Here is a 288,358-nt window from a genome sequence, read left to right as displayed (position 1 = left end):
ATTTCGGTAACAGTCGCCCCCTGAAGAAAGCAAACAGAAAGGAGAATGGGAGCTGGACAGAAACCCACAAAAAAGAGACCAACTCCATCCCCCCATCTAACCACCTAGAGTCATAGAAACATGGGGATATACATTGGGGGAGAGGCCTTTCGGCCCATCGAATTTTCTCCAAGAACATCTACCACTAAAAGGTATGTGAATACCATTTTCCCACACAGATTCTATAACAGGGAATATTAAGAGATCTTAAAGACATACCCAAATTTAACGGTGAAAAGTGGTAAAGCTTTAGACCCCGTTTCCCTCCCCAGCGGTGCCTGATCCACCGGGAGGATTAGATTCTACGCTCCAAAACACCCTAGCACCACAAAGGAAGGACTTATCCATCCATCCCACAGTATCCCCACGGACACTCTGTATTGGGACAACCACTTTAGCACTCCTCCTGCCCCCAGCAACCACACCAGTGGCTCATTCATCCCCCCAAAAAAAGGAGCAATCAATAAGAAAAACCAGGAAGCTGCTTCTCTCCCTTACCCACCACCCCCCCTCCCCACAACAAACACAAAGCCATAAGACACCCATACTGGGGATTTATCCACCCCCAGATACTGCCAACATCTCCCAAAAGGAACAAAGAGCCCACCACTGGCACAAAATGTCACAAGGGTTAAAAAAAAGCATCTCTCCCCCACAAACACCAGGAATGGAACACAGGGAAAGGGCAGAAAGGGGTTCCCACACAGAAGACAAGGGAACACAACAGAGATTTTAGACTCCCTAAATCACCTTGAACAATGAAAGGAACCCTGGCCACAGGGGGGACTCACCATGATTAGCAAAAGAAAACTCCCCGAAGAAGGGCAACCACTCACTCCCCCAAATCATTTAAAAATATCAGGGACCCTGAATAAAGGGAAACTCATCATAACTAGCAAATGAGATCCTGCCTGAAAATGTAAACCTCTAACCATCCTCTTTTTTTCTCTTCCCCCAACATGGACTTAACTGAACCCTAACCCTAACACCATTAGCACTGCTGCCTCACAGCACCAGGGACCCGGGTTCAATTCCTGGCTTGGGTCACTGTCTGTGTGGAGTCTGCACGATCTACCCTTGATTGCGTGGGTTTGCTCCAGTGCTCCAGTTTCTTCCCACACTCCAAAAATGTGCTGGGTAGATGGAGTGGCCATGCTAAATTCTCCCTCGGTGTACTGTTCCACAGTAAGCAGGGATATTCACTGCTTGCTGAAGTCGAGGTCGGAGGTGTTCAAGTCAGGTGACCCTGACCTATACAAGAAAACCAGACATGATCTAAGGAGATCTATCAAAGATGCCAAACGACAATACCGGACCAACCTAGAGTTCGAGGCTAGCCACATGGATACCTGCCAACTATGGCAAGGTCTGCAAGACATATCAGACTACAAGATGAAGGCATGTAAAATTGCTGACACCAATGCACCCTGATGAGCTCAATGTATTCTATGCCAGTTTTGAGCATGAACTCAGCGAAAGCATGCCCCTCACCCTGGAAGCCTCAGATGAACCTCCAAGGTCACTATTGCAGATGTCAGAAGAGGCTTCTCGAAGGTCAACCCATGGAAAGCGACGGGCCCAGATGGGGTAATTGGACGACCACTCAGATCCTGCGTGGACCAGCTGGCGGGGGTATTCGCAGACATCTTCAATCTCTCTTTACAACAATCAGGTCCCTTCCTGCCTCAAGAAGACGACCATCATCCCTGTACCAAAGAAAAGACAAGGAGCGTGCCTTAATGACTATCATCCAGTGGCTCTGACATCCATCATTATGAAGTGCTTCGAAAGATTAGTCATGGCACGAATCAATTCCGGCCTCCCAGATTGCCTGCACCAACTGCCGCAACAAGTCCACAGCAGATGCCATTTCCCTGGCCCTGCACTCAACCCTGGAACACCTCGATAACAAAGTATACCTGTTGTAGGTAAAGATACCTCTCAGTCTATTCGTGGGTCAAAATACATTGGTTTATTTTCACAATTGTGGGAGACTGTCCGATGCCTAACACGGCCGCAGACCTCTCAGCAAATACAGGTTAAGAACATACATTTATACCCCTCCTTGCACATCCCCAGTTTCCCAGGCCTCAAAGATTCCCAGGCTGTTGCTTGTGAACCTTGCTGCCTTGGCGTTTTCTTCACGGTTATCCCAAGGCCGTGAGTGTTGTTGTTCTCTGTGAGCACAGGTGGGGTATCTTACTAACGTACAAGGTTACAGTCTTCGCACAAACAAGTTAATTGGCATACAACAATTTATATATGTTCGTAGGTACTTGTATAATGTATATCGGTACAGGCTATGATGAATATATATGAAGATATCATATATGTCACAGAAGGTCTACATGTAGGTTTCCACTGTTACACAGCAGAACATAATTAAAGAATACAAAATGGCGGGTTAGCCACATTCTTGAACAGAAAAACATACAACAGCTATGCTCTTATCTGTTCTTGGATACATGAGCATGAAAACACCCTCATGTAAACTTGAGTTCCACAGTATTTCTCACACAATCCCTAAATGTCACAGAATTCACTTTGACACTTTGAGTATTAGAGTTCATTAACCCATTCCCGACTTCACTACCTATGTTAGAATCCTATTTATTGGCTATAGCTCAGCCTTCAACACCATTATTCTGATGAAACTCATCTCCAAACTCCATGGCCTGGGGCTCGGTTCCTCCCTCTTGATCATCCTCAACACTGGTGCCCCACAAGGCTGTGTCCTCATGCCCTTACTATACTCCTTATACACCGAGCAGTGTGTGGCCAAATTCCCCTCCAATCCAATTTTCAAGTTTGCTGATGACACCACCGTAGTGTGTTGGATCTCGAACAATGACAAGATGGAGTACAGAAATGAGATAGAGAATCTGGTGAACAGGTGCGACGACGATAATCTCTCCCTCAATGTCAACAAAATGAAGGAGATTGTCATCGACTTCAGGAAGTGTAGTGGAGGGCATGCCCCTGTCTACATCAATGAGGACGAAGTAAAAATGGTTGAGAGCCTCAAGCCTTTAGGTGTCCAAATCACCAATAGCCTGTCCTGGTCCCCCCATGCCAACACTATAGTTAAGAAAGCCCACCAATGCCTCTACATTCTCAGAAGACTAAGGAAATTTGACATGACATGTCTGCTATGACTCTCACCAACTTTTCCAGATGCATCATAAAAAGCATTCTTTCTGGTTGCATCACAGTCTCTAGGATAGCCTGGAACCTGTCACCCATGAGGACAGACCCCTGAGCCAGACTTTCCACTGCGGTCGCCACCCTTGCAGTATTGGCCTGGGTTTCATGCTGTGTCGGCACCACCTCCTGCAACAGCACACTCTAACTCCCCTAAACAGCCTAGCAGTTGCAGCATGGTTGCTGACAGCCCTTCCACAACTCCCCGGGTTTCCTGATGCATCTCCACCAGCCTTGGGAGGAACAAACCCAGACGCCCAGCAGCTGGCTTGGGGACAGCTGAATCCTAGCCTCCAGCAGACCTATCTGCCCGAGCCCTTGGATGTGCCCGCCTCCACCCGATGTGCATCAGCGGCTGTGATGCGCTCACCAGATCGTGACCCAGAAGCCTCAACACTAAACGTACCCACCGTGGTGATTGTCTCTGTGTTGGTGGGTTGTATGGTACATACCGGTGATGCTTTAGTGGTGCTGCCCTCGGAGGATTCCTCAGTGCCTTCCTCCAAGGTGTCATCCAGGGGGTCATGGGCAGTTTGCTCCAGAGTAGTGGAGGCGGTGGCAACACCCGAAGGGCCGGGTTCCTCTGGATCCAGAGCTGGAAAAAAGAACACACATTAGGGGGAGGGAGGCAAAACATTCCATGCAGCACTTACTTAGAGGAAGACCAAGGTTGAGGGTGTGCTTCTGCTCACTTGCATGCTGGACGCCGACCTGGCTGTCGGTGACCATTCGGTATGGCCCATCACCCTCTGCCATCTCCATGGCACGCTCCTCCATGCTACTCAGCTGCTGTAGGTAAGGCACACCACCACCAGTCTGTGTCGTCTCCCGTGCGTTGTGGATGTTCTTTTCCTGTGGGAACATAAGGTGGATAGCAAGCATTAACATATTGCAGCGCATGGTGCGCAATGCCTGCCTGTGTCTCGGGTGTTGTGCTGACAGTTTCGTGGAAAGCGGTCACCACTGAAGGGTGTTCGTTGAGGGGTGAGGGGAAGGGGTTAGATTCTGTTCCTGGGGGGAGGGTCACTTATTGCATGCCCTTCAGGTGTCTAAGCAGGGTTGGAGATCCGTGCCAAGCATGTGCGGGTTTCCAAGAGAGATGCTCACTCACCCTTGCTGCTCGCAGAAGGTTGTTCATTTTTTGCGGCACTGCCCGCCAGAGCGTGGTGTCAGGCTCCTGGCATTCATCACTTCAGCCACCTCCTCCCACAGTGCCGTGGCAGATACACCCCTTGGGTTAGAGCCCTGGCCAGGAAACAGACGATCACACCTCTCCTCCACGGCATCTGGTCTGCCTCCGAAAATCTGGGAGCCGGTTTACGAGCAGCCATCTTTGTGGCGTGACTGGCTGTGTGTCCATTCCTGCAGCTTGTATACAGCTCTAGCTTATTAGGGGAACTCTTTTCTTTCCCAACCAAATAAACAAAATCAAATTAACTTAGGGACAACTCAAAAAGGGCAGCTCCCTAAAAGGAGGGGAACCGCCTGAAACAAAAGGCAAAGCGGAAAGGAAACTTAAAACATCAAATTAAAATGCGATTAAAGGGGTCGGTAATACACCCCAGTCCCTATGGTGCCCAACGGGCATGGAAGGCATCACCAGTGCCCTCGGAAACCGCATGCTCCCTTTCCAGGGACACCCGGCTGTGAATATAGCCGCGATAGAGGGGCAGACAGTCAGGTTGGACGACCCCCCCGATCGCCCGCTGCCTGGACCTGCAGATGGCACGCTTGCAGGCCGAGGAGCAGGTTCATGAGGAGGCCCTCCTCCTTCCCTGCCCCCCTCTGCACCGGGTGCCCGTAGATCAGCAGCGTGGCACTGAAGTGCAAACAAAGCATCAGAAAAGGTTTTTGAGAAAACTGAAAAGGTTGTGCAGCCTATAACACATAAAGTAGACCTGGTCTACAGACTCCACAAGGTTGCAAAAAAGGCACGCTTGGGAGCCCGTGAACCAGTGCAACCTATAATTGGACTGCGTGCAACACCCTCCACCGTAGGTCCCCGAGATAGTGGGGGGAGATCATTCCATAGAGGGACCTCCACTGGGGACCTCCGCTGCCAGCCAAGGTGTATCCTGGCGAGGACGCAGTTGTAGGTGTACAGCAGCAGCTTCTACAGGAAACGCCTCCGTGTCGTAGCAAAGGGCACAGAGGGCATTTCCACAAGGCGGCTCGAGCTGTGGGATGCCTGACTTGGGAGGGGGGCAGTCTAGGTTTGGATCCAATGTGAAATTCCGTCTGAGCAGGGGCACGCTTGGGCGGGCCTCCTCGAGGCCATATGTGCCCTCGGGTCCGAGCACAACCGTCTTGGATGGCTTTGGCCGTGTGCCGGACAGCCATCCCCACGCGCTCAGCCAGCTCGTGGGGGTTCATCCAGCCCACTCCTCCACCACCCAGCACGTCCCCGATCCTGGTCACCCCGGCGTTCATGGCCCTCCTCTCTGCCAGCCACCTGAAGTTATATGGTTGGAGGAACGGATTCCTGAGCAGCGGCTCTCGCACGATAGCCGCTACTCCTAACGGGGGGGAGCTGCAGCGTGAGGTGACCATGTTCTAGACTTTGAGAAGGTCCTGGTAAAAGATGGGCAGCACCTGCAAGGAGGTCCGAAGACTCCCCAGATTTATGTACAGGAGCTGCACGTCATAATTCAGGCCGTGCACCTGGCGGAAGAAATACATCACCAGGGCACACCATCGTGGAGGAGGCTCGACGTAAAGGTATCTCTGCAGGCTCTGGAGGTTGAAGGTCACCACCTGGGTGCAAAGGCACACCAGCACCTGACTGCCCTCCCTAAGTGGGAGATACAGAACCTCAGCAGGGACCCAGTGCAGTCTGTTTTCCCAGAAGAACCGGGCGAAGGTTCTCTGGATGTTTGTGACAAAGTCAGGGGGAGGGATCACAGTGACCAGGCAGTACCACAGCATGGAGGCAATTAGCTGGTTTATGATGAGAACTCACCCTGTAAGACAGCACTTGGAGCAATCCTGTCCTGTGACTCAGACGAGCGGAGACTTTGGTCTCCAGCTCCTGCCAGTTCGCCGGCCAGGATTCCTCAGCTGGGCAAAGATGGACTCCCAGGTAGAGGAAGTTGATCCTGCTCCAGTTGAAAGGCCTGAGCTCCTCCTGTTATGTTCGTTTTTCACAAGGCTCTTCCGTCCTTGATACAAAGGCAAACACCAACCGTTGTCCGAATCAAAGTTCTTTATTTGTCCTATATATGTAGGCTGGCTAACCTCTGCTACTCAACTTCCACTCAGTGCTGGAAGTCAGTTAGCAAAAAGCGCCCGGAGTAACAAGGCTGACCCCTTTTATACAGTTTTACTATTGCATCAGGTAGATGTGATTTCAAACGAGACTTAGGCACACATCACCTGATTCAATCAAAAATGAGTAGTTACAGGAATTGCTGCATAAGAAAGAGCATTCTATTCAAATACGCATTTACAAGTCACAACCCCCACCCATCAGAACATAAGCATAATGTCTTTAAGATACGCTATCCGTTAGCGCAAAAGAGAACATTGTCACGTACAAAGAACAAAGAACAGTACAGCACAGGAAACAGGCCCTTCGGCCCTCCAAGCCTGTGCCGCTCCTTGGTCCAACTAGACCAATCGTTTGTATCCCTCCATTCCCAAGCTGCTCATGTGACTATCCAGGTAAGTCTTAAACGATGTCAGCGTGCCTGCCTCCACCACCCTACTTGGCAGCTCATTCCAGGCCCCCACCACCCGCTGTGTAAAAAACATCCCTCTAATATCTGAGTTATACTTCGCCCCTCTCACTTTGAGCCCGTGACCCCTCGTGATCATCACTTCTGACCTGGGAAAAAGCTTCCCACCGTTCACCTATCTATCCCCTTCATAATCTTGTACACCTCTATTAGATCTCCCCTCATTCTCTGTCTTTCCAGGGAGAACAAGCCCAGTTTACCCAATCTCTCCTCATAGCTAAGACCCTCCATACCAGGCAACATCCTGGTAAACCTTCTCTGCACTCTCTCTAACGCCTCCACGTCCTTCTGGTAGTGCGGCGACCAGAACTGGACGCAGTACTCCAAATGTGGCCTAACCAGAGTTCTATACAGCTGTATCATCAGAATCCAGCTTTTATAATCTATACCCCATCCTATAAAGGCAAGCATACCATATGCCTTCTTCACCACCTTCTCCACCTGTGTTGCCACCTTCAAGGATTTGTGGACTTGCATACCTAGGTCCCTCTGTGTTTCTATACTCTTGATGACTCTGCCATTTATTGTATAACTCCTCCCTACATTATTTCTTCCAAAATGCATCACTTCGCATTTATCCTGATTAAATTCCATCTGCCACCTCTGCGCCCAATTTTCCAGCCTATCGATATCCTGCTGTATTGCCCGACAATGTTCATTGCTATCCGCAAGTCCAGCCATCTTCGTGTCATCCGCAAACTTGCTGATAACACCAGATACACCTTCTTCCAAATCATTTATATATATCACAAATAGCAGAGGTCCCAGTACAGAGCCCTGTGGAACACCACTGGTCACAGACCTCCAGCTGGAAAAAGACCCTTCGACCGCTACCCTCTGTCTCCTATGGCCAAACCAGTTCTCCACCCATCTAGCGACTTCTCCTTGTATTCCATGAGCCTTAACGTTCTTAACCAACCTGCCATGTGGGACTTTGTCAAATGCCTTACTGAAATCCATATAGACGACATCCACGGCCCTTCCTTCGTCAACCGTTTTTGTCACTTCCTCAAAAAACTCCACCAAATTTGTAAGGCACGACCTCCCTCTTACAAAACTATGCTGTCTGTTACTAATGAGATTGTTCCGTTCTAAATGCACATACATCCTGTCTCTAAGAATCCTCTTCAACAATTTCCCTACCACGGATGTCAAGCTCACCGGCCTATAATTTCCCAGGTTATCCCTGCTACCCTTCTTAAACAATGGGACCACATTCGCTATCCTCCAATCCTCAGGGACCTCACCTGTGTCCAAAGAAGCGACAAAGATTTCCGTCAGAGGCCCAGCAATTTCATCTTTCGTCTCCCTGAGCAGTCTAGGATAGATGCCTTCAGGCCCTGGGGCTTTGTCAGTTTTAATGTTCCCTAAGAAACCTAACACTTCCTCCCTTGTAATAGGAGATTTTCTCTAACGGATCAGCACCTCCCTCCGAGACACTCCCGGTTAACACTTCCCTCTCCTTCATGAATACCGATGCAAAGTATTCATTTAGGATCTCCACTATTCCCTTGGGTTCTAAGCATAATTCCCCTCCTTTGTCCCTGAGAGGTCTGATTTTCTCCCTGACAACTCTTTAGTTCCTAACGTATGAATAGAATGCCTTATGATTCTCCTTAATCCTGCCTGCCAAGAACATCTCGTGACTTCTTTTTGCCCTTCTAACTCCCCGTTTGAGTTCTTTCCTACTCTCTCTGTATTCCTCCAGAGCTCCATCTGTTTTCAGTTGCCTGGACTTAATGTACGCCTCCCTTTTCATTTTAATCAGATCCTCAATTTCCCTGGTTATCCACGGCTCTCTAATCCTACCTTTCCTATCTTTCCTTTTTACAGGCACATGCCTATCCTGCAGCCTTATCAATTGTTCCTTAAAAGACTCCCACATGCCAGATGCGGATTTACCCTCGAACATCCTCTCCCAATCAACATCCACCAATTCCTGCCTAATCCAGCTATAGTTAGCTTTCCCCCAATTTAGCAGCCTGCTCGTAGGACAGCACTCATCCTTGTCCATTACTATTCTAAAGTTAACAGAGTTGTGGTCACTATTTGCCACATGTTCCCCTACCGAAACTTTGACGACCTGACTGAGCTCATTTCCCAGAACTAGGTCCAGTATAGCCCCTTCTCTAGTCGGGCTATCTACATACTGTTCCAAAGAACTTTCCAGTCTGCATTTCACAAATTCCTCCGCGTCCGGAACCCCAGCTCTAAGCGCTTTCCAGTCTATACCAGGGAAATTAAAGTCCCCCACTACAACAACCCTATTTTTTCTGCACCTATCCAGAATCTCCTGACATATCCTTTCCTCCACTTCCCGTGGGCTGTTGGGTGGTCTGTAGTACACCCCAAGCATAGTGACTGCACCCTTCCTGTTTCTGAGTTCCACCCACAATGACTCAGTACATGACCCCTCTAAGTTGTCTACCCTCTGCACTGCGGTAATATGCTCCCTAACTAATATCGCTACTTGCCCACCTTTTTTAGTCCCTCCTCTGTCTCGCCTAAAACACTTATACCCCGGAATATTCAGCTGCCAGTCCTGTCCTTCTTTTAACCAAGTCTCCGTCACCGCAACCACATCCAAATTTCGCGTAAGCATTAAGGCCCTAAGTTCATCTGTCTTACCCGTTACGCTCCTTGCATTGAAGCAGATGCACTCCAGACCGCCAGGCCCACTCAGCTCATCCTCCTCCAGAGTGCTCCTCTTCTTAGCTAGCCTTGCCCTAGTACTTAGCTAAACTCGCACCCCGGCCGTGCCCAGCAAGCTGGAGCCTGTGGTTATCTTGTTTTGTCAGTTTGCCCCCATGAGCTGTTTCTCTGCCGTTCTTGCAAGCCCAATAGTTTACCTTGCCCTCTACAGTGGACATTAATTCTTTAATATCTCATTCCCTCCTTTTATCATTCCATGATAATTAATTCGTAAATTGTTTTACAGGGGACCATTGGAAGAACGGGACAAATAATTACATCGGCATTTGAGAAGAAATAAAATGACCAACATGACCAAGATAATGATTCCCAGGGGTACTATCATTCCTCTCCAGTCTCCAAATATGTTACCAAACGGCCACCAACCAGGGGGGTTGTAATGATTGAATTTATGCCCTTCTGTTCTGATCTTATCTGCTGTCTCTCTAATGTGATTAGCTCGGCTTGTTATATTTTCGGAGGAATCAGGGATATAGGTGCAGCACTCTGTTCCCACTAGAGTGCATGTACCTCCTGATTCAGCCAGTAAATAGTCCAAAGCCATTCGGTTTTGAAGGGCTACCGTTCGGATGGCAATCACCTCTGCTGATACCTCAGATATCGCTGTGCCCATACTTTCCAGACCGTCTGCTGTGTCATTGGCTATTTTCTCGAGAGCTGAGGCCACGTTGATCAGTTCTCGGGCAGCTTTGACTGTACCATAGAGAGGAAAGGCTATCATCGAAAACCGCTGGGTTTCTGTGATAGCCTGTTTTGATCTCAAAAGGTGTACCTTGGGGTGGAAGTGGAGGGAGTCATGATGTCGGATATAGGGGACCACATACGCTAGATAGCAAGATCCTGCCCAGTCCCAAGGGAGCCATGGATAGGCGTTGTGTCCACAGACAAAGTAGGTACCATTATACGCAGTCATGTCACTCAGTAGTTCGGCATCCATCCTTGGTACAACTTCACAGGTACAGTGCGCCTTTGGACCAAACGAGCGGACGGAGTCAGATGCTGAACCACAGACCGACTTCATTGGACCCCAGATAGGAGATCTAGTACTAATAAAGAACTGGGATCAACCCAAACATGGGTCACGATGGAAAGGACTGTTCCAAGTTCTCCTCCGGAATCCAACTGCAGTCAAGGTGAAAGGGCAACCTCTCTGGATACATCTGAGTGACTAAACGGTGGACACCAGTACCTACCGATAAACCATGAAGTTTATTCTCATTATCCTCAGCCTTTCGGCTATCCCTCTGGTATGAGGACGACCAGTCCAAAGGAAAAGAAGTCTACCCAACCTGTGAGTTGGGCAGTACCGTTAGAACACTCAATTTTCACTTTGGTGGCCCTTAGTGACATTGAAAGTCTGGGTACAGCTACTATGGCCTACCGGCTTAGTCCCATTTCTAATGATACATACGGATCCATTCTGCTGATTCATGACAACAAAATGGGGTGGGGAGTCCGACCTATTATATTTGGGTTTGAAGCTATGAATAAAGGACGTCAAGTTACACCCAGCACTTTTCAGAGTAGAAACGTCACCCGCAATATCTACTTGGTAGTTACCTCCGATAGTCTGGGACCCGCTTCGTCTCCATTTTGATGCAATATCCATCCTATAGTTTCCTGTGTGGATAAGGGGACGGGGAACAAGGGGATCCCTCCTTTGGTATGGGTAGGAATATGTGAACATACCCAACACTCACTCAGGTTTGACTGCAATGCATACAGATAAGACATGTACAGAAAAGTATTAGAGTGCAAATGTCCATTGGTTAGTCCATTTCCCAGACTTCTTCCTCTTTGGATTGGTCGTCCTCGTACCAGAGGGATAGCCGAAAGGCTGAGGATGATGAGAATAAACGTCATGGTTTATCGGTAGATACTGATGTCCACCGTTTACAGTCACTCAGATGTATCCAGCGAGGTTGCCTTTTAACCTTGACTGCAGTTGGATTCCGGAGGAGAACTTGGAACAGTCCTTTCCATCGTGGCCCAAGTTTGGGCCGATCCCAGTTCTTTATTAGTACTAGATCTCCTATCTGGGGTCCAATGAAGTCGGTCTGTGGGTCAGCATCTGACTCCGTCCAAAGGCGCACTGTACCTGTGAATGCAGAAACTTAAAAGACGATGTTAGCTGGTGGGAGTACTTCTGCATTTCATCACCCATAACATGCAAATCTATCTGCGTGGGCGGGCTTGTATTTGCATCCATAGACTATTTCAACAGCCGATAGTCCGGTGGTAGAGTGGGGTGTTATTCTCATGTGGTAGAGGGCTAAGGGCTAATAGAGTACCTTTAGCTAATTTAGACTGGTTTCAGATGTTAGTTTGGTTAGCTTGGCTTTAAGGGCCCCATTAGCTCTTTCCACTATTCCTGCTCCCTGGGGGTGGTAGGCACAGTGGAACTGTTGCTGAATGTCTAGTATGTTGCACAATTCTTTATTAATTTTTCCGACAAAGTGTCGGGACATTGTCCGAGCTAATCTGTTGGGGTATGCCAAATCTGGGTATAATTTCTGTCAATAATAATTTTACTACTGTAGAGGCTTTGTTATTGGTGGTGGGGAACACCTTGATTCAACGGCTAAACGCATCAACAATCACAAGGCAATATTTGTAGCAATGTACATGCGGTAATTCTATAAAATCTAACTGGATGCAATCAAATGGGTCACCTGGCAAGGGAGTGCTACCTTGTGGACACCTGATACCTTGGCCGACATTATTCTGTCGACATATCAAACATGACATAATACGGGATTGGGCTGCTTCATTTAATCGCAGGTGCCACCAGGTGCGGAGCAATATTCCACACATCCCCTCCTTGCCAAGGTGTGTATCTGAGTGCAAGCAATCAAGCAATAAAGGTAATAATGCATCAGGTACACAAACGTGGCCGGCTGGAGTAACCCAGAGGCCTGTGGATGCAGAATGCGAACATCCATGCATCTTCCAAAGGTCTTGTTCGGAAGCGTCCCCCTGTAAGCGCTGAATAGTGGCTATATCTGGCATGCCCGGCGTGTTCAAAGGAGGCGAGTGGTTTATCGCCTGCTTATTCATGGACGGCACGACCGTAGCGCCAGAGGCAGCAGCAGCCTTGGCGGCATGATCAGCCAGCGCATTACCCTTAGTGACCAATGACGAGTCCGATGTGTGGGCTGCACACTTAATAACAGCCAATTTTGCAGGAAGAAGGATAGCCTGTAGTAGATTCTGAACAAAAAGGGAGTTTTGGATTGGGGAACCTGAGGAGGTAAGAAAACCTCGCTGGGCCCATAACTGACCAAAATCATGGGTAACGTCAAAGGCGTAGCGAGAATCAGTATGGATGTTAGCAGAACGGCGAGCCGCCAGGATGCAAGCCCGAGTCAGGGCAAACAGTTCTGCTTTTTGGGCTGAAATCTGGGGGTCAAAGGATGCCGATTCTAAAACCGTTGTAGTGTTTACTGGGGAAATAGATGAGCTTCCGTCAACATAAAAGGTGTGGTCCGGCGAGGACAAAGGGACATCACTCAGGTCGGGGCGAGGGGACGTCAGAAGATGGTTCCTGAGGAGGCAATCATGCGGTGGATTGGGGAGCTCTTCCGGTGGGGCAGTCAGAAAGATAGCTGGATTGATGGTGGAGCAAAAGTAAAACGTCAGGAGTGGGTTGTTGAGGAAGGCTACCTCATATCGACTTAATCATGCCTGCAGGAGATGTTGAGTTTGATGGGAGGTGAGGGGAGCAACAACTGCATGTGAGGTAAAGATGGTGAGTGGCTGGTGAAAAGTAATAATAGCAGCCGCGGTTACCAGTGAATAGATGGCAGGGAGGACCTGTGAGCATGGTGGGAGACCCATAGCAACTGGGTCGAGGCGGGTGGAGTGATAAGCAACGGGTCGTCGGCGGTCACCATGGGTCTGTGTGAGGACTCCTGTGGCACAGTCTCCAATAACACTCACATATAATTAGGACTAATTTAAATGTGGATTACAGGGTCAAAGGTAGGGTTCTGAAGACTGTGGAGGAACAGAGAAATCTAGGGGTCCATATCCACAGATCTCTAAAGGTTGCCACTCAAGTGGATAGAGCTGTGAAGAAGGCCTATAGTGTGTTAGCTTTTATTAACAGGGGGTTGGAGTTTAAGAGCCGTGGGGTTATGCTGCAACTGTACAGGACCTTGGTGAGACCACATTTGGAATATTGTGTGCAGTTCTGGTCACCTCACTATAAGAAGGATGTGGAAGCGCTGGAAAGAGTGCAGAGGAGATTTACCAGGATGCTGCCTGGTTTGGAGGGTAGGTCTTATGAGGAAAGGTTGAGGGAGCTAGGGCTGTTCCCTCTGGAGCGGAGGAGGCTGAGGGGAGACTTAATAGAGGTTTATAAAATGATGAAGGGGATAGATAGAGTGAACGTTCAAAGACTATTTCCTCGGGTGGATGGAGCTATTACAAGGGGGCATAACTATCAGGTTCATGGTGGGAGATATAGGAAGGATATCAGAGGTAGGTTCTTTACGCAGAGAGTGGTTGGGGTGTGGAATGGACTGCCTGCAGTGATAGTGGAGTCAGACACTTTAGGAACATTTAAGCGGTTATTGGATAGGCACATGGAGCACACCAGGATGATAGGGAGTGGGATAGCTTGATCTTGGTTTCAGATAAAGCTCGGCACAACATCGTGGGCCGAAGGGCCTGTTCTGTGCTGTACTGTTCTATGTTCTATATAACTGAAAAGGCCGATCGTAGAGCGGGTGCCCTAGGGCAGGAGCAGATGCCAGGGATTCCTTAAGTCCCTGAAGGCTTGTAACGCAGGAGGGGGGAGCGAGAAAGTTTTCACTGCCTTAGAGGAGGCAAAAGGGGTTAGCAGCTTGGTAAAGAAAGTAACATTAGGGAGCCATTGCCGACAATAATTCACCAGTCCCAAAAAGGCTCTCATCTGTTTGGGGGATGTGGGAAGTGGTGTCGTCAGAATAGGGTGAATTCGCTTGGGTGTTAGGGAACGCTCCGAAGCACTAAGGAGTATGCCAAGGAATTGGATCTTGCTGAGTGCGTTTCACCTTGGTAGCTAGGACCACATAACCTCAGGAATGGAGAGCATTAAGAAGCCGATTAGTATCCGCAAGACTGGCGGATTCAGAGGGACTGGCCAGGAGAAGATCATCGACATATTGGGTGACTGTGGACCCATCCGTTAACTCGAGACTCTGTAATTGCCGGTGCAATATTTACGAGAAGAAGGTCGGGGAATGGACAAACCCTTGGGGTGGTCTGGTCCAGGTGTATTGTTGCCCTTGAAACATAAACGCAAACAAATATTGGGATTCTTGTGCTAAGGGGATAGCAAAGAAAGCATGTTGAAGGTCCACTAGAGTAAAAACACAGGAGTCTGGGGGGATGTGACTGAGGATGGTGGCAGGATTGGGGACGACAGGATGTAAGGGTTTCACAATCTTGTTAATTTGACGGAGGTCCTGTACTAAACGCCATTCATTTCGACCAGGCTTTGGAACTGGGAGAATGGGGGTATTACACGGGGATTGCTTTCTTTGTTCGGCCTGTCTTTCTAATCCTTTTTTCCTATCTCTATCTTCCTTGCCTAACCTCTCTTGTTCTGCTCTATCTCTTTTCTGCTTCTCGTATTTTTCACATTCCCATTTCAAAATTTCCCAAGATTTGGGTTTACCCTCATTATCACATTCACTTATCCCCCTTCGACGTGCATTGTCCTCCCAACTGGCCAGTTTTGACTTCTCAGTTAGTTCATTAGCTTTCTTTCTCCAAAGGGACATTAATACTTGCCATTTACTTCCCGCATTTCATTTCCAAATAGCCTCTTCAGCTTTAATACGCCTCTCCAGATCCCAGGTTCCCCCTAACGGCCAATTTTCGTTTTCCAATTTTTTATTCAGGCAACCCGACAGTCGCCTTAATTTTTGCTCCTCAGCCGAGTGCTGAAGACAAAGGGTGTGTAAGGGGCTTCCGTCCCTTGACTTATCAAGGGTCTGACCCATATTTTAGTTCATTACATATAAGATTACTTCACAGGACTCGAACCTCAATTGTGTTACCGACCTAGGGACTCGAACCCTTAAGTTAATGGGGGACTCGAACCTCCGTTATCTTACCGAATAAACCTGGGGACTCGAACCCTCAGGCCAACCGGGGGATTCGAACCACCCGGTTTCTTACCGAATAAACCTGGGGACTCGAACCCTCAGGCCAACCGGGGGACTCGAACCACCCGGTTTCTTACCGAATAAACCTGGGGACTCGAACCCTCAGGCCAACCAGGGGACTCGAACCGCCCGGTTTCTTACCAAATAAACCTGGGGACTTGAACCACCAGGCCAACTGGGGGACCCGAACTGCCCGGTGTCTTACCAAATAAACCTGGGGACTCGAACCACCAGGCCAACTGGGGGACCCGAACTGCCTGGTGTCTTACCAAATAAACCTGGGGACTCGAACCACCAGGCCAACCGGGGGACTCGAACCACCCGGTGAAGGACTAGTCAGTGTTGAAGGACGTAAGTCGTCTCTGGGTTCCATCAATACAGGGCCTCAGGGAATGAGGGGTCGACTGAATATTAGTTCAGTGAGAGAGACCAAGGTTAATCTTACCTTGTGGGCCCGTCCCATCTCACGTTGCCGACACCCAGACGATCTCTTATTCAGTCCACCTTGGAGGACATCTGTATATGTTGGAACCCTGCTCGCAGCGCCAATTGTTATGTTCATTTTTCACGAGACTCTTCGGTCCTTGATACAAAGGCAAACACCAACCGTTGTCCGAATCAAAGTTCTTTATTTGTCCTACATATGTAGGCTGGCTAACCTCTGCTACTCAACTTCCACTCAGTGCTGGAAGTCAGTTAGCAAAAAGCGCCCGGAGTAACAAGGCTGACCCCTTTTATACAGTTTTACTATTGCATCAGGTAGATGTGATTTCAAACGAGACTTAAGCACACGTCACCCGATTCAATCAAAAACGAGTAGTTACAGGAATTGCTGCATAAGAAAGAGCATTCTATTCAAATACGCATTTACAAGTCACAACCCCCACCCATCTGAACATAAGCATAATGTCTTTAAGATACGCTATCTGTTAGCGCAAAAGAGAACATTGTCATGTACTTAGCTAAACTCACACCCCAGCCGTGCCCAGCAAGCTGGAGCCTGGGGTTATCTTGTTTTGTCAGTTTGTTCCCATGAGCTGTTTCTCTGCCGTTCTTGCAAGCCCAATAGTTTACCTTGCCCTCTAGAGTGGACATTAACTCTTTAATATCCCACTCCGGGAGGGAGTTCATCTGCCACGGACCAACCAGGAGTCCTGAGCACTTGGCCCAGTTGATCCTGGTAGAGGACATGGCAGAGTACACAGCCTGGCACTCGCGCATCCTCTGCAGATCAGCCGGGTCCATGAACATGAGGAGCATGTCATTGGCGTAAGCCGACAGGACCACTCTGATGCCCGGCCCACGCAGAGTCAAACCCGACAACCTCCTCCACAAGGTGTGCAGGAATGACTCCATGCAAATCGAATACAGTTGGCCAGATAAGGGGCAGCCCTGCTGCACTCCTCTCCCAAAGTGAAGGGGCACCATCAGGTTCCCGTTAACTTTAATGCGGCAGAGTACAGTAATAGGATCTGGGTGACAAAATATGTCCCGAACCTGAATGTCCGCAGAGTACTGAGCAGCTACTCGTGATCCACCCTGTTGAATGCCTTCTCCTAATCAAGGGACAGGAAGGCGCTCGACAGACCAGTCCTCTGTGAATGGTGGATTAGGTCTCGGACCAGATGGAGATTATCGTGGATCGAACGGTCCGGGATCGTGTAGGACTGGTCAGGGTGGATCTTGTGGTCCAGCACGAAGCCAAGGTGTGTTGACATTACCCTGGCAAAGGTTTTATAATCTGTTCTGAGGAGGGAGACCGGGCGCCAGTTCTTTCGTAGGCGAGATTCCCCTTCTTGGGCAGCAGGGCAATGATGGCCCTGCGCCAAGAGAGGGGCATCTCCCTGGTTGCAAGACTCTCCCCCAGGACATCCCAGGACACGCTGAAGAACTCCACGGTCAGCCCGTCCAGCCCCGGGGCTTTCCCCCTGGAGAGGTTGTCGAGGGCGCCGGTCAGCTCCCCCAGGCTTATAGGACAATCAAGTCTACCGGCGCCCTCCAGACTCACCTGCGGCAGGTTCTCTCACTCTACGGGCATCCTCGCTGGACGGATCCGGAGAGAAGAGCGCAGTGTAGTAGTGTTGGGCAATGGTCCTGATGCCCTCCGGATCCGAGACGGGGGATCGCCCCCCTTTTTCCAGCGAGTAGAAGGGGGAGCCGCAATCCAGGTCCACGCGGAACTGGAGCCGCGACCTCACGTACGAGTTGCAGGTCCCACAGCGCACCCTTTTTCTCCTTGTACTCCAGACACAGGCCTGGGTCCGCATCAGGCTTTCCGAGGCATGACTCCAGGTTGAAAACCTCCCGCTCCAACTCCTTGACCCTGGATTTCCACCTCTTCGTCGACCCCCTCGTGTACTCCTGACAGAAAGTACGGATGTGAGTCTTGCCCACATCCCACCATTGCCTCAAGGAGGGGAAGCCTCCCCGCTTCCTTCTCTAGCTGGCCCAGAAATGACGGAATGAGTCCAGGAACCACTCGTCCTCCAGCAACAGGTTGTTAAAGTGCCAGTATGCCCCCCACCGTAACCCCCCCCCCACTCCGGACGCGAGACGAAACAAATTCCGTCCACACCAGGTGGTGGTCCAAGTACGGCACCTGCTGCACGGAGGTCGACGGGACGCCGGACACTTATGCCCTCAAAATGTAGAGGTGGTTGAATCTGGACGCTCCGGCACCAGGCTTCACGTAAGTGAAGATTCTGGGACCAGGATGGAGATGTCTCCAGGTGTCCACCAAGTCGTGGGTCCCGAGCAGGTCCCGCAACTTCACCATCACCGGGGTGCGCAGCCAGGGGCTGGTGCGGTCCCGATCCTCGAGCGTGCAGTTGAAAGCCCCGCTCCCCCCCCCGAGGATGATTCATTCGCCCCCTTTGATGGTGCCAAGTTGAGTGGACACTTTCTCATAGAAGGTTTAGCGGTCCGTGCATAGACGTTCAGGAAGTGAATGACCACGCCCCCCCCCTTGCAGACCGTCAAGTGCAGCAATCGGCCTTGCACAAGCTCCTTGACCCCCAAGATATCTGGCTGAAAATGCGGGACCAACACGATAGCCATCTCACAAGAAGCGAGTGTGAGATGGCTCATGTAGACCCCTCCTCACCACTCCTGGAGCCATCGGACTTCGTCTCCCGGGGTCGTGTGGGTCTCTTGCAGGAAGTAGACCGCATACTTCCTGTCCCGGAGGACCGAAAAATTCTGGAACCTGCGGAGTGGCTCACTGTTGCCATTGACATTGAGGCTGGCTACGGTCACCTTCATATTAGCAGCTTAGTGCTCCCGTCACCATTCACCACTTATCTAATTGTTTGAGGGAGTGGTGGTGCAAGACACGCCGGTCCACTCCTTCATGAGCCCGGAGAGGAACCCTAGCTCCCCCTCGATCCCACCTCCAGATTCGACAGAGGAGGGGTTCTCCCTGGGCTCCTCCCTTGCTTCTGGGCCTGAGGTTGGCGGGGGTTCCGTCTCCTGCTCTGCCCCAGACGCCGGGACACCCCACAAGTCCAGAGAGAAATCTGATTGGAGAGCGGGGGTGCCCAGCGTCAGAGGTCGGGCCAGAGGGGTGTGGAGTGGGGCCTTCCTCACCACCACCACCCAAACACGTGCTGCCGCAGTCCTCCAGCTCCCGAAAAATGAACTCCTCCAGGGTGCTAAATTGCATTGGGTGGAACGGAACCACGGGGGGGGGACTGCGGCAGTACGTGTTTGGTTTTCTTCTTTTTCTTGCCCCCGCTCTAGGGGCAAGGCACAAAAACAGGAGGGGGCATGGGCGCTACCACCTCTACGCTAGGGGAGGGGGATGTGTGGAGTCCCACTGATCTTGGGGTCCCCCTCCCCTGAGGCGTAGTGCCTTTGCTTGAGGGGCATCCTGCTGGCAGGGGAGGCCCCTCGCACTCTGCCCCTCTACTTCCCACCTCGCTCCTTGGGCTTTCTCTTCCCTTCCCCAGGAGGTGTTGTTAGTTGCTGGCTCGGGGTCACGTGCCCCCCCACGCCTGGACCCAAGTACCGGCGCACTCACGATGTCAGGCCCAGCACAGGACACTGAGGCGTCAATGGGCCCAGTTTATGGAATAGGAGGGGGGCCGGAAGTGGGTTTTCTCCCCGAGCCGGCTGCCGGGGTGACTGGAGTAGTGGGGGTCGGGGTTCCGTTCTCCCCCTTCTTCTTCTTCGCGGTCTTCTGGTCATGTGGATGCTCGACTCACCCCCCCTGCCTGCAGCCAAGGTGGCAGCAGCTGCTGGCGTGGCCTCCCCTTGCGGGGAGGCAGTTGGTACTCCATTGGGGGGAGAGGGGGCTGCGATGCCAGCTGCGGCCGCCTTGGGGTGGGAGTCGGCGGCCTTGGAGGCAGGGCAGTTCTTCCTGACATGCCCCAGCTCCTTGCATGCATGGTACCGCATGCTGTCCGCAGACCAGAAGATCCGGTATATTGTCCCGTCGAAGTGGACGTTGAAACCCTCCTTGAGGCACTTCCCCTGGACAAAAGCCTGGCCGGAAGGAGTAAACGTGCCTGAGGGCAAGGGTCCTGAAAGCCGAGCGGGATCGGCGCCACCCCGGCCCTGACCTCCCCCAGTAGATGGAGGTGGGGGAGGAGGAGCTCCACAGGGATGAAGGGCGGGACGTTCGAAAAGACGACCCTCTGGGCGGTGGCCTCCAAAGGGTCCACCGCCAGGGCCCACCATGAACCCCTTTTCCAGGGCGAGGTGGACTGCCCGCTCGGCCTTCATGAAGAATGTCTCTATAATCTCCAATCATTATTTTGTAAATTGAGTTTGTGTCTTTATATGCCCTGTTTGTGAACAGAATTCCCACTCACCTGACGAAGGGGCAGCAAGCACTCCGAAAGCTGGTGGATTTTGCTACCAAATAAACCTGTTGGACTTTAACCTAGTGTTGTGAGACTTCTTACTGTCTATAATCTCCTCCAGCCTCTAAGATACCTGAACCTCTAATTCTGTCTTGTTGCATATTCTCAATTTTCATCGTTATTTCATCATTGGCAGCCATATCTTTAGCCACCTTTTTTCTAATTCATTTACAGGAGGTGGGCATGACTGGGTAGATGAGCATTTATTATTGCCCTAATTGCCTTTGAGAAAGTGGCAATGAGCTGCCTTCTTGAACTGCCACAGTCCCTGTGATGTAGGTACACGGACAGTACTGTTAGGGAGGGAATGACAAGATTTCGTCCCAATGGACAGTGAAGGACTGGTGATATAGTTCCAAGTCAAGATGGTGAGTGATTTGGAGGGGACCCTCCAGATGGAATTTCCTTCACTAAACTTCTCTGTCTCTGTACCTCCTTCAAAATCCTTAAAATCTATGGGTGGAATCTTCCTAAATCAGAAAACGGGAGTGTTCCATATTGCTCTTTTGGGCAAGCGCAAGCACTACTTCCCACACTCATAGAAATCATAGAAATCCTACAACACAGAAAGAGGCCATTCGGCCCATCGAGTCTGCACCGACCACAATCCCACCCAGGCCCTACCTCCATATCCCTACATATTTCCCCACTAATCCCTCTAACCAACGCATCTCAGGATACTAAGGGCAATTTTTTTTTTAGCATGGCCAATCAACCTAACCCGCACATCTTTGGACTGTGGGAGGAAACCGGAGCACCCAGAGGGAAACCCACGCACACACGAGGAGAATGTGCAAACTCCACACAGACAGCGACCCAAGCCGGGAATCGAACCCAGGTCCCATGGAGCTGTGAAGCAGCAGTGCTAACCACTGTGCTACCGTGCCGCCCTGTCAGTTTTCTGACAGCTGAGGGACTTGTGCCAGCAAGCGGGTGGGGGGGACGGGGGGTAGTGGAGCTGGGGGGGGTGTTGGGGGGGTGGTGGTGCAGAGCCTAAGTACACACTAAAGGCACCCCAATCTCCTACTTAATTGGGAGATTTCTTCTCATCCCCCTGCCTCCATGGACATCAGACCCCCCTCCCCCAATCATCTGCAGCATTGCGACCCCCCCACACCAACATGCGTTGCCAATATTGGGGCATCAGGACTCTCCCGATGAATCCCTTGGCAGATCCGCCACCCCACCCCCCCAAATCACAGTCCCCTCTGCAGTCCACCCATGCTTGGCAACCCCCTGCATGGCTTCCCCCTTACATAGCACCCTCCCCCACTCAGGCAGCACCCCCTTGGCACTACACCTGGCACAGTTATAGTGCCCAACTGGGCACTGCCAGGGTGCAAGGTGGGCACTATCAGGATGGCACTGTCTGATGATGCCCCCGACCACCTGGAGGCTTCAATGGCCTCCAATCCCCCGGCATGGCTATAGCACCTGATCTCCTGTACTACAGAGCAGTAGTGATTCTTGCCAGTGTGACATTTCGCTAACGAGGGGAGAAGCATCCGGGAGGCCAGAAGCAGCTGTGCCAAATGCACGAATGGCATTCAAGTTAAGGCATTACAACGCTAATAGGCTTCGCGCCCAGAAACAGGTTTCAATTCACATACTGGCTGAGGCCCACCTTCTCAACCTTGCCCCTCGCATGCGCAGGTAAAATCACTACCAGTCAGCTCTTCCCCCTCAAAGGGGAGAGCAGCCTATGGTCATCTGGGATTATGGTGACTTTACCTTACTGGTATGCTCATCCACAATTCTCCATCACTCATCGTATTGTACCCCCATCCTATAATTTCTTTGGATTTATATGTTATAAATCTTTTCAATGTGCATCTCATGCTCTTTCCCCATTCCCCTCACCACAAATCTTCACTTTTTTCTTTATTCTTTCAGGATTTAGGTGTGCAGCCTGGGAACCGATGTCAATGATATCCTTGATGTGGAGATGCCGGCGTTGGACTGGGGTAAACATAATAAGAAGTCTCACAACACCAGGTTAAAGTCCAACAGGTTTATTTGGTAGCAAAATCCACCAGCTTTCGGAGCTTGCTGCTCCTTTGTCAGGTGAGTGGGAGTTCTGTTCACAAACAGGGCGTATAAAGACACAAATTCAATTTACAAAATAATGGTTGGAATGCGAGTCTTTACAGGTAATCAAGTCTTAAGGGTACAGACAATGTGAGTGGAGAGAGCGTTAAGCACAGGTTAAAGAGATGTGTATTGTCTCCAGACAGGACAGTTAGTGAGACTTTGCAAGCCCAGGCAAGTCGTTATGGGTGCTGCAGATAGTGTGACATGAACCCAAGATCCCGGTTGAGGCCGTCTTCATGTGTGCGGAACTTGGCTATCAGTCTCTGCTCAGCGACTCTGCGCTGTCGTGTGTCGTGAAGGCCGCCTTGGAGAATGCTTACCCGAAGATCAGAGGCCGAATGCCCGTGACTGCTGAAGTGTTCCCCAACAGGAAGAGAACACCCTTGCCTGGTGATTGTCGAGCGGTGTTCATTCATCCATTGTCGTAGCGTCAGCATGGTCTCCCCAATGTACCATGCCTCGGGACATCCTTTCCTGCAGCGTATCAGGTAGACAATGTTGGCCGAGTTGCAAGAGTATGTACCGTGTACCTGGTGGATGGTGTTCTCACATGAGATGATGGGATCTGTGTCGATGATCTAGCACGTCTTGCAGAGGTTGCTGTGGCAGGGTTGTGTGGTGTCGTGGTCACTGTTCTCCTGAAGGCTGGGTAGTTTGCTGCGGACATGAAGACGAACATCTTGCCAAGGCCAACCCCACACCCCCACTTCTTGCCTTCAAACAACCGCACAACCTCAAACAGACCATTGTCCGCAGCAAACTCGGCCAACATTGTCGACCTGATACGCTATTAAGGAAATGTGGCAAATACTGCTTGCTCCAGCCTGAATGGAGCCCAAAGCATAGAAATTCATGGTCATGGTCAGCTTCACAGCCACTATAGCAATGGCTCTGTTGCCCTGTTCTGAAGTTGCAGTTCTGCAGCAACATGTGACAAATTTAGTGAGCAAATGGTTCAGAATGAACAACAGCTCCAGACCTAGCTAGGATCGTAATGTTATGAGATCCATGATTCTGGGGCAAACCTGTTGCTGTGTGGGCTTCACAGTAGAGTGAGGATTACAATTGACCACTTTTCCCATATAGTTACCTCATGATTATTATTGTGTCCCTTTCGATAGCCAGTTGTACTGACCTTGAGCTCCACCCACCTGAAAAGACCCTGCTCCACTTATAGATCTCAGTCTTACTTCGAGGACATTGCCTTCACACTACAGAGATGGTGCACATCTCCTTCAAAGCTTGCTCCACTATGTTTTACCTTCCCCCTGTTACCCATCAACTTCCTCCCTATCATCATTGACCTACCCAATGTGATCTAAATGCTCTCTTTTGTCACCCTTGCATGTCCTCCCATCGCCCTGGGAAGTGTCACCAACCACCTTGACATACCTTGCCTCCCTTGGGAGCCCACACCCATTACTGTGCCAACACCCAGCCTGACCTGGCCCACTCCCATTATCTATACTACCTTTCATGTCTCCTCTATGACAAACCTGATGACACCTGCCAGACACATACTCTGATCATCCCACCCTACTGCACCCCACTCTGACTGCTACTGTTCCCTCTTACCAGCAGTGTCCTGAATTTGCCCCCACCATAGGACTCAACCATCAACTCCAAAGACCCTGCCCTCTAAAATACTCAGTTCCCCTTCCCCAGGCATCTCTTTTATGCAACCCTTCCATTTCATACAGTCCTTTCAATTTAGTCCAAAAGTCCAAACTAGCGTGGGTCTCTTGTAAGCCAGAGAGGTCTTATGAAATGGTTTGCTTCTCCAAAGTGGAGAAGGCCTGGTACTTATGTGTGGTGGCTCCATTGGGCCCCACTGCCATGGATATTCTTAATGGAGCATTCTAAAAGTATCTTCACTGAAGTGGCTGCTGCCCTGCTCTGAAAGCATGGGCGGAGCTGATGCCTCACTATAAATTGGGGATGGTTTGCATCTTTCCTAATTAAGCTTGGGCCGCCTCCAGTTCTTTGCCCTGCTTCATGCATTTGTGCGTTAGGATGACCAATGCCTTTAATTCACTTTTATTCTTAGACTCCCTCCTTCACATTCGGCCCATCAAATCTGTACCAACCACAATCCCACCCAGGCCCTATTCCCACAACCCCACACATTTACCCTGCTAATCCCCCTGACACTAGGGTCAATTTAGCATGGCCAATCCACATCTTTGGACTGTGGGAGGAAACCGAAGCACCCAGAGGAAACCCATACAGACACGGGGAGAATGTGCCAACTCAACACAGATAGTGACCAAGGCCAGAATTGAACCTGGGTTCCTGGCGCTGTGAGGCAACACTGCTAACCACTGTGCTGCCTCATTCTTCTGTTTCTCCCACCACTCTCTTTGAACTGGGCTGGGATCCACGGGGTCCCAGCCACTATGTATCACCTTTGTATGAATTTTTCATATTATTCCCCACAAGTTTAGTTACGGAACCTTGATGGCTCCTAATTTCACCCCAGGCAGCGAACAGTTCCTTTAGGAATCTCTCCAGACATTTTACAGTGGTTTGATTACAATGCTAATTTCCCACAGACACTCCCAGAGTAATCGCTGTATTCTTTAGACTAACCCTCCGTCTGCTGTACTCGCCTGCCTAAGTCTACAGGTTGCCCAAGGTAACTGTTATATAAGTAGGTTGAGGTGCATACTGCCCCTTTAAGATTGTGGGTCAGGTGACCCTGGGGGCTGGCTCCATCCAGGGTGAAACTTAGGGAGTCAGCTTAGGACTGACTATGAATCCGTAGAGACCTAAAATTAACTGCTCCTTTGTTAAGTTCTACATAACTAACATGTGGTCTTTTTACACATTACAAATGAGACCCAAACATAATAGTAACCCCTTTACCGCCCTGGTGAATAGCTCATCCATGGTTACAGTGCTTCAAAGCTGTGATGACTTCAGCCAGGCTAGTGAGGTTGGCTTGCTAGAGTATGAATTACCTGATGAATCTCCCCTTCTGAAAAGAGATACTTGATGAATCTCCCCTTAGTTAATTTGAGTTTGTTTATTTGTTTGGTATTGAAAAAAGATACCTGATGAGTCTTAATTGATGGTTAAATCAGGGAGCCTCATGCTCCCTATTTAAAGCAGGTATGTCAGACTCCCAGCCTGCATTCAGCAGGGAGCAACTGGAGAGCTGGTGTATGGTGTAAATAAAGTAACTTGGTGACGGGACTTTTGCCTCCCAGCACACTCCCCTCCTCAGGAGCACTCAATAGCTCAGGCACTTACTGCCCCTAACTGGGAAAATCTGTGTGTCTTTTGATGAATCCTTTTAATTGGGCACGCCAGAAGACTTCTCATCCATGGTTACAGTGCTTCGTGGTCATATCCCCCCTCCTCCACAGCACCCACTGGTTCAGGCAATCTCTGCTCCCAACTGGTTGAACCCCCCCCCCCCCCCCCTCAATGCCCTTGGATTGAAGGTGGCGCCGACAGACCTCTTGTGCAGTACTTGCTACCTTTACCAGCTCTAACGGTTCCCCGACCAGTGCTCTCCTTCCCCAGCACACACTTAAAATCTCCTGTACCCCATGTGTCCCAGTCGAGATTTTTGCTTTCACACAGGATCTTCAAATTGCTGGCTCGTGTCCTTCCTATGCCACTGTCCAATATGGAAGGTAACAAATACCAGTCGGGTCCAGGCATCACTCAAGGTTTTCACTGGAAATCGAATGACCCTACTCACAGCGCCAATTGTTCTGAGGAGAGTCTATAATTTAGAGACGGCTACTACTTACCAGACTGAGGGTGGCCGAGAGAAAGAAACCACTGGGCGGCATGGACAAATTGGGCCGAAGGGCTTGTTTCCATGCTGTAAGCCACTATGACTGATAAGACCCTGACTGGATGCAGAACTACAGCAGCATTAATATCATTGCAATGAGAGATGGGAAAGAGCCACTTCTGCAGAGAACGGCCGTAAACGAGTTCTGATAGTGTGACTTTTACACCCTGTCCCATTAAGCATATCTTCCTGGAGGTTGTGCACAGTGCTTGGAGATCGTTTACTGTGACATATTCAATCAACTAGAATGGTCTAGTTTGGACCAGGGAGCGGCACGGGCTTGGAGGGCCGAAGGGCCTGTTCCTGTGCTGTATTGTTCTTTGTTCTTTGTTCTAAGTTACAAAGCAGAATTCCGGTTTTGATAGGCCTAAGGCACATGTTAATAGCTCCCAGTTAGCTGTTAACGTTCATAGATGAGATCCGTTAAATAATAATGTACAGTCAGGGTCCATGGCTTCCTGAAATCCACAACAACAGTATGCACAACTGAACAGGTTATGCATGGTGTCAGGAGCTGGTTGAGATGGCGCTGGAGCTTTGCTGCATCAACCCACTCGTTTTCAATGAAAACATCGCCAATTACTTTTGAAAAAGAATGCTGCATCTACTGTGTGCTGCTCTCCAATAAATCAAAAATGCTACAAGCTTACACACTGTAAAACTAAGTGAGCCCTGAGGCAGTTGAAAAATTTGAATCCTTTGTCTTCCAAGGAGAAGAGGAGAAAGAAGGGGCGGCACGGTAGCACAGTGGTTAGCACTGCTGCTTCACAGCTCCAAGGTCCCGGGTTCGATTCCCGGCTCGGGTCACTGTCTGTGTGGAGTTTGCACATTCTCCTCGTGTCTGCATGGGTTTCCTCCGGGTGCTCCGGTTTCCTCCCACAGTCCAAAGATGTGCGGGTTAGGTTGATTGGCCAGGTTAAAAAAATTGCCCCTTAGAGTCCTGGGATGCGTAGGTTAGAGGGATTAGCGGGTAAAATATGTGGGGGTAGGGCCTGGGTGGGATTGTGGTTGGTGCAGACTCGATGGGCCGAATGGCCTCCTTCTGCACTGTAGGGTTTCTATGATTCTATGATTCTATGATCTGGAGTATTGTTAAATAAATTAGAACAGATATGCACACCAGTGAAAAATATAGGACAGACGTGTTTAACACTACCAATCAAAAGCTCAAGAAGTCCATACAGTCTTATACTGCGACTTTAAAAATCCTCGCAAAAAGTGTGTGTTCAGCATCCTCACCGATAAGCACTGGGAGAGATTGCATTGTCTGTTGAATCCATTGCCATGTTGTGTATAAACAGTTGCTTTGAGAGAAAAATCTAACACTAGAATCTGCCATCTACATTTTAAATGAGCATGATGTGGAGATGCCGGTGTTGGACTGGGGTAAACACAGTAAGAAGTCTCACAACACTAGGTTAAAGTCCAACAGTTTTATTTGGTAGCACAAGCCACAAGCTTTCAGAGCGCTACTCCTTCATCAGGTGAGTGGGAGTTCTGTTCACAACCGGGGCATATAAAGACACAAACGCAATTTACAAAATAATGGTTGGAATGCGAGTCTTTACAAGTTATCAAGTCTTAAAGGTACAGACAATGTGAGTGGAGAGAGGGTTAAGCACAGGTTAAAGAGATGTGTATTGTCTCCAGCCAGGACAGTTAGTGAGATTTTGCAAGCCCAGGCAAGTCATGGGGGTTACAGATAGTGTGACATGAACCCAAGATCCCGGTTGAGGCCGTCCTCATGTGTGTGGAACTTGGCTATCAGTTTCTGCTCAGCGATTCTGCATTGTCGTGTGTCGTGAAGGCTGCCTTGGAGAACGCTTACCCGAAGATCAGGGGCTGAATGCCCGTGACTGCTGAAGTGTTCCCCATCAGGAAGAGAACATTCCTGCCTGGTGATTGTAGAGCGGTGTTCATTCATCCGTTGTCGTAGGGTCTGCATGGTCTCCCCAATGTACCATGCCTATGAGCAGTCTGAAAGAAGCACCAAAGTTTTAAGGCAGGAAACAGATTTGCAGGATAAAATGCGCGCTACTTCAACTGCAGTAGCCATTAAACACAGAACAGAAGTGTGTGCTTCAGAACTAATAAATTGGGGCAGCACAGTGGTTAGCACTGCTGCCTCACAGTGCCAGGGACACGAGTTCGATTCCCAGCTTGGGTCACTGTCTGTGTGGAGTTTGCACATTCTCCCCGTGTGTGCGTGGGTTTCCTCCGGGTACTCTGGTTTCCTTCCACAGTCCAAAGATGTGCGGGTTAGGTGAATTGGCCATGCTAAATTGCCCCTTAGTGTCAGGGGGATGAACTAGGGTAAATGCATGGGGTTATGGGGATAGGACCTGGGTGGGATTGTGGTTGGTGCAGGCTCGATGGGCTGAATGGCCTCCTTCTGCACTGTAGGATTCTAAATGTTGTAATAACTGTGGCAAGTGGAACCACTTTGCTCATGCTGTAGGTCCAAGTCACAGCAACCTGTTTCTGCCACTAGGTATAATGCAGCCAGTGGCTATAATGCAAACTCCAGGGTTTAGAACAGGGTGAATGAGCTGGGGCTCAATCAGAGCACTGAGCCTCTCAAAACAACCAATTATTGTGCACAGCAATGTAAAACTCAAAATCAACACTGAAGTGAAGTGCAATGTCTTGTCCAAGCAACTGTTGCTGGATATTCGACCTGTATGCTGCACCAGATCCCACCACCAAGGTGAATCTCATGGCAACATGGCGGACAAACCATCTGTTTGGAAGATGTGGCCACTCTCCATTGCATGCTGGGTAACTTTCAGTTCCATGTGGTCATACAGGAAGTAAAACCACTGTTGGGTCTCCAGGATAACATCTCACTGGAGCTAATCCATCTTTGTCCCGATGTCCACATTTTGCAGCACCAGGCTCCAGTGATGCTGGAAATCAAAGACCCATTTAATTGCGACATCATTGGGAAACTACCCATCATATATCATGAGCGGCACAGTGGTAAGCACTGCTACCTCACAGCTCCAGCATTGGTTTTCTCCGGGTGTTCTGGTTTCCCTCCAGGAGCCAAAGATGTGGAAGTTCAATGGATTGTGATGCGCGATAAATCACACGGGAGGCAGGATGTACCTGGGAAATAAAGGCTTTTATTGCCAACAATAACGGAGCTACTATATACAGTATACGATCCCAGGCTAAAGGGTCACCAGGCAGAGCAGTGACCTTTATACCTCTCCCAGGAGGCGGAGCCAACTGGGGTGTACCATAGGACTATATTAACAGGTAGAACAGCCCAACCCTAACCCCAACAGTATCATATCTACAGACTCATAGTACTGGCCAGACCCTGGCTCAGCACTCCTGGTGGTAACCAACAATGGTTCACCACATTCACCCCTCCTTTGAAAACAAAGGCCGGCGGGGTACAAAACACAGAACAAATGTTCATCTGTCTATAAGTTCAAACGGTCTGGGGGACCGCACCGTCGTTGTGACCTCCTCAACACCGGAGATGACACTGGTTCAGGCAATCGTGGTGACGTTCTCTCCAAGGCGATGTCCAGTGACTCCTCCAGTTCCTCACGGGCCGGTAGACCACGAGGTGGTGACAATCCACTGGACTCGGGCACGCCTTGAAGTGGCGACAATCTCCTGGACTCAGGCAAGCTGTACACGGGAGTAAGAGGGTTAAGTGGTGGTCCCGATACTGCCCAGGAGGGGAGATAAAGATCGGGGGGTCCCTAACTGGGGGTGTGGGAGCGACAGGGGTTTCCAAGCCCCCTGCTGGCGCCAGATCTCGAATCGAGACCGTGTCCTCTCGCCCGTCAGGATATGCCACATAGGCATACTGAGGGTTGGCGTGGAGGAGATGGACCTGTTCAACCAAAGGGTCGGACTTGCGGGTCCTAACATGCCGCCGCAGGAGGACAGGTCCTGAGTACGTCAACCAAGACGGTAATGAGGTCCCAGAGGAAGACTTCCTAGGGAATGAAAACATTCTCTCATGAGGAGTAGCGTTGGTTGCCGTACACAGGAGTGAGCGTATGGAGTGGAGCGCATCAGGGAGTACCTCTTGCCAACGGGAGACTGGAAGACCTTTAGACCTCAACGCCAGTAAGACAGCCTTCCAGACTGTAGCATTCTCTCGTTCAACCTGTCCGTTACCCCTTGGGTTGTAGCTCATGGTTCTACTAGAGGCAATCCCATATGAGAGCAGGCATTGCCTCAAGTCGTCGCTCATGAACGACGAGCCCCTATCGCTGTGGATATAACAGGGGTAACCGAACAGGGTGAAAAGATCACGTAATGCCTTGATAACCGTGGCAGCGGTCATATCAGAACAGGGAATGACAAAAGGGAATCGTGAGTACTCATCAATCAGATTGAGGAAGTACATGTTCCGATCTGTCGAGGGAAGGGGGCCCTTAAAGTCCACACTCAGTCTTTCGAAAGGACGAGTGGCCTTAATGAGGTGTGCCCTGTCAGGTCGGTAGAAGTGCGGTTTGCATTCCGCACATACCCGGCAGCTTCTGGTTATGGACCTGACATCCTCCACCGAGTAGGGTAGATTCCGGGCCTTTATGAAGTGGAAGAGCCGAGTGACCCCCGGATGGCAGAGGTCATTGTGGAGAGCCTGTAATCGATTCTCCTGCACACTAGCGCATGTTCCACGCGACAGGGCGTCTGAGGGCCCGTTGAGCTTCCCTGGACGGTACATGATATCATAATTGTAGGTGGAGAGTTCGATTCTCCACCTCAAAATTTTATCATTCTTGATCTTACCCCGTAACGTGTTGTTGAACATGAACGCCACGGACCGCTGGTCCGTGAGCAGAGTGAACAGTTTTCCCGCCAAGTAATGGCACCAATGCCGAACGGCCTCCACAATGGCCTGGGCCTCCTTTTCCACCGCCGAATGTCGAATTTCAGGGCCTTGGAGGGTGCGAGAGAAAAAGGCGACGGGCCTGCCCGCCTGGTTAAGTGTGGCGGCCAGGGCGAAATCAGATGCATCACTCTCCACCTGGAAGGGGATGGACTCATCGATAGCGTGCATCGTGGCTTTCGCGATGTCGGCTTTTATTCTTGCAAAGGCTAAGCGAGCCTCTGTTGTTAGGGGAAAGGAGGTAGACTTGATGAGCGAACGGGCTTTGTCCGCGTAATTGGGGACCCACTGTGCATAGTATGAGAAGAAGCCTAAACATCTTCTCAGTGCTTTGATGCTCGTGGGCAGGAGTTCGAGGAGGGGACGCATACGGTCTGGATCAGGGCCAAGGACCCTGTTTTCCACCACGTATCCGAGGATAGCTAGGCGGCGCGTGCGAAATACACACTTCTCCCTGTTGTAGGTCAGATTCAGGCGAGATGCAGTGCGTAAGAATCTAAGAAGGTTGGCATCGTGGTCCTGCTGGTCATGACCGCAGATGGTGACGTTATCCAGGTACGGGAAGGTAGCCCGCAACCCGTTCTGGTCCACCATTGGTCCATAGCAAGCTGGAAGACCGAGACCCCATTTGTGACACCAAAGGGAACCCTTAAAAAATGGTACAGGCGACCATCCGCCTCAAAGGCCGTGTATTGTCGGTCCTCTGGGCAAATGGGGAGCTGGTGATAAGCAGATTTTAAGTCGATGGTGGAGAACACCCGGTACTGCGCAATCTGGTTGACCATGTCAGATATGCACGGGAGGGGATACGCATCCAGCTGCGTGTATCTGTTAATGGTCTGACTATAGTCTATGACCATCCGGGGTTTGTTCCCATTCTTAACCACCACGACTTGCGCTCTCCAAGGACTAGCGCTAGGTTGGATGATCCCTTCCTTGAGGAGCCGCTGAACTTCAGATCGAATGAAGATCCGATCCTGAGCGCTGTAACGCCTGCTCTTTGTTGCGATGGGCTTGCAGCCTGGCACGAGATTCTGGAATAGGGAGGGTGTGGTAATCCTGAGCGTTGAGAGACTACATGTGGAGCGTGTTGGGCAATTTAGAGGCTGCGGATCTCCCACTGAAAGCGGAGGGAATGGCCCATCGTACTGCAGGGTTAAACTCTTCAGGTGGACCATAAAATCTAGTCCTAGGAGTATCGGTGCGCAAAGGTGCGGTAACACAAGGAGCCTGAAGTTCTCGTAAACCGTGCCCTGCACCGTCAGATTGACCACGCAGCTCCCTAGCACGGTGACAGACCGGGACATTGATGCCATCAAAATTGTCTGCTTGACAGTCCAAATTTGGAGACCACACCGCTTCACGGTGTCAGGGTGAATGAAGCTCTCCGTGCTCCCACTGTCAAACAAACAATAAATCTGGCGTCCGTTTACCTGTATGTCCATCATGGACTTGTCGAGTCTGTGAGGCTTGGCCTGGTCCAGGATGATTGACGCCACCGTTGGTTCATGGGTGCAACTGCAGGCAGCTGAGATGGTTGATGACGGCCCCTGCTGGTCATTCGCGGTCGGTGCCGACCAAAATGGCTGCCCCCATAGGTTGCACGTGGACGATGGCGCCAAAACCTGCGGCCCCTGCAGGTCGCATGTGTCTTGTGACTCCGTCGTTAGGAATGGCGATGCTCTGGAATCGCACGTGGTGGATGACCTCGAAGACGCAGAAGACAAGGAGGCCGGCTCCGGGGAGTCACACGCCGCACTGCTGTTTTTGGAGGGAGGTTTGGTCCGGCATACTTTGGAATAATGTCCCTTCTTGCCGCAGGCGGAGCACAACACTGCTTTAGCTGGACATCGCTGCCGAGGGTGTTTCACCCCCCCACAGAAGTAACACCGCGGGCCACCTGGAGCTGCTGCCGTCGTCAGGTCCGAGGCTGGAAATGCAATCGCGCAGTTTTTCGGTCCCGCTGAATAAAGTGGAGTCTGCGGCTGCCCCTGCCACAATGTCCCCACACGGTCGTCGGGGTACATCTCCAGACTTTTGGAGGCCGTTTCTAGAGCGTCAGCTAACTCTCTGGTTTTAGTGAGATCGAGGTTACCTTGCTCCAGCAGCTGAAGCGGATGTACGACGAGCCGATTCCCGCCACGAACGCATCTCGAACTAAGTCGCTCATGTACTGGGCTGCCGACACTGACTTGCAGTTGCAGGCTCTGGCTAGCTGCTGAAGCTCGCACGCGTACTGTTCCGTCGTTTCGCCGGGCTGCCGCCGTCGAGTGGCTAGAAGGTGTCAAGCATGGATCTCATTCGGCGGTTTGTTGTATCGCTTTTTGAGAAGCTCGAGGGCCCCTTTGTAGTCGGTGGCCCCCCGGATCGCTAAGTATACAGCGTCGCTTACCCTCGCGTGGAGGACCCGGAGTCTGTCGGCGTCGTCGGTGACCGCTGTGGAGGCGTCGAGGTAATCTTGGAAACACTTCAACCAGTGGTCGAAAGTGTTCGATGCTCCCGCTGCACGTGGGTCCAACGTAAGCCGTTCGGGTTTCAGCATTTGCTCCATGTTTTCTTTTGGGTTTTTTTCAAAAAGAATTTACTTGTTGGCAATAAAATTGATGCGCGATAAATCACACGGGAGGCAGGATGTACCCGGGAAATAAAGGCTTTTATTGCCAACAATAACGGAGCTACTATATACAATAAACAATCCCAGACTAAAGGGTCACCAGGCAGAGCAGTGACCTTTATACCTCTCCCAGGAGGCGGAGCCAACTGGGGTGTACCATAGGACTATATTAACAGGTAGAACAGCACAACCCTAACCCCAACAGTAACATATCTACAGACTCATAGTACTGGCCAGACCATGGCTCAGCACTCCTGGTGGTAACCAACAATGGTTCACCACAGATTGGCCATGCCAAATTGCCCCTTATTGTCCAAAAATGTGTAGGTTAGGTGGATTAGCCATGGTAAATGTGTGGGGTTACAGTGTTAGGGCTGAGGTGAGAGCCTGGGTAAGATACTCTTTCAGAAGTTGGTGCAGACTCAGTGGACTGAAAGGCTTCTTCTGCACTATAGGGATCCTTTGATTCTATGATATGGAATTGGATAACTCTTTCTGTCTGTGCTCCAAAAAAAGTGCCATTTGAAATGAACCAGGAAGTGGTTGACAAACTGGATCAGATGACAAGACTGGTCTCATAGCCCTCATAGGTGATGCCACAAAATGGATTTCAGCAACAGTAGCTGCAGTAAAGAAAGATGGCACGGTTAGGATATGCATTGACCCAGTTCACCTAAACAAGGTGAGACCTCATCATCCCATCTTAGCATTGGGCATGTTGGCTAAAACCTGTTCAACCATGAAGATGGTTGAACAGGTTTAAGCCAATATGCCCAATGCTAAGATTTTCAGTATCTTGGACATGAAGACCGTATTTTGGCATTTTGCCTGTCCTATGGGATCTCTGCTGGCAGTAAGGTTTTTCAATGGTGCATGGAACAATTCTTTGCGGGACAACCCTGTGAAATCATCGTCGATGACATCCTGGTCTTGAGTCGAACTATGCAAGAACATGATGTATGTTTGTGTTTAATCCTTGACAGAATCAGAACCAGTAAGAGTTTTAACAACACCAGGTTAAAGACCAACAGGTTTATTTGGTAGCAAATGCCATTAGCTTTCGGAGCGCTGCTCCTTCATCAGATGGAGTGGATATCTGCCTAGAAACATGATGTCTGTGTCGATATGCATGATCTTCTTGGAGATCCTCTCCACTTGGAACCGGCAGTTTGCGGTGTCGATGGTAGTCATGATGTGGAGATGCTGGCTTTGGACTGGGGTAAACACAGTAAGAGGTTTAACAACACCAGGTTAAAGTCCAACAGGTTCATTTGGTAGCAAATGCCATTAGCTTTCGGAGTGCTGCTCCTTCGTCAGATGGAGTGGATATCTGAGTGGAATCAGAACCATACAGCTAAAGCTCAGCCCTGCCAAATGCAGATTGAGGGTCAACCAAGTTCCTTACAGGGTCATCTGCTCACAGCCAATGATGTGAAGCCAGATCCAGACAAGACAACGGCTATACGACAGAAGTCCATTCTCGAGGACAAACATGCCTTACAGCACTTCCTTGGTATGACAAATTATTTATCCAAGTTTTCTGCTACAGTGAGATCACTGGACCCCTGTGTCAGCTTCTCCATCAAGTTGCTGAAGGTGTTGGCAGGAGCACCACACCACTGCATTCAACAAACCCAAGAAGGCACTCTTAGGCACAGAGGCGCTGAGAACTTTAGCATTCAAGCACGGATTCTATTCTGACCTCCCCGCCCCCCCCCCCTCCCACCTCCCCACCCTCCCCCCCTCAAAGTCCTATAATCTCCTGCAACATTGTAACAATATTGGCCTGTGTACTTTGTGTTAGCGAGTTTACTTGGCAGGCAGGAGGGTGATGACGACCCACTAAGCACCATTATGATGATGCCCTGGTGCAAACTAGGCTGACTCCTACTTGAGCTCCACGTGCACGCTGGCACCTGGGCCCACATCTGTGTAGTGGATAAGGGATCAGTAAACCCCCATAGAGGGCCCCGGGACAGGAGGGAATCTCTTGTGGGTTCTGGGGATGCCATGCCAGATGCTGTAAGTCACTGCCAATGCATGCCATCCACTGCAGCCTGTGATTTATTTGAGCGCCTTCATTTTCTCCATGACACAGCATTGAGGGGCCGCTCCTACTGATATCAAAATGAAGGGTACTTCTGGCGACCATCAGGGCAATGAGGTTCCTGTTAGAGGCAAATCTGAGACAAATTAGTCACAGGTAAGTGGTGAAAAAACATATATTGGTGACAATAAAAGTGTTTTATTGATGAGGGCTAACATAAAAACATGTGAACAGGAAACATTAGCATGCATAAATGTCTATCTACCTAGTGCTGCCCTTCACCCGTGCCATCAATTTCCTAACCTTAGATGACGTACCACTACGTCTCGATGTCTCCCCAGGATTCACCCTCCTGGCCGTCATTACCCTCCAGGAGATGGAGGGGGCCAGCGGCCTCCCTCGCCCCGTTGCCTGTGATGCACCTGGCGGGTGTCCTCTGGAGGCCCTGGACCTTGAGGGCCCTGGCCGGCTTCCAGGTTTCTGGGACGTATCCATGACACCCTCTTCATTCCACTGCCTCTGAGATGCCCCGATGTCAGGAAGGGAGTCAGAAGATGTAGCCACAGCCACAGTCTCCTGGCTGGAAGGCCCCAGCAAGGGCTTGAGCCCTTCTTCCTCCCTCAGGGTTCCTCCGAGCCCCTGGGTCACTCCATGGGATGGTGCTGCTTCTGCAGTGAGCTCCAGAAGCTCCGGCGTCATCTGGCCCTGCCAGTCCTGAAGGACACCTGCATTCTAGCCATGGTTGTCGAGACCTCTGCAATGGCCACCTGAGTTGGGGGCCACCTGTCAATGGCAGTAGCAAGTGCCCTCTGAGACTGGGCCATACTCTGCAGCCCCTCAGCCATGACCCTCTATGACTGGGCCACGTTCTCAAGGGCTGCTGCCGTAGCCCACTATGTCTCAGCGCTGTCCCACTGGGTCTCATGAAAGCTCTCGAGCCTCTCAGGCATGGACCGCAGAACCTCGAGAAGGCTTTGGGCTCCCTCAGCTGTGGCCCACTGTGACTCAGCTGCAGCCCTCTGGGACTCTGCTGTGGCCTGCTGTGACTTGGCCATCGCTTTGAGCCTGCCACTCATGGTGAGGATTCCCTGCCCCAGGCTTTCCACTGTAGATGCCACCCTTACAGTGTTGGCCTGGGAACCATGCAAGACAGTCAATAGTTGGTCCACCTGAAAGCTTTTGGACTGCTCCCAACAGCCTCGCAGTTGGTCCAGTGTGGCCATCAGCCCCTCCTGCATTCTCTGGCTCTGTTGCTGCATCTCCAGCAGCTGAGAGAGAAGTGATCTTAGAGGCCCAACATGTAGACTGGGGCCAGCTGAGTCCTCACCGCCGGCAGGCCTGAGGCCTTGGACGTTCCCTCCTCTACCCAACGTATACTATGAGATGTGCCGTGCTCACCAGAGAGTGATTCAGATGCCTCACTACTAACTTGACCCATCGATGTGAGTGTCTCAGTGATGGCGATTTGCGAGGTGGAAGCTGACGCCAAACAGATGCCCTTGGAGGTCCCTTCATCCGCTTTGTCCGAGGAGTCTTCCGAGCTGTCAGGGGCTGGGTGGGGGGGAGCAGCAGTAGGGGCCATGATGCCAGATGGCCCAGGCTCCCTTCCTGCAACACAGTGCAAGGGAGGGAGAGGAATCTGAGATGCAGGCAACTTACTTGACATTTCTCCATTGAACATTGAACAAAGAACAAAGAAGAGTACAGCACAGGAACAGGCCCTTCGGCCCTCCAAGCCTGCATCAATCATGCTGCCCGTCTGAACTAAAACCCCCTACCCTTCCAGGGACCATATCCCTCTATTCCCATCCCATTCATGTATTTGTCAAGACACCCCTTAAAAGTCACTATCGTATCTGCTTCCACTACCTCCCCTGGCAGCGTGTTCCAGGCACCCATCACCCTCTGTGTAAAAAAACTTGCCTCATACATCTCCTTTAAGCCTTGCCCCTCGCACCTTAGATCTATGCCCCCTAGTAATCGACTCAAATTGAGTGGAGGATTGACAGGTGCTCACTTCTCAAAGAACAAAGAACAATACAGCACAGGAACAGGCCCTTCGGCCCTCCAAGCCTGCGCCGCTCATGTGTCCACTAGAGCATTCTTTTGTATCCCTCTATTCCCAGTCTGTTCATGTGGCTATCTAGCTAAGTCTTAAACGAACCGAGCGTGTCTGCCTCAATCACCTTGCTTGGCAGTGCATTCCAGGCCCCCACCACCCTCTGTGTAAAATACATCCCCCTGACATCTCCCAAATACATCCCCCTTGCCTCCCAAAGAATCCTAGGATTCTTTGGGAGGCAAGGGATGAGATTGCAGAGCCTTTGGCTTTGATCTTTGGGTCCTCACTATCCACGGGGATAGTGCCAGAGGACTGGAGAATGGCGAATGTTGTTCCTCTGTTTAAGAAAGGGAATAGAAATGACCCTGGTAATTATAGACCGGTTAGTCTTACTTCGGTGGTTGGTAAATTGATGGAAAAGGTCCTTAGGGATGGGATTTACGACCATTTAGAAAAATGCGGATTAATCCGGGATAGTCAGCACGGATTCGTGAAGGGCAAGTCGTGCCTCACAAATTTGATAGAATTTTTTGAGGAGGTAATTAAGTGTGTTGATGAAGGTAGGGCAGTTGATGTCATATACATGGATTTTAGTAAGGCGTTTGATAAGGTCCCCCATGGTCGGCTTATGATGAAAGTGAGGAGGTGTGGGATAGAGGGAAAGTTGGCCGATTGGATAGGTAAGTGGCTGTCTGATCGAAGACAGAAGGTGGTGGTGGATGGAAAATTTTCGGATTGGAGGCAGGTTGCTAGCAGAGTGCCACAGGGATCAGTGCTTGGTCCTCTGCTCTTTGTGATTTTTATTAATGACTTAGAGGAGGGAGCTGAAGGGTGGATCAGTAAATTTGCTGATGACACCAAGATTGGTGGAGTAGTGGATGAGGTGGAGGGCTGCTGTAGGCTGCAAAGAGACATAGATAGGATGCAAAGCTGGGCTGAAAAATGGCAAATGGAGTTTAACCCTGATAAATGTGTGGTGATTCATTTTGGTAGGACTAATTTAAATGTGGATTACAGGGTCAAAGGTAGGGTTCTGAAGACTGTGGAGGAACAGGGAGATCTTGGGGTCCATATCCACAGATCTCTAAAGGTTGCCACTCAGGTGGATAGAGCTGTGAAGAAGGCCTATAGTGTGTTAGCTTTTATTAACAGGGGGTTGGAGTTTAAGAGCCGTGGGGTTATACAGGGCCTTGGTGAGACCACATTTGGAATATTGTGTGCAGTTCTGGTCACCTCACTATAAGAAGGATGTGGAAGCACTGGAAAGAGTGCAGAGGAGATTTACCAGGATGCTGCCTGGTTTGGAGGGTAGGTCTTATGAGGAAAGGTTGAGGGAGCTAGGGCTGTTCTCTCTGGAGCGGAGGAGGCTGAGGGGAGACTTAATAAAGGTTTATAAAATGATGAAGGGGATAGATAGAGTGAACGTTCAAAGACTATTTCCTCGGGTGGATAGAGCTATTACAAGGGGGCATAACTATAGGGTTCGTGGTGGGAGATATAGGAAGGATATCAGAGGTAGGTTCTTTACGCAGAGAGTGGTTGGGGTGTGGAATGGACTGCCTGCGGTGATAGTTGAGTCAGACACTTTAGGAACATTTAAGCGGTTATTGGATAGGCACATGGAGCACACCAGGATGATAGGGAGTGGGAAAGCTTGATCTTGGTTTCAGATAAAGCTCGGCACATCATCGTGGGCCGAAGGGCCTGTTCTGTGCTGTACTGTTCTATGTTCTATGTTCTATCTGTGTTGAACCTTGCCCCCCTCACCTTGAACCCGTGACCCCTTGTGTTCGTCACCTCCGACCTGGGAAATAGCTTCTCACTGTTCACCCTATCTATGCCCTTCAGAATTTTATACATCTCTATTAGGTCGCCCCTCATCCTCCGTCTTTCCAGGGAGAACAACCCCAGTTTACCCAATCTCTCCTCATCGCTAAGACCCTCCATACCAGGCAACATCCTGGTAAACCTTCTCTGTACTCTCTCCAAAGCCTCCACGCCCTTCTGGTAGTGTGGCGACCAGAACTGGACGCAGTATTCCAAATGTGGCCTAACCATTGTTCTATACAGCTGCAACATCATATGCCAACTTTTATATTCTATGCCCCGTCCAATAAAGGCAAGCATGCCATATGCCTTCACCACCCTCTCACCTGTGCTGCCACCTTTAAGGATCTGTGGACTTGTACACCCAGGTCCCTCTGTGTGTCTATACTCCTGATGGTTCTGCCATTTATTGTATAGCTCCCCCTTACATTAGATCTACCGAAATGCATCACTTCGCATCTATCTGGATTAAATTCCATCTGCCATTTCTCCGCCCAATGTTCCAGCCTATCTATATCCTGCTGTATTCTCTGACAATGTTCATCACTATCCGCAACTCCAGCAATCTTCGTGTCGTCCGCAAACTTACTGATCACACTAGTTACATCTTCCTCCAAATCATTTATATATATCACAAACAGCAGAGGTCCCAGTACAGAGCCCTGCAGAACACCACTAGTCACAGACCTCCAACCGGAAAAAGACCCCTCCACTGCTACCCTCTGTCTTCTATGGCTAAGCCAGTTCTCTACCTATCTAGCTAGCTCACCTTTTATCCCGTGAGATTTAACCTTTTGCACCAGCCTGCCATGAGGGACCTTGTCAAACGCTTTACTAAAATCCATTTAGATGACATCCATGGCCCTTCCCTCATCAATCGTTTTTGTCACCTTCTCAAAAAACTCAACTAAATTTGTGAGGCATGACCTCCCTCGTACAAAACCATGCTGTCTATCGCTAATGAGATTATTCAATTCTAAATACGCATATATCCTATCTCTAAGAATCTTCTCCAACAACTTCCCTATCACGGACGTCAAGCTCACCGGCCTATAATTACCCGGGCTATCTTTGCTACCCTTCTTAAATAACGGGACCACATTTGCTATCCTCCAATCCTCTGGGACCTCACCTGTGTCCAGCGAAGAGACAGAGATTTCTGTTAAAGACCCAGCAATTGCATCTCTCGCCTCCCTGAGGAGTCTAGGATAGATGCCATCTGGCCCTGGGGATTTGTCTGTCTTAATGTTTCCTAAAAAAACTTAACACTTCCTCCCTTGTAATTGAGATTTTTTCTAACGGGTAAACACATCTCTCTGAGACAATACCAGTCGACATGTCCCTCTCCTTTGTGAATACTGATGCAAAGTATTCGTTTAGGATCTCACCTACTTCCTTTGGTTCCAAGCATAATTCCCCTCCTTTGTCCCTGAGAGGTCCGATTCTTTCCCTAACAACCCTCTTGTTCCTAACGTATGTATAAAATGCCTTATAAAATGTCTCCTTAATCCTGTCTGCCAAGGACATTTCGTGACCCCTTTTTGCCCTTCTAAGTCCCTGTTTGAGTTCTTTTCTACTTTCTCTGTATTCCTCCAGTACTCCATCTATTTTTAGCTGCCTGGACCTCATGTATGCTTCTTTTTTCTTTTTGATTAGACCCACAATTTCACTGGTTATCCACGGCTCTCGAATCCTACCTTTCCTATCCTTCCTCTTTACAGGCACAGGCCTGTCCTGCAGTCCTATCAACTGTTCCTTAAAAGGCTCCCACATGCCAGATGTGAATTTACCCTCAAACAGCCTCTCCCAATCAACAGCCACCAAATCCTGCCTAATCCGGCTGTAGTTAGCCTTCCCCCAATTCAGTACCTTACCCATAGGACAACACTCATCTTTTCCCATTACTATCCTAAAGTTTACAGAATTGTGGTCACTATTTGCCACATGTTCCCCTACTGCAACTTTGATGACCTGACCGGGCTCATTCCCCAGTACTGGGTCCAGTATAGCCCCCTCTCTAGTTGGACTGTCAACATATTGTTCCAAAGAACCTTCTTGTACGCATTTTATAAATTCTTCTCGACTCAAGCCCGACCATGCTGTCGCTGATGGCCCGGATGTCCTCCTCTCCCGAAAGCTCCAGCACCCGCTCCTCAAAAGGGGTGAGGACTTGGAGGTCAGGCTCACCACCCCATTTCTTAGCCCTCTCCCATCAGTTACATAAGAACATAAGAACATAAGAAATAGGAGCAGGAGTAGGCCATCTAGCCCCTCGAGCCTGCCCCGCCATTCAATAAGATCATGGCTGATCTGACGTGGATCAGTACCACTTACCCGCCTGATCCCCATAACCCTTAATTCCCTTACCGCTCAGGAATCCATCCATCCGCGCTTTAAACATATTCAGCGAGGTAGCCTCCACCACCTCAGTGGGCAGAGAATTCCAGAGATTCACCACCCTCTGGGAGAAGAAGTTCCTCCTCAACTCTGTCTTAAACCGACCCCCCTTTATTTTGAGGCTGTGTCCTCTAGTTTTAACTTCCTTACTAAGTGGAAAGAATCTCTCCGCCTCCACCCTATCCAGCCCCCGCATTATCTTATAAGTCTCCATAAGATCCCCCCTCATCCTTCTAAACTCCAACGAGTACAAACCCAATCTCCTCAGCCTCTCCTCATAATCCAAACCCCTCATCTCCGGTATCAACCTGGTGAACCTTCTCTGCATTCTTCTCCTGTGGGGACAGAAGGAGCCATTAAAATATGATGATATGACTCCTGCAGAGTATCAGGGGGCAAGCGCTGAGATACACTTGGGGGTGGGAGGAAGGAGGTGCTTGGGAGTCAGGGGCTGGAAGCTTGCTGGGTGCTGGGCGTGGGGGGATCTGGGGATGATTTGGGGAAGATGGTAGATGGCGTTAAACACCCTTGCTGCCCAGATGAGGTCATTGACCTTCTTGCGACATGGCACTCACAGACATGGCCACTGTCTCCCAGGCTGCTTTTCCATCACTTCCCCTTGGACGACGTCTTCATCATAGAAATCATAGAAACCCGACAGTGCAGAAACAGGCCATTCGGCCCATCGAGTCTGCACCGACCACAATCCCACCCAGGCCCGACCCCCACATATTTTACCCGCTAATCCCTCTAACCTACGCATCCCAGGACTCTAAGGGGCAATTTTTAACCTGGCCAATCAACCTAACCCGCACATCTTTGGACTGTGGGAGGAAACCGGAGCACCCGGAGGAAACCCACGCAGACACGAGGAGAATGTGCAAACTTTTCCATCACTTCCCCTTGGACGACGTCTTCATCATAGAAATCATAGAAACCCGACAGTGCAGAAACAGGCCATTCGCCCCATCAAGTCTGCAGCGACCACAATCCCACCCAGGCCCTACTCCCAAATCCCTACACATATTACCCACTAATCCCTCTAACCTACACATCTCAGGACGCTAAGGGGCAATTTTAGCATGGCCAATCAACCTAACCCGCACATCTTTGGACTGTGGGAGGAAACCGGAGCACCCGGAGGAAACCCACGCAGACACGAGGAGAATGTGCAAACTCCACACAGACAGTGACCCAAGCCGGGAATCGAACCCAGGTCCCTGGAGCTGTGAAGCAGCAGTGCTAACCACTGTGCTACCGTGCCGCCTGACGTCTTGCTGGGGGGAAGAAGGTGTCCCGCCTTGCCTCCACTACGTCCAGGTCAGATTCCAAAAATCTGGGGGCTGCCTTCCTTGATGACATTTCTTCCTGCACTGCTTGTCTGTTTGTCCATCCTTGGGTTTTTGTGGAGCTGCCCTTTGTTAGGATAGATCAATTGCAGGCAGTTTGAGAGAGCATCCCAGCAAGTTAAATGCAGTTTGCTTGTGACCATTGAGGGGAAGGCAAGTGAGCACTTGCAGGTGTGCTGATGGGGAGGGGGGAGGTGGGGATCTGTGCCTGTGATGATTGGGGGCAGGGGAGAGAGAGAGGGAGGTGTCAGACAGCTATTGGAGCCGGGGTAGATGGGGGCCATGTGCAGGTGGGTCTGGGTGGGTGGGTGGGGGTGGGGGGCGGTGGGAAGATGAGGGGGTCAGTAATGTTGGGGGGGGTCGAATGTCCGTGGGGGCCAAGGGGAGATGGGGGCTATGTGCAAATGGGTCTGGGGTGGGGGGGAGGGGGTTGCCACTCTGCCTGCGATCAGCAGGGGTGGGAGGGGGCCGCTGCCACTCTGCCTGTGATTGGCAGGGGAGGGGGGTTGCCATGATCAGTTTGGGCGGTGGGGCCGCAATCGGTCTGGGCGGCGGCGGGGTGGGGAGATAAGGGGGTCAGTAATGCTGGGCAGGGGTGGGGGGAAGGTGGGGTCCAATGTCTGTGGGGGCCAGTGGGAGGCATTATCTAGCCCAGGAGTGTTCTGGCAGGGGAGCTGCTTTATTTTAATTTTTTGCTGCACATGCATAGTTCGAGGCTCCGATCGGAGCTGCAGGGTTTTAGGTGCGTTAAGCCCCACCCACAGGCTTCTGCAGCGAGCAATGGACCTGCTCCAAATTTTGCAGCCAGAGTGCGTATGTGGTGCCTGAAAACATGCCCAAACAATGGATCTGGAGCTCTCCCAGTTCCATGCCCGCCCGACGCTTGGACAAAAAGTCATAAAATAACGTCTATTGACTTTGTCTGATAATACCACTGCATTCCAAATGCTGAGCTATGAAATCCTTGATAATGGACTCCAGCAACTTTCCCAGTACTGGTGTTAGGCTCATTGTCATTAGTTCCTGTTTTCTCTCTACCTCCCTTTTTGAAGAGCTGGCTTACATTAGCTACCCTCTAATCTGTAGGAACCAGTCCTGAGTCCAAAGAATTTGGAAAATGACCACCAATGGATCTACTATTTCCAGAGCCACTCTAATATGAAGATTATCAGGCCCTTGAGATTTATCCACCTTCAATCCCATTAATTTCCCTAAAACTATCTCTCTACTAATACTGATGTCCTTCAGCTCCTCACTAAGACCTATACTTCTCAGAACTTATGGTACATTATTCATGTTTTAGAGTCATAGAGGTTTACAGCATGGAAACAGGCCTTTGGGCCCAACTTGTCCATGCCGCCCAGTATTTACCATTAAGCTAGCTCCAATTCCCTCTATACCAATCATACCCATGTAACTGTCTAAATGCTTCTTAAAAGACAAAATTGTACCCGCCTCTACTATTACCTCCGGCAGCTGGTTCCAGACACTCACCACTCTCTGTGTGAAAGAATTGCCCCTCTGGACCCTTTTTTTTCTCCCCTCTCACCGTAAACCTATGCCCTCTAGTTTTAGACTCCCCTACCTTTGGGAAAAGATGTTGACTATCTAGCTGATCTGTGCCCCTCATTATTTTATAGATCTCGATAAGATCACTCTTAAGCCTCCTACGCTCCAGAGAAAAAAAATCCCAGTCTATCCAGTCTCTCCTCATAACTCAAACCATCAATTCCCAGTAGCATCCTAGTAAATGTTTTTTGCACTCTTTCTAGTTTAATAATATCTTTTCTATAATAGGGTGACCAGACCTGTACACAGTACCTGGTTTGATCGATCAAAAAGCATCACCTATCTAAATTAAACTCCATCTGCCATTTGTCAACCCAATTGATCAAGATCCTATTGCAATCCTAGATAATCTTCTTCACTGTCCACTATGCCACCAATCTTGGTTTCATCTACAAACTTACTAACCAGGCCTCCTAAATTATTAAATGACAAATAACAGCAGACCCAGCACCAATCCCTGAGGCACACCGCTGGTCACAGGCCTCCAGTTTGAAAAATAAGCCTCTATAACCACCCTCTGTCTTCTGTCATCAAGCCGATTTTGTATCCAATTGGCTATCTCACCCTGGATGTCTTCTTTTGTGAAGACAGAAGGAAAGTACGAATTCAGTTCTTTGTTCCCTGTTAAGAATTCTCCCGTTTCTGACGGTAAGGGGCCTACATTCGTTTTTGTCAATCTTTTTCCTTTTACATACCTATAGAAACTTTTACAGTCAGTTTTTATGTTCCCCGCCTTCTTACTTCATACTCTATTTTCCCCTTCTTAATTGATCCCTTGGCTCACTTTTGCTGAATTTTAAACTGTTCCTAATCCTTAGGCCTATCGCTTTTTCTTGGCAATTCTTTGAAACTAATACGGTCTCTAATTTCCCTTGTAATCCATGGTTATACCATAGTTCCCTTACCACTCTTGTGCCAAACAGGAATAAACAACTTCTGGAGCTCATCTAATTATTCCTTAAATGTCTGCCATTGTCTGTCCACTGTCTTTCAGTAATATTTTCCAGTCCATCAATGCCAATTCATGTCTCATACCATCATAATTACTTTTACTAAGATTCAGAATCAATCTACAAAGAATTCTATCATATTATGGTCACTCATCTCCATGGGTTCTCTCACAACTAGATAGTGAGGGAGCTTGATGTTAGTGAAAAAACTGGTAAAAGAATCTGCTCTGAAGTTGCTCAGACCAAATGTACCACGAGCAGGGATCAGACACTGATCTGATCTTGAAAAGCATGTATCAGAAAATCTTGAAAATCATCAGACTGGTTACATCATCACCAGAAATGCAATGTGTACATACACATTTAAGTGGGCCAAATTGAACCCCAAGTCCAGCAATGATTTCAAACTAACAGCTCGTTCATGTAGCCACTTTTCAGAACAAAATGGCAGCAGACGAAATTGCACAGAGACCACCAATAGACCTTGATGCCAAAATTACCAGTTTCCCAGCAGTTCATCATCAGAGAGCAGTAAAAGCATACATACTCGTGATGTCACATTGACAACATGCATGAAACATCCATAAATTTATTTTATATTCAGCAACCAAACTGTGCAATGGAAAGGTTCAAAATCAGTTCTTGTGAAGACCATAGGACATGGTAAGGCAAGGCTCACTCTGCTACTAGCTAGTGTGGCTGACAAATTAAATTAAAGATGATGGAAACTAAAAGTGCCAAATCTGATCCAGAGTGGGATCTTTAGGTTCATGCCGTAGTCAAAGTGACTCAGAATGAATGTGATGAACTGTTCATGTTGGATGCTAAAGACAATGAATCTGATGGTTTTTTAAATATTGTGATTGTGGTTAAACATATCTTTTCAGAATTAATTCAGACAATAAGACCTTGATTCAATTTGAATTGCTGGTGTATTTTTTCAAACTTCAAAATACCACCCACCTACTCCAACAGATCACATTTTGTACTTGCATATACAGCGATCATCATTTTTGGAATGACTTTTGAGGCTTCATCATGATCTATGGTACACATAAAAGCCTGGCTAACAAAATTGAGGCTCATGTAATAAGAGGGTCATTGTCCAATTGTATAAAAGTTGGCTTGAGGACAGTTGTGTTAAATGGTTATTTTTATGACTGGAGGAAATATATATAAGCTGATTTTTCTCTAAACCCTACTTATCACTATTCACTATGTTCTGCACCCTTTCCTTTCCTGCTCCCCTATAAACTCTATGAACAGTATGTTTTGTCTGTATAGCACACGAAAAACAATACTTTTCACTGTATCCAAATAGATGTGACAATAATAAATCAAATCAAGTCATGTTGTCTGAGGGTTGGTGTTATTCATCCATCTAATACTGTGATACAGGAAAAATATATTGATCATCAAAACTGATTTTATATTTTGAACTCCACTGACTTATATTGGTACTCACAATATAGTGACAGTATAATAAAAATATTTTCAGCTTACACTAAATATGTATAAAAATACCAATAACAATTTATACTGTAGGAGAAGAAAGTGCTGATTGGTTGGCAAGTAGACTTTGTGGCAAATAGACTCTGATTAGGTGTTGCCATGGAGAGTCTACTTCCAATCAGAGTCTACTTGCCAACCAATCAGCACTTTCTTCTCATATCGTAAAAGGGTAGCTGGAGGAAATTAAGTTGAATACTAATCAGTTAATTAGTAATCATGATTATAAAATTACTGGATTGTCATTAAAGCCTCGCTGGTTCATGACTTGGTCTGGCCACACTTACTTCCAGACTCCCAGCAATGTGGATTACTCGTTGTCACACTCAGAAATAGCCTAGCAGGTTATTCACTTGTATCATACCACTCAGGAAAAGTAAAGGTAAAGCTGTTGAACCACACAAAATTACAAATACACACCCTGCCCAGTTAGCATTGCAGAGTTCAGCAAATTCTCAACCTTTGTACCAACATTGGGAGAGCTGTCACACAGACTGATCTATCAACATCTATCAGGGAGGCAATAGCCTAGTGGTATAATCACTAGACTATTATTCAGCTAATGTTTGGGTTCGAATCCCGCCAAGGCAGATGGTGGAATTTGAATTCAATAAAATATATCTGGAATTAAGAATCTACTGCTGACCGTGGAACCATTGTCGATTGTCAGAAAAACCCATCTGGTTCATTAATGTCCTAAGGAAGGAAAATCTTCCATCCTTACTTGGCTTGGCTTACATGTGACTCCAGAACCTCAGCAATATCGTTCACTCTTAACTGCCCACCAAGGGCAACTAGGGATGGGTAATAAATGCTGGCCATCCAGCGATACCCATATCTCACAAATTAATAAAAGAAACACAATAAATAGTCATGCTTAATGAAGTTGCAACCAATCTCCCAGATTCTGCAATCAATCTCCCAGTTTCCTCTTTCCCATCCTTTCTCTACCCTGTTTCTATGACGAGGTGGTCACACAGTGGTTTCCTGTCAGGAAAGAGTGACTAACTGATTTCGCAACCAATGGATCAGTTCAAAGCTATGCAGTCTTGCCACAATCCTGTTGTGAATGCTGGTGGACAATTAAACAACTAACGAGAGGCTCCACAAACATCCCCATTTTTAATAATGTCAGAGCCAAGTATGTCAGTGCAAGCTCCTGCAACCACCTTCAGCCAGAAATGCTGAGTGGGTAATCTATCATGGCCTCCTCTGAGGTATCCACCATCACAGATGCCATTCTTCAGCTGATTCACTGCATTCCAAGTGATGTCAAGAAATAGTTGAAAGCATTGGGCACAGAAAAGACTTTGGGCCCTGAAATATCCCTGTTGGTTTGTGCTCCAGAACTAGCTGCACCCCTAGTCAAGCTCTTCCAGAACATCTACAAAGTTGGCATCTATCTGATAAAGTACAGAACTACCCAGGTATGTCCTGTTCACAAAAAGCAGGGCAAATACAATCTGGCCAATTACCATCCCATCAGTCTACTCTAAATCCCCAACAAAGCGATGAAGATGTTACTGGTAAGACTATCAAGCACTATACTCAACAATACTCTACACACTGATATTCAGTTTTTCCACAGGGGCCATTCAGCTCCAGACCTCATTTCATCCTTTATCCAAACATGGACAAAGAGCTAAATTCAAGAGGTCAAGTGACTGTCCTTGACATCAAGGCAACATTTGTGGCATCAAAGGGGGCAATTTTACCATCGGAATGGGTGCAACATGGTAGTTTTCACGACCGGCGCCATTTTACGAGTGCCCATTTTACAGGCGCCACAGCACTGTTGCGGTCAGCCTTGTGCCAAAAATGGGCGGGAGGTAGGTTAATAATGGAAATGTATTATAATACTGTTTTACATCTGCTGAGCAAGCCAGGCACTCAATCGTCCAGACCCGTTCCCCCCTCCACGCACCCCCCCCCCACCCCCCCACCCCCCCGCCTTATGACCTCGCCAGGAAAGGTCCGCGCCGGGGAGGAATAGACATGCTCCCCATGAACCGGGGAGCAGTCGACTTTGCCTCGCCGGTGCAACCGGAGGCCATTGAGGCCCCCCCCCCAGAAAGGCCGAGGGCAAGGGGTGGGCAGTGCCAGACTGGCAGTGCCACCCTGGCACCTGGGCAATGCCAGTCTGGCACCTGGGCAATGCCCACCGGGGGCCAGTGAGGATGGACCAATGCGGGTGGGGCCAGTGGTGAGGCGCTAATGGGGGTGGGGCTAATAGGAGGGGCTAATGTGGGGAAGGCGCCTGCTGTCACTCTGCAGGGATCAATGGGGGATAGGCAGGGAGAAGGGATCCGCTGTTACTCTGCAGGGAGGGAGAGGGGTGGAGGCCCGCTGCCACTCTGCAGCGATTGGTGGGGGGAGGACAGCGGGTCCACGATCGGTGGGGGCAGGGCGGCGGGTCTGCGATGGGTGGGGGCAGGGGTGGTCCACGATCAGTCTGGGTGGCAGGGGGGGTTCAGTGGGGGTTATATCTCAGGCTGCAGGCCCCCGTGATTGCGGGGGGAGGGGGGGGGGGGGACTGCTTCTGGCAGCCTGCATTAGCAGGGGCCTGACAGCTCTCTCTTTTCTGTCAGACCCCTACTACTGCTAATGTGCATGTGCAGCATCAGAGGCCTGTACATCCGCACTACCTCCCTCTGCATGGTTTCAGGTGCGTTAAGCCCCGCCCACAGGCTTTTGCAGCGAGCAACAGGCTTGCTGACATTTTTGCAGGCAGAGTGCATATGGGAGGGGGGCCTGAAAACAGATCTGAAGCACTCCCAGTTTCAGATCTGCCCAGCACTTAAAAGTGGCCAAAGAGTCTGAGTAAAATTAAAGTCAATGGGAATCAGGGCAGAATCTCTACACTGATTCGATCCTTACCTTGCACAAAGAAAGCAGTAGTTGTTTGACATCACTGCAGGAGTTTCTCAGTGTCCATCTGAGGTCCAACCATTTTCAGCTGTTTCAATAACTTTTTCTTCAATATAAGTTCAAAGGTGCCCTAAACACCATTCAGAGTTGGACTAATAAGTGGCTTAAGTAATATTCATCTCACATAAGCACTGGGCAGTAACCATGTCCAGCAAAAGAGAATCTAACTATCTCTCTTTGACATTGCTGAATCCCTAAACTTCAATATCCTGGGGAATCACCTTTAAAAAGAAGCTGAACTGACCAGCCATTTAAATACTGTAGCTATAACAGCAGGTCAAAGAATGGGAATTCTGCAACAGTAACTAATCACCTGACTCTCCAAAGCCTACCCACCAGCTAGAAGGCACAAGTCAGGAATGTGATAGAATACTTTTTACTTACCTGGGTGAATGCCACTCCATTATCCAGGACAAAGCAGCCAGTTTGATTCCTTCCAACACTTTAAAACATTTACTCTTGTCAATCCAACTGGAGTGCTAGCAGTGTGTACCATCTAAGATGCACTGCATCAACTCACCAAGGCTCCTTTAACAGCACCATCCAAAGTCATGACCTCTACCACCTAGAAGAACAAGAGCAGTGTGTGTAAGTGAAAAACACCTTTCTAAGACACACTCCATCCAGACTTTGAAATTCGTAGCTGCTCCTTCACTGTCATCAGGTCCAAATCTAGAAACTCACTATCACCACAGTGAGTAGTTCAAAGAAGCAGCCCACCACTACTTGCTCAAGGAAAATTATGCCTTCCCAATGAAGCTCACATCCCATGAGTAAATAAAAAAGTTACTGATAATTATATCACGCAGCAACAGAAAATGCTGGAAAATCTCAGCAGGTCTGACAGCATTTGTGGATAAAGAATAGAGCTAATGTTCTAAGTTTGGGTGATCTTTCATCAGAGCTCATTTCAGTCCAGGTTAGCCCTATCCTCTCTCCACAGACACTCACCGGACTTTTACCGGCATGCCCGCCCCGGAACGGCATTCTCTGTCGGCCTTGGGCAGGAACTTACAAGCCTCGGGTGGGCATACCAGTAATATTACAGTCACTGTCTGATTTGCTAAGATTTTCGAACAATTTTTATTGTTGTTTGGATTCCAGCATCCACAGTAATTTGTTTTTATCTTGCTGATGAGCTGTACTTTGGTTGACATTCAACAACTTAATATAGAAGGATATTGACAAAGTTCAAAATTTATTTTGTTACTTGAATTCAACATATGAAATGCCAGGTGCTCATTTTGCAAATCTGCACAATATCCAATGACGTATCATGCTTCATAGTCTTACATATACATGTGATGCTCCATGGATCAAACCACCTTAAAAAAAGTATAAATGATATCATATTGCCTACTTTTTGGAGGAAAATGGACAAGAAAAAATAAAAATGACTTCCAGAGTTTCTGTAGTTTTTCAATTCCAAATAATCAACATTTAAATTATGGTATTTGGTAACCATTATTATTACATCTGCTTTTTAGGCCTTTATGTGAACAATTAATTTAGGAAGCTAATTTTTAAAAATGCACATAAAGTACATGATGAGGCATGCAAGTATTGTGCAATTTTGTGCATTAATGCTTAGTCATCCTTGAATGTAACTGAACTCTTTGAAAGAGGCTTTGAGACCTCTGTAAATGTTCTCAAGCCCAATGCCTGACCTTTATGCTATTAACGCATCTTTTGACTGGAAACAAATGCAAAGTTATAAATCCACAGTTTTGAGAAATACTCTTCTCTTTCATTTTGACTCCATAACGTATCCTTCCTCTCTTGTCAAGTGTCAGACCCATCAGAACACTAGAATCATAGAATAGAATCATAGAATGCCTACAATACAGAAGGAGGCCATTCAGCCCATCAAGCCTGCACTGGTAACAATTCCACCTATCTCCATGTGAGATATTAAAGGGTTAATATCGCAGGAAAACTCCGAGGGTCTTGCAAAATTTGCAGGCTTAGCTGGCTTTGCAACATAGTATGAAGTAAGCATGATTATTCTTGGCTTGAAAAATGCGGTTGAGTGTGGTTAACTGCATTCTTAGAGCCCAAAGAAGTAGGGGAGATCCTAAATGAATACATTGCGTCGGTATTCACAAAGGAGAGAGATGTGTTGACTGGGAGTGTCTCAGAGGGGAGTGTTGAACCATTAGAGAAAATCTCCATTACAAGGGAGGAAGTGTTAGGTTTTTTAGAGAATATAAAGACTGACAAATCCCCAGGGCCTGATGGAATCTATCCAAGGCTGCTCAGGGAGACGAGGGATGAAATCGCTGGGCCTCTGACACAAATCTTTGTCTCGTCACTGGACACAGGTGAGGTCCCAGAGGATTGGAGGATAGCTAATGTGGTCCCGCTATTTAAGAAGGGTAGGAAGGATAACCCGGGTAATTATAGGCCGGTGAGCTTGACGTCCGTGGTAGGAAAGTTGTTGGAGAGGATTCTTAGAGATAGGATGTATGCGCATTTAGAAAGGAATAAACTCATTAACGATAGTCAGCATGGTTTTGTGAGAGGGAGGTCATGCCTCACTAACCTGGTGGAGTTTTTTGAAGAAGTGACTAGAATGATTGACGAGGGAAGGGCCGTGGATGTTGTCGATATGGACTTTAGTAAAGCGTTTGACAAAGTCCCTCATGGTAGGTTGGTGCAAAAGATTGGATCTCATGGGATAAAGGGGGAGGTGGCTAGATGGGTGGAGAACTGGCTTGGTCACAGAAGACAGAGGGTAGTAGTGGAAGGGTCTATTTCCAGCTGGAGGCCTGTGACTAGTGGTGTTCACGGTGAGAAGTCTCACAACACCAGGTTAAAGTCCAACAGGTTTATTTGGTAGCAAATACCATAAGCTTTCGGAGCACTGTTCCTTCGTCAGATGGAGTGGAAATGTGCTCTCAAACAGTGCAAACAGACAAAATCAAGTTGCAGAATACTGATTAGAATGCGAATCCTGCAGCCAGCCAGGTCTTAAAGGTACAGACAATGTGGGTGGAGGGAACATTAAACACAGGTTAAAGAAATGTGTATTGTCTCCAGACAGAACAGCTAGTGAGATTCTACAAGTCCAGGAGGCTAGCTGTGGGGGTTACTGATAATGTGACATAAATCCAACATCCTGGTTTAGGCCGTCCTCATGTGTGCGGAACTTGGCTATCAGTTTCTGCTCAGCGACTCTGCGCTGTCGTGTGTCGTGAAGGCCGCCTTGGAGAACGCTTACCTGAAGATCCAAGGCTGAATGCCCGTGACTGCTGAAGTGCTCCCCCACAGGAAGAGAACAGTTTTGCCTGGTGATTGTCGAGCGGTGTTCATTCATCCGTTGTCGTAGTGTCTGCATGGTATGGCGCTCGACTCATCGATCAACAGTTCCGACGCGCCACAGCGAAAAACCGCACCGACCTCCTCAGAAGACAAACACGGGACACAGTGGACAGAGTACCCTTCGTCGTCCAGTACTTCCCCGGAGCGGAGAAGCTACAGCATCTCCTCCGGAGCCTTCAACATGTCATTGATGAAGACGAACATCTCGCCAAGGCCATCCCACACCCCCACTTCTTGCCTTCAAACAACCACGCAACCTCAAACAGACCATTGTCCGCAGCAAACTACCCAGCCTTCAGGAGAACAGTGACCACGATACCACACAACCCTGCCACAGCAACCTCTGCAAGACGTGCCGGATCATCGACACGGATGCCATCATCTCACGTGAGAACACCATCTACCAGGTACACAGTACCTACTCTTGCAACTCGGCCAGCATTGTCTACCTGATACGCTGCAGGAAAGGATGTCCCGAGGCATGGTACATTGGGGAAACCATGCAGACACTACGACAACGGATGAACACCGTTCGACAACCACCAGGCAAGACTGTTCTCTTCCTGTGGGGGAGCACTTCAGCAGTCACGGGCATTCAGCCTTGGATCTTCAGGTAAGCGTTCTCCAAGGGGGCCTTCACGACACACGACAGCGCAGAGTCGCAGAGCAGAAACTGATAGCCAAGTTCCGCACACATGAGGACGGCCTAAACCGGGATGTTGGATTTATGTCACATTATCAGTAACCCCCACAGCTTGCCTCCTGGGCTTGTAGAATCTCACTAGCTGTTCTGTCTGGAGACAATACACATTTCTTTAACCTGTGTTTAATGTTCCCTCCACCCACATTGTCTGTACCTTTAAGACCTGGCTGGTTGTAGGATTCGCATTCAAATCAGTATTCTGCAACTTGATTTTGTCTGTTTGCACTGTTTGAGAGCACATTTCCACTCCATCTGACGAAGGAACAGTGCTCCGAAAGCTTATGGTATTTGCAACCAAATAAACCTGTTGGATTTTAACCTGGTGTTGTGAGACTTCTTACCGTGTTCACCCCAGTCCAACGCCGGCATCTCACATCATGACGAATGGTGTTCCGCAGGGCTCTGTACTGGGACCTCTGCTGTTTGTGATTTATATAAACGATCTGGAAGAAGGTGTAACTGGGGTGATCAGTAAGTCTGCAGACGACACGAAATTGGTTGGACTTGCAGATAGTGAGGAACATTGTCAGAGGCTACAGATGGATATAGATAGGCTGGAAATTTGGGCAAAGAAATGGCAGATGGAGTTCAATCCAGATAAATGCGAAGTGATGCATTTTGGTAGAGCTAATGTAGGGGGGAGCTATACGATAAATGGCAGAACCATAAAGGGTGTAGATACGCAGAGGGACCTGGGTGTGCAAGTCCACAGATGCTTGAAGGTGACGTCACAGGTGGAGGACAAAGGAGGTTTACCAGGATGTTACCTGGTATGGTGGGGCTTAGTTATGAGGAGAGATTGGGTAAACTGGGGTTGTTCTCACTGGAAAGACGGAGGATGAGGGGAGACCTAATAGAGGTGTATAAAATTATGAAAGGCATCGATAGGGTGAACGGTGGGAAGCTTTTTCCCAGGTCGGTGGTGACGTTCACGAGGGGTCATAGGTTCAAGGTGAAGGGGGGGAGGTTTAACACAGATATCAGAAGGACATATTTTACACAGAGGGTGGTGGGGGCCTGGAATGCGCTGCCAGGCAAGGTGGTGGAGGCGGGCACACTGGGAATGTTTAAGACTTATCTAGATAGCCACATGAACAGAATGGGAATGGAGGGATACAAAAGAATGGTCTAGTTTGGACCAGGGAGCGGCGCGGGCTTGGAGGTCCGAAGGGCCTGTTCCTGTGCTGTATTGTTCTTTGTTCTTTGTATTCTCTTCTCCTATGAGTTGATGTCGGAATGACAAGCTTGGGGCCTCTGTGATAGGATGAGACTGGCCTGGCTGGAGCAAAGCTTTCTTGTGGTTAGCCACATTGCCAATGGTCTATGGAGATGGCCAACTCAGCAGCTCAGAGTGCAAAAAAGCATAAACAGATAACAAGAGCTTGCAGGGTGCAGCTAATAGCACCTTCTTCCACGATAAGCTAATTTGACATTCAGCTTGCCACACTTTAGGCCTCGCTTACCTCCTTCTACATAGCTTCTGTTGTACTTGTGCTATAATCACCGAATATGAAATAATACGTGCAGAAACTAACTGCAAGACTAATGCGTACGTGACTGCAGGACCAACTGCGATCAGCACTCATCTTGTGGTTAACAAGTGTATAAAAAACTCCAGGACAGACAAAAAAACAGACTTTGAGGTCTGCTTAGCTTAAGAAAAAGAGGAACCAAAACAATGAGTCATGGGCTTAGTTAACGGTTGTTTTTGAAGGAATGTGATTGGAAGTTAATTGTAGCTAAGTGTTGCTAGGGGACCTAATTAGCTAGTTGGCGGCAGTGTTAATCACGCCCCGAAATATGCATTAATGAAGAATGTCGTAAACACACGAATGGTATAAAAAGGGGGAGTGTCCCTGCGTCGGGGCTCTTTTGCTAACTGACTCCCAGCACTGAGTGGAAGTTACGTAGCAAAGGTTTGACAGCTTGCATATGTAAGACAAATAAAGAACTTTTGAATCGGACAACAGTTGGGTTTGCCTTTGTATCAAGAATGTAAGAGTCTCCCAAAAATGAATTTAACACATGTATTTACCCTGCTAGTCCCCCTGGCACTAAGAGGCAATTTAGCATGGCCAATCCAACTAACCTTTTTTTCATTAGCTCGTAGGACATGGACATCACTGGCTGGCCAGCATTTATTGTCCATCCCTAGTTGCCCTTGGAGGGCAGTTGAGAATCAATCACATTGCAGTGGCCCTGGAGTCACATATAGGCCAGACTGGGTAAAGATGGCAGATTTCCTTCCCTAAAGGACATTAGTCAACCAGATGGGTTTTTCCGACAAACAACATGGTCATCATTAGACTTTAAATGCCAAATATTTTTTAACTGAATTCAAATTCCACCATCTGCCATGGCGGGATTCGAACCTGGGTCCCAGATCAATAGTTGAGTTTCTGGATTAAAAGTCTAGCAATAATACTACTAGGCCATCCCCAAGCTGCACATCTTTGGACTGTGGGAGGAAACCAGAGCACCTGGAGGAAACCCATTCAGACACAGGGCGAATGTGCAAACTCCACAAAGACAGTCACCCAAGCCTGGAATCGAACCTGTGGTCCCTGGCACCGCGTATCCACCAATCTCTGGAATTATTTTATTATACAATGTTCTTACATGTCGCCCAAGCTCCAAAGAGCACCTCAAAACCTACCCTTTGGATCAAACATTATAACTTTTCTCCCAATTTCTGCTTGCTCCTTGTTCTTTCAGCTTTTTGAGGCTCCATGGGAAGCTAAGCTTTTCATAACAGCACATTATTGACTTGAAGGGGGTGATGCATTTAAGCATTCCAGCTTAAGATTTTATTTAAAAACTCTCAAATTGTGATTCTTCAACTATTTGGGATGATGAATGAGAACATTAAGATACCTTAATCTGAAATGTTTGCAATTATACATTTAAAACAAGGACAAGGACAGGGACAGGAATGGTTGTTGGACGTTCCGGGGTATAGATGTTTCAGTAAGTGTAGGGAAGCTGGTAAAAGAGGTGGAGGAGTAGCATTGTTAATCAAGGATAGTTTAACGGCTGCAGAAAGGCACTTCGAGGGGGATCTGCCTACTGAGGTAATATGGGCTGAGGTTAGAAATAGGAAAGGAGCGGTCACGTTGTTAGGAGTTTACTATAGGCCCCAAATAGTAATAGAGATGTGGAGGAAGCAATTGCAGGAGGGTTTCCTGACACAATATGTGGATAGGCCGACAAGAGGTGAGGCCACATTGGATTTGGTACTGGGAAAAGAACCGGGCCAAGTGTTAGATTTGGTTATGGGAGAGCACTTTGGAGATAGTGACCACAATTCGGTGTCTTTTGTTATTGCAATGGAGAGGGATAGGGCCGTACGGCAGGGCAAGGTTTACAATTGGGGGAGAGGTAATTATGATGCGATTAGGCAAGAATTAGGGGGCATAAGTTGGGAACAGAAACTGTCAGGGAAAGGCACTAATGAAAAGTGGAACTTTTTCAAGGAACAAATACTGGGTGTCCTTGATAGGTATGTCCCTGTCAGGCAGGGAGGAAATGGCCGAGTGAGGGAACCATGGTTCACGAAAGAGGTGGAATGTCTTGTGAAAAGGAAGAGGGAAGCTTATGTAGGGATGAGGAAACAAGGTTCAGATGGGTCGATTGAGGGTTACAAGTTAGCAAGGAACGAGCTGAAAAAGGGGCTTAGGAGAGCGAGGAGGGGACATGAGAAGTCCTTGGCGGGTCGGATCAAGGAAAACCCCAAGGCTTTTTACTCTTATGTGAGGAATAAAAGAATGACCAGGATGAGGTTAGGGCCGGTCAAGGACAGTAGTGGGAACTTGTGTATGGAGTCAGTAGAGATAGGCGAGGTGATGAATGAATACTTTTCTTCAGTGTTCACCAAGGAGAAGGGCCATGTTTTTGAGGAAGAGAAGGTGTTACAGGCTAATAGGCTGGAGGAAATAAATGTTCGGAGGGAGGATGTCCTGGCAGTTTTGAATAAACTGAAGGTCGATAAGTCCCCTGGGTCTGATGAAATATATCCTAGGATTCTTTGGGAGGCAAGGGATGAGATTGCAGAGCCTTTGGCTTTGATCTTTGGGTCCTCACTGTCCACAGGGGTGGTGCCAGAGGACTGGAGAATGGCGAATGTTGTTCCTTTGTTTAAGAAAGGGAATAGAAATGACCCTGGTAATTATAGACCGGTTAGTCTTACTTCGGTGGTTGGTAAATTGATGGAAAAGGTCCTTAGGGAAGAGATTTACGACCATTTAGAAAGATGCGGATTAATCCGGGATAGTCAGCACGGATTCGTGAAGGGCAAGTCGTGCCTCACAAATTTGATTGAATTTTTTGAGGAGGTAACTAAGTGTGTTGATGAAGGTAGGGCCAGTTGATGTCATATACATGGATTTTAGTAAGGCGTTTGATAAGGTCCCCCATGGTCCGCTTATGATGAAAGTGAGGAGGTGTGGGATAGAGGGATAGGTGTTGGCCGATTGGATAGGTAACTGGCTGTCTGTTCGAAGACAGAAAGTGGTGGTGGATGGAAAATTTTCGGATTGGAGGCAGGTTGCTAGCGGAGTGCCACAGGGATCAGTGCTTGGTCCTCTGCTCTTTGTGATTTTTATTAATGACTTAGAGGAGGGGGCTGAAGGGTGGATCAGTAAATTTGCTGATGACACCAAGATTGGTGGAGTAGTGGATGAGGTGGAGGGCTGTTGAAGGCTGCAAAGAGACATAGATAGGATGCAAAGCTGGGCTGAAAAATGGCAAATGGAGTTTAACCCTGATAAATGTGAGGTGATTCATTTTGGTAGGACTAATTTAAATGTGGATTACAGGGTCAAAGGTAGGGTTCTGAAGACTGGAGGAACAGAGAGATCTTGGGGTCCATATCCACAGATCTCTAAAGGTTGCCACTCAAGTGGATAGAGCTGTGAAGAAGGCCTATAGTGTGTTAGCTTTTATTAACAGGGGGTTGGAGTTTAAGAGCCGTGGGGTTATGCTGCAACTGTACAGGACCTTGGTGAGACCACATTTGGAATATTGTGTGCAGTTCTGGTCACCTCACTATAAGAAGGATGTGGAAGTGCTGGAAAGAGTGCAGAGGAGATTTACCAGGATGCTGCCTGGTTTGGAGGGTAGGTCTTATGAGGAAAGGTTGAGGGAGCTAGGGCTGTTCTCTCTGGAGCGGAGGAGGCTGAGGGGAGACTTAATAGAGGTTTATAAAATGATGAAGGGGATAGATAGAGTGAACGTTCAAAGACTATTTCCTCGGGTGAATGGAGCTATTACAAGGGGGCATAACTATAGGGTTTGTGGTGGGAGATATAGGAAGGATATCAGAGGTAGGTTCTTTACGCAGAGAGTGGTTGGGGTGTGGAATGGACTGCCTGCAGTGATAGTGGAGACAGACACTTTAGGAACATTTAAGCGGTTATTGCATAGGCACATGGAGCACACCAGGATGATAGGGAGTGGGATAGCTTGATCTTGGTTTCAGATAAAGCTCGGCACAACATCGTGGGCCGAAGGGCCTGTTCTGTGCTGTACTGTTCTATGTTCTATGTTCTAAAAGTGAATCAATTTCTAAGTAGAATCACTGAGAACAATTAAAACCTTCTCTGCAGATTTGTAATTATTCTTTATTTATTCCATAATTTAGGCCTCCAGGATGTCCCAGATATTCTCAGATTGTTTGGAACCAAAGCCATACACATAGAGATGTATTATTTTTTAAATACCGCTGTGCCATTTCATAGGATGCAGGAAAGCGGCAGAATCAAAAAGAGTTGGGGGGGCGGGGGTGGAAGGAGACAAAGGACAAACTCTGATGAAAGACATATGCATGTATCTCACTATGCTGCGAGACTCTGTTAATTACTAGTATCTGGTTGGCAGATAGTTGGCAGATGCTATATTTGGATAATTATTTCGCAAAAATTTCCGTTTTATGAATAGAATGCATCGTCATTTCTGAAACCTGCGAAGTTGATGCAGGAATTTTTTTAAATTTAAAGTGGTTTATGTTCTGTTGTCCTTGCGCCGAGATATACACACGCAACTTGGCAGAGTATACCAGCGCTCTCATACCTGGTATCTTTAAAACATGAAGAAAACATGGGTGGCACGGTAGCACGGTGGTTAGCACTGCTGCTTCACAGTTCCAAGGGACCTGGGTTCGATTCCTGGCTTGGGTCACTGTCTGTGTGGAGTTTGCACATTCTCCTTGTGTCTGCGTGGGTTTCCTCCGGGTGCTCCGGTTTCCTCCCAAAGATGTGCAGGTTAGGTTGATTGGCCATGCTAAAATTGCCCCTTAGTGTCCTGAGATGTATAGATTAGTGGGTAAATATGTAGGGATATGGGGTAGGGCCTGGGTGGGATTGTGGTCCGTGCAGGTTCGATGGGCCAAATGGCCTCTTTCTGCACTGTAGGGTTTCTATGATTCTATTTCTATGATCCTTCGTTTAATTTGTTGGTCAAGTGTATCTCTTCGAGAATTTGAAGTTCATCATGACTCCTAAAGTTGTCAACAGTTTCATTGAAATTTCCTGCACCCTTCTTGAAGAACTCACTGTCTGATTACCTTCAATTTAATAATTTACTATTTGAAATAACAACTAGATTGCAGTGCATCAGGCGGACTTATATATCTTGTAAGTTATGCCCCAGAATTGTTTTCCCAGGAATACTCTTCCCAGGAATACACATGGGTCTGGGATAAAATTCCTGCTGTAAAACGTGCTTATAGGGTGTAACAAACCACCTTAGCGTGCGTTTTCATTTTAATGTGTTTCATATATATCAAATCATGAAATAATCGGATTGAAAAATGCATGAAGCTTAGTTTTGTTTTCGTAAATTTGGAGCGCATTTACAAATGAATACAATACGCTTTAAAGGTTGATACATTTGCCTTAACTGTTGCAAGCACATCGTGATGCACTGCATCATAGCAATTGCAATGCGCGCAGGTGTATTGCTGATTTCATTTGAAGCCCCATTAGATAATGTAGTTGTTCACTGTATATCTGGAGTTTTTACTGTGGAACATTTTAAGGTACATACACATAACTTGAATATTAATTGTTTATAATTGATTGCATTACAGTCATATCATTAATACAATTACTTTTTTCATGCTGTGTATTTCGATATTTACTCTGTAAATTCTATTACATCTCTAATATGTTATTAATTTCAAATGCATTAGTGTAGAGAACACTTTAGCCGCTATAAATGTTACTTTAATGACAATAACGCAGTACATTTTTAGATTTTACTTTAAATATGTTCCTAAACATTGCACATTGTATAAAATATGGTACACTTTATATAAACTATTTATCATATATATTTATGAGTAGGGTTGTTTTGTAAGGACTCGGCTGTACATACTCTTTCATGACATTTAATTGCCCTTTTTGTTGTACTTGATCTTTCGTGATTTTAATTTGCTGTACGCAAATTGTGAACGATCTCTGCTGCCTGTACCCTCCATGGAGCGATTTTTACTTCAGAGGAATGTTCTCCCACTCCCTGCGATGCTGATTGGCTCCTGCTTTTTAGACTATCCCAATTAGGCAGCATGCCTGTGTCTGAGTGACGGCGCTGCCTGACAATCAGAACTGACCTGGCGGCCCCGAGACTCAGTGACGGATCGTCTGTTTCAGCGAGAGACGTTGAGAAGAAAAGGAACGATTGCTAATATCAATATGGTGAGTGAATGTACACTCGTCAACAGTAAAAGCATGTATATTTATGTTGATTTTTTATTGGTTCGTGTTATCAGTTTTATTACAATAGATTAAAAACAAGCTGTATTCAAACGCTGGATTAGAAGAGTTTTTTTGTCTTTATTTGAAATTTTTCTAGAATCAAATTTATTTATTTTAGGTCTTTCTCCCCCTGTGATAATAAGGTCGGTCCGTTGGAAGAGGATGTCAAGTATATTGAATTAAGTGACAGCGATGCAAAAAAAATGGAGCTGATAAAAAACCAAGAACAATTTGGATTTGGATCTGTGTTTGAAACATAATGTTGGTTTATCGGCTGACCCTGGAGAAGGCCGTTCATGCTCCATGGCTTCCCTAGTAACAGTATAGTTGGTGCTATACTACACCGTTTTATCAATGCTGTTGAATTTTTTGTGTAATTTTTTATGTAAACGTCACAAATATTACAATTCTTTATTTTATTGACAGTATGGTTTCGTAAATCACGCTCTGGAATTATTAATCCAACGCAATTATGGACCTCTGGTGTGGGAAGATATCAAGTAAGTGATGGCATACGAACAAAAATGAACCCAGATTATTCTAGACTGAGTTGAAGTGCAGCCTATGTTTTACATAGTCGCACCGTGTTTAGACACGAGGTGGTGCAGTTAAATATGTTTCAGAGATGTTTGAGTTCCGATCTCAGTAAAAGATCAGTATACATTGCTGTACAATTTGCCGTTCCATATACGCGGGTCTCGGTAATACCATAACCCCTCAGTTTGAGCTCTGATGAACAGTCATCCAGACTCGAAACGTTAGCTCTATTCTCTCTCCACAGATGTTGTCAGACTTGCTGAGATTTTCCCAGCATTTTCTGTTCTAATTTAAGATTCCAGCATCCGCAACAATTTATTTTTATCAATTTGAGCTAGACTAAGATACGTAGAGGGCAATTATGGATGCCATTTGTTTAACTGATGGATGCATTTGTAGTATAAGGGTATCTGGAACAGCAAGGGTTAATGTGGACTGGAAATAGTACCACCCATAATGTGATGTGACTTGAGACTAGGGTCCATTATGGATTGGGAAGAGACTTGGTTAGAAGCAAACATGAAGTTAGCTCATACCTTGGGCTATATTGGATAGGCATGATGTGGATAGGCACATTGGATAGGCACATAGAGCACACCAGGATGATAGGGAGTGGGATAGCTTGATCTTGGTTTCAGATAAAGCTCGGCACAGGCCGAAGGGCCTGTTCTGTGCTCTACTGTTTTATGTTCTATGTTCTATACCCTGTAGATATGTATATATTTATGTTAACACTTAATATTCAACCATACACGGCTCAGAATCACTTTGTGAAATCTACTGAACATACAACAGCACTTGTAATTTATAGCGAAGACTGCTGAGGCACTGAAAAATGCATGAGGTACATGTTTATTTATATTCAGTTATATTTAATAATTTGGATATAGTTTATATCCAAGTCACCTCACTATAAGAAGGATGTGGAAGCGCTGGAAAGAGTGCAGAGGAGATTTACCAGGATGCTGCCTGGTTTGGAGGGTAGGTCTTATGAGGAAAGGTTGAGGGAGCTAGGGCTGTTCTCTCTGGAGCGGAGGAGGCTGAGGGGAGACTTAATAGAGGTTTATAAAATGATGAAGGGGATAGATAGAGTGAACGTTCAAAGACTATTTCCTCGGGTGGATGGAGCTATTACAAGGGGGCATAACTATAGGGTTCATGGAGGGAGATATAGGAAGGATATCAGAGGTAGGTTCTTTACGCAGAGAGTGGTTGGGGTGTGGAATGGACTGCCTGCAGTGATAGTGGAGTCAGACACTTTAGGAACATTTAAGCGGTTATTGGATAGGCACATGGAGCGCACCAGGATGATCGGGAGTGGGATAGCTTGATCTTGGTTTCAGATAAAGCTCGGCACAACATCGTGGGCTGAAGGGCCTGTTCTGTGCTGTACTGTTCTATGTTCTATAATTTTCTTGTTAAATAAATTAACATGAAGCTGGCATATATTTAAGTCAGTATGTTTTTCTCCTTGCCAAGGTTGCGATCAGTTGGCTAAGGACAGTATTCTTTCCTTCCTCATATGTATGTGAATGTGTGCATATTTATGGCCCAAATACACTCTTGCTGTATTGAGCCCATTCTGAATAATCCCCTATGTGAAGAGAGAAGATAAAACCAGCCTATCAAAAATCACAGAAGGTAAAAATGCAATGTGAAACTCTGTCATAATGCCATTATTTGTAAGAGTAGATATATTGTAGGAGGGAATAAACGAGGAGTCTTTGAGTCCATGTCAAGCTTCAGTAAGAGTTTTAATAACACCAGGTTAAAGTCCAACAGGTTTATTTGGTAGCAAATACCATTAGCTTTCGGAGCGTAAAACCGCAAATACCATTAGCTTTCGGAGCGTAAAACCGCAAATACCATTAGCTTTCGGAGAGTAAAACTCTTACTGTGTTCACCCCAGTCCAACGCCGGCATCTCCACATCAAGCTTCAGTAAAACAGTTTTATTTCCACATGCATGAGGGAGAATCAGCCCGGACCAGTGAAGTCCAGTCTGTATCTAGGCTGATTCTGAAGATACAAAGGCTGTACACATTACTTTTGCAGCTTTATAGAACCTTAGTTAGGCCGCACTTGGAATATAGTGTTCAATTCTGGTCGCCACACTACCAGAAGGATGTGGAGGCTTTGGAGAGAGTACAGAAAAGATTTACCAGGATGTTGCCTGGTATGGAGAGCATTAGCTATGAGGAGAGATTGGAGAAACTTGGTTTGTTCTCACTGGAGCGACGGAGGTTGAGGGGAGACCTGATAGTAGTCTACAAGATTATGAGAGGTATGGACAGAGTGGATAGTCAGAAGCTTTTTCCCAGGGTGGAAGAGTCAATTACTAGGGGGCATAGGTTTAAGGTGTGAGGGGCAACGTTTAAAGGAGATGTACGAGGCAGATCTTTTACACAGAGTAGTGGGTGCCTGGAACTCGTTGCCGGGGGAGGTAGTGGAAGCGGATACGGTAGTGAGTTTTAAGTGGCGTCTTGACAAATACATGAATAGGATGGAATAGAGGGATATGGTCCCCGGAAGGGTAGGGGGTTTTAGTTCAGACGGGCAGCATGGTTGGTGCAGGCTTGGACGGCCGAAGGCCCTGTTCCTGTGCTGTAATTTTCTTTGTTCTTTGTACTTCTGCTGTTCTCTGGGGTCCAGAGTACTGTAATACCCTATCATTGATACGAATAGCTTGAATTGATTATAGTTGATCACATTAAGAACAAAGAACAATACAGCACAGGAACAGGCCCTTCGGCCCTCCAAGCCCACGCCACTCCCTGGTCCAAACTAGACCATTTTTTTGTATCCCTCCATTCCCACTCCGTTCATGTGGCTATCTAGATAAGTCTTAAACGTTCCCAGTTTGTCCGCCTCCACCACCTTGCCCGGCAGCGCATTTCAGGCCCCCACCACCCTCTGCGTAAAATACGTCCTTCTGATATCCGTGTTAAACCTCCCCCCCCTTACCTTGAACCTATGGGGCGGCACGGTAGCACAGTGGTTAGCACTGCTGCTTCACAGCTCCAGGGTCCCGGGTTCAATTCCCGGCTCGGGTCACTGTCTGTGTGGAGTTTGCACATTCTCCTCGTGTTTGCGTGGGTTTCCTCCGGGTGCTCCGGTTTCCTCCCACAGTCCAAAGATGTGCAGGTTAGGTTGATTGGCCAGGTTAAAATTGCCCCTGAGATGCGTAGGTTAGAGGGATTAGCGGGTAAAATATGTGGGGGTAGGGCCTGGGTGGGATTGTGGTCGGTGCAGACTCGATGGGCCGAATGGCCTCCTTCTGCACTGTAGGGTTTCTATGATTTCTATGATTTCTATGACCCCTCGTGAACGTCACCACCGACCTGGGAAAAAGCTTCCCACCGTTCACCCTATCGATGCCGTTCATAATTTTATACACCTCTATTAGGTCACCCCTCATCCTCCGTCTTTCCAGTGAGAACAACCCCAGTTTACCCAATCTCTCCTCATAACTAAGCCCTTCCATACCAGGCAACATCCTGGTAAACCTCCTCTGCACTCTCTCTAAAGCCTCCACGTCCTTCTGGTAGTGTGGCGACCAGAACTGGGCGCAGTATTCCAAATGTCTGGGTCTATTGTCCTGGGTATTTCACGTTAATCTGTTGTGTCCGGCTATCCTCGTCTGTCTGCTTTGTGATACAAAAGTGATATGTGTGATAAATAGGTTTCAATGGTGTGATAACTGTCCCATCTCCCCAGTTTCTAGGAACAATGGCTACCCTAGACTCAGTGGAGCTTTGCTAATCAGTATCGACCCTGCATTGTTCGCCAAGGCCTTGAAATGATCTCACCTGTAAAGTAACTGTGTTGGCAGTCTGCCCGCAGTTACGGTGGGCCCTGTGTTTTAACCCTTTCTTAGTCATTCCTTTTCCTGCTGTTTCATGCACACCCTGGATTTGCCCCAATACTGGATTCTGCTCTACTACAATGGCTCTTGGTCACACCCAAGATAGCCACTATTGAGCATCATTTGGTGCTCATGTATTTATTATAGCAATTAGAATTCTACCTTGTGGATATTACTGCTGGTTCTCATGGCTGTTCTCCTGCCTTCTGGTTATTGTTGAGGACACGGTACCGGATCATTCAAGTGGCCCGCCCTCCAGATCACGGAAAGCATCCTAAACCACCCTGCTGTAAGTATCAGCCGCTATCGTTTCCCTCTCCCGTGTGCGAAGGGATGTTACTGGAGTGGGCGTGGGGTCAGAATCTTTCCCCTTTCGTTGCTGACAACACATAACTGTTGCCCATATCAGCATTATGCCTATGTCAACTGTCCTCCCCATCCTAATCACCTCCCACCGCCTGTAAATCGGTTCCCTGCTGACCCTGGAACAAATATGTCCCACCAATGGTGTGTCCCGGAGAGTCCCACCCGAGTAGCGGTTTGGATTGCTAGGTTCACCTGGATCCTCCCCTTACTTGTCTGTTCCGCAGCGTGCTTCACACACTCCTGAGCAAGTTCTGTTGCTCTATTCGTGGCCTGTCGGATTATTTTGCCTGCTGTTTCATCAATGTACAGGGAATCATCCCACCAGGCCCTGAATAGGTAACCTGACATTCTATCTGGGAGGTAAAATTCTCCCACTGTTAAAGAGTCCGTCACTTGTAGGCAGAAGCTGTGGCTGCTACCACAAAGTAGGCCCTCCGAGATGATCTCTGTCTCTGGTGTGATAAAACACCATTGAGATGGGCCCACCTGTATGGCTTTAAAAGCTTCCTATGGTGGTAGAACATCGATTAGTACCTTGCTGTTATTTGACAAGATTTCAAGGGTCCTACAGGCACACACTATGTAACGTGCTGACTCCGAGCAACACTCCGCAGTGCTCATGTCTGCCAGGTCTCCTTGATGTGCCATATGCCCCTGGGATCCAGTTCGATAAACCCAGCCCTCCTGCACCGTATCCAGTGATTCGAATCTGTAACTGTCTCTGAAGGTTCCTTTGGATGGATTCTCCCGTGGGACTGCCATAATGAATTTTATACCTCCCTCTACTGGCCCGCCGCCTGGTCTTGTGTCCACCAGTTCATGGCTGTCCCTGTGTATGTGAAGGAGGTTTACTTTATATAGAATCATAGAATCCTACAGTGCAGAAAGAGGCCGTTCGGCCCATCGAGTCTGCACCAACTACAATCCCACCCAGGCCCTACCCTCATATCCCTACATATTTACCCACTAATCCCTTTAACCTATGCATTCCGGGACACTAAGGGGCAATTTAGCATGGCCAATCAACCTAACCCGCACGTCTTTCAGACTATGGGAGGAAACCGGAGCACCCGGAGGAAACCCACGCAGACACAGGGAGAATGTGCAAACTCCACACAGACAGTGACCCGAGCCGGGATTCGAACCCAGGTCCCTGGAGCTGTGAAGCAGCAGTGCTAACCACTGCTACCGTGCCACCCATAGGGAGGTGAATAAATGCCGCGGGATAGTCCCGAATCTCAAGTCCTCAATATCAGCCCGGATACTATCAATTGAATCTCTAGTAACGGTATCACAGGCTCTTCCCTTTGCTTGTGCTCTGGTGGTGTTAATTTTATCCACAGATCCTTCATTCAAGGCCAGCAGAAGTCCTTCCCCTTGTAGGTTTCTGGCAGTCAGTGCATACTCAGTCCCGTATGCCACATATTGTCACCCTTTTCCGACCTCTGCGGCTACCCAGGAAGCATAACTATTTATTTCAGCCAGCTGCACTGAATTCATGATTAAGTCTACACTACCAAATAAGTCTCCAATGTCTCCTAAAGTGCTCATTTTCTTTCGCCTACATACCCTCGACTCAGGCATTATCCTATAATAATAATATTGGGCGGCACGGTAGCACAGTGGTTAGAACATAGAACATAGAACATTACAGCGCAGAACAGGCCCTTCGGCCCACGATGTTGCACCGACCAGTTAAAAAAAAAAAAACTGTGACCCTCCAACCTAAACCAATTTCTTTTCGTCCATGAACCTATCTACGGATCTCTTAAACGCCCCCAAACTAGGCGCATTTACTACTGATGCTGGCAGGGCATTCCAATCCCTCACCACCCTCTGGGTAAAGAACCTACCCCTGACATCGGTTCTATAACTACCCCCCCTCAATTTAAAGCCATGCCCCCTCGTGCTGGATTTCTCCATCAGAGGAAAAAGGCTATCACTATCCACCCTATCTAAACCTCTAATCATCTTATATGTTTCAATAAGATCCCCTCTTAGCCGCCGCCTTTCCAGCGAAAACAATCCCAAATCCCTCAGCCTCTCCTCATAGGATCTCCCCTCCATACCAGGCAACATCCTGGTAAACCTCCTCTGCACCCTCTCCAAAGCCTCCACATCCTTCCTGTAATGTGGGGACCAGAACTGCACACAGTACTCCAAGTGCGGCCGCACCAGAGTTGTGTACAGTTGCAACATAACGCTACGACTCCTAAATTCAATCCCCCTACCAATAAACGCCAAGACACCATATGCCTTCTTAACAACCTTATCTACTTGATTCCCAACTTTCAGGGATCTATGCACACATACACCTAGATCCCTCTGCTCCTCCACACTATTCAAAGTCCTCCCGTTAGCCCTATACTCAACACATCTGTTATTCCTACCAAAGTGAATTACCTCACACTTCTCCGCATTAAACTCCATCCGCCACCTCTCGGCCCAACTTTGCAACCTGTCTAAGTCTTCCTGCAAACTACGACACCCTTCCTCACTGTCTACCACACCACCGACTTTGGTGTCATCAGCAAATTTGCTAATCCACCCAACTATACCCTCATCCAGATCATTAATAAATATTACAAACAGCAGTGGCCCCAAAACAGATCCCTGAGGTACACCACTTGTAACCGCACTCCATGATGAATATTTACTATCAACCACCACCCTCTGTTTCCTATCCGCTAGCCAATTCCTGATCCAATTTCCTAGATCACCCCCAATCCCATACATCTGCATTTTCTGCAGAAGCCTACCATGGTGAACCTTATCAAACGCCTTACTAAAATCCATATATACCACGTCCACTGCCTTGCCCCCATCCACCTCCTTGGTCACTTTCTCAAAAAACTCAATAAGGTTAGTAAGGCACGACCTACCTGCCACAAAACCATGCTGACTATCACCTATCAATTCATTACTCTCCAAATAACTATAAATCCTATCCCTTATAATTTTTTCCAACATCTTGCCGACAACAGAAGTGAGACTCACCGGTCTATAATTCCCGGGGAAGTCTCTGTTCCCCTTCTTAAACAATGGGACAACATTCGCTAACCTCCAATCTTCTGGTACTATACCAGAGGCCAACGACGACCTGAAGATCAGAGCCAGAGGCTCTGCAATCACTTCTCTTGCCTCCCAGAGAATCCTTGGATAAATCCCATCCGGACCAGGGGATTTATCTATTTTCAGACCCTCCAGAATATCCTGCACATCCTCCTTATCAACTGTAATACTGTCTATTCTACTCCCTTGCAACCCAGTGTCCTCCTCAGCTATATTCATGTCCCCTTGCGTGAACACCGAAGAGAAATATTGGTTCAATGCTTCACCAATCTCCTCCGGTTCCACACATAACTTCCCTCTGCCATCTATAACTGGCCCTAAACTTGCCCTAACCAACCTTCTGTTCTTGACATACCTATAGAACGCCTTAGGATTCTCTTTAACCCTATCCGCCAAAGTCTTCTCATGTCCCCTTTTAGCCCTTCTAAGCTCGCTCTTCAACTCCCTCTTAGCCAATCTAAAGCTTTCTAGTGCACTACCCGAGTGCTCACGTCTCATCCGAACATAAGCCTCCTTTTTCTTTTTAACCAACAAAGAAACTTTTTTGGTGCACCACGGTTCCCTAGCCCTACCAATTCCTCCTTGCCTGACAGGGACATACCTATCACAGACTCGCAGTAGCTGCTCCTTGAAAAAACTCCACATGTCGGACGTTCCCAGTCCCTGTAATCTCCTAGTCCAACCTATGTTTCCTAATTCTCTCCTAATAGCCTCATAATTACCCTTCCCCCAGCTAAAACCATTGGCCCGAGGTTCATGCCTATCCCTTTCCATCACTAAGGTGAACGTAACCGAATTGTGGTCACTATCACCAAAATGCACACCAACTTCCAAGTCTAGCACCTGGTCTGGCTCATTTCCCAGCACCAGATCCAATATAGCCTCACCTCTAGTTGGCCTGTCTACATACTGAGTCAAAAAACCTTCCTGCACGCTTTGAACAAAAACTGACCCCTCTAACGAGCTAGAGCTATAACAATTCCAGTCAATATTAGTCAAGTTAAAATCCCCCATAACAATTGCCCTATTACTTTCACTCCTAAGCAGGATTGACTCCGCAATCCTTTCCTCAACCTCTCTAGAACTTTTAGGAGGTCTATAAAAGACTCCCAACAGGGTGACCTCTCCTCTCCTATTTCTAATCTCCGCCCATACTACCTCAACAGATAAGTCCTCATCAAACCTCCTCTCTGACACTGTGATACAATCTCTGACCAATAATGCTACCCCTCCCCCTCTTCTACCTCCTTCCCTACTTCGACTAAAACATTTGAACCCCGGGACCTGCAGCATCCATTCCTGCCCCTGCTCTATCCATGTCTCTGAAATAGCCACAACATCGAAGTCCCAGGTACTGATCCACGCTGCAAGTTCACCCACTTTATTGCGAATACTCCTGGCATTGAAGTATACACATTTCAAACCCTGCTCCACCCCACCTCTGCAATGCCGTGCATTGCAGTCCCCATCCATGCATCCCTCACTTTCAGCCCCACTACTCAGGATTCTACATCCTTCCTGTAACTAGGTGACCAAAACTGTACACAATACTCCAAATTCGGCCTCACCAATGCCTTATATAACCTTACCATAACACTCCAACTTTTATACTCGATACTCCGATTTATAAAGGCCAATGTACCAAAGGCACTCTTTACGACCCTATCCACCTGTGACGTCACTTTTAGGGAATTCTGTACCTGTATTACCAGATCCCTCTGTTCAACTTCACTCTTCAGAGTCCTACCATTTACCCTGTACGTTCTTCTTTGGTTTGTCCCTCCAAAGTGCAATATCTCACACTTGTCCGCGTTAAACTCCATTTGCCATTTTTCAGCCCATTTTTCTAGTTGGTCCAAATCCCTCTGCAAGCTTTGAAAACCTTCCTCACTGTCCACTACACCTCCAATCTTTGTATCATCAGCAAACTTGCTGATCCAATTTACCACATTATCATCCAGATCATTGATATAGATGACAAACAACAATGGACCCAACACCGATCCCTGCGGCACACCACTAGTCACAGGCCTCCACTCAGAGAAGCAATCCTCCACAACCACTCTCTGGCTTCTTCCATTGAGCCAGTGTCTTATCCAATTTACTACCTCCCCATGTATACCTAGCGACTGAACCTTCCTAACTAACCTCCCATGAGGGACCTTGTCAAAGGCCTTGCTGAAATCCAGGTAGACAACATCCACCGCCTTCCCTTCATCCACTTTCCTGGTAACCTCCTCGAAAAACTCTAATAGATTGGTCAAACATGACCTACCACGCACAAAGCCATGTTGACTCTCCCTAATAAGTCCCTGTCTATCCAAATATTTGTAGATCCTATCCCTTATCACACCTTCCAATAACTTGCCCATCACCGACGTCAAACTTACTGGCCGATAATTTCCCGGATTTCTTTTGGAACCTTTTTTAAACAGCGGAACAACATGAGCCACCCTCCAATCATCCGGCACCTCCCCCGTGAATACTGACATTTTAAATATGTCTGCCAGGGCCCCTGCAAGTTCAACACTAGCTTCCCTCAAGGTCCGTGGGAATACCCTGTCCGGTCCTGGGGATTTATCCACTCTGATTTGCCTCAAGACAGCGAGCACCTCCTCCCCTTTAATCTGTAAAGGTTCCATGGCCTCCCTACCAGTTTGCCCTATTTCCGTAGACTCCATGCCCGTTTCCTCAGTAAATACGGATGCAAAAAAACCATTTAGTATCTCCCCCATCTCTTTTGGTTCCATACACAGCGCCAGGGACCCAAGTTCGATTCCTGGCTTGGGTCACTGTGTGGAGTCTGCACGTTCCCCCTGTGTCTGCATGGGTGTCCTCCCACAGTCCGAAAGATGTGCTGGTTAGGTGCATTGGCTATGCTAAATTTTCCCTCAGTATACCCAAACAGGTACCGGAGTGTGGCGACTCGGGGATTTTCAGTAACTTCATTGCAGTGTTAATGTAAGCCTACCTGTGACTAATAAATAAATTTTTTTTAAACTTAAAAAATTATGAGGGGAAGAGATAGAGTGGCCAGCATAAAATTGTTTCCCTTGGTGGAGAACTCTAGAACCAAGATAGTTTCAAGATAAGTGGCAGTAGGTGAAGCCAGGACGTGAGGAAGATCTTTTTTTATGCAAAGGGTGGTGGGTGTCTGGAATTCGCTACCCATGTTGATGTTAGAGGCAGAGACCCTAAACTATTTTAAAAAGTACCTGGATCTGCAGCTTAATGAGTGGCATGTTGGCACAGTGGTTAGCACTGCTGCCTCATAGCACCAGAGACCTGGGTTCAATTCCGGCCTTAGGTAATTGTCTCTGTGTGGAGGTTGTACATTCTTCCCGTGTCTGCTTGGGTTTCCTCCGGATGCTCTGGTATCCTCCCATATTCCAAAAATGTGTGGGTTGATGGGCTATGCTTAATTGCCCCTTAGAGTCCCAACATGTGGGGTTTCGGGGGATTAGCGGGGTAAATCTGTGGAGTTATGGAGTTGGGGCCTGGGAGGGATGCTCTTTTGGAGAGTTGGTGCAGAGTCAATGCACTGAATGGCCTCTTTCTGCACTGTATGGATTCTATGATTCTATATTTTAAGTGCTGTAAGCTACAGGGCTATGGGCTGGGTGCAGGATGGTGGGATTGGAAAGGGTACCTGGGTGTCTTTCAACTGGCATGGACAAGATAGGCCAAATGTCCTCCTCCTTTGCTGTAACTTTTCTATGGTTCTAAGTTCATTATGAAATGGCCTTTATTTTATGACTGAAAGGTTTTGATAGAAGTATTATTGATCATTAAACACCACAGCCTTTCATGCCTCCCTGCAGCATTACTTAATATCTGTTTTTAAGGCTCAACATTATTACTTTAATATTTCCCCCTCTCCCTATGCATGCCATTGAGCAATGGAAGTTCATTCCAGTTGGTGACTTTGAAGTGTCTGCTAGACAGGAAAGAATGTGTGATGTCAGGGGTGTGTGCTCATCCTGATGAAGCTGTCCAATTACCTCTGAGGATGCTAATTTGCTCCTGAACAGCTGCCTGGCACTGCTTGACCGGATCCCCTCTCTAAAGTCACAGAATGCCCAACAATATGGAACTTGTTACGCAACTGTGCAATCAGTGACTCGGTTCGTAGAGGGCAATGCTGTGAAAGCACTGCTCTCGCACACCTCCTGGTGCTCATCAGTATCTATGAAGTGATTAGGCTATCTTTTCAGCTGTGTTAAAACTGACTGAGCGACATCCATCCCAGATGCCAAGGCAGTGCAGCATGTAAACCTGGCTGGCTTCTGGCTGATGCAGATAATGAGTGTTTGCTAATAATCACACAATGGTCCTGCTGAACCACTCAGAACAATGCTAACATATTGCAGCTTTGTGTCCATGCTTTCATGTGACAGATCTCTGCATCCTGATGTCCAATGGCACCTTGAGGCTCTGTATCAAGATGCAGCCTCTGCTTTAATCATGTGTGAGAGTTGTCATTTGGAGAGATGGTGATGTCTGGATTTTTCATAGAATCAAAGAATGAGCATAGAATCCCTACACTGCAGAAGGAAGCCATTCAGCCCCTTGAGTCTGCACCGACAAGCAATCCTACCCAGGCCCTATCCCCATAACCCCACATATTTACCCCACTAATCCCTTTAACCTACGTATCCCAGGACACTAAGTGGCCATGCTAAATTGCCCATCAGCCTAACCCACACCTCTTTGGATAGTGGGAGGAAACCGGAGCACCCAAAGGAAACCCACGCAGAAATGGGAAGAATGTGCAAACTCCATACAGACAGTGACCCAAGCCGGGAATTGAACTCGGGTCCCTGGCGTTGAGGCAGCAGTGCTAACTACTGTGCCACCCGCCCAAGGCACAGAGATAAATGGTTAATGCTTGATGGCCTGAAGATGGAGAAAGAATTCAGACAAGCCACATGAGGATGCCATTGCATGGGCACAATGTGGAAGACATGCCCATGACAATGTCATGGCCATAAAATACTAGGATGAATATGCCCTTTAGAGAATGAAAGCTGCCAGGTTACATGTGACTCCAAGTTCACAACAATGTTGTTGTCTTCTAAATGCCCTCTGAAATAGCTAGCAAGCCACACAGTTGTATTCAACCACTATGAAGAAAACACAAAGAAATGAATCCAGACTGACTACTTGCCATCGACCTAGGCACTGGAAACAGCAAACACAATTCTGTCGACCCTGAAAAGTCCTCCTTACTAATATCTGGGTCTTGTACCAAAATTGGGAGAGCTGTCTCACAGACTAGTAAAGCAACAGTCTAACGTAGTCCTATTCGGAATTAGACCTTGCAGACAATGTTCCAGACACTATCGCCATTCTTGGGTATGCCCTGTCTCACTGTCAGGATAGGCCTAGCAGAGGTGGTGGAACAGTGATTCTAGAAACAAACAAACTAGAAGCAGGAGCAGGCCATTTGGCCCTTCAAGCCTGTTCCACCATTCATTTTGATCATGGCTGATCATCAAATTCAATATCCTGATTTCCACACACCCTCGCCCCCCCACCTCATATCCCTTGATCCCTTTAGCCCCAAGAACTATATCTAATTTCTTCTTGAAATCAGACGTTTTAGCCTCAACTATTTTCTGTGGTAATGAATATACAGTTGGGAGTAGTAGCTCTGGGAGTCCTGAACATTGACTTTGGATGCCATGGTGTCTCATGGCACCATGTTTGAAGTTTTATTTATTATTGTCACAAGTAGGTTTACATTAACACTGCAATGAAGTTACCGTGAAAATCTCCTCAAGATCAAACATGGGTAAGGAAACCGCCTGCTGATTATCATGTATTGACCCCCCTCACCTGATGAATCAGTACTCCTCCATGTTGAACACCACTTGGAGGAAGTACTGAGGGTGACAAGGGCACAGAATGTACTCTGAGTGGGGAACATCAATGTCCATCAAGAGTAGCTAGGTAATAGCACCAAAAACTAAGCTGACCGGGTCCTAAAGGACACCACTGCTAGACTGGGGCTGTGGCAGGTGATTATGGGACCAACAAGAGAGAAAAATATTGACCTCATCCTCACCAACCTGCCTGTCGCAGATACATGTGTCCGTGACTGCATTGATCGGAGCAACCGCATCGATCGGAGCAACCACTGCACAGTCCTTGTGGAGACAAAGTCCTGTCTTCATATTGAGGATACCCTCCATCGTGTTGTGTGGTACTACACTGTGCTAAATGGGATAGACTTGGATCAGATCTAGCAACTGAAGACTGGACATCCATGAGGTACTTAACCACAATCTGTAACCTCAAAGCCCGGCATATCTCCTACTCTACCATTACCACTAAGCCAGGGATTCAACTCTGGTTCAATGAAGAGTGCAGGAGGGCATGCCAGAAGCAACACCAGGCATACTTTAAAAAGAGGTGTCAATCTGGTGAAACTACAAAACAGGACCACTTGTGTGCCAAATAGTATTAGCAGCAAGTGATAGACAAAGCTAAATGATCCCACAATCAACAGATTAGATCTAAACTCTGCAGTCCTGCCACACTGAGCTGTGAATGCTGGTGGACAATTAAGCAACTCACTGGACGAGGAGGTTCCACAAATATTTGCTAAGGAGCCGCACAAAAGATTAATTAATGCACAAGGTTAGTACACATGGGATTAGGGGTAATTTATTAACCTGGATAGAGACCTGGCTAAAGGGAAAGCAGAGTTGGAATAAATAGATATTTTTCTGGTTGGCAAGATGTTACTGGTGCCACAGGGTTCAGCCCTTAGGCTCCAACTATTTAAATCTATATTAATAACTTGGATGCAGGGATAGTAGGTATCATAGCCAAATTTGCAGATGACACTAAAACAAGTGGAATAGTTGTGATAAGTGAATGGGGCAAAATTTAGCAGATGGAGTTTAATGTGGAAAAGTGTGAGGTTATCCATTTTGGTCGGAAAAATACAGAGGCAAATAATTATCTAAATGGAGAGAAACTTCAGAGTATTTTGGTGCAGAGGGATCTGGGTGTTCTTGTGCATGGATCACAAAAAACTAGTATGCAGGTACAACAGGTTATAATAAAGGAAAATTGAATTTTAAAAAATTGCTAAAAGAATAGAATTAGTGAGACCGCACTTAGAATATTGTGTATAGTTTTGGTCCCCTTGAGGAGCGATGTAGTTGCATTAGAGGCAGTTCAGAGGAGGTTCACTAAACTGGTTCCAGAGATGGGGAGGCTTGTCTTACAAAGAGAGATTGGGCAGTTTAGGCCTTTACTCCTTGGAGTTTTGATGAATAAGAGGAGATCTAATTGAGATATATAAGATAATAAAGGGGATTGACAAACTAGATGTGGAGAAGATGTTTCCTTTTGTAGGGCAATCTAGAATGAGAGGTCACAGTTTTAGGATAAGGGTGGCAGATTTAAAACCGAGATGAGGAGAAATTACTTCTCTTGTGTGGTCATGAGTCTGTGAAATTAACTACCACAAAGCATGATGGATGCTGGGACATGAAGTAAATTTAAGCAAGCGGTGAACAGATTTTTAATTAGTTAGGGTTTGAAGGTTTGCAGTTTGCAATGGCGAACGGACAGGAAAGTGGAGTTGAGGCCGGTAGCACAGTGGTTAGCTGCTTCACAGCTCCAGGGACCTGGGTTCGATTCCCGGCTTAGGTCACTGTCTGTGTGGAGTTTGCACATTCTCCTCGTGCCTGCGTGGGTTTCCTCCGGGTGCTCCGGTTTCCTCCCACATTCCAAAGATGTGCGGGTTAGGTGTGACCAGAACTGCACAAAATACTCCAGCTGTGGGCTTATCAAAGTTCTATACAACTCCAAAATGCTTTTGTGATCTATGCCTCGATTGATAAAGGCAAGAGCGCCATGTGCCTTTTTCATATACAAACTGACCAATCTTGATGCCATCCACAAATTTACTAATCCTACCCCCACATATTCATCTATCATTTATATAAATGATAAATAATAGGGGATCTAGCACAGATCACTGGACACTGACTTCCAGTCACTAAAGCAGCCTTCTGTTATCACCCTCTGTCTCCTACAACTAAGCCAATTTTGAATCCACCTTATCAAATTACCCTGTATCCCATGTGGGACCTTGCCAAAGGTTTTATTGAAATCAATCAACTGCACTACCATAACTTACACGTTGGTGAGGCCGTGCCTGGAGTATTGTGTTCAGTTTTGGTTGCCTTGCTATAGGAAAGATGTTATTAAACTGGAGAGAGTGCAGAAGAGATTTACAAAGGTGTTGCCAGGACTCGAGGCACTGAGTTATAGGGAGAGATTGGACAGGCTAGGACTTTTTCCTTTGGAGCGTAGGAGGCTCAGGGGTGATCATCTAAGGGTGTATAAGATTATGAAAGGCATGGATAGGGTAAATGCACTCAGTCTTTTTCCCAGGGTTGGGGAATTGAGAACTAGAGGGCATAGGTTTAAGTTAAGAGGGGAGAGGATTAATAGGAACCTGAGGGGCAACTTTTTTACACAGAGGGTGGTATGTATGTCAGGGGCAGGGACATTGACAACATTTAAAAGGCATTTGGACAGATATATGGATAGGAAAGGTTTAGAAGGATATGGGCCAAATACAGGCAAATGGGGTTAGATTAGATGGGATTTTTGGTCAGCATGGACCAGTTTGGGCTGAAGGGCCTGCCTCCGTGCCATATGATTCTACACACCTGGTCACCTCCTCAAAAATTTCAATCAAATTTATTAGGCATGATCAAACCTTGCCTCTTCAAGTGGAGGTGCATTCTCTGCAATTTACTCCAATAGTTTCCCTTCCACTGACATGAGACTCACTGGTCTTATCTCTACAATGTTTCTTAAATAGCAGAACCACATTAGCTGTTTTCCTGTCCTTTGGCAGCTCCACCATGGCCATAGAGGAATTAGACATTTAGGTCAGAACCCCTGCAATCTCCTCCCTGCCTCCCACAGCAGCAAGGGACACAATTCATCTAGACCTGGAGATTTGTCCAGTTTTAAGCCTGCCAACACCTCCTTGTCACTTCAATTTGTTCAGGAACCTCGTAGTCTCTGTTCCTACCTTTCATATCTTAATGCTCATTCTCTTGGGTAAAGATGGATGTGAAGTATTTGTTAACTCTCTAATAATGTCCTTTGGCTCCACCCGCAGAATGTCTCATTGGTCCCTATTGAGCCCTAATCTTTCCCTGGTTATCCTCTCCCCATTGATATACTTATGGAATATCTTAGGATTTTCCCTATTTTTTTTACCAGAGTTTTCTCGTATCCTCTTTTTGCACTCCTAATTGCTTTCTTAAGCTCCACCCTGCACTTTTTGTACTTCACTGATGCCTCTGCTGATTTGCTGTGCATGTACTTGCTAAAAACCTCTCTTCTCTTTCTCATCGTATCCTGAATATTTCTGGTCATCCATGGTTCTCTGGGCTTGTTACTCCTTCCTATTAGAGGGAATATATTGGGATTGTACCCATCCCATTTCCTTTTTGAATGCCCTCCGACTGCTCTTCTGTAGATTTCCCTACGAGCAGCTCTTCCTTGGCCAGGTCCTGCCTTATTTTACTAAAATGTGATCTCTCCCAATCCAAAACTATTTTTTTGCAACTTGTCTATTTCTTTGTCCTTAACAGACTTAAATGGTACCATGTTGGGGCTGCTATCTGGGCCTTGGTCCAAATATGGATAAAACAGCTGAAATTGAGTGGAGGTGAGAGTGAATACTCTTGGCATGAAGGCAGCATTTAGCTGAGTTTGGCATCAAGGAGCTTTTGCAAAATTCATGTCAATTGGAATCAGGAAAAAAGCGCTTGACTGGTTAGACTCATACCTGGCACAAAGGAAAATAGTTGTGATTGTTGGAGGTCAATCATCTCAGTCCCAGGACATCACTACAGGGCTTCTTCAGGATAGTATTCTAGCCTCCGTCATCTTCAACTATTTCATCAATGAACTTCCTTCGACCGTGAATTCAGTGGGGATGTTCGCTGTTGATTGCACAATGTTCAGTACGATTTGTGACTCATTGGATACTGAAGCAGTCCATGCAAATATATGGCAAGATCTGGACAGCATTCAGGCTTGGCTGATAAGTGATAAGTAATATTTGTGATGCAAAACTGCCAGGCAATAATTTCCAAGAGGAGAGAACTTCACATCTCCCTTTGACATTCAATGGAATTACCATCACTAAATCCCTCACTATCAACATCCATGGAGTTACCAATGACCTGAAACTGAACTGGACCATAGAAACATAGAAAATAGAAGCAGGAATAGGCCACCTGGCCCTTCGAGCTTGCTCCACCCTTTGTTTTGATCACGGCTGATCATCAAATTCAATATCCTGATCCCACATTCCCCCAAATCCCTTGATCCCTTTAGCCCCAAGAGCTATATCTAATGTTTTGGCATCAACTACTTTCTGTGATAGTGAATTCTGCAGATTCACCACTCTCTGGATGAGGAAATCTTTCCTCACCTCAGTCCTAAAATGTTTACGCCTTATCCTCAAACTATGACCCCTAGTTCTGGACTCTACCACCATTGGGAAAATTCTTTCTGAATCTACCCTCTAATCCCTTGAAAATTTTTAAAGTTCCTATGAGATCCCATCTCACTCTTCTCAACTACAATGAATATAATCCTAACCAACTTAGTCTCTTCTCATATGACAGACTTGCCATCCAGGAATCAGCCAGGTAAACCTTTGCTAGGGTATCCTTCCTCAGATAAGGATACCAACATTGCACACAATACTCCAGGTGTGGCCTCACCAACGTCTTATACATTTGCAGTAAAACATCCCTATCCCTATACTCAACCTCTTGCGATTTGTCTTCTTTACTGCCTGCTGTACCTGCGCGCGCACTTTCAGTGACTGCTGCCTGAGGACACCAAGGTCTCGCTGAGTGTCCACCTCTCATAATTTACACTCATTCTAATAATAATCTGCTTTCCTGTTATTGCTACCCAAGTGGTTAACCTCACATTTATTCACATTATACTGTATCTGTCATGCATATACCCACACATTCAGCCTGTCCAAATCCTGCTGAAGCATTTCTGTATCCTCCTCACATCTCATCCTCCCACCCAACTTTGTATCATCTGCAAACTTGGAGATAATACATTTAGTTCCCGCTTCCAAATCATTAATATATAATGTGAACAGTTCGGGTACGATCACAAATCCCTGTGGTACCCCACTAATCACTGCCTGACATTCGGAAAAAAGACCCATTTATGTCAACTCTTTGCTTCCTATCTGCTAACCAGCTTTCTATCCATCTGAAGATACTGCCCGCAATCCCACGCACTTTAACTATCATGTAGTCTGCCCTGTGAGACTTGTCGAAGGTCTTCTGAAAGTTTAAATAAACCACATCCACCAATTCTCCTTGGTCAACTCCACTAGTTGCATATTCAAAGAATTTCAGTAGATTCGTGAAGCATGATTTTCCCTTTGTAAATGCACATTGACTTGTCTGATTATACCACTGCTTTCCAAATGCTGAGCTATGAAATCCTTGATAATAGACTCTAGCAACTTCTCCAGTATTGACATTAGGCTCACTGGCCTATAGTTCCCTGTTTTCTCTCTAGCTTCCTTTTTGAATAGTGGCCTCGCATTGGCTACCCTCCAATCTGTAGGAACCAGTCCAAAGAATTTTGAAAAATGACCACCAATGGATGTATTATTTCTAGGGCCACTTCCTTAAGTACTCTGCAATGAAGATTATCAGGTCCTGGAGATTTATTCACCACCTTCAATCCCATCGATTTCCCCAACGATTTCTCTACTAATACTGATGTCCTTCAGCTTCTTACTAAAACTTGCTTCTCTCGGAACTTTTGGTATATTATTCTTGTCTTTCTTTGTGAAGACAGAAGCAAAGTGCAAATTTAGTTCCTCAGCCATTAAGGGGTATATGTTTGTTGTTGTCAATCTTTTTCTCTTCACATATAAAAACTTCTACAGTCTGTTTTTTATGTTCTCTGCTAGCTTACTTTCATACTCTTATTTTCTCCGTCTTAATGAATCCTTTGTTCCTCCTTTTGCTGAATTTTAAACTGCTGCCAGTTCTCCGGTCTATTGTTGTTTTTCTTGCCAATTTGTATGTTTCTTCTTTGAATATAATATTTTTTCTAATTTCCCTTGGTTTGGCTACAGTTCCCTTACCACTCTTGCGCCAAACAGGAAGAAACAACTTCTGGAGTTCAGCTACTCATTCCTTAAATGCCTGCCATTGCCTGTCCACTGTCCTTCCTTTCAGTAATGTTTTCCAGTCCATCATTGCCAATTCATGTCTCATACCATTATAGTTAACTTTATTGAGATGCAGGACCCTGGTCTTAGAGTAGAATCATAGAATAGAATCACTACGGTGCAGAAGGAGGCTGTTCAGCACATTGAGCCTGTACCGACAACAATCCCTCCCAGGCCCTATCCCCATAACCCCACATACTTTACCCGACTAATACTGATAACAGTAAGGGAGAATTTAGCATGGCCAATCAATCTAACCTGCACACCTTTGGAGTGTGGGAGGAAACCGGAGCACCTGGAGGAAAGTCACGCAGACACAGGAAGAACGTGCAAACTCCATACAGACAGTGACCCGAGACCAGAATTGAACCCGGGTCCCTGGCGGTTCGTAAGGCAGCAGTGCTAACCACTGTACCACTATCCACCTGGACAAAAAATTCTATCATATTATGGTCAGTCATCCCCAAGGGTTCTCGAACAACTAGATTGTCAACAAATCCTTTCTCATTGCACAATACCCAGTCTAGGATGGTCTGTTCTCTTGTTGGTTCCTCAATGTATTGGTCCAGAAAAGTATCCCGTATACATTCTAGAAATTCTTCCTCTATTGTTCCATGACTAATTTGACTCTCCCAATCGATGTGCAGATTAAAGTCACCCATAATCACAGATGTTTCTTTAACACAAGCATCTCTGATTTCCTGTATAATGCTATTTCCAACATTACCACTACAGTTTGGTGGTCTGTATGGAATACACTCCACTTTCCAGGATGAGTGCAGCTCCAACAACACTCAAGAAGCTCAACTGCTTGATCAGCATCCTCTTCACCAACTTAACTCCATCATCCACAGTGGCAGCACAGTGTGTATTATGCATACGATGCACTGCAACCACTCACCAAGGCTCCTTCGACTGCAGCTTCTAAATCGTGACCTCCATAACAGGACAAGGACAGCAAACACAAAATCTTAGAACTCCCTTCATGGCAGCACTCTGGGTGTTCCTGCACCAGATCGATTACAGTGATTCGAGAAGGTTGTTCCCTATCACCTTCCCAAAGGATGGGTGACATGTGAAGGCATTGCTAGTGAAAATCATATCCCATGAAAGGATAAAAGTAATAGCATCTGGACCTGCACAGTGGCACAGTGGTTAGCACTGCTGCCTCACAGTGCCAGGGACCCGGGTTTGATTCTAGGCTTGGGTCACTGTGCGGAGTTTTCATGTTCTCCCTGGGTCTGCGTGGGTTTCCTGCGGGTACTCCGACTTCCTCCCACAATCTGAAAGATGTACTGGTTAGGTGCATGACCCAAACAGGTGCCAGAATGTGGTGATTAGGGGAATTTCACAGTAACTTCATTGCAGTGTTAGTGTAAGCCTTACTTGTGACTAATAAATAATATCATTTTTTAAAAAGCAATATTATACTTTTAGTCCTGCTAACATTTTTGGAACACTTATTTCTATGGTTGCTCTTTCACATCATCTTCATGTTCCGCTGTAGTCTAACTTTGTTTAAAAAGTGAGGCAAATATTTATTAAGCCAGTTCCTCACACTACCACCTTTCACTCAACTTCCGTCATTCCAGTGAGAACAAACCAAGTTTCTCCAACCTCACCTCATAGCTAATGTCCTCCATACCAGGCAACATCCTGGTAAATCTTTTCTGTACCCTCTCCAAAGCCTCCACATCCTTCTGGTAGTGTGGCGACCAGAATTGAACACTATATTCCAAGTATCCCATGATGTAGATGTTGTTAGAACTTATTGTTTTATATACCTTGCTGCTTAACACACAAATTGTTTTATATACCTTGCTTCTTAACACACAAATTGTGTTAATATGTGAAAGGATTCCATGGAAAGTAAAGTCAACGTGTAGTCGAACCAAAAAGAAAACTGACAGAAGGTTACGGGTTCCAGGTTGAAGCTGGAGCAGGAAGAAAATAGATTGATTACAAATGACAACCTTAATACAAGGAGAAATTTCTTCACTCAGAGGGTCATGAATGATTGAAATTCTCTCCCCAGAGGGCTGTGAATGCTCGTTCACTGAGTATGTTCAGGACTGAGACCAATAGCTTTTTGATGTAGAAGTTCTGTCATGATCTTACTGAATGGCAGGGGCAGACTTGGGGGGGGCTGGATGATCTAATCCTGCTCCCATTTCTTGAGCTCTCATCTTGTATCAATAAAAAGCCACATTAATATAAATGCACAAATTACTGTTATATTTTATATAATGTTATATTTTGTATAATGTGAATGTGGGTAAATGGTGTATACATATGAGAGACAGTAGTTTCTCGACAAATATACACCTGGGAGAGCACAAGAAAAGTATATTATCAGCTTCAGGTAAGTATATCATCTGCTATTTCATTCGTAAACAGTTGATTTCAGCACCAGTCAGGTCGTCATCAGATTCCGTCTTTTCAACTTTCAGCAAACCTTCCTAGGATGGATGCCAAAAAATATATTTGGACCAAAGCATTCATAGAACAAAGAACATTACAGCAAAGGAACAGACTCTTCGGCCCTCCAAGCCTGCACCAACCATGCTGCCCATCTGAACTAAAATACTGTACCCATCAGGGACCATATCCCTCTATTCTCATCCTATTCATTTAATTTTCCTATATCTGCTTCCAGCAGTGAGTTCCAGGCACCCACCACCCTCTGTGTAAAAGAAAACTTGCCTCGTACATCTCCTTTAAACCTTGCCCCTTGCACCTTAAACCTATGCCCCCGAATAATTGACTCTTTCACCCTGGGGAAAAAGTTTCTGACTATCCACTCTCTCCACGCCCCTCGTAATCTTATAGATTTCTATTGGATCGCCCCTCAACTTCTGTTATTCCAGTGAGAACAGCCCAAGTTTCTCCAACCTCATCTCGTAGCTAATGCCCTCCATACCAGGCAACATCCTGGTAAATCTTTTCTGTACCCTCTCCAAATCCTCCACATCCTTCTGGTAGTGTGGCAACCAGGACACTACATTCCAAGTGTAACCTAACTAAGTTTCTATAAAGCTGCAACATGACTTGCCAGTCTTTCAACTCAATGCCCTGGCCGATGAAGGCAAGCATGCAATATGCCTTTATGACTACATTCTCCACCTGTATTGCCACTTTCAGTGACCTATGCACCTAGATCCCTCTGCCTATCAATACTCTTAAGGATTCTGCCATTTACTGTATATTTCCTATCTGTATTAGACCTTCCAAAATGCATTACCTCACATTTGTCCGGATTAAACTCCATCTGCCATCTCTCTGCCCAAGTCTTCAACCAATCTCTATCCTGGTGTATCCTCAGATGATCCTCATCGCTATCCTCAATTCCACCAACCTTTGTGTTGTCCGCAAATTTACTAATCAAACCAGTTACATTTTCCTCCAAGTCGTATATATATCAGCAAAGGTCCCAACACTGATCTCTGAGGAACGCCACTAGTCTCACAGCCCTCCATTCAGAAATGCACCCTTCCACTGCTACCCTCTGTCTTCTATGACTGCCATGATGTGGAGATGCCGGCATTGGACTGGGGTGAACACAGTAAGAGTTTTAACAACACCAGGTTAAAGTCCAACAGGTTTATTTGGTAGCAAACACCATTAGCTTTCGGAGCGCTGCTCCTTCGTCAGATGGAGTGGAAATGGCACATTTCCACTCCATCTGACGAAGGAGCAGCGCTCCGAAAGCTAATGGTGTTTGCTACCAAATAAACCTGTTGGACTTTAACCTGGTGTTGTTAAAACTATTCTATGACTGCACCAGTTCTGTATCCATCTGGCCAGCTCACCTCTGATCCTGTGCGACTTCACCTTTTGTATCAGTTTGCCTTGAGGGACCTTGTCAAAGGCCTTGCTGAAGTCCATGTAGATAACATCCAGTGCCCTATCCTCAATCATGTTCATCACTTCCTCAAAATTCAATCAAGTCAGTGAGACACGACCTCCCCTTCACAAAACCATGTTGCCTCTTGCTAATATATCCACTTATTTCCAAGTTGGAGTAAATTCTGTCTCAAAGAATCCTCTCCAATAATTTCCCTACCACTGACATAAGGCTCACCGGCCTGTAATTACCTGGATTATTCTTGCTACCCTTCTTAAACAAAGAAATAACACTGGCTATTCTCCAATCTTCTGGGACTTCCCCTGTAGCCAGTGAGGATGCAAAGATTTCTCTCAAGGCCCCAGCAATTTCCTCCCTTGCCCCTCTCAGTATTCTGAGGTATATCCCATCAGGCCTTGGGGACTTGTCTACCTTAATGTTTTTCAAGACCCCCAATACCTCCTTTTTGATCTCATCATGACCCAAACTATCTACACACCTTTCTCCAGACTTCTCTTTGGTGAATACTGACACAAATACTGACTGGTTTCAAAAATGGGCATTTTTGAGCAGCTACAAGGTCAACCAATTATCACAGGGAAATAAGTCATAGAACCACTACAGTGCAGAAGGAGGCCATTTGGCCCATCGAGCCTGCACTGTCAACAATCCCACCCAGGCCCCACCCCGCAACTCCAACATCTACCCTGCTAATCCCCCTAACACTAAGGGGCAATTTAGACATGGCCAATCCACCTAACCTGGGCGGAAACTGGAGCACCTGGGGGAAATCCACGCAGACATGGAGAATGGGCCAACTCCACACAGTCACCCGAGGTCAGAATTGAGCCAGTGTCTCTAGTGCTGTGAGGTAACAGTGCTAACCACTGTGCTCCACCTCCCTCCCTCTCTTCCCCCCCCGCCCCTCCCCCCCCAAGTATTTGGGGTTGGGGAGGATGTTGGAATAAGGAATGCACCTACTGTATAGATTAGATGGTAACTGTAGTTTCAAAACCAATGTCCTCAGAGCTAACTTAATGGCGGTGTTTTTTGAGTTAACTGATTTACTGATCTATTCTAGTGGGATCAGAACCACATCTTAAATCTTTAGAAGTGATGGCAGTTTTAAATTTGTCCCTGTTTCTTTCCAGGATGCTCCTAACATTTCAAAGAAAATGACATAACAAAAAATACATACTGGGAAATAGCAAACAGTAGCTGGAATTTTACCAGCATGTCCGCCCGAGGCTCGTAAGATCCTGCCTGAGGCGAATGGAGAATGTCGTTCTGCGAGCCTTGTCTGCCCCGATTCTGGGGTGGACGTGCTGGTAAAACTCCGGCCAGTATGTATGTCTTTCCCTTTGCAACATTTAGAATTCAGTGACATTTTAGCATTATTTTGTTACAATGGTTGCATTTTCATCATACTCATGCATAAGTCATAAAATATTTGTGTCCTTAAATTTCCATGGAATTTCTCTGACAGGAGATTGGTGGAAGCCCTCAAGAAATACCATAAGTGACCATTTTTAGCTGCTGATGCTGTTTTTCTCAGGAGAAATCATTCACTGATGTTTATTCAGAAAACCAGGAGAACCCCAGCTGAAATATTGTGTATCATATTTTGTCGATTTTTTTTTTCCTTGTTGTAGAAAAGAAGCACAGCTGGATGTGGAAGGACAATTTCTAGTACGGATTATATATGATGATTCCAAAACATATGATTTAATCAGTGCAGCCAGCAAAGTTCTCAGTAAGTATGCTTATCACATTTATAATATGTAAACATAGGAAATAGATCTTATTCAAAGTAAACTTTGGACTTCCTTGTCATTACGGGCATGATGTATTTGTCTTAAGTTCAGCTACTTAAAGCTTCTAGCATTCTTCTCATTTACCTCATAGCTGTGAAGTTATAAGCATTTATTCCTTCTGTCCACGCTTGACTATATACCTGAACTAGATAGGGTTGAATTTACTCCTTACAGACTTCAATATTGCATCTAACATTTTGCCATGAGGGTGGCACGGTGGCACAGTGTTTAGCATTGATGACTCACAGTGCCAGGGACCTGGGTTCAATTCCAGCCTTGGGTGACTGGTTGTGTGGAGTTTGTATGGTCTCCCCATGTCTGTGTGGGTTTCCTCCGGGTGCTCTGGTTTCCTCCCATAGCCCAAAGATGTAAAGGTTAGATGGATTAGCCGTGGTAAATACGTGGGGTTACAGGGATAAGGCAGTGGGTGGGCTGGGTAGGATGCTCTGTTGGAGGGTTGGTGCAGATTCGATAGGCCGAATAGCCTCCTGCTGCACTGTAGGGATTCTATGATTTAAGTTTATTGATGAAGACAAGGATTCGATGATCTGCCATGATCAAAATGGATGGTGGAGCAGGCTTGAAGGGCCGAATGGCCTACTCCCTGTTTCTAGTTTCTATGTTTTGGACATTCACTTGTATAGCTTGTAGGGGATTCTTTTTTCATTTGCGTTGGGAAATTGCTGTGAGGCTGACTCAGATTGTCACATCTGCAGGAAATTTCTTTCTTTTGACATACTAGAGGACTTAAATTAGAGTGTGAATTAGAGACACTCCACAGGTTAGTGAAGGGGAGGAATTTCTGGATGTCTTTTTCAGAGTACAGTCACACCTTAGGGAAAAGTACAGATGTCGGAAAGGGACAACATGATTCTCACACTGCAGCATTGGGAGAACTGAGGGGAGAAAAGAAGAAAGACGGATAATGAGGTTGTCAAGAGGAGAATCACAAAATTATACAGTGCAAACAGCCCTTCAGCCCATCGAGTCTGCACTGATATGTGAGAAACACCTGATCTCCCACCTAATCCCATTTACCAACACTTGATGTTATGATGTGCCAAGTGCTCATCCAGGTAATTTTTAAAGGATGTGAGGCAACCCACCTCTACCACCTTCCCAGGCAGCACACTCCAGACCGTCATCACCCTCTGGGTAAAAGGTTTTTCCTCACACCACCCCCCCCTGCCACCCCCCCATACCTCCTGCCCCTCACCTTGAACCCATATCCCCTCATGCTAGACCCTTCAACAAAAGGGAACAGCTGCTCCCTATCCATGCTGTCCATGCCCCTCATAATCTTGTACATCTCGATGAGATCACCCCTCAGTCTTCTGTCTCCAATGAAAACAAACCAAACCTATCCAAACTCTCTTCAGAACTTAAATGTTCCATCCCAGCAGGATCCTGGTGAATCTCCTCTGTACCCTCTCCACTGCAATTACATCCTTCCGATAATGTGGTGACCAGAACTGCACGCAGTACTCTTTGTGCCCCCAAAGTTCTGTACAACTCCAGCATGACTTCCCTGCTTTTGTAATCTATGCCTAGATTGCTGAAGGCAAGAGTCCCATATGTCTTTTTTCAGCATTCTACTAACATGGCGTTCCGTCTTCAGAAATTTATGGACAAACAAGTTAAGGTTGTTGTTCCACAGAACTTCCTAGTGTCATGCTATTCATTGAATACTTCCTTGTCAAATTACTCCTGCCAAAGTGTATCACCTCCCACTTTTCAGGGTTAAATTTCATCTGACACTGATATGCCCATTTGGTCATTCAGTCTATATCTTCTTGTAGCTCAAGACAGTCTCACTGTTTACCAACCGACCAATCTTTGTTATCCACAAACTTGCTAATCCTACCCCCACATTGTCATCAATGTCACTTATATAAACGATGAATAATAGGGGATCCAGCACAGATCCCTGTGGTATGACACTGGTTTCCGGTTATTAAAGCAACCTCCTGTTATTACCATCTGTTGTCCAAACCTGTGTATTTCAACCTCTAGAGAATAACGACACAAAGTCAACTTTAATTAAACACAATTTTCTTTATTCTGTAGCTACTTAAACAACAGAAATACTTGCAATGCATAAACCAAATACTTCCTATCTGTTACTTTACTTAAGGTTGCTTTCCGCTTGCAATTAAAACCTGGTCAGGATTTTGTTGTCACATGGAATCAGTTATTTGTGCACTTCTTCTTCCAGATGTTGTCTCTCCTTGTGAGCTTGGTTCCTGGGTACTTCACACTGCCTTTCTGAACAAGTTCTTTGTGTTAGCAGAGTTAAAACTCTTTCCAAACCCCACTGTCCAGATGGATCTCGGTTTGCTTGATCTGGAGCTGGCCATGTTGGTGGCAGCAGGGGCGGAGGAGGAGCCGGTGGCGGGCGTGGAGAGACCACCGCAAGAGCATCCACCACCAGACCCTCAGGAAGAAGGGCAGGGGGCTGCCATTGAGGGCCAGGAGGTGGGTAAGCAGGCTCCCGAGAGGGTGCACAGAAGGCGGAGGGTGCCGAGGCCAAGGAGGTACAGGCCCCGCAATTCCTTCGAGGCCTTCTCGGAGGAGATGTGCCATCACCGGCTGCGCTTGTCCAAGACCACACGGCACCTTGGGGGAGTGGCGGCCACCCGCTCCCTGTGGACGTGAAGGTGACGGCAGCCCTCAATTTCTATGCCTCCGGGTCATTCCAGGCTCCCGGTAGCGACCTAGCTGGTATCTCCCAGGCCTCCGTGCACAGATGTGTGCGGCAGGTCACAGATGCCCTGTGTGCCCGGGCAGGGCAGTTCATTAATATCGATGTGGGCCGTGCACAGCAGGAGGCCCAGGCTCTCGGCTTCCCATCCATCGCCGGGATCCCAAATGTGCAGAGTGCAGTGGATGGCACGCACATCGCCTTGTGGGCCCCCTATGCAGGGTTGCAGTGATTTGTGAACCGGAAGGGGTTCCACTCCCTGAACGTTCAAATTGTCTGCGACCATCGGCTCAAGATCATTCAGGCCACCCAGGGAGTGTCCATGACAGCTTTGTGATCCAGCAGTCAGACATCCCTGGGCTCTGAAGACCAGCCCAGGCTCCCGGGATGGCTACTGGGTGACAAGGGTTACCTGCTAAGGTCATGGCTGATGACGCCTGTGTGGAGGCCCCAGACCGAGGCAGGACCCACTACAATGAGGCCCATGCAGCCACCTGGTCCGTCGTTGAGCGGTGCATCGGCCTGCTGAAGATGCAGTTCCGCTGCTTCACGCATCATTATCGTTCGCTGCACTCTGCACAACATCGCTCAGCAGCGGGGAGACAAGCTGGAGGAGGAGCAGCAGCAGTGAGGGGGCGAGGTGGGCACCCCAACACATGAAGAGCCGGAGGAAAGACAGCGGGCGGCAATGGCAGGTATCCGGCAAGGAAGGGCAGCTAGGGACGCCTTGATTGCAGCCCGGTTCACCTAGCTGGTGCTGTGCAGTGAGGGGCAACCAACTCACATCCACAAGAACCCAGGAGCAAACGCAGCTGCTATTCCCCCTCCAAATCAACCTGAGCCCTCACCCTTCCCCTGCTCCTGTCATCCCACCACCCTCTCCCCCAGAAACATCCGACCCTATTAATATGCCTGGGCTGGCAATGGTTGCGAGTCTTGGTTGAAGGCTGGAGGATGATGATGAACATAGAACATAGAACATTACAGCGCAGAACAGGCCCTTCGGCCCACGATGTTGCACCGACCAGTTAAAAAAAAAACTGTGACCCTCCAACCTAAACCAATTTCTTTTCGTCCATGAACCTATCTACGGATCTCTTAAACGCCCCCAAACTAGGCGCATTTACTACTGATGCTGGCAGGGCATTCCAATCCCTCACCACCCTCTGGGTAAAGAACCTACCCCTGACATCGGTTCTATAACTACCCCCCCTCAATTTAAAGCCATGCCCCCTCGTGCTGGATTTCTCCATCAGAGGAAAAAGGCTATCACTATCCACCCTATCTAAACCTCTAATCATCTTATATGTTTCAATAAGATCCCCTCTTAGCCGCCGCCTTTCCAGCGAAAACAATCCCAAATCCCTCAGCCTCTCCTCATAGGATCTCCCCTCCATACCAGGCAACATCCTGGTAAACCTCCTCTGCACCCTCTCCAAAGCCTCCACATCCTTCCTGTAATGTGGGGACCAGAACTGCACACAGTACTCCAAGTGCGGCCGCACCAGAGTTGTGTACAGTTGCAACATAACGCTACGACTCCTAAATTCAATCCCCCTACCAATAAACGCCAAGACACCACTCACTGTTGTGCACACTGGGATCCTGCCCCTGGTGCAACTCAAGTCTGACTCCTACCTGTACTCCGAATGCACGCTGCCACCCTGACCCACGTAGCTGTAAGGGTTGAGGACACATGTTATTTGGGGGGGGGGGGGAGGGGGTGGTGGAGGAGGGGGGGGAGGGAGGGGGGAGGGGGGGAAGGGGGGGGAAGGGGTGGGGGGGCACTTGTACCAAGGGTCAGGTGGATGTTGGGGAAGGTAGAGCAAGCACTCTGAAACAAGAGCTGAGTCTGCAAGGCTCAACAGAGCACCTCTATGTTTGGGAGTCGGAAACACTGAGCTGTGGGAAGGTGGTTGGGAAGAGAATCAGAGACGCATTAGTCACAGCATGATGTGCAATTAACAGTTTATTGTGCTCTTAACATAAATGATTACCAAACCCTGGCTAATGCTGACCTTCACCCGTGCCCTGTAGTGAACTACAAGTTTCTAGCTTTGTGTTGTCTACTGCTTCTTCCAAGTGCTACTCCAGGATGCACATCGGAGGTAGAGGTGTCCAGCTGTGATGCAAGCCCTGCTGCATGTGATGTCCTTGACGGACATCCCCTGGGTGGCCAGGACCTGGAGGGCCTCGGCTGACTTGCGGATGGCACTGTTTTGGTGCCACCCTGTTCATCTCACTGACCCTGAGATGCCCCGGTGTGAGGAAGGGGGGAAATAGGAAGGTCTCTGGATGTCCGGGATCTCCTTGGGTGGAAGACCTCGGCATGGCCTCAAGCCCTTCCTCCTCCCTTTGGGTGCCCAGAGGCCCCAGGGGCACTCCATGGGATGCCAGGGTAGCTGGACTGAGCTCCAGAAGCTCCAGCATCACCTGGCTCTGCCAATCCTGGAGGCCGAGATGCATCTGCCCTATGATGTGTGATCCTTCAGCCCGCCTCTTGGTGACATGGCGAAGCTCCGGAGCCCCTCCGCTACTGCATCCTGTGAGCAAGCCAGGCTCTGGAGCCCCTCACCAGTTGCCCTCTGAGCCTGGGCTAAGTTGTCGAGGCTCACAGCCACAGCCTGCTGTGTCTCCAGAATGCCAGCGAGAGTCCCAGCCATGGCCAGCAGTGTCTCCCACATACTCCCAACATCCATGGCCATCCTTGATGCCAGAAACACACTCGCCTGTGGCCCGTAGTGTCTCCAGGAGGGCCTGGAACCTGTCACCCATGAGGACAGACCCCTGAGCCAGACTTCTCACTGCGGTCGCCACCCTTACAGTGTTGGCCTGGGTCTCACGCTGTGTCGGCACCACCTCCTGCAACAGCACACTCTGACTCCCCTAAACAGCCTTGCAGTCACAGCATGGTTGCTGACAGCCCTTCCACAACTCCCCGGGTTTCCTGATGCATCTCCACCAGCCTTGGGAGGAACAAACCCAGAGGGCCGACAGCTGGCTTGGGGACAGCTGAATCCTGGCCTCCGGCAGACCTCCGTGTGCCCGAGCCCTCTGATATGCCCGCCTCCACCGATGTGCATCAGTGGCTATGATGTGCTCACCAGATTGTGACCCAGAAGCCTCAACACTAAAAGTACCCACGTGGTGATCGTCTGTGTGTTGGTGGGTTGTATGGTACATGCCGGTGCCGCTTCAGTGGTGCTGCCCTCGGAGGATTCATCAGTGCCTCCCTCCGAGGTGTCATCCAGGGGGTTGTGGGCAGTTTTCTCCAGAGCAGCAGGGGCGGCGGCAACACCCGAAGGGCTGGGTTCCTCTGGGTCCAGAGCTGGAAAAAATAACACGCATCAGGGGGAGGGAGGCAGAACATTCTATGAAGCATCACACTTACTTCGATGAAGAACAAGGTTGAGGGTGCGTTTCTGCTCACTTGCATGATGTACGTCAACCTGGCTGTCGGTGACTTTTCGGGATGGCCCATCACCCTCTGCCACCTACATGGCACGCTCCTCCATGCTACTCAGTTACCGCAGGTCAGGCACACCACCTGAGTCGTCTCCTGTGCGTTGTGAATTTTCATTTCCTGTGGGAACACACGGTGGATAGCAAGCATTAACATATTGCAGTACATGGTGCGCTATGCGTACCTGTGTCTCGGGCGTTGTGCTGATAGTTTCGGGGAAAGCGGTCACCACTGAAAGGTGCTCATTGTGGGATGAGGGGAAGGGATTAGATTCTGTTCCTGGGGGAAGGGTCACTTGTTGCATGGCCGTTAGGTGTCTAAGCAGGGTTGGAGATCCGTGCCCAGCATGTGCTGGGTTCCAAGCGGGATGTTCACTCACACTTGCTGCTCGCAGAAGGTAGTTCATTTTTTTGTGGCACTGCCTAACAGAGCGCGGTGTCAGGCTCCTGACATTCACCACTTCAGCCACCTCCTCCCACAATGCCGTGGCAGATGCACCCCTTGGGTTAGGGCTCTGGCCAGGGAAGAGACGATCACGTCTCTCCTCCACGGCATCGAGCAGGTGCTTCTGGTCTGCCTTCGAAAATCTGGGAGCCAGTTTCCGAACAGCCATCTTTGTGGTGTGACTGTCTGTGTGTCCATTCCTGCAGCTTATATACAGCTCTGGTTTATTAGGGGAGTGCGGGTGCAGTGAGTGCGGCCAGTCACGGGCCCGTTGGCAACAAATACCTGTGAGAGATTTTGAAGGCTGCATTCAGTTGCGTGTCATTCATCCCTCAGGGTGCTGATTGGCTGCCATTCAATAGGCTGTTGTGTCCGGTGGGGGGGCTGCAATACTCAGGGTTCCTAATCGATTAGATGTTGTGTCCGGCGGGGGGCTACAATACTCAGGGTTCCTAATCGATTAGATGTTGTGTCCGGGGTGGAATGCAATACTCAAGGCTCCCATTCAAGAGAGGGAATGATCACAAGCTGGAGTTGTGCATGTCAGCACAACGCTAGTTCTCTGCAGGACAATATGTTTAGCGGATGGAGGGAATGCGTTCCCGCATTATCCGGATCCATGGGGCATGAAGTGAGTGGGCAGCCATGCCTGTGTGTGGGGGGAGATGGGGGCGGGTGGCCAGCGATGAGGCCAGTGATCTGTGTTGGGAGGGTTGTGGGGGCCAGTGATCAGGCCAGCAATGTCTCTGTGAGGGGTTGTAGGGGTCAGCAATGAGGCCAGCGAGTTTTGGGGGCCGCCGATTTCAGGCTCTTTAGCCTGCCCCCCAAGCATTTAATGATGTTCATGACTGGGCCTTCTGCATTGCACAGAGTGCGGAGATTTGGGTGAGAAGCTGATCTGAGAAACCAGTCAGGATTTAGAACAGTTTTCCTGCCAATTCAGCACGTTAGGGAGAATTGCCCCCAGTGCTCCTTATGCAGCATTTTGATTATTGCTATTTACTTTAGCAATTACTTACTTAACCTGCCACGTTAATGTTTGAAGTTTAATGTCCAGATTTGCTAAATCAAGGGTGTTAATCGTGGACACTCCTCCACTATAAGCAGTTGCCAAATCATTAATTAACTCCGCCCTAGATGACCTTTTGGATCACTAAACCATTCTTGCTCTTCATTTGTCACTTCTTGATTTAACTATCTCTGTGTTAAATAAAAATATAACTCCTGAAGTTGAGAGGGACACCAATCAGGTAAATGTATTTTAGTGAAATCCAATACAACTGGTATTCATAACGAATATTGTCATACAGTATCCTGTTTGTATCTGTTTTTACTAAACCATTTTGAGGTCCAAGAGTATTCATAGGACAGGAATATACTATTCGTAGAGATGAGATAGTTGAGTAAAATTCAAATTCAACTGTACAATGTACAAAAGAAGGTACTGAAGAGCTCAGTTTAACTCTCCAATGTACTTGATATTTAAGATGATCCTTATCTGCATAATAAACCCCTTTGAAACACCACTTAACAGGAATTTGTCTTCTACCAATCTCATCTCAGGGTATATAAGTTCTACGTAACATTGTAAATCGTACACAGTTGTCACTAAAAGATGTTACTCGCCGTGACATAATTAAACCTCATATAAACTGAAACATGGCACAATGGGTTTGATTGTACCATTGTATAGCAAACTCCTATTTAAACATGTTTGGACACCCAAACATAACCATTGCATCTGGATTCACCCATAAATGTCCATCTTCACACTGTACTACATTCCAAGGAGTAAACCGTAAATCTCCTAGTTGTCCATCATTATGTCAGTTGTGAGATACCGATTGTGATGACCCCACATCATTCAGCAAAATCAGAAGAACAATTCCCACGGAGAATGCCATTTCCCCGCCACAGATCAAGTTAGTACCTGCTGTTATGTATGGTTTATATTAGCTCATGTTATTATTTAGAAACTAAAAATTAAATAGTTATGGATTTATCTTCCTGTTGGAACAAATTTGGTTTAAATAGAAAAGAACCCTACCTTTTACATTGGAAAATTGATAACTCCTTGGAATATAGTGTTCAATTCTGGTCGCCACACTACCAGAAGGATGTGGAGGCTTTGGAGAGGGTACAGAAAAGATTTACCAGGATGTTGCCTGGTATGAAGGGCATTAGCTATGAGGAGAGGTTGGAGAAACTTGGTTTGTTCTCACTGGAATGCCGGTGGTTGAGGGGCGACTGATAGAAGTCTACAAGATTATGAGAGACCTGGACAGAGAGTCAGCAGCTTTTTCCCCAGGGTGGAAGAGTCAGTTACTCGGGGGCACAGGTTTAAGGTGCGAGGGGCAAGGTTTAAAGGAGATGTAAGAGGCAGTTCTTTCTACACAGAGAGTAGTGGGTGCCTGGAACTCGTTGCCAGGGGAGGTAGTGGAAGCGGATACGGTAGTGACTTTTAAGGGGCGTCTTGACAAATACATGAATAGGATGGGAATAGAGGGATATGGTCCCTGGAAGGGTAGGGGGTTTTAGTTAAGTCGGGCAGCATGGTCGGTACAGGCTTGGAGGGCTGCAGGGCCTATTCCTGTGCTGTAATTTTCTTTGTTCTTTGTACTTCAGATAACATGTTTTACCACTAGGAGCATTTACAAAGAATCATCTCTATAGGATGATAACAAAATAGCCCTTAATGAAAAGGAAAGGTAGGAACCAATTCTGGTCAGAAGAAGCAACAGGAAAATATTGATAAGACAAAACTGGAGAAGACCCGTCCAAGAAGAGTTAGAGAAAATCTAGATGACATAAGGAACACAGAGTGTCAAGATGAACTGTGTCCTATCTACAAGATAGTTAAAGTATAACAAGTACCCTCAGAAACATTGGCCTTGAGCACAATGGCAATCAATATGCATTTCATCATTTGGGAACTCGTTTAAGCACAGGAAGTTTATGAGGTTTGTCTGGAGGCACACGTTTTTTAATTTGAACTTCATTCTGTCTACCTAGAAGCTCACTTTGTAGCCCATCACTAGTTCCAACAGCATTTTGATCTGAAGCATTCTGTCTAACTAATTGTTGCTGTTCATCCCTGTGTTAACCTTAACATTGACCCCTGATTATTATCATTAGTAGCTGTCACATCTGATTTTGGGCCTTCTAACTTTGGAATACTAGATTCTCCTTTGCCAAAAAATTCTATCCCCTCCTGATCAGGAGTATTTATTAATTCTGTCCATCCCGATGTACCCAATGCTCGTAATTCCTCTGAAATGTCTGCAGATAAATTTGGTCTAACCTCGCTTGTTACAGAAGCATCTAAACAAGGTTCCTCTGAACTGGATTGAAAAGAAATGGACTCAGAATGTCTTCAGAGTCTGAAACACTTGAGGAAAAATCACTAATGTCATAGGCTACCAACATCATGTGATACTGATGATTACTTTGTGCCCCATATAATTTCAATTGGTTAACCTGGTACCAACCAGTTTTCCCAATGTCTGATAACACTTTGTAGAGTTGGCTAGCTTTGTCAATTATGACAATTATGTCAATTATGGAGGGATATGGTCCAAGTGCAGGTCAGTGGGACTAGGCAAAAAATGGTTCGGCACAGACAAGAAGGGCCAAAAGGCCTGTTTCTGAGCTGTAATTTTCTATGGTTCTATAAGGACCTGAAAATCTAGGAGATAAAAATGCACCAGGAATGTGCATTTTTGTGCATTGTGCATCTCATAATCTTGTAGACCTCTATCAGTCACCCATCAGCCGCCGGCATTCCAGTGAGAACAAACCAAGTTTCTCCAACCTCTCCTCATAGCTAATGCCCTGCATACCAGGCAACATCCTGGTAAATCTTTTACAGCATACTCAGGATTTACCTTACTATCAAAATAGGCCTTGCTCTGTTGTTTTTGTGCCATCCTGACAGCTGCTGCCATTTGTGCAGCCTGTACTGTCTCTTAACGATTGCTGCACTACCTTGTTATGATTAAGAGCCGTAAGTACTGGTTCTGAGACATTTAACCCCAACTGATAGTCAACACCTCTAATAGGATGCCTAGTCATTAGCATGTGAGGTGTATACCCATGGAACTAGAAAGTGTTTTGTATTATCATTAGAACAATAAGCAACATGATGTCCCAGGTAGAATTGTTTTGATGTACCATCTTCTTAATCATACTCTTAAAAGTACAGTTCATTCGTTCCACTATCCCACTGGACTGAGGATGTAATTCCAAACATTTTCATAACAATTTGCATTACCTTCCCAGTAAAATGTGTACCCTGGTCTGATTCTATACTCCGTGGTAAGTGTAAAAAATTGTAAAGTGTGGTACTTGTAAAAACAAAATTTGAGCAGTAGCTTTAACAGTATTAGATTGCACAGGAAATGCCTCAACCCATTTTGTAAAGGTGTCAATGATGACCAGGATAAAAGTGTAACCCCCTTTGCATGGCAGTAGTGGACTAGTGTAATCAATTTGAAGATTAGTCCAGGGTCTCTCTACAGGTCGAGTATGTTGTAACATCCCCTTTTGTACATACCTATCGGGAGTGTTCTGTGCACAAATCAAACAGTTTTCAACAGAATGCCTCACATCATCAATGAGATTAGGCCACCAACACAATCTCTTAATCCGTTCTACTGTGGTATCTATGCCTTGATGACCATGCCCATCTTGACATTGGTAAACAATATGATTCTTATCCTGCCTTGGTACTACATACTGTCCCTCTTTAAGAATCACCCCATATTTCAGTAATAATTTATCTTTCCACCTGTCACAGGGAGCTGGAGATACTCTTTGCTGTACTTGTTTTAAATCAGCATCTCCACTATGAGCCAATTTTAAATCTTCAATATTAGTCTGAGTGACTGTAACGGCATCAATCTGATCCACAATTGGAGGCTGCCAAAAATCTACTGAACGAGCCCCTTGTTTCGCCAACCCATCAGCCCTGACATTACCTCTTGGTTAAGTTTTATGGTGGCCCTTAACTTAATAGTGCCAAATGTGCAACCATCAGCCTTCCGGAGAATAAATTTTAACAAGGCTGCAGACGGTAATAGTTGTCCATCCGCAGACACAAAACCACGGGCCTCCCATAGTGGCAGAAAATCAGTTAAACTATTACAAACATACATGCTATCAGGGTAAATGTCTACTGGAGATGGGAATATATCAGGATGGCTTACTATATAGGCTATAGCTGCTAATTCCGCCATCTGCGCACTCATGTTACTGGCCAGTTTTAAAGCCAATTCCAGGAGCTCTGCTGATCCTCTACATATATCCCACAACCTGTCTGTCTGAAACCATCCTCCACTCTTGAAGATCCATCAACATAAACATGTCGTAATTACTGTACATTCTCTTCCTGCACAGCTAACGGTCATCCCCCCCTGTTTTGATACAAATGGTCCCTTGGGATCATTAGCTGCCATTACTTGGCATTCATGAGGTTCACCCCATAATGAAGATTATCAGCGAGAAAAGTGGGCGTTCTGTTACGTGATACTCCTACCTTAAATCAAAATTCACCCACTGTGCAAACTCTATCTATGTAAGATCCCACAGCTACTTCTGATGGAGCTTCATCTATATCAGCCAAATACATATACATCTGCCAAATACAAAAGTTAATTGGATCAAAAGAAAGATTAAACTGAAGCCCAAAATGTGCTCCGCCACCGGGGAAAGATTTACTAAAATTGTAGGGTGGTAACAGACAACATTCCCTAATCGAAATTCTAACGGTTCTGTAATAAGCCCCTCTTGCAAGTGACCAGTGAATCCTTTCAGTACGCCAGGATGGTTCAATAATTTTGGATGTGTTAAGGGTGTGGGATCCCCCTGTGTCCCATTGGAACTCGACGGGGCGGCCTCGTACCTCGTCATTCACTAAGAGTCGCCCTACACCATCCCATCTTATATTACACACCCAAATTGGAGAGGCCAGACACCGTCATTATCTTGCTTCATATGGCAGGAGTTCCGGATAAAGAAAACTGCCATTTTCCATCTCTCTCATTGGAACTTGCCATACAGGTCCCTCTAATGGTAACCTACAAGATCCCTGCACAGATCTCAGACCCGCCTCCGGTCTTGGACTTTGTCCCGGCTCAGGCCATGGACCCAGCAGGTATGGTCCCTCCATATATGAATGGAAAGGCCCCCTACACCCACGGGCAAAATGTCCTAACCGCCCACAATGAAAACATCTTATCTGTCCAGATGTTGTCTCTCCTTGTGAGTTTGGTTCCCGGGTTCTTCACACTGCCTTTCTGAACAAGCTCTTTGTGTTAGCAGAGTTAAAACTCCAAAAGTTCCTTGGTAACTAGCCAATGAATTGATTAGAAACCCCAATTGCATTGTTTGATTAGACCAATCAAATGCAGCCAGATTAGTGTCATCGGTCACACCAGACCTCGTCATCTCTCGGCCTCTTAATTGCAGATTGTTTACATTCCAATGCTCAGATAAGGACTCCAAAAGGTTGATAAAGAACTCCTCCCTGACAAGTACAAACTGTTGACTCTGATACCTTCTGTCCTTTGACAAATTCCAGACCACTGGCCACAAGTAATCCCAGCATAGTGAAACCAAAAAAATCAGGTTTGCTTGATTAAAGATTTTCCAGCATATTAAAAGTTAAAACTCCATTGAACCACACCCCTGTCTCCTACAACTGAACCAATTGTGAATCCACTTTACTAAATTACGCTGTATCCCATGTATCCAATCACGTAATCTTTATAAGTCTTTAGTTGTAAGAAGTGCATTAGATTGCAGCTTCTGGAGGAGCGTGTAAAGGAGCTGGAGGGGGAGGTAGAGGAACTCCGCATAATTCGGGAGGCGGAGGTGGAAGTTGATAGGAGTTATAGAGAAATAGTAACTCCTAGAAATGAGGCTTGGGTCAATGCCAGGAGGAGGGGTAAGAAGCAATCGGGAAGACAATCCCCTGGGGCGGTTCCCCTCCATAATAGGTTTTCGGTGCTGGAGGCTACAGTTGAGGAGGAATCAACTGAGCATAGAGAGCAGATCTCTGGGGGTGAGCCGAGTGAGAAAGCTCAGGTGGTTAGGGGCTGTAAAAGACTGGGCCTTGTGATTGGGGACTCCACAATTAAGGGGACAGATAGGAGGGTCGGAACTAAAGGTAGGGACTCAGGGTTGGTGTGTTGCCTACCAGGGGCTGGGGTCCGGGATGTGTCTGACAGGGTATTCAGGACTCTTAGGGGGGAGGGAGATAAACCACAAGTTATTGTACATGTGGGGACACACGACATAGGGAGGATAGGGGAAGGGGATATTAGGCAGGGATTTATGGAGTTGGGGTGGAAACTAAAGGCCAAGACTGACAGAGTGGTTATCTCTGGACTCTTGCCTGTACCACGGGATAGTTTAGAGAGGAATAGGGAGAGGGAAGGTTTGAATTCATGGCTGAGGGGATGGTGCAGGAGGGAGGGGTTCAGGTACTTAAGCAATTGGGGCTCGTACTGGGGAAGGTGTGACCTCTATGAGAAGGATGGTCTACACCTTAATCAGAAGGGGACCAATATCCTGGGGGGTAAATTTGCTAAGGCCATGCAGGGAGGTTTAAACTGATTCGGGGGGGGGGAGGGATCCTGAGTAGTGGGGCTGAAAGTGAGGGATGCATGGATGGGGACTGCAATGCACGGCATTGCAGAGGTGGGGTGGAGCAGGGTTTGAAATGTGTATACTTCAATGCCAGGAGTATTCGCAATAAAGTGGGTGAACTTGCAGCGTGGATCAGTACCTGGGACTTCGATGTTGTGGCTATTTCAGAGACATGGATAGAGCAGGGGCAGGAATGGATGCTGCAGGTCCCGGGGTTCAAATGTTTTAGTCGAAGTAGGGAAGGAGGTAGAAGAAGGGGAGGGGTAGCATTATTGGTCAGAGATTGTATCACAGTGTCAGAGAGGAGGTTTGATGAGGACTTATCTGTTGAGGTAGTATGGGCGGAGATTAGAAATAGGAGAGGAGAGGTCACCCTGTTGGGAGTCTTTTATAGACCTCCTAAAAGTTCTAGAGAGGTTGAGGAAAGGATTGCGGAGTCAATCCTGCTTAGGAGTGAAAGTAATAGGGCAATTGTTATGGGGGATTTTAACTTGACTAATATTGACTGGAATTGTTATAGCTCTAGCTCGTTAGAGGGGTCAGTTTTTGTTCAAAGCGTGCAGGAAGGTTTTTTGACTCAGTATGTAGACAGGCCAACTAGAGGTGAGGCTATATTGGATCTGGTGCTGGGAAATGAGCCAGACCAGGTGCTAGACTTGGAAGTTGGTGTGCATTTTGGTGATAGTGACCACAATTCGGTTACGTTCACCTTAGTGATGGAAAGGGATAGGCATGAACCTCGGGCCAATGGTTTTAGCTGGGGGAAGGGTAATTATGAGGCTATTAGGAGAGAATTAGGAAACATAGGTTGGACTAGGAGATTACAGGGACTGGGAACGTCCGACATGTGGAGTTTTTTCAAGGAGCAGCTACTGCGAGTCTGTGATAGGTATGTCCCTGTCAGGCAAGGAGGAATTGGTAGGGCTAGGGAACCGTGGTGCACCAAAAAAGTTTCTTTGTTGGTTAAAAAGAAAAAGGAGGCTTATGTTCGGATGAGACGTGAGCACTCGGGTAGTGCACTAGAAAGCTTTAGATTGGCTAAGAGGGAGTTGAAGAGCGAGCTTAGAAGGGCTAAAAGGGGACATGAGAAGACTTTGGCGGATAGGGTTAAAGAGAATCCTAAGGCGTTCTATAGGTATGTCAAGAACAGAAGGTTGGTTAGGGCAAGTTTAGGGCCAGTTATAGATGGCAGAGGGAAGTTATGTGTGGAACCGGAGGAGATTGGTGAAGCATTGAACCAATATTTCTCTTCGGTGTTCACGCAAGGGGACATGAATATAGCTGAGGAGGACACTGGGTTGCAAGGGAGTAGAATAGACAGTATTACAGTTGATAAGGAGGATGTGCAGGATATTCTGGAGGGTCTGAAAATAGATAAATCCCCTGGTCCGGATGGGATTTATCCAAGGATTCTCTGGGAGGCAAGAGAAGTGATTGCAGAGCCTCTGGCTCTGATCTTCAGGTCGTCGTTGGCCTCTGGTATAGTACCAGAAGATTGGAGGTTAGCGAATGTTGTCCCATTGTTTAAGAAGGGGAACAGAGACTTCCCCGGGAATTATAGACCGGTGAGTCTCACTTCTGTTGTCGGCAAGATGTTGGAAAAAATTATAAGGGATAGGATTTATAGTTATTTGGAGAGTAATGAATTGATAGGTGATAGTCAGCATGGTTTTGTGGCAGGTAGGTCGTGCCTTACTAACCTTATTGAGTTTTTTGAGAAAGTGACCAAGGAGGTGGATGGGGGCAAGGCAGTGGACGTGGTATATATGGATTTTAGTAAGGCGTTTGATAAGGTTCACCATGGTAGGCTTCTGCAGAAAATGCAGATGTATGGGATTGGGGGTGATCTAGGAAATTGGATCAGGAATTGGCTAGCGGATAGGAAACAGAGGGTGGTGGTTGATAGTAAATATTCATCATGGAGTGCGGTTACAAGTGGTGTACCTCAGGGATCTGTTTTGGGGCCACTGCTGTTTGTAATATTTATTAATGATCTGGATGAGGGTATAGTTGGGTGGATTAGCAAATTTGCTGATGACACCAAAGTCGGTGGTGTGGTAGACAGTGAGGAAGGGTGTCGTAGTTTGCAGGAAGACTTAGACAGGTTGCAAAGTTGGGCCGAGAGGTGGCGGATGGAGTTTAATGCGGAGAAGTGTGAGGTAATTCACTTTGGTAGGAATAACAGATGTGTTGAGTATAGGGCTAACGGGAGGACTTTGAATAGTGTGGAGGAGCAGAGGGATCTAGGTGTATGTGTGCATAGATCCCTGAAAGTTGGGAATCAAGTAGATAAGGTTGTTAAGAAGGCATATGGTGTCTTGGCGTTTATTGGTAGGGGGATTGAATTTAGGAGTCGTAGCGTTATGTTGCAACTGTACACAACTCTGGTGCGGCCGCACTTGGAGTACTGTGTGCAGTTCTGGTCCCCACATTACAGGAAGGATGTGGAGGCTTTGGAGAGGGTGCAGAGGAGGTTTACCAGGATGTTGCCTGGTATGGAGGGGAGATCCTATGAGGAGAGGCTGAGGGATTTGGGATTGTTTTCGCTGGAAAGGCGGCGGCTAAGAGGGGATCTTATTGAAACATATAAGATGATTAGAGGTTTAGATAGGGTGGATAGTGATAGCCTTTTTCCTCTGATGGAGAAATCCAGCACGAGGGGGCATGGCTTTAAATTGAGGGGGGGTAGTTATAGAACCGATGTCAGGGGTAGGTTCTTTACCCAGAGGGTGGTGAGGGATTGGAATGCCCTGCCAGCATCAGTAGTAAATGCGCCTAGTTTGGGGGCGTTTAAGAGATCCGTAGATAGGTTCATGGACGAAAAGAAATTGGTTTAGGTTGGAGGGTCACAGTTTTTTTTTTAACTGGTCGGTGCAACATCGTGGGCCGAAGGGCCTGTTCTGCGTTGTAATGTTCTATGTTCTATGTTCTATGTTCTAAGTCTGCCATGTGGGGCCTTGTCAAAGGTTTTGCCGAAACCCATACAAACTACATAGATTGCACTACTCTCACCTACACACCTGGTCATCTGTTCAAAAATTCAATCAAATTTGTTAGGCATGACCTCCCTCTGACGAAGCCATGCTGACTTTCTCTGATCGAGCCTCACCACTCCAAGTGGAGATAGATGGTCTCCTTTAGAATTTTCTTCAATACTTTCCCTACCACTGACATCAGACTCACTGGTCTAAAGGCTTATCTCTATAACCCTTCTTAAATAGCGGAACCACATTAACTGTTTTCTAGTCCTCTGGCACCTCACCCATGGTAAGAAGTCTCACAACACCAGGTTAAAGTCCAACAGGTTTATTTGGTAGCGCAAGCTTTCGGAGTGTTGCTCCTTCAGGTGAGTGAAGAGTTGTGTTCACAAACAGGGCATACATAGACACAGACTCAATTTACAAGATAATGATTGGAATGCAAGTCTTTAAAGGTAATCAAGTCTTTACAGATGCAGACACTCACCTGAAGAAGGAGCAACGCTCTGAAAGCTTGTGCTACCAAATAAAGCTGTTGTACTTTAACCTGGTGTTGTGAGACTCCTTATTGTGCTTACCCCAGTCCAACGCCGGCATCTCCACATCACCTCACCTATGGCCAGAGAAGAATTAAAAATTTGGGGGTCAGAGTCCCTGCAATCTCCTCCCTTGCTTCCCACAGGAACTTGGGACACAATTCATCCAGACCTAAGCCTGCCAACACCTCCAATACTTTGTGCTTCCCTATGTCAGAAGGTGAGAAAAAAAGAAATCCTGTTGATTCTCATCGTCAATGTAATAGTCTTGCCAGAGCCTGTCTTCCAGAATCACACTGCTTTATTTGACATAAAGAAAAGGCTGCACCCACAGCTTACAGCAATACAAGTCTTAAGCTCTGGACTTACAATATCTGGTTTAGGTTATGAGCACGTGTTTTAAACTCCTGCTGCTCGTTTTTCATTGGGTGACCTCCCTTCGCTTTAAGTGAGCTGCTCACCTCTATTCCTTAACTTTAAGGACAGAGACTTGACAGGATTTGATGGGCTACTGGTTTAGCCATTCAGTACTAGATCTGGTTGAGCCACGGCAAACACAATTGAGTCCTGATTTCGGCTTCTAAAAGTTCTTTATTCCAGGATCATCCTGGAATAAGAAGATAACCTCTGATTTCTTTGCTGTACTACAAACTAACTTCTTAAACCCCTCTCTCCTGTGTCCTCTGCTCTCACCTCCAAGAATAAATGAGGAGTTCATGAATATTTTTGTCACTCGACCATCTGATCAAGACCATCTGATTTCTTGTTTTGCTGCTTCCCTCCCTTCCACTAGTCCACTAGGTTTCCTCTAGCCCTGAACTTTTTTATTTATTCTTTCCTACCTCCCTTCCAGCTCTTTTGAGCTCTCATCTTATTCATAAGGCTCATTCCAACTAAAGAAAGCAGATTTTATAGAGTGTCTATAATGTAATGAAACATGCCAAAGCCCTTTACAGGAGCTTTATAAAACATAACATGAGACTGAGCTACATAAGGAGTTATTAGGATTTAATGAGTGTCTTAAAGGAGAAACGTCATGTAGCAAACTGGGGCGATTAAGAGAGTGCGTTCCAGAGCTTGGGACCAAGGCAACCGAAGACACAGCTACAAGTGGTGGAACAATTAAAATCAGGGGTGCTCAAGAACAGTACTAATTCAGATTAAAACCAACATTCTAGCCATTAGAAGCAATTAGAATCAGAGGTTTACAGCATGGAAACAGGCCCTTCAGCCCAACTAGTCCATGCCGCCCTTTTTAAAAAAAAAATGACTAAGCTAGTGTCAATTGCCTATGCTTGGCCCATATCCCTTGATAGCCATCTTACTTGTCTGAACGCTTTTTGAAAGAAAAAATTGTACCTGCCTCTACTACTACTTCTAGCAGCTTGTTCCAGACACTCACCACCCTCAGAAAAAATTGCCCCTCTGTACCCTTTTGTATCTCACCTTAAACCCATGTCCTCTAGTTTTGGACTCGCCTGCCTTTGGGAAAAGATATTGGCTATCTAGCTGATCTAACATGTCCCCTCCGTTCCCAAAAGGCCCAATATACATATGCTTATAGTTACATAATGACTTCCACCTGCAAGCTGACGTTAAATAATTAATAGTGGCTGATTGAAGTCACACTGGAATTGACCAAAAAAAGGAACTGACCTGCATTATACAACAGATTCAACATGAACAAGAGCTACAATGGAAACATCACTGAAGACAAGCATGCAGGTGGTAAAGATGACAAATGGCATGTTGATCTTCATTGCAAGAGGTTTTAAGTACAGGAGCAGGGATGTGTTGTTGCAATTATACAGGGCCTTGGTGAGGCCACACCTAGAGTATTGTGTGCAGTTTTAGTCTCCTTTTCTGAGGAAGATGTTCTTGCTCTTGAGGGAGTGCAGCAAAGGTTTACCAGACGGATTCCAGGGATGGCGGGACTGATAGAGATTGACTAAGTTAGGATTGTTTTTGCTGGAGTGCAGACGACGAAGGGGATCTCAGAGACTTACAAATTTCTAACAGGACTAGACAGGGTAGATGCAGGGAGGATATTCCCAATGGTGGGGGAATTCAGAACCAGGGGTCACAGTCTGAGGATTCAGGGTAGACCATTTAGAATGAAGGTGAGGAGACATTTCTTCACCCAAAGAGTGGCGAGTCTGTGAAATTCATTACCACGGGAAGTAGTTGATGCCAAAACATTGAGTGTATTCAAGAGGCAGCTAAATATAGCACTTGGGGCGAATGGGATCAAAGGTTATGGGAGAAAAAGCAGGATTAGGCTAATGAGTTGGATGATCAGCTATGATCATAATGAAGGTGGAGCAGACTCGAAGGGCCAAATGGCCTCCTCCTGCTATGTTCTGTTTCTATATGTCTTGTTTTTTTAGTCTTAAGACGAAGGTCAATATATGAAATGAATGAAGACAAAAACGTGGAACCACTCCAGAAACAATACATGATACAGGACAGAAAAGGGAAGGCTATATTCACTGGCTCAGTTGGACTAGATCAAAGTTTTCCTCATCAGTTATTAGCTCCCTCTAATGAGATGAATGCTAGCTAGTACCTGGCAGTTCAAGGATTCTTCTATTGTTCTTGATAAGTAGTAATGGGTGCAAAGTCACTAAATCTTTATCACCATTTGGAAAATTGCCAATATTTTAATAAACCAATTGACCAAATTTGCAAAAAGCAATCTCTACAACTTGTCTGGATGCTACAAGTTTGTCAATTATGCTGCTGCAGTAAAAATTAAGGATACAGGTTGTAGACAGAGCAGCACTGATAAAATGTAAGGGACTGTTAGAAACATCCTGCACAGAAACATGACTAAAATACATTTCTTAAAGGCACAGTATCATATCATACCTGACCCTGCCTTCTCCCCATATCTTTTGATCCCCGTCACCTCAAGTGCTATCTCTAACTGCTTCTTGAAAACAATGTTTTGGCCTTAACTACTTTCTGTGGTAGCAAATTTGATAAGCTGACCACTCTCTGGGTGAAGAAATTTCTCCTCATTTCTGGCCTAAATGGTCCACCCTGTATTGTCAAGACTGTGACCTCTGTTTCTATATACCCACACCATCGGAAACATCCTTCTTGCATCTACCCTGTCTAGTTCTGTTAGAATGTTTTAGGCTTCTATGAGATTTCCCCCCTCATTCTTCTAAACTCCCACAAATACAATCCTAATCCCTGTGGTACCCCACTAGTCACTGCCTGTCATTTGTAAAATGACCAGCTTATTCCTACCCTTGTTTCTTGTCTGCCAACCAGTTTTCTATCCATCTCAATATGCTATCCCAATCCCATGAGCTTTAATTTTATATGCTAATCTCTTATGTGGGAATTTGTTGAAACCTTCTTCTACAACACCTTCCAAACTCGCAAACTTTACCACCAAGAAGGACAAGAACAGCAGATGCTATGGACACCACCACTTGCAATTTTCCATCCAAGCCACACACCATCCTTACTTGCATTTCAAAATTCTGGAACTCCCTCCCTAACAGCACTGTGGGTGTACCTGCATCATATGGACCGCAACGGTTCAAGATGCTGGCTCACCAACATCTTCTCAAGGCAATTAGGAATTGGCAAATAAATGCTGGCATAGCCAGTAACACCCACACCCTGGGAAAGAACAGAAAAAGAAAAGCTATTGTTATGCTCTTGAAAATCATGACTTTAAGTGAATCAAATTTTCCTTTTAAAACCAATGTAAAAGCTGCAGTTGGTCTGTAGAACCTACTTTGTCAGAATAAAAATTGAAACACTATACTCTTCAAGTTGAAATACTTAACATTGTTAAATTCCTATATTGGTAAACCAGATAAATTTTAATATAAACTGAAAAATATAAAATAAATATGGTGACTTTCTTTTTACAGTACCTCCCATTAGCTTTCAATTCAGGGTCTCTCTGACCCTGCTGATGCTCTGATTTGTGGCCTCACCCACTCGCTGACCCACCCTCCCTCTGAACCACCCATTCCCCGACTCTGCTACTCGTCACTTCCATCTCCTGCCTCTTATTCGAGGGCTCTGGAGGTGAGAGATAGGAGAAGCAGCTTTGACCTGAGGCGGTAAATTCTCTTACCGGCGATCTGATCAGATTATAGAATCTGCCTATCTGCACTTTCATGTGATTGGTGGGAAAGGAACAGCTAGTGGTCATGCTGATGGTGGTGACACAAGGAAAAACCTTATCAGGGTAGCACAAGAGCTCATTCCCTAAATGTTTCCTGAATCACCAAAGTGGCAGCCCCGATTCTCCCCCTGCTCCACCATGAACGTTTTTTTGTTTATAGTTATTTTGATCTTCTTGTCTCTCAAATTGTGGAACCAAGAGTAATTTAGATCCAATATGAGTGCCTTTAATATTGGGATAAATTTGAAGGGGGGCGGGGGGGCATTTAGTGAGATTGGAATTGAAAGAAATTTATCAGCATCTAGAAGTGTTATTTTTACTGTTGCCTTTCTAACTTCTGAGCTCTACTTTGACATAACTTTAAATACATGTTGTTGGCTTGAAATTCAAGCTCCATTCCATAAGGTGTGTTTTTGATTTGTAAATAATCTAGTGCAGATTAAGCACTCCTAAACACCTTCAAATCAAGAATTTTTAAAACTTGAGCAGAACAAAACTTTTGAGATATTTGAAATGAGGTCTGACCAAATGATTTTTGTTTTGTGATTAACCCTTCACAGAAATCAATGCTGGTGAAATTCTGCAAATGTTTGGAAAGATGTTTTTTGAATTCTGCCAAGAATCTGGCTATGATACAATTCTTCGTGTTTTGGGCTCCAACGTTAGAGAGTTTCTGCAGGTAAATGTGTTTGTGGTATTAAATACAACATTTTTCAGTTTATAAAGATGAATATAAATGACAAGTTGCTGCATAGTTGAAATGTTTGATGGTTAAACTTATGCATAGAATTTAAAAATATGCTGCACTATATTGAAATATGTGAAGATTTATTGGAGAGTCATACAGCAAATAATGAGCACATTCAGTTCATCAAACCTATGCTAACATGTTGAAAGAGTGAGATAATTAGTTACATTAAGTACAGCCTGAATAGATGGAATCAGCAAAATTATTTGAACCAGCATTTCTACCTTCAATTATCCTCAGCTTTGCAATTACTCTGACCCTGAATTCCTTTTCTACTCAGGATATCATTGACTTAGGGCGGCACGGTGGCACAGTGGTTAGCACTGCTGCCTCACAGTGCCAGGAATCCAGGTTCGATTCTTGGCATGGATCACTGTATGGAGTTTGCATGTGTCCGTGTGGATTTCCTTCGGGTGCTGTGGTTTGCTCCCACGGGTTAGGTGCATTGGCTGTGCTAAATTGCCCCTTCGTATCAGGGAGACTAGCTAGGGTAAATACATGGGGTTATGGGGATAGAGTCTGGGTGGGATTGTTGTCGGTGCAGGCTAGGTGGGCTGAATGGCCTCATTCTGCACTATAGGGATTCTATGATTCAAAATACAAACACCGGTCACATACAGCCACTCAACTGCCCTCTAATATGATGTTAGGTTTCTTTGGGGGCTGGGATATTGCAGACAAGGATGGCAAGATTCAGGAACCTTGGATGACAGGAGAAATTGTGAGCTTAGTCAAAAAGAAAAAGGAGGCATATGTAAGGTTTAGGAAACCGAAGACAGATAGAGCCCTTGACAAATATAAAGAAAGCAGGAAAGAACTTAAACAAGGAGTTAATTACTAGGGGTTGGAGTTGTACTACAGACCTCCCTTTAGCCAGCATGAAGTAGAGGAACTGATATATCAGCAGATTATGGGAAGATGTAAAAACAACCGGGTTGTTGTGATGGTTGATTTTAACTTCCCCAACTTAGACTGCGATTCCTTTAGTGCCAGGGGCTTGGATTCCTTGGACCAGAGTTTGTTCAGTTTGTCCAAGAGTGCTTCTTGAGGCAATATGTAGATAGTCCAACTCAGGAAGGGGCAATCTTGGACCTGGTTCTGGGAAACGAGCCTAGACAGGTGATTGATGTCTTAGTGGGGGACCATTTTGGGAACAGTGATCACAATTTTCTAAGTTTCAAGATACTTGTAGAAAAGGATAGAAGAAGTAGTCCCAGAATGAAAGTACTAAACTGGGGAAAGTCTAACTATAACAGGAGCTCGGGAATATAGACTGGAGGCGGCTGTTTGAGGGTAAATCCACATGTGATATGTGGGAGTCTTTTAAAAGCCAGTGGTTAACAATTCAGGACAAGTATGTCCCTGTAAAAATGAAGGATAAAGATGGCACGCTTCGGGACCCCTGGATGACAAGAGAGATTGTGAACTTGGTGAAAAAGAAGGAGACATATAGAAATTTCAGGACATAAGGCTCTTGAGGAATACAAAGATAGCAGGAAAGAGCTTAAACAGGGACTTAGGAGGACAAAAAGGGGGCATGAAATGTCCTTGGCAGGCAGGGTTAAGGAGTATCCCAAGGCTTTTTATGCATATACAAGGTGAAAGAGGGTAGCTAAGGAAAGGGTAGGTCCACTCAAGGACAGTGGAGGGAATTTGTGTGTGGAGACGGATGAGGTGGGTGAAGTCCTTAACGAGTACTTCGCATCAGTATTCACAAAGGAGAAGGATGTGGTAGATGGTGAGTGTAGAAAGGAGGATGTTGACATTTTAGGACATGTTGAGATAAAAAGGGAGGAGGTATTGGAGGTTTTGAAAAACATTAAGGTGGACCAGTCTCTAGGGCCAAATAGGCCAGAATACTGAGAGGCGAGGGAAGAAATCACTGAGGCCTTGGCCAAAATCTTTGTATCCTCTTTCGTCACAGGTGAGGTACCAGAGGATTGGAGAGTCGCTCCAACAATGTTGTTCCTCTATTTAAGAAGGGCAGAAGAGACAATCCGGGAAGTTACAGGCCTGTGAGCCTTAAATCAGTGGTGCAGAAGTTATTGGAGAAGATTCTGAGGGACAGGACGTACTCACAGCTAGAAGACAATAGGCTTATTAGTGATAGGCAGCATTGTTTTTTGCAGGGGGGAGTCATGTCATTTCGCGGGTTTTATTTATTTATTTAATTATTTTTACATTTTGGCGCGAAACCGGCAGTGGCCGCGGGGTTTACTGTGAGGGTCAAAAGTTGTATCTAAGTCAGTTAGTTGGGGGGATAGTCCTCTTTGTTGCTTTGGAGAAAGGCAGAGGTGTGACTGGTGACAGGATTTTTGGGGTAAGATTTAAAGTACTTTTTCGCGGGTGTTATTTATTTATTTAATTATTTTTAAATTTTGGCGCGAAACCGGCAGTGGCCGCGGGGTTTACTGGGAAGGGTCTTTTGAGTTTTTTTTAGTGCACGGGAGGTTTAAAAGGCAGGCCCCACTATCTAACGGGCAGCGTCGGGAGTGGGCAGCGGAGTGAGAGGGAGCTGAGTGAGAACTGAGGGGCTTTGGCTCATCGGGCTGAGGCAGAAAGGGCGAGTAGGGGTGAGTTTCTTCTTTTTTTTATTTATAATTTACTTTTCTCTGTGTACCTTGGAAGAAAGGGTGAAATATGAGTGTTAAGCCAGTGTGGTGCTCGCAGTGCAGTATGTGGGAGGTCCTGGAGGCAGCTGGCCTCCCGGACATCCACATCTGTGAGGGGTGTGTCGAGCTGCGGTTCCTGAGGGACCGTGTTAGGGAGCTGGAACTGCAGCTTGACGATCTTAGGCAGGTGAGGGAGAATGAGGAGGCGATAGACAAGAGCTATCATCAGGTGGTCACACCAGGGCCACGGGAGGAGGCCAAGTGGGTGACAGCCAGGAAGGGTAAAACACGGGTGTTTGAGAGCACCCCGGTGGAAGTGCCCCTACATAACAAGTACTCCTGTCTGAGTACTGTTGGGGGGGACAGCCCATCTGGGGGAAGCAGCAGTGGCCGTGTCTCCGGGGTGGAGTCCGGCCCTGTAACTCAGAGGGCTAAGGAAAGGAGGAGGAAGGCGGTATTAATCGGGGACTCGACAGTTAGGGGGACGGACAGGCGATTTTGTGGAGGCAAGCGGGAGTCTCGCATGGTGGTCTGCCTCCCTGGGTCTGGGATCCAGGATGTCGCTGGGCGAGTCCCAGAAATCCTGAGGTGGGAGGGAGAGGAGCCGGAGGTAGCGGTACATATTGGTACCGCTGATGTGGGTAAGAAGGGGGAAGGGAGCATGAAAAAAGAGTATAGGGAATTAGGGAGACAGCTGAGAAGGAGGAAAGCAAAGGTAGTAATCTCGGGATTGCTGCCTGTGCCACGGGAAGGTGAGGAAAGGAATGGAGTGAGGTGGAGGATGAATGTGTGGCTGAGGGAATGGTGCAGGGGGCAGGGATTCAGGTTCCTGGACCATTGGGACCTCTTTAGGGGCAGGTGTGACTGTATACTAAAAACGGGTGGCACTTGAATCCCAGGGGGACCAATATCCTGGCAGGAAGGTTGGCTAAGGCTACTGGGGAGAGTTTAAACTAGATAGGTTGGGGGGAGGGGATCAATGTGACGTGACTGAGAGTGAGGAAGGTAGCTCGCAAACAGAGAAGGGTTATAGGAAGTACAAGAGGGCAGGTGGACTGGGAACAGAGAAGGGGAGAGGTCAGACCATAGGATTGAGAGGTGTCTACTCTAATGCCAGGAGTATAGTGAATAAACAACTAGCTAAAGGAGGAGAGGGCTTGGGAGATGTTAGTAGCGCTTCAACAAACCGGGTCCAGATAAAGGCTGCCATAAAGACACTTTGCCTGAATGCACGAAGCATTCGAAACAAAGTAAATGAGTTGATGGCACAAATCCATACAAATGAATATGATCTAGTGTCCATCACAGAAACGTGGTTGCAGGGTGACCGGGACTGGGAACTGAATATACAGGGTTATCAGGCATTTAGGAAGGATAGACAGGTAGAAAAAGGAGGTGGGGTAGCTTTGTTAATAAAGGATAATATCAGGACGGTAGTGAGAGACGACATAGGCTCTAAGGAGCAAAACGTGGAATCGTTGTGGGTGGAGATAAGGAATAGTAGGGGGAGAAAGACACTGGTAGGCATGGTCTATAGGCCCCCAAATAATAACTTAGAGGTGGGGAGGGCTATAAACAAGCAAATAATGGATGCGTGCAAAAGTGGAACGGCAATTATCATGGGGGATTTTAACCTACATATTGATTGGTCGACTCAAATTGGACGTGGAGGGCTTGATGAAGAGTTCTTGGAATGCTGTCGGGATTGTTTCATTGAACAGTATGTTACAGAACCTACGAGAGAGCGAGCTATCTTGGATCTGGTTCTGTGCAATGAGACAGGTAGGATTAAGGATCTTCTTGTGAAGGATCCTCTTGGGATGAGTGATCATAATATGGTGGAATTTCTGATACAGATGGATACTGCTTGAACAGAGGGGAGTACGATAGGATGAGGGTGGAATTGGCTAATGTAGACTGGGCGAGCAGACTGGTAGGTAGGACAGCTGAAGAACAGTGGAGGATTTTTAAGGAGATTTTTTAAAGTACTCAGCAAAAATATATTCTGGTGATAAAGAAGGACTGTAAGAAAAAGGATAACCGGACGTGGATAACGAGGAAATAAAGGAGAGTATTAAAATAAAATCAGATGCGTACAGAGTGGCCAAAAATAGTGGAGAATTAGTGGATTGGGAAAGCTTTAAAGAAAAACAAAGAACGACTAAGAAAGCGATGAAGAAAGGAAAGATAGATTATGAAACTAAACTAGCTCAAAATATAAAAAATGATAGTAAAAGTTTTTACAAGAATATAATAAGGAATAGAGTGGCTAGAGTGAATGTTGGACCCTTGGAAGATGAGAGGGGGGATTTAATAGTGGAAAACGAGGAAATGGCTGAGACTTTAAATAAGTTCTTTGTGTCGGTCTTCACGGTGGAAGACACAAATAGTTTGCCGAATATTAGAGATCGAGAGTTGGTGGGAGGGGAGGTCCTTAATACAATTACTGTTACTAAGGAGGTGGTGCTTGGTAGACTAATAGGACTGAAGGTAGACAAGTCCCCGGGCCCGGATGGAATGCATCCCAGGGTACTGAAAGAAATGGCTGAGGTAATAGCAGATGCGTTAGTAGTAATTTATCAAAATTCGCTGGACTCTGGGGTAGTGCCGGCTGACTGGAAAATAGCTACTGTTACGCCGCTGTTTAAAAAAGGAAGTAGACTAAAGGCGGGTAACTACAGGCCGGTTAGCTTAACGTCCGTAGTTGGGAAGATGCTAGAGTCCATTATTAAAGAGGAAATAACAGAGCACCTGAATAAGAATGGTTCGATCAAGCAGACGCAGCATGGATTCATGAAGGGAAAGTCGTGTTTGACGAATCTACTGGACTTTTATGAAGATGTCACTAGTGCGGTTGACAGAGGGGAACCGGTGGATGTGGTGTTTTTAGATTTCCAGAAGGCGTTCGATAAGGTGCCTCACAAAAGGTTGCTGCAGAAGATTGGGGTACACGGATTTAGGGGTAAGGTGTTGGCGTGGATTGAGGATTGGCTATCTAACAGGAAGCAGAGAGTTGGGATAAATGGGTGCTTTTCTGGTTGGCAGTTGGTGACCAGTGGCATGCCGCAGGGATCGGTGCTGGGGCCTCAATTGTTTACCATTTACATAGATGATCTGGAGGAGGGGACTGAATGTAGGGTATTCAAGTTTGCTGATGACACGAAGGTGAGTGGGAAAGCGAATTGCGTGGAGGACGCGGAAAGTCTGCAGAGAGATTTGGATAGGCTGAGCGAGTGGGCGAGGATCTGGCAGATGGAATATAACGTTAGCAAATGTGAGGTTATCCACTTTGGAAGAAATAATAGTAAATTGGAATATTATTTAAATGGAGAAAAATTACATCGTGCGACTGTGCAGAGGGACCTGGGGGTCCTTGTGCATGAATCGCAAAAACTCAGTCTGCAGGTGCAGCAGGTGATCAAGGAGGCGAATGGAATGTTGGCCTTTATCGCGAGGGGGAGAGAATATAAAAGCAGGGAGGTCTTGCTGCAACTGTACAAGGCACTGGTGAGGCCGCAACTGGAGTACTGTGTGCAGTTTTGGTCCCCTTATTTGCGAAAGGATATATTGGCCTTGGAGGGAGTGCAGAGAAGGTTCACCAGGTTGATACCGGAGATGAGGGGTGTGGCTTATGAGGAGAGATTAAACAGATTGGGTCTGTACTCGTTGGAGTTTAGAAGGATGAGGGGTGATCTTATAGAGACATATAAGAGAATGAAGGGGCTGGATAGGGTAGAGGTGGAGAGATTCTTTCCACTTAGAAGGGAAACCAGAACTAGAGGGCACAGCCTCAAAATAAGGGGGGGCCGGTTCAGAACAGAGTTGAGGGGGAACTTCTTCTCTCAGAGGGTAATGAATCTCTGGAATTCTCTGCCCATTGAAGTGGTGGAGGCTTCCTCGTTGAATATGTTTAAATCACGGGTCGATAGTTTTCTGATCGATAAGGGAATTAGGGGTTATGGGGAGCAGGCGGGTAAGTGGAACTGATTCGCTTCAGATCAGCCATGATCTTGTTGAATGGCGGGGCAGGCTCGAAGGGCAGATGGCCTACTCCTGCTCCTATTTCTTATGTTGTTATGTTCTTATGTCTCAAACGTTGATTGAGTTCTTTGAGGAAGTGACAAGAAAAATTGACCTGGGGAGGGCAGTGGATGTTTGATACATGGACTTTAGTAAAGCTTTCGATAAGGTTTCTCGTAGCAGGCTGATACAGAAAATGAAGTCATATAGGATCCGAGCTGAGCTGATAAGATGGATACAAAACTGGCTTGGGCATAGGAAGCAGAGAGTAGCAGTGGAAGGGTACTTTTCTATCTGGAGACCTGTGACAAGTGATGTTCCACAAGGATCAGTGCTGGGGCCTCTGTTGTTTGTAATATATATAAATGATTTGGAGGAAAATGTAGGTATTCTGATTAGTAAATTTGCAGATGAAACAAAAATTGGGGAAGTAGCAGATTGTGAGGAGGTTTATCAGAGGATACAGCAGGATATAAATCGGCTGGAGACCTGGGCCGAAAGATGGCAGATGGAATTTAATCCAGACAAATGTGAGGTGGTGCGATTTGGAAGGTCTACTGCAGAAGGAAAGCATACAGTAAATGGTAGAGCCCTTAGAAATATTATACAGAGAGCTAAGTGTGCAGATCCACAGTTCCCTGAAGGTGGAAACTCAGATGGACAAGGTGGTCAAGAGGCGTATGGCATGCTGGCTTCATCAGTCGAGGCATTGAGTATAGGAATTAGAAAATCATGTTGCAGCTGCAAAAGACTTTGGTGAGGCAGCATATGGAGTATACAATAGCAACATTTAAGAGGCATCTTGACAGATACAGGAAGATGGGTTGAAGTGTGTCTACTTCAATGCAAGGAGCATCCGGAACAAGGTGGATGAACTTGGGGCGTGGATTGCTACTTGGGACTACGATGTTGTGGCCATTACGGAGACGTGGGTAGAACAAGGACAGGAATGGTTGTTGGACGTTCCGGGGTATAGATGTTTCAGTAAGTGTAGGGAAGCTGGTAAAAGAGGTGGAGGAGTAGCATTGTTAATCAAGGATAGTTTAACGGCTGCGGAAAAGCACTTTGAGGGGGATATGCACACTGAGGTAATATGGGCTGCAGTTAGAAACAGGAAAGGAGCGGTCACATTGCTAGGAGTTTACTATAGGCCCCCAAATAGTAATAGAGATGTGGAGGAAGAAATTGCTAAGCAGATTATGGATACGTGTGGGGGTCACAGGGTAGTTGTCATGGGGGACTTTAACTTTCCAAATATTGATTGGAACCTTTGTAGGTCAAATAGTTTGGATGGGGCACTTTTTGTGCAGTGTGTGCAGGAGGGTTTCCTGACACAATATGTGGATAGGCCGACAAGGGGTGAGGCCACATTGGATTTGGTACTGGGAAATGAACCGGGCCAAGTGTTAGATTTGGTTGTGGGAGAGCACTTTGGAGATAGTGACCACAATTCGGTGTCTTTTGTTATTGCAATGGAGAGGGATAGGGCCGGACGGCAGGGCAAGGCTTACAATTGGGGGAGAGGTAATTATGATGCGATTAGGCAAGAATTAGGGGGCATAAGATGGGAACAGAAACTGTCAGGGAAAGGCACTGATGAAAAGTGGAACTTTTTCAAGGAACAAATACTGGGTGTCTTTGATAGGTATGTCCCTGTCAGACAGGGAGGAAATGGCCGAGCGAGGGAACCGTGGTTCACAAAAGAGGTGGAATGTCTTGTGAAAAGGAAGTGGGAAGCTTATGTAGGGATGAGGAAACAAGGTTCAGATGGCTCGACTGAGGGTTACAAGTTAGCAAGGAACGAGCTGAAAAAGGGGCTGAGGAGAGCTAGGAGGGGACATGAGAAGTCCTTGGCGGGTCGGATCAAGGAAAACCCCAAGGCTTTTTACTCTTATGTGAGGAATAAAAGAATGACCAGGGTGAGGTTAGGGCCGGTCAAGGACAGTGGTGGGAACTTGTGTATGGAATCAGTAGAGATAGGCGAGGTGATGAATGAATACTTTTCTTCAGTGTTCACCAAGGAGAGGGGCCATGTTTTTCAGGAAGAGAAGGTGTTACAGGCTAATAGGCTGGAGGAAATAGATGTTCGGAGGGAGGATGTATTGGCAGTTTTGAATAAACTGAAGGTCGATAAGTCCCCTGGGCCTGATGAAATGTATCCTAGGATTCTTTGGGAGGCGAGGGATGAGATTGCAGAGCCTTTGGCTTTGATCTTTGGGTCCTCGCTGTCCACGGGGATGGTGCCAGAGGACTGGAGAGTGGCAAATGTTGTTCCTCTGTTTAAGAAAGGGAATAGAAATGACCCTGGTAATTATAGACCGGTTAGTCTGACTTCGGTGGTTGGTAAATTGATGGAAAAGGTCCTTAGGGATGGGATTTACGACCATTTAGAAAGATGCGGATTAATCCGGGATAGTCAGCACGGATTTGTGAAGGGCAAATCGTGCCTCACAAATTTGATAGAATTTTTTGAGGAGGTAACTAGGTGTGTTGATGAAGGTAGGGCGGTTGATGTCATATACATGGATTTTAGTAAGGCGTTTGATAAGGTCCCCCATGGTCGGCTTATGATGAAAGTAAGGAGGTGTGGGATAGAGGGAAAGTTGGCCGATTGGATAGGTAACTGGCTGTCTGATCGAAGACAGAGGGTGGTGGTGGATGGAAAATTTTCGGACTGGAGGCAGGTTACTAGCGGAGTGCCGCAGGGATCGGTGCTTGGTCCTCTGCTCTTTGTGATTTTTATTAATGACTTAGAGGAGGGGGCTGAAGGGTGGATCAGTAAATTTGCTGATGACACCAAGATTGGTGGAGTAGTGGATGAGGTGGAGGGGTGTTGTAGGCTGCAAAGAGACATAGATAGGATGCAAAGCTGGGCTGAAAAATGGCAAATGGAGTTTAACCCTGATAAATGTGAGGTGATTCATTTTGGTAGGACTAATTTAAATGTGGATTACAGGGTCAAAGGTAGGGTTCTGAAGACTGTGGAGGAACAGAGAGATCTTGGGGTCCATATCCACAGATCTCTAAAGGTTGCCACTCAAGTGGATAGAGCTGTGAAGAAGGCATATAGTGTGTTAGCTTTTATTAACAGGGGGTTGGAGTTTAAGAGCCGTGGGGTTATGCTGCAACTGTACAGGACCTTGGTGAGACCGCATTTGGAATATTGCGTGCAGTTCTGGTCACCTCACTATAAGAAGGATGTGGAAGCGCTGGAAAGAGTGCAGAGGAGATTTACCAGGATGCTGCCTGGTTTGGAGTGTCGGTCTTATGAGGAAAGGTTGAGGGAGCTGGGGCTGTTCTCTCTGGAGCGGAGGAGATTGAGGGGAGACTTAATAGAGGTTTATAAAATGATGAAGGGGATAGATCGAGTGAACGTTCAAAGACTATTTCCTCGGGTGGATGGAGCTATTACGAGGGGGCATAACTATAGGGTTCATGGTGGGAGATATAGGAAGGATATCAGAGGTAGGTTCTTCACGCAGAGAGTGGTTGGGGTGTGGAATGGACTGCCTGCAGTGATAGTGGAGTCAGACACTTTAGGAACATTTAAGCGGTTATTGGATAGGCACATGGAGCACACCAGGATGGTAGGGAGTGGGATAGCTTGATCTTGGTTTCAGATGAAGGTCGGCACAACATCGTGGGCTGAAGGGCCTGTTCTGTGCTGTACTGTTCTATGTTCTATACATAAATAGGCAGGGAATAGAGGGATGCAGACCGTGTCGAGGCAAAAGGTCTTTAGTTTAGAAAGGCTTCATGCATTGGTCCAGACTGGGTGGCACGGTGGCTCTGGGCGGCGTGGCTCTGGGCAGCACGGTGACACAGTGGTCAGCACTGCTGCCTCACAGCGCCAGTAACCCTGGGTCGATTCCCGGCTTTGGTCACTGTCTGTGTGGAGTTTGTATGTTCTCTGCATGTCTGCGTGGGTTTCCTCTGGGTGCTCCAATTTCATCCCACAGTCCAAAGATGTGCAGGTTAGGTGAATTGGTCATGCTAAATTCTCCCTCACTGTACCTGAACAGATGCCAGAGTTTGGCAACTAGGGGATTTTCACAGTAACTTCATTGCAGTGTGAATGTAAGCCTACTTATGACTAATAAATAAACTTTAAAAGACAAGGTGGGCCGAAGGATTTGTTCTTTGTTTGGTACCATTGAGCCCTGGTTGGGGGCAGAAGTTTGAGGGCAAATCAACATCTGGCATGTGGGAGGTTTTCAAGTGTAAGTTGATAGGGATTCAGGACATTCCTGTAAGGATGAAGGATAAGCATGACAAGTTTTGGGAACCATGGATAACGAGAGATATTCTGAGCCTAGTCAAAGGGCCAAAGGAAACATTTGCCAAAGCTAGGAGGCTGGGAACACATGAAGCAAGTGTGGAATACAAGGAAAGTAGAAAGAAACTTAAGCAAGGAGTAAGAAGGCCTAAAAGGGGTCATGAAAAAGCATTGGCCAGCAGGTTTAAGGAAAATCCCGAGGCTTTTTATACATATATAAAGAGCAAGAGGGTAGCCAGTGAGAGGGTTGGCCCACTCGAGGACAAGGGAGGGAATCAATGTGTGGAGCCAGAGGAAATGGGCAAGGTATTAAATGAGTACTTTGTGTCAGTATTCACCAAAGAGAAGGGCTTGGTGGATGACGAGTCTGGGAAAGGATGTATAGATAGTTTGAGTCATGTTGAGATCAAAAAGGAGGAGGTATTGGGGTTCTTGAGAAACATTAAGGTAGAAAAGTCCCCAGGGCCTGATGGGATATACCCCAGAATACTGAGCGAGGCAAGGGAGGAAATTGCTGGGGCCTTGAGAGAAATCTTTGTATCCTCACTGGCTACAGGGGAGATGTGATGTGGAGATGCCGGCATTGGACTGGGGTAAACACAGTAAGAAGTTTAACAACACCAGGTTAAAGTCCAACAGGTTTATTTGGTAGCAAAAGCCACTAGTGGAAGGGTGCGTTTCTGAATGGAGGGTTGTGACAAATGGCGTTCCTCAGGGATCAGTGCTGGGACCTGTTGTTTGTTTGTTTGCTGTTTGTAATACATATAAACCACTAGTGTGGCTTTTGCTACCAAATAAACCTGTTGGACTTTAACCTGGTGTTGTTAAACTTCTTACAGGGGAGATCCCAGAGGATTGGAGAATAGTCAATGTTGTTCCTTTGTTTAAGAAGGGTAGCAAGAATAATCCAGGTAATTACAGGCTGGTGAGCCTTACATCAGTGGTAGGGAAATTATTGGAGAGGATTCTTCGAGACAGGATTCCCACTTGGAAATAAGTGGGCGTATTAGCGAGAGGCAACATGGTTTTGTGAAGGGGAGGTCGTGTCTCACGAACTTGATCGAGTTTTTTGAGGAGTGACGAAGATGATTGAAGAGGGTAGGGCAGTGGATGTTGTATACATGAACTTCAGTAAGGCCTTTGACAAGGTCCCTCATGGCAGACTGGTGCAGAAGGTGAAGTCGCATGGGATCAGAGGTGAGCTGGCAAGGTGGATACAAAACTGGCTCAGTCAAAGAAGACAGAGGGTAGCAGTGGAAGGGTGCGTTTCTGAATGGAGGGTTGTGACAAATGGCGTTCCTCAGGGATCAGTGCTGGGACCTGTTGTTTGTTTGCTGTTTGTAATACATATAAACGATTTGGAGGAAAATATAACTGGATACATATAAACGATTTGGAGGAAAATATAACTGGATTGATTAGTAAGTTTGCGGACGACATAAAGGTTGGTGGATTTGCAGATAGCGATGAGGACCATCAGAGGATACAGCAGGATGTAGATCAGTTGAAGACTTGGGCGGAGAGATGGCAGATGGAGTTTAATCCGGACAAATGTGAGGTAATGCATTTTGGAAGGTCTAATACAGATAGGAAATATACAGTAAATGGCAGAACCCTTAAGAGTATTGATAGGCAAAGGGATCTGGATGTACTGGTACACAGGTCACTGAAAGTGGCAATGCAGGTGGAGAAGGTAGCCAAGAAGGCATACGGCATGCTTGCCTTCATCGGCCGGGGTATTGAGTTTAAAAATTGGCAAGTCATGTTGCAGCTTTATAGAACCTTAGTTAGGCCGCACTTGGAATTATAGTGTTCAATTCTGGTCGCCACACTACGAGAAGGATGTGGAGGCTTTGGAGAGGGTACAGAAAAGATTTACCAGGATGTTGCCTGGTATGGAGGGTATTAGCTGTGAGGAGAGGTTGGAGAAACGTGGTTTGTTCTCACTGGAGCGACGGAGGTTGAGGGGAGACTTGATAGAAGTCTACAAGATTGAGAGGCATGGACAGAGTGGATAGTCAGAAGCTTTTTCCAGGGTGGAAGAGTCAATTACTAGGGGCAATGGGTTTCAAGTGCGAGGGGCAAGGTTTGAAGGAGATGTACGAGGCAGATTTTTTACACAGAGAGTAGTGGGTGCATGGAACTTGTTGCAGGGGGAGGCAGTGGAAGCGGATACGGTAGTGACTTTTAAGGGGCATCTTGACAAGTACATGAATAGGATGGGAATAGAGGGATATGGTCCCCAAAAGGGTAGGGGGTTTTAGTTAAGTCGGGCAGCATGGTAGGTGCAGGCTTAGAGGGCCGAAGGATCAGTTCCTGTACTGGAATTTTCTTTGTTCTTTGACTGGCCTCCTTCTGCACTGTAGGGATTCTTTGATTCTATGATTCTGACTGAAGTATGGTGGACAGAGCTGTTTGGAGATAGGACCACTTTTTTTTATATTTAAGTGAATAATATTTTGGAATACAGAGTAACATTTTAAACTTTGCCAATAATAGTATATTTGGAGTTGTGGCAAGCATTGCAGAGGATGCTAATTGACTGCAAGATGACAACAATAGGCAAGCAGAATGGAAAGGCAAGTAGCAGTGAAATGTTGCGCGTTGGCAGAAGGCCACTGTATATCTAATGGCACAGTTCTGAACAGTGGGCTCTGGAAGTTCTTATGCACAGACTTTGAAGGTGAGAGGACATGTTGAGAGAGTAGTTCATAAAGCATATGGAATCTTGAGCTTCAAAAGTAGAGGTACAAGGCAAAATCTTAATCAAGGGGGTGTGATTCATGCCATCATGCCGGGGGGGGGGGGGATCTAAACATACCAGCAAAATCCAGCTGCACAAAGATTAGGACGCCATCTTTAAAGGGCATCAGAACTGCAATAAACCTCCCCATATCCCACCACTGAGGCCTCGGGCTACCTTCCCCACCCCTAATCAGAGCCAGCATTCACTCCCACTCTTCTCCTCCGCACACCCCCTCCCCCCCCACCACAATCATCGTCCCCCTTCACGATAATCAGCCCCTTCTCCCCGTCCTGTAACCTCCACCCAGTCTCCAACAGTCATTGCCAGCATCCCCTACACATCTATATGCTCCCAGCCCACAACCACATTTGCATTAACTGCCCCCCAACCATGAGGCCCCTATTGGGTGCTGTCCCTTGGCACAGGGTGGCACTGCCAGGTTGACACAGTGCCAACTAGTGCCAAGGGGTATTGCCATGACACTGACTAGCCATGCCTCTTCTCTCCTGGGGGCTATACTTATCTTTTTGCCCCTAGGGAGATGCCCGCGACAGGTTCATGTCCGTGGGAGCCTGTGATTTGAAGATATGGTGAGGTGTCAAAATACGGCAGAGGATGTTTATCATAGAATCATAGAATCCCTACAGTGCAGAAAGAGGCCATCTGGCCCATCGAGTCTGCACCGACCACAATCCCACCCAGGCCCTACCCACATATCCCTACACATTTACCCGCTAATCCCTCTAACCTTTGCATTTTAGCACGGCCAATCAACCTAACCTGCACATCTTTGGACTGTGGGAGGAAACCGGAGCACCCGGAGGAAACCCACGCAGACATGAGGAGAATGTCTGTGTGGAGTTTGCACAGTGACCCAAGCCGGGAATCGAATCCAGGTCCCTGGAGCTATGAAGCAGCAGTGCTAACCAATGTGCTACCGTGCCGCCCAGTTTAATGATATTAAAATGCATGCCAAGCAGGTTCAAGCCCATAATGGGCATGAACATGATATTGCCAGCGAGGGGCAGGGATGATGCGTTATCACTGACGGGAACTGAGACTTCCGGATCTTGAGCCCCCGCCAGCAATCTCGTAGACGGTGAACATGGGCTCAAGATTTCGCCCATTGAGTACAAAAGCTGGGAAGTTACGTCAGAGCTTGTATAAAACTCTGAATAAGTATTACATCCAATTCAGGTCACCACATTTTTGGAAAGATGTCCTTGAGAGAGCATGTGGGAGATTTACCAGACTGATCCCAGGAATGGGAGAACTTAGCTACAAAGTTAGATTGGAGAACCTAGCGTTGTTCTCCTTCAAGCAAAAGAGATCGAGGGGAAACATCACAGAAAAGATTGGCAGATTTAGAAGTGGTATACAATGAAAAGCGGTTCACATTCGTTAATTGTGCAAAGACGAGGATGCAGATTGAAGGTTTTGGCAAGAGGTAGCGGGGTGATATGAGGAAGAACATTTTTATGCCGTGATTTTTAATGATCTAGAACTTGCTGCCTGCATTGGTAAAAGAGTGTATCAATAATTTCAAAAATAAATTGGATAGGCACATGAAGGAAATAATCATCTGGGGCTACAAGGATCAAGTGGGGAAATGGGACTGACTGAGCTGCTTTACAGGAAACTGACATAGACACAATGGACTTAATCACCTCCCTCTATGTTATAATGGCTATGAAATTGGCTGTATAACTCCATATCTGTCGGGGAAGGAAAATATTGTGGATGTTACAAGCTTGTGGCTTGTTTTTCACATTGCAACAATGTTTTGCTAGAAATCGAGCATATTAACAAATCGTTAATCTTTCTCCTTCCCCCACCAGAACCTGGATGCTTTACATGACCACCTGGCTACAATTTATCCAGGGATGCGTGCACCATCATTCAGATGCACAGATGCAGATAAAGGGAAAGGTCTCCTTTTACATTATTATTCAGAAAGGGAAGGCTTACAAGATATTGTAATTGGAATAATTAAGACAGTTTCACAGCAGCTTCATGGCACTGAAATAGACATGAAGGTAAGATAATATTTAGAGTTTTAATAATGAGTGTTAGAAAACCAAGATGTGTCCATGATCTATAGAATTAAATAACTTAGCACCTCCTTGCATATGTTCAGTTGCTATCTCTTATTTACCATTTTGAATGTAACTTTTTTCTTAATTTTTTTCTTTGTTTAAATATATTTATTGCTCGTCTGTATAATACAGTATATGTTTTCTTGATAGTTGGGTGGTGGTAGCTTGGATTTAGAATCTTGATTGTTATTGGACACAGCTTATCTCTTTCTTACATGTGTTCTTAACTGGGCCATTACGTGACTGTTTCCCAAGAATCAAGTCTACTATGTTGCCTTGATGTTTCACGTTTACCAAAATGATATTGTCTCTTTCATGTAATGGCATAAATAGCCATTTAAATCTCACATCAATTTTGCAAAATATTTTTTTACCCATCTTCAATATCTAATCTTTCCATCCAACATCACAAGTGCACTGTGGTTGCAGTATGGAAAATCTACTGGATGCACCACCAAGCACAACCATGGGACCATCATCAATACAAGGTCTGTAGCTACAAGAGGAAGTTGCTGAAAAACTCAGCCGGTCAGTGAACATTTATGGATGGAACAGACGAGCTCTTGTTTCCAGTACGATCTCTTCAGCCCTGTATTCTGAAGAAAGGCCCCTATCCAAAACATAAACTTGTCTGTTCTCTCATAGAAACTAGCTAATCAATATGTGTTTTCAGCATTTTCTTCCTCGTTTCAGAATTTAATGCAGGCTTTTCAATCCTAATATTATTAAGGAATGGGATAATGTGTGGGGCAACTGACGGTGGACAATGGCTGGGGATGTCAAAGATTTATTCATCTTTAATTTGAGGTTTCATTCAAATAAATCATTGCAGAATTCTGTCTCACACCTGATCAAATTGGTTGGCTGTTTAGAGGATAGGAGCAAAAAAATAATGGCAGGTGACTACAGTCAGGACTCCATAACAATGGTTTCTGCCCTTCTGTATGGGGTGAAATTTGTGGGCATCCCCAAAATGTCATGGGAATTTTTCTAGTCTCTTTCATGTCATGGCATGATTAGCCATTTAAATATCTCTCCATTTTTGCAAAATATTTTTTTACCAATCTTCAATGAAAGTTATGGTGGATGATAAAGGGATTCCTTTGGCAATTTCATGCTTATACTTTTTATAGATTTGGTTACCTTGCACAATGTGTGGAAATGAATGATTGTGGATTATTGTATGCCAGAAATTTGAGTTTGGTTAGAAATACACTTTTGTGCTTTGCTTAGAAAAATAGATTCTCAGAAGGTCACAAGTTTGAACAGAGAATAATGACACACATGTTGTTAAAAGTTTCTTCCAACTAACCACAGGAGACTCAGGGACAGATTACAGTATCATTCATGATTCAGGCATGCAGTGAACTACCCCAGAGAAACCTCTGGAGTCGCACTTTGCCTCTGATACAGGACTCTTATACAGCAATCACAAGAAGAGCATTCTAATATAACTCTCAGCTCCAAGTCACAGATACAGACTAGTTATACTGTTAGTCAGTACACAAAGCATTGTTTTAAAATTCCAGTATTGCCCATGGAGAGGTTTATAGGTTTCGCCTAAAAGCTTGTTTGTAACTGTCTATTTATCTTAAACAACCTTGCTGGCGAGTTCTGCAGATATTTGACCAGCATGTGATTTTATTCTGATGCAGGAAGGATAAATCTATCCCCCTCCTCTTTTACTAAATCATCCTTACACTCCCCCTTTTGGCCCTTCACCTAGCCCAAGTAGCCAACTTTCCATTATGCTCCTCTGTTCATAACTAATTTTTAGATATAATTGAAGCGGTATAATTGCATATAAAATCAGTGTTAACATATGATTGCATAGACCTAAAAGATGCTCTAGCTCTCCCTTCACCTTGTCCATCTTGTAGTTAATTCTTATTATTATTTCTCTCTAGCCTTCAATTTTTCCAATCCAAATTTTACTTTACTTTTACTATTACATTCCCCACAGAGAGACTGATTTTATCAGTGCCTTGATCATTTAAAAAAAAAAGTTCCCTTATTACCCAGACCGTATTAATTATGTCATGTCAAGCTGTTTGTCAAGTAGCTGAGCAAATCCCATTCTTCAATGCAGCTGCACCATACATCCTCATATGTTAGCTCATTCACAAGTTACAAACCACTTCTGCATTCTCATATTTGTGTGCTAATTTTGTCTTTCATCCTCTGTTGGAATCTCACGTTTCGTCAGTCATCTCCACATATCTTGTTTTCTGCTGGATGTAGTTTCTTATTTCTTTTTGACCAGGCTTTCTATTCAGGTAGTGTTCTTTTGTCATGCTTAGTGGCATATCTCTGCCCTCTCCAAAAATCATTGTTTTGCATTTGTGGAAGGTTTATCAGGTCTGTAGGGATTGTGCTGGGTGTCAATTTCATCGTCCTGGATTGCATTGTCTTTAAAAGGATGTACCATTCAATAATTCTATCAGGATCTTCTCTAAGTCAAAAGAGGTCTCCTGTCTCAAGATCTTTCTGTATTTCCCTTGTATGGCCCCAATATCTCAGATGGTCAACAGGTTATCAAATTCAGTTCTCTTAAAAGTTCATAGGCACAGACAAACATATCTCCAAGAAAAAAGCTGTCACCTCATTCATCTCATCGATACTTTCCTCTCACTAGAATATTCATCAATATCCAAATTTACACATTGCATTGAATTACACTTTCAGGAGTTCTGGAGAATATTTACAGTGAAATAAAACATAAAATATTCTCATAATATCTTGAAAACAGAATCCAGGCGTAAAAAACATTTCTGTTTTTTTGGGGTCTGGAATCAAACAGAAATGTTTGATTCCAGGCATTAACAAAATTTTGCTTGCTTGTTCTTTCCCTTAGTATCAGGTCAATTCAATTTGAAATGCTTGAAATAGCAACTCGTGTCCAGATATTTATCAATTCACGCGCCCCTCAGCTAACCAACATATTCGGGCACACATCAGCTAATCTGAATCAGTGAAGCCTTCTGACACACTGATTATGAACCCACTTTATACTACTCCCTTCCAACTTCACTCTCAGCACAAAGCAGACAGCGTCAATAAACCATTGCTCATTTCTTAACTCTAATCATATCATTTTTTGCAAAGCAGTGGTCCACTAGGTAAGTAGTTTATAACAATGGGGAGAACAAGACAGTGAAGCTTTGAAGTAAACTTGAAGGCTGATAAACATCAAACAGAAATTAAAAGTCATAAACACCCAAGTGTACCTTTGTGAAACAATATCCTTTTCCTGTTACTGCTCCATAGTACAACCCTTGTGACTTCTGCAGAACTCGATTTGATTGCTCCTTCCTCTGCTCCGATGCCCAAGAGCACCTGAGCAAATGTCCTTTGGATTTTGGAACCTGTGAGGGCTCTGCCAAAGAATCCCCTTTTTACACCTATGCAAGGACAAGCCATTTGGGAAAGAGGCAGCATGTGGTATCTGTCTTGAGGAAGGTGACAAAGGATCAGGAGAAGAAACTCATTGCGCAGATCTCCTCTTCCATGGTCCCTTTCTCCCTCTCATGATCCACCTTCAATTCCCTGCTGCCGAGAGCTGGAGAACATTTTGTTGTACTACAGTGAGGCACTGAATGGTTTATGTAATGACTTCAATGAGGCCATTGAGGCTGGCCTCTTAGAATATGAACTCCCTCATTGAGCTCTCAATAAAAGATGTCTGTCATTGAGCTCTATATTACTTAGCCAATCAGGAAGCCTTTGTTGTGTATAGATAACTGAGAGTGTCAGGTCTCCTGGCACTCCGAGTGCTGACTCAGAGCTTGTAATACACTATGAACTTAGAGAGCTTGTAAATAAAAGGGAATCTGGTGAAGGGATACCAACCTCCGCTGACTTCTTTCAGTTCAGGTGAGGCTTTCCTCCATCTTATTTAATGTGACACACATGATGTGCAGACCATGATTTGCTTGCTGTGTCTGTTGCTTTATGCAGTTGGCCACTCTTTCTATGAAGGTCATATCAGCACCAATGTCTGACACATAATGATACTCATGATGGAGACTGACTCCTTTGATCTCTCTCCAAAAGTGTGAGATGCCTCTGGAAAGACTGGCAAAACCTCACATAAGGACTCTAGAGGATTGGGAAATCTTTAAAGGTCAGCAGAAAGCCACGAGAAAAGCTATAAAGAAAGGTAAGATGGATAATGAGAGTAAACTAGCTCAGAATATAAAAACAGATAGCAAAAGTTTCTACAAATATATAAAACGAGAAAGAGTGGCGAAAGTAAACATTGGTCCTTTAGAGGACGAGAAGGGGGATGTAATAACTGGAAATGAGAAAATGGCTGAGGCATTGAACAGGTATTTTGTGTCGGTCTTCACAGTGGAAGACACAAATAACATGCCAAAAATTGATGACAGGAAGGCTATGGCAGGTGAGAACCTAGAAACTATCATTAGCACGAAAGAGGTAGTGTTGGACAAGTTAATGGGGGTAAAGGTAGCCAAGTCTCCTGGTCCTGATGGAATGCATCCCAGAGTACTAAAAGAGATGGTGGGAGAAATAGCAAATGCACTAGTGGTAATTTACCAAAATTCGCTGGACTCTGGGTTGGTTCCCGCAGATTGGAAAACAGCAAATGTGATGCCACTGTTTAAAAAAGGAGGTAGACAAAAGGCAGGTAACTACAGGCCAGTTAGCTTAACTTCTGTAGGAGGGAAAATGCTTGAACCTATCATCAAGGAAGAAATAGCGAGACATCTGGATAAAAATTGTCCCATTGGTAAGACGCAGCATGGGTTCATGAAGGGCAGGTCATGTTTGACTAACTTGGTGGAATGCTTTGAGAACATTACATGTGCAGTGGACAATGGTGAACGTGTGGATGTGGTGTATCTGGATTTCCAGAAGGCATTTGACAAGGTGCCGCACCAAAGACTGCTACATAAGATAAAGGTGCACAGTGTTACGGGTAATGTATTAGCATGGATAGAGGATTGGTTAACTAACAGAAAGCAAAGAGTGGGGGTAAATGGGTGTTTTTCTGGTTGGCGATCAGTGACTAATGGTGTGCTTCAGGGATCAGTGTTGGGACCGCAATTGTTTACGATTTACATAGATGATTTGGAGTTGGGGACCAAGTGTAGTGTGTCAAAATTTGCAGATGACACTACGATGGGTGGAAGAGCAAAGTGTGCAGAGGACGCTGAAAGTCTGCAAAGGGATATAGATAGTCAAAGTGACTGGGCGAGGGTCTGGCAGATGGAGTACAATGTTGGTAAATGTGAGGTCATCCATTTTGGTAGGAATAACAGCAAAATGGACGATTATTTAAATGGTAAAAAATTGCAGCATGCTGCTGTGCAGAGGGACCTGGGTGTCCTTGTGTAGGAATCTCAAGGAGTTGGTTTGCAGGTGCAGCAGGTAATTAAGAAGGCAAATGGAATTTTGTCCTTTATTGCTAGAGAAATGGAGTTTGAAATCAGCGAGATTATGTTGCAGCTGTATAAGGTGCTGGTGAGGCCACACCTGGAGTACTGTGCACAGTTTTGGTCTCCTTACTTGAGAAAGGATATACTGGCACTGGAGGGGGTGCAGAGGAGATTCACTAGGTTGATTCCGGAGTTGAGAGGGTTGGCTTATGAGGAGAGACTGAGTAGACTGGGGCTATAGTCATTGGAATTCAGAAGAATGAGGGGAGATCTTATAGAAACATATAAGATTATGAAGGGAATAGATAAGATACAAGCAGGGAAGTTGTTTCCACTGGCGGGTGAAACTAGAACTAGGGGGCAGAGCCTCAAAATAAGGGGAAGCAGATTTAGGACTGAGTTGAGGAGGAACTTCTTCACACAAAGGGTTGTGAATCTGTGGAATTCCCTGCCCAGTGAAGCAGTTGAGGCTACCTCATTGAATGTTTTTAAGGCAAGGATAGATAAATTTTTGAACAGTAAAGGAATTAAGGGTGAGCGGGCAGGTAAGTGGAGCTGAGTCCACGAAAAGATCAGCCATGATCTTATTGAATGGCGGAGCAGGCTCGAGAGGCCAGATGGCCTACTCCTCTCCTAGTTCTTGTGTTCTTGTGACTCAAAGAAAAGAACAAAGAAAAATACAGCGCAGGAACAGGTCCTTCGGCCCTCTAAGCCTGCGCCTATCATGATGCCTGCCTAGACTAAAATTGTATGCACTTACGAAGTCCATATCCTTCTATTCCCATCCTATTCATGTATTCGTCTAGTTGCCCCTTAAATGCTGCTATTGTACCTGCTCCCACCATCTCCCCAGGCAGCACTTTCCAGATATTCACCACCCTCTGTGTAAAAAAAACTTGCCTCGCACACCTCCTCTAAACTTTACCCACGCAACTTAAACCTATGTCCCCTAGTACTTGAGTTTTCTACTCTAGGAAAGAGCATCTGACTATCCACTCTGTCCATGCCACTCATAATCTTGTAAACCTCAATCAGGTCACCCCTCAACCTCCGTCGCTCCAGTGAGAACAAACCTAGTTTATCCAACCTCTCCTCATAGCTAACACCCCCAAACCAGGCAACATCCTGGTAAACCTCTTCGGTCCCCTCTCCAAAACATCCACATCCTTCTGGTAGTGTGGTGACCAGAATTGTAGACAATATTCTAATTGAGGCCTAACTAAGGCAGCTGCAGCATGACCGGCCAATTTTTATACTCAATGTCCCGACCGGTCAAGGTGAGCATGCCATATGCTTTCTTGACTACCTTATCCACCTGCATTGCCACTTTCAGTGATTGTTGCACATGTACGCCTAGATCTCTCTGCCTGTCAGTACTCCTAAGGATTCTACCATTTACTGTATAATTCCTACATGCATTGGACCTTCCAAAATGCATTACCTCACACTTGTCCAGATCCATCTGCCATTTCTCTGCCCAAGTCTCCAACCAGTCTATATCTCGCTGTATCTTCTGACAAGTCTCTTCACTATCTGCAACTCCACCAATTTTTGTGCCCTCTGCGAACTTACTAATTGGAAGACACAAAGCAATAACTCAGTTTTTTCTCTCCACAGATGCTGAGTTTTCCCAGCATTTTCTGTTTTTATCTGACCAATTTTCTATTGCTGCTCCTGGATAGTCTTCTTCATTGAGACACCCTTTCTCCAAATCTCAGCACTTGCATCCAGCTAAGCAGATCCTGAAAGGTCCTGCACCTTGTAACAGGGAATCTCCATCACCTCTACTGCTCATTTGTGATGTGCACTTGACAACTTAAATCCAAATAGATTCCTCCTCCTCTGCTGTCAGGGCCATCTTGTGCTCTCTGCCTCCTTCTGGTATTCTGTGCTGTTTTCTACAAGGAGAGAAAGAAGAGACCCGAGTGTGAATGTACAATATTTTCAGTGGGTACATGGATAACATTGCTAAAGGGCTATTGTGAAGAATGGATGTGACCTTGAGTGTGAGTGTCAGTAGTGACTGCGGATATGAGGAAGTGTTGTTTTTTGTTCATTGGATGTGGACATCACTGGCTTGGCCAGCATTTGTTGATCATCCCTAATAGCCTTGCAGATGTTGGTGGTGAGCCGCCGCCTTGAGCCGCTGCAGTCCATGTGGTTTAGGTACACCCACAGTGCGGTTCGGATTTTGACCCAGCAGCAGTGAAGAAACAGTGATATAGTTCCAAGTCAGAATGGGATGGCTTTGACATGGAGAAAAATAAATAATTACTCCTCAGACCAGCGCACCATTCAGGTGAACACATTCCTGTCTTTGAAGGCACTGCCTCGCATCCCCATCTGACCAGCCACAAATAACGCACTTAGAATCACTTAGAATCATAAAATCACTATGGTACAGAGGGAGGCCATTCCGTCCATCGACAATCCCAATCCCACCCCAGGCCCTATCCCATAACCCCACGTATTTACCATGCTAACCCTCCTGAAACTAATGGTCAATTTAGCATGGCCAATCAACCTAACCCACACATCTTTGGACTGTGGGAGGAAACCGCAGCACCTGGTGAAAACCCACGCAGACACGGGGAGAACGTGCAAACTCCACACAGACAGTCGACCCAAGGCTGGAATCGAACCCAGGTTCCTGGAGCTGTGAGGCAGCAGTGCTAACCACTGTGCCACCGCACATTTCAAACTCACATCCATTCTTCATAGAACATAGAACAGTACAGCACAGAACAGGCCCTTCGGCCCACAATGTTGTGCCGAGCTTTATCTGAAACCAAGATCAAGCTATCCCACTCCCTATCATCCTGGTGTGCTCCATGTGCCTATCCAATAACCGCTTAAATGTTTCTAAAGTGTCTGACTCCACTATCACTGCAGGCAGTCCATTCCACACCCCAACCACTCTCTGCGTAAAGAACCTACCTCTGATATCCGTCCTGTATCTCCCACCATGAACCCTATAGTTATGCCCCCTTGTTATAGCTCCATCCACCCGAGGAAATAGTCTTTGAACGTTCACTCTATCTATCCTCTTCATCATTTTATACACCTCTATTAAGTCTCCCCTCAGCCTCCTCCGCTCCAGAGAGAACAGCCCTAGCTCCCTCAACCTTTCCTCATATGACCTACCCTCCAAACCAGGCAGCATCCTGGTAAATCTCCTCTGCACTCTTTCCAGCGCTTCCACATCCTTCTTATAGTGAGGTGACCAGAACTGCACACAATATTCCAAATGTGGTCTCACCAAGGTCCTGTACAGTTGCAGCATAACCCCACGGCTCTTAAACTCCAACCCCCTGTTAATAAAAGCAGAATGACCGACTGCGTATATTGTCTAATTATTCGTGTGCTGGGAATGGCAAAGTTTACACTTGAACACAGATGCCTTTCTACCTTTCTCAGCAGGACATTCAACCTCTTCTGGGAATGTACGTCAGCTGCCTCTTCAAGCTGTGCATGCTTGTCCTCTGCTGATCCTTTCTTCCTCATGTCTATGAGGAACCTCCTTGAAGACTCTTCTAGACCACAGCATGATGTCCAGAAATATACCCGAGAACCATGGTGCAATTTTGTGGATTCACAATTGTCTAGTTTCTGGCTGATATCTGGCACTTTAGAAATACTTCCATGCAGATCCTTGTGGAGTTACTTGCAGATGCAGCAAGCAGTTAGGAAGGCCAATGGTTGATTGGCCTTCATTGCAAGAGGATTTGAGTTCAGAATTAGAGATTAGGGTGGCTACACAGGCCCTTGGTGAGAGCACACCTGGAGTATTGTGTACAGGTTTGGTCTCCCTATCGAAGGAAAGATGTACTTGCCATAGAGGGAGTGCAACAGAGGTTCACTAGACTGAGATCGGGATTTGTGGGACTGTCCTAGAAGGAGAAATTGGTTCAATTAGGCCTGTAATCACTAGGGTTTAAAAGATGAGAGGAGATCTGATTGCAATGCATATAGTTCTAACAGGGCTGTACAAACTAGATGCAGGGAGGATATTTTCCCTGGTTGGGGTATCTAGAGTAAGAAGTTTAACAACACCAGGTTAAAGTCCAACAAGTTTATTTGGTAGCAAAAGCCACACAAGCTTTTGTGTGGCTTTTGCTACCAAATAAACCTGTTGGACTTTAACCTGGTGTTGTTAAACTTCTTACTGTGTTTACCCCAGTCCAACGCCGGCATCTCCACATCTGGGGTATCTACAACCAGGAGTCAGTCAAAAGATACAGGGAAAACCATTTAGGACTGAGATGAGGAAAGATTTCTTCAGAGTAGTGAACCTGTCAAATTCTCTACCACAGAAAGTTTCTTCCTCAACTTCTGCAGTTTTTTTATCTTCTCTGGCTGTTGGAAGGTTGTTTGTTTGTTTTTCTTCGGTTACACCCCCTTTTTGTTTTATCCCCAAAACTAAAAAGGACATGGCTGGTATGAGTGGGAGGCCAGTATACTGCATTCGGTGTGGGATGTGGGAGTTCCTGGAGACAACTTGCCTCCCGGAAGTCCATATCTGTGCCAGATGTGTGGAACTGCATCTCCTGAAGGATCGTGTAAGGGAGCTGGAGCTGAGGCTCGATGAACTCAGTTTAGTTAGGGAAAATGAGAGAGTCATAGATAAAAGTTATAGTCAGGTAGTGACACCAGGGTCTCGGAAGGAAGACACGTGGGTCACGGTTAGGAGGGGTAATAGTCAGAAGGGTGATGTGCCAGAAAGCACCCCAGTGGCAGTCTCCCATAAGAGAAAGGGATGGGCAACAGATGGGAGAAGGGAAGGGAGTGAGCAGTCTGTGGAGGGATCCCCTGTGGTTGTCCCCCTCCACAATAGGTATATTGTTTTGGATTCTGTGGAGGGGGATGACCCTCCAGGGGTAAGCCACGAGGACCAGATCGCCTCCACGGGGACAGGCTCAGGGGTCCGGAAGGGAAAGAAGGGGTTTAGGAGAGCGATAGTTGTGGGGGACGCAATAGTTAGAGACACGGACAGGCGCTTCTGTGGGACTGAACGAGAATCCAGGATGGTAGTCTGCCTCCCTGGTGCCGCGGTACTGGATGTCTCCGAGAGGGTAGGAAGCATATTTAAAAAGGAAGGTAGTCAAACGGATGTGATTGTACACATTGGGGGAAATGATGTAGGTAGGAAGAGCAGGGGGGTCATACGAGAGAAATTCAGGGAGTTGGGTGCTAGGCTAAAAAGTAAGACCTCCAGTGTAGCAATCTCTGGACTGCTCCCGGTGCCTAGTGCAAGTGAGGCTCGGAACAGGGAGATTCTACAGTTGAACGCGTGGCTAAAGGACTGGTGCAAGAGGGAGGGTTTTAAATTCATAGATAACTGGGAAATCTTCAAGTCAGGATGGCAACTGTACAGAAAGGATGGGTTACACCTTAACTGGAAGGGAGCAAATATCCTGGCTGGGAGTTTTGCTCGAGTGTTTCGGCAGGATTTAAACTAGTGTGGCAGGGGGGTGGGGAACAAAACAGGAGGTCAGTAAATACTGAGGCTGGGGTCGAGCTGGGGGCCAGGGCAAGGCTAGCTAAGAAGAGGAGCACTCTGGAGGAGGAGGACCTGACTGGGCCTGGAGGTCTGGAGTGCATCTGCTTCAATGCGAGGAGTGTAACGGGTAAAACAGACGAACTTAGGGCCTTAACGCTTGTGCGGAATTTGGATGTGGTTGCGGTGACGGAAACTTGGTTAAAAGAAGGACAGGACTGGCAGCTGAATATTCCGGGGTATCAGTGTTTTAGGCGAGACAGAGGAGGGGCTAAAAAAGGTGGGGGAGTAGCGATATTAGTTAAGGAGCATATTACCGCGGTGCAGAGGGTAGACAACTTAGAGGGGTCATGTACTGAGTCGCTGTGGGTGGAACTCAGAAACAGGAAGGGTGCAGTCACTATGCTGGGGGTGTACTACAGACCACCCAACAGCCCACGGGAAGTGGAGGAAAGGATATGTCAGGAGATTCTGGATAGGTGCAGAAAACATAGGGTTGTTGTAGTGGGGGACTTTAATTTCCCTGGCACAGACTGGAAAGTGCTTAGAGCTGGGGGACCGGACGGGGAGGAATTTGTAAAATGCGTACTGGAAGGTTCTTTGGAACAGTATGTAGATAGCCCGACTAGAGAGGGGGCTATACTGGACCTAGTTCTGGGAAATGAGCCCGGTCAGGTCGTCAAAGTTTCGGTAGGGGAACATGTGGCAAATAGTGACCACAACTCTGTTAACTTTAGGATAGTAATGGACAAGGATGAGTGCTGTCCTACGGGCAGGGTGCTAAATTGGGGGAAGGCTGACTATAGCCGGATTAGGCAGGAATTGGTGGATGTTGATTGGGAGAGGATGTTCGAGGGTAAGTCCGCGTCTGGCATGTGGGAGTCTTTTAAGGAACTATTGATAAGGCTGCAGGATAGGCATGTGCCTGTAAAAAGTAAAGATAGGAAAGGTAAGATTCGAGAGCCGTGGATAAGCAGGGAAATTGAGGATCTGATTAAAATGAAAAGGGAGGCGTACGTTAAGTCCAGGCAACTGAAAACAGATGGAGCTCTGGAGGAATACAGAGAGAGTAGGAAAGATCTCAAACGGGGAGTTAGAAGGGCAAAAAGAGGGCACGAGATGTTCTTGGCAGGCAGGATTAAGGAGAATCCTAAGGCATTCTATTCATACGTTAGGAACAAAAGAGTTGTCAGGGAGAAAATCGGACCTCTCAGGGACAAAGGAGGGGAATTATGCTTAGAACCCAAGGGAATAGGGGAGATCCTAAATGAATACTTTGCATCGGTATTCACGAAGGAGAGGGGCGTGTTAACCGGGAGTGTCTCGGAGGGAGGTGTTGACCCGTTAGAGAAAATCTCCATTACGAGAGAGGAAGTGTTAGGTTTTTTAGGGAACATTAAAACTGACAAAGCCCCAGGGCCTGATGGCATCTATCCTCGACTGCTCAGGGAGACGAGAGAGGAAATTGCTGGGCCTCTGACGGAAATCTTTGTCACTTCTTTGGACACGGGTGAGGTCCCTGAGGATTGGAGGATAGCGAATGTGGTCCCGTTGTTTAAGAAGGGTAGCAGGGATAACCCAGGAAATTATAGGCCGGTGAGCTTGACGTCCGTGGTAGGGAAGTTATTGGAGAGGATTCTTAGAGACAGGATGTATGTGCATTTAGAACGGAACAATCTCATTAGTGACAGACAGCATGGTTTTGTAAGAGGGAGGTCGTGCCTTACAAATTTGGTGGAGTTTTTTGAGGAAGTGACAAAAACGGTTGATGAAGGAAGGGCCGTGGATGTCGTCTATATGGATTTCAGTAAGGCATTTGACAAAGTCCCACATGGCAGGTTGGTTAAGAAGGTTAAGGCTCATGGGATACAAGGAGAAGTGGCTCGATGGGTGGAGAACTGGCTTGGCCATAGGAGACAGAGGGTAGTGGTCGAAGGGTCTTTTTCCGGCTGGAGGTCTGTGACCAGTGGTGTTCCGCAGGGCTCTGTACTGGGACCTCTGCTATTTGTGATATATATAAATGATTTGGAAGAAGGTGTAACTGGTGTAATCAGCAAGTTTGCGGATGACACAAAGATGGCTGGAATTGCGGATAGCGAAGAGCATTGTCGGGCAATACAGCAGGATATAGATAGGCTGGAAAATTGGGCGGAGAGGTGGCAGATGGAATTTAATCCGGATAAATGCGAAGTGATGCATTTTGGAAGAAATAATGTAGGGAGGAGTTATGCAATAAATGGCAGAGTCATCAGGAGTATAGAAACACAGAGGGACCTAGGTGTGCAAGTCCACAAATCCTTGAAGGTGGCAACACAGGTGGAGAAGGTGGTGAAGAAGGCATATGGTATGCTTGCCTTTATAGGACGGGGTATAGAGTATAAAAGCTGGAGTCTGATGATGCAGCTGTATAGAACGCTGGTTAGGCCGCATTTGGAGTACTGCGTCCAGTTCTGGTCGCCGCACTACCAGAAGGACGTGGAGGCATTGGAGAGAGTGCAGAGAAGGTTTACCAGGATGTTGCCTGGTATGGAGGGTCTTAGCTATGAGGAGAGATTGGGTAGACTGGGGTTGTTCTCCTTGGAAAGACGGAGAATGAGGGGAGATCTAATAGAGGTATACAAGATTATGAAGGGTATAGATAGGGTGAACAGTGGGAAGCTTTTTCCCAGGTCGGAGGTGACGATCACGAGGGGTCACGGGCTCAAGCTGAGAGGGGCGAAGTATAACTCAGACATCAGAGGGACGTTTTTTACACAGAGGGTGGTAGGGGCCTGGAATGCGCTGCCAAGTAGGGTGGTGGAGGCAGGCACGCTGACATCGTTTAAGACTTACCTGGATAGTCACATGAGCAGCCTGGGAATGGAGGGATACAAACGATTGGTCTAGTTGGACCAAGGAGCGGCACAGGCTTGGAGGGCCGAAGGCCTGTTTCCTGTGCTGTACTGTTCTTTGTTCTTTGTTCTTTGAAGGGGGGGAGGTTTAACACAGATATCAGAAGGACATATTTCACACAGAGGGTCGTGGGGGCCTGGAATGTGTTGCCGGGCAAGGTGGTGGAGGCGGACACACTGGGAACGTTTAAGACTTATCTAGACAGCTATATGACCGGAGTGGGAATGGAGGGATACAAAAGAGTGGTCTAGTTTGGACCAGGGAGCGGCGCGGGCTAATTGTTCCTTGTTTCTCGTTTCAAGGCTTCATTCTATGATCATCTTGCTGGTGCCAGTACAGAGCGAGACTGCGGATAGTTGGGAACCTGTCTCGGGGGCAGGGAATTCATATGGTGTTCATGGAAGTGGAAATGACTAGGGTTGGGAAGCATTTTCCGATCAGGGCCATTGTGATCTCCTGGACTCGTTTCGATCGCCTCAGGGGGTCGGAGAGGAATTTCCCAGATTTTTTTTTTTTTCCCCATATTGGCCCTGGGGTTTTTCACTCTGGGTTTTCGCCTCTCCCTGGGGATCACATGGTCTGGAATAGGGGGGTGGGGGTGAGTTAATAGGTTGTAATGAACAAAGCATCGTAGCTGTGAGGGACAGCTCGGTGGATAGGATATTGGTATGTAGATAGGCTGGAAAATTGGGCGGGGATCCTGGATTCAGGATTCAATCCTGGACCGGGGAGCGGCGCGGGCTTGGAGGGCCGAAGGGCCTGTTCCTGTGCTGTATTGTTCTTTGTTCTTTTGTTCTTTGGAGAGTTGGGCCGGAATTCTTGCCGGCGGGATTCTCTGGTCCCACCGGCAGCGCATGGGTTTTCCGCCAGCATGGGGTGATGTCATTAGGAATGGCCATTGACAGCGGCAAGACCAGAGAATCCCATTGCTAGCAAACAACATGCCACCTCCCACCGGTGGGAAGCATGTGGATGGGAAGCCAGAGAATCTCACCCTTTGTTTTTCTTTCCTCCTTCTATCATCGATCTATTTTCAGTTTCACTACTGACTCCGGTCGGTATCATCTTTTTTTAAAAAAAAACGTTTTCAGCTCCTTTATTTTGAACAGATGGAGGTCGTGTTCTCCTTCAAAATCTTCCAAATCTTGCTGCCTGCAGTCTCACAGGGACTACTAACAGGGGTGCCCTCCTTCCCGCGCCCACCACAGCCTGTGCTCAGGTCAGGAGTCTGAGTCTCAACCTCTTCATCTCTTGCTCTTTCGGGAGAGGTCCTGTAGCTAATATCTTCTGTTAAAAACTTTCCAACCTATTTTCTTCCCTATTCCCAGAAGGCACTAACTTCACTTTCACAACTTCATGTCTTGACTACCTGAAGTTCCTCAGTGCAGGGATCACTACCCAGATAGCCTACAGGCTTTGTTAGATAGGGAAACCTACAAATCTCAGCTTCTCACTTTCCCATGCATCTGGGACAAGCCCCGCAGCTCCCTATGGCTCTTCTTTCCCTTTTTAGCCACAGAACTGATCTAACTGAAGTAATTCTCTCCCTTCCATCCAGATTTCTTCTTTTTAAACCTGAAACACAGCTCTGTTTCCTTTGTTTTCCTCTGCTCCAGAAAAAAAGCTATAGCACTCCTAAAGGCTCTTCATTTTACCTTTCTGTGTCTATTCAAACCTCTTGACTTGACAGCCACACAGTGTTCGCTACTTTGACTGCTCCTCAGGGACTGGCACTACCTCCACAACTCTCTGGGCAGAATTTTACGACCTCGTTGCACCCGTTTTGCGGCGGGAAAATTTCATAAAATCGGGCATACAGCGGCGAGCAGGAATGGTGCCCATTTTTGCGCCCATTCCCATTTTACCATGGAAAAAAAATCAACACGATCAGGAGCCCGCCCAAAATGAATGAGATGTTAATTTACATGTTTTTGCATTCACAATGTCATTCGCAAACTTCATGCCCAATTATCCTAGCTCACCTGCCTTTACGACCTCATTTGCTGCAAACGGATCGTTCTGGAGAACCCCTCCTTTATAAAAGTCAGATCCTGGTGCTTGATCAGTGAGAGTGAACGGAGAGGTAAGTCTTTGTGTTCAAACTGCTCGGTGCTGCTCAGAGGGGATTGTTTCGTAGCGGACATGCTGCATTTCGGGTCGGCGGGGCCTGCGAATGTATGGAGGGTTGGGGGGCTGTTGTTCATGGAGGCCAACCTCGGACCCTCAGCATGGACCCGGGTCTAATTGCTGACCTCGGGTCTTAGGGATGCCTCTGGGTCCTCGTACAGACAGCAGGAAGCATAGTTGCAGGTGCGGGATGTGCTGGAAACTCTGCAGTGGCAGTGCTGCAACCTGAGGACCTGTCAAGCAGCAGCGTCTGTGGGTGTGTTAGTGGGAGGGGGGAATGGGGGTTACCATGTTGCTGGGGGCCTGTGGGGGAGGAATTGGGGGCTGTGTTGCTGGGGGTTGTGGACGGGAATGGGGGGGCTGTGTTGCTGGGGGGAATAGGGGAGCTGTGTTGCTGGGGGGGAAATGGGGGGGGGAAATGGGGGGCTGTGTTGCTGGGGGGCTGAGGGGGAGAATAGGGGGTGTGTGGGGGGAATGGGGGTGTGTGTTGCTGCAAGGCTGTCGGGGGGATGGGGGGGCTGTGTTCCTGGGGTTGTGGGGGAGAAGCAGCGGTCTGTGTTGCTGGGGGGCTGTGGGGGGAATGGGGAGTGTGTGTTGCTGGGGGGCTGCGGGGAGGAATATGGAGGGCTGTGTTGCGGGGGGGTTGTGTGGGGGTAATGGGAGGGCTGTGTTGCTGGGGGGTTGTGGGGGAGAAGCGGCGGTCTATGTTGCTGGGGGGCTGTGGGGAGGGGGGGGAATGGGCGGTCTGTGTTGCTGGGGTGCGGTGGGAGGGAATGGGGAGAGCTGTGTTTCTGGGGGGTTATTTGGAGGTAATGGGAGGGCTGTGTTGCTGGGGGCTGTAGGGGGGGGGAATGGGGAGTGTGTGTTGCTGAGGGGCTGTGTGGGGGTGAATGGGGGGCTGTATTGCTGGGAAAGCAGAGATCTTTCACTTCACCACCTGTCTCTCCCCTTCTCCAAATCCCCCCCCCCCCCCCCCCCCCCCCCCCGTCAGATTGCCCAGGTTGTACCACTTACAGGAGGAGAGGGAATCAGCCACTGGAAGCAGGATGTGGCCGCCATTCTCCCCGGTGTGGGGTTGGGCAGGAGAAGGTGTGAGTGGAGACCCTGGCAGTTCCACGTGCGAGTGTCCTTTGAGCAACTGTTGGACATCGCATGCCGCCGAAGACTCCTGCTCTGAAAGGAGACAGTGCAATTCTAAACCACCAGTGGAGACCTTTGTGGCATTTCACAATCATCCATCCACAAGTGTGTGAAGGAGGTCACAAATGCCCGGTATGCCCAGGCTGGACTCTATGTCAAATTTGGCCTGGACCAGGCCAGCAGCAAGCCTGGGCTGCAGGATTTGCAGCCATCGTGGGGATGCCAAATGTGCAGGGGGCTATAAACTGCACCCACATTGCGCTCAAGGCCCGGTCAGGAATCCAGGAAGTTTCATGAATTGAAATATCTTTCATTCGTTAAATGTACAATTGGTGTGTGACTAATCTCAACATGCCAGACACTCTGGCAGCATGCATGATAGCTTCATATTGAGGAGTTCTGATATCCCAGAGGTCTTTGAGGAGGATCCCAGGGTGCAGGGATGGCTCACAGGGGACTTGGCTGATGACGCCTGTGCGGAGGCCTGAGACTGAGGCGGAGACCCAATATAATGAGGCCCACATTGCCATCCATTTAATAGTAGAGCAGTGCATAGGGCTCCTCAAGATGCGGTTCAGGTGCCTGGACCTCTCTGGCGGGGCCTTCCAATGTTGCCCCCTGATATTGTCCCGCATTGTGGTGGTGTGTTATGCCGTACGTAACCTGCGCAGCAGTGAGGCAACCTTTTTGAGGAGGAGGGCGTGGAGGCCAACCAGCTGGGCATCACTGGAGAGGAGACCGCCAAGTAGAGGGAGGAGGAAGATGAGGAGGACGGTGATGATGAACGACACCACCCAGGCGCTGGAGGGCTGGGGGCAGCAAGGATCAAGCTTGCAAGGGTGACGAGGGAGGCCCTGATCAACACATACTTTGAGCAATAAGAGGCTTTGTTGCCACATGTGGGTTCCATTCTCTCCCACCCCCCCCCCCCGCCCCAAACCCCCCTGGAGTCCTACAACATTGTATCACCAGTGGGCCTGGGTACGCTGTGTTAGTGAGTTTCTATGGCCAGCAGGAGGGTGATGATGACTCATTAAGCACCATTGTGATGATACCCTGGTGCAAAGTAATCTGACTCTCAGCTGTGCTCCACATGCACGCTGGCACCTGGGCCCATATCTGGGTAGTGGGTAAGGGATCAGTAAACCCCCATTCAGGGTGGGGTGGAGGAGGGGAGGGAATCTCTCGTGGGCTCTGGGGATGCCATGGCAGATGGTCTAAGTCGCTGCCAATGCATGCCACCCACTAGCCAGTGATATATTTGAGCGCCTTCATTTTCTCAATGACAGAGCATTGAGGGGCCTTGCCCACTGACATCAACATGCAGGGTCCCTCCGGTGACTGTCACGGGAAGAACGTTCCTGTTAGAGGCAAATCTGAGACAAGTTAGTCACAGGTGAAATAACATTTATTGGTATCTTAATGATAAGTGATAATAGAAAAACATGTGAACAGGACACATTAAAGTGCCTAAGTACTCTATCTATCTAGTGCTGCCCTTCACCCGTGCTATCTTAGTGCCGCAACAGCTTCTTGACTTTACGTGGCTGACCACTATGTCTCGGTGTTCCCCAGGATGTATATCGGAGATGGTGGTGGCCAGCTGCCTACTGTGCCCTGTGGCCTGTGATGCCCTTGGCGATCATCCTCTGGAGGGCAGGACCATCTCCACCCATTGAGGACCCTGGCTGGCTTCCAGGTGTCACGGATGTATCCATGACACCCTCTTCATCCTGCTGACCCTGAGATGCCCCAGTGTCAGGAAGGGGGGGGTCAGAAGGTGTAGCCACAGCCACAGTCTCCGAACTGGAAGGCATGGTTTCCAGCCCTTTCTCCTCCCTCTGGGTTCCTGTGGGCTCCTCAGTCACTCCATAGAACATAGAACATTACAGCGCAGTACAGGCCCTTCGGCCCTCGATGTTGCGCCGACCAGTGGAACCAATCTAAAGCCCCTCTAATCTACACTATTCCAATATCATCCATATGTTTATCCAATAACCATTTGAATGCTCTTAATGTTGACAAGTCCACGACTGCTGCAGGCAGGGCATTCCACGCCCTTACTACTCTCTGAGTAAAGAACCTACCTCTAACATCTGTCCTATATCTCTCACCTCTCAATTTAAAACTATGTCCCCTCGTGCTAGCCATCACCATCCGAGGAAAAAGGCTCTCACTATCCACCCTATCTAACCCTCTGATCATCTTGTATGCCTCTATTAAGTCACCTCTTAATCTTCTTCTCTCTAACGAAAACAACCTCAAGCCCCTCATACAATTTTCCCACCATACCAGGCAACATCCTGGCAAATCTCCTCTGCACCCTTTCCAACACTTCCACATCTTTCCTATAATACAGCGACCAGAACTGTACGCAATACTCCAAATGCAGCCGCACCAGAGCTTTGTACAGTTGCAGCATGACCTCCTGGCTCCGAAACTCAATCCCTCTACCAATAAAAGCTAACACACCGTACGCCTTCTTAACAACCCTATCAACCTGGGTGCCAACTTTCAGGGATCTATGCACATGGACACCCAGATCCCTCTGTTCATCCACACAACCAAGTATCTTACCATTAGCCCAGTACTCTGTATTCCTGTTACTCCTTCCAAAGTGAATCACCTCACACTTTTCCGCATTAAACTCCATTTGCCACCTCTCAGTCCAGCTCTGCAGCTTATCTATGTCCCTCTGTAACCTGCCACTTCCCTCCGCACTGTCTACAACTCCACCGACTTTAGTGTCATCCGCAAATTTACTAATCCATCCTTCCACGCCCTCATCCAGGTCATTAATAAAAATGACAAAAAGCAGTGACCCCAAAACAGATCCTTGCGGTACACCACTAGTAACTGAACTCCAGGATGAATATTTCCCATCAACCACCACCCTTTGTTTTCTTACAGCTAGCCAATTCCTGATCCAAACCACGAAATCACCCTCAATCCCATGTGTCTGTATTTTCTGCAAAAGCTTACCATGGGGAACCTTATCAAACGCTTTGCTGAAATCCATATACACCACATCAACCGCTTTACCCTCATCCACCTCTTTGGTCACCTTCTCAAAGAACTCAATAAGGTTTGTGAGGCACGATCTACCCTTCACAAAACCGTGCTGACTATCCCTAATCAAATTGTTCCTTTCCAGGTGATTATAAATCCTATCTCTTATAATCCTTTCCAATACTTTGCCCACAACAGAAGTAAGGCTCACCGGTCTATAATTACCAGGGTTGTCCCTACTCCCCTTCTTGAACAAGGGGACAACATTTGCTATCCTCCAGTCTTCTGGCACTGTTCCTGTAGACAATGACGACTCAAAGATCAAAGCCAAAGGCTCTGTAATCTCCTCTCTAGCCTCCCAGAGAATCCTAGGATAAATCCCATCCGGCCCAGGGAACTTATCTATTTTTACCCTTTCCAGAATTGCTAACACCTCCTCCTTATGAACATCAATCCCATCCAGTCCAACAGCCTGCATCTCAGTACTCCCCTTGACAACACTGTCCCTCTCCAGTGTGAATACCGACTAAAAATATGAATTTAGTGCCTCTCCTATCTCTTCAGACTCCACGCACAACTCCCCACTACTGTCTTTGACTGGCCCTAATCTTACCCTAGTCATTCTTTTACTCCTGACATACCTATTTTTTTCCTTGATCCTACCTGCCAAAGACTTCTCATGTCCCCTCCTGGCTCTTCTTAACTCTTTCTTTAGGTCCTTCCTGGTTAACTTGTAACACTCAAGTGCCCTAACTGAGCCTTCACGTCTCATCTTTACATAAGTCTCCTTCTTCCTCTTCACAAGAGATTCAACCTCCTTAGTAAACCACGGTTCCCTCACACGTCTGCTTCCTCCCTGCCTGACAGGTACATATTTATCAAGGACGTGTAGTTGCTGTTCCTTGAACAAGTTCCACATTACAATTGTGCCCATCCCCTGCAGTTTCCTTCCCCAATCTATGCCAGCTAAATCTCACCTAATCGCATCACAATTTCCTTTCCCCCAGCTATAACTCTTGCCCTTTGGTATATACCTATCCTTTTCCATTGCTAAAGTAAACGTAATCGAATTGTGGTCACTGTCACCAAAGTGCTCACTTACCTCCAAATCTAACACCTGGCCTGGTTCATTACCCAGTACCAAATCCAATGTGACCTCGCCTCTTGTTGGTCTATCTACATACTGCGTCAGGAAGCCTTCCTGCACACATTGGACAAAAACCGACCCCTCTAAAGTACTCGAACTATAGCTTTTCCAGTCAATATTTGTAAAGTTAAAGTCCCCCAGTACAACTACCCTGTTACTTTCGCTCCTATCCAGATTCATCTTTGCAATCTTTTCCTCTACATCTCTGGAACTTTTCAGAGGTCTATAAAAAACTCCCGACAGGGTGACCTCTCCTTTCCTGTTTCTAACCTCAGCCCAAACTACCTCAGTAGACGAGTCCTCATCGAATGTCCTTTCTGCCACCATAATACTGTCCTTGACTAACAATGCCACACCTCCCCCTCTTTTACCACCTTCCCTGCACTTACTGAAACATCTAATCCCCGGAACCTGCAACAACCATTCCTGTCCCTGCTCTATCCATGTCTCCAAGATGGCCACAACATCGAAATCCCAGGTACCAACCCATGCTGCAAGCTCACCCACCTTATTCCGGATGCTCCTGGCGTTGAAGTATACACACTTCAAACCGCCTTCCTGCCTGCCAGTACACTCCTGCGACCCTGAAACCTCATCCATGACCTCACTACTCTCAACCTCCTGTACACCGGAGCTACAATTCAGGTACCCACCCCCCTGCTGAATTAGTTTAAACCCTCCCGAAGAGCATTAGCAAATTTCCCCCCCAAGATATTGGTACCTCTCTGGTTCAAGTGCAGACCATCCCGTTTGTAGAGGTCCCACCTACCCCAGATAGAGCCCCAATTGTCCAGGTATCTGAATCCCTCCCTCCTGCACCATCCCTGTAACCACGTGTTCAACTGCTCTCTCTCCCTATTCCTCTCCTCACTATCACGTGGCACGGGTAACAAACTATCACTGGCGGCACGGTAGCACAGTGGTTAGCACTGCTGCTTCACAGCTCCAGGGACCTAGGTTCGATTCCCGGCTTGGGTCACTGTCTGTGTGGAGTTTGCACATTCTCCTCGTGTCTGCGTGGGTTTCCTCCGAGTGCTCCGGTTTCCTCCCACAGTCCAAAGATGTGCGGGTTAGGTTGATTGGCCATGCTAAAAATTGCCCTTAGTGTCCTGAGATGCGTAGGTTAGAGGGATTAGTGGGTAAAATATGTAGGAATATGGGGGTAGGGCCTGGGTGGGATTGTGGTAGGTGCAGACTCGATGGGCCGAATGGCCTCTTTCTGTACTGTAGGGTTTCTATGATTTGTATGATAATAACTTTGTTTGTTTTAACTCTAAGCTTCCACCCTAACTCCCTGAATTTCTGCCTTACATCCCCATCCCTTTTCCTGCCTATGTCTTGAGTGCCTATGTGTACCACGACTTGGGGCTGGTCCCCCTCCCCCTTAAGGATTTCGAAAACACGATCCGAGACATCGTGGACTCTGGCTCTTGGGAGGCAACACACCAACCGCGAGTCTCTCTTGTTCCTGCAGAATTTCCTATCCATCCCTTTAACTATGGAGTCCCCAATGACTAATCCTCTACTCCTCTCCCCCCTTCCCTTCTGAACCACAAGGACAGACTCTGAGCCAGTGACCCCATGGCTTACCCCTGCTAAGTCTCCCCCCCCCCAACAGCATCCAAAAGTGTACTATCCCCAATTTCTACTACATTTTTTGTTTCTCCCCCCACTTGGATGGCTCCCTGTACCTTGGTGCTGTGGTCAGTTTGCTCATCCTCCCTTTCCCTACCCTTCTGAGCTGCCGGGCCGGACTCTGCGCCGGAGGCACGGCCACTGTTGCTTCCCCCAGGTAGGCTGCTCCCCCCAACAGTACTTAAACAGGAGTACTTATTTTGAAGGGGCACAGCTGCTGGGGTACTCTCTAGTACCTGACCTTTCCCCTTCCCCTTCCTAACCATGACCCACTTGTCTGTCTCCCGTGGCCCCGGTGTGACCACCTGTCTGTAACTCCTCTCTATCACCTCCTCATTCTCCCTAACCAGACGAAGGTCATTGAGCTGCAGTTCCAGTTCCCCAACGTGGTCCCTTAGGAGCTGCAGCTCGACGCACCTGGCGCAGATATGGACGTCCGGGAGGCTAGCTGACTCCAGGACCTCCCACATCCGACACTGAGAACAACAAACTGGCCTCACACTCATAATTTCCCCTTTCTTCCAATGACAGTTTTTTTTTTTAACTGGTCGGTGCAACATCGTGGGCCGAAGGGCCTGTTCTGCGCTGTAATGTTCTATGTTCTATGTTCTATAGGAAAAACTGTCTAAACCTACCCCACCTCTGCCTGTTTTATGCTAAAGCCCGATGAGCCAAAGCCCGTCAGCTCTCACTCTGCTTCCCACTCACTCCAGTGCCCGCTCCCGACGCTGCCCGCTCAAAAGTGCGGCCTGCTTTTAAACCCTCCAAAAACCTTCTCAGGCTTCTCCTGGGCCTACTTCCTGTTTTGGAAAAACAACCTCCGATTTTTAACACAAATTGAACTGAAAAATAAATAAATAAATCAAATGCAGGAACACACTCCCTTACCCTCAACCTGCTCCTGTGGAACAATGAATGGGATGGCAGTGCTTCTGCAGTGAGCTCCAGAAGCTCAGGTGTCACCTGGCCCTGCCAGACCTGGAGGACCACTTGCGTTCTAGCCATGGTGATCGAGCCCTCTGCGATAGCTGCCTGAGTCGGGGGCCACCTGCCAATGGCAGCAGCAAGTGCTGCCTGAGACTGGGCCACACCCTGCACCCCTCAGCCATGCTCCTGTGTCCATGTTCTCGAGGGCTGCTGCCTTAGCCCGCTATGTCTCAGCACTGTCCCGTTGGGTCTCCTGCAAGCTCTTGAGCCTGTGTCGTGGTTCCCCAGGACGACAATTTATTCACATCAATTAAAACAGAGAGTCTGAGCAGCGATCTTCCAAGCAATAGACTTTATTTCTCAGCACAAGAGATAAAGTCGGGAACGTCCGGAACACTCCAAAGAGCCCTTGGGCTTACAGTCTTTTATGTACATTTCAGCCTCATATTTCAAGATCCTCCTCTCCCTTTTACAGCCTGTCCTTGGTTGTTATCTTACCCTACAGCCCGACCTTTCTTTGGCCACCATTAGTTTTAGTTGACCCTTTATCTGTTTTCTTTGCAATTGGTCGCTCCCTGTTATATCTCTTTGTCTCTTAAACCATGGTGGTTATAACTCTTGCTCTTATCTGAATTTTTCTGTTTGTATAATAATCGTGGTTTTGTAGACTAAGGCCGAATGTGTTTAGAAGAAAAAGACATTCAGAAGAAAAAGACATTCTCTCTGCTGATTTATGGTCCACTATTAAGTTGAACCACCGAGCAGTCTTCCTTGTTTTCTTAAGTGGCTATTGTTTGCTTTCCTTAATTAGTGATTGCTATATTACTTCTTTAGTTCCTCTAGTTCCTCCGCTTTAATCATATCGACTACACTTGATTATATTAGGTCACACGAAGTTACTTTAGGTTACATATCCATTTTCACTACTTATCTAAATCTGCTTTATTATTTCACTAAAACCTATGAATCTGAATTCCATACTAAACTCATACAATATCCAGTACAATTTCCCTTACAAGTCCCCCCTTTGAGGCTATTCCCTAGCCTCATCCCAATTACCATGCTCAAATAATCCCCTCGCTCAATCCCATTTGTATTTTATTTTAATCACTTTTTGCAGGCGATGTGGAGGAGCCGACTATTTTGGTCAGGGATCAGTGTCCCTATTCTAACTTTATCATAATTTGTCTATCCTGGTTCTGATTTTTGGGTTGCTCCTCCAGATTGCCTGCCCCTGACAGTCATCAGCCAAAAACCTTCCCACTCTTGTCTAGGGAAGGGAAAAAGACTGATTCCTGTGTACAGACTAAGTTCTCCTGGTTTCGCGCGGACTTCAGCAAGGTGCTGTTGTTTCCACAAGATGATCTTCCACTATTGTAGTTATTTTACAGAGTGACGAGTTTCAACTTCGACCAAGGTCATTGTGAATCCACTCAGCGGGGGCGGCTCAAGGTTTTCCCATTCCTCTGTTTTTTCTCTCGAGCGTGAGCTGCTTAGCACCCGCGTCACCATCTGCCGCGCTGCCATTCTGGTAAGGAAGGATCTCAGGGCGGGTAAAAAACAACAAAATATCAATCCCAGAATGATTATTGTTGCGATTGCTACAGCTCCAGCTTTGGCAAACCACGCCCCCCATCTTCCTAATATTCTGTCCAGCCAACTCCATACCTCATGCCCAAACCCAGCATTTTCTTTCACTTCTTTCTTAAGATTTCTTAACTTATTCATGGCTTGTGTAAATGACCCCTCTGGATTAGTGTTATTAGGGATAAATGTGCAGCACTGATCCCCAAACATAACACACACTCCTCCTTTCTCTGCCAGGAGCCAATCTAACGCCTGTCGATTTTGCCACGCCATTTTGCTGGTCACATCCAACTGCTCTCCTAAGGCCTCCAGGGCATCATTCGTATAATTAATAAACCTCTGCTGATTATAATAGATGTAATTGATCCACTCAGTATTCTTGCTGGGTGTGATCCAAACAAAGAGGGATTCAAACCCTGCAGCTATTTCGTTCCTAGCTTTGAACTCATTCGGGATGCCGCGAGGCTGTCCGATTGCGTCCAATTTTATCGTAGGGTCAGGGGTATATGCCCTCTTAATTCTTTGTGATTTAATTTTTCTTTCCACCGGTAGTATCACAGTGCTCTGGGCAAGCATAACTCGGGCACATAGTCCCTTCCAATTCTGTGGTAGTTTTGCCAATAGCCCTTTCTCCGGGCCACAAAGCCACCAGAGATCGGCCAGTTGATTTTCTTGATAGTCTACCACATAAGGAGGGGGTGTCCATCCCCCTTCTGAGATGATAAGACTAAGAACATCGGTTATATTCCAAATCCTTTCACACTCTCCTGTGTAATTTCCCACACTACTTCCTGTGCTACTTTCCCTCCAATAGCAATCTTGGATTTGTAAGTTGGGCTCTACACTCCATTCCTTTGGGACCGCGTCCACTGCCGTTTTTGGCCACTTTGGACATCTGTGGGTCAAGCTGTAGATGCCCTTTTTTACCCCAGCAAACAGGATGCAGTGGTATTGACACAACGGCGGCTCACCTTTACAAAGGTTATCACATGCGGATCCGGAACAGTTTATCTTCTCATACGAGTAGTTCCGATTCCCTATCATATGATACCGTATATGTGTGGTATATGGACGGCAATTTTCCTTTCTCCAGCTTTGTTTCCTGGTTCTACAGTCTCCTGATCCCCATGGTATATCAGTTACTTGGGTGTTAGGTTTCTCTGATGCACATACTACACACTCTTTCCCATCACTGTTTTTCTGACCTGTATACTCAGCCCATTTCCACCATTTGTTTTTCTGCGCTTTTTCCCAAATAGTATTTGTGCTCACAAATCGTTCACGTTTTGTTCGTCTTAATACTCTATCTTCCTGATTCTGCACCCTTATGTCTTCTGTATCCCATTCTCCTTTTCTATGGGTCACGGAAGTCCCTAAGGGAAATAGTTTCCAAGTCCCAGGTGGGGAATGGGGCCCCTTCCCTGTCCTCACCTCCCTCGGCACCTTGACTAATAGGCTCAGGCTGGGCATTTGTATCATCAGCCAGCTCATGTACAGAACTACTTTCATCATCCTCTATTCTTTTTGTTCTTCCTTGGCTCTGTTCCTCCTCCCCACGATTCTCCCCGTGTATTTCTATTTCTTCCTCGCTATCACTTCTGTCCACTCTGTGTACTTCTTCAATTTCCCTTCTCTCCCCCACCCCTGGTACCGTTCTGGTACAATGGTTCAAGTGATACCACAGTGTGCTGCCTTCTACTTGCAACGCCGTGGGAGACACTTTGGTGACTTCAAACGGTCCTTCTCGTCTCGGTTCATTCCAACGTCTGCGGAACTTCCTGATGTATACTCGATCTCCAGGCTTGATCTGATGTTCTGTTACCGGATTCTCCTCCTCCTTGGCTTTTTCCTGTTCAAATATAGTTCTATGTATAACAGTTAATTGTTGTATATACTCTTTTGTGCTTTGATCTAAACATTCTAGCGTAGGACCTCCTGATCCCCTGATCTTAGGTACCGGCATTACTCTTCCTGTCATCATTTCATGTGGGCTCAAATGTGTGATTCTGTTTTCCTGACTCCTGTACTGCATTAGAGCCAATGGCAGAGCATCTATCCAGTTTTTCCCTGTTTCATTGCAAATTTTGCTTATTTTAGCCTTAAGGGTCCCGTTTGCTCTCTCCACCATTCCTTGGGATTGAGGGTGATATACGCATCCAAACTTCTGCTTTATTCGGAGTGCCGAGAGTGTCTCTCTCAGTGCCCTTCCTATAAAAGCAGATCCATTGTCTGAACTTAATTGCGTGGGTATGCCAAATCTTGGGATAATTTCTTTTGACAGGAAGTTAATCACCGTTCCAGATCCTTGATCTTTGGATGGCGTTGCTTCTATCCATCTGCTGAATCTATCAATAATCACTAACATGTATCTTTTCCCCCTCACCACCTTTCCCATATCCACATAGTCCATGCATAGATGTTTAAATGGTCCTTCAGGAATGGGTATATGCCCTATTGGGGCAGTAATGCCCTTCCTGATGTTATTCTGAGCACACACCTCACACTGACTTACTATGTAGTCAATCGAGTTTTGCAGGTATGGTGACCAGAATCCTTCCTTCTTGATCTTTCTAGCCACTTCTCCTCTTGCACAGTGGTCCACTCCATGCGCTTCGCTAATTAGTACGGTTAGTAATGATGTGGGTGCTATGACTAATCCCTCCCCATTTCTCCATATCCTGTCCTGTTGTCCCTGTAGTGCTCCTCTATCTTTCCACATTGCCTTTTCAGCTACAGAGGTTTCCTCCTGTAACTGTGCTACATCCTCTAATGTGATCTGAGGTTCGATATCCCCCGTACCTGGCCCTGGGTGTGGCCTTGCTATTTCTACTGGGGCTATCGTAGCCTCAATGCATCCTGACGCTTCTTTAGCTGCCTTGTCGGCTTTGGTGTTTCCCTGTGTGATGCTGTCTGCTCCCTTTTTATGCGCCTGACACTTAATTATGGCTAATTCCCTTGGACCCATCATGGCCCTTATTAAAGCCCTGATTTGACCTTCGTGTTGTATTGGTCCTCCTCCGCTTTTCATAAATCCCCTTTGCTTCCATATTGCCCCGAACAGATGGCAGACCCCGTGGGCATAGGCCGAATCAGTATAAATTTCCAATGCTTCCCCGTTTGCTAGCTCACATGCTCTGGTCAATGCTTTAAGTTCTGCCAGTTGGGCTGAACAGGGCTGTTCACATTTCTCTGCTTCTATGACTTCAAGTGTTTCCCCTTTCTGTTCAACTATGGCATAGCCTGCGGGTTTCCTAAGTGATCCCTGTAACATGAGCCATCTACATACAGTATCCTTTTCCCTTCTGTCACTAGTCCCTCTGCTCTTAAATCTTTTCTCAGTTTCATAAATGTTTTTGCTTCTCTTAAGCATTCATGTTCTTCTCCCTCATGAGGTAATGGCATGTAATCAGCTGGATTTACTCTGTTGCACTTTATTATCGTGATATCTGGAAATGTGGTTAGCATTCGATAATGATGGATCCTAGCAGGTGTCAGCACAAATTTTCCTTGCTCAATCAATTCAGCTACCTTATGGTATACATGTATGTTTATCGGATATCCCATTGTGACCGTGGCTGCCTTTTCGTACGCCCACCAAGCTGCTGCCAGGCCTTGATAGCACGGAGGGTATCCCATTGCTACGTCGTCTAGCTTGGTACTGTAATATGCTACAGCCTGCCTTCGTCTCCCCTTGCAATTTTCCTGCATTAACATTGCTGTAGCAAATCCGGCTTCTCTGTTACTCACAAATAAGTCAAAGGGTTTGTCATAGGTCGGTAAAGCCAAGGCTGGTGCCTGTGCCATTTCTCTCTTTATATTCTCAAATGCGTCTGACGCATCTTTATCCCATTTTAGTTTGGCTTTTAGTTCTCCGCACCCTGCCTCCTTCATTATCTTTCGTAGTGCCTGCGTTTTTTCGGCATAGCTCTCCACCCATTCTGAACTGAATCCTGTCATTCCCAAAAATGTCATCATTTGTCCCACCGTCTGTGGTTTCGGAACCTTTAGTACTGCTTCTATTTGCTGTGAAGCTATCTCCTTCTGTCCTGCTGATATTTCTCTTCCCAAGTATTCTACCTTTTTCTGGCACAGCTGCAGCTTTTTCCTGGAAACTTTATGGCCCCCTTCTGCTAGTCTTTTCAATAGTTTTAAACTATCCTTCCTGCATTGTTCTTGTGTTCCTGTGCATAATAATAAATCATCCACATATTGTATTAGTGTTCCTTCCAACTGCATTCCTTCTAAATCTGCTCTCAACACCTGATTGAATACATGTGGGGAATGTTTAAATCCTTGGGGCATCCTATTGTATGTGTATTGTTTCCCCTCGAATGTAAATGCAAAGAGATACTGACTTTCTTGAGCTAGTGGCACACTAAAAAATGCCGAACATAAGTCTATTACAGTAAACCATCTGCTTTCAGGTGGTATATTTGTTAACAAGGTATAAGGGTTTGGGACTTCTACTGGCATATCTTCCACTACCTCATTAATCGCCCTTAGGTCATGCACCAATCTCCATTTTTCTCCGTCCGCCTTTTTCACTGGTAGTAGCGGTGTATTACACCTGCTCCGGGTTTCTTTTAATACCCCTGCTTCTATCAATCCCTTAATCGTCCCTCTAATTCCTTCAATTGCTTCTGTCTTGATTGGGTACTGCGGCCTATACGGCCCCTGGCATCCTGTCTTTAATCTGACTTCAACTGGATTAGCGTTTTTGACCCTCCCTACATCCGTGTCCTGTCTGGACCACAACTCCTGCAGGAGGGAGTTCAAATCCTGCTCTAACCTCTCTCTCCACTCCAGTTCCTGTTTCTCGATTTGCACTCCTATTGTTATCTGCTTCGGTTTCCCAAGCATTTTAACATCCAAAATTATTTTCGTCATTTGTCCATTCCTGGACGTCCAAATATCTACATTGTCTGTCTGGACAAATTCTAAATCTTGTGCTCTCAACACCATTGGTCCTAGGTCTTTTGATCTGTATCCTGGATTCACTTTCAATGTGACATGTGGCTCCGCCCCAGATACAGAGAACCATTTGTTAACCCATTCATTCCTAACAATTGTGAGGGCTACTCCCTCTAGTCCGATTAAAATACTTCCTGACTTTATTTCCTGTTCTCGTCCTGCCTCCCTTTCCCATTTCTCCTGTATCTCAGGTTCCTGCCCTTCATCAAATATCATTGTACTGTGTAATTCTGTTCTTGGCCATTTGGCTTGTGGAACCCAAGTGTTTATAAGCTTTCCCCAAACTTCCCATATCTGTTTTTTAACTTGTTCCTCTATATCTCCCAACCAATATACATTAACCCCTTCCTTTCCTGGTATTTCAAGTGGATACATTCCCATCAAATCAATTCCTTGTTCAGTGCATTCTAATTTCAGTCCTAAACCTAGGATTGCATCCCTTCCCAATAGATTTAAAGGAGTTTTATCACATACTAAAATAGGTACATGGGTTGTCTTATTTCCAATGGTAACAGGCACCGGCGTCGTCATTCGAGCTAATGTTACTTTCCCCGAGAACCCCACAGTTTTTACAAACTGGTTTGACAATGGTAAGTGATCCGCATATTTCGTTTGCATGCACGTACATGTGGCGCCGGTGTCTATCATCATGGGGACCTCGATCCCTCCTACTCTAACGTTAACTATAGGTTCCTGCTCTGCAGTTTCTGTTATCTGTACGTACTGTCCTACCATTTCGGGGTTCTCTGGGCCTCCCTATGGGGAATTCTGATGGTTTACCGGCCCTTGAAACATCGGGATGCTGTTTGGCGATCCTTGGATCAGTTGTTGGCCTGTCTGCTGCTGGTTTTCTCCCTGTCTGGGGAAATTCCGCGGGCAATTCCTTTTTATGTGCCCTGCCTCCCCGCACCCCCAACACACACCTGAAGGGCCAGGCAGTGGTCCCTGTCTCGGAGTCTGATGATTAACCTGTCCCTGTCCTCTCTGATTCTGATAGGGTGACCTACCACCTCCCTGTCCTTTCCCATTTCTATTCCAGTCAGTCTGACTTTGCAGGGTGTATGGGTTTTGATAATTTAGGCCATAGGCTCCTGGGTTCATGGACAGTGGGAAGGCAGAAATGTTATAGGTTACGACGGGCTGGCCTCCATCTCCGCTCCCCCCTTTGATTAGTGCAGGTATTTCCTCTGGCTTTTGCTCCACCATCATTGGTGCTATTTTTCTGGGTGCGAGATCCTCTTTTGCCTTCAGTTTATCCTTGCTTTTGATCTCCTCCAACTGTGCCTGAAGGAGTTTACGTTGTACCTCCTTCAGCTGTTTGTCTGCATTCTTTTCATCTTTGCGATGTCTCTCTACTGCATGGGCAACATAATCCACAAACTCTCGGTAATTTTTTGAGTCCAAGCCCACCACTTCCTCCAGCCTTGTCTTAGCTGGGGCTGGCAAGCCCTCTAGGATTGCAGCCCGGAACATGGAGTTGGTCAGTGGGTCTATTAAAATGTCCCTCTCCGTGTCCCTTCTCCACCTTTTTAATTGATTCTCCACATACACAGCTGCATTCTCCTCCTCACCCAGTGGCTCTCCCTTTAGGGTTTTTACATCCATTCAATTGGGGTACATGTCCCGCAGTGCCTGCCAGATGTCTTGGCGGTACTGGTCCATTAGTATCCCATCCACCGCTGGGTCATAAGCTGCGGTCGGGATGCCAGCACGTCTCATTACTTCCGCCATTTGGTCCATTCCTAGCACCTTTGTCAGGAGAGCTTTGATGTCGCCCAGTGCCATCCTTTTTCCCACCATCCCTGCCTCCAACTGTCCAATCCACCTTCCAGCCCCATCCAAAATATTGGGTAATTCATTAATTAAATTAGGCAAATCCTGACCTGACCAAGGGATATACTGCGGTCTGCCACCCTTCAGAATCACCGGGAATACCCTTTTCCCTCTCCTATCCACATCTGGAAACTTTACAGGTGGGTGCCTTTCCCGCCTTGATTTTCTTTGCACCCCTAACATTGATTGCCTCCCTTCGTCTTCACTACTCTCTTCTGTTTCTCCTTCCGTCTCTCTCGCCATTCTACCTTCCTCTGGGTGCTTCCACCTCCATCCTTGTGATGTCTCACTTGCATACTCGCAAAAATCATTTCCTGTTTTCCCCTCATATTTATTTCTAACATTTTCTCCTCCCTCTTCTCGTTCTTTTTCCTTTTCCATTACCTTCTTTGCCCATTCCAAAAGTTCTACCACCTTTACTTCATCCTCTAACTCCTTCCTCCTGAGATTCAGCTCCTCCAAAACCTCTTCTGTTTTCCTAGCTGCTTCCTCTATACCTTGTTTCTTTTCTCCCTCCTTTCGTGCCCATTCCTCCTTCGTCATCTGTTCTATGTCATATTCTCCCTCAAAATTCATTGTGCCTGATATGGCTGGGTACAGTCCCGTGGAGCTCTGTTTCTCTAAGTATGGGGGTGGGGCTACGTTTGGATCTTCCAATTTTGCTTTTTCCTCAAGTTGTACTGGCATCTGCATTCTACCTCCCCTCCATACCCCTCTTCTCTCTTTCCCTTCTTGTTGGAATAGGGCTAATATCTCTAACTCCTTTTCTCGCTTCTCCCTTCTTTTGCTCGATTTATCCTTAATTTTATAGTTCTTTATCATTCCCTTCTGGTCCTCACACCTCTCTATGGACCATGTGCCTTCCTCCGGCCACTGTGTATTGGTCTTATTTGTTCTTTTGGCCCATTTTTTAGAGACGTGTTCTATATCTCCCCTGAGGGCTGGGAACTTATCCCCTAATATCTCCACTGGTGTCTTAACTTGGTGCGCCATTACTCGTCTTTTTGGATCACTGTCGCAATTTTTGTCACTTAATCTGTCAGAGTTAGGTATCACAGTGATTATTACTTGCTGTATTGTTTTTCCGTGCTCAGTCCCCTGTTTACCTTTCCTTTGGATTTCTTTTGCCACTATCTGTAATTCTAACCGGGGTCCTGATATCCACTTCCCCGTAGTCCCCTGTCCCGGCACTATCTTCCTCTCCCGGGCCAGAGGGTAGTAGGTTTTCACTTGCTCGTCTATGTGTATAAGAATCCTGTATTGGTCAGATCCCTTTATTAATTTCTCTAGGGTTTCCAATTTTATTTTGTCTATCCAATTCCTATCGACTACTCTTTCCCATTTTACATACGGCCACTCATTCTTTATCTCCTCTAAGTTAATTATGTGTGTAATCTTTTTCCAATCCAGTGTTGCTTCCGTTTTTGTTATTATTCAAAGATTAGTTATTTTCAATCTTGTCACCAGGCAGTTTTGTCAGGGTAATTTTTCAAGTTGTTAGTTATTACCCTACCTATATTCCGACTCTCTCTCTTATTTCTGTCCTTCACGCTGTTTTCTCAGACCAGTTTGTTCAAATTGGTCTTTTACTTCCTCTATTCTAGCTGCTACTCCCCTTTCCTGTGGTTAAAATCCACTCCTGTGCTTTTGACTACTGTACTAGGTCAGAGAGCGATCTCTCACTGATCTCTCTCCCTCTCGGTTGACGTCCCTTACCCGAGGTCCTGGGTAGGTTTGGACTGGCAGGTTTTCCCACACTTACTCTCTTCTGGGCAAGTCGTGACCTGAAAAACCCGCTCCAAACCGCTTGACTTAACCTAATTGCATTACTTTAGCTTTCGGCCTTTTTCCCGTCTCACTTTTTACCCATTCACAGACAATACAGTATTCGCAGCGCGCTTTTGCATGCAAAAATTCTGCTCTTCAGATCAGACTCAGTCTCTCAAAAATTTTTACACAATTTGGTTTTACCTGTGCAGGATATCTTTTTGGGTTGGGGAGATCCAGGACCAGCAGAGAGCCGGGCGCACCGGGCCTCGAGAAAACCCCTTTCTGACAACAAGGATTTACATGCATGCAAGTCTGCTTACCTTGTTGACAGAAGGCCGGCTGGGGACTTCTCGGTTCCGGTCGGACCACCGTCTCCGCTACTCCTTCCAGATGCTTTTCTGGGCGATCTCTCACCAACCCTGCTAAGCAGCGCCAATTTTGTCGTGGTTCCCCAGGACGACAATTTATTCACATCAATTAAAACAGAGAGTCTGAGCAGCGATCTTCCAAGCAATAGACTTTATTTCTCAGCACAAGAGATAAAGTCGGGAACGTCCGGAACACTCCAAAGAGCCCTTGGGCTTACAGTCTTTTATGTACATTTCAGCCTCATATTTCAAGATCCTCCTCTCCCTTTTACAGCCTGTCCTTGGTTGTTATCTTACCCTACAGCCCGACCTTTCTTTGGCCACCATTAGTTTTAGTTGACCCTTTATCTGTTTTCTTTGCAATTGGTCGCTCCCTGTTATATCTCTTTGTCTCTTAAACCATGGTGGTTATAACTCTTGCTCTTATCTGAATTTTTCTGTTTGTATAATAATCGTGGTTTTGTAGACTAAGGCCGAATGTGTTTAGAAGAAAAAGACATTCAGAAGAAAAAGACATTCTCTCTGCTGATTTATGGTCCACTATTAAGTTGAACCACCGAGCAGTCTTCCTTGTTTTCTTAAGTGGCTATTGTTTGCTTTCCTTAATTAGTGATTGCTATATTACTTCTTTAGTTCCTCTAGTTCCTCCGCTTTAATCATATCGACTACACTTGATTATATTAGGTCACACGAAGTTACTTTAGGTTACATATCCATTTTCACTACTTATCTAAATCTGCTTTATTATTTCACTAAAACCTATGAATCTGAATTCCATACTAAACTCATACAATATCCAGTACAATTTCCCTTACACCTGCCAGCCATGGGCTGCAGAATGTCGAGAAGCCTGTTGAGGCGCTCAGCTGTGGCCTGCTATGACTGGACCGTGGCCCTCTGGGACTCTGCCGTGGCCTGCTGTGACTCGGCCATTACTTGGAGCCTGTCACTCATGGTGAGGATCTCCTGCCCCAGGATTTCCACCGTGGATGCCACCCTTGCAGTGTTAGCCTGGGAACCATGCAGGACAGGCAATAGCTCATCCACCTGAAAACTTTGGGACTCCTTCCAACAGCCTCGGTCCAGTGTTGCTGTCAGCCCCTCCTCTGTTCTCTGGCTCTGTTGCTGCATCTCCAGCAGCTGAGGGAGAAGTGATCGCAGAGGCCCCAGCATGTAGCCTGGGGCCAGCCGAGTCCTCACCTCCGGCAGGCCCCCGTGTGCTAGTGGCCTGGAAGGTTCCCTCCTCCACTTGGTGTACATCAGAAGATGGCTGAGATGTATCGTGCGCACCAGAGAGTGGTCCAGATACCTCGCCACCAACTTGACCCACCGATGTGAGAGTCTCTGGGGTGGTGAACTGCGAGATGGAAGCTGACGCGAAAGTGGTGCCGGTGTTGGAGGTCCCTTCATACACTTCCTCCAAGGAGGCTTCTGAGCTGTCAGGGCAGGATGGGTGGGAGCAGCAGTGGGGGCTGCGATGCTAGATGACCCAGGCACGTCCGCCTCCCTTCCTGCAACTCAGGACACAAGGTTAAGTCCAAGGGAGGGAGATGAATCTGGTCTGCATGCAACTTACATTTCTCCATAAAGTGGAGGATTAGTAGGTGCTCCATCCTGACCATTCTGACACTAATGGTCCGCATCCGTTCCTCTCCCACAAGCTCCAACACCTGCTCCTCAAAAGGCTTGAGGACTCAGATGTCAGGCTCACTACCTCCTGTCCAAGTGGCGTGAAAACCGGAGAGTTCCAGATCCGTTTTTCGGGCAAGTTTTCACACCCAATCTTATGCACTCTGCCGCTGAAATTTTGGGCTCGACTACTTCTGGCAATGGGGCAATGGGCGGAGTTTAACTTGACTGACAGCCAGAGGCCACAAACTCTGCATGCGCAGAAAGTGAAAAATAAAGCAGCTTCCCTGGCAGAGCCCTCCCGGGCCAGATACAACTCTCAGATACAACTCCACCCCACCCCCCCCCCCCCCCCCACTGCAGGACCCACTGTTAGGCTCACCACCCCCTGTATTCACCCTCTTCTGGCAGTTATGGACATTCTTCTCCTGTGAGGACAGAAGGAGTCGTGAAAAATCTGAAGGCACAAGTCCTGCAGGGTATCAAGTGGTGGCCCTCAGAGGGCAAGTGCTGTGATACGCTTGGAGGGGGAGGAGGGAAGTTCTTGGGGATCAGGGGAACCATGCAGGATGCTTGGAGTGGGGGAATCTGGGGCTCATTTCGGGGAAAGATTCCAGATGAGGTTAACACTCACCCTTGCTGCCCAGATTAGGTCATTCATTTTCTTTCGGCACTGCTTCCCAGTTCCCCTGGCCAGTGCCTGGCACTAACACATGCGGTCACAGTCTCCCAGGCTGCATTGCTATCCCTTCCCCTGGGATGATATCCACAGGTTTTTTTTCTCCTCCCAACAATTGCATCACCTAAGGCTGTGAGCATTAATTTTAAAAAAACTCTTAAAGGTACACTATTCAAAATATAAGAAGTCTGGATTCTGGTTTTGGGTCATAATGACTTCCCATTGTTAAGTTCAAATACCTCTGTTCAATATGTGGGAAAGGCCTGGTATGTGTTGGCTTTTGACCTGTGGTAACCTCATCTGCATTCCATCAAGCCTTGTTTGTTGAAACAATTTGACTGTATTAATTTATAGTGTCCAATTTTATGTTGGGCCAAATTGCTCAGGCCATTGTCCATTTGAACGCATGTCCCAGAGCATTTGCCTGGGTCTCAGCCTCTGGCCCAGTAATACAGTGCCAGTACCACTATGCCACCGTCTTCCCCCTAAACTCTTGCAAAGGCTAGATTTTTCATATAAAGTGATAGATTTCAATTCCGAATATGAAATCCAGTCCATTCCTGGGCAGTGAAATTGGTCTGCAGTTTGAATATTTTGTCATTATTTAATCACTTCGTGGTTGGAATATACAATGATTTACCTGAATTCTGCGAGCTGGAGAGGTGGAACATTTTGCTGTAGATGCCAACTTGGACCTCAACCATTGACTTTGCCAAGTCAATGAGGTTCAGAGGAGGGGGAGTTTTGCCCACAATCCCAGTTCTGGACACCTAGGTGGTTGCCACATCTATCCCAGCCTGATTTTGTGGTGCACCAGATCCCAAAGATGGCTTCAAGAATAGGAACTCTGATAGTCAGTGTCTATGACCCTGCCATTGATGGTTTTGGCAAGGTTGGTCAGTAGATGCTTCATCACAAGCCCATCTGTGAAAGTTTGGTACTGAGGATCAGATGTAAAAAGCAATTTTTGTGTCAAGGTTCAGAGAAAGGCAAGGGTAAGTATGACGGAATTACCATAAATCTTCAGGATCCAGTCATTATCTTTATTCTACAAACTGTACAGGTAGTGGCACGGTGAATTGACTTTAATGTAAAATATTTCGAGGGGGGGGGGGGCATCTCAAATGCTACACCCTTGTTCAAAGATAGGGGAGAAAAATAAAAGTAGGCAATTGCAAATATGTCAGTTTAATATTGTTAGGAAAGCTTTTCAAAACAATAACCTGAGAGTAAATATACATCCAATTGTGCATTACTGAAGGAGAGGCAGCACAAATGTAAGAGTAATTGTGTTTGATTAAATTGAATTTTTTGCTGACAGTTTTAGATGTGGTGATACCAGGATTCTTGAAGCCTGAGCTTGCTGAATTTGATTTGCTTGTCAGATTATCAGTTTCCCTGGGTTTTATTGTGTACTGGTGTGTGGTATGACGCGAACACTGATTTATGACCACCCTGCACGTGCAAAGAAAATGGAGTATTTTGATGAGGTGTCAGAGAGGGTCAGTAATGAGGGCAGTGCAGTTGACATATATATGTGCTTTCAAAAGGTGTTTAATAACGATTGATGTAGGAGACCTGTAGCAAAATTTTTTAGATGGGAGGGTGATGTACAGTGGAACTCCACAACAGTACTAGAACATCCTCTGTTTCTGAAACATTAATGATTTGGACATGGAGCTACAGGGCGCAGTTTTGAAATTTGCGGCTGAAGTGCAGGAGAAAGTAATAGACTTTAACAAGACATAGTTGGACTGGTGGAATGGGCAGACACACAGGAGCTGAAATTCAGTGCAGAAAAATGAAATAAGGAGTATTAGGAGAGACAGTGTACATTAAATTATACGATTTTGAGGATGCAAGAACATAACTATGTGGGTGCACAAATTCTTGAGAGTGGCAGGACATATAGGGATCCGGGGCTTGATAAATAGAAGTTAAATAGGGTGGCACAGTGGTTAGCACTGCTGCACCAGGGACCCGGGTTCAGTCCGGCCTCGGGTGATTGTCTGTGTGGAGTTTGCCCATTCTCCCCGTATCTGCGTGGGTTCCCTTCGGGTGCTCTGGTTTCCTCCTACAGTTCAAAGATGTGCAGGTTAGGTTGATTAGCCATGTTAAATTGCCTCTTAGTGCCAGGGAGATTAGTGGGGTTACAGGGATAGGGTGTGATTGTTGTCAGTGCAGCCTCGATGGGCTGAATGGCCGCCTTCTGCACTATAGGGATTCTATGAAAGCATAGAGTAGAAAAGGCTGGACATAATGTCAGTATATAACAGTATTTCTGCAGGTGCTGGAGTATTGTGTTCAATTCCAGGCACAACATTTTAGGAAGAATGTGAAGCCTTTGTCGAGAGAACATAGGCAATTTACTAGAATAGTTCCAGGGATGAGGGATTCCAGTTATTATGGATTGATTGGAAAAGCTGAGGCTGCTCTCCTTAGAGCTGCTAAGGTTAAGAGAAAATTTGATAGTTTACTTGGAGTAAATAAAGGGAAACTGGTTCTATGGCTGAAGAGTCAACACCCAGAAAGAACAGGTTTGTGATTGGCAAAAAAACAGAGGCAACTTGAGCAAAAATGCCTTCACTGTCTGATAGGGTGGTAGGTATGCATTCAATGGTAGCTTTCAACAGGAAATTTGAATGAATATTTGAAGCAGAAAAAGATGCAGGGATATGGGAAAAGAGGAGGGCAGTGGGACTAAATCACTTGCATTTCAAAAGGTCTGATGCAGACTTAATAGGCTGTATTCTTCTGATTCAATGACTCTTGAAGCACATAGCAGCCATTTCTGGGACTACATACAGTCCTGGCAAGAAAGGTGATGTCTCACAGACTTGAAGATAAGTTGCCAGGGAGGGAGACACAAAGTTGGGGTGGTGCTATGTGGATGATAGGAGACTCCCAATGGCCACAAGGGAGCACCCACCCCCTTCCCTAAAACTTATCCCCATCTTTCTTGAGCTGTTAAAGTTGCAGGCTGGGCACCTTCTTCCTTCTGCCTTCCCCAGCCACATTATTACAACAGGTAGAATGAAGTCCTTAAGTTGGCCATTAATTGTCTGCCACCTTATCCACCATTGAGGATGGGCAGGAAGGTGGTGGGCTGAACACTTGCTTCATTTTACATGCCCCCCCCCCCCCCCCCCCCCCGCCCCCCCCCCCCACCCCCGCCTCCCACCACCTCACCTTCAAATACACCGGTGGAGAAGTGCCATAAAATTCATCCCATTATCTTGTACTCCTCCATCAAAACTCCCATCAATCTCTAATGTTGTAAGGAGAAGAACCTGGCCTTTATCAATTGAGGGATTGAGTTTAGGAGTCCGGGGATAATGATGCAGCTATATAAGACCCTCGTCAGACTCCACTTGGAATACTGTGCTCAGTTCTGGTCGCCTCATTACAGGAAGGATGTGGAAAAGATTGAAAGGGTGCAGAGGAGATTTACAAGGATGTTGCCTGGATTGAGTGGCATGCCTTATGAGGATAGGCTGAGAGAGTTCGGTCTTTTCTCCTTGGAGAGATGTAGGAGGAGAGGAGACCTAATAGAGGTATATAAGATGTTGAGAGGCATAGATCGGGTGGACTCTCAGAGGCTTTTTCCCAGGGTGGAAATGGCTGCTACGAGAGGACACAGGTTTAAGGTGCTGGGGGGTAGGTACAGGGGAGATGTTCGGGGGAAGTTTTTCACACAGAGGGTGGTGGGCGAGTGGAATCGGCTGCCGTCAGTGGTGGTGGAGGCAAACTCAATAGGGTCTTTTAAGAGACTCCTGGATGAGTACATGGGACTTAATAGGATGGAGGGTTATAGGTAGGCCTAAAAGGTAGGGATATGTTCGGCACAACTTGTGGGACCGAAGGGCCTGTTTTGTGCTGTAGTTTTCTATGTTTCTATGTTTCTAACCTTAAAACTACTTAACTTTGTAGTTAAAATGACCCATCCCTGAAACCATTCTGGTAAAATGATCTCTAACAAGAGAAAATGTAACAATCTCCCCATGACATTCAATGACATTACCATGACTGAATCCCCCACCATCAATATCCTGCAAGTTACCAGTGTTAGCGCGAGTGGGCGAACATGACCACTTCGGACTCAGAGTCAGGTTCTACAGCGGTACAGCTTTATTAACGTCGATGGAGGTGCAATCAGGACATACAAACAGCACTGTCCCGAAAGCACTCTGAAAGGCCGCCGCAATGGGTTACAGTTATACTCGAACTTTGACACGTTGTATGATTTAAATGTTAATGTTTTGCTTACAGTATTTGACTCTGATCATTCTATTTGATGTTTTAAGTACAGTATCAATGTTTAGGTATGGTAATCATTTCTGTCCGATGGGTTTATCAATGGGCGTTTGGCTGATCTCAGGAAGTCTTTTGAGGCTAAGAAGGCTTCCTGATATCACTTGATTAGGTCAGTGGTGCTGATTTGATTAGATGAGTTTCCTTTGGTGCCACCCTGTCTGGCTCCCTTTTGTGTGTTAGACCTTGTTTGCATTTTAAAAGCATGCCTTTGCCTGTTTGTCTGGATCTGTCCCTTTTAATCTTTAATGGAGGGGTTCTGACTGCAGTTTGGCCTGTTTCATATTATATACGTAACTTCATAAATTTGTTGTCCGCTAACACCAGAAACCTAACTGCATCAGCCACATAAATACAGTAACTACAAGAGCAGGTATTCTGCAATGAATAACTCACCTCCCAACCTGGGCCTGTTTGGGCTGTAGTTTTTCTATGTTTCTATTAGGTAGGCCTAGAAGGTAGGGATATGTTCGGCACAACTTGTGGGGCCGAAGGGCCTGTTTGTGCTGTAGTTTTTCTATGTTTCTATGTTTCTAATGACTGAGTCTTTCCACCACTTACAAGGCAGAAGTCATGTGTATGATGGAATACTCTGCAATAGTCTGCATGAGTGCAGCTCTAAACAATCAAGCAACTCAACACTATCCAGGACAATGCAATTCTCTTGATTGACATCCCATCCACCACCACAAATGTTCATCCCTTTCGCCACCAGCACTCTTTGAGTGCAGTGCAGACTACCTACAAAATACACTGCACCAAATCACCAAGAATTCTGCAGCATCTTCTAAACCCATGACCACTAGAGTACAATGCAGCAGATACACTGGAATATCAGCTGCAATTTTCATCCATATTGCTAGCCTCTGATTGGAGATCTCAAAGTTGAGCAATCTCCCCTGCAGAGCTGAGAATCTTGATGGCTGCCAGCCCTGATTGGGAATTTATCCCTGTGTGGCTTCCAGAAGTGGCTACTGTGGGTTGTCACCTCTTTCCAGCCAATGAACAGACCCGTTACCATAACCATTGAATTTTGCCCAATACTCTGGATCACTGGTTCCCAACAAGTTTGCTGCTGCGTACTGGTGTGCCATGAAGACCATCTCCCAAGTGTGCCATGAAAAAAGATTCAGAATTCATGTAAATAAACTAAAAGTAACCTTTGTCTTCAGCTCTGTGGCTGGCATCTCCAAGACCTGATGAATCTTGGGCTCCCAGCACATACTCTGGCCGGGAAAGAGCTGCACATGCGTGGTTTGGATTTTTTACGTTGGCCAGGCCCATGTGCATGACCAAAGAGACTTGGTGCTGAAGACAAAGGCCCCATGTGCCTCCACAAAAAATGAAAACTCAAAAAGGGCATAAAAACCCTGGGAAAAGCGAGGGAGACAGGGAGAAGTAAAAACAAAACCGGCTTGAGGATAGGAAGAAGTGAAAAAAACAAAGTTTATAGTAAGGGAAGATGACAGAGAGAAAAGGTGTGCCTCAAACAGTTGTTATATTATAGTGGTGTACCATGACATATAAAGGGTTGAGAATCACTGCTCTAGATGATGTATAAAGGTTTACCATTTTGTGCTCTATGCCTCTGTTTATAAAACCAAGGATTCCATATGCTCATCTGTCTATCTACTGAAGTATGTATGCTTCTATCATCCTCACTGTTCACTTTATTTTCAAGGTTTGTGACATCTGTGAACTTAGGGACCCTATACACAAGACCTGTCATTAACATACATCAAAAAGAACAGTAGCCCTAACACTGATCCCTCAGGAACATCACTATATACTTTGACCCTATCTGAAGAACAACTCCATTGAATTCCTACAGTGCAGAAAGAGACCATTCAACCCATCGTGTCTGCTCTTAGATTCATAGAGGTTTACAGCATGGAAACAGACTCTACGGTCCAACTTGTCCATGCTGTCCCCTTTTTAACCACTAAGCTAGTCCCAATTGCCCACGTTTGGCCCATATCCTTCCATACCCATCTTACGCATGGAACTGTCTAAACACTTTTTAAAAGACAAAATTGTACCCACCTCTACTACTACCTCTGCAGCTTGTTCCAGACACTCGCCACCCTCTGTGTCTTATGGAACATCCCACCCTCTCGCCTCTGCCCTATCCCTGGTAAATGCATAGTGGAAATGACGGCACGGTAGCACAGTGGTTAGCACTGCTGCTTCACAGCTCCAGGGACCTGGGTTCGATTCCCGGCTTGGGTCACTGTCTGTGTGGAGTTTGCACATTCTCCTCGTGTCTGCGTGGGTTTCCTCCGGGTGCTCCGGTTTCCTCCCACAGTCCATGGCCAACTTTGGACACTAAGGGGCAATTTAACATGCTCAATCCACCTAACCTGCACATCTTTGGACTGTGGGAGGAAACTGGAGCACCCAGTGGAAACCAGCGCAGACATTGGGAGAATGTGCAAACTCTACACAGACAGTCACCCAAGGCTGGAATTGAACCTGGGTCCCTGGTGCTGTGAGACAACAGTGCTAACCATTGTGCCTGTTCACACTTCGCTCTGCTTGTTGTCTTGAAACTAATTATATATTCGTGCTTCACTACCCATTTAAAACCATGGACTACAGTTTGTTAATTATTTCAGTTATGTGCACTTGACCAAACATCTTTTGAAAATCGTCATACATATTAACTACATGACCTTGATCAATCCTTTATTAAGTTGAAAAACCCAATCAAGTCTGTCAAGCATTATATTACCTTTAAATAATTTGTGATGACGGCACGGTAGCACAGTGGTGGCGGCACGGTAGCACAGTGGTTAGCACTGCTGCTTCACAGCTCCAGGGACCTGGGTTCGATTCCCGGCTTGGGTCACTGTCTGTGTGGAGTTTGCACATTCTCCTCGTGTCTGCGTGGGTTTCCTCCGGGTGCTCCGGTTTCCTCCCACAGTCCAAAGATGTGCGGGTTAGGTTGATTGGCCATGCTAAAATTGCCCTTAGTGTCCTGGGATGCGTAGGTTAGAGGGATTAGTGGGTAAAATATGTAGGGATATGGGGGTAGGGCCTGGGTGGGATTGTGGTCAGTGCAGACTCGATGGGCCGAATGGCCTCTTTCTGTACTGTAGGGTTTCTATGATTCTATGATTTATTAACCAGTGTTTGTCCAAGTGACAAATATAATTTTTCTGGATTTTCTTCTGAAGCCTCCCTACTACTAATGTAAGCTGACTTTTACCATTTTTGTTTCATTCTTTTTTATTGAACAAATTTGTATTCCTGAAGTTCTCTCCCATTCCCATAGCCAAGAAGGATTGAAAGACTGTCGACAGAGGCTTTCATTATTTCCACTATTACTTTCATCAGGAATTTAGGATGCATCCCTTCTTGGCCATAGAATCATAGAAACCCTACAGTGCAGAAAGAGGCCATTTGGCCCATCGAGTCTGCACCGACCACAATCCCAACAATAAACTTGAAATATCATCACTTAAAATCTTTTATTGAACAATCTCACCAGATTGACAGGTGAGAAAAGAAAGGAAATTTAAAATGGTGTTTCAGGGAAGTTGAGTAAAAGCTGCAACACTTATCTGACATTAGAACAGATATCATCAACCATTAACAATCTTAACAGCAGGGGTCTTCTAAACTGTTCAATGAAACAACAATAAGAGTTAAGCCATTTGTAAACACTAATTTAGGCAAATACAGTTTAATATTTATTACAGGGTGGTGGAGAAGGCAGTCAAAGGAATGCAGGGTTCGGAATGGAGGAAGTTAGATTGGTACGGGAAAGCCCATGTAGAGATTTAAATATGAGGCTTTAAATTTCAAATATGAGGCACTAACAGCCCCAGGTTTGAGCAGAACAGGATGTGGAGAGCAGGGTTTTGTATAAGCTCAAGCTTATGGTGGGTAAATTTTCACAGAGGGTGGTGAGTGTCTGGAACAAGCTGCCAGAGGTAATAGTAGAGGCGGGTACAATTTTGTCTTTTAAAAAGCGTTTAGACAGTTACATAGGTAAGATGAGTATAGAGGGATATGGGTCAAATGCGGGCAATTGGGACTAGCTTAGCGGTTAAAAAAAAAGGGCGGCATGGACAAGTTGGGCCGAAGGGCCTGTTTCCGTGCTGTAAACCTCTATGACTTTAAATGAGAGGCAGATCAGGAAAGCACTGAAAGTGTCTTCTGGAGGTGCCATGGATACGGATGAGGCCATCAGCAGCAGCTGGGCTATGTGTACACAGTATCATAGAGATGGAAATTGTCAATTTTCGATTAAGGGAGAATGTGGTTGGAAACAGTTTTGAAATGAATAGGACATTGACAAATACGAACAGACTCTCCCTGCCTGAGTCGGAGGAGAGCGGAGTGGAATCACTATCAAACGTAGAGTTCCTAGTAGAAGCCAATTATAATGGCTTGGGTCTTCCTAATGTACAAGTGACTTGGTGGACAGATAGGAGAGTATCTTCAGCGTACATATAGAAGCTAACCTAACGTTTGCAGCTGATCTCAACAGGAAGTTGTTGGGCCTTGAAGGATTCTGCAATCAATGGTACTGTGCTGCAAAGAGGAGGCATTTCTGGAAATGCTTGGACTACATGGGATACAAAAGAGTGGAAGCAAGGACAGCCCCAGTGTAAATTTTCAGTCTGTTCATCCTCCACTGACTTTTTGGGTATCGCCATGGGACTTCCCCACTTTGAGCACTGCTGTTACCTCCGGCTTACCTATTTTTATCCTAGCCAATTTCACTATTCCTTTCGCCTTTAGTGTGTGTTAGAACCTCTTGTTCTCACTTAGTACACATTTTATCTCTTAGATAAAGTGTTAATTTTTATAAGTTGAAGGGTCACTTCATTAATATTGCTTAAATTACTGTTTTTATAAAACAAAAACAAGATTGTTAATATAATTGAGATACTGAGTTTTAAATTGTAAAATGAACAGTGAAGTGCATAAAAATCTCAGCAATGAAGAGAGCTTTCTCTGATTGAAGCTTTTCAGAAACATTTGGGGCTGAAGAAAACAATACTAAAGGGCGGCATGGTGGCACAGTGGTTAGCACTGCTGCCTCACAGCGCCAAGGCCCCCGGTTCGATTCCCAGCTTGGGTCACTGTCTATGTGGAGTTTGTACATTCTCCCCGTGTCTGCATGGGTTTCCTCTGGGTGCTCCGGTTTCCTCCACAGTCCAAAGATGTGCAGGTTAGGTGGATCGGCCATGTTAAATTGCCCCTTAGTGTTAGGGGGACTAGCTAGAGTAAATGCATGGGGTTATGGGGATTGGGCCTTGGTGGAATTGTGGTCGGTGCAGACTTGATGGGCCGAATGGCCTCCCTCTGCACTGTAGGGATTCTATGATTCTGTGATAAAGCTATTTTTCCCCATTTATTTGAACCTTTAGGTGGTCCAGGAGAAAAGTGAAGAGTGTGATCATATTCAATTCTTGATTGAGCAAAAAGGTTCAGAAGAAGAGGCTTTCTCCGAAGATCTGGATAGGTTTGAGGAGAATAGTATCCAAGAATCCAGAATCAGTCCATACACTTTCTGCAAAGCATTTCCTTTTCATGTTATGTTTGATCGAGAATTCATGGTGACACAGTGTGGGAATGCAATATATCGAGTATTGCCACAGGTATGTACTTAATAAAGCCCATAAAATAATTAATTATCAGCCTGAAACTTGACAACAGTTGAAACAAAAAAAGTCTTGCATGGGAACATTTTCTGAGGATGTTAATTCTGTGTGGATTCTTGCTCTGTCTTTCTTGGATGCAGATCAGAGAATCAGGCACAGATGCCAGTTCACCAGAATTGCAGTGCTAATGATTTTCTGCTCACCAAATTTATTGAAAGTCATGAGAAGTTTTTGTGAGTGCATTGACTTCACCATCCAGTTCTATTAAGTTGTACTCCCATCATATCTTGGAAATATTACCCTGTTCTATCTATGTTTTGTCTATTAATAGTAACATTTTATGATTATTTATAACACAGATGTGATGTGTGCAGCTGTAATGCAACATGAAATAATAGTGTCTCTGGGAGCTATTTTAGAATGATTACAATGAGAGATTCCAAAGAGTATATCACCATTCTGACAGCAGTTTATCCAAACCCTAATGCTTGGGAGAATTTTATAGGAGCCTGTAATCCCAGTAGGATCTCATATGCAGCAGGCAGCTTATTGGAAAATCACCAGTGAAATTCCACTACTCCTTTCCATTGTTCATGAAAAGAAAAAGGTAATGAATCAATGGGCAGAACTTTGCACTCAGTCAATGGGTGTCTCACCCTCCTGGTTGGATGTAAAAAATGGTGTGCTAATGTTGTGTCAGGTTTTTCATGCCTTGGCTATCCAGCTTTTCTGTGACCACTGTTTGCCCATTCTTCAGGTGCCTTCATGGTACCTTGGGAATAGCCATGATGCCGAGAACCTCATAAATTCTGAAGTGCTATGGCTGTTCATGCTCTCTGCTCAACCAGATGGTTGGTTAATAGGAGACAATGGCTAGCTATTAAGAAGGTGGCTCATGATGCCCATCAGACATCATAAGTTCTCGAGATTAAATTTTGCTGCCTTTACTGAATTTTCAGTATGCACTAAGTCACATACCTTTGACCTTGTGATTTGCTGTACAATCTGTCAATGCAGAGGGATGAGGGCACAGAGGATGACAAACTCAACAGTGAATCAGAGGAATAATATCAGGGTGCACATGGTGAACCACATGGTTGCCAGCAGAGACTGGTGCTAAGGAGAGGAGGAGGGCGCTAATAACGGCATTTAAACTGATGCATTGCAGGCCTTTCCCAACCAGCAGTATGGAGGCACCATCTGATTTCTCCCACCACAATAATGCGAACAATAAAGACATCAAAATGACTCGCATCTACAAACTTCTTTTAGGAGGGCTCTGATATCATTTGGAGCGGCCATGGCTTTCCAGTCCTTATCAATGTCAATAGTCTCCAGTCCACGTATAAACAAGAAATAACCATGAAATGTACCAAACTTGTAGTGAGGAATGTGTCATCAACATAACACTCAGTTTTACATCCAATGATCAGCCGTGATGGCCCTTCTGTAATCTACTTGGATTATCTCACTTATTTCTAGAGGCTGCACTGTGATGCTTCCTCATCACTGCCAGTTGGGCTGGAGGCAGCCTGCTGACCTTAATGCCCAGCTGGCCTGGATGATCTTGGGGATCCTCTCTGAAGCGCTGGTGTCATTGGCAGAATGATGTAGGAGTGCCCTGAGAAGTGCCCCCAGATGCAGGCAACTGGTGCTGAAGAGCCAATTGATATCTAATTGGCCCTCACTGGTTACCTGAGATGAACAAAGATCTGGGCAACACTCCAATTGCTTTGATCATCTCTTGCGATGACAATGCCTATCTGAGATCATGGACAATGTGAGGACTTGCTGGTCTGAACACATACCCAGAAACATTTGATAGGGCTGTTGGATGTGGCTAGCTTTTGAAAGCTGCTAGACCCTCGATGGAGGAAGTTATGTGTTCAGAAAAGAGGACGATCACTGCTCTCAGGGCCAGGATGGACTCCTCTACTATCCTTACCAAGATATGCATACCCTATGGAGGCTCTGCCAGATCTTCACACATTTCAAGTTGGACATCCAATGTTTGCTATCTCACAGATGACTCCGGAGGCTCTTCTGTTTGAGGCTTAGCATTGCTCATGAACCACACACTCATCCAAGTGACTGCCTCTGACAGCTGGTCTGATGCTTATGAGTATTGCTCAAACCAGTAGGTGGAACAATTTTGCTCAACACATGAATACCCACCAGTATCTGAGTTAATGCTAAGTGCAAAGCAAGGATGTGAAGATCTTCCCTCTGAAGTTCCCTCATCTTCCACAGAGGTCTGCGCTGGACCTTCTGGGATGATGGTTTCTGGGGCCAAATAAGATGATGGGTGCAACTTGACTATGAGGAGGAACACTAAGTATAGATAGATACATTTTGGACACAGACATGCAATATATGACACACAACGCAGATGTGATTATCCTCGCCATCTCCCATCCCAGCTAGACTTCATCACCCATTACCAAGAGATGCTCCATATGAAACTTGCCAGCCCAGCACTAACACTAGCTTTTCTTCTACCAACCAATCTGTTTCCCATCTAACTCATCTAATTAGGATGTTCTCCTCCGTCCCACACAAGCCCTCATTTAGGGGTGGCACAGTGGTTAGCACTGTCTGTGTGGAGTTTGCACATTCTCATCGTGTCTGCGTGGGTTTCCTCCGGCTGCTCCGGTTTTCCCTCATGGTCCAAAGATGTGTGGGTTAGGTGGATTGGCATGCTAAATTGCCCCTCAGTGTCAGGGGACTAGCTAGGATAAAGTGTTGTTGGTGTAGACTTGATGGGCCGAATGGCCTCCTTCTGCACTGTAGGATTATAAAAAAAAATCTTTGCCAGCATTGCCAAGTTTTGATACTACACTACCTTCCAGCAAGCTTTGACCAGCCTAGTGGATTCTCTTTTCCTGCAAATGCATTTGGAGATTGATGACTTCAGCTCCTCAAGTAAGTACCCCTGTCTCTGGTCTTTCCACGCTGCACATCGAGACACTGTTCCCCTTATAGGTAGCTTTCATGCCCCAGCTCAGAGAGCCTCGCAGGTTGCCAAGCGTTCTTCAGTTGGCATTGTGGGCATGCAGGGAACATACATCAACATCCCTGGCAGACCCTTTTATTTACATACTGGACGTGGGCGTCACTGGCTAGGCCAGCATTTATTGCCCATCCCTAACTACCTTTGAGTAGGTTGAGGTGAACTGCCTTCTTGAATGCTGAAATCCCTGTGGTGTAGTTACTCCTATAGTGCTGTTAATGAGCAAAGATGTGTGGGTTAGGTTGATTGACCATGCAAAATTGCCCCTTAGTGTCAGGGTAAATAAGTAGGGTTATGGGGATAGGGCTGGGTGAGATTGCAGTAGGTACAGGCTTGATGGGCCAAATGGCCTCCTTCTGCACTATAGGGATTCTGTGATTCTATGAAGGAGGGTGATCCAGGATTTTGACCCAGCGAGAGTGAAGGAATGGCAGTTATAGTCCCAGTCAGGATGGTGAGTGACTTGCAGGGGAACTTGTTGGTGGTGATGTTCCTATTTGCTGACCTTGTCTTTCTTCCCACGTGCACCACATGCTTTACCTTCCCACAACTGTACGGACACATCGACTTCCTCACTCACCCCTTCAGAAAGAAGAAGGTCATTTACTTTCCTCCTGCATTGAAGCGAGATCATATGGATAATCCCACTGTGACCAAACTCCTCTGGCACCTTCATCCGGACTTTCTTTGTCAGATTAAGAGGTTTCATCTTGCCAACCTCTTGTTGTTTGCTGACGGCCTGGGGGAGAATATAGTGACTAGCATGTGAATGCTGTAGGAATACTGGACTGAGCGGGAGTGGATGTTGAAAACCATCTGCCTTTTCTGATGCTCGTGAAGATCCAAAGAGCTATTTTGAAGATGGTCGGGATATACCCCAGTACCTTGCCCAATATTTATCCCTCAGTCAAACAGGTATTTATGATATCAGTGAGGTGGGTTTGTCCAGTTCTCATTGCAGTATCTATCTCTGGCAGCTGCACAGAATGAGTAGGAAAACCAGGAGAAAGGCGCACACGAAAAACATGAATGGAGCAAGTTGAGAGCAGGATCTGGGGAAGCTGGGCAAGGAGAAAACAGGAGCCCAGAGATAGCATAGCAAGGACTGAGCATGAGCAGACAAAGGATAGGAAGGGGAGGGAGGCGGAGCACATGAGAGAGTCGGAGCAGACAGGGAGGGGGAGAGCGAAGTAGGGGAGGGAGAGAATGGGGGGGGAGTCTTACCAAAAAATAAAGTGTTGGTTCCGGTGAGAAAAATGGCATTTTGCGCTTCAGATATGTCTCACAAAACCAGGTGGGTGTGTTTCATGGCGTCATGTTGGGGGGGGGGCTCAAACATGCTGACAGAGCCCGACTGCACTGCTCCCACTCCTGCTTGGAGCTGGCCGTTTCTCCTCCTCACCTCGTCCTCCAGCAGTCAGTGCTGGCAAGCAGCCACCCTTCCCCCTGAATATTGGAGCCTCCCCACCTGCCCACTCTAACAGTCAGAGCCAGCACCCAGGTCAAAGGACCATCGCCAACATCCCCAGCTCCATTGTCTGCTCCCACTCATCACCGCAAATAAATGATCTCCCCCTCACCCCCCACCCACATGAGGCTCCTACTGGGGTCCACCACTGGCACTGTCCCTGGCACAGGTTGGCACTGCATGGTTGGTGCTGCCAGGTTGGCACGTGCATGCTGCCAACCTGACAGTGCCATGGGGCAGTGCCAGGCCACTCCCTGTCCACGTCCTCCTCCCCTGGGGGCTATACTCACCTTTACAGCCCTGTACACAGGGGCAATCCCCATGACAGGTTCACGTCTGGGTGAACCTGTTGTAAACTGTCACATTGGCGCGATTTGAATATATGGCAGGGGTCAATATACGGCGGGGGGACTAATGACATGCGAATAAATTGAAATTATTTAAATCGGGTTCATGCCTGTCATGGGTGTGAACCTGACTACATCACAATCGGAAGTCGTAATCTCGCCGGCAAAATCCATGACTTCGTGTTTCACAGAATCTTGAACCCCTGCCGCAATTTCTGGGCAGCAGTTTAATGCCCCTCCTCTCTCCATCCTCCCACAGGTGATGTATGATCAGATGGTATGACATGAGGTGGAAATTATGTCGCCCTCCCTCTGATCAAGCCTATGCTAGCCTTCATTGGTTAGGGCATAGAGTATAAAAATTGACAAGTCATGTTGCAGTTGTATAGAACTTTAGGCCACATTTGGAATACTGTGTACAGTTCTGGTCGCCACACGACCAGAAGTATGTGGAGGCTTTGGAGAGGGTAATGAAAAGGTCTACTAGGATGTTGCCTGATTTGGAGTGTATGAATTATGAGGAAGACAATCAAAACCCTTAAGGGCCTCATTGTGTTGCTGCTGGTATTCAACCAGAAGCAAGCAGAGAACTCCCCATCCAGGGAAATTGTTTGCCTTTTTGTGGGGAAGGATTGGGCTATCCCTCATCCAAATACAATCTGTGCCAGACTGATGGACCTGGCATTGAGAATGCCGGTACTCTGCCTTCGTTGTTGACTGGTATCCTCCTCAGACAAATAATAACCACCCCATAACCTTCACCCCACCTATGGTCACCTCCATCTGAGGATCCATCAGTGAACCTTGTCGTAGACCTCATCATAGTCCTGGCAGTGGTGCTGCCAGTACTGGAAAGCTGCCTGCTTCTGATAGGCCAGCAGCAGTTGGACCGGTATTTCTATCCTACGGGCACCTTAATGTAATGGGAGGCACAATGCTCTCCTGGTAAAAGCTTGATTTCCATTAATTGTGTGAGACCTCCCAGAGAAAAGTGACACAGACCTCCCACTGTTCTTCCAACTGGTGGTGAGACCCCCATCACTCACATTAAATTGTTCCCCATACTACAGGAAAGACATGAATGTCCTGGAGAGAGTGCAGAAGAAATTTATCAGAATGGTCCCAGGGATGTTGGACTTTAGGTACAAGGTTAGGTTGGAGAAGCCATTCTACTTGGAGCAAAGAAGATCGAGCAGATAGCTGATAGACATGTTCAAGATTAAATAAGTCAAATAAAGAAAAGGCATGGTGGCAGGGACCCAGGTTCAATTCCAGCATTGGGTCACTGTCTGTGTGGAGTTTGCACATTCACCCTGTGTCTGCTTGGGTTTCCTCCGGGTGCTCCGGTTTTGTCCCATACTCCAAAGATGTGCAGGTCAGGTTGATTGGCCATGCTAAACTATCCCTTAGTGTCAGGGGGATTAGCAGAGAAATTTGTGGGGTTACGGGGATATCTCCTGGGTGGAATTGTTGGTGCAGATTCCATTGGCCGAATGGCCTCCTTCTGCACTGTCGGGATTCTATGATTCTATATCCCATTAGCTGATTGAATAAGGACTAGACGATAATGATTGAAGGTTTTGAGTAAAGGAGGTTGTGAGGAAGAACTTTTTCACGCAGAGGGTGTCATAATGACTTTGAACTCGACGAATACAAGAATGGTGGAAATGAAGATCATCAATAAGTTCAAAAGGAAATTGGATGAGGATTTGAGGGAAACAAATTTGCAGGGCATGAGAGATAGAGTGAGGAAATGGAGCTGACTAAATGGTGCTACCAAAAACCAACAGGGACTCGAAAGACTGGCAGGTAAGCTGCCATTCAGGCAGGTAGTGGGGGGTGGGTTGCATGTGACATGGGTGTGGAGAGGTTGCAGCTGCTGTGTGTGAAACCTCCCGTCAGTAGTGTCAGAGGTTCAGGGTGCCCATTGCCAACAAGCTCCTCCATGGGTCATGCATTAGCCACTAATGACAGCTTCCCCCCAGGGACCCACTGCCTTGGTTTACTTAAAAGTTTTGTTGAGCAGCAGGGGACTATAGCAAAGCCAGCAAAATGGCAGGAGGGTGGGAAGTGACCGTTAATTGACCACCCAGTCAGCGGGCAGCCATGCCGCTATCGTTCCCACCATTTGAATATCCCAAGGTGATGGGAAAATATGATGTGGAGATGCCGGTGTTGGACTGGGGTAAACACAGTAAGAGGTTTAACAACACCAGGTTAAAGTCCAACAGTCTGGAGCTGGGCTGGAAGCTGAGAGCCAAGACAAAACATGTGGTCATCTCTGGTACATTGCCGGTGCCACGTGATAGCGAGTTGAGGAACAGGGAGAGAGTGCAGTTAAACATGTGGTTACAGGGATGGTGTAGGAGGGAGGGTTTCAGATACGTGGATAATTGGAACACATTCTGGGGAAGGTGGGACCTGTACAAACAGGACGGGGTGCACCTGAACCAGAGGGGCACCAATATCCTTGGAGGGAAATTTGTTACGGCTCTTCAGGGGGGTTTAAACTAATTTGTCAGGGGAGTGGGAAAAGGAGTTGTAGTCCAGAAGTCAGTGAGGGTGGTGAGGTGTTGGGGAAGGTATCAGGGTCAAGGGTGGGTACCGGTAGACAGGAAGGTGGGTTGAAGTGTGTCTACTTCAATGCAAGGAGCATCCGGAACAAGGTAGATGAACTTGGGACGTGGATTGGTACTTGGGACTACGATGTTGTGGCCATTACGGAGACGTGGGTAGAACAAGGAGAGGAATGGTTGTTGGACGTTCCGGGGTATAGATGTTTCACTAAGTGTAGGGGAGCTGGTAAAAGAGGTGGAGGAGTGGCATTGTTAATCAAGGATAGTTTAACAGCTGCGGAAAGGCACTTCGAGGGGGATCTGCACACTGAGGTAATATGGGCTGAGGTTAGAAATAGGAAAGGAGCGGTCACGTTGTTAGGAGTTTACTATAGGCCCCCAAATAGTAATAGAGATGTGGAGGAAGAAATTGCTAAGCAGATTATGGATATGTGTGGGGGTCACAGGGTAGTTGTCATGGGGGACTTTAACTTTCCAAATATTGATTGGAACCCCTGTAGGTCAAATAGTTCGGATGGGGCAGTTTTTGTGCAGTGTGTGCAGGAAGGTTTCCTGACACAATATGTGGATAGGCCGACAAGAGGTGAGGCCACCTTGGATTTGGTACTGGGAAAAGAACCGGGCCAAGTGTTAGATTTGGTTATGGGAGAGCACTTTGGAGATAGTGACCACAATTCTGTGTCTTTTGTTATTGCAATGGAGAGGGATAGGGCCGTACGGCAGGGCAAGGTTTACAATTGGGGGAGGGGTAATTAGGCAAGAATTAGGGGGCATAAGTTGGGAACAGAAACTGTCAGAGAAAGGAACTAATGAAAAGTGGAACTTTTTCAAGGAACAAATACTGGATGTCCATGATAGGTATGTCCCTGTCAGGCAGGGAGGAAATGGCCGAGTGAGGGAACCATGGTTCACGAAAGAGGTGGAATGTCTTGTGAAAAGGAAGAGGGAAGCTTATGTAGGGATGAGGAAACAAGGTTCAGATGGGTCGATTGAGGGTTACAAGTTAGCAAGGAACGAGCTGAAAAAGGGGCTTAGGAGAGCTAGGAGGGGACACGAGAAGTCCTTGGCGGGTCGGATCAAGGAAAACCCCAAGGCTTTTTACTCTTATGTGAGGAATAAAAGAATGACCAGGGTGAGGTTAGGGCCGGTCAAGGACAGTAGTGGGAACTTGTGTATGGAGTCAGTAGAGATAGTCGAGGTGATGAATGAATACTTTTCTTCAGTGTTCACCAAGGAGAGGGGCCATGTTTTTGAGGAAGAGAAGGTGTTACAGGCTAATAGGCTGGAGGAAATAGATGTTCGGAGGGAGGATGTCCTGGCAGTTTTGAATAAACTGAAGGTCGATAAGTCCCCTGGGCCTGATGAAATGTATCCTAGGATTCTTTGGGAGGCAAGGGATGAGATTGCAGAGCCTTTGGCTTTGATCTTTGGGTCCTCGCTGTCCACGGGGATGGTGCCAGAGGACTGGAGAATGGTGAATGTTGTTCCTCTGTTTAAGAAAGGGAATAGAAATGACCCTGGTAATTATAGACCGGTTAGTCTTACTTCGGTGGTTGGTAAATTGATGGAAAAGGTCCTTCGAGATGGGATTTACGACCATTTAGAAAGATGCGGATTAATCCGGGATCGTCAGCATGGATTCGTGAAGGGCAAGTCGTGCCTCACAAATTTGATAGAATTTTTTGAGGAGGTAACTAAGTGTGTTGATGAAGGTAGGGCAGTTGATGTCATATACATGGATTTTAGTGAGGCGTTTGATAGGGTCCCCCATGGTTGGCTTATGATGAAAGTGAGGAGGTGTGGGATAGAGGGAAAGTTGGCCGATTGGATAGGTAACTGGCTGTCTGATCGAAGACAGAGGGTGGTGGTGGATGGAAAATTTTCGGATTGGAGGCAGGTTGCTAGCGGAGTGCCGCAGGGATCAGTGCTTAGTCCTCTGCTCTTTATGATTTTTATTAATGACTTGGAGGAGGGGGCTGAAGGGTGGATCAGTAAATTTGCTGATGACACCAAGATTGGTGGAGTAGTGGATGAGGTGGAGGGCTGTTGTAGGCTGCAAAGAGACATAGATAGGATGCAAAGCTGGGCTGAAAAATGGCAAATGGAGTTTAACCCTGATAAATGTGAGGTGATTCATTTTGGTAGGACTAATTTAAATGTGGATTACAGGGTCAAAGGTAGGATTCTGAAGACTGTGGAGGAACAGGGAGATCTTGGGGTTCATATCCACAGATCTCTAAAGGTTGCCACTCAAGTGGATAGAGCTGTGAAGAAGACCTATAGTGTGTTAGCTTTTATTAACAGGGGGTTGGAATTTAAGAGCCGTTGGGGTTATGCTGCAACTGTACAGGACCTTGGTGAGACCACATTTGGAATATTGTGTGCAGTTCTAGTCACCTCACTATAAGAAGGATGTGGAAGCGCTGGAAAGAGTGCAGAGGAGATTTACCAGGATGCTGCCTGGTTTGGAGGGTAGGTCTTATGAGGAAAGGTTGAGGGAGCTCGGGCTGTTCTCTCTGGAGCGGAGGAGGCTGAGGGGAGACTTAATAGAGGTTTATAAAATGATGAAGGGGATAGATAGAGTGAACGTTCAAAGCCTATTTCCTCGGGTGGACGGAGCTATTACAAGGGGGCATAACTATAGGGTTCGTGGTGGGAGATACAGGAAGGATGTCAGAGATAGGTTCTTTACGCAGAGAGTGGTTGGGGTGTGGAATGGACTGCCTGCAGTGATAGTGGAGTCAGCCACTTTAGGAACATTTAAGCAGTTATTGGATAGGCACATGGAGCACACCAGGATGATAGGGAGTGGGATAGCTTGATCTTGGTTTCAGATAAAGCTCGGCACAACATCGTGGGCCGAAGGGCCTGTTCTGTGCTGTACTGTTCTATGTTCTATGTTCTAAGTTTATTTGGTAGCAAAAGCCACAAGCTTTCGGAGCCTTAAGCGCCTTCTTCAGGTGAGTGGGAATTCAGGTGAATGGAATTCAGAATTCCCACTTACCTGAAGAAGGGGCTTAAGGCTCCGAAAGCTTGTGCCTTTTGCTACCAAATAAACCTGTTGGACTTTAACCTGGTGTTGTTAAACCTCTTACGATGGGAAAATATCCAAACATATTTTTCAAGTTTTCCCTTCTCCCGTTACATCTCCAGAGAGCTAGTAAAGTCCTTTGACTGTGGGCTGAATTTTCAGGTCCCTCATACATGGTGGCTTTCACTCTTGGCCACTTCTAAGAGGTACTGTCCTTGTGTCTTTGGATGAGATGACAACATGCAGACTTGCCTCTTGCCTGCGGCATAGATGTACATGTTGGTTGTTCTCATTATGGAGGTGCATTGTGAGGGCATCTCCAGCGACTGCTGGACATGCACGATTGTAGGGGCAGCCTCTGTTACTCAGCCCTGCTGCACAGCTGTTCTGCCCGTCAGAAGGGATAAAGAAGATGGTATTGAAGATGGTGCCTTGTGTTGGGTGCGCACTCATTCTCCTGGATAGCTGCTTTAATGCTTGGTTGGTTCTCTGGATAGTTCAAGGGGAGAAGCAGCTGCACTGTCAGCACCACTCACTAGCCTAGGTAACAGAATGTGGCACACATTCTGTGAATGTCAGTGGGCAGTTCTGCATCCACTCCTGGTGCTGCCGCATGTGGCTCTCTGAATTTGGCCACTCGCTCAGTGGAAGAGCTCATATGATTAAAGCCTGGAGCTGTGCACAATGAGCTGGACAAATTTTTCTGTTTTCAGCCTATGATCATGAGCTCCTCAGGGAGCTCTGATATACGAGAACACATCTGTTGCTGCTGAGTACAGTTGCTTTTCCGATGATTGCTGAGACCCTGCATCTGTGCCCAGCAAAACAGAGCTATGTCTCTCCTCCATCCACCTCTACCTCTTCCTGCAGATCAGTCCAATGCAAATCATGCAATTCTAATCTATCTAACCATACACAAGGTCTGACCCAGGTGAGTGGATTTATGCAGATGAAGCGTGCACTTGTAAGATGTAACAATGTTTGCTTTGAGCTTTGCTCTGGCTGCACTTGGCAACTTGGTTTAATTGCCCCAACATCTGCATCTGTGTGAGACACAAGGTTGGAACTATGAGAACTAATTTGGAGAGCAGACACCTTTGCAGAGCTGAGGCTTCCCAGTGTATCTCAATTTTTGGTATGGTGTTGAATAGGTTCGATTGAAGTGCCCCTTAGAGAACATTTTGCACTCTAACCATGGTCTTCACCACGGATGGCCATTTCACCTTGCTTGACTTGCTCGTGATCCAGTACCGTGGCAGTGCCCATGGCTCTTTCTGCCATGGTGGTGATAATGTGCAGTTATGAACACACATTCTCCCCTGTGTGGACATTCTTGAAGGCATTATGAACCCATTTCTCCTGGAAGGACAAAAGAGAGTGATACTGTCCTCTGTGACTAGTGCTGTTGTTTCAATTCATTAGAAGTTGCATGTTTCATTGTGAGCAGGTCCTCAGCAGCACTATGACTCTGAGCCATCCTGAGGGTCAATAAATGCCCTGGGTAGACAAGCCACACTGTTCAGGGCTAGAGGGTTTTCAGCTGTTGGGGGGGTGAATACCAAAGGCCTATTCTGAGGTTTTGGCATTGAATTCGCCCTGGCAGAACATAACATATTAATGGGCTTCTTCCTATAGACCCTGCACGCAACAGTCCATTTGCTGACTGTGTCAACTATCTCTATCTCTTCCTTAATCTGGGAAGGTGGTCTCCGCTATCACCTTCCAGGACAGGAACCCCTCCTCTTCCTCATGGTCTCAAGGAAAACCTTGAGGTCCAAATCTGTTATTGGGATGCTAGCCTATCCTGAGTTCTAGGCTCTGCCTCTGCTGAGATATCTTCCAAACTGAAGATGAAGAATGAAAATGCAGCGACAGAAATGACCGCCATGGTCTGCTTAAATTGGGTCTGCACTTTCACAGTTCTGCCTCAGTTTCCATAGCCTCAGATGCCAAACCCGTCTCCAAGCCAACTAAAGAGGCCACCCTTGAATGCCTGAGCCAGTGATTGTTTCTCCTAGGGGATAGTTTTGAGACTCAGTAACAACCCTAATTTCTATTTCCCATCCCTGAAATGAAGACTCTGCTCCATGATTGTGACTCCATGATTTCCAGGTAGGCATTTGTGGTAAGCACAGCTTCCAGCTAGCCATTACTGAAACATGGCTAAGGGAGGAACAAGACTGGCAGCTCAATGTTCCAGGGTACAGATGCTATAGGAAAGACAGGAGAGGAGGGGGAGTTGCACTTTTGAAAACATCACGGCCGTACTGAGAGGGGATATATCTGAGGGTTCACTGAGTCTATTTGGGTAGAACTGAGAAATAAGAAGGGGGAAATCACTTTGAAAGGGTAGTACTATAGGCCCCCAAATAGTCAGCGGGAAATTGAAGAGCAAATATGTAAGGAGATTATAGATAACTCCAAGAAAAATAGGGTGGTAATAGTAGGGGATTTTAACTTTCCCAACATTGAACTTGGACAGCCATAGTATTAGAGGGTTGGATGGAGAGAAATTTGTTGAGTGTATTCAGGAGGAATTTCTCATTCAGTATGTGAATGGCCCGACTAGAGAGGGGGCAAAACTTGACCTCCTCTTGGGAAATAAGGAAGGGCAGGTGACAGAAGTATTAGTGAGGGATCACTTTGGGACAGTGGCCATAATTCTATTAGCTTTAAGATAGCTATGGAGAATGATAGGTCTGGCCCAAAAGTTAAAATTCTAAATTGGGGCAAGGCCAATTTTGATGGTATCAGGCAGGAACTTTCAAAAGTTAATTGGGGGAGTCTGTGGGGAGGCAAAGGGACGCCTGGTAAGTGGGAGACTTTCAAAACCAGGGTTCAGGGTAAGCACATTCCTCTTAGAGTGAAGGGCAAGGCTGGTAGAAGTAGGGAACCCTGGATGACTCGGGATATTGAGGCCCTGGTCAAGAAGAAATAGGAGATACATGACATGCATAGGCAGCTGGGATCAAGTGAATCCCTTGAAGAGTAGAAGGGGTGTAGGAGTAGAGTTAAGAGAGAAATCAGGAGGGCAAAAAGGGGACACGAGATTGTTTTGGCACATAAGGCAAAGGAGAATACAAAGAGCTTCTACAAATACATAAAGGCCAAAAGAATAACTAGAGAGAGAGTAAGGCCTCTTAAGGATCAACAAGGTCATCTATGTGCGGATCCAAAAGAGCTGGGTGAGATCCTAAATGAATATTTCTCATCGGTATTTACTGTTGAGGAAAGCATGGGTGTTAGGGAACTTGGGGAAATAAATAGTGATGTCTTGAGGAGTGTACATATTACAGAGAAGGAGGTGCTGGAAGTCTTAAAGCGCATCAAGGTAGATAAATCCCTGGGACCTGATGAAGTGTATCCCTGGATATTGTGGGAGGCTAGGGAGGAAATTGCGGGTCCCCTAGCAGAGATCTCGAATCATCAATAGTCACAGGTGAGGTGCCTGAAGATTGGAGGGTGGCAAATGTTGTGCCTTTGTTTAAAAAGGGCTGCAGGGAAAAGCCTGGGAACTACATACCGGTGAGCCTCACATCTGTGGTGGGTAAGTTGTTGGAAGGTATTTTGAGAGACAGGATCTACAGGCATTTAGAGATGCAAGGACTGATTAGGGACAGTCAGCATTGCTTTGTGAGGGGAAAATCATGTCTCTCAAATTTGATTGCGTTTTTTGAAGGGGTAACCAAGAAAGTAGATGAGGGCAGTGCAGTTGATGTTGTCTACATGGACTTTAGCAAGGCCTTTGACAAGGTAGGTTGTTGCATAAGGTTAAATCTCATGGGATCCGGGGTGCGGTAGCTAAATGGATACAAAATTGGCTTGATGACAGAATGATGTGGAGATGCCGGCGTTGGACTGGGGTAAACACAGTAAGAAGTTTAACAACACCAGGTTAAAGTCCAACAGGTTTATTTGGTAGCAAAAGCCACACAAGCTTTCGAGGCTCTGAGCCCCTTCTTCAGGTGAGTGGGAATTCTGTTCACAAACAGAACTTATAAGACACAGACTCAATTTACATGAATAATGGTTGGAATGCGAATACTTACAACTAATCCAGTCTTTAAGAAACAAAACAATGGGAGTGGAGAGAGCATCAAGACAGGCTAAAAAGATGTGTATTGTCTCCAGACAAGACAGCCAGTGAAACTCTGCAGGTCCACGCAACTGTGGGAGTTACAAATAGTGTGACATAAATTCTGATTCTAGGATCGCATGATAAAGACTCAGGAGGAAAAAAGCAGAAATATTTATGTGAAATAGTGTGACATAAACCCAATATCCCGGTTGAGGCCGTCCTTGTGTGTGCGGAACCTGGCTATCAGTTTCTGCTCCGCGACTCTGCGCTGTCGTGTGTCGCGAAGGCCGCCTTGGAGAACGCTTACCCGAATATCAGAGGCCGAATGCCCGTGACCGCTGAAGTGCTCCCCAACAGGAAGAGAACAGTCTTGCCTGGTGATTGTCGAGCGGTGTTCATTCATCCGTTGTCGCAGCGTCTGCATGGTCTCCCCAATGTACCATGCCTCGGGACATCCTTTCTTGCAGCGTATCAGGTAGACAACGTTGGCCGAGTTGCAAGAGTATGTACCGTGTACCTGGTGGATGGTGTTCTCACGTGAGATGATGGCATCTGTGTCGATGATCCGGCACGTCTTGCAGAGGTTGCTGTGGCAGGGTTGTGTGGTGTCTTGGTCACTGTTCTCCTGAAGGCTGGGTAGTTTGCTGCGGACAATGGTCTGTTTGAGGTTGTGCGGTTGTTTGAAGGCAAGAAGTGGGGGTGTGGGGATGGCCTTGGCGAGATGTTCGTCTTCATCAATTACATGTTGAAGGCTCCGGAGGAGATGCCGTAGCTTCTCCGCTCCGGGGAAGTACTGGACAACGAAGGGTACTCTGTCCACTGTGTCCCGTGTTTGTCTTCTGAGGAGGTCGGTGCGGTTTTTCGCTGTGGCGCGTTGGAACTGTTGATCAATGAGTCTAGCGCCATATCCTGTTCTTATGAGGGCATCTTTCAGCGTCTGGAGGTGTCTGTTGCGATCCTCCTCATCCGAGCAGATCCTGTGTATACGGAGGGCTTGTCCGTAGGGGATGGCTTCTTTAACGTGTTTAGGGTGGAAGCTGGAGAAGTGGAGCATCGTGAGGTTATCCGTGGGCTTGCGGTACAGTGAGGTGCTGAGGTGACCGTCCTTAATGGAGATGCGCGTGTCCAAGAATGCAACCGATTCCGGAGAGTAGTCTATGGTGAGCCTGATGGTGGGATGGAACTTGTTGATGTCATCATAGAGTTGTTTCAGTGATTGTTCACCATGAGTCCAAAGGAAGAAAATGTCATCGATGTATCTAGTGTATAGCACCGGTTGAAGGTCTCGTGCGGTGAAGAAGTCTTGTTCGAACCTGTGCATGAAGATGTTGGCATATTGAGGTGCAAATTTGGTCCCCATGGCTGTTCCGTGTGTCTGGATGAAGAACTGGTTGTTGAAGGTGAAGATATTGTGGTCCAGGATGAAGCGGATGAGATGTAAAATTGCATCTGGAAACTGGCAGTTGTTGGCGCTGAGCACTGAGGCCGTTGCAGCAATGCCATCGTCATGGGGGATGCTGGTGTAGAGTGCTGAGACATCCATTGTGACGAGGAGCGCTCCTGGTTCAACTGCTCCATGTGTGCCGAGTTTCTGTAGGAAGTCCGTCGTGTCGCGACAAAAGCTGGGGGTTCTTTGTACAATGGGTTTCAGGATGCCCTCGACATAGCCGGAGAGGTTCTCGCACAGATGATGACAGAAGCCAGAGTGTGATTGTAGAGGGTTGTTTTTTAAACTGGAGACCTGTGACCAGTGGTGTGCCTCAGGGATTGGTGCTGGGTCCACTGTTATTTGTTATTTATATTAATGATTTGGATGAGAATATAGGAGGCATGGTTAGTAAGTTTGCAGATGACACCAAGATTGGTGGCATAGTGGACAGTGGGTTGTCTCGGATTGCAAAGTGATCTTGATCAATTGGGCCAGTGGGCTGACGAATGGCAGATGGAGTTTAATTTAGATAAATGCGAGGTGATGCATTTGATAGATTGATTTGGTAGACTTACTCAGCTAATGGTAAGGCGTTGGGGAGAGTTACAGAACAAAGGGATCTGGGGTATATATTCATAGCTCCTTGAAAGTGGAGTCACAGGTGGACAGAGTGGTGAAGAAAGCATTCAGCATGCTTGGTTTCATTGGTCAGAACATTGAATAAAGGAGTTGGGACGTCTTGTTGAAGTTGTACAAGACATTGTTAAGGCTACACTTGGAATACTGTGTGCAGTTCTGGTCACATTATAGAAAGGATATTATTAAACTAGAAAGGGTGCAGAAGAAATTTACTAGGATGCTACTGGGACTTGATGGTTTGAGTTATAAGGAGAGGCTGGATAGACTGGAACTTTTTTCTCAGGAGCGTAGAAGGCTGAGGGGTGAACTGATAGAGGTCTATAAAATAATGAGGGGCATAGATCAGCTAGATAGTCAATATCTTTTCCCAAAGGTAGGGGAGTCTAAAACTAGAGGGCACAGGTTTAAGGTGAGAGGGGAGAGATACAAAAGGGTCCAAAGATGCAATTTTTTCATACAAAGGGTGGTGAGTGTCTGGAACAAGCTACCAGAAGTAGTAGTAGAGGCGGATACAATTTTGTCTTTTAAAAAGTGTTTAGACAGTTACATGGGCAAGATGAGTGTAGAGAGATATGAGTCAAATGAGGGCAATTGGGACGAGCTTAGAGGTTTAAGAAAAAAGGGTGGCGTGGACAAGTAAACCTCTATGACTCTATGCTAGATTGTACATACTCATTAAATCTACCTGAAAAAATAATCTTTGTCTCTTGAAATAAATGAAATTTGTTTTGCATTATGATTGTCTTAGATGATGGAACTGTTTGATTTGTGATTTTAATTGCTGGAAGCATGAATAGGTCGTCATTTGTAATCGATCTATTTTCTTTCTGCTGCAGCTTCAACCTGGAACCTGTAATCTTCTGTCAGTTTTCACTTTGGTTCGACCACACATTGACTTTAATTTCCACGGAATCCTTTCACATATTAACACAGTTTTTGTGTTAAGAAGCAAGGTAAATAGTACAATAAGTTCTAACAAAGTCTACATCATGGAATACTTGGAATATAGTGTTCAATTCTGGTCGCCACACTACCAGAAGGATGCGGAGGTTTTGGAGAGGGTACAGAAAATATTTACCAGGATGTTGCCTGGTATGGAGGGCATTAGCTATGAAGTGAGGTTGGAGAAATTTGATTTGTTCCCACCGAAACGATGGAAGTTGAGGGGCGACCTGATAGAAGTCTACAAGATTATGAAGGGCATGGAGAGAGTGGATAGTCAGATTTTCCCAGGGTGGAAGAGTCAATTAGTAGGGCGCACAGGTTTAAGGCGCGAGGGGCAAGGTTTGAAGGAGATTTATGAGGTAAGTTTTTAGTAAGTGGTGGGTGCCTGGAACTCTCTGCTGGGAGAGGTAGTGGAAGCAGATAAGATAGTGACTTTTAAGGGGCATCTTGACAAATACAGGAATAGGATAAGAATAGAGGGATATGGTCCCTGGTAGGATAGGGGGTCTTAATTCAGATGGGCAGCATGGTCGGTGCAAGCTTGGAGGGCCGAAAGATCTGTTCCTGCGCTGTAATGTTCTTTGTTCTATGAATGCTTTGGTCCAGTTTTTTGAAAATAAATTTTCTGGCATCCATTCTAGGAAGGTTTGCTGAAAGTTGAAAAGACGGAATCTGATGATGACCTGACTGGTGCTGAAATCAACTGTTTACGAATGAAAGGGCAGATGATATACTTACCTGAAGCTGATAATATACTTTTCTTGTGCTCTCCCAGGTATATATTTCATTTGTCGAGAAACTACTGTCTCTCATATGTATACACCATTTATCCACATTCACATTATATAAAATATAACAATATTTTGTATATTTATTTTAAAGTGTTTTTTTGTTGATATTAAATCAAAGACAAGGTGAAAGCTCAAGAAATGGGAGCAGGATTAGATCATCAAGCCCCTCAAGTCTGCCCTGCCATTCAGTAAGATTATGACAGAACTTCTACATCAAAAAGCCATTGGTCTCAGTCCCAAACATACTCACTGAATGAGCATTCACAGCCCTCTGGGGGAGAGAATTTCAATCATTGATGACCCTCTGAGTGAAGAAATTTCTCCTTGTATTAATCCAAAATGGCTGACCCTGACGTGCCCCCTCATTCTAGAAGCTCCAGCCAAAGGAAACAGTCTCTCAAGATCTACTCTGTAAATGTCTCTCAGACGTTTATACGTATTAGATTGTCTTCCATTTTTATCACCTCCAGGGACTATAAGCCCATTCTATTCAATGTCCTCTCATTCCAGGAATCAAATCTAGTTTATTTTCTCTGCACTTCTTTTCGGTCAAGTTCCTTAGGTACAGAAACTAAAGCAATACACATATTCCAGGTATGGTTTCACCAAAGTCATATTGAATTACATCAAAATTCCCTTACTATTATCTGCCAACCTCTGCAGAAATCTGAACATGCTATTTGCCTTCTTATTTACTTGCAGTAACTACATGCTATCTTTCTGTGATTTGTATACAAAAACAACCAAATCCCTCTAAATATCAACATTTGCTAGTCTCTCACCTTTTATAAATATTCTGTTTTCCTACTGTTTCTATCAAGGTAGATCATTTCACATTTCCCCGATCTTTGGACGAATCACTTAATCAGTCCCTTTGCAGCACACTTATATTTTTGCAACAGCTTATTTTTCCAACTAGCTTAGCATCTTCAACAGACCTGGACCATTTAATTAATGCATTGATATAGATTGTAACCAACTGAGGCTAAAGCATTGATTTTTAAGACACTCCGCTGGTTACACAGTTTATTGCTACTCTGTGTTTTCTGTCTGTCAATCCTCAATCCAGTCACATAAACCCTAATTTTGTGATACAGAGGCATTTTGGAAATGATGAATTATGAGCTATATTATGAGCTATATATCATGCTATTTTAGTTCTGTCATTCTTTGATATTCTACATAAAGCTATCAGTTTCTGCTCAGTGACTCTGCGCTGTCGTGTGTCGTGAAGGCCGCCTTGGAGAACACTTACCTGAAGATCCAAGGCTGAATGCCCGTGACTGCTGAAGTGCTCCCCCAGCAGTCACGGGCATTCAGCCTTGGATCTTCAGGTAAGCGTTCTCGAAGGCGGCCTTCACGACACACGACAGCGCAGAGTCGCTGAGCAGAAACTGATAGCCAAGTTCCGCACACATGAGGACGGTCTAAACCGGGATGTTGGATTTATGTCACATTATCAGTAACCCCCACAGCTTTCCCCCTGATCTTGCAGAATCTCACTAGATGTTCTGTCTGGAGACAATACACATCTCTTTAACCTGTGTTGAATGCTCCCTCCACCCACATTATCTGTACCTTTAAGACCTGGCTGGCTGTAGAGATTTGCATTCTAATTAGTATTCTGTAACTTGATTTCTGTGTCTGTGCACTGTTGGAGAACAGATATCCATTCCATCTGACGAAGGGGCAGCGCTCCGAAAGCTTATGGTATTTGCTACCAAATAAACCTGTTGGACTTTAACCTGGTGTTGTGAGACTTCTTACTGTGCTTACCCCAGTCCAACGCTGGCATCTCCACATCAAGAATACTCAGCATGGCTTTGTCAAAGGCAGATCGTGCCTTACGAGCCTGGTGGAGTTCTTTGAAAATGTGACTAAACACATTGACAAAGGGAAAGCAGTAGATGTGGTTTATATGGATTTTAGCAAGGCGTTCGATAAGGTCCCCCATGCAAGGCTTCTAGAAAAAGTGAGAGGGCATGGGATCCAAGGGGCTGCTGCCCTGTGGATCCAGAACTGGCTTGCCCAAAGGAGGCAGAGAGTGTGTATAGATGGGTCTTTTTCTAAATGGAGGTCTGTCACCAGTGGTGTGCCCCAGGGATCTGTTCTGGGATCCTTGCTGTTTGTCATTTTCATAAATGACCTGGATGAGGAAGTGGAGGGATGGGTTGGTAAGTTTTCCGACGACACGAAGGTTGGTGGGGTTGTGGATAGTCTGGAGGGATGTCAGAAGTTACAGAGGGACAGAGATAGGATGCAAGACTGGGCGGAGAAGTGGCAGATGGACTTCAACCCAGATAAATGCGTTGTGGTCCATTTTGGCGGGCCAAATGGGATGAAGGAGTACAATAGAAAGGGAAAGACTCTTAGTACTATAGAGGATCAGAAGGACCTTGGGGTCCGGGTCCATAGGACTCTAAAATCGGCCCCGCAGGTGGAGGAGGTGGTTAAGAAGGCGTATGGTGTGCTGGCCTTTATCAGTCGAGGGATTGAGTTTAGGAGTCCGGGGATAATGATGCAGCTATATAAGACCCTCGTCAGACCCCACTAGGAGTACTGTGCTCAGTTCTGGTCGCCTCATTACAGGAAGGATGTGAAAAAGATTGAAAGGGTGCAGAGGAGATTTACAAGGATGTTGCCTGGATTGAGTGGCATGCCTTATGAGGATAGGCTGAGGGAGCTCGGTCTTTTCTCCTTGGAGAGACGTAGGATGAGAGGAGACCTAATAGAGGTATATAAGATGTTGAGAGGCATAGATCGGGTGGACTCTGAGGCTTTTTCCCAGGGTGGAAATGGCTGCTACGAGAAGACACAGGTTTAAGGTGCTGGGGGGTAGGTACAGGGGAAATGTTAGGGGGAAGTTTTTCACACAGAGGGTGGTGGGCGAGTGGAATCGGCTGCCGTCAGTGGTGGTGGAGGAAAACTCAATCGGGTCTTTTAAGAGACTCCTGGACGAGTACATGGGGACTTAATAGGATGGAGGGTTATAGGTAGGTCTAGATGGTAGGGATATGTTTGGCACAACCTGTGGGGCCGAAGGGCCTGTTTTGTGCTGTAGTTTTTCTATGTTTCTATCTCCATCTTAAATGAGCAATTCCCCCGAGTTTAGAGTCTCCAACAGTAGGAAATATCCTCTCCACATCCACCCTGTTAATGGATCAGGATCTTAATGGTTTTGATCAAGTCACGTCGCAATCTTCCAAACTCCAGTGGATACAAACCTAACTTCTCCAAGTTTTCCTCAGAAGCTAACCCATCCAATCCTAGTATTAGTCTCATAAACTTACTCTGCATTTACATCTTTTCTTAAATAAAGAGACCATGACTGCACACAATACGCCAGATGTGGTCTCATCAATGCTCTGTACAACTGAAGCATAACCTTTCTACTTTTGTAATCAATCCTCTTTCCAATAACCACACAATTTGTAATGTCCTAACTATGTTAGGGATTACAAAGAACATAGAACAGTACAGCACAGGTACAGGCCCTTCAGTCCTCCAAGCCTGCACCGATCACGTTTACCTATCCAGACCAACCGCTCATATCCTCACATTCCTCCTGGGCCGGATAATGCCTTTCCCTGGCCCTCACAGACATGCCCCACCCCCCCACAACATTACTGACCCCCTTATCCCCCCACGCCCCTGCCACCCAGACCGATTGTGGCCCCCTCCGCCCCCTTCCCCCCACTGATCTCCGGTAGAGTGGCAGCAGACACTCCTTCCGCCCCCACTGATTTCAGGCAGAGTGGCAATAGACCCCCCTCCTCCCCACTGATCTCACGCAGAGCGATCCACCCTCTCCCCTCTACCCTACAGATATCAGGCAGAGTCACTCCCCCCACACCCTCACCCTGGATCCTCCCGCACAAGGCCCCCTTCTCCTCTGGACCCCCGATGGCTGTGTGACACCTCCCTCTCTCTCCCCTGTCCCGAATCATTGAGGCACTAATCCATGCTCCCCCTTCTCCCCCATCAGCACACCTGCAAGTGCTCACTTGCCCTCCCCTCAATGCTAACATGCAAACTGCGTGTAACTTGCTGGAATGCTCTGCCAAACTGCCTGCAGCTGATCAGCCCTAATGAGAGGCAACACCATTAAAAACTCAAGAATGGACAGGCAGCACAGGACAATGTGTGCACGACCAGTGGACCCCCGTTCTTCTGAGGGCGACCTGGGCAGGCTACTAGATGCAGCAGAGGCAAGGCGGGACACCCTCTTTCCCCCCCCAGGAGGATGCAGACCCAGGGTTCTGATGGCAATGCGGCCTGGGAGGCATTGCCCCAGGCTGGCCCCAGGCTACATGCTGGGTGTCTGAGATCACTTTTCCCTCAGCTGTTGGAGATGCAGCAACAGAGCCAGGGAATGCAGGAGTGGCTGACGGTCACATTGGACCCACTGTGAGGCTGTTGGGAAGAGTCCCAAAGCTTTCAGAAGGACCAGTTATTGCCTGTCTTGTGTGGTTCCCAGGCCAACACTGCAAGGGTGGCGTCTGCAGTGGAAAGCCTGGGGCAGGGGATCCTCACCATGGGTGGCAGGCTCCAAGCAATGGCCAAGTCACAGCAGGCCACAGCTGAGGGACTGAACAGGCTTCTTGAGATTCTGCAGCCCATGGCTGAAGGCTCGAGAGCTTGCAAGAGTGGGACAGCGCTGAAATACAGCGGGCTATGGCTGCAGCCTATGAGAACGTGGCCCAGTTGCAGAGGGTCATGGCTGAGGGGCTGCAGAACTTGGCCCAGTCTGAAAGGGCACTTGCTGCGTTAATTGACAGATGGACCCCGACTGAGGTGGCCATCGCAGAGGGCTCGACCACCATGGATAGGACGCAGGTGGTCCTCCGGGACTGGCAGGGCCAGGTGACGCCGGAGCTTCTGGAGCTCACTGCAGAAGCACCACCCTCCCACAGAGTGATCCAGGGGTCCACAGAAACCCCAAGGAAGGAGGAAGGGCTCGAGCCCATGCCTGGGCCTTCCAGCCAGGAGACTGTGGCTGTGGCTTCTGACTCCTTCTGACTCCGCCCCCCCCCCCACCCCTTCCTGACATCAGGGCATCTCAGGGGCAGCGGGATGAAGAGGGTGTCATGGAAACGTCCCAGACACCTGGAAGCCGGCCAGAGCCCTCAAGGTCCAGGGCCTCCAGAGGAAGCCCGCCACGTGCATCACAGACAACGGGGGAGAGGTAGGCAGCTGGCCCCCTCCGCCTCCGATGTACATTCTGGGGAGCCACTGAGACGTAGTGGTAGGCCACGTAAGGTTAGGAAGTTGCAGTTGCACTGATATGGCATGAGTGAAGGGTTAAGCACCTTAACGTTTTCCGTTCACAAGTTTTTGTGTTCGAACCTATTATTTAAACACCCTTTATTGCAATTATTAAATGTTTTTTCACCACTCACCTGTGACTGATTTGTCTCGAATAGGAATCCTCTGCCATTGATGATCGCCGGAGTGATGCTTCATGTTGATGTTAGTTGAGGAGGCCCCTCAATGTTGTGTCACTGAGAAAAGGAAGCCATTGGTTCCCCAGAACCCATGAGCGATCCCCTCCCCTCCCCTACCCCACCCACCCCAGGGCCCTGAATGGGGGTTTCAGATCCCTTACCCACCACACTGACGTGGGCCCAGGTGCCAGCATGCATGCAGATCTCAGGTAGGAGTCAGAGTAGTTTGCACCAGGGCATCATCGTCATGGTGCTTAGCGAGTCGTCATCACCCTCCTGCCTGCCAAAAAATTCGCTAACACAGAGTACCCAGGCCCACCACTCGTGACAATGTTGCAGGAGATAGAAGGAATTTTGGGGGGTGGGATGGAACCTATAGACACCAGCCCATAGTGACTGAACCGCCTGGTGATCAGGGCCTCCCTAGCTGCCCTCGCATGCCTCATTTGAGCTGGTAGCCCTCCAGCGCCTGGGTGGTGTTCCAAGGCGTGCTCTTCCTCTTCTTCCTCCTCCTCCTTCTGGTTATCCTCCTCCCCAGTGATGGCCGGCTGGTCAGCCTCTACGTCCTCCTCCTCCTCCTCCAATAGGTCACCTCTCTGCAGAGTTATGTTGTGCAAGATACAGCACACGAACACACTGCGGGAAGAGATCACAGGGCTGTATTGGAGGTCCCCGCCAGAGCGGTGCAGGCACCGGAATCTCATTTTAAGGAGCCCAATGCACCTCTCCACTATCACGCAGGTGGTTGCATGGGCCTCATTATAGCGTTCTTCACCTCAGTCACAGGCTTCCGCATAGGCTTCATCAGCCCTGTCCGAAGTGGGTAACCCATATCACCCATGAGCCACCCCTACAGCCTGGGCTCTTCCTCAAATGCCCCTGGGATGTCAGAGCTTCTGACAATGAAGCTGTCGTGCACGCTGCCTGGATGTCATGCGCAGATGTGCATAATGTTCATATTATGGTTACACATTTGTTGAACATTCAGGGAGTGGAACCCCTTTCTGTTGATGAATCTTGGTTGATTCTGTAGGGGGGCCTTGAGGGTGACGTGGGTGCACTCAATGGCCCCCTGTACATTAGGCATCCCCGCTATGGCTGCGAACCCTGCAGCCCGGGCTTACTGATGGGCCTGGTCCAGGTTAAATTTGATGTATTGCCCTGCCCGGCATACAGGGCTTCTGTGACCTGCTTGACAGAGCTGACTGGGAAATGCCACATACATCTCCACTAGGAGATGTATGTGGCATTCGCATACATAAGGAGCCAGTCGCATAAAAGTTCAGATCGACTGTCAATTTGACAGCCACCGAGAGTGGGTGCCCCCCCCATCCCCCAGGCCCTGCAACAGGTGGCACAGGTGTTGCACTGTCTCCTTTCAGAGGCAGATACTTCTGCGGCACACGGTGTCCGACATCTGTTTATATGACATTTGTGCATGGAACTGCCGGGGTCTCTACTCCCTCCTTCTCCTGCGTCCCCCCACCCCCCCTCTGGGCGAATGGCGGCCACCTCCTGCCTCTGATGGTCATCTGCCTCTACTCCTGCAAATGGTAAGGCCCGGGCCTCCTGTGTCCGCAATTCTTCCTCCAGCTCCTCCTCCTCATCTCCAGTAGCAACCAGAAGAACAGCAAGGTCGATCAGTTGCATTGCAAAAGCCATCTCGTCACTCTGAGGGGGGGTGGTGTTGGAGATGGAGAGGAACACATGAAGAGGTTAAGGAACGCTGCTTGCCCCTAGCCCATCAGCAGTCGCTGTCCATACTGCCCATTCCCCCAGCCACATGATCCCCAAAATCACAGCTCCTTGAAAAGTTGAGAGGCTGCAGCAGTGCAATTTGCAAGTGCTTTCAGCTGGAAGAGTGTTGAGTGCACTAGGACCCAGCAGCACCACAAGACCCGAGGTCAGTGCTGAGACCCGGGACCGTGCTGCAAATCGGACATCGGAGACCTTACTGAGCAACAGCCCCCCCATACACTCGCAAAGCCGCCACCGACCTGAGAAAGAAAATGACTGCAACAAAAGGACACCCGTGAGCAGCAGAGAGCCGTCGGACGCTACGCACTTACCTCCTCACTAACCCTTACTGATGGAACACCCGAATCAGACTACCATGGAGCATGTCTGTTTCGCACCGATTCCGGATTGGTGAATGCGGTGGTAAAGGGGGAAGTGCTGGTAAAGTTGGGCGTGCAGCCCATTGAGTCAATTTAAACACATGCAAATACATTTAAATGGTCGTCGTGCCCGTTTCAGGCGCAGTCCCAATTGCGTCCATTTTCGGGACTTGGTAAATGGGGAACCGGCATGGAGGCAGGCGCGGATCGCACGACTTGTCTCGCGCCCGACTTTATCAAGTTTTCGCGCCCGAAAATGGGCGAAGGTTGATGGTAAAATTGAGCCCAGTATTCCAAATGTAGCCTGACCAATGTTTTATACAAATGTAACATAATTTGCCAACTTTTATACTCGATGCCCCGTCCGATGAAGGCAAGCATTCCATATGCTTTCTTCACCACCTTTTCCACCTGTGCTGCCACTTTTAAGGATCTGTGGACCTGTACTGCCTGATCGCTCTGTGTCTATGCTCCTGATGGTTCTGCCATTTATTTTATAGCTCCCACCTGAATTGGATCTACCAAAATGCACCACCCCACATTTGTCCGGATTAAATTCCATCTGCTGTTTCTCTGCCCAATTTTCCAGCCTATCTATATCCTGCTGTATTCTTTGACAATCTTCATCACTATCTGCAACTCCGCCAATCTTAGTACCATCCGCAAACTTGCTAATCAGACCAGCTACGTTTTCTTCCAAATCATTTCTAAATATTACAAACAGCATAGGTCCCAGCACTGATCCCTGCGGAACACCACTTGTGTAATGAGACAAAGAACTACTAAGAAAGTGATAAAGAAAGGAAAGATAGATTATGAAACTAAACTAGCACAAAATATAAAAACTGATAGTAAAAGTTTTTACAAATATATAAAAAGGAAAAGAGTAGCTAAAGTAAATGTTGGACCCTTAGAAGATGAGAAGGGGGATTTAATAATGGGAAACGAGGAAATGGCCGAGGCCTTAAACAAGTTTTTTGTGTCGGTCTTCACGGTAGAGGACACAAATCGTTTACCGAAAATTGACGGTTGTGGGACTGTAGGGGGTGAGGTCCTTAAAATGATTACTATTACTAAAGGGGTAGCGCTTGGTAGGCTAATGGGACTAAAGGTAGACAAGTCCCCGGGCCCGGATGGAATGCATCCCAGGGTGCTGAAAGAAATGGCAGAAGTAATAGCAGATGCATTGGTTGTAATTTATCAAAATTCGCTGGACTCTGGGGAAGTGCCGGCTGATTGGAAAACAGCTAATGTGACGCCACTGTTTAAAAAAGGAGGTAGACAAAAGGCGGGTAACTACAGGCCGGTTAGTTTAACGTCTATAGTTGGGAAATTGCTGGAATCCATCATTAAAGAAGAAATAGCAGGACACCTGGAAAAAAAAATGGTTTGATCAAGCAGACGCAGCATGGATTCATGAAAGGAAAGTCGTGTTTGACAAATTTACTGGATTTTTATGAAGATGTAACGAGTGCAGTTGACAGAGGGGAATCAGTGGATGTGGTGTTTTTAGATTTCCAGAAGGCGTTCGATAAAGTGCCTCACAAAAGGTTGCTGCAGAAGATTAGGGTACATGGAGTTGGGGGTAAAGTGTCAGCGTGGATTGAGGATTGGCTATCTAACAGGAAGCAGAGAGTTGGAATAAATGGGTGCTTTTCTGGTTGGCAGTTGGTGACTAGTGGCGTGCCGCAGGGATCGGTGCTGGGGCCTCAACTGTTTACCATATACATAGACGATCTGGAGGAGGGGACCGAGTGTAGGGTAACAAAGTTTGCGGATGACACAAAGATGAGTGGGAAAGCGATTTGCGTGGAGGATGCGGAAAGTCTGCAGAGAGATTTGGATTGGCTAAGTGAGTGGGCGAGGATCTGGCAGATGGAGTATAACGTTGACAAGTGTGAGGTTATCCACTTTGGAAGGAATAATAAGAGCATTCAAATGGTTATTGGATAAACATATGGCTGATATTGGAATAGTGTAGATTAGAGGGGCTTCAGATTGGTTTCACTGGTCGGCGCAACATCGAGGGCCGAAGGGCCTGTACTGCACTGTAATGTTCTATGTTCTATGTTCTAATAGTAAAATGGACTATTATTTAAATGGTGAAAAATTACAACATGCGACTGTGCAGAGGGACCTGGGGGTCCTTGTGCATGAATCACAAAAACTCAGTTTGCAGGTGCAGCAGGTGATCAAGAAGGCAAATGGAATGTTGGCCTTTATTGCGAAGGGGATGGAGTATAAAAGCAGGGAGGTCTTGCTGCAATTGAGGCTGCAACTAGAGTACTGTGTGCAATTCTGGTCCCCTTATTTGTGGAAGGATATATTGGCCTTGGAGGGAGTACAGAGAAGGTTCACCAGGTTGATACTGGAGATGAGGGGGGTTAGCTTATGGGGAGAGATTGAGTAGATTGGGCCTGTACTCGTTGGAGTTTAGAAGGCTTAGGGGAGATCTTATAGAGACATATAAGATAATGAAGGGGCTAGACAGGGTAGAGGCAGAGAGATTCTTTCCACTTAGAAAGGAAACAAGGACTAGAGGACACAGCCTCAAAATAATGGGGAGTCAGTTTAGAACAGAGTTGAGAAGGAACTTCTTCTGTCAGAGGGTAGTGAATCTCTGGAATTCTCTGTCCATTGAAGCAGTGGAGGCTACCTCGTTAAATATGTTTAAGTCACAGGTAGATAGATTTCTGATCAATAAGGGAATTAAGGGTTGTGGGGAGCGGGCGGGTAAGTGGAACTAAACCACTATCAGATCGGCCATGATCTTATTGAATGGCGGGGCGGACTCAAGGGGCTAGATGGCCTACTCCTACTCCTATTTCTTATGTTCTTATGTTCTTACAGACCTCCATTCAGAAAAACACCCTACCACCGCTACCCTCTGTCTTCTATGGTCAAGCCAATTCTGATTTCATCTAGCTAGTTCACCCCTGATCCCGTGAGATTTCATCTTTTGCAGCAGCTTGCCATGAGAGACCTTGTCAAATGCTTTACTAAAGTCCATGTAGACATGGACATCCACAGCTCTTCCCTCATCAATCATTTTTGTCACCTCCCCAAAATACTCAATTAAATTAGTGAGACATGATTTCCCATGTCCAAAACCATGCTGTCTGTCGCTAACTAAACCATTCCGTTCCAAATGTGTATAGATCTTATTCCTAAGAATCTTCTCCAACAGTTTCACTATCACTGACATCAAGCTCACTGGCCTATAATTACCCGGGTTATCCTTGCAACCCTTCTTAAATAATGGGACAGCATTGGTTATCCTCCAATCCTCTGGTACCTCACCAGTGGCCAACGAAGAAACAAAGATTTCTGTTAGAGGCCCAGCAATGTCATCTCTTGTCTCCCTCAGTAATCTGGGATAGATGCCATCTGGCCCTGTGGATTTGTTACCTTAATGCTTTTTAATTCACCTAACACTACCTCTCTGGTAATGATGACTTGTTCTAACACCTCCTCCAAGACACCATCAATCAACGTGTCCCTCTCCTTTGTGAATACCGATGCAAAGTACTCATTAAGAATCTCACCCACTTCCTTTGGTTCTACACATAATTTCCCTCCTTTGTCCTTGAGTGGACCAACTCTTTCTCTAGCTACCCTCTTGTTTCTAATATATGTATAAAATGCCTTGGGATTCTTCTTAATCCTGTCTGCCAAGAACATTTTGTGACCCCTCCTTGCCCTCCTAACTCCCTGTTTGAGTTCTCTACTTTCCCTGTATTCTTCAAGTGCTTCTTCGTCTGTTTTTAGTTGCCTAGACCTTACATATGCATACTTTTTCTTTTTGACTAGACTCTCAATTTCCCTGGTCAGCCATGGTTCCTGAATCCTGCCTTTCCTGTCCTTTTTCATAGGGAGAAGTTTAACAACACCAGGTTAAAGTCACTCGCCTGAAGAAGGGGCTTGGGGCTCCGAAAGCTTGTGTGGGTTTTGCTACCAAATAAACCTGTTGGACTTTAACCTGGTGTTGTTAAACTTCTTACTGTATTTACCCCAGTCCAACGCCGGCATCGCCACATCATGACTTTTTCATAGGCACATGCCTGCCCTGCATTCTGATCAACTGCTCCTTAAAAGATTCCCAAATGCCAAATGTGGATTTACCCTCTAACAGCCTCCCCCAGACAACAGCCTCCAAATCCTGCCTAATCTGGTTGTAGTTAGCTTTCCCCCAATTTAGCACCTTAACCCCCGGACAACACTCGTCCTTTTCCATCAGTATCCAAAAGTTTACGGAATTGTGGTCACTGTTTGCCACATGTTCCCCTACTACAACTTTGACCTGGCCGGGCTCATTCCCTAGTACTAGGTCCAGTATAGCCCCTCTCTAGTCGGACTATCCACATATTGTTCCAAAAAGCCTTCCTGGACATGCTTAACAAATTCCTCACCATCCGGATCCTTAGCTCTAAGAGATTTCCAGTCAATAAGAGGAAAATTAAATTCTCCCACTACAACAACCCTATTATTTCTACATCTGTCCAGAGTCTGCTTACATATTGGCTCCTCAACTTCCCATGGGCTGTTGGGAGGCCTGTAGTACACCCCCTCCCTGTTTCCGAGTTCTACTCAGTGTCTCATTACATGATTCTTCCAAGGTATCCTCCCTCTCTACAGCTGTAATATGTTCCCTAACTAGTATTGCAATTCCCCCACCTCTTTTACCTTAGTTTGAGTCTTAACAAAAATAAAAGAATGGGTTTGCACACATAGATTCAAATTAACATACAACATGTTTAATGAAAGAGGCTCTCTGCACTACACAGCATGCAAACTGAAAGTAAAACAGCAGCCTGTGGCAACACCATAATGACATCAACATCAAAATCATGTGGTCAGCTCTAAAAGCAACATGCCATCCTTTTAAATATATGACATTCCTCCCCCTACACTTCTATGGTCATGACGACAAATTACTATGATGTTATACATATTTATCAGCAATGCTCTAGACACAGTTCTGTGCATCATTAATCATTATACGCAGTCAATAAGAAAGTCAATCAAGAGGACCTCAGATACAACTAAGTCCTCCATAATAGTATTCACAACACTTGGGACTAAAGAATGTGGGGCACTTCTGGAGACGATTCAGAGAAATAATTTCAAGATGGCAACGGTTGGTCAGCATGGCATCACCAACCAAGCTCATCTTCAGTTTGAATCACGCAAGAAATTGGACCTGTTTTTGCTAAAATTATGGCTGGTACCCATTTCTCACTCATGGCATAATTATGTGCTAACACTCAATCTCCTTGTTAAAATGAGCATTGTTTTTCCCTCGCTTCTCATCTAGCAACTTGAGATTGTTGTTGATGCTCTACCATTGCTGAGGTAATAACAAATCAAACATAGTTCTCAACTTTCTCTTTAAGAATAGTAATACAGGTAACATTGGGTAGTCGCATGGTAGTGTTTCTATAAGATGCCAAAAAGCTATTCACACAATGTGATAATGAACCTTGCTCTTTGGAAGCTCTTAAAGAATGTTTCAATGATTATATGAATCTTTCAGCTAATCCATTGGTTGATGGATGATGAGATGCAGTTTTTATATGCTGTTGCCCATTTACTTTGAGATAATCCTCAAACTCTTGTGAAATAAACTGTGAACCATTATCGCTAAAAATCTGTACCGGTTTACCAAATCTTGCAAACATTTCGTCAACTTTTTGAATGGTTGGTTCAGATCTCATGATAACTTCTGGCTACTTTGTGCATGCATCAATTATAACTAAGAACATGTAAACCTCAAAAAGACCAGAAAAATCTACATGCAAGCATTGCCATGACATTTCAGGCCACTCCTACAGGTGTAAAGGAGACAATGGTGGTATATTTCTTATTCATGCACAGGATTGATACTGTCCCACTTTTTCCTCAATCTGAGCATCCAGACCTGACAACCAAAAATAACTATGTGCTAATTATTTCATCCGGACTACACTAGGCTGTCCTTCATGTACTTGTTCAAGAACTCTTCCATGCAGACTAAGAGAAATGATCACTCGGAATCCCTACATTAGACACCCACCTTGAACGGTCAACTCAAACTTTCTTGACACATACGGCTTCAAATCAGCATGTGAACAATGTGTCCCAGCTATTCAAAGAAAATTACAGCACAGGAACAGGCCCTTTGGCCCTCTAAGCCTGCTGCCCGACTGAACTAAAACCCCCTACCCTTCCTTTCAATACCTTATCTATCACCTTCCCTATCATGGGATCATTTCTGGTATGTCTCTGAACACTCGAGAAGCTGTCATATGCAAGTAATAATCTAATACTGATAAATAAAGATTGTTAGCAAGGTAAGCATGGTAATGCATCAGATTAGCCTGACACCCTGATGATGATACTTTAAATTGTAAGAATGTGCAGATAAGATCAGTGACCATCTTTGCAATTGGCTAGTACCTAATAAAGATATGCCTTTATATGGCCCATGAATAGTGGTTTAGGGTCGATGATCACTCAATAATGTGAAATGACCATATAAAGAATGATGAAACCTTTATATGCCAAAAATTATACTCAATGCTTTTTTATCTATCTGAGCATGGATAGATTCAGCAGTGGTCAAAGTATGCAAAGCAAAACCTATTAGTCATTCTTCTCCCAAAGGCATAATATGTGATACTGCTGCCCCTACTGCATAAAGTGAAGCATCACAAGCTGGGGCGGCACAGTGGTTAGCACTGCTGCCTCACATCGCCAGGGACCCAGATTCAATTCTGGCCTCGGGTCACTGTCTGTGGAGTTTGCACATTCTCCCCGTGTCTGCGTGGGTTTCCTCCAGGTGCTCTGGTTTCCCCCCACAGTCCAAAGATGTGTGGGTTGGGCTGATTGGTCATGCTAAATTGCCTCATAGTGTCAGGGGCACTAGCATGGTAAATGTGTAGGGTGACATGGATGGGGCCTGGGTGAAATTGTGGTCAGTGCAGACTTGATGGGCCAAATGGCCTCCTTCTGCACTGTAGGGTTTCTGTGATTCAAACAGTACTGGTAGCTTCAGATTAAAATGAACCAATACTTCAGACTTCTGCAAAGCATCTTTGACATCCTTGTATGTTAACTCACATTTTGTTGCCCAGTCTCATGACTGTTTCACACACAGTAAATTATGCAATGGCTTCAATATTGTAGCTAAGTTTGGAAACTATTTGCCTATTAATTTACTAATCTTAGAAAGGACCTCAATTGCATCACATGCATCGGATGTGGTGCTCCTGAAATCCATCTTTTTAGGTACTTAATGTAGGCTTTTGTTATCAATAACATGGCCCTAATACGGGACTGACATCTGGAAAAAGTTACACGTTTCTTTCTTGATACACTGACCATGTGTTTGAAGACATTCCAATGTTGCTTCTAAATTATTTAAGTGCTCTTGTTCACTGGCCCTGTAATTAATATAATCCAGGTAGCATTGTACACCAGAGAAACCACTTAAAATCTGATCCATTGATCTTTAGGGCTGCTGTGGATGTTATTCCAAAAGGCAGTCATTAATAATGAAAAAGAGTAATGATGGTAAACAATGGTTGCGATTCAGCAGCTATATGTATCTGTAAATATGCTTGCGATTGATCAATCTTGCTGTATTTCTGCCCACCTGATAACCCAGCAAATAAATCAACTAAAGGAAGCAGATATCGGATCAGCACACAGCACTGGATTTGTGGTTGTTTTAAAATCACCATGAATATCAGCTGAACCATCTGATTTCATGATAGGTATAATGGGGGCAGCCTAGTCATTCATTATGATTGACACACCAGTTGTTAACAAGTCATACTAATTCTCCTTCGACCTTGACGAAGGGGGATGAATTTCATATGACACCACTCTTGCTTTGAGACTTTTTGGTTGACTGTTAGGCTTTATCTTGAGTTTCACTTGAACTCCCCTCATTAAGCGAAGTGTCTCTTTGAATACACTCTTGTATTTATCCATAAGGTGCTGTAGGTCTGTTTTGGCATCAACCAATATGTTGACAGCACCCCAGTTAAGCTTTATCTTCTCTAACCGTGATCTCCCAAATAGAGCTGGAAAATTACCATGGACCACTTGGAGAGAAAACTCCGCTGTTGTTCAAATCAACTCTACGTTCACCATGATGTAACCTTTTAACAGCATAATCTCTTCCATGTATGTCCTTAAATCACATCAGTTAGCTCTACAAGAAGATGCTTCAGCTTTTGTCCGTATTTACTCTCAAGAATTAAAGATACAGCAGCACCAGTATCAACATCTATCCTAATATGCTGTCCACTTAACTACTGAGTCACCCAGAATCTGTGAGATTCACCCTGTATGGAAAAGACGTTCAGTTGGAGCTCTTCATATTTTTGGATGTTTTCTTCTTCACAGTCATATTTCTTTTCTTCCATGTTGTCAATTCTTTTTGTAGAATGCAACATGTTTTTCTTCTTGAAAGTACCCAGAATCTTGTTCTATACTCTCAGGGAAGCTGATCTAGCCAAATGTGACTAATTTTGCCAAATTTTTCTCATTGACTATCCACGGTAGCACAGTGGTTAGCACTGCTGCTTCACTGCTCCAGGGACCTGGGTTCGATTCCCGGCTTGGGTCACTGTCTGTGTGGAGTTTGCACATTCTCCTCGTGTCTGCGTGGGTTTCCTCCGGGTGCTCCAGTTTCCTCCCACAGTCCAAAGATGTGCGGGTTAGGTTGATTGGCCAGGTTAAAAATTGCCCCTGAGATGCGTAGGTTAGAGGGATTCGCGGGTAAATATGTGGGGGTAGGGCCTGGGTGGGATTGTGGTCGGTGCAGACTCGATGGGCCGAATGGCCTCCTTCTGCACTGTAGGGTTTCTATGATTTCTATGATTTCTTTATCCAGCATTCATTCATTGAATGGCCCATTTTGGCACATCTATTACATGCCTGTTGCTGTTTTGACTTCTTATGGGCAGTTACCAACTTGTGCATCATATTCCTGCACCAAATTGTGAAATCTTTTTGGCAACTAGTTCCATCGATACTGTGATTTATTTTCTCGGAACAAAATCCTGACTCATCACCAAGTTTCTTTTTTTGTTGGGTCCTAACTATGTTAGGGGTTGTGGATTTTAAAACAAAGGAATATGGTTTGCACATGCAGATTCAAATTAGCATGCAACAGGTTTATTGAAAGAAATGTCTTCTGCACTGTACAGGGTACAAACTGAAAGCAAAACAGCAGCCTGTGCAAGCACCCGAATTACATCCCCAAATTGTATGATTAGCCCTTAAAGCAACCTGCAACCCTTTTAAAGATATAACAACATTCTGTTAGCTTTCCTAATTACTTGCTATACCTGTATATTAGTCTTTTTTAATTTGTGCACTAGGACACCCAGATCCCTCCATAGGTCAGAGCTCTGCAATCTCACACCATTTAGCTTATATGTTTCTTTTTCATTCTTCCTGCCAAAATGGAAAGTCTCACATTTTACTCCATTTGCCAGATTTCTTTCCCACTCATTTAACCTATCTAGGTCCTCTTGTAGAAGAGAAAGCGCTGGAAAATCTCAGCAGGTCTGGCAGCATCTGTAAGGAGAGAAAAGAGCTGACGTTTCGAGTCCAGATGATCCTTTGTCAAACCCTTTGTCGAGTCATCTGGACTCGAAATGTCAGCTCTTTTCTTTCCGTACAGATGCTGCCAGACCTGCTGAGATTTTCCAGCATTTTCTCCTTTGGTTTCAGATTCCAGAATCTGCAATAATTTGCTTTTATTAGGTCCCTTTGTAGCCTCCTTACAATCTCTTCACAATTTACTTTCTTAGCATCTTTGTGTCATCAGCAAATTTCATCATCTTTGTGTCACCAGCAAAAACTCAGTCTGCAGGTGCAGCAGGTGATCAAGAAGGCAAATGGAATGTTGGCCTTTATCGCGAAGGGGATGGAGTATAAAAGCAAGGAAGTCTTGCTGCAATTGTACAAGGTACTGGTGAGGCCTCAACTACAGTACTGTGTGCAATTTTGGTCCCTTTATTTGCAAAAGGATATATTGGCCTTGGAGGGAGTACTGAGAAGGTTCACCAGGTTGATACTGGAGATGAGGGGGTTAGCTTATGGGGAGAGATTGAGTAGATTGGGCCTGTACTCGGAGTTTAGAAGGCTGAGGGGAGATCTTTATAGAGACATGTAAGATAATGAAGGGGCTAGACAGGGTAGAGGCAGAGAGATTCTTTCCACTCAAAGGAAACAAGAACTAGAGGACACAGCCTCAAAATAAGGGGGAGTCAGTTTAGAATGGAGTTGAGGAGGAACTTCTTCTGTCAGAGGGTAGTGAATCTCTGGAATTCTCTGCCCATTGAAGCAGTGGAGGCTACCTCATTAAATATGTTTAAGTCACAGGTAGATAGATTTCTGATCAATAAGGGAATTAAGGGTTATGGGGAGCGGGCGGGTAAGTGGAACTAAACCACTATCAGATCGGCCATGATCTTATTGAGTGGCGGGGCGGGCTCGAGGGGCTAGATGGCCTATTCCTGCTCCTGTTTCTTATGTTAATTTAGCAACCATACCTTCAGTCCCTTCATCCAAGTCATTTATATAAATTGCAAAATATTGAGGCCCCAGCACTGATCCCTGTTGCAGACATTTGTCACATCCAGCCAACCAGAAAAAGACACATTTGTGCCAACTCAGCTTCCTGTTAGCTAGCCAATCTTCAATTCATGACAATATATTACCCCCTACACCATGAGCTTTTATTTTCCACAATGACTTTGGTATCTTATTAAATGCCTTCTGGAAATCTAAGTACAAACATCTACTGGTTCCCTTTCATCCACCGCACATGTGACTCCTTTGAAGAACTCCAATAAATTAGTTAAATGTGATTTCCCTGTCAAAAAACCATATTGACTCTACCTGATTGCTTTGAATTTTCTTTCTTACCGGAGTGTGTTGATTTTGCATATTCTGAAATATCCCTTTAAATGTCCGCCACTGAACCTCTACTGATCTATCCCTTAAGCACATTTGCCAATTCACTTTAGCAAGCTCTGCTTTCATGCCCCCATAATTACCCTTATTTAAGTTTAAAATATCAGTCTTGGATGCACTCTTTTCTCCCTCAAACTGAATGTAAAATGTAATCATATTATGATCGCTGCTACCGAGAGGTATCTTCACTGAGGTTCTCCGTTAATCCAATTGCACTGCACAATACCAGGTCTCGTATAGCCTGCCCTCTATTGGCTCCAGAACATGCTGTTCATGAAACTATCCCAGAAATATTCTATGAACTATAATCCATGTTTTCTTTGCCCATTAGACTGTTCCAATGTATATGTAGTGTAAGTCCACCATGATTATTGCCGTATCTTTCTGACAAAACGCCCATTATCTCTATCTATACCCTCCCCTACTGTGTAGTTACGGTTAGGGAGCCTGTAAACCACTCCCATAAGCGACTTCTTGCTTTTACCATTTTTCATCTCAACGCAAACTGCTTCTTCATCCTGGTTTCCTGAATTTGGATCATCCCTCTGTAATAAGTTAATACCATCATTAATTAACAGTCACCCCTCCACCTTTTCTTAACTCCTATCCTTCCTTGTCACATACTCTTCAATATTCAGGTCCCAATCTGCGTCATCCTGTAGCCATGTCTCTATAATGGCTATCAGATCATACTTATTAATTTCTATTTGCACTATTAGTTCATTTGTCTTGTTTTGAATACTATGTACATTTCAATACAGAGCCTTTAGTTTTGTCCTTATTTTTGTAATGTCTAGCCTTATCTGCTGATTTACTGAAAGTTTCAACTCGTTAAAGGAGCTGAGGGGTCAGGAGAGGTTAGTAAGGTTTCCAGACCATGTAATAGAACAGAGAGTATAGAAGGTGGCAGGAATCTAAGCTCAGGCAGAGCAAAAAAGGTGACAAGTTTGAGAAGCGAGGTGGTCAATGCAGGACTGCGGGTGTTGTACCTAAATGCGCACAGTATACGGAACAAGGTAAATTAGCTTGTTGCGCACATTGAAATTGGCCAGTACGATGTTGTAGGCATCACAGAGACATGGCTGCAAGGGGATCAGGGCTGGGATCTAAATATCCGAGGATATGTGTCCTATTGAAAGAATGGGCAAAGGGGGCGAGGTTGCATTGTTAGTAAGGAATGAATTTAAATTAATAGCAAGAAATGATATAGGATCAGAAGGCATAGAATCTCTGTGGGTAGAGTTAAGGAATCGCAAAGGTAAAATGACCCTGATGGGAATTGTGTACAGACCCCCAGCTGTAGTCGGGATGTGGGGCAGAAAATATATCAGGAGATAGAAAAGGCATATAAAAAAGACAATATTACAATAATCATGGGGGACTTCAATATGCAGGCGGACTGGGAAAATCAGGTAGGTAGTGGATCCCAAGAAAAGGAATTTGTGGAATGTCTAAGATGGTTTTTTGGAGCAGCTTGTGACAGCCTACTATGGAACAGGCAATTCTGGATTTGGTGATGTGTAATGAGGCAGACTTGATTAGGGAACTTAAGGTGAAGGAACTCTTAGGGAGCAGTGACCACAATATGATAGAATTTACCCTGCAGTTTGAGGGGGAGAAGCTGGAATCAGATGAATGGTATTACAATTAAATAAAGGTAACGACAAAGACATGAAGGAGGAGCTGGCCAGAGTTGATTGGAAAGAGAGCCTATCAGAGAAGACAGTGGAACAGCAATGGCAGGATTTTTGGGTGTTATTCAGGAGGCACAACAGAAATTCATCCCAAAGAGGAGGAAACATGCTAAGGAGGAGGACAAGGCATCCATGGCTGATGAGGGAAGCCAAGGACAGCATAAAAACAAAAGAAAAAGCATACAAAGTGGTGAGGATTAGTGGGAAGCCAGAGGATTGGGAAGCCTTTAAAAGTGAGCAGAAGACAACTAAAAAAGCAATAAGGGGGAAGAAGATGAAATATGAGTGTAAGTTAGCTAGTAATATAAAAGAAGATAGGAAGAGGTTTTTTTACAATATATAAAAAGTAAAAGAGAGGCAAAAATAGTCATTGGACCACTGGAAAATGAGGCCGGAGAAGTAATAATAGGAAACAAAGAAATGGCAGAGGAACTGAATAGTTACTTTGCATCAGTCTTCACAGGGCACAGATGAGTGCAGTGGCCATCACTAAGGAGAAGGTTCTGGGGAAACTGAAACGTCTGAAGGTGGATAAATAACCTGGACCGGATGGACTACACCCCAGGGTTCTAAAAGAAATAGCTAAGGAAATTGTGGAGGCATTGGTGGTGATCTTTCAGGAATCACTGGAGGCAGGGAGGGTACCAGAGGATTGGAAAGTAGCTAATGTAACATTGCTGTTTAAGAAGGGAGGGAGGCAGCAGACGGGAAATTATAGGCCAGTTAGCCTGACTTCAGTCATTGGCACGATTTTAGAGTCCATTATTAAAGATGAAATTGCAGAGTACTTGGAAGTGCATGATAAAATAGGACTGAGTTAGCACAGCTTCATCAAGGGGAGATCATGTCTGACAAATCTGTTAGAGATCTTTGAGGAGGTAATAAGGAAGTTAGCTAAAGGAGAACCAGTGGACGTGATTAATTTAGATTTCCAGAAGGCCTTTGACAAGGTGCCGCTTAGGAACTGTTAAATAAGTTAAGAGCCCATGATGTTAAGGATAAGATCCTGGCATGGATAGAGGATTGGCTGACTGGCAGAAGGCAGAGAGTGGGGATAAAGGGGTCTTTTAAGGATGGCAGCCGGTGACTAGTGATGTGTCTCAGGGGTCGGTGCTGGGACCACAACTTTTCACAATATACATTAACGATTTGGAGGAAGGAACTGAAGGCACTGTTGCTAAGTTTGCAGATGATACAAAGATATGTAGAGGGACAGGTAGTATTGAAGCAGGGGAGCTTGAGAAGGACTTGGACAGATTAGGAGAGTGTGCAAAGAAGTGGCAGATGGAATACAATGTGGAAAAGTGTGAGGTTATGCACTTTGGAAGGAGGAATGGAAGTATAGACAATTTTCTAAATGGGGAAATGCTTAGGAAATCAGAAGCACAAAGGGACTTGGGAGTCCTCATTCAAGATTTTCTTAATGTTAACATGCAGGTTCAGTCGGTGGTTAGGAAGGCAAATGCAATGTTAGCATTCATGTCGAGAGGGCGAGAATACAAGAGCAGGGATGTACTTCTGAGGCTGTATAAGGCTCTGGTCAGACCCCATTTGCAGTATCGTGAGCAGTTTTGGGCCCCGTATCTAAGGAAGGATGTGCTGGCCTTGGAAAGGGTCCAGAGGCGGTTCACAAGAATGATCCCTGGGATGAAGAGCATGTCGTATGAGGAATGGTTGAGGACTCTGGGTCTGTACTCGTCGGAGTTTAGAGGGGTGATCTTATTGAAACTTACAGGATACTGCAAGGCCTGGACAGAGTGGATATGGAGAGGATGTCCACTGACAGGAAAAACTAGAACCAGAGGGCACAAACTCAGGCTAAAGGACGATCCTTTAAAACAGAGATGAGGAGGAATTTCTTCAGCCAGAGAGTGGTGAATCTGTGGAACTCTTTGTCGCAGAAGGCTGTGGAGGCCAGGTCATAGAGTGTCTTTGAGACAGAGATAGATAGGTTCTTGATTAATCAGGGGATCAGTGGTTATGGGGAAAAGGCAGGAGAATGGGGATGAGAAAAATATCAGCCATGATTGAATGGCAGAGCAGACTCAATGGGCCGAGTGGCCTAATTCTGCTCCTATGTTTTATGGTCTTATGAGTTAGTCTTGGCAGCACGGTGGCACAGTGGTTAGCACTGCTGCTTCTCAGCTCCAGGCACCTGGGTTCGATTCCCGGCTTGGGTCACTGTCTGTGTGGAGTTTGCACATTCTTCCTGTGTCTGCGTGGGTTTCCTCCAGGTGCTCCGGTTTCCTCCCACAGTCCAAAGATGTGTGGGTTAGGTTAATTGGCATGCTAAATTGCCCCTTAGTGTCCCGGGATGTGTAGATTGGCGGGTAAATATATGGGGATAGGGCCTGGGTGGGATTGTGGTCGGTGCAGACTCGATGGGCCGAATGGCCTCTTTCTGCACTGTAGTGCTTCTATGATTTCTATGATTTGTACTCACTCTTCCTTCCTGTCATGGTCCGTTTATCATTTCCCATATTAGGACCTTTCCCTCTTGCCTTGCTTCTAGTCTTTGGCTTACCACATTTTCCCAAATTTAGACCATTGCTCCCACTATTCAGTTCAAAATTCTCTCTGCTTCCCTAGTTATGTGGCTCACTGGAACATCAGCCCCAGTGCAGTTCAGGTTTAGACTGTCCCAATTGTATGGATCCTACTTTCCACAGTATTGATACCAGTGCCCCACGAACTGGAACCCATTTCTTCCATCCCAAACTTTGAGCCATGTATTAATTTCCCTCATCCTATTTGTCCTATGCTGATTTGCATATGGCTCAGGTAATAATCCAGACATTTATTATGTTTGAAGTTCTGCTTCTTAATTTGGTGCCGAGCTCCTCATACTGACTATGCAGAACATCCTTCCCCATTCTGCCTATATCGTTGGTATCTACATGGACCCATGGCCACTGGATCCTCCCCCTCAAACTGCAAGTTTCTCTTCAGGACTGAGCAGATATTCCCGAACCATGGCACTGGGCAGGCAACATAGCCATCTGTACTCTCTGCTGGGAACAGTGTCAATTCCCTTCATTAAACTGTCCCCTACTATCAATACATTTTTATGTGCTCACCCTACTTGAATGGCTTCCTGTACCACAGTGCCATGGTCAGTCAGCTCATCCACCCTGCAGCCAGCACTCTCAAACAAGCTGAAAGAACCTCAATCTTGTTGAATAATTGCAGAGGCTGCCATCCCTGCACTCCTGCCCTCTGGGTCCCCTTACCTGCCTCAGCTGCAATCACGCCCTGTCTCTGACCACTTTCCAAACCGGAAGATTCTATCCTAAAGAGTTTGACTGCCTCCTGAAACAGCATCCGGATAACTCTCTCCCTCCCTGATGTGTAACAGTGTCTGCTGCTCAGCCTCCAGCTCAAGGACTCTAAGCCAAAGCTCTCAAGCCACAGACAATTACTGCAGATGTGCTTGCTCTGGATAACATTTGTATTCATAAGCTTTCACATGCTGCAGATGAGACACATCACCTGTCCTGCCATACTTATGAGCTTTAATTAATTACTAAAATATTTTATTCAATTATTTATTTTTTTCTAGATATTTATTAATATATTCACAAATTTTAAGCCTTCAGAAAATAGACCTTGTCCACTGACAACTCACTTTTTCCCTTGTAGTAGAGCAGGAACCAATTCCTACAGAGTGAAAACATGAAAAAAAGTGAATGAATACATCCCTCCCCTCCTCACTGAGCTCCCTAAGCTCACCACACTCTGTTTGAAGATTGTTCTGTTTACCAAATCCTTCAGTAAAGAAAAACATTTTCTCATATTCAATTCAGTGTAATGAACTTGGACGATCTGACCAGGAGAGGCCTTTATCTCAGTGACATTCCATTACATGATGCTACACGTGATCTTGTTCTGCTTGGTGAGCAATTCAGAGAAGAGTACAAGCTCACACAGGAACTAGAAATATTGACTGATCGACTGCAACATACTCTACGACAATTGGAAGATGAAAAGAAAAAGACAGACAGGTAAGCTACCGTCATTAAGAAGCTTTGTATGCATATCATGTCACTGACATCAACTTTCAAACCAACAACTGAGAATACTGCAGATGAAGTAATTATTTTACACCTGAAGAGACTAGACAATTTAAGCCTTTTCTCCTTATCTCGGAGAATATTAAGATCTGATTTAATAGAGATGTGCAAAATTATGAGGGATTTTGATTAGAGTAAATCAAAACTTCTTCCACGAGTAAAAAGGCCAGTACAAGAACACACAGATTTAGGAGAGTTGTCAAAAGAGCTAGCACTGAGATGGGGAAAAATCTTTGATTCAGCAAGTTGGAAAACATTGGTGGTAGATGCAGATTCAATAGTAACTATTTAGATAGATACTAGAAAAAAGGAAAAGAAATTGCAGGGCCAATGGGAAAGAACAGGACTAATAGTTTTTTTTCAGAGAACTGGCACAGGGATGATGGAGGAATGGCCTCTTTTTTTCCATAACATGCCTTGATTCTATGATTTATTCACAATATCCAAATATAAAATAGCATAAGGAAAAACCTCACCAGCCTGACCCTTCAAGTACCACCTCCCCATGTGTAGCAGGATCTGCAGATTGTGCTCAGAAGCACATGAACCAGAGTGGAAGCAAGTCATCCTTGATCTCATGGGTCTGCCTAAGAAGAAGTATCTACCTCTTACCCACTCTCCTCAGCACCCTTGTGTATTTATCCCTCATATACTCAAATCTGATCAGGAAGTGAATATCCAGTAAGAAGGCAGCGATGAAGATACAATACTGCCATTTAATTTCACACATGCCATTATCAGCTCAGATGCTGACAATGTGTATATTTTAGAGAATATATTAGAGGTGAGATCTGCTCAAGGTGAGACATGTGTGCTGACGGGCAGGGACAAGGATAACAGAGGGCGAGGTTGAACACACACTCTGTGGTTCGGGCTGGTGAGGTTTTTCCTTATACTATTTTATATTTGGATATTGTGAATAAATCATAGAATCAAGGCATGTTATGGAAAAAAAGGTAGCACAGTGGTTAGCACTGCTGCTTCACAGCTCCAGGGACCTGGGTTCGATTTCCGGCTTGGGTCACTGTCCGTGTGGAGTTTGCACATTCTCCTCGTGTCTGCGTGGGTTTCCTCCGGGTGCTCTGGTTTCCTCCCACAGTCCAACGATGTGCGGGTTAGGTTGATTGGTCATGCTAAAATTGCCCTTAGTGTCCTGAGATGCATAGGTTAGAGGGATTAGTGGGTAAATATGTAGGGATATGGGGGTGGGGCCTGAGTAGGATTGTGGTCGGTGCAGACTCGATGGGCCGAATGGCCTCTTTCTGTGCTGTAGGGTTTCTATGATTTCTATGATTTCTGCTGCAGAGGACTCAGATGAGACTTCACTGGAGCAATCAATAGAAGAGTACCAATGGATATGCAAACAATTGCTTGGGGCAATGGAAAGCCTGCCAGAACACCTGCATTTAGTGTTAAAGATTATGTTTCCAGAAGAAGAAACAAAATAAATGCCAAGGAAAGTAAAAAAAATCAAGGGATAAAAGGGAGAGAGGGACTTAAGACAATCACTGTTATTCGAGAAAAGGTGTTGGATAAACAAATGGGATTAAGGTCTTAAAAGAAGAGGCTACAGAGATTGTGGATGCATGGGTTACAATCACCTTCAAAAAATCCTTAGATTCTGATAAAGTCCCAGGGGATTGGAAAACCAGAGATATTATGCCTCTGTTCAAGAAAGGAAGGAGGCAGAAAGCAGGAAACCAAAGATGAATCAATCTGGCATTAGGAAAATGATGGAATCGATTATTAATTAATAATATTCCTTAAGAACAGGACATTTATAAAACCATAATACAGTCGAAGAAAGTTAACTTGGTTTTATGAAAAGGAAATCATGTTTGACAAATTTATTAGAGATTTTGAGAATATAACAAACAGGGTGGATAAAGGCCTGCACCAACATCAATCCCAATCAGGCCCAATCCCCATAACCCCACTAGGCCCTCTGGCAATTTTATATGGCCAATCAACCTAACCCGCATATCTTTGGAGTGTGGGAGGAAACCGGAGCACCCGGAGGAAACCCATGCAAAACGGGCAAACTCCACACAGACAGTGACCGGAATTGAACCTGGGTCCCAGGTGCTATGAAGCAGCTGTGCTAACCACTGTGCCACCATGCTTGCCCTAAAATTAGGGGCATGCCACAAGGATCAGTGTTACGTTGCCAATTATTTACAACCTATATTCGTGACTTGGATGAAAGGTCCGAGTGTATTTTAGCCAAATATGCTGATGATTCAAAGATGGTAAGTTGTGAGGAGGATACAAAGAATCTGCAAAAAAAGATTAGGATAAAGGAGTGGACAAATAATTTGCAAATGGAGGATAATGTCCGAAAATCTGAGGTTGTCCATTTTGGTGGGCAAAATAGAAATGCAGAATGTTATTTAAATGGTGAGAACTACAGAATGTGCTACAGTACGCTCCAGAATGCGTCCTTATAAATTGCTCACAAAAGATTAGCATGTGAGTACAGCAATTAGGAAGGCAAATGGAATGTTGGCCGTTATTGCAAAGGGGATGGAGTTTAGAAGTAGGGAAGTCATGTTCCACTTATACAGGGCATTGGTGAGACCATAACATACAGTTTTGGTCTCCTTATATAGGAGAGGTAGACTTGTATTGGAGGCAGTTCAGAGAAGGTTCATTAGGTTGATTGACAGATGATGTCATTGTCTTAAAGGAAAGGTCGAGTCGGTTGTGTTCATTCATTGGAATTTAGAAGAATGAAAAGTTACCTTATTTTAATATATGATTCTGAGGGGGCTTGATAAGGTAGATGCTGAGAAGATATTTCCCTTTGTGCAGGTTTCAAAATAAAGGGTCTCCTATTTAAGACAGATAAGGAGGATTTCCTTCTCTCAGAAGGTTGTTAATCTTTTGAATTCTCTTCCCTAAAGAGCAGAGGAATGACAACTGAAAACATTGATGGCTGAGTTAGTCAGATTTTTAATCTACAAGATTACAATAGGAGGCAGGACAGTGGAGTTGATACAATTATCAGATCAGCCATGATCTTACTGAGGTTTGGGAGGCTAAATGGCCAACTCCTGCTCCTATTACTCATACCCTTCTGTCTTCATGGAGACCCTGCTCCCACTTTGGCACAAAGCTTACAACCCTTCCTTTTCAGCATAGCAATAGTGGCCAACCCTACTCACACACTTGTGGATCCAATGACCTATGTAGCAATTTCATTTGCGGCACAAACAGCAGCCTCCCAAACTCTCATTGTTGCAGTGCAAACTCAGGTTACTGTCATGCAAGGTCAAACTGTTGCCTTCAAGGCTGTGAACTATAGTGTTCAAAGGGGTTGCAGAGGGTCATGACAGACCTGTAACTTGTCCTTCAACAAATTACCAGGAATGCTGAGGCATGACCCTGGAGAAATAGTGTTGGTTTCAGGGAGCATGAACCGACTGTGCTCTTTCAGGATGACAGCATTTGGCTTCTACCTTAATTAGTGTGCTTGCAGCTCGTGTCTGTCAGCTAGCCAACCAGTCTTGAATGCTGCAGCCCATGCCAAGACAGTAAGGTCTGTACTTGGGCTTTCTAGGTCCTTTCTAGGCAGCTTGATGTTGTCATCAAAGACCATCTGCAATCTCCTCCATTGAAAGTCTTCCCATCAGTCATGCTGCAGCCATTATGCAGCACTATATAGCAGCATAATAGCACACAAGGGAAGACAAAGACACACAAAACACACGTGCTATGCAAATGCACAAGAGTGATTAGTTTACATTGTATTGTTTCATTTGTAAATTTACTTTGAAATATTTATTTCCTGGTGCCTCTACATTGGCCATCTGTAATTTTGACAGTTGGTAAATTCAGAAATAAAGTTGTGTGTACTGGTATCATATTTGGATGAGTTCTTTGAGGACATCCTGAGCAGGAAGGGGCTGCATAGGCTGCCTTCTCCCTTCCCTATCCTTTCTTCTGCTCTTAGTCCATTGTCCTCCATATCGCTGGTGGCAGGGTCAGTTTCCTCATGAAAGGCTAGATTGTACAACATGCACTGGACGGCTATGAATCTTGACATACTTACTGTCAAACACAGCACGAAGTCTCCAGAGATGCCTAGTTAGCAGGAGCATCGTTTCAGCACACCAATGGCCCATCAGATTTTTGTGAGCAGCATGTTTTCATTACATGCGATGGCACAGTGGTTAGCCTCACAGCACCAGGGACACGTGTTCAATTCCGGCCTTGGGTGACTGTGTGGAATTTGCGCATTCTCCACATGTCTGTGTGGGTTTCCTCCAGGTGCTACGGTTTTTCCCACAGTTCAAAGATGTGCAGGTTAAGTGGATTGACTATGCTAAATTGCCCCTGAGTGACCCAAGATGTGTAGGTTAGGGGGATTAGTGGGGTAAATTGTGAGAGGTTACGGGAATAGGGCATGGGTGGGATGCTCTATCAGAGAGTCAGTGCACACTTGATGTGCCAAATGGCCGCCTTCTGCACTGTAGGGATTCTATTCCATATGCATGCTGTGCACTTGTACAAGATTTGTGCACAAGAATTATAGGGCATGTCATCCACAAATAGTCCTTTCAACTACGAGTCATCCTTTGTTTAGTCATGCAGCCAGAATAGCAGACTGCTACAGATTGAAAGCATAATTGACAATGTTAGAGCTGTGTTTTCCCCAGTTGGGGAGCGGCTTCTGGACAGCAAGAGAATTCATATGGGAAGACTAGAAGCTCACAATTGTGCTGAACTCTAGTATAACGATAAAATAGTTGTGAGTCACAGATGCGCGATAAATCACACGGGAGGCAGGATGTACCCGGGAAATAAAGGCTTTTATTGCCAACAATAACGGAGCTACTATATACAATATACAATCCGAGACTAAAGGGTCACCAGGCAGAGCAGTGACCTTTATACCTCTCCCAGGAGGCGGAGCCAACTGGGGTGTACCATAGGACTATATTAACAGGTAGAACAGCCCAACCCTAACCCCAACAGTAACATATCTACAGACTCATAGTACTGGCCAGACCCTGGCTCAGCATTCCTGATGGTAACCAACAATGGTTCACCACATTCATCCCTCCTTTGAAAACAAAGGCCGGCGGGGTACAAAACACAGAACAACTGTTCATCTGTCTATAAGTTCAAACGGTTTGGGGGACCGCACCGTCGCTGTGACCTCCTCAACACCGGCGATGACGCCGGTTCAGGCAATCGCGGTGACCTTCTATCCAAGGCGGTGTCCAGTGACTCCTCCAATTCCTCACGGGCCGGTAGACCACGAGGTGGTGACAATCCACTGGACTCGGGCACGCCTCGAAGTGGCGACAATCTCCTGGACTCAGGCAAGCTGTACATGGGAGTAAGAGGGTTAAGTGGTGGTCCCGATACTGCCCGCGCCGTGTCAGGAGGGGAGATAATGGTCGGGGGGTCCCTAACTGGGGGTGTGGGAGCGACAGGGGTTTCCAAGCCCCCTGCTGGCGCCAGATCTCGAATCGAGGCCGTGTCCTCTCGCCCGTCAGGATATGCCACATAGGCATATTGAGGGTTGGCGTGGAGGAGATGGACCTGTTCAACCAAAGGGTCGGACTTGCGGGTCCTAACATGCCGCCGCAGGAGGACAGGTCCTGAGTACGTCAACCAAGACGGTAATGAGGTCCCAGAGGAAGAATTCCTAGGGAATGAAAACATTCTCTCATGAGGAGTAGCGTTGGTTGCCGTACACAGGAGTGAGCGTATGGAGTGGAGCGCATCAGGGAGTACCTCTTGCCAACGGGAGACTGGAAGACCTTTAGACCTCAACGCCAGTAAGACAGCCTTCCAGACTGTAGCATTCTCTCGTTCAACCTGTCCGTTACCCCTAGGGTTGTAGCTCGTGGTTCTACCAGAGGCAATCCCATATGAGAGCAGGTATTGCCTCAAGTCGTCGCTCATGAACGACGAGCCCCTATCGCTGTGGATATAACAGGGGTAACTGAACAGGGTGAAAAGATCCCGTAATGCCTTGATAACCGTGGCAGTGGTCATATCAGAACAGGGAATGACAAAAGGGAATCGTGAGTACTCATCAATCACATTGAGGAAGTACACGTTCCGATCTGTCGAGGGAAGGGGGCCCTTAAAGTCCACACTCAGTCTTTCGAAAGGACTGAGGTGTGCCCTGTCAGGTCGGTAGAAGTGCGGTTTGCATTCCGCGCATACCTGGCAGCTTCTGGTTATGGACCTGACATCCTCCACCAAGTAGGGTAGATTCCGGGCCTTTATGAAGTGGAAGAGCCGAGTGACCCCCGGATGGCAGAGGTCATTGTGGAGAGCCTGTAATCGATTCTCCTGCACACTAGCGCATGTTCCACGCGACAGGGCGTCTGAGGGCTCGTTGAGCTTCCCTGGACGGTACATATCATAATTGTAGGTGGAGAGTTCGATTCTCCACCTCAAGATTTTATCATTCTTGATCTTGCCCCGTAACGTGCTGTTGAACATGAACGCCACGGACCGCTGGTCCGTGAGCAGAGTGAACCGTTTTCCCGCCAAGTAATGGCCAAAGAGTGAGAAAGACCTTCTTTGTTGTTGAGTCTTTGTTTTTGTTCGTATGGCATTCAGTCAACTGGGCCATATTCTTCATGTCTGCTGATTCGATAAACTGCAGTGAGAAACATTCACAGTTTGGTAATTCTTGGTGTATTGCTAAGACACGTTCTTGGATAACAATTCTACCCTTTTGGCAACTGTTAAAGCACAGGGTGCCGGCACGAACCATCACAGCCTCCTTGATAATTTCATCATCGGCGAGTGGTTTCTAATGTTTTGCTGGGAGATGGCTAATGTGAAAAGATGCCTCTTTGATAGCCGTGCCTTTAGCCACGGGTTTTGAAAAGATCGACTATTGAGCTTTCAAAATTGCCTTTAACTTTCTTTGTCCAAATGGCGCTGTTTACGGCACGGTAGCACAGTGGGGCGGCACGGTAGCACAGTGGTTAGCACTGCTGCTTCACAGCTCCAGGGTCCCAGGTTCGATTCCCGGCTCGGGTCACTGTCTGTGTGGAGTTTGCACATTCTCCTCGTGTCTGCGTGGGTTTCCTCCGGGTGCTCCGGTTTCCTCCCACAGTCCAAAGATGTGCGGGTTAGGTTGATTGGCCAGGTTAAAAATTGTCCCTTAGAGTCCTGGGATGCATAGGTTAGAGGGATTAGCGGGTAAAATATGTGGGGGTAGGGCCTGGGTGGGATTGTAGTCGGTGCAGACTCGATGGGCCGAATGGCCTCCTTCTGCACTGTAGGGTTTCTATGTTTTGAAGGGAACCTTTTTTGAAATTTTGCATGCATTGACTTATGATGCCATTCCAAATTTCCTCTTTTACTCAAGGCAAATGAGACAAATGGTCTTGTCCTGACTTTCACACAATAAATTCACTTTCTCATTGCTGGTAGAAATGGTCGGTTTTTGCCTTCTTGGACTTCTCTGGTTTCTCACTCATTATTTTGTCTTCACCCAGCTTAGTCCACATTTTGGCGTCTGTGATTCGGCAGTCAATGAGCTGATTCGCTTGTCATCATGAGAAGCTCGAATTCTGCATATTTTTGGCGCAGTTCAATAGTCAATGAGCTGATTTGCTCATTACCGCAAGAAGCCCGAGTCACGTCCATTTTTGGCAGCGGTTCAGCAGCCAATGATAATCGACTTTTTGAGACTCTAGGATTGACTATTTGGAAACCACTAGTTTTCTTCAGCCATTGCATCTACACTGTGCCTCTGTAGGATTCTCTTTGCATGTTCCAAGTCATGGAAAAGTATCACAATGCTAGGTCTCATTTTGTTCTTTACTGTCAAATTTGTTGGACAATAGATGAACAGCAAATAACAATATAATACACATTTACAATGGACAATAAATAATGCTCATTCTGAAACAGGGCATGCAATGAATTATTTGCAACTTGTATTCTAAACTATATTTTTTTATCATGAATTCCTGTACATGCAATAATCTAACCAACTGTAAGAACTAAATGTCCTTATCTTAATGCCTTCATTATAGAATCATAGAATCCCTACAGTGCAGAAAGAGGCCATTGGGCCCATTTGAGCTTCAAAGTTTCAAAAACATATGGGATGCATCTGAAGATCCAGAGGAAAATTGCATGGGCACTGGACATAGTTTTCCAATTCTCCTTGGATACAGGAATGCTGTCAAAGGAGTGGAGATTGGAAATTTTCAACTCTTGTTCAATAAAAGGGTGTAAAGATAAACCAAGCAACTACTTGTCAGTCACTATAACCTTACTGGTGAGGAAGCGTTTAGAAATAATAATTTGGGGCAAAATCACTTGTCAAAGTTGGATTAATTAAGGAAAGCCAGCATGGACATGTTAAAGACAAATCATGTTTCACTAACTTGCATGAGTTTTTTCATGTGGTGCAAGTCTATGATTCTGTGAAAAAGAGGGTGCTTGGACTTAGTAAGGATGCTGCACAACAAACTTGAGCAAGTTTAGAGCGCATTGAATGAAGTGACAATAGTAATATGGATGCAAAATTGGCTGAGTGCCAGGACAGAGAGAAATAATGACTGGAGTGCAGCTCTCCAAAGGGAGTTGGTGCAGACGAATGGGTCGAAGGCCTCTTTCTCCACTGTAGGGAATCTATCAATGGAATCTATGAAGGTCAGTGTTAGGATCCCTGCTAATGACATAGGCCTTGGTGTACAAGGCAGAATTTCACAATTTGTGGGCGACATGAAATTTGGAAATATCATGAATTGTGAGGGAGATGATGTAGAGCTTCAAAAGGGCATACAGTGGTTGGTGAAATGGACTGACAAGTGGCAGGTGAATTTAATGCAAAGAATTGTGAAATGATTTGGTAGGAGGAATGGGGGAGGCGGTGGCATAGTGGTAATGTCATTGGACAAGTAATTCATAGATCTAGGGCAATGCTGGGGACCTGGGTTTGAATCCCACTGTGGCATATGTTGGAATTTGAATTCAATAAAAAGAAATCTGGAATGAAAAGTCAAACGATTGTCAATTGTCATAAAAACCCATCTGGTACTAATATTCTTTAGGAAAGTAAATCTTCCATCCTTACCTGATCTGGCCTACATGTGACCCCAGACTCTCAGCAAAGTGGTTGACTTTTAAATGGCTTCTGAAACGGCTGAGCATACCACTCAGTTCAAGGGCAATTGGGATGGGCAATAAATGCTGGCCTAGCCAGAGACACCCACAACCCGTCAATGAATAAAAAATAAATAAAGTAAAGCATACAATTCTAATGGGGGTGCAGGAGCAAGTTCATTTGAAGGTGGTAGGACAGGTTGAGAGAGTGGATAATAAGGCCTAGGGCATTGTCGGTGTTATGAATACAAAGAAAATTACAGCACAGGAACAGGCCCTTCGGCCCTTCAAGCCTGCACCGACCATGCTGCCCGACTTAACTAAAACCCCCTACCCTCTGGGGAGCATATCCCTCTATTCCCATCCTTGTCAGACAGGCATGGAGTTATGTTAGATCTGTATAAAACACTGACTTAGAACACCAAATGCTGGGTGCCAAACTTTAGAAAGGATAAAGTACAAGAAGAAAGAAGATATGCTATATAAAATACTGGTTAGTTCTGGGTGCCAACCTGTAGGAAGGAAGTGAAAACATTGGAGAAAGTGCAGAAGAGTGGTTCCAGGGATGAGAACCTTCAGTTATGACGATTGTCGAGGTTGGGACAGTTTCCCTTGGAGAGAAGAAGACTAATAGGAGATTTGATAGGGATATTCAAAATAATGAAGTTACTAGACAGAGTAGATAGGGAGAAACTGTTCCTCTTGTAAAAGGATCAAGAACAAGAGGGCATAGATTTAAAGTGATTTGCAAAAGAAGCAAATGTGATGCAAGAAAAACTTTTTCAAATGTGTTGTTTGGGTCTGAAATGTACTGCTTGGAAGTGTGATGGAAGCAGATTTGAGATATTCAAGAGGGCATTAAATGCTTATTTGAACAGAAACAGTGTTAGGATAGAACCTCACGGTGGCTGGACAGGGGTGTGCCCAAACTGGTAGACTGTGAAATAGCTTGTCGGGCACGCATCCCAATGTCATCTTCTTGCGATATCTTGCTCGGCAGGCATGCGGGTCACTGCAGCGCTCATACTCCACAAGGACTGCTCCATGGCATGCAAACCCTCTGTGATCTCCACCAGATCACCCCTCACATCCCAATGGACATCCAGCATTTGCCACCTTATGGATCACTCCAGAGGCTTATTTTCCAGCAGTTCTCTGATTGCTGATATACAGAACACTCGCTGCCTGCGAGCGTTAAGTGCCCTCACTTCTATGTCCTAACAACTCTTCCAACATGGTTAAGGCCCCTGGCATGCACGTGCCTCTACCAGTGCTGAGAAATGGTGTGCTGCCCATGCATCGCTCAATATAACAGTGTTTCAAGGGTCTCTTGGCTGGCTCTGGCGGACGGCTCAGCTGAGGGGTGAAAACCAAGGGTTAGATTCATTAGTCATGTCATGCAGCTTGATTTCTCAATTCATGCTGGCGATTGCAGTTGGCCTTAGTTGCATTGAGGTTTCTCAGTGCCCAGCACAGAAATTAAGTTGTTCTGATGGATAACATTAAGGCAAAAAAAAAGGCATACCGTATTGCAAAGGTTGGAGGATTGAGAAACTTTCATAGACTAACCAGAGGGTTACTTAAAAAAGTAATAAAAGGTGTAAAGGTAAATTATGAAAGAAATCTGGCACAAAATATAAAAACTGACAGCAAACAATTCTATAAGTATTTAAAAAGGAAGAGTGTAGTAAAGTCAATGTTAGTCCCTTAGAGGACGAGACTGGGGAGTTAATAATGGGGAACACATAAATGGCAGAGGAACTAAATCAATTTGGAACAAGAGGTCACAGGTATAGGTTGAGAGGCGGTAGGTTTAAAACTGAGATGAGGAGAAACTACTTCTCGTAGAGGGTGGTGAATTTGTGGAACTGACTATCCCATAGCGCGGTGGAGTCTGAATTGTTGAATGGTTTCAAGAGGGAGTTAGACACATTTCTAATTTTTAAAAAAGGGAAAGAGGGATATGGGTAGTTAAAGTCAACAGGTGGAGAGGTGGATTTGAGACCAGAGAGAGATCAGCCATGATCTGATTGAATGGCAGAGCAGGCTCGAAAGGCTGAATTTGCCTACTTCTGTTCCAAATTCTTGTGTTCCTATGTAATATGTTTTAATGGTAAAGGCCATTAGGTATATCCCAATAGTAACAAGTAATGCAGAGATTGTCAAAAAGGAGGAACTTGAAACAATCATCATCACTGAGCAAGCTAACGGGATTAAAGGCAGACAAGTCCCCAGGGCCTGATGGCCTACATATTGGGTCTTAAAGGAAGTGGCAGCAGAGAAAGTGGAAGCATTGGTTACAATATTCCAAAATTCTCTGAATCCTGGAAAGTTTCCAGTGGATTGGAAAAAGTCTAATGTAACACTCCCATTCAAAATGAGAGCAAGGCAGAAAGTAGCAAACTATAGACCAGTTAGTTTAATGTCTGATGTTAGGAAACTGTTGGAATCAATTATTAAAGATGTAGTCACAGGACATTTGGAAGTCAGAATGCAATCCATCAGACTCAGAATGGTTTTATGAAGGGTGAGTTATGTTTGACTAATTTGCTGGAGTTCTTTAAAGCTGTTACAAGCAAAGTGGATAATGGGGGGTCCTATAGAAGTAATGTATCTGGACTTCCAAATGGCATTTGATAAGGTGCTGCACAGAAGGCTAATACACAAGGTAAGATCCCACAGGTAATATATTAGCTTGGATAGAGGATTGATTAACCGACAAAAAGTAGAGAGTGGGTAAAGAACAAAGAACAGTACAGCACAGGAAACAGGCCCTTCGGCCCTCCAAGCCTGTGCCGCTCATTGGTCCAACTAGACCATTCGTTTGTATCCCTCCATTCCCAGACTGCTCATGTGACTATCCAGGTAAGTCTTAAACAATGCCAGCGTGTCTGCCTCCACCTCCCTACTTGGCAGCGCATTCCAGGCCCCCACCACCCTCTGTGTAAAAAACATCCCTCTGATATCTGAGTTATACCTCGCCCCTCTCACCTTGAGCCCGTGACCCCTCGTGATCGTCACCTCCGACCTGGGAAAAAGCTTCCCACTGTTCACCCTATCTATACCCTTCATAATTTTGTACACCTCTATTTGGTCTCCCCTCATTCTCCGTCTTTCCAGGGAGAGCAAGCCCAGTTTACCCAATCTCTCCTCATAGCTAAGACCCTCCATACCAGGCAACATCCTGGTAAACCTTCTCTGCACTCTCTCTAAAGCCTCCACGTCCTTCTGGTAGTGCGGCGACCAGAACTGGATGCAGTACTCCAAATGTGGCCTAACCAGCATTCTATACAGCTGCAACATCAGACTCCAGCTTTTATACTCTATACCCCGTCCTATAAAGGCAAGCATACCATATGCCTTCTTCACCACCTTCTCCACCTGTGCTGCCACCTTCAAGGATTTGTGGACTTGCACACCTAGGTCCCTTGTGTTTCTATACTCTTGATGGCTCTGCCATTTATTGTATAACTCCCCCCTACATTATTTCTTCCAAAATACATCACTTCGCATTTATCTGGATTAAATTCCATCTGCCATTTCTCCGCCCAAATGGAGAAATGGTAAAATGGGTCTTTTCTTTGGTTAGCAAGCTGTAACTAGTTGTGTGTCACAGGATTCATTCCTCAGCCTTCAGCTGTTTACAATATATATTAATGATTTGCATTCAGGGATAGAATGGACTAAAGCCAAATTCACAAATGACACTAAAATTGACAGCAAAGCAAGTTGCATTGAGGAAATAACAAACTTACAAATGGATATGGATAGATTAGGAGACTGGGCAGAAATTTGGCAGGTGGAATTAACTGTGGATAATTGTGAGGTTATCCATTATAAAATGGTAACATATTTTTTAAATGGAGAGGAATTTCAAAATGCTGTGGTGCAGAAGGGTGTCCTTGTGCACGATTCACACAAAGTTGATATGCAGATGCAGCAGCTATTAATGAAGGGAAATGGGAATTTTTGGATTTATTGTGGATGGAATAGAATATAAAAGTAGAGAGGTGCTGTTACAACTTTATAGCTTGCTGGTGAGATGGCATCAGGAGTATCGTGCACAGTTTTGGTCCTCATACTTGAGGAAGGATGTAAACGCATTCGAGGTGGTTCAGAGAAGGTTCACTGGATTGATTCAGGGCTAAAGGAGTTGTCTTGTGGAGGGAGATTGAACAGTTTAGGCCTATATTTACTGGAGTTTAGAGGAATGAAATGAGATCTAATTGAAGTATATAAGACACTAAAGGGTAGACATAAGGTAGACATAAAGCAGATGATTCCTCTTGTTGGATATTCTAGAATGAGAGGCCATTGTTTTAGGCTAAGAGGTGGCAGATTTAAAACAAATGAGGAATTACTTCATTCAGGGTTGTGAACCTGTGGAATTCTCTACCCCAGAGTGCAGTGGATGCAGGAAGACTAAATAAATTTTAAAAGGTTGATAGGTTTTTAATTACCAGCAGATGAAGGTGATGCACCATCAGTCGAGCAAAGACTAGTTTGTATGCAAGAACAAATAGGCTTTTATTAGCAAAAGACTTGGAGCACACCCATGCCGATGAACTGGTCCAGACTGAGGCAGGGGGGTGGGGAGCAGTCGCCTTTATACCTGGACCGGGGGGGGGAAGAGCCTCGGGTAGGGCCGGCAGGGATGTGTCCAGGCATGTCACATATACAGGTAATAAGCTAACAGTGGTTTACCACAGAAGGGTTATGGCGAGTGGGCAAGAAGGTGATGATGAGACTGAGGTGAAATAGCCATGATCATATTGAATGGTGGAGCAGCCTCAAGGGGCTGAATTGCCCACTCCTGCTTTGTTTCTTATGTTCTAACTTCCCTCCATGGTTTCTAAACAAAAATTAGGATCTTTCAAGCCAGGTTTTACTCCAGGATCTGACATGCTGAATATTAACATCCCCCGGGATTATAACAAAATGGGGCCTCTTGCAGGATTCTACTTGCATTTAGGTGGGCTCTATGAATCGTAAAACAGGTACCTGGAGGTGTTCAGTACAGGAACAGGGTTTGCTGGGAAAAAATTTTAGGATCTATCAATCCAAGTTTCACGTTGGTGTCAGACTTGTCCAGTAATAACATCAGCTGAGATATTCTCTCTTTATCAGTTCTTTCTCCTCCTTTGCTGTATTCTGAAATGCTCTGAATCCTCAGATTTACTACTATTTCTAGCAACTATATAGGCCTTTATGCAATTCTTATACAATTCTTAACTTCCTTGGTTAGTCATGGTTAACTGAAGGAATGTATAAATGCTGTAAACTGTGTAATAATTCTTTAAAGACTATCGAGTGCCTGGGTATCATCATACCCTTTAATATATTTTCCTAATCCACCTCAGGCAATTTGCCCTCATATCTTCATAATTTCCTTTGTTCAAATTCAACATGCTGGCTTCCAATGAACCACTTCACTTTCAAACGGAGTGTAAAATTCTATCATATTGTGGTCACAATCCCTAAAAGCTCTTTCCAAGCTTATTAATTAGCCCTTTATCGTTACATAATGCTGGATCTAAAATAATCTTCTCTAGTTGTTTCGTCAACGTACTGCTCTAGGAATCCACCCTTAACAAACTAGAAACTCGTCCTCTACAGCATTGTTGCTCATTAGATTTGCCCAGTCTATATGAAGATTGAGTTACCCATGATTACTGTATAATCCCTGCTACATGCTTCCCTAATCTCCTGATTAATACCATGCCCCACTCTACCACTAGTATTTGGTGACGAATAAGCAACTCCTGCCAATGCTTCACTGTTTCTTAGCTCCATCCAAACACATTCCACATTTTGTTTTTGCGATCTGAGATCCTCCCTGGTGAACATACTAACCCAATCATTTATTATTAGCGCAACACAACCTCATTTTCCTTGTTGCCTGTCCTTCGTAAATATTGAATACCCCTGAATATTCAATTCCCAATTTTGGTCACATTAAGTTCAAAAGTTCATAAGATATAGGAGCAGAATTAGGCCATTCGGCTCATCAAGTCCATTCCACCATTCGATCATGGCTGACATGCTCCTCATCCCTATTTTCTTGCCTTCTCCCCATAACCCTTTAACCCATTACCAATTAAAAATCTGTCTAACTCCTCCTTAAATTTACTCATTGCCCCAGTATCCACCGCATTTTGGGGTAACAAATTCTACAGATTCACAACCCTTTTGGGAGAAGTAGTTTCTCCTTAACTCTGTTTTAAATTTGTTCGCCCTTATCCTATGACCTCTCATCCTAGAATGCCCCACAAGAGGAAGCATCTGCTCCACCTCTACTTTATCCATACCTTTTATCATCTTGTATATCCCAATTTGATCTCCATTCATTCTTCTAAATTCCAGAGAGTATAGGCCGAAACTGTTCAATCTCTTTTCATATGACACACCCCTCATCTCTGGAATCAATCTAGTGAAACACCTCTGAACTGCCTCCAATGCCACTACAACTTTCCTCAAATAAGGGACCAACACTGTGCACAATACTCCAGGTGCGGCCTCACCAATGCCTTGTATAGTTGCAACAATACTTCCTTACCTTTATATTCTATTCATTCCTTTAACTATAAATGCCAACATTCCATTCGCTTTCTTTATTATCTGCTGTACCTGCATGCTAGTTTTCTGTGCTCATGAACAAGGACACCCAGATCCTTCTGCACCGGAGCACCCCAAAGTCTCTCCCCATTTAGGTAATAAGTCGCCTTCCCATTTTTCCAACCAAAATGAATAACTTCACACTTATCCACATTAAACTGCATCTGCCACATTTTGGCCCACTGTCCTAACAAATCTATATCCATTTGTGAGGTTCTTATTTCAACTCATTGCAACCTACTGTCCCATCTATTTTTGTGTTATCTGCAAATTTGGCTATAGCGCCTTCTATCCTTGTATCCAAGTCATTAATATAGATTATAAATAGCTGGGGCCCAAGGACCGAACCCTGTGGCACTCCACTAGTTACTACTTGCCATCCAGAAAAAAAAACATTTACCTCGACTCTGTCTTCTGTCCATCACAGTAAGAAGTTTAACAACACCAGGTTAAAGTCCAACAGGTTTATTTGGTAGCAAAAGCCACACAAGCTTTCGGAGCTCCGAAAGCTTGTGTGGCTTTTGCTACCAAATAAACCTGTTGGACTTTAACCTGGTGTTGTTAAACTTCTTACTGTGTTTACCCCAGTCCAACGCCGGCATCTCCACATCATGACTTCTGTCCATCAGCCAGTCACATATCCAAGCTAAAAAAATTACCTCTAATCCCATGTGATCTAACCTTGTGAATTAACCTTTTGTGTGGCACCTTCTCAAATGCCTTCTGGAAGTCCAGATATACTACATCTACAGGATCCCATTATCCACTTTGCTTGTTACATCTTCGAAGAACTCTAGCAAATTGGTCAAACATAATTGGCCCTTCATAAGACCATGCTGACACTGATGGATAACATTTTGACTTTCCAAATGTCCTGATATTGTTTCCTTTATAATTGATTCTAATACTTTGTTGTTAAACTAACTGGTCTGTAATTTCCCACATTTTGCTTCCCTTCCTTTTTGAATAAGGGCATTACAGTAGTATTTTTCCAATTCACTGGAACCTTTCCTATGTCCAGGGAATTTTGGATTATTGTAACCAATGGATCCACTATCTCTGCTGCTACTTCTTTTAATACCTAGGATGTAGGCCATCAGGCCCGGGGGACTTATCTGCCCTCAATCCCAATAGTTTGCTGAGTACCTTTTCCCTATCGATGTTGATAGTTCTAAGCTCTACCCTTTCTTTACCTCTGACTTGCCCGTTCCTATAGGAATGGTACTAGTGTCCTGCACCGTGAAAACTGAGGCAAAGTATTGATTTAGCATCTCTGCCATTTCAGTGTTCCCTACTATTAACTCTCGGGTTTCATCTTCCAAGGGACCAACATTCACCTGAATGACTCTCTTCCCTTTTATATACCTATAGAAGTTTTTGCTATCCTCCTTGATATTTTGCGCTAGTTTTCTTTCGTAATTTACCTTAGCTCTTTTTATTACTTTTTTAGTATTCCTTTGTTTATGTTTGAAAATTTCCCAATGTTCCCCATCTTTCTTTCTCACTGGGATATATTTTATTTGTGAGGACTGGAGTATCTCCTTAAGCAACTGCCACTGTTCATCCGCTGTTCTATCTTTTAGCCTTCTTGCCCACTCTACTCGGGCCATATCTGTCCTCATGCCTATGTAATTTCCTTTGTTTAATTCCAGAACACTAGTGTGTGACTCCACTTTCTCACCCCCAAACTGAATTTTGAATTCTATCATACTATGGTCACTACTCCCTCGAGGATCCTTAACTATGAGGTTATCAATTAATCCCTCCTCATTACACAATACCAAATCCAGTGTAGTCTGCTTCTTGGTTTGTTTGACAGCATATTGTTCCAAGAAACAATTTCTAATACATTCAATGAACTCTGCCTCCAGGCTACCTTTGCCAATTTGATTCTTCCAATCTACGTGCATATTAAAATCACCCATGATTATTGCCGTACCTTTCTTGCAAGCCAGTATTTCCTGGTAGGAAATGTAGCCATGTTTTCTTACTGGCAATTAGATCGTACCCATTTACCTCTATTTGTGCCTTTAAATCATCTACCTTGTTGCAATTGTTGTGTGAATTTAGGCAGAGTGCCCTTAACTTTGTCTTTTTAATATTATTCCACTTTCTAAGCCGAGCTGATCTCACCTTCATTTCACTGGCCTTCTAATTCCGCTTGCTACTTTTCTATTTCCTTTTAGCTGCTTTACTTCCTTCCAATTTGTTCCCATCCCCTGACAAGCTAGTTTAAACTCTTCCCACAGCACTAGCAAATCTCCCTGTGAGAATTTTAACCCCAGTCCTGTTAAGGTGTTACCCTGTCCATCTTGTACAGATCCTACCTGCTACAGAAACGGCTCCAAATCCTTAGTAATCCTGATGCCCTTGCTCACCAGCCAGGTGTTCAATCGCTCAATCCTGCTATACCTATGCTTACTAGCAATTGGCACTGGAAGTAGTTTTTTGAAGGGGTAACCAAGAAGATAGATGAGGGCTGTGCAGATGATGTTGTCTCCATCGACTTTAGCAAGGCCTTTGACAAGGTACCGCAAAATCGCTTGTTACATAAGGTTAAATCTCACTGGATCCGGCATGAGGTAGCTAAATGGATACAAAATTGGCTTGATGACAGGAGACAGAAGGAGGTTGTAAAGGGTTGTTTCTCAAACTGGAGGGCTGTGACCAGCGGGGTGCCTCGGGGAATAGTGTTGGATCCACTGTTATTTGTCATTTATATTAATGATTTGGATGAGAATTTAGGAGGCATGGTTAGTAAGTTTGCAGATGACTTCAAGATTGGTGGCATAGTGCACAGTGAAGAAGGATTGCAACGGGACCTTGATCAATTGTCCAACCAATCAGTCCAAAGATGTGCGGGTTAGGTTGATTGGCCTTGCTAAAATTGCCCCTTAGTGTCCTGAGATGCGTAGATTAGCGGGTAAAATATGTAGGGATATGGGGGTAGGGCCTGGGTGGGATTGTGTTCGGTGCAGACTCGAAAGGCTAAATGGCCTCTTTCTGCACTGTAGGGATTCTTCTATGATTCAATTGGGCCAGTGGGCTGACGAATGGCAGATGGAGTTCAATTTAGATAAATGCGAAGTGATGCATTTTGGTGGATCAAACCAGGGCAGGACTTACTCAGTTAATGGTAGGGTGTTGGGGAGAGTTACAGAACAAAGAGATCTAGAGGTACGGGTTCATAGCTCCTTGAAAGTGGAGTCACAGGTGGACAGAGTGGTGAAAAAGGCATTTGTCATGCTTGGCTTCATTGGTATGAACATTGAATACAGGAGTTGGGACGTCTTGTTGAAGTTGTACAAGACATTGGTAAGGCCACACTTGGAATTCAATGTACAGTTCTGGTCACCCTATTCTAGAAAGGATGGCCGTGGTTCTCCCAAAAGTGCTGAATTGGTGGGAGAACTGTTCTAAATCCAGCCTGTTCTGTCAGTTCAGCTTCTCACCTGAATCTCCACACTCTGTGCACTGAAGAGGTCCCAGTCATGAATCTCATTAAAAACCCAGGGGGGCGGGGCTTATTCACACTGGAATCTGACAGTTCTGGAACTCTGCGCATGTGCAGTGGTCCCAATCTGTCAGACTCCCCATTTGTTGGACAGCTCAATCGCTGGCCAGCCCAGGCCCCCCACAGTGATGCCCCTCCAGCCTCCCCAAAGGCCCGATGGAGGCCCCCACAGCAATTCCTGGGCCAGCCCCCCCCGCCCCGGCTCTGGAGCACCCCGATGTACAGCCCACCCTCCCCCTCTCAGCAATGGCGATCCCCCCACCCTCCTCACCCAGCAATGGCAGACCTCCCCCCATCCCCCGGAGCCAGCCCCCCTCTGGCAGACCACCCCTCCTGGCGGACCCCAGCCCACCCCAATCGCTGTCCCTCCTCCATCCCAGACTGATTCTGTCTGCAGAGTGGCAGTGAGACCCCTGCCCCCTTGGCACTGTGCAATTCCCCGATGGGCAGTGGCAAGGCACCCTCTGGGCATGGGCACTTTGCCCCTTGGGCAGTCCTGGGGGCACAGGCTGGCACTGCCAGGGTGCCCATGCCCAGGGGGGCACCACCCCCCACCGCCTGACCCCCTGGGGGCCCCAATTGCCCCCCCCTTCATTCCGGCAGGGTCTCCCACAAGTTCCCCAAATGTGGGGAGCTAGTCTGAACCCCGCTGGAATGAAGTACTCCTGGCAGGGTGGGAGATTCAATTGGGACCGTGAGCTAATAAACGTATTTCAAATACATACAAAATTTTAAAAAATGATTTACCTGCCTTCCCGCCGGTTTCCAGCGTGGTCTGACCGGTGACTGTTTGCTGGCTCTGGGAGATGCGCAGGCGTTCATAGAATCATAGAAACCCTACAGTGCAGAAGGAGGCCATTCGGCCCATCGAGTCTGCACCGACCACAATCCCACCCAGGCCCTACCCCCACATATTTACCCACTAATCCACGCATCCCAGGACTCTAAGGGGCAATTTTTAACCTGGCCAATCAACCTAACCCGCACATCTTTGGACTGTGGGAGGAAACCGGAGCACCCGGAGTAAACCCACGCAGACACGAGGAGAATGTGCAAACTCCACACAGACAGTGACCCGAGCCGGGAATCGAACCCGGGACCCTGGAGCTGTGAAGCAGCAGTGCTAACCACTGTGCTACCGTGCCGCCCACCGGCGCATGCACAAATCCCCATTCAAGGCTGGAGACGCGCGCCTCCCACCCTGACCCAACAGAAACGTTGCGGGTCACAATGGAAGAATCGCGGCCGATATTACTAAACTAGAAAGAGTGTAGAAAAGATTTACTAGGATGCTACTGGGACTTGATGGTTTGGGTATAAGGAGAGGCTGGATAGACTGGGACTTTTTCCTTGGAACATACGAGACTTAGGGGTGATCTTATAGAGGTCTATAAAATAATGAGTGGCTTGGATCAGTTAGATAGACAATATCTTTTCCCAAAGGTAGGGGAGTCAAAAACTCGGGGGCATAGATTTAAGGTGCGAGGGGCAAGGTTTAAAGGAGATGTATGAGGCAAGTTTTTTTACACAGAGGGTGGTGGGTGCTTGGAATTCGCTGCTGGGGGAGATAGTGGAAGCAGATACGATAGTGACTTTTAAGGGGCGTCTTGTCAAATACATGAATAGGATGGGAATAGAGGGATACGGTCCCCGGAAGGGTAGGGGGTTTTAGTTCAGTCTGGCAGCATGGTCAGTGCAGGCTTGGAGGGCCGAAGAGCCTGTTCCTGTGTTGTAATCTTCTTTGTTCTTTGTTCATCAGTGGGTTGCATGGTGGCCTTCCCTTTGATGTCCCACCTGCCCAGACCTAGCCACAATTTTCAATGGGATGGGCAAGGACTAGGCTGGGCCTCCCGCCCTTGCCCCAATTGAAGCATATAAGTGGGAAATTAATGATCACATAAGGGCTGCTTCCCACCCAACCTCAATTTCATGATTCGGGGGGGTGGAGGTTTGCATAGTGCCTCCTTCAATGGCCGCCTTTCCACTTTGCGTGCACTCTACAGGTCCTCCCTCCCATTACCACCTCCACCTGCCCCCAGCTTTTCCATCATGTACCCTACCCTCTCTCCACACATTCACCTGGTCCTGGACTCTGGGATTTTTAATTGGGGTTTGCTTGTAGTAACCACCTTGGTCACTGCTGGTGCTGCTGCAGGGAACCCTTGCCATCTGAAAATCCTTCCCAGTGTTCTATTCTCTATTCTACATTCCTCAAATAGTAAAAAAGCATTTTGAATGTCAATAACTTAAGCTAAAGGAACTGCCAGTCAGACACGTAACTAAACAAACCACAAAGTATATTTTTGTTTGAATTATATAGCTTGGTACCTCACTTCAGATTTCTGCTAGCAGATAAAATAAACTGGCCATAGAACATTAGTAACGGTTTTTACTTGGAATGTGATTCTGTTTGTTCCTTATTTTTAATGCTCTATATTTAATGACTATATTAAAAGAGTCAGTGCTGAGCTAAAAGTAGACAAAAATTGTTAATTTTTACAATTTTCACAGTTTCATTTTCAATTGTGAAAGAAACTTGAAATATTAAGGATATTTTGAAAACAAATGTTCATCTTTTTCAGATTGCTATATTCAGTGCTTCCTCATTCTGTTGCCAATGAGTTGAGACACAAACGTCCCATTACTGCTAAACGGTATGACAACGTAACCATCCTTTTCAGTGGAATTGTTGGATTCAATGCTTTCTGCAGCAAACATGCCTCAGCCGAGGGAGCTATGAAAATTGTCAACCTCCTCAATGATCTTTATACAAGGTTTGACATCCTTACAGATTCACGCAAGAACCCATATGTGTATAAGGTAAGTTGCTGTATTTTTATTTGGCTCTATATGGAACTAAAGACTGAATTTCTGCACAATATTGTTTGTTACATAACTCTCCTGGTGGGAACAGATGGTGCGATTTGAAAATCACATTCCCCGAGAACCTTACTGGATACTGCTGCCTCCAGGATGTAATGCAATTTTCAATGGTAAAGCGGGACAAGGGTTCACATGACCCAGCATGCCACTAATTAAGTGGCTGTTAAGGTACTTGCAAAGCTAATCAAAAGGCCTTAATCGGAGGTTGAGATTTACACTCAGCAGACAAAGGAGCACGCAGTGCCTGGAAAATATGAGGGTAGATTTGGCATGCAGACAGCAGGGAGCCATCAGGCCAAATGAAAGCACCAACCTGATCATAGAAATCATAGAAACCCTACAGTACAGAAAGAGGCCATTCGGCCCATCGAGTCTGCACCGACCACAATCCCACCCAGGCCCTACCCCATATCCCTACATATTTTATCTACTAATCCCTCTAACCTACGCATCTCAGGACACTAAGGGGCTATTTTAGCATGGCCAATCAACCTACCCCGCACATCTTTGGATTGTGGGAGGAAACCGGAGGAAACCCACGCAGACACGAGGAGAATGTGCAGACTCCACACAGACAGTGACCCAAGCCGGGAATCGAACCCAGGTCCCTGGAGCTGTGAAGCAGCAATGCTAATCACTGTGCTACCATGCCGCCCTGATCCCATACTTCTCCCTGGGCAGCCAACTCCACGGCAAGCAGCAAGCCATCATGGCAATCCTTCCCAGAAGCAAAAAAACTGTAAAACGGGAAATAAGAATATTGGTCTGAACTAGTCTTTTATTTATTGAGATGGAACACCAGTAAATGGAGAAATAAGAACTGTTTTCCATCTGAGTACCTATTTAAAGGCCCTTTTTGTGTTCTACCTTTAGATCGCAGACAATACCACTGATTGGCTGCTGAGCTTGACCCCAGCCAAATAGACTATTTAAAAGCGGACACAAGATGGGTTAGGACACTGAACTGAACCGTCAGCCGAGTTCTTGACTCAGCATTGAAAATCCAGCTTGGAGTGTCAGTCAATGGGAGTAATGATCATAAAATCAGCTGCAGAGGCGTACATATCTAGTTTGCTATGCCTTTATCATAGAATCACTCGGCACTCATGGAGGTTACTTGACGCATCATGCCTAGGCTAATCCCTCTTTAAAAGATCTATCCAATTAGCATTTCCCTGTTCTTTCTACAAAACAGCACAATTCCTTTCCTCTTTAAATTTTTACCCAAAGCCATTTTGAAAGTTACTTTTGAATTTGTTTACACTCACTTGTTTAATGTTGGTCCAGATTCTCTGATCTCCAGATCATCAGAGACCAAAGTTGCGCACCAGGACCCTGCTGAAGCCCTGATACACTGACCTCCATGGGAATTGGCTGGGAAGTTTGCACTTCCCCTGCTGCCGAGGACCCTCCACAAAAATCTCTGAAGCCAAAAGAGAAAATGCTAGAAAATCTCAGTAGATCTGGCAGCATCTGTAAGGAGAGAAAAGAGCTGAGGTTTCGAGTCCAGATAACCCTTTGTCAAAGCTAAAAGGCATAGAAAGTGGAAGATATTTATTCTGTAGGGTGAGGGAATGAAAGGTGTGTCATAGCCACAAAAACAAGGGGAAAGGATACTAATGGCAGCCCACAGAGAGAATAAAAGGTGTGAATGGCCAAAACGGCAGAGAAGCTGAAATCAGAGGGTAAGCTGTGACAGATGAAGATGTAGGGGCAGCTGGGAGATGGGTGGGAGAGAGGTAAAATTTTGAAAAAAGGGCAAAGGGGAAGCAAAGGGGGAGAAAAGCTAAGAAAAGGGAGGATAAAATAGGGGGAAGAGTGGGGGGAAGAAAAATAAAGACAATAAAGAAATAAAAGGTAGAGAACAGTGAAAAATTAAATAAAACAAATACAAAAGGGTCAAGATGGAGTAGAGTTAATCATCTGAAGATATTGAGGCAGCAGGCTCTAATGAGCCTAGCTGGAAGATGAGATGCTGTTCCTCCAGTTTTTGATTTGATTTATTATTGTCACATTTATTAGCATATAGTGGAAAGCATTGCTTCTTGCATGCTATACAGACAAAGCATACCGTTCATAGAGAAGGAAACAAGAGAGTGCAGAATGTAGTGTTACAGTCATAGCTAGGGTGTAGAGAAAGATCAACTTAATGCAAGATAGGTCCATTCAAAAGTCCGACGGCAGCAGGGAAGAAGCTGTTCTTGAGTCAGTTGGTACATGACCTCAGACTTTTGTATCTTTTTCCCGATGGAAGAAGGTGGAAGAGAGAATTTTGTGTTGAGCTTCACTGAAACATTGCAGCAGGCCAAGTACAGACATGTGGGCATGGAAGCAGGATCCTGTGTTAAAATGGCAAGCAACGGGAAGGTCAGGGTCCTGATTGAGCACCTTGGGTCTATGCGCAGCAAAGCGATCACCCAGTCTACGTTTGGTCTCTCTGATATAAATGAGACCACACTGGGAGCAGCGAATGCAATAGACCAAATCGAAAGAGGTGCAAGTGAAACACTGCTTAACCTGGAATGAGTGTTGTGGACCTGGGATAGTAAACATGGAAGAGGTAAAGTGGCAGGTGTTGTACCTTGTGAGATTGCATGGGAAGGTGCCATGGGTGATGAGACAGGTGTTGGGTACAGTGGAGGAGTGGACTAGGTTATCCCTAGTCCACTCCTCCAATATACCCAACCTTAGAGTGAAGGGAAACAAATCTTCCCTTCATTTCCTCTGTCAGCAGTCTGTAGAGACCGTTCCCTCCGGGATCATAGAATTGATTCTATGATCCCAGAGGGAATGGTCTCTGCAGAGTGCTGACGGAGGGAGTGAACGGAAGATGTGTTTGGTGGTGGCATCACGCTGAAGTTTGCGAAAATGGATTATGCATTGCATGTGGAGGCTAGTGGGGTGAAATCTGAGAACAATGGGGACTCTATCCTTGTTCTGGGAGGGAAGGGGGTGACGGGCGTGGTGGAGGAGATGAACCGCAGGCTGTTGAGGGCCCTGTCGACAACTGTAGATGGGAAACCACGGTTGAGGAAGAAGGGAGAAGTACCGTATGAGTAAACTCCAGAAGTTGTTTATTGCTGTTTTGCGCAAGGGAACTGTGGCCAAACCATGGCTTATAAGGAAAATTAGAGATAGTATCAAATTCAAGGAAGAAGCATACAAATTGGCAAAAAAAAGCAATAAGCTTGAGGATTGGGAGCAGTTTAAAATTCAGCAAAGGAGGACCCAGGGATTGATTAAGAAGGGGAAAATAGAGTATGAAAGTGTAGTGCCAGAAGGCATTGTTAGGCATCGAAATCCCACTCCTCCAGTGGCTATGCTCATCTTTTTGGCTTGGGGGATCCCCACGACAGTTTCACATCGGCGAGGTTTGAAAATACGGTGAGGGGGGATCATGTGGCGAGGGAAGGTCTTTAATTACATTCAAATATATTAAAATCTATTGAAAACAGGTTCATGTCCAAGGGTGTGAACCTGATCATTTCTCCAGCAAGGGGTGGCGAAAATCAGAGATTGTGGTTTCATAGAATCATAGAAACCCTACAGTGCAGAAACAGGCCATTCGGCCCATCGAGTCTGCACCGACCACAATCCCACCCAGGCCCTAACCCCATATCCCTACACATTTACCCACTAATCCCTCTAACCTACACATCTCAGGACACTAAGGGGCAATTTTAGCGTGGCCAATCAACCTAACCCGCACATCTTTGGACTGTGGGAGGAAACCGGAGCACCCGGAGGAAACCCATGCAGACACGAGGAGAATGTGCAAACTCCACACAGACAGTGACCCAAGCCGGGAATCGAACCCAGGTCCCTGGAGCTGTGAAGCAGCAGTGCTAACCACTGTGCTACTGTGCCGCCTGGCGAGATTTGCGATTCCCAGGTTTCGCTGGATCTTGAGCCCCCACTGCCAATCCCATGGATGGAAAGTGTAGGTTCAAGACCACCCCCATAGTTTCCTGTTTTCTGCCTCCCTCCCTTCTTGAATAAAGGGGTTTGTTACTTTCCAGTCTGATGGAACCTTTCCAGAATCTAGTCAATTTTGTAAATTAACACTAGCGTATCAACTACCTCATTAGCCACCTCTTCTGTGACCCTAGGATGCAGTCCACTAGGACCTGGAGACTTGCCAGCCACAGCCCCATCAGTTTCCTCAGCACGGCTACCCTAGTGATTGTAATTTCACCAAGTTCTTCCATCCCTTCCACCTTCTGACCGTGTTCTAGGCTATATCTCAGTAGTCTTTTGTGCAACAGCACTCCATGTTATAATGGCTCTCAGTTCAAGATTTTATCTTCCTGTTTAATTCCATCAGTCAGAATCCTTGAGGTGAGGAGGTGGTAGTCTCAGCTCCCAGCTAGAGAGCTGGTGGGACTCCTGTGCCACCTCCTTTCAGCTAGGCCTGTCATTCAGGCATTGAAACTGCCAACATTGAGCATTCCCCAGGATCGAGGACACCAGAGTGGAAATCTCACCAGTTCTTCTGTACTCATCAGCACCACTGGGGGAGGCATTGGCTGCTGTTGTTGCAACACCAACCAAAGGTCTCAGATCAAGGAGAGACCTAGGCACAGGTGAGTGATGGAGTGAAGAAAGTTGTAGAAAATGGGGGAGGTGGTTTAGCTGCAAGAGTAGGGGGTGACTTTCAGTGCGCCCATCACTTCCTGATACCAGGTCCCTTGGTCAGGCACTGTGTGCCTTTAAACAAGGAACATCTCCAGGCACCTACAGGCTGAAGGAGTAAATTCTTTGGAGTTCAGTCTCCCTTCAGTTTTCCTCACTGATCAGATAAGAGTCAAGTTTCTTCAAGTTGTTTATTTGAGCATATGCAAAGGAATCCATACTTGAGGGAAATCTTGTTGTATGGGCTCGATGATCATTTTGACACAGGATACTTTACAAAAAGAACAAAGAACAGTACAGCACAGGAAACAGGCCCTTTGGCCCTCCAAGCCTGTGCCACCCATTGGTCCAACTAGACCATTCGTTTGTGTCCCTCCATTCCCAGACATTATATAACATTGTGTTACAGATGTTTACATAAACTAATCACTGACTGTCCGCCTCCCAGTATGGTCAGAGTCTCGTTCTTATGTCCTTCATTCAAACTGCTTTATTCAAATTGGCTGCTCCGGCCGACCTTATCCACAGCATGCACAGCAGGACTCCCATGATCCCTAGCAGAGGTCAATTAACATTTCATCACGTGTTAACAGGATAACAGAATAAAAGTGTGCAGCCTTTGTGGTTACCAGACATCTGTTCCCTCCATTTTAAATAACCTTCCTCCATTTTGAGTATTCTGCTTACATTTAATAAATTCCATTAATCCTTTCTCCCCACTTCAATACAAACATGCTTTTTGGACTCCCCACTTGGTGACTCCCCCATCCGCTGCCGCTGGGCCATTGGGTGAATACCAGCAGCAGCAACATTAATTGTAAACTTAAGGGTCTCAGTTAGCGGCTGGGCACCATGGACTTAATTGGGGTGGAGGTGGTAAGACCACCCTCCCATTTGATTAAATGCTCCCCCAGCACCAAAGTCTTCACAGCAGAGGGTACAGGATTTTGCACTTGGTCTCCATCCCCTTGTAGTCCATTGGAGATAATCTTTCACTATTTACCTACACCGTAAAATCCTCAAATTTCACTGACTCTTTACTTATCGTGCCTGTTGCAGCATCACTCTTGTATACCACCAGATTTCTGCTACTCCTAGCTCTGCTGAAACTTCTGATCCCAAATCCCCTCCTTCCCATTCCTCAGACTCCTTCTGTCCCTCCTTACTAAGCCCAAATTCGAGTCATCCCATTTTTATTTTTTTTCCCCAGCACCCCAACCCAATCCTCTGACTATCTGTAGTTTCCCCTTTGCCTACACCCCACTATGATTCTTCCCACTGCCTCTCTCTTCCCATTCCTTCCAAACCTAATCCTTCCCCAACCTCCCCCAATTCCCCGCCTCTCTCCGACTCCTGAATTCCCTCTCTATTCCTGACTCTCTCCTGATTCCCTGACTCCTGACTCTCTTCTGACTCCCCGACACTTGACTCTCTCCCGACTCCCTTGCAAATCCCCAGACCCCTGACTCTCTCCCAATTGTTCAACTCCTGACTCTACCCCTGCCCCTCCCACCCTCCAGTCCTGACTCCTGAAACCCCATTATTAACTCACTTCCTCCACTTCTAAATCCCTTCCATGTTGCAACTCCTCCTCTCCAAATTGTTCCCTCAGCCTTCAACCTTCCCCTTTCTCTCCCAACTCTCCTCTCCTCTCACCCCAATTGTCTCACCTTCACTCTTGACTTTCCCCACTTACTCTCAAGTCTCTCACTGACAACTCTCTTGCCCCTTCTACCCATCAAATTCCTTACATACTTACAACATCGGGGAGTGACATCAGGAACCTGAGGCAGGAAACACTGCTGCAGAGATATCCCATATGTCATTCACCTGGGCAATCTGACAGTGTTAACAACCAAATGGCCAGAACTTTACGTCCCTGCCCCTCCCCGCAGAAGCAGACTTGGAAGTGGTAGGGGGGGAAATTAGGTGGACTGGATAGTGCCATGCCAGTCACCTTCCCACCTCCTGGTTGGCTTATGAGGAGAGACTGAGTAGACTGGGGCTATACTCATTGGAATTCAGAAGAATGAGGGGAGATCTTATAGAAACATATAAGATTATGAAGGGAATAGATAAGATAGAAGCAGGGAAGTTGTTTCCACTGGTGGGTGAAACTAGAACTAGGGGGCATAACCTCAAAATAAGGGGAAGCAGATTTAGGACTGAGTTGAAGAGGAACTTCTTCACACAAAGGGTTGTGAATCTGTGGAAATCCCTGCCCAGTGAAGCAGTTGAGGCTACCTCATTGAATGTTTTTAAGGCAAGGATAGATACATTTTTGAACAGTAAAGGAATTGAGGGTTATGGTGAGCGGGCGGGTAAGTGGAACTGAGTCCATGAAAAGATCAGCCATGATTTTACTGGATGGCGGAGCAGGCTCGAGGGGCCAGATGACCTACTCCTGCTCCTAGTTCTTACGTTCTTATGTTCCACTTGTACTTTACTGATGGTGTGCTTGGTGGGCCAATTAATGGTCACTTAAGGGCCTCTTCTTGTCACTATTGGTATTTCACTTGCAGCTGATGTGCATTTATGGGACGTGGGCATTGCTGGCTAGGCCCGTATTTATTGCGCATTTCTAATTTGTCTTGAGAAGGTGGTGATTTGTCTTCTTGACTGTTGCAGTCCATGTGGTGTTGGAACACCCAAAATGCTGTGTTCCAGAATCTTGACCCAGCAACAATGAAGGAATAGGGATCTAGGGGGTGATCTAACGACAAAAGTTCTAAGTACAGAACAAGTGTGAAAATGGGCAAGTTTCAGATCTGTTTTTAGGGTGAGTCCAAATCTGGGCCAGAATTCTCCCAAACAAATTCTGTGTGTTGAATTCACGTGAAAACTAGAGTAATTCACGTTGTTTTTTTTCAGTGGGAGTTCACACTAGAATCTCCCCCACACTGTCACTGCAGAGGCCACCAGCGTGAATATCATTAGATTTCAGGGAGCGGGGTCTGTTCCCGCCCAGAAGGCTGAAATCAGCAGGCCTCTGTGCATGCACAGTGGCCCCAAACTGTCAACCTCCCATTTGTTGGCCAGCTCGATCACCCCCCCACCCCGTTCCAGACTGCCCCGATCTCTAGCCACCCTCCTGCAGTGTAGACCCCTCCCCAGCTGACTCCCCCTGCAGTGTAGACCTCTCCCCCAGCTGACTCCCCACATCCTGCCCCGATTGCTGGTCTCTCTCCTGATCCCAATGCAGAGTGGCAGCTAGAGTCCACTCCCATTGATCGCCCCTAGGCCTCACCCCCATCAGGTCCTGCCCACACAGGCCCCACCCACTTAGCTCTGCCCCATGCCTGGTGGGCAGTGCCAGGGTCAACAGACTGGCACTGCCAGGGTGCCAATGCCCAGGGGGCACCACCCCCTGCCGCCTGACCCCATGGAGGGCCTCGATTGCCTCCCCTTTACTCCAGCGGGGTTGGGCCGCTAGCTCCCCAAAGGTGGGGAGCTGGTGCAATGCCCACTAGATTGAAACACTCTGGTGGGGTGGGAGTGGCTAGCAGGTCCAGAGAATTAAGTCCCAGGCCCGCTAATTACATTCAGGCGCTGGGAGATGCGCTCGTGGCAGGAACGCATGCGCGAATCCTGCGCATGCTCGGCTGCGAGATTCTCTCACCTCGCTGCGCCAGAAAATTAGCACGGCGGACTTGAGTACAGGAGCAAAAATACACTTAAGAGCATTTTAAAAATCCTGAAATCGGATTCTGCCAGTAGCGGGAGTGGGTGGAATTGCCAGAAAGCTAGCTGATAGCAGCAGAGGGTGCCATTGCGTAGTGTGCAAGACTCTCTGCTTTGGGCAGCAGAGAAATCTTCCACAAAGCCTGTGTTGTTTTCAGCTAGCCTCCATGACCTAAACATAACACACATCACACCGTGCTACTGCGGGACCATGCGGCCGATCACAAGCCCCCCCCCCGCCTGGCTGGACCGATTGACCTCACCCTCCTCCGTCCTCCCTGGCCAGATTGATCGGCCCAAGCTCTCCCCCGTGCCCTGGCCGGACTGATCGACCCCCGCAACCCCCCCACTGATTGCAAATGCAGAGCGGCAGCGGTTCCCTCCCCTTCCCCCACCCCCCAACTGATCACGACTGCAGAGTCCCCCCTCTTTCCTCCCCCAATTGACCTGACCCTGACATCCAATAGGCATCCCCTCTCCAGGCCCCGTCCCCATGGGCAGTGCAAGGGTGCCAGGCTGGCAGTGCTAGGATAGGCCCCTTGTCCCGACCTCCCAAGGGACCTCATTAGCGTCTGGTTCTACCGGCGAGGCCTTCACATCTGGTCCCCATTCCTGGGGACCCAGTGTGAATCTTGCCAGAGAGAACCACAGAGGCACATGAGCCCAGACAATAGAGTCCCAGGCTCGCTAATTCCATTGAAATGACATTTAAATTAAATTTACAGAGTTGATTCAGCCTCGCACTTGAAATGGGTGCGTGGCTGATCTTGCCGAATATCCAGTGCCGGTAAGAGCATGAAAGGTGAGAAATCAGGCGTGAACCTGATTTCTTGGCGCTCTCATGATCTTATCGGCTTCCCCCAACCAGCAGCTGGTGGGGTGCAATGGTAAGATCACCCCCACCCCGCGCCAGTTCCAAGTCAGGATGCACACAAACTTTGTGGGAATGTGAGTGGTGAGGAGGATGTTAAGAAGCTTCAAGGTGATTTAAACAAGCTGAATGAGTAGGTAAGAACATGGCAAATACAATACAACATGGATATATATGAAGTTATCCACTTTGGATGGTGAAACAGAATGGCAGAGTATTATTTAAATGCTGATCCATTGAGAAACGTTGACATTCAACGGGAGCTTGCTGTCCTAGTACACCAGTCATTAAGAGCAAGCAGTTAGGAAGGCAAATGGAATGTTGACCTTCATTGCAAAAGGACTTGAGTACAGGAGCAAGGATGTCTTACTGCAGCTGTGATGTGGAGGTGCCAGCGTTGGACTGGGGTACATAGAACAGTACAGCACAGAACAGGCCCTTCGGCCCACAATGTTGTGCCGAGCTTTATCTGAAACCAAGATCAAGCTATCCCACTCCCTATCATCCTGGTGTGCTCCATGTGCCTATCCAATAACCGCTTAAATGTTCCTAAAGTGTCTGACTCCACTATCACTGCAGGCAGTCCATTCCACACCCCAACCACTCTCTGCATAAAGAATCTACCTCTGATATCCTTCCTATATCTCCCACTACGAACCCTATAGTTATGCCCCCTTGTAATAGCTCCATCCACCCGAGGAAATAGTCTTTGAACGTTCACTCTATCTATCCCCTTCATCATTTTATAAACCTCTATTAAGTCTCTCCTCAGCCTCCTCCGCTCCAGAGAGAACAGCCCTAGCTCCCTCAACCTTTCCTCATAAGACCAACCCTCCAAACCAGGCAGCATCCTGGTAAATCTCCTCTGCACTCTTTCCAGCGCTTCCACATCCTTCTTATAGTGAGGTGACCAGAACTGCACACAATATTCCAAATGTGGTCTCACCAAGGTCCTGTACAGTTGCAGCATAACCCCACGGCTCTTAAACTCCAACCCCCTGTTAATAAAAGCTAACACACTATAGGCCTTCTTCACAGCTCTATCCACTTGAGTGGCAACCTTTAGAGATCTGTGGATATGGACCCCAAGATCTCTCTGTTCCTCCACAGTCTTCAGAACCCTACCTTTGACCCTGTAATCCACATTTAAATTAGTCCTACCAAAATGAATCACCTCACATTTATCAGGGTTAAACTCCATTTGCCATTTTTCAGCCCAGCTTTGCATCCTATCTATGTCTCTTTGCAGCCTACAACAGCCTTCCACCTCATCCACTACTCCACCAATCTTGGTGTCATCAGCAAATTTACTGATCCACCCTTCAGCCCCCTCCTCTAAGTCATTAATAAAAATCACAAAGAGCAGAGGACCAAGCACTGATCCCTGTGGCACTCCGCTAGCAACCTGCCTCCAATCCGAAAATTTTCCATCCACCACCACCCTCTGTCTTCGATCAGACATGATGTGGAGATGCCGGCGTTGGACTGGGGTAAGCACAGTAAGAAGTCTCACAACACCAGGTTAAAGTCCAGACTGATTCTTGAGATAGTAGGACTGATGTATGTGGAGAGATTGGGTCGACTAGGCCTGTATTTACTGGGATTTATAAATATAAAAGGGAATATAAAAGGGGATCAGACAGCCAGTTACCTATCCAATCGGCCAACTTTCCCTCTATCCCACACCTCCTCACTTTCATCATAAGCCGACCATGGGGGACCTTATCAAACGCCTTATTAAAATCCATGTGTATGACATCAACTGCCCTACCTTCATCAACACACTTAGTTACCTCCTCAAAAAATTCAATCAAATTTGTGAGGCACGACTTGCCCTTCACGAATCCGTGCTGACTATCCCGGATTAATCCGCATCTTTCTAAATGGTCGTAAATCCCATCCCTAAGGACGGGGTAGGCACAGTAAGAAGTCTCACAGCACCAGGTTAAAGTCCAGCAGGTTTATTTGGTAGCATGCGCTTTTGGAGCGCTGCCCTTTCATCAGGTGAAGGGGCCTGATGAAGGGGCAGTGCTCCGAAAGCTCGTGCTACCAAATAAACCTGTTGGACTTGAACCTGGTGCTGTGAGACGTATTACTATTACTACAGCTGTACAGGGCCTTGGTGAGACTACACCTGGAATATTATGTGCAGTTTTAGTCGTTTTGTCTTAGAAAGGATATTTGCCATAGAGGAAGTGCAGTGAAGGTTCACCAGACTGATTCTTGAGATAGTAGGACTGATGTATGTGGAGAGATTGGGTCGACTAGGCCTGTATTTACTGGGATTTATAAATATAAAAGGGAATCTCATTGAAACATATAACATTCTCAGAGCTAGACAGACTGGATGGAGGGATGTTGTTTCCTCTGGCTGGGGGTCTATAATAAAGGGCCACAGCCTCAGGATATAGGGTAGGCCAAATAGGAATGAGATGAGGAGAAACTTCTTCACTCGGAGGATAGTGAATCTGTGGAATTCTCCACCACAGAAGGCTGTGGAGGCCACATTACTCAATATATTTAAGAAGGAAATAGATAGGTTTCTAGACTCTAAATGTCTCAAGGTGTCAAGTGCTGGAGTATGGTGTGATAGAGGAACATAGAACATAGAACATAGAACATTACAGCGCAGAACAGGCCCTTCGGCCCACGATGTTGCACCGACCAGTTAAAAAAAAAAACTGTGACCCTCCAACCTAAACCAATTTCTTTTCGTCCATGAACCTATCTACGGATCTCTTAAACGCCCCCAAACTAGGCGCATTTACAACTGATGCTGGCAGGGCATTCCAATCCCTCACCACCCTCTGGGTAAAGAACCTACCCCTGACATCGGTTCTATAACTACCCCCCCTCAATTTAAAGCCATGCCCCCTCGTGCTGGATTTCTCCATCAGAGGAAAAAGGCTATCACTATCCACCCTATCTAAACCTCTAATCATCTTATATGTTTCAATAAGATCCCCTCTTAGCCGCCGCCTTTCCAGCGAAAACAATCCCAAATCCCTCAGCCTCTCCTCATAGGATCTCCCCTCCATACCAGGCAACATCCTGGTAAACCTCCTCTGCACCCTCTCCAAAGCCTCCACATCCTTCCTGTAATGTGGGGACCAGAACTGCACACAGTACTCCAAGTGCGGCCGCACCAGAGTTGTGTACAGTTGCAACATAACGCTACGACTCCTAAATTCAATCCCCCTACCAATAAACGCCAAGACACCATATGCCTTCTTAACAACCTTATCTACTTGATTCCCAACTTTCAGGGATCTATGCACACATACACCTAGATCCCTCTGCTCCTCCACACTATTCAAAGTCCTCCCGTTAGCCCTATACTCAACACATCTGTTATTCCTACCAAAGTGAATTACCTCACACTTCTCCGCATTAAACTCCATCCGCCACCTCTCGGCCCAACTTTGCAACCTGTCTAAGTCTTCCTGCAAACTACGACACCCTTCCTCACTGTCTACCACACCACCGACTTTGGTGTCATCAGCAAATTTGCTAATCCACCCAACTATACCCTCATCCAGATCATTAACAGCCACGATCATGTTGAATGGCAGAACATGCTCGAAGGGCCAAATAGCCCACTCCTCCTCCCAGTTTCTATGTGTGACTTAAATAGGATCTTGCATGTGGTGGTGTTTCTATGCACCTGCTGCCCTTGTCCTTCCAGATGGTAGAGATCATGGGTCAAAGCAGCTTTGGTGAGTTGCTGCAGTGCATTTTGTGGGTGGAACACACAGCTTCTTCTGTTTGTCAGAGAAGGGAGTGAATGTTGAAGGTATTGGATGGGGTGCCAATCAAGTCAGTTGCTTTGTTCTGGATGGTGTCAAGCTTCTTGAGTGCTGTTGGAACTGCACCCATCTAGACAAGTGGAGAGCATTCACTCACATTCCAAATTTGTGCCTCGTAGATGGTGGACAAGGTTTGAGGAGTCAGGAGTTGAGTTACATTCTGCAGAGTTCCCAGCTTCTGACCTGCTGTTGTAGCCACTGTGTTTATGTGGCTTTTCCTGTGCAGTTTCTTGTAAATGGTAACCCCAGGAAATTGATAGTGGAGAATTCAGTGATGATAATGCCATTAAATATCAAGGGGAGGTAGTTAGATTCTCTCTTGTTGGAGACGGCCATTGCCTGGCACTTGTGTAGCACAAATATTATTTGCCATTCATTAGCCCAAGCCCGAATATTGTTCCGGTCTTGCTGCATTTTGGACACATGGAGTCATCAAGTCATACAGTGCTGATAAGGCCCTTGGCCCATTGAGTCTGCACTGACAATAGCTACCACTAAAGATACTCTAAACCCATTTTCCTACACTAGTCCCATATAGTTGAATGTTGTGATATTTCAAGTGCTCATCCAAATATCTTTTAAACATTGCAAGGTTTCCACCCTCCATTACCTTCCCAGGCAGTGGAGTCCAGATTCCCACCACCCATTGAGTGAAAAAGTTTTTTTCTCAAATCCCCTCTGAATCTTCTGCCCCTTACCCTAAATCAGTGCGCTGTCATGATTGACCCCTCCACCATAGAAACATAGAAAAACTACAGCACAAACAGGCCCTTCGGCCCCACAAGTTGTGCCGAACGTATCCCTACCTTCTAGGCCTACCTATAACCCTCCATTCTATTAAGTCCCATGTACTCATCCAGGAGTCTCTTAAAAGTCCCTATTGAGTTTGCCTCCACCACCACTGACGGCAGCTGATTCCACTCGCCCACCACCCTCTGTGTGAAAAACTTCCCCCTAACATTTCCCCTGTACCTAACCCCCAGCACCTTAAACCTGTGTCCTCTCGTAGCAGCCATTTCCACCCTGGGAAAAAGCCTCTGAGAGTCCACCCGATCTATGCCTCTCAACATCTTATACACCTCTATTAGGTCTCCTCTCATCCTACGTCTCTCCAAGGAGAAAAGACCGAGCTCTCTCGGCCTATCCTCATAAGGCATGCCACTCAATCCAGGCAACATTCTTGTAAATCTCCTCTGCACCCTTTCAATCTTTTCCACATCCTTCCTGTAATGAGGCGACCAGAACTGAGCACAGTACTCCAAGTGGGGTCTGACGAGGGTCTTATATAGCTGCATCATTATCCCCGGACTCCTAAACTCAATCCCTCGATTGATAAAGGCCAGCACACCATACGCCTTCTTAACCATCTCCTCCACCTGCGGGGCCGATTTTAGAGTCCTTCTGATCCTCTACAGTACTGAGAGTCCCCTCCACCATGGGGAACAGCTGCTCCCTACTCACCCTGTCCATACCCCTCATAATCTTATACACCTCTATCATGTCCACCCTCAGCCTTTTCTGCTCTAAAGAAAACAATCCAAGCCACAGAGAAGTTCAGTTGTGAATGGTACTGAACATTATGCAGTCATCAGTGAACATCCCTATTTATGACCTTATGTTGGAAGGAAGGTCATTGATGAAGCAACTGAAGATGGTTCGGCCTAGACTGAGGGACTCTCATGGTGATGTTCTGGGACTGATATGATTGACCTCCAACAACCATAACCATTCTTTTTTGTGCTAGGAATGGAAAGCTTCCCTCAGCTTCCCACTTTGCTCGGGCTCCTTGATGCCACACTCAGTCAAATGCTAACTTGATGTCAAGGGCAGTCATTTTGTCACCTAGGGAAGCTACACAGTAAAACCTAACAGCCTCACTTTGGGCTGGATTATAGTAGTTGTCTACCCTGCTTGGGCATTCTGTGGCCCACAGAGGGTTCCCCAGTATCAAGAGGAGCTCTTTTCCCTTGTCATTGACCCACTTCCTTGCCTGGGCCTAGGGTTGCAGCCAAACACCAAAGATTAATATTAAATATGCAAATATATACTTTACATTATCGGTGAAGTACAATCACATGACAACATAGCATGGAATGAGATAGTTGTATCTCGAGCTGTTCAATGAACAGTAGAGTTTACCAAAGCCTTGTTTCTAGCATTGTCTGCAAGTCCAGATGTACAACTACCACATCTGAGATTCACAATGATAATAACAGACCGTACTTTGGTTCTCCCGGCAGGGGTGGCCTTGGCTGTTTTTTGTGCTTTATTTCTTGTTTTTTTTAATGGGTGAGAAGGTACATTCTTGTTGAGGTTCTCTCCCAGTTACTTGCTTGTATTGCAGCCGGAGAGCTCTCTGAAGACTGAAAAGCCTCTGACTCCAACTTCGAAAGCTAGCCTTTAGGTTGACAGAGACTCGGTCTCCATGCCAACTGAGGCGCAGCACTTGACAATCTAAACTTTAATCAGGTTCCCTTCAGAGGCAGGTTTCCGATGCAAAAACAAACCCCACTTTTGTTCTATGCCTCTGTGGCAAAATATCAGGCAAATATCTCCTAATTTTAGTTTCTTTGTGATTTTATTGAATAAAGTTTTAAGGGCTGTTAATTTTTCTTATTTATTCAGGTGGAGACAGTTGGGGATAAGTACATGACTGTGAGTGGTCTGCCAGAGCCATGTGTCCATCATGCTCATTCCATATGCCACCTTGCTTTGGACATGGTGGAGATTGCAGGGCAGGTGAAGGTTGATGGAGAACCTGTAGAGGTTAGTTTTGAAAAATTGTGAACTTACAAAAGGTGGTCTTACTCATCTTTTCTGTCATACATTTAATATTCTAGTTGATTTTCAATTGCAGTGTTCATGGATTTAAATAAAAACCTCTTAAAACTGTTTCACTGGAAACCTCCAACCTCACCCATAGCTGAGATTTTCCGGTCTCCCTGCAGTGAATGGAGTTTCGACTGAATGCCAAATTCTCCATTTTCGCTGGCAGTGGAGGCAGGGTGAACGAGATCTGAGAATTCAGCCCTTGTCTCCAACACTCTTATTTCTTGCTGTTTCACTGTCTTCTGTTTGTTTTCCATTCTTTCTGTCGTACTTAATTGTGCTGAATAGATAAGCCATACATATTTTATCCCATTGTTTTGCCAAGCTAGCTGTTATCCTTTATGATATTAGCTTAATGTATTTTATCAATTATAAAGCATTAACTTTAAAAAATTTTAAATTTAAACATTTGTCTGCTCGACATCAGTGTATGTTTACATCTTTCTGTCTGCTTCTCTTTCTCATTCTTTTTCTTTCTCTCCCAGATATCTTTCCTTCTTTATTTTTTATGTTTGCACATTCTGTGTCTTTCAGATGGCTTCTATTTTTATCTCTCTTTATCATGTCTGTTTGTTTCCCACTCTCTATGCTTCTGATGTATTTTCTCACTCATGCTGTACATCTCATTTTCGTGTGTCTTTCTTTTCAATACATCTTCATTTTCTCCTCTTACTTGAAGCTAAACTTGGAGCTCTGAGCCTCTGAAAGCTGCCTAAACAATCTTTAACTTGATATAAGTGAGTGTGCCAGGACCTGGGTCTGCACTGTACCACACAAGTCTTGGCTAGACTGATGGAGTATTGCTCATGTAGGTCCGAAGCTACTTTATTATTGACGCAAATTGGAGTGCCTTCAACATATTTCAGTTACATGCAGACTCCAGTTTAGAACCTAGAGTTTGAGTTTTGTTTTATCACTGTGGTTCCTGTCAACACAAAATGGCCATCTTCATGAGATGTGAGCAAGGCCAGCATTTATTGTCTAATTGCCCTTTAGAGATTGTAAACTGCCTTTTTGAACCACTGCAGTCCACATGGTGTAGGTACACCCATAGTCCATTTAGGGAGAGTTCCAGAATTTTGACCCAATTAGAAATTGGAGTCTGTTGTGTGAAATTAGAAGAAAATAAGAATGCTGCAAAAAGGATGAAGTGGCTGCCCAAAAAAGAGAATGATGCATGAGGCAAAAGAGAATTAGGAGCTGACTTGGAAACAAAAAGAAAAATAGTCTAAAATAAAAACTAACAAGCTCTGAAACCATAATTGCAAGTTTATTAATTTAGTTACCAAACAGTGATGGGCGACACAGTGGTTAGCACTGCTGCCTCACAGCGCCGGGGACCCGGATCCAATTCCAGCCTCGGGTCACTGTCTGTCTGGAGTTTGCACATTCTCCATCTGTTTGCGTGGATTTCCTCTGGGGGCTCCGGTTTCCTCCCACAGTCCAAAGATGTGCAGGTTAGGTTAATTGGCCATGCTAAATTGGCCATGCTAAATTGCCCCTTAGTGTCAGGGTAAATATGTGAGGTTATGGGAGTAGGGCCTGGGAGATTGTTATCGGTGCAGACACAATGGGCCAAATGGCCTCTTCCTGCACTGTAGGGATTCTATGATTCTATGACAATTTGATTGTTCAGAATATAATGCTTTGGATAACACAAATGAAGTGAATGAGCCCAACTAGTAACTCTTAAATTGGTTTTCAGTGTAATTCTTAGCAAAAGCAGGATTGTTTAGCAACTGTCACTTGTTTCTGTTGTTTAGCAACTGTTGTCCAATTGCAGAATCACACTAATGTTGGATAATATGCAATGTCTCAATAAGTCTTTGCTTTTTGCAGGGTTTTTCTGGAGGTTTCACTGTAATGCATTTGGATAGATAGGGAGTTAAAATACATTTTGAATAGAGTAGGAGAATAGGGGAATCCTTGGAGAGCAGATGCACAAGTTATTAAAAAAGTAGTGCAGTTCGATAATACAAAAAAAAGTTAAAAATTGCTTTATCCAGAAGCTATATTAAAGCTGAAATGTAAGGGTATACATACAAAGTTAGCAGAGTAGCTCATGGGAAAGAAAACAATGGGCAGAAATTTACCAGCCGGCATGAGCTGAGGATGAGGTTGGGGGTGGGATGTGCTTTGGGGGCGGAAAAACTTTGGGAGCCATGTTGGATCATATCCTGCTAACAAGAATTTTACTGTTGGGGAATGGGATCAGGTGGGTTGTAAACCTCAAGATAGCAAGAAGCCATATATGCGAAGGCCCTTTTAAAGGTCATCTTACCAGGCTGTCAGCATTTTGGCTAAGGCACATCAACCTCCACAGTGTGGGGAATAGAGGCAACCTCCAGTGACAGCCCAGTGGGAGTTTTGTTATAATCAAAGTAGTGGGAGGCACAGGCAGGGAAGACAGAGTTGGTGATGTAGTAGTAATGTCACTGAATTAGAAACCCAGAGACCAGGCTAATGCTCTGGGGATATGAGTTCAAATCCCACCACGGCAGCTGGTGAAATTTAATGGTGCAGCACGGTGGCACAGTTTAGTTGAAGCACTGCTGCTTCACAATGCTGGGGTTCCAAGTTCAATTCCAGCCTTGGGTCACTCTGTGGAGTTTTCACATTCATAGAAATCATAGAAACCCTACAGTGCAGAAGGAGGCCATTCGGCCCATCGAGTCTGCACCGACCACAATCCCACCCAGGCCCTACGCCCATATCCCCACATATTTTACCCGCTAATCCCTCTAACCTACACATCTCAGGACACTAAGGGGCAATTTTAGCATGGCCAATCAACCTAACCCGCACATCTTTGGACTGTGGGAGGAAACCGGAGCACCCGGAGGAAACCCACGCAGACACGAGGAGAATGTGCAAACTCCACACAGACAGTGACCCAAGCCGGGAATCGAACCCAGGTCCCTGGAGCTGTGAAGCAGCAGTGCTAACCACTGTGCTACCGTGCCGCCCGTTCTCTCCGTGTCTGCGTGGGTTTCCTCCAGGTGCTCTGGTTTCCTCCCACAGTCCACAGATGTGTAGGTTAGGTGGATTAACCATGTTAAACATGTGGGGTTACGGGGAAAGGGCAGGGGCTTGGGCTTGGGTAAAATGTTCTGTCAGATAGTTGGTGCAGACTCGATGGGCCTAATGGCCTCCTTCTGCATTGTAGGAGGTTCTATAATTCTGTAGCCCCAGGAATTTCCCTCCATCACTGGTGGATTTATCCTATTCTACCTGTGGAATGTAGATGGTCTGCAGCTTTCCTCAGCAGTGGCTACCATTTCTGGTGCTGCTGAGGCCCCTAAGCTGCATGCTCGCTAACTGAGCCAGAAACTTTGGAAATGGGGAACCATCTTGAACAGAATAGAAACCTTCATGGTAGCTACTTAATTATCTGCTGTTGATAAAATGGAGAGGGAGGTTCCAAACGCTGCCAGTCATGCCTGTTACATGCATTCCTAGCTGATGTCAGGATCTCAATGAATTTGGTAAAATCCGACTGACACTGACTTAATTGGCTATTTTCGCTTAATGTAACATTCTATGATTCTATGCCAACTGGAATAAGGGAGTAGTAGCAGCTTATGTGTGTGAAACTAGAAATTAATTAGTCAAATGTGTATATGGGCTGAATCTTACAGGCCACCTATGGCCAGAAAGCAGGAGGATGGACTTGTGTATTAGGTACCATGTCATCCATGGCTGACCCTCTGTCTGTCCAACCAACCTCGCCCCCTCTACGATTTTTCAGGCGGCCAGGGAGGTGTCAGATGCATCACCCACTCAAAGTCCAATTAAGGGCCTGATCCTGCTACTGCTTTGATATAATGGGCAATAAGTTGAGGGGATCCTCTAGCCAGGCAGTCTGCCTCTCTTGCACAGCTATGTTCATGGCCCAGTATCCTTGGAGAGAATGAATGCCGAGTCCCCAGCTTGGCCCCAGCGAGACCTCAGACTTACCTAAGTATCCAGGTCCATATCTGGGTGCCATATCCTTGACTTAATTGCAGCACCTGTGGTGGCCACCACACCTACTAGTGTGGAGTTGCTGGCCAATCAGAGGCCGCAGTTCTATGAGAGGCAGTGTTCAGCTGGAGAAAATGGATGCAATTCTCCAAAAATAGACTAAGTGTCATTTCCGGTGGGAAATGTGGTGCGATTCCTTTCGGGTTGGACACATGATCCCAATTGCAATCCTATCCCACTTAATCACCAGCATCATCAGGATCCCTCCCCCATCACTGACATCAAATGCCCCCACCCTTAATCACCGGCATCATCAGAACCCCCTGCCCACATCACCGGCATAAGATGTTCCTCCCTTAATAGCTGGCATCATTGGAACCGCTGCTGCCCCCCCGCCACCACAACTCATCATCAGCATCAAAGGCCCCCTTCCAACATGTGCGATCCCTGTTATGGGCTCGCCTGTAGGCCCGCCCCCTTCAGGCCCACCCCTTCAGGTATCACCCCCTTCAAACATCACTCTTGGAAGTGTCAAACTGGCAGATCTCCCTGGCACTCTGGTAGTGCCAGGGGGCAGTGTCAGGGCACTGCCCAGCCATCACCCTGATCTCCTGGGGTCTCCAATTGCCTCCAAGTGCCCCCACTCCCCGGCATGATCATCCTGTTTGGTCTCTTTTATGGAGACCAGTAGTGATTCATGTCAGCTTCACATTGCGCCGGTGCGTGAGTGAATTCCAGGAGCCAGGTGATTGTGATTTAAAACAGATGCTGCACATTTAATAGCCCCTTTCGTGAGAATCTCTGGCTATAACGCGATTGGTGCCTGTGAATCGCCCCAAATGATCTTCTAATCTCTGTGTCAAGTGACCTGCCCTTATTCTGAAACTGCGTGCCCTGGTTCTAGACATCACCCAGGGGAAATATCCATCATACATCTATCTTATCGAGGCCTGAAAGACTACGGCCGGAATTTTACTTTCCTACCCGCCATGGGAATTGGAGCGGCTGAGGGGCGGATCATTGAAAGGTCCATTGACCTTGGGTGTGATTTTATGATTTCGGGATGAGTATGTTTGAATGAGATTGCCTCTCGTTCTTCTTAACTCCAGAAACTTTAATCTTACATATAGAAGGCTTATTCTCCTCTTAGAAGAAACCATAGTTAAAAACATATTTTGCAGCTTTTTAATCTCCAAGTTTGTGGAGCTAAGACAAGTTCAAATATATAAACTGAATTTTTAGCCAATTTATTTCATTCTTCCTCATGGGACAACCCCTCCATCTCAGGAATTAATTTAGTGAACTGTTGTTGCAAACCCTCTATGGCAAGTATATCTTTCATTAGATAAAATGAAAAAATACTACTCAATCTGAAAACCCAAATACATCACCAAATACATTGGAAGGAATAATAGTAAAATGGACTATTATTTAAATGGTGAAAAATTACAACATGCGACTGTGCAGAGGGACCTGGGGGTCCTTGTGCATGAATCGCAAAAACTCAGTTTGCAGGTGCAGCAGGCGATCAAGAAGGCAAATGGAATGTTGGCCTTTATTGCGAAGGGGATGGAGTATAAAAGCAGGGAGGTCTTGCTGCTGGTGAGGCCGCAACTAGAGTACTGTGTGCAATTTCGGTCCCCTTATTTGCGGAAGGATATATTGGCCTTGGAGGGAGTACAGAGAAGGTTCACCAGGTTGATACCGGAGATGAGGGGGTTAGCTTATGAGGAGAGATTGAGTAGATTGTGCCTGTACTCGTTGGAGTTTAGAAGGCTGAGGGGAGATCTTATAGAGACATATAAGATAATGAAGGGGCTAGACAGGGTAGAGGCAGAGAGATTCTTTCCACTTAGAAAGGAAACAAGAACTAGAGGACACAGCCTCAAAATAAGGGGGAGTCAGTTTAGAACGGAGTTGAGGAGGAACTTCTTCTCTCAGAGGGTAGTGAATCTCTGGAATTCTCTGCCCATTGAAGCAGTGGAGGCTACCTTGTTAAATATGTTTAAGTCACAGGTAGATAGATTTCTGATAAATCAGGGAATTAAGGGTTATGGGGAGCGGGCGGGTAAGTGGAACTAAACCATTATCAGATCGGCCATGATCTTATTGAGTGGCGGGGCGGGCTCAAGGGGCTAGTACTGGAACTGCTGCCCGGGGAGGTGGTGGGAGCAGGTACGATAGTGGCATTTAAGAGGCAATTAGACGGATACATGAATAGGATGGGAATGGAAGGATATGGACTCTAAGTGCGTACGGTTTCAGTTTAGGCAGGCATCATGATCGGCACAGATTTGGAGGGCGAAGGGCCTGTTCTTGTGCTGTACTTTTCTTTGTTCTTTGTTCAATCAGATCATTATTTTCTGAATGTTCAGTTATCACATCCTTTATAATAAGTTCTTGCATTTTCCCAGTGATTGATGTCAGACTAACAGGTCTCTCTCCCACCTTTCCAAAATAGTGGGGTTACATTTACAGCACTGATCCAGAATCTACAGAATGTTAAGATACATTCATTAGGTGGAATTTTCCCATCCAGCCCGTGGTGGGAGCAGAGAATCCAGCAGCAGGCAAAAAGTTGGAAACCTGCTGCTTCAAAACAGTTTGTGATTCTCCCAATGCCGGATTGTTTATCTCGTTGCCTAGAGGCATGAATGCCATTTTATTCATTAACATCTCATAAATGTCCATTCAAGCAATTGATCTCTGGAATCTCATCAGGCCTTCCAATCCATGCCAGTGGAAAATTACCTCAGCCTCAAACCCATCTCAAACTGAGTGGTGTGCATAAGTCAGACCTCAGTTCACTGGAGACTTCAAGGTGAGTGTAACATACATAGTCCACCTGCCACAGTACTGTGCTGCTCCTGTTGCACTGTGTAACTTCACAATCACCCATTCGATTCCGGCCTTGGGTGACTGTTTGTGTGGAGTTTGCACATTCTCACCATGTCTGTGTGGGTTTCCGCCACAGTCCAAAGATGTGTGGCAAGGTTGATTGGCCATGCTAAATTCTCCCTGAGTGTCAGGGGGATTAGCAGGATAAATAAGTGGGGTTGTTAGAATGAACTGATGATAACATCGTATTAGATGTAATGTGACCAATGGTAACAAGCTGTAAGGGTCAGCTGATCCAGTAAACCATGGAACCAATTACAGAATGATGTGATGGTTAGCTGACCAGCTGACTCAGTATAAATAAGAGCCTGTTGGGAATTGTGGGAGAGCTTGGAACGGCGCAGGGCGAGGCCCTAAGTTTGGAGTAATTAAGTTTCTTTATTTAAACCCTTTCTTTGATTTATCAGTTGGAGTAGTTTTTGTAATAACTCCACGGAGGTGAAAGTCCCGTCACCAAATTACTTTATTTATACCATACATCTGTACGCAGCCAGCTCTCCGGTTGCTCCCTGCTGAATGCAGGCTGGAAGTTGACACACCTGCTTTAAATAGGGAGCATGAGGCTCCCTGATTCAACCATCAATTATGACTCATCAGGTACTTCTTTTTGGGTATGACTCATCAGGTACTTCTTTTTGGGTATGATTAATCAGGTATCTCTTTTCATACCAACCAAATAAACAAACGCAAATTAACTTAGGAAGACTCATCAGGTAGTTCATACTCTAGCAAGCCAACCTCATTAGCCTGGCTGAAGCCATCACAGTTTTGTTATATTTTTATTGTCTGTATTTGAAGAGTTCCTTCTGGATAAACAGGGGTTATGGGGATAGGCCCTGGGTGAGATTGTTGTCGGTGCAGGCTTGATGGGCCAAATAGCCTCCTTCTGCACTGTAGGGATTCTATGATTCTAAGGGAGGTGTGCTCTGCTGGAAAGAATATATTGCCAAACCCTAATTGCCCTTGAGAAGGAGGTGGTGAGCTGTTTTCTTGAACAGCTACAGTCAATGTAGTGTAGGTACACCCACATTGCTGTAAGGGAGCTCCAGGACTTTGACCCAGTGACAGTGAAGGAAAAATTTTGGCAGGGCAGTGGATGCTGTTTGCATGGACATTAGTAAAACCTTCAATAAGATTCCTCATGGCAGACTGATATAGAAGGTGATATGGGATCCGAGGTGAGTTGGTAAAATGGATACAAAACTGCTTAGGGCATAGAACCCAGAGTGTTGCAGTGGAAGGGTACTTTTCTAACTGGAGGTCTGTGACAAGCGGTATTCCACAAGGATCAGTGCTGGGGCCTCTGTTTGTAATATATATGTGATTTGGAGGAAAATGTAGGTGGTCTGATCAGTAAATTTGCAGATGATACAAAAATTGGGGGAGTAGCGGATAGTGAGGAGGATTGTCAGAGGATACAACAGGATATAAATCAATTGGAGACCTGGGTCAAAAGATGGCAGATGGAATTTAACCCGGACAAATGTGAGGTGATGCGATTTGGAAGATTTACTGCAGGAGGAAAGTTTACAGTAAATGGTAGAGCTTTTAGAAATATTAGCATACAGAGGGATCCAGACATGCAGATCCACAGTTCCCTGAAGGTGGCAACTCAGGTGGTCAAGAAGGCTTATCGTGCTGGCCTTCATCAGTGGGGGCATTGAGTATAGGAATTTCAAAATCATGTTGCAGCTGTATAAGAGTTTGGTTTGGCCACATTTGGAGTATTGTGTACAATTCTGGTTGCCACACTACCGTAAGGATGTTGATGCATTGGAAAGGATGCAGAAGAAATTTACCAGGATGTTTCCTGGTTTGGAGGATGTGGTCTGTGAAGAAAAGTTGAACAAACTTGGATTGTTTTCATTGGAGCGTCGGAGGATGAGGGGAGACCTGATAGATGTTTACAAGATTAGACAGTCAGAAGCTTTTCCCCAGGGTGGAAGAGTCAATTACTAGTGGTTTAAGGTGCGAGGGGCAAGGTTTAAAGGAGATGTAAAAGGCAAGTGTTTTACACAGAGGGTGGTGGGTGCCTGGAACTTGCTGCCAGGGGAGGTAGGGGAAGCAGATACGATAGTGAGTTTTAAGGGGCGTCTGGACAAATACATGAATGGGATGGGAATAGAGGGATATGGAAAGGTAAGGAGTTTTAGTTCAGTTGGGCAGCAGGCTTAGAGGGCCGAAGGGCCTGTTCCTGTGCTGTAATTTTCTTTGTTCTTTTTATTATGACAGGCTTGGATAGAGTCTTTTCCCCAGGGTTGAAGGGTCAATTACTCTGGCATAGATTGAAAGTGAGAGGGGGAAAGTTTAAAAGCGATGCAAGGGGCAAGTTCTTCACACAGAGGGTGGTGAATGCCTGATATGTGCTGCCAGAGGATGTGGTGGAAGCAGATTCTAGAACAAAGTTCAAGAGGCATTTGGATAGACACATGAATAGAGGGATATGGACCATGTAGTGGCAAGAAAATATTAGCTTAGTGAGGCATCTGTGTTGGCACAGACTTAGTGAGCTGAAGGGCCTGTCCTGTGCTGTATTGTTCTTTGTTCTTAATGGCTGGGGAATGGGCAGTCTCGTCCAGCTAAATCCAAATAAAGGGAAAACTTTGCAAGCCCCACCTCCCCAGAGCATTACCCTATGTCTAGACTACTAGTCCAGTGACAATACGACTATGCCACTTCTTCCCTTGTGCAGTAACAATTATAATTGGTAAGATGGGGCTTGTTTTAGAATTCTTCCTGCCTTCAGGGAATAGTGATAAATGAAGATTTCCAGAGGATTTAACAGAAGGTCTGCTTGAACCTGAGGCAACCTGCTCAGACCTATCATTTCCCACATAGGTGGATCCATATATGCTCCACCTTTTTGGGAGCACCATGAGCAAGTTAGCAGAGATGTGCTTTCATCCAGGGAGGTGTTGTGCCTGGTTGGAATTGTGCACTTAAGGTGCCAGCCCAATAAAAAAACTCAATGTGAGGAAGGATCATGTGCCGAGTACCAGAATTGTACAGACAAACTTAGATGTTAGTAAGTAGCTATGTTTCATGCAGCTGGGTTGTTCTTAAGTGACTTTATGTATGATGGTCTTTTGTCAGTGTGACAATGAGTTTGAGAGACTTTGTCCGAATGTGGTGGTCTCCAGAATGTGGATAGAAGAATACTTGTTTGTTGTTACTCAGAAGTCATTCAAGTTATTTTCTGAGTTTGTGCTGGTTCCTGTTGCCAGTGCATAATAGAAAATAGCAGACACAATTTTCAAATTTTCTGGTGACCAAGGATCACCAACACACGAGGAAAATGTCCTCCATTTAGTCTAATTATTGAGCAGAATCTTGCAGCCGTTCACGACGACAAGATTTTCCAGTCACGCTGTAATGAATGGAGATTTGGCTGAGCGCCAAATTCTCTGTCCTCGATTGCAGCGTTGGTGGGATGAGTGTGCCGGAAAATTCCAGCCATTGTGTCACCTAGAACCATAGAACCATAGAAAATCACAGCTCAGAAACAGGCCTTTTGGCCCTTCTTGTCTGTGCCGAACCATTTTATGCCTAGTCCCACTGACCTGCACTTGGACCATATCCCTCCACACCCCTCTCATCCATGAACCTGTCCAAGTTTTTCTTAAATGTTAAAAGTGACCCCGCATTTACCACTTTATCCGGCAGCTCATTCCACACTCCCACCACTCTCTGCGTGAAGAAGCCCCCCCTAATATTCCCTTTAAACTTTTCTCCTTTCACCCTTAACCCATGCCCTCTGGTTTTTTTCTCCCCTAGCCTCAGCGGAAAAAGCCTGCTTGCATTCACTCTATCTATACCCATCAAAATCTTATACACCTCTATCAAATCTCCCCTCAATCTTCTACGCTCCAGGGAATAAAGTCCCAACCTATTCAATCTCTCTCTGTAACTCAGCTCCTCAAGTCCCGGCAACATCCTTGTGAACCTTCTCTGCACTCTTTCAATCTTATTTACATCCTTCCTGTAACTAGGTGACCAAAACTGTACACAATACTCTAAATTCGGCCTCACCAATGCCTTATATAACCTTACCATAACACTCCAACTTTTATACTCGATACTCCGATTTATAAAGGCCAATGTACCAAAGGCACTCTTTACGACCCTATCCACCTGTGACGTCACTTTTAGGGAATTCTGTACCTGTATTCCCAGATCCCTCTGTTCAACTGCACTCTTCAGAGTCCTACCATTTACCCTGTACGTTCTACTTTGGTTTGTCCTTCCAAAGTGCAATATCTCACACTTGTCTGCGTTAAATTCCATTTGCCATTTTTCAGCCCATTTTTCTAGTTGGTCCAAATCCCTCTGCAAGCTTTGAAAACCTTCCTCACTGTCCACTACACCTCCAATCTTTGTATCATCAGCAAACTTGCTGATCCAATTTACCACAGTATCATCCAGATCATTGATATAGATGGCAAACAACAATGGACCCAACAACTGTCTTCAATTTTCTGTTGAGGTACTTCGGTCTCAGAATGTCAGATGTTTCTCACGTGCGTGAGAAACAGCTACTGATGTTCTGTGTTCTCCTGACTCAGATGTTGCTTGTGTTGGAATATTTTGCATACTTTAAAAACTTTTCTTTCACTTTAGATCACTGTAGGTATTCACACTGGGGAAGTGGTCACTGGAGTAATAGGCCAGAGAATGCCTCGCTATTGCTTGTTTGGAAATACTGTTAATCTAACGAGCAGGACCGAAACCACTGGAGAAAAAGGGAGAATCAATATCTCGGAGTATACATATAGGTAAGCAATAGTTTAATCTATAATAATTACACTTCTGTCTGTTTGCATTTTCTGATTGGTCAGTAATTTGATTTGGTGGGCCTGGTGCATGTGTCTGACTAACTCAGCTTTTTTTATTGTTTCCTAGCCCCAACTGCTCCCCACTTTGTTTACTAGCCCCTGGACTTTGTCCCTACACAACTTGTTACCAGACCCGGCCCCCCACCTCTGGGTAGGACAGCATGGGAGGGCACGGAGGGGGGCAGATGGAGTGGATAGCATGGGAGGTGGGAAAATGGCATGTGAGATAGTGAGGATTTGCAAGGAAGTGGGTGGAGATGTAATGGAGGGAAGGGGGCATGGACACGGGAAGTGATTTGCAGGGCTGATGGAGGGACAGGTTACTAACGAGGAAGATCAGTATTTAAGGAACTAGAGAATGAGGGGGGATGCATGGGAAGGGGCCTCGGACATCCTGAGTGGGATAAGAACATAAGAAATAGGAGCAGGAGTAGGCCATCTGGCCCTTTGAGCCTGTCCCGCCATTCAACAAGATCATGGCTGATCTGAAGCGAATCAGTTCCACTTACCCGCCTGCTCCCCATATCCCCTAATTCCCTTATCGATCAGAAAACTATCTACCCGTGATTTAAACATATTCAACGAGGAAGCCTCCACCACATCAATGGGCAGAGAATTCCAGAGATTCACTACCCTCTGAGAGAAGAAGTTCCCCCTCAACTCTGTTCTGAACCGGCCCCCCCTTATTTTGAGGCTGTGCCCTCTAGTTCTTGTTTCCTTTCTAAGTGGAAAGAATCTCTCCACCTCTACCCTATCCAGCCCCTTCATTATCTTATATGTCTCTATAAGATCACCCCTCATCCTTCTAAACTCCAACGAGTACAGACCCAATCTGTTTAATCTCTCCTCATAAGCTACACCCCTCATCTCCGGTATCAACCTGGTGAATCTTCTCTGCACTCCCTCCAAGGCTAATATATCCTTTCGCAAATAAGGGGACCAAAACTGCACACAGTACTCCAGTTGCGGCCTCACCAGTGCCTTGTACAGTTGCAGCAAGACCTCCCTGCTTTTATATTCTATCAGGGATGGAATGGAAGATGGGGTAGTATAAGAAGAAGGTACTGTGGGGAATGGGATGGAATTGACATGAAAAGGATGAAAGGAAATTAAAGGGTATAGCATGAAATGGATGGCAGGGGAAGGATAGAAAGGCAATGGATGGGGATTTAATGAAATACTGTTAAAAACAGAAACATAGAAAATATGAGCAGGAGGAGACCATTTGGCACTTTGAGCCTGCTCCGCCATTCATTATGATCATGGATGATCATCAAACTCAATAGCCTAATCCTGCCTTCCCCTTTGATCATCTTCTCCTCAAGTGCTATATCTAACTGTTTCTTGAAAACATTCAATGTTTTGGTCTCAACTACTTTCTGTGGTAGCAAATTCCATAGGCTGACCACTCACTGGGTTAAGAAATTTCTCCTTATCTCTGTCCTAAACCGTCTACCCTGTATCCTCAGGCTCTGACCCCTGGTTCTGGAAAAGCCAACCATTGGGAACATCCTTCTTGAATCTACCCTGTCTAGTCGTGTTAGAATTTTTCTAAGTTTCTATGAAGTCCCCCCCTCATTTTCTAAACTCCAGCGAATACAATCCTAACTGACTCATAGAACTGAGATGAGGAGAAATTTCTGCACCCAGAGGGTGGTGAATGTTGGAATTCGCTACCACAAAATGTAGTTGAGGCCAAAATGTTGTATGATTTCAAGAAAAAATTAGATATAGCTCTTGGGGCTAAAGGGATCAAGCTATGTAAGGGGAAGGAGGGATCAGGATATTGAATTCGATGATCAGCCATTATCAAAATGAATGGCGGAGCAGGCGCGAAGGGCCGAATGGCCTACTCCTGCTTCTAGTTTCTATGTTTCTATTTAGTTCCCTCATCGAAATCATTAATAAATATAGTGAATAGCTGGGGCCCCAGCACTAATCCTTGCAGTACCCCACTGCCTGCCATTTGTAAAATTCATAATCTTTGTTTCTATTCTTATTCTTCGTTTCCAGTTTGCTATCCATCTCAATACACTACCCCCAATCCCATGTGCTTTAATTTTACACACTAATTTCTTATATGGGACTTTGTCGAAAGCATTCTGAAAGTCCAAATAGATGACATTCACTGGCTCCCCCTCGTCAACTCTACTAGTTACATCCTCGAAGGATTCCAGTAGATTTGTCAAGCATGATATCCCTTTCATAAATCCATGCTGCCTCTGTCCGGACCTTTCACTGTTTACTGAGTGCTCTGCTGTACAATCTTTGATAATGGATTCTAGAATTTTTCCCACTACTGATGTCAGGCTTACTGTTTATAATTTCCTGTTTTCTCTCTACCTCCCTTTTTATGTAGTGGGCTTACATTAGCTATCTTTCAGTCTGTAGAATCTTGGAAGATGACCACCATGGCATCCAACATTTCTCAGGCTACTTCCTTAAGTACGCTGGGATGTAAATTATCAGGCCCTGGAGATTTATTGGCCTTCAGTCCCATCAGTTTCCTCAAAACCATTTTTCTACTAACACTGATTGCTTTCCTTCCGTTCCTCCCGCTCACTAAACCCTGTGTTCCCAACATTTCTGTTGCAATAAAGACACTAAATTCCTGGACCTCAAATGTTTTGTGGGTTTCAGCTAGTATCTATAAGCCTGGGTCATCTGAGCAGCAGCAATGATAAACAGAGTGCTGCTGACTTCCAGGATTCTCCTGACTTAAGGCTGCTGGGCATTTTTAAAGTTTCATTTTAAAAGTTTGAATGTTAGGGAATGGGTGAATGAGTGAATGGGTAGGTGGGTGAGATGGTAGGGTAGATGGGTGGGTAAGTGAATGAAACTGCAGGTTGATAGATGGGTTGTGCTGAGGGTCAGTCAGGTGGTCAAGGCAGTACTCAGATGGCTGTGGGTAGTTTGGTGAAATGGTTAGGGGATGGTCAGGTCGGGGGTGGTCAAAGAATTAGCCGTGTCAGGTGAGGTGGTAGTCATGCTTTTGGAGGTGGTATTCATGTCAGGGAGGTAGTTGGTTCAGGTCGAGAGTGGTCAAGTCAGGTTGAGGGGAAATTGGGGGCCCAGGGGAGTAATAGAACATAGAACAGTACAGCACAGAACAGGCCCTTCGGCCCACGATGTTGTGCCGAGCTTTCTCTGAAACCAAGATCAAGCTATCCCACTCCCTATCATCCTGGTGTGCTCCATGTGCCTATCCAATAACCGCTTAAATGTTCCTAAAGTGTCTGACTCCACTATCACTGCAGGCAGTCCATTCCACACCCCAACCACTCTCTGCATAAAGAATCTACCTCTGATATCCTTCCTAAACCTCCCACCATGAACCCTATAGTTATGCCCCCTTGTAATAGCTCCATCCACCCGAGGAAATAGTCTTTGAACGTTCACTCTATCTATCCCCTTCATCATTTTATAAACCTCTATTAAGTCTCCCCTCAGCCTCCTCCGCTCCAGAGAGAACAGCCCGAGCTCCCTCAACCTTTCCTCATCAGACCTACCCTCCAAACCAGGCAGCATCCTGGTAAATCTCCTCTGCACTCTTTCCAGCGCTTCCACATCCTTCTTATAGTGAGGTGACCAGAACTGCACACAATATTCCAAATGTGGTCTCACCAAGGTCCTGTACAGTTGCAGCATAACCCCACGGCTCTTAAACTCCAACCCCCTGTTAATAAAAGCTAACACACTATAGGCCTTCTTCACAGCTCTATCCACTTAAGTGGCAACCTTTAGAGATCTGTGGATATGGACCCCTAGATCTCTCTGTTCCTCCACAGTCTTCAGAACCCTACCTTTGACCTTGTAATCCACATTTAAATTAGTCCTACCAAAATGAATCACCTCACATTTATCAGGGTTAAACTCTATTTGCCATTTTCAGCCCAGCTTTGCATCCTATCTATGTCTCTTTGCAGCCTACAACAGCCCTCCACCTCATCCACTACTCCACCAATCTTGGTGTCATCAGCAAATTTACTGATCCACCCTTCAGCCCCCTCCTCCAAGTCATTAATAAAAATCACAAAGAGCAGAGGACCAAGCACTGATCCCTGTGGCACTCCGCTAGCAACCTGCCTCCAGTCCAAAAATTTTCCATCCACCACCACCCTCTGTCTTCGATCAGACAGCCAGTTACCTATCCAATCGGCCAACTTTCCCTCTATCCCACACCTCCTCACTTTCATCATAAGCCGACCATGGGGGACCTTATCAAACGCCTTACTAAAATCCATGTATATGACATCAACTGCCCTACCTTCATCAACACACTTAGTTACCTCCTCAAAAAATTCAATTAATGGGGGTGATTGTGAAGTTACCCAGGTGTTAAACTAAGTTTTAACATGTCTAATACTTGCTGGATAACAGGTAAGTGACACAGAACTGTCCAAAGATTCTACTCTGTGTTGGAGACAGTCATGCAGGATTCTGGGGAGCAGGGGCATCGCTCATCAGAAGTTTCGACTTCTCGAATCACTTCCTATGGAAGTCAGTGGGTAGAATTTCCCATCCCGTCCACCACTGGAATCGTAGCGGGCGGGGGGAAGACCATGCAAAGGTCCGTTGACCTCGGGTGGGATTTTGCGGTCTTGGGGTGAGTGCGGCTGGAAAATCCTGCCCAGCATGTCAGGTGAGGTGATGTGATTTGGAAGGTCTATTGCAGAAGGAAAGTATACACTAAATGGTAGAGCTCTTAGAAATATTAGCATCTCGAGGGATTAGGCATGTAGATTCACAGTCCCCAGAAGGTTGCAACGCAGCTGTCAAGAAGGTGGATGGCATACTGGCCTTCAAATGTCGGGGCATTGAGTATAGGAATTGGAAAATCATGTTGCAGTTGTATAAGACTTTGATTCAGCCACATTTGGAGTATTGTGTACAATTCTGGTCGCCACACTATTGGAAGGATGTTGATGCATTGGAAAGGATGAAGAAGAGATTTACCAGGATGTAGCCTGGTTTGGAGGGTTTGGATTATGAAGAGAGGTTGAACAAACTTGGATTGTTTTAATTGGAGTGTCGGAAGATGAGGGGGGATCTGATAGAGGTTTACAAGATTGTGACAGGCTTGGATAGAGTCGATAGTCAGAGTCTTTTCCCCAGGGTTGAAGGGTCAATTACTCAGGGGCATAGGTTGAAAGTGACAGGGGGAAAGTTTAAAAGAGATGTAAGGGGCAAATGTTTCACACAGAGGGTGGTGAATGCCTGGAATGTGTTGTTGGAGGAGGTGGTGGAAGCAGATTCTATAACAACGTTGAAGAGGTGTCTGGATAGATACATGAATAGGCTGGAACTATGGACCACATAGGGGCAAGAAAATATTAGATTAGGGAGGCATCTTTGTCAGTGCAGACTTGGTGGGCCGAAGGGCCTGTTCCTGTGCTGTATTGTTCTTTGTTCTTTATTCTTTGACTGCCACGGGATCCTGACACACATCTCCAGACTCCAACAACTTGGAGTCAGCAGAATTTGGCCCAATATACTTGTTCTTTAGTGGAGCAAACAAAGTAGAGTTTAGTATAGACTACAATTTTAGGCTAGGGTGCATCTATAAACAGCAACACATTGAGTCAGATGATAACTTGAACCACGAGCAAAAGAAGGGCAGTTTGTTTCATTTCAACATAATTGAAACACCCAATTTTATCATTTTAACATATACAGATGCCTTTGCGAGGGGTATTTCATTTGCTACCATCAAGTGTTAAATCTTATGATAATCAGATCTGAATCATAAATTGAATTAATGCCGTGCCAAGTAAACTGCAGTAATAGAGTTATAAGTCTGTACGTACCCTACGATTGGCAGATTATGACCACCAGTATAAGTTAGGATGGTGTTTTGTGGTGTGATTGTAAAGGGGAGGTGGAATCTGGGAGGGGGAAACATCTTCACATCTGTTACATTTCTTATCCTTTCTGAGTCGGCTTTATTTGAAATAACATTGAAAATTAGGTTAATGGTCCTGATTATCACCTTTTTTAATCAGATGCCTAATGAGTGCAGAGAACTCAGATGAACAGTTTCAACTGGAGTACAGAAATCTGATTAACATGAAGGGTAAGAAAGAGCCAATGAAGGTTTGGTTCCTGTCCAGAAAATACACAAAGTAAGAAGTTTGATCCATCAAAGAACAATTTATCATTTGGACCTTAAAAAGTAAAAAATAAAAAAGTGAATTTGATGATAAATGAAGAGTTAACATTCATAACTGAAAAATATAAACAGTTCCAACATAAAGGGCATTTTATATAAATTATGACTAGTGCAGTTAAGGCAGTTACTTAACCTTAAAATTGCAACGATTGTTTCACATATTTCTTCAGTAAATGCCATGCAAAAACTAACACCAGCAAGCATTTCTTTTGGCTGCTTCGGCAAACAAGACATTGCAGATTCTGCCAAGTATGATCATGTCCTGTCAAGTACTTTATATAAAAGAGCAAGACACTGAGAATCTGTAAGCCACCATTTGTGGATGATTATCCTCCTGCCATGACCCTGTTGGAGGTTAACAAGTCAATAGGAAAGTGCCTCCTTTCCATGGGGCCAGTGAAGATGAACACTGCCATGAGTATATTGCCAATGCCTGTGATTCAGTCAGCTGCAAAAACCCTTTACCTGAGCACCAGTAGGAGGGATTGGTGAGGGATGCTGCTATCCCAGATTCAATGTAGTGCGCACTTAGAAGATCAATAAAGACTTGTTTTATAGTAAATAAATAATAGCCACTCTACGGGGATCTAAACTGCATCAAGCTCTGACTGTACTGGGGAACCTCATGCAAGGTTACCCATCATCAAAGAGCAAGCGAAGATTCCACAATTTATGAAAGTGCCTAGGAACTTGCAGAAATGGCAGAGAGCCATCATAATTAGACCATTCCTTTTCAGTGGGTTGTGTCAAACTTCTGATTGTATTTGGGCCAGCTGCATGAATTTTGATTTGATTTATTATTGTTACATGTAAAAGTTCTGAGTGCCGAATTCATGTAAAAAATCAGAGTAAATCCTGGTGTTTTTTCAGCGAGAATTTCAAAATGAATCTCCCACACTGTGCACCATGTGCAAAATCAGGGAGCAGGGTCTATTAAAACATTGAGTCATGGAAGTTTACAGCAAGGTTTAAATCAAACTGGAGGGAAACACTCCTAACATGTGCTACCACATGTGCTAATGTGCTACCAAATAAACCTGTTGGACTTTAACCTGGTGTTGTGAGACTTCTTACTGTGCTTACCCCAGTCCAACGCCGGCATCTCCACATCATGAAACACTCCTGGCAGGGGGGGATGCTAGCGGGCCCAGATACTTCAGTCCAGGCCTGCTAATCACATGGTAATTCAAATTTATATACATTGTACTGTACTGTAGGGATTCTATGATTCTACATCATACAGCTCTGTGCCGATTTCTGGTGCGGAGCTGAAAGCGCCAGAAATTTGGCACCTGGAAATTTGTGGAGGCCGTGATGCCCAGGGCGAGCCTGCTAAATGGCCTCCGCTTGAGTCTCCTGGCCCATTGCACTGCAAAAGCAGCACAGTAGGCTGGGAGAATTACCTCCATTGTTTCTTGTGCGCTATCCAGACAAAATATACCGTTCATAGAGTATATAGGGGGGAAGGAAAGGAGAGGATGCAGAATATAGTCTTACAGTCATAGTTAGGGTGTAGAGAAAGATCAATTTAATATGAGGTAGGTCCATTCAAAAGTCTGATGGCAGCAGGGAAGAAGTTGTTCTTGAATCGCTGGTATGTGCTCTTGTCTTTTCCCGATGGAAAAAGGTGGATGACCATACGTCTGGGGTACGTGGGGTCCTTGATTATGCTGGCTGCTTCTCTGAGGCAGCGGGAAGTGTAGACGGAGTCAATGGATGGAAGGTTGGTTTGCGTGATGGTCTGGGCTACATTCTTTGTTGTTTCTTGCGGTCTTGGTCAGAACAGGAGCCATACCAAGCTGTGATACATCCGGAAAGGATGCTTTCTATGGTGCATCTGTAAAAATTGGTGATAGTCATTGCAGACATGCTGAATTTCCTTAGCCTGCTGAGAAAGTAGAGGCATTGGTGGGCTTTTTAACTATAGCATCAGCCTAGAGGGACCAGGACAGGTTGTTGCTGATCCGGACACCTAGAATCTTCAAGCTTTTAACCATTTCCATTTCATCCCCGTTGATGTAGACAGGAGCATGTCCTCCACTGCACTTCTTGAGGTCGATGACTATCTCCTTTGTTTTACTGACATTGAGGGAGAGATTATTGTCATCGCGCCACTTCACCAGATTCTCTATCTCTTTCCTGTGCTCCATCTTGTCATTATTTGAGATCCGACCCACTATGGAGAAGAGAGTGGAGGAGAAGAGGGACGTTTTCTTCCCCCAAGACGGACGACGAGCCAGGGATCACATCGGCAATGAGGCCTGGGAGGTGGTGGAAGCGGCAGTCAGTGCCCGTGCACTAACAGGAAGGACTAGCCGTTAGTGTCGGAAGAAACAAAATGACCTCAGTTGGGCAGCATGGGTGAGTGTCCTGCCATCAGTCCCGTCTTACACACCTGGAGTGTCGATCCACCCCCTAACACCATGCGACCTTCTACTACCCTGCTCCCTAGAGCCTGCCTCCAATGCCTCTGGCATCCCCCCATCACAACCCCTGCCTGCTAAGGCACGGTCCCAACATTCGCCACTCGATTGCCCCATCCTCAACACCTCGTGCCCTTCCAGCCATCAGGCTTTTAGCCCCCCTTCTGTCCCCACAGGAGAAGATGGCCCATTACTGCTGAGCTCGGGAGAAAACAGGAGGTGGGGTCCCTGAGCTGCAAATCCTCACTCCCTTTTAGGAGAGAGCCCTTGATCTGGCAAGGGTCGAGGAGGAGGAGGACAGGACTGTGAGCCATAGCCAGGTCAGAGTGTGACATGGAAGTGAACATCTGCCAATCTTTCATTCATATGACACACTTTAAGCAAGTGGTATGCTGCCCAGATACTTGTCACTCCCTTCCATTGAACCTTGTGACCTTTGTTTCAGAATATGATCCGATGCACCCAGTCCATTTGATGTTGCTGCCCCCACTGCTGTTCCCACTGAGACATCCCATGACAGTTTGGAGGAAAACTCGGAAGAAGGCTCCAGGAATCCTCCAAGCCCAACACCAGTCACTCAATACAAGCTTCCACCACACAATTCACCAGCACAGATACCATCACCACGATGGGACAAGTTAGTGGTGGGGTTTCTGGGTCACTCTCTGGTGTGCACGACACAGCCATTGATGTACATTGGGTGGAGGCAGGAATCAGACACGTGGGGTCTGCCGGAGGTATGAATTCAGCTGATCCCAAGCCAGGTGCCAGGCTGCTGTGATTCGTTCTCCCTAAGCTGCTGGAGATGCAGCAGCAGAGCCGCAGCTGTCAGCAATATTGCAGCAACTACGAGGCTATTAGGAGGAAGTCCCACAGACTGCAGGTGCAGGAATATGGCCGGCATTGCGAGGTACCCAGGCCAACACTGCAAGCTTGGTGTCCGCAGTGGAAAGCCTGGATCAGGAAATGATCACCTTGGGTGGCAAAGTCCAAGGCATGGCCGAGTCACAGTGTGTTATGGCTGAGGGGCTCGGGAGCATTCTAGTGACACAGTGGGTCATGGCCGCAGGCTTCAAGAGCATGGCCCACTCTCAGGTGCCTCCAGGGGACACCTACCAAGGACATCACAGGCCACAGGTGAACGCAGCTGACCGCCTCCACCTCTCATGTACATCCTGGGGAAACACCTTAACGTAGCGGTAGGCCACAAAAGATTAAGAAGTTGTAGGGTCACCAAAAGGGCACGGTGAAGAACTGCATTAGTTAGGTTTAGGAAAAAAGGCATTGTTTAGATTCTCTTTTTTTTATTGCAGTGTTCAATATCACCAATTAATGTTATTGCACCCCACAGCTGTGATTAATCTGTCTATGATTCACCTCCCATTGGGGCGACCGTATCCAGACGGGCTTAGGGTGTTATTCTGCATGGGAGAGGCCCTCAGACCCACCAATTATGTAATCCCCATTTCCCAACGCCTGTGTCAGACCCCTGACTGGAATGGGACTTTAAGCACTCATCCCAAGCTGTCTCAGCAGTGGGTCCCCTGTCGGCTCACTGTGGCATGGTATCCCCAGCACCCACCAGAATCTGGTTGAATCCCTGACCCTCTCTCAGATGTGGGCCCGATCACTAGTGTGGGGTCATAGAACAGGTAGGAGTCAACCTATGTGGTACTGGGACTGCGTCACAGCTTGCCTCATAGCGAGTCGCCATCACCCTCCTGCCTGGATCTGTGACTCGCTAATACGGCCAATCCAGGCCCCTCACCCTGGTGCGATGATCAATGGGACCCATGGCAGGGGGTTTAGACAAGGGTTGGTGGGAGAGGTTGCAGGCTCCAAAGGGTGAGGGTAGGAGGTGGTGGATCGCACACTCCCTAATTTTGTGGCGATAAGGGCCTTCTTCACCACTCCTACCAGACCCTTACTGCTGCATGTCCTCCATCTCCCTGCTTCTCGTTGGCCTTTTCCTTCTCAATATCCTCATGGGCCTCTTTCTCTTCAGGTGCATCCACCTGGTCGGCCTCCTCCTCTTTCAGGAAGTCTCCCCGCTGCTGTGTCAGGTTGTGGAGCACACAGCAGACCATGATGATGCGGGAGACCTCAGGGACTGTACTGGAGGGCCCACCGGAGCAGTTCAGGCAAAGGAACTGCATCTTCAGGGACCCGCTCGACAATGCACCAGGTGGCAGTGTGGGCCCCATTATAATGTGTCTCCTTATTGGTCTCAGGCCTCCGCACTTCGGAGGGAGATCTTGTCCCCCACAAGCGGTACGGTAGCACAGTGGTTAGCACTGCTGCTTCACAGCTCCAGGGACCTGGGTTCGATTCCCGGCTTGGGTCACTGTCTGTGTGGAGTTTGCACATTCTCCTCGTGTCTGCGTGGGTTTCCTCCGGGTGCTCCGGTTTCCTCCCACAGTCCAAAGATGTGCGGGTTAGATTGATTGGCCATGCTAAAAATTGCCCTTAGTGTCCTGAGATGCGTAGGTTAGAGGGATTAGTGGGTAAATATGTAGGGATATGGGGGTAGGGCCTGGGTAGGTTTGTGGTCGGTGCAGACTTGATGGGCCGAATGGCCTCTTTCTGTACTATAGGGTTTCTATGATTTCTATGAAGCCATCCTGGCAGCCTGGGCTGGTCTTCAAAGACCTTGGGGAAGTCAGAGTTCTGCAAATGAAGCTACTGTGCACACTCCCTGAATGATGTGCATGACATTCAAGCAAAATACTGCAGATGTTGGAATCTGAAACAAAAACAGAAAATGTTGGAAAATCTCAGCAGGTCTGACAGCATCTATGGATAAAAAATAGTCATGATGTGGAGATGCCGGCGTTGGACTGGGGTAAACACAGTAAGAAGTCTCACAACACCAGGTTAAAGGCCAACAGGTTTATTTGGTAGCAAAAGCCACTCGCTTTCGGAGCGCTGCTCCTTCGTCAGGTAAGTTTACCTGACAAAGGAGCAGCGCTCCGAAAGCTAGTGGCTTTTGCTACCAAATAAACCTGTTGGACTTTAACCTGGTGTTGTGAGACTTCTTATGATAAAAAATAGACCAACGTTTCGAGTCTGGAAGAGCCTTCATCAGAGCTGAAGACAAGGAAAATCAAAGAATCCCCACAGTGCAGAAGGAGAACATTCAGCCCATCAAGACTGCACTGACAACAATCCCACCCAGGCCCAATCCCCGTAACCTGTTACACATTTACCCTGCTAATCCCTCTGACACTAAGGGACAATTTACCATGGTCAATCAACCTGACCCGCATATCTTTGGACTGGGAGGAAACCGGAGCACCTGGAGGAAACCCCCGCAGACACGGGGAGAATGTGCAAACTCACATAGGCAGTCATGTAAGGCCGGAATAGAACCTGGATCCTTGGAACTGTGAGGCAGCAGTCCTAACCACTGTGCCAAGTTTTCAAGTTTTCGATTTTCAAGTTTGCTGATGACACCACTGTAGTGGGTCGGATCTCAAACAATGACGAGACAGAGTACAGGAATGAGATAGAGAATCTGGTGAACTGGTGTAGCAACAATAATCTCTCCCTCAATGTCAACAAAATGAAGGAGATTGTCATCGACTTCAGGAAGCGTAAAGGAGAACATGCCCCTGTCTACATCAATGGGGATGAAGTAGAAAGGGTCGAGAGCTTCATGTTTTTAGGTGTCCAGACCACCAACAACCTATCCTGGTCCCCCTTTGCCGACACTATAGTTAAGAAAGCCCACCAACGCTTCTACTTTCTTGGAAGGCAAAAGAAATTTGGCATGTCAGCTACGACTCTCACCAACTTCTACAGATGCACCATAGAAAGCATTCTTTCTGGTTGTATCACAGCTTTGTAAGGCTCCTGCTCTGCCCAAGACCGTAAGGAACTACAAAAGGTCGTGAATGTAGCCCAATCCATCAAGCAAACCAGCCTCCCATCCATTGACTCTGTCTACACTTCCCGCTGTCTCGGCAAAGCAGCCAGCATAATTAAGGACGTGGTGTTCCCGGACCCCGGACATTCTCTCTTCCATGTTCTTCCTTCGGGAAAAAGATACAAAAGTCTGAGGTCACGTACCAACCGACTCAAGAACAGCTTCTTCCCTGCTGCTGTCAGACTTTTGAATGGAGTTACCTTGCATTAAGTTGATCTTTCTCTACACCCTAGCTATAACTGTAACACTACAGTCTGCACTCTCTCATTTCCTTCTCTATGAACGGTATGTTTTGTCTGTATAGCACGCAAAAAACAATACTTTTCACTATGTTAATACATGTCAATAATAAATCAAATCAAATCAAATCAAACCCTAAATTGAACAAGATTTATACCGAACAGCACCTCATCTTCCGATTGGGCACTTTACAGCCTTCTGGACCGAACATTGAGTTCAACAACTTCAACTGGGTGGCACGGTAGCACAGTGGTTAGCACTGTTGCTTCACAGCTCCAGGGACCTGGGTTCGATTCCCGGCTTAGGTCACTGTCTGTGTGGAGTTTGCACATACTCCTCATGTCTGCATGGGTTTCCTCCGGGTGCTCCGGTTTCCTCCCACATTCCAAAGATGTGCGGGTTGGGTTGATTGGCCATGCTTAAATTGCCCCTTAGTGTCCTGAGATGTGTCGGTTAGAGGGATTAGTGGGTAAAATATGTAGGGATCTGGGGGTAGGGCCTGGGTGGGATTGTGGTCGGTGCAGACTTGATTGGCCGAATGGCCTCTTTCTGTACTGTAGGGTTTCTATGATTTCTATGAGTGGTTAGCACTGCTGGGAATCAAACCCCGGATCCCTGGCGCTGTGAGGCAGCAGTGCTAACCACTAGAAATCTGTATGGAGTTTGCATGTTCTCCCCCGTGCTTTCATGGGTTTCTTCGGGTGTTCCGGTTTTCTCCCACAGTCCAAAGATGTGCTGGTTCGGTGGATTGGCCATGCTAAATTCTCCCTCGGTGTACCCGAACAGGCACCGGATTATAGCGACTAGGGGATTTTCACAGTAACTTCAATGTAAGCCTACTTGTGACTAATAAATAAAAATAAACTATAATTTTCAAAGCACAAATTCTCTCCTCCACCTTCACCACATTTCCATTTATTTTATTTCATTTCTTCTTTTCATCTTATTCGTCCATGAGTGTGGACGGTGGCAACCCGATATCATCCCTGGTGCCATGCGTCACCTTGATGGGGGGTTGGCAACCGTTACTGCACCCTCCCCATGGAGAGGCACAGAAAACATACGGGTGGCTGTGCGGGGGTCCCCATTGGGAACCCTTGAAGCACAGGTATGGGTGTAGTCACCTGAGTGTCTGGTGCAGTGGTTTCCAGGAATGATTTGCAGTTCAGATTGTTCAGACAGACGGTGGAGAAGCACCCTTGAGACTAGCACGGGATGGGTTCCCTTCGAGGGTAACGCTGCAGTGTAACACCCCCACCCCCGCCCCCCCCCCCCACCCCCACCAGCTGAAACCACTGTACAAGCTCCCCACCCCACCCTACACCATGGCTGTGGTTGAGACCTCCCCACTGTGCCCCAGAGGTTGTTGCTCGGTGGTACTCCTTGATCGTCTTCATCACTACTGCACCTGAAACTCACTTATACAGAGCAGCTGTAATTCTCACCAGTGTGATGTGTGACCGATGAGGTAGCTAGTGTAACTAAGGGAGGAATGATTGCGTGCCACACTTGCTAATTATATTGAAATACATTCAAATGCATGCCAGTTGATGTTCATGCCTGGGGAAAGTGGCTGGTAAGATGGAAACCCACTTGACACTAGGCGCGTTTCTGAAATATTGCTTCATACACAATCTTACGACCTCACCTCGCCGAACGGCAGGCGGGACGAGGCCATAAGATCAATCCCACTGTCTACTCATAGGCTGTCATGCAACGTTGAAATGAACAACAGCTAAATAGCACCTTTAACGTAAAAAGGTGCCTCACTGGAGTTTTATCAGACAAAGTTTGTCAGTGGAGATGTTCAGACAGGTAAACAAAAGCTTCCCGAAGAGGGAAATTTAAGAAGAGACATAGCAAGAGAATTTGGAACATAGGTAACTCAACGCATGGCCCCTAATAGAGGGGCAAAGGAAATAGGGGATATGCTAGAGACCAGAATGGGAGAAAAATAATGTTCTCTGAGGGTAGCAGACCTGGACGAGGTTACAGGAGTGGAAAGACCATGGAGGATTTTGAAGGCAAGGATGAAAATTTTAAATTTGGAACATTTCTGGAATCGAACCAGTGTAGGAGAGTGACCCAAAGGAGACATCCGTCCACTGGATATGGTCATGCTCACTTGTCCCACCCCCCTCACAACCTATTAAACACAGTCCCCCCATTTGCTGGAACGACCTTGACGTGCCCCAGCAAAGACATTATCCCGATTTTTCTGTAGTTCCTCATTGTGGCTGATTGTAGGCCCACCAGTGGTCAGCCTCACCCTACTGCCCCCAGTGCGGAGGCAGGCTCTGACTTTCAATCCATTGGCAGGTCCACCACCACCATGAAAAAGGTGTATTAGTGCAGTTTTGGATGAGTTGAAGTTTACAGAGACTGAAAGATGGCAGATTGGTGAGGGGAACATTGAAATAGTTGTGCTTCAGAGTTGAGGCAGGGTAGACTTGGGTGATATCAAGATGAATCTGAGTACCCTTGCTAATGAAGTGATATGGAGTCAGTAGCTGAGCACATGGTCAAATAAGACATCAAGGATTGGAGTTTCCAGGGGTGGGGGTTGGTGGACGGGAGCATGTACTTACTCATTTTTAAAAAAGGCTACCTCACAGCAATAGCAATCCACCCCTCAGTGCAAGCTATCCCATGATGAAATGAGCAATGAATGGATCCTCAAGTATCCAGACTCTGGTAATTCTTGCATTTTTGGCTGGGGAGGGATTGAGCACCCTACGGTGGGGGAGGGGTGGGAGGGTGGGTCTGGCCTTTGGAGGCCAGGTGGGAAGGCACAAAGTGGGGGGTATTATCTACAAAGGGGAGTCCCGGTGCACATAGTGCATCCCCCAAAGGACATACTCATTTTTCCCTTCCTGCTTTTACACCTAGACAGTGAAAAAAACAAACTCCCCACTCTTGGTCATCTGCCCATGCCAACCCTATTATGGCATGCACAGCATAATATTCAAGCTAGTTGGCTTGTTAACAAGCTCAGTTACCCATTTTTAATGGTGGGTGGGCTGCTAATTGTAGCACCCAGCCAGCTACAATATTATGGGAAACTGACATAATTATGCCAAGTTTTGCAAATGCACAGCAGCAGATGGAGGCCATTTGGCCCATCAAACTTGCACCAACAATAATCCCACCCAGGCCTTATCCTCTTAACCCCACCTACCTGTTAATCCCCCTGACACTAAGGGGCAATTTAGCATGGCAATCAACCTGACCCACACATCTTTTGGACTGTGGGAGGAAACTGGGGCACCCGAAGGAAACCACACAGACATGGGGAGAACATGCAAACTCCACACAGTGACCCAAGGCTAGAATTGAACCCAGGTCCCTAGCACTGTGAGGCAGCAGTGCTAACCACTGTGCTACCATGCTGCCCTAGGTAATAATTCCAGGCTAATTTATAACAGCCTGATAGATAGATACAGCTCAGACAATGGTGAGGGAGAGAGAAAGACTCGGTGCAGAGGGAACAGAGTTTGTGGCCAACGCTCAAGGGTCCTTCCAGGATTTAATTAAGGGAAATTTCTGCTCATCCAATACTAGATGTCAGTCAGTTTCATAAACAAAGCTGATTCATACATTGGCAACACACGTTAGCTTAGATGAGACCAATTGAAGTATTAATATACTACTTGTCTCCAATGCAAATTTGTGATTTGAAAGGTAGAACATAGAACAGTACAGTACAGCACAGAACAGGCCCTTCGGCCCACGATGTTGTGCCGAGCTTTATCTGAAAAGGTAATTGCTTTCTTAGAAACGTTTTTGCATCTAAAAGTTTACTGAAAATATAAGGGTACCTTTACATGTGCTTTCTTTTCACCAATCATCTTTTTCTGAGGTAAAAATTATATTTTTAAAATTTAGACTAATTCAAGCCATATTGTTATAAAAATTAATGCGATATATCCACAACTATGAGGTCACATTCCTGTATGCCAGCAAATGATTGAATTTAAAATCTATTGTGTTTAAGCTACTTATATATTGAAATGACTGAAAAACATTTTACTGAAATAGCAAATGCTATGCTTGGAGTGTATTATACACAGTTGAAATGTGAATATCCTATTTACAATAATAAAAATAGAGTGGTCCATATTTTCAGAATAATAGCTTAATGGCACTTGCCATTTTTTATGCACAGGTAGTATAGCAACTTCACATGAGAAGAAAATGTGACATTAAATATGGATATTTGATGGGTGCTGTCCAAGTTAGTACACTCAACCACTAGCTTCACAAAAATGCTTATTGTTGTTTGGCTTGATATTTGAAATATATTGATTATTGTGAAGTTGCCACATTTTCACAGTACACGTGAATTAAACTCACCACTGAATGTCTAGTCTTGTCCATTCCAAGTCAAGTACCCTTTTAATGATGTGATAATTGTTAATTACTGCCAATCAACCTCTTTGGCACTGAAAATTAACCACAACAAATGTGCAGTCTCATTCCTTCGGATTTTGATTGTTGTTAGCAATTACAAAAATGTTGGTATGAACGTTTGCAGTTTACTTTTCCTTTCCCTTTTTTGACACTTCTTTAATCAATCTTTCCCTTTTTTACCTTCTGCCTCTTACTTGATATTGAAATCACCCTTTCTAATTTACAGTTCCTTCTCCATTCTTATGCTAGACTGTGGTAACTCTTGACTTGGGTGTTTATCATTCTCTGTGTTTAGAACTTCAAGACTGCCTCTGTTCATATATTTCTCCAACTTCAACATTCAGTCTCTGGTATGCAGGCACACAACCATTTAGACCACTTTAAAACATTCTTGTTACAACATTATCAGTACATACTTGCATAAAATTGCCATGTAAAAATGTTTAAAACCTTGTAAGAGCTGCAGCATATGCTATTAGATGCCCTGTTTGCAATAAAATTTAATATAAGAGTCTGGCTGCATTCGCTTTTAATTGCGACAGTAATGTTTATTAACAGTTAACTTCAGACAGGATCACCACCTGGTACTGCCAATATTTGACTTGACTATGTAAAGAATTATTTATTATACAGAAAAATATGAAGGATGTCACATATTTGTTCTGTCACATCAGTTTTTTTCAGAACTCAACTTACATTTTGATGACACTACTTGATTGATGTATTCTTCACTTTATTTGAAGTGTAAATGAAATGCTTTGTTAACTTGTGAAATCTTCAGCTTTTGCTTTGTAATATTCAGCCATTGGAAATTTCAGATTAATTTAGCAGATGTTAATAACATATTAGTACTTCAATGAGTTGGTAGTATTCAGCAATACACTAAGCTAGTCTATGTTTCCATATGTGACATTGTTGAATGTTATTTTGTAATAAAATATTTTTGAGTAACAGTCATTTTCCTTTTTTACTGATCAATATGTTTAAAGGGGGGAAGGGACTGTGCAGGATAAGGAGTTTTGCAAGGATTGGTATAGTGAGAAATGCTAAATTACAGAGTTGGTGTGGCACAGTGCCATAGTAGTTAGCACTGCTGCCTCACGGCTCCAGGGACCTGGGTTCAATTCCTGGCTTGGGTCACTGTCTGTGTGGAATCTGCACATTCTCCCCGTGTCTGTGTGGGTTTCCTTCCAAAGTCCATTAAGTGGATTGGCCATGCTAAATTGCCCCTTAGTTTCCTGGGATGCATAGGTTGGAGGGATTAGTAGGGTAAATATGTAGAGTTACGGGGATAGGGCCTGGGTGGGATTGTTGTCGGTGCAGAGTCGATGGGCCAAATGGCCTCCTTCTGCATTGTAAGGTTTCTATGAGTATCTTTAAGAATATCAAGAGTACTGAATATTTAGAAAGTGAGAGTGGAATGAATGGGTCTGTAAGTCAAAAGGATGGATTTAGGAACACAAATTTATCTTTCAAAGTTCTCTCTCATCAGGAACCATTGGAAAATCGCATATGACAGTGAGCAATAAATGCTGGCCTTGACAGGAACACACACACCCTGAGAATTCATGAAGAATATAAAATGTCACTCCATCAATTAAAAAAGATGGTAAGAGGGAAACCAAAGAATTATAATTCAGTTTGCTAATATCCATTGTCAGGAATCTACTCGAGTGAATACCTTGACATCTTCAGCTCATCAGAGAGCCAGCATGGACTGAGCTGTGGCTCAGTTGCCAGTGACTCAAAGTCACTGATGAGGCAGTGGTCCTGTCTTGCACTCTCATATTAATATGAAAGATACCAAGACATTGCTTCAAAGAATAGCAGGGGAGTTATCTATTCTCCCCTGAACAATATTTGTCCTTGATCAACGTCACAAAAAGCAGATTATCTGGTCATTAAAACATTGCTGCTGGTGAGAGCTTGATGTGTTTTCTGCGGAACAACAGTGACTGCAGGCAGTATTTAATGCAGGAAACAGAGATCTCATCTCAGCTAGAGAGAGCCCTGCACCATGCCATTTTGGGATGGCTCACCACATTAAGTGCTAGTCAGGCATTAAAGTGGCCAGTGGCAGACTTTCCCTGGTGATCAAAAACTATGGGGTGAAGTTCCGCTCCCCCTGCAACCCCGTGGAGTACTGCTGGCCAATTGCCGTCTGCTAGCTCTTTGTTTTAGGCATGCCAGTGAAACCAGCGGTAGTTGCTGACAATGGACCCACCAGAGGCTCAAAATCAGCAAGTGGTCACACATGGGTGAAGGCTGAATGGAACAGGCATGGGGAGAGGTGTGGGGGGAGACAACATAAAACCCACACACTTGATCACACAATGCTGGCCAATCTCCTCAGTGCCCCATTCAGCACAATGCCACTCAGTACTCACCCATGTTGAGTCTGTAGGTTATTGAATCTTTTACAGCACTGGATCCAGGTTCTCCAGACAAGGTCATGGCCTCCTCATGGTCTGCTGCCACCTCAGTCCATGCCTTCTTGGGGAGGTGGGGTGATCTCATCATCACATCCTTCAGCATCAGCACATCCCTCACCACTGTTACTACTTCCACCAGGGCTTGGAGGCAGTCATCCAAGAAACTGGGTGCTTGCTGACTGCCCAAACTCCCCTCCTGTCTGCTGTGGCCTCCTGCTGCTGCAATTGCTTAGACAAGGCTTCTGCGATCTGTGAAGCCCACAGAGTCACCGATCAGGAATCTCCCCTTGCAGACAGCAGGGAAATTGTCAGGTTGTACTTGGCACTTGACATAAAAACCTCCTTACCTGATGGTAGAATCCCAGCAGCATGTGATGTGGCCTTTAACTAGCTCTTAATTGGCTGACTTTCCCCACCACTGACTTAAGTTGGGAGGGAGCCATGGATGTGGCAGGATCTCCACCACGTGCTTTGTTGCCCGAGTCAACTTTCAAGGGGGGAGGTATTAAATTCTCCCCTTTGCCTGACTTCAGAGTTAAAGGCGTAAACTAAATATGAGAAATAGAGGGTAACCAATAGGCTAATGTGAATGAGGAATTGAAAGTGCCATTGGTTCTCCCTCTACTCAAGGATGATAGCTACTCAGGGTCCCTGGTTTTTGCGATGGTCTTCGTGATTGTTCAGGCTGATTTTTGACCAGCATATCTTCAGGAACGTGGGACAGGAAGTCCCACGAGGTAGATTGTTCTTCATCATTAAGACATTGTGACTCAGAACATGATTTAGTGTGATGAACAAACTGTTGTCGTTCTGAACAATTGGTAGTAAATTCCTCCCAAATTGAATGTCAACACTGCTAAATTTCAAAGAGAGCACCAGAGTCTCTGTGAAGCATTTTCTTTGTCCTCTGGAATGTTGACCATTTGAAAATAGAGAAACCAACACCCGGTAGGCAGAGATGGTTTTCAACTTTCCAGGCATAGTGTGCGTTCCATCAAAGTTGATTTTGCAGGAATTCTTACTGAAAACTTGTGGAGCTGGCTCCACAAAAGACGTGTTTGTTCTATAATCTTCCCTTTGAATCCGCAGAGGACGGCAGAGACATTGATGATGAAATTTCACTATTGCTCCAATGTGTTGCTGATAACAGTGTCCAGCTCTCACAAGAGTGTGGTGATGACAAAGGCTCTGTACACCAGGATAATTGTTGACTTTCTGGGGCAGCTGATCCAGAAAGAGTTAAGAAGAGCCAGGAGGGGACATGAGAAGTCTTTGGCAGGTAGGATCAAGGAAAACCCTAAAGCTTTCTATAGGTATGTCAGGAGTAAAAGAATGACTAGGGTAAGATTAGGGCCAGTCAAGGACAGTAGTGGGAAGTTGTGCGTGGAGTCTGAAGAGATAGGAGAGGCACTAAATGAATATTTTTCGTCGGTATTCACACAGGAGAGGGACAGTGTTGTCGAGGGGAGTACTGAGATGCAGGCTGTTGGACTGGACGGGATTGAGGTTCATAAGGAGGAGGTGTTAGCAATTCTGGAAAGGGTAAAAATAGATAAGTCCCCTGGGCCAGATGGGATTTATCCTAGGATTCTTTGGGGGCTAGAGAGGAGATTGCAGAGCCTTTGGCTTTGATCTTTGGGTCGTCATTGTCTACAGGAACAGTGCCAGAAGACTGGAGGATAGCAAATGTTGTCCCCTTGTTCAAGAAGGGGAGTAGGGACAACCGCGGCACGGTAGCACAGTGGTTAGCACTGCTGCTTCACAGCTCCAGGGACTTGGGTTTGATTCCCGGCTTGGGTCACTGTCTGTGTGGAGTTTGCACATTCTCCTCGTGTCTGTGTGGGTTTCCTCCGGGTGCTCCGGTTTCCTCCCACAGTCCAAAGATGTGCGGGTTAGGTTGATTGGCCATGCTAAAAATTGCCCTTCGTGTCCTGAGATGCATAGGTTAGAGGGATTAGTGGATAATTATGTAGGGATATGGGAGTAGGGCCTGGGTGGAATTGTGGTCGGTGCAGACTCGATGGGCCGAATGGCCTCTTTCTGTACTGTAGGGTTTCTATGGTTTCTAACACTGGTAATTATAGACCGGTGAGCCTTACTTCTGTTGTGGGCAAAGTATTGGAAAGGATTATAAGAGATAGGATTTATAATCACCTAGAAAGGGATAATTTGATTAGGGATAGTCAGCACGGTTTTGTGAAGGGTAGGTCGTGCCTCACAAACCTTATTGAATTCTTTGAGAAGGTGACCAAAGAGGTGTATGAGGGTAAAGCGGTTGATGTGGTGTATATGGATTTCAGCAAAGCGTTTGATAAGGTTCCCCATGGTAAGCTTTTGCAGAAAATACAGACACATGGGATTGAGGGTGATTTAGTGGTTTGGGTCAGGAATTGGCTAGCTGTAAGAAAACAAAGGGTGGTGGTTGATGGGAAATATTCATCCTGGAGTTCAGTTACTAGTGGTGTACCGCAAGGATCTGTTTTGGGGTCACTGCTGTTTGTCATTTTTATTAATGACCTGGATGAGGGCGTGGAAGGATGGATTAGTAAATTTGCGATGACACTAAAGTCGGTGGAGTTGTAGACAGTGCGGAGGGATGTGGCAGGTTACAGAGGGACATAGATAAGTTGCAGAGCTGGGCTGAGAGGTGGCAAATGGAGTTTAATGCGGAAAAGTGTGAGGTGATTCACTTTGGAAGGAGTAACAGGAATACAGAGTACTGGGCTAATGGTAAGAAACTTGGTAGTGTGGATGAACAGAGGGATCTGGGTGTCCATGTTCATGGATCCCTGAAAGTTGGCACCAGGTTGATAGGGTTGTTAAGAAGGCATGCGGTGTGTTAGCTTTTATTGGTAGAGGGATTGAGTTTCGGAGCCAGGAGGTCATGCTGCAACTGTTCAAAACGCTGGTGCAGCCGCACTTGGAGTATTGCGTACAGTTCTGGTCGCCGCATTATAGGAAAGATGGGGAAGCGTTGGAAAGGGTGCAGAGGAGATTTACCAGGATGTTGCCTGGTATGGTGGGAAGATCGTTTGAGGAAAGGCTGAGGGACTTGAGGTTGTTTTCGTTCGAGAGAAGAAGGTTAAGAGGTGACTTAATAGAGTCATACAAGATGATCAGAGGATTAGATAGGGTGGACAGTGAGAGCCTTTTTCCTCGGACGGTGATGGCTAGCACGAGGGGACATAACTTTAAATTGAGGGGTGATAGATATAGGACAGATATCAGAGGTAGGTTCTTTACTCAGAGAGTAGTAAGGGCATGGAATGCCCTGCCAGCAACAGTAGTGGACTCGCCAACATTAAGGGCATT

The 288,358-nt window shown here is 46.2% G+C and overlaps 1 protein-coding gene across 1 annotated transcript; it reads left to right on the top strand.

Annotated features, from left to right (window-relative positions):
* Positions 1-62,361: 62,361 nt before the first annotated feature.
* Positions 62,362-276,288, top strand: gucy1b1 (guanylate cyclase 1 soluble subunit beta 1). Its single transcript, XM_078212040.1, has 13 exons — positions 62,362-62,430; positions 62,917-62,990; positions 88,097-88,197; positions 110,741-110,859; positions 126,421-126,618; positions 172,981-173,211; positions 190,629-190,745; positions 191,379-191,512; positions 215,561-215,758; positions 237,635-237,872; positions 253,551-253,691; positions 265,233-265,387; positions 271,450-276,288. Exons 1-13 carry the CDS (start codon positions 62,428-62,430, stop codon positions 271,571-271,573), a joined length of 1,833 nt encoding a protein of 610 aa, XP_078068166.1. The 5' UTR covers positions 62,362-62,427; the 3' UTR covers positions 271,574-276,288.
* The last annotated feature ends 12,070 nt before the right edge of the window (positions 276,289-288,358 follow it).

The sequence above is a fragment of the Mustelus asterias genome, chromosome 1 (assembly GCF_964213995.1).
Source record: "Mustelus asterias chromosome 1, sMusAst1.hap1.1, whole genome shotgun sequence".
In the NCBI taxonomy this organism is placed as follows: domain Eukaryota; kingdom Metazoa; phylum Chordata; class Chondrichthyes; order Carcharhiniformes; family Triakidae; genus Mustelus; species Mustelus asterias.
The sequence above is the reverse complement of the archived record's forward strand: the minus strand, read 5'-3'. Positions and strand labels throughout refer to the sequence as shown.

Coding starts and splice junctions, on each gene's coding strand:
- gucy1b1 (XM_078212040.1), top strand. Junction 237,873..253,550: donor AGAACCCATATGTGTATAAG/GTAAGTTGCTGT, acceptor TTATTTATTCAG/GTGGAGACAGTTGGGGATAA. Junction 253,692..265,232: donor TTGATGGAGAACCTGTAGAG/GTTAGTTTTGAA, acceptor CTTTCACTTTAG/ATCACTGTAGGTATTCACAC.